The sequence below is a fragment of the Pinus tabuliformis genome, chromosome 3_2 (genome assembly GCF_031772625.1).
Source record: "Pinus tabuliformis cultivar Carrire ecotype Pingquan chromosome 3_2, CPIR1, whole genome shotgun sequence".
NCBI classification, from domain to species: domain Eukaryota; kingdom Viridiplantae; phylum Streptophyta; class Pinopsida; order Pinales; family Pinaceae; genus Pinus; species Pinus tabuliformis.
Window position 1 is genome coordinate 442,699,016 of NC_142302.1, and position 288,358 is coordinate 442,987,373.

Below are 288,358 nucleotides of genomic sequence, written 5' to 3' on the forward strand. Positions count from 1 at the left end.
AAATTTAATGGAAATCCAGGTGAAGATCCATCGAATCACGTGATGACATTTCATCTATGGTGTTCATCAAACACCTTAAATGATGATTCGATAAGGCTTCGCCTCTTTCAGAGGACGTTAACAGGTCCAGCGGCAAAATGGTACATTGAATTGCCTAGAGCTTCGTTCGACAACTTCAGTACCTTAGCCACAACCTTTTTAACCCATTTTCAATTACCAATAAGGTATGAAACGAGAACAGAACTGCTTACCAACTTCAAACAGACAACAGCCACTCACATATCTGATCATATACATGAGGGGCGACGTCGTCGTAGGATGGTAAAAACGTACGTTCCCGATCAGCTATTAGCTGAATGGTTTATCAAGTCATTACTGCCTTCCATCACGGAAGATGTGGCAAACGGGGGAGTCATAATGGAAGAGCAAGTGATCGCTCGTGCACAATATCTGGACTTGATTTACACTCAGTCCGGCACGCTCTACGACAAAATACCTGACGCCCCTAGACCGGAATTTTCAATTCCTCCTCCTCCTAAATCGAACAATGAATCTCAGGGCGGCGATGGTGTGATTGGCACAACAGACACGAAATCGACAAAGGCTACATCCAAGAAGGCCCGTAAGATTTCAGGTCAAAATGCGAAAGACGAACTTCTTGCTTCGGAAGTAAATGCCGTATCGACAGATAAGGGCAAAGAAACCAAACAACCAGGAAGCAAGAAGAAAGGCAAAGGGAAGAAGAAGAAACATGATGAGTCATCTCCTGAAAAATCTTCTTCAAACCCTCCTGGAAATAGGAAACCCCCTGCAGGGTGTCATATATGCGATGAGGATCATTGGACAAAAGAATGTCCATACAAAGCTGAGCTTAAGAGATTCTTTAAAAGTTCGAAAACCTCAACAGTGTTAACTGATCCGTTTCCAAATCCAGGAACAAATCTGGTTGAAAGTGGAAATGCTTCCCCGTCTCAAGTGCTAATGTTGTCGATTTCAAAACAACAGAATGATGCTTTGATTTCGACAAGGAACAAAGATTACGGGAATCCGCAGCTGTCGAACAACAAGGATAAAGATCAACCAAGTAGTTCGACAACAACTTCGACAGAAGTTGTACCACCCACCATCCCTAAATTGACAATAAAACCGCCAAAGGGAGTAGTACACAAGTCGACATTTAATCCTCGCGCTAGAGCGGTGCAGCATTATAACATAGTGGAAGATTTGGCCCAATCGCCATCCGCTATGTCGACTCTTGAAGTACTACAAAATTGCCCATCCCAAAGGCAGGCTTTGTTATCGGCCATTGGTGGGATTGATCCAAAGGATTCCAATCTTGTATCCTTCGACCACAAAGGGTACGATCCTTAGTTACCAGCTCAATTAGCTTTCCTTGTTCAAGTGAAAGCCCTCAACAAAACTGTTCACCGAACGATTATTGATGAGGGGGCATCTACATGTATTATGTCGATGAGTTGCTGGAAAACTTTAGGATCTCCAACCTTGTCGCGGTCTGCGACGACATTAAAAGCATTCGACGGAAGGACATATACCCCATACAATATCCTAAATAACTTGAAAGTTGAACTAGGAGGGAAAACAGTAGAAATAGATGTTGAAGTCATCGATGGGAATCTTGATTACAACATCCTACTGGGACGACCATGGATATATGCCATGGCAGTTGTTGTGTCGACCTATTTTAGAAAGATTGCATTTCCCTTTCAGGGAGGGATTACAATCGTCGATCAACAAAACTTCTTCCCCAATGGTTCTCAAGTTACAGGAAGCATTCCCATGATCCATGGAAGCCCCCATTCGCTTCAGAATATCAGAGTAGGCCTTCTAAAAGATCCTATACTAATGGGAACTTTCGCTCTTCCACCTCCAATCAATCTAGCGGAAGTAGCATCAATAGGAACCTGCAACATGATATCTTCCACAAAGATCTCAGAAAAGGATATCAACATGGATCATGCAATGGTTTTGCCCCCAAGCCCGATAGAAATATTATAGCAATCAATGTTTCTGGCATGGGAGGCAAACCCAAATCAACGTTCATCAAGCGTTTGGATAGATAGGTCTAGAGAATATGGTACTCCTTCAGATCCTTGGTCGCAAGTGCATGACACCGACGAAGGAATTCTCCAAGCAATGGTAATTGAAGGAACACCATGGAATGATTCCCACCATCGTTCCCTTCTTCCGAATTATGAAGAAGATACTCAAAATGACCTCTACCATCCTTCAGTAGTTGATTTTCTATCAAATACTATAAAAACGGTGGATTCCGAGAGAAACTTGTCCAACATTGAAGAGACTATAGCCATAAATATCTCGACCAAAACAGATGTTGTAGAGAATATTTATGTCGGCAAATGTTGTTCTCCTTCATAACTGGAAATATATAGCGCTCTTTTTCGCGAATTCAGAGATGTCTTTGCTTGGTCATACAGTGAAATGCCAGGCATCGACTCGAGTATCTTTGAACACGAAATTAAGATGTATCCAGATGTCAAACCAGTACGACAGCGGCTAAGGCAGGTGCACCCCAAGAAAGCCGCTGCCATTAAAGCAGAAGTTGAAAAACTTCTCCATGCTGGGTTCATCTACCCGGTTCCTCTAACCGATTGGGTATCGAATATTGTCCCTGTTATGAAAAAACAGGGGACAATTAGAGTGTGCGTCGATTATAGGGATGTAAATCAAGCTTGTCCAAAAGACAACTACCCTACACCCTTCATTGACCAGATAATTGACGACCTTCCGGCTCATTTGCAAAAGCGGACTGATCATCCGCAGCATTTAAGAGCGATATTTCTACGTTGCCGACACTACAAGATACGTCTCAATCCGCAAAAATGTGTATTTTGCGTCAGTTCTGGTCGTTTACTTGGCTTTGTAGTCTCCAAGGATGGGATTCGTCTCGACCCTTGTAAGGTCCAGGCAATCATAAATTTGCCTCCACCTTCGAACTTGCTTCAGATTCAGAAACTCCAAGGGAAAGCAAACTTTCTAAGGAGGTTCATTCCAAATTACGTTGAACTTGCTAAAGGTTATACTCGTCTCTTGAAAAAGGAAGTACCCTTTGTCTGGGATTAGGTTACGCAAGCTTCCTTTGATGCTTTAAAAGATTCCCTAATGAAAGCATCATTAATGTACGCCCCTGATTATCAAAGAGATTTTAACCTGTATCTGGCTGCAGCAGATACGACCATCGCGATGGTTTTAGTTCAAGAAGTCGATGGAATTGAACATCCTGTTTATTATTTAAGTAAGAACTTAAATGATACAGAAAGCAAATATTCTTATGTTGAAAAACTAGCGCTTGCAGCTGTTCAAGCGATACAAAGATTTCGACACTATGTCCTCTTTCGGAAGACTACCATTCTGTCAGATTGCAACCCCATGACTTATATATTGTCGCGACAGTTGCTGGGGGGCAAATATTCAAAATGGATAGCAATCCTTCAAGAGTTTGATCTGGAATTTGTGAAATCAAAGTCAAAGAAAGCTCTAGTTTTCGCAGAATTATTATGCGATCTCCCATCGTCGTCCAACGATGAAACATCCGAAGAATCAATCGTGGATGAAAGTTTGTTTCTGATATCTACAAGCAATGAGTGGTATGGGGATATAATCATTTATCTCCAAACCCAAAAATTCAGGCCAAACACCTCCCACTCTGAACAAAAACGTATACGATACCAAGCAAAAGACTACATGATCGTCGGTGATATGCTTTACCGTCGTGGTATAGATACGGTTCTGAGAAGGTGCCTCACCCATGAGGAGGCCGAAAAAGCCCTGAATGAGTGTCATTCAGGCGCATGTGGGGGGCATCAATCTGGATATGCAACAGCACAAAAAATCTTACTAGCAGAATACTTCTGGCCAACAATGTTCAAAGATTGCATAACCGCAGTCAGAAGTTGCCATGTTTGTCAAATTTTCGATAGCAAAACCAGAAGACCACCCGCACCTCTACAGCCAATAGTGGCTGTTGGGCCATTCGCCAAATGGGGCATCGATTTCATGACATGTAACCCCACCTCAACCGGGGGGCATGGGTATATCATAGTCGCAGTTGACTATTTTACCAAATGGGCCGAGGCGATGCCTACATTAGATAATACTGGTGAAACAGCTGCCCTTTTCTTTTTCAATCATGTAGTCGCCAGATTCGGCGTACCACAGGCTATAGTCACAGATCATGGATCGCATTTTCGCAATCACATGATGGTTGAATTAGCTGCCAAACTAGGGCTGTCTCATGACAACTCTACTCCATATTATCCGCAGGCCAACGGACAAGTTGAAGCGATCAACAAGGTCCTGAAGCACATGCTGCAAAGGATGATCGGAGTTCACAAAAGAAGATGGCACCTAATCCTGTACTCAGCTTTGTGGGCTTACCGAACATCAGTAAGGAATGCAACCGGGTTCACACCCTTCCAACTGGTATATGGCCTGGAAGCAGTCTTACCAGTCCAGTGTGAAATCTTGTCTCTCAAACTCGCAATTGATCTCCTCCCCAGAACTTCAGAAGAAGAGGCTCGTTTCTTGGAATTAATCCAATTGGATGAAACCCGTCGTGACGCCGCTTTGGCTAACGAAGCCCATAAGAAACAAGTCAAGGCGTAGTTCAACAAAAAGGTCAAACCCCGTGTCTTCTCGGAAGGTGACTTGGTCTTGCTTTACGACCAAGAATCCGACAAATTGGGAGCAGGTAAATTTAAGTCTTTATGGATGGGCCCCTATATTGTTAAGCGAGTGTTAGCAAAGGGAGCCTACGAGTTGGTGGATTACGATGGAATTCTACTGGCGCAACCTCGTAATGGGTTGTACCTCAAGCGTTACTACGCGTAGTAGTAACTAGTATGCTTTTGTTATATTTTTGTTTTCGCTAAAGTGTTTGTTTTGGTCGAGTAATCCACCTTTTTACATTTATTGCAGATGTCAAACCCATTGGAACCATGTGTTGGATATGCCGACGGAGCAAGTCGTAGTTCGCGGAACCTATCCTCCGCAGCCTGGGCCATTTTTTATCCAAGCGGCGAGTTAGTAAGTTTCAGAGGTGTATGTATTGGTCGATCAACGAACAATATCGCTGAATATAGCGCGTTGATAGAACTTATCTCTGATGCCATCACTAATTGTCAGGCTAGACTCACAGCTCGTAATACTACAACTCAATGGTATATATTTCGTCCGAAACCCAGCTATTTATCGCATGTTCCTAAGGGTTAAGGTTTTGGAAAGACAATTTGATCTCATTCAATACCAGCATATTTCCAGAAACTTAAACACATTAACCGACTCATTAGCAAACTATGTGTTAGATAGACATTTGCAACATTTATAAAAAGAAACACATCATCAATGTTTTACATGTGGATCATATAACTCAACCAGAATAAAACTCTGAAAATCAAAAATATATATAGCTATTTATGGTTTACATATAATGTTCTGTAACCAAGACAAAATCGGTCATGCGACCCAAAAACTCAAAATGCTAGGGGGCACCCTAGTCTAATTATGCTTGTGATAGCAAGTCACAGCCTGTGCAATCATGCGTAAGAGACGAGTCCATCGTCTGGGCACACCAGTAGTATGCCGCTGTAACCGCAAAGGTAGCTCGTCAGTCCTCACATCTGGTATACCAAGAGTGAGGCCCTCAACCTGCTCCTGCAAAGCTGTGAGAGTCTCGGCCACATCAAGGTCGCGAAGAATAGCTCTTCCGGCGGCCTCTCCTGCTGGGGCAGCAGCTGGTACTCTCAGGCGAACTACTGGACGAACAGGACCAACATCTGCATGTACACATGAGTTTGATTAGAGTCTTGATAGAACAAAGCACAAGGACATTATAAATAAAAACAATAAACAGCAATATGGTCAGATATTTTACCAATAGCACCCCACTGCTCGCCATCCGGCAGTACTAAATCTGGATCACCCCGGAAGTCCATGCCAGCATATGGATACTCGGCATAAACCATCTCCTGACGATCAAACCACCTGAAGAAGGTATCAGAAAATGAAATCTGAGATTGGCCAGCATGCTTAGACATATGGTCAACCCATCTCTGCATACGTGGTTCAGTAGGAGAAGGTAAGTAAAGTGCAATGTACTGCGGCTGCATCAGTGGTATCTATTCCAAGGCATGCTGCATATAAGATCTGTTGGCCACATGAAGAGACGCACTACCGGCCATCCTACCAAAAGTAAACAGGATAGTCCTAAGAGCCCTGTCAGTGACATCACGGATGATGATCTTGCCATCTTTACTCGGCTGAGATCCTTCTCTACAATACCGGTGGACGTAATCTCTCACAGAATCGCCTCCTCGGGCCGAACCTGACAAAGAGATGGGGGCACCCCGCCTCGACAAGCCAGTCAAGAAATAGATGTCTACTACAGTCAAGGGGATAGATTTGCCCCTAATTTGGAAAACCTGGTTGATAGGATCCCAAGCGTCGAGCAAATACTGCAGTAAGTTAATCTGCTGTCTCATGCTAGAGATACGGAAGAACTTCAGCAAGCCACAGTTCCGCAGCGCGTTCACTGTAACTGGATCATGTAGGGCAATCATGTCCTCTTCTTCATGCTCTCGTTCTCGCCATGTAAGGGTCATCTTGCTCCAAGATCTCTGAAAAACAAACAAGAGAAGAGTTAGGTCCTGATTTTGGTGAGAAACAGGCAAAAATTCCATGAAAAATTGTGCAACAAATTCCCTTTCTGCGCCCAACGCACCTGCAGCAGTGATCTAGGTGCGTTGAATGTCAAACTGCCTTCATACAGGCCAGCATTCAACGCAGGTTTCGATGTACTGAGGGTGCGTTGATGGCAGAACGAATCCCTCAAACCCCAGGGGCTCAGAAAAGCAGGGAATAAGGCACAAAATGCAAAATGGAAACCATGAAATGAAAGAGCTTAGGTTTAGCTCCTACCTGGTCCAGACGGTGCGAAGAATCGTCCACAGAATCTCTAGAAATCAACTGATGAAAATCGAGGGGGAAAACACTTCCAAAGCTCCAACAAAACCAAGTTCAAATGAAATGGTAAAATGAGAGGTAAAAAACACTTTTCAATTACTTTTACGTAGTTCAAAGTATTATATTAGCGTTTTAATCTCATTTTCAAAGCAAATGTTGTTCATTTCTAACTAGTTTGATGAAGCAGTTGAAAATACAGTACGATCTTTGGAAGGACAAAGCTATCTATGGTAAAAATCAAAACAAGACCATCTAATCGAGCAGTTTTAGCGCATAGTTCAAGCTCGTTAAAAAATAAACATATGACATGAGCAAATGTTTCCACCCGCGTTTAAGCTCATTAAAAAATGAACTATTCCCCGGTAAATAACCACCGTGAATGAAGCTTTTCAGCCATTAAAGCCTTGGTCGTGTTTGCACCGTCACCTCCACTTTTCCATTGGCCGATCATTCACCTCCATTTGATTGTTTACCCATTTTGAGGAACAGCTGCGAAGAGTGATTTCACTAGCCATCCTTGTGACACTGCCGTGATTGGAAAATTCCAAACCTTACATAGAATTAGTTGCTACCCATTTTATCACTCGTTCCTCAAAAGACGAGTCTTCTTTAAGCTCTTTTCAACTGACTCGTAAAATATGAAAAGATTGCCGAGTTTTGGCCTTCCAGCTCGTTAAAACGACAGGAAGTGCTATCCCTCCTCTAGATTTTAATCTTTTTGGACCTGAGGGATTGTTGCACAAAAAGATCGAGCGCTTGTTTTGTTCGGCTCGTTAAAACTATCGAAAATTCATCCCTTCTGTATTGTTTTATACTTTTTCGGACTTAAGGGATTAGATGACGAAAAAGGAATTTCGGAGTTACCTTTATGTACCTTTTCAGACTCTCTAAAAATGAAAAGGACCGAGTTATCTTTGTCGTTAGACTCGTTAAAAAGATTAATAGCGACAAACTTGTCTTTAGACGAGAACGAGTTTCACTATCGCTAGGCTCGTTAAAACATAGCGATGGGTTTGCTCGAAGGGAAAATTATAGAACAAGCATATGTTATCCTCCTCAAGCTTGACAAAAATAAAGAGGTACTGGTCAGCAATGACTGGGGAAAAATTGGGAAGAAAACTCAAAGAATCTTTATTGGTAGCAAGTCACTCTTGAACATGACACTTCCACTCCATGCCCGAGTCGGGTTGGGTTGTTTCATTCACCGGTCACATCACCATGGTCACGCCATACCATCCACATTTGGGGTAAATGCTACCAATCAATCACATAAGTGTCGCCGACATGTTCAAGAGAAGTCATCCAGAGAAGTCACCTGTGTCCCATCCACTACCATACATTATACTTCATTCTTTCATGACCGCCATCCTGAACCATATATCATCAAATCGTTTTCACCTCCATCAAAATCATTTGCTCCGTTCCGTGTCATTGATGTGGGATTCATTAAGGCCCTTCTTTGACGGATCGCTTCTTGTTGACATCAGCTCATTATCCAAGAAGTTGATCTAGGAACACCCCATTCAGTACTTTGAAGCTTGCATACCTCAATGGCAAGTTTTTCACTTCCGGCGACAGGTATACATCAATGACCTTCGACCGAAAGATTTTGCGTGGTGTTCAACGCCAAGTCCTTTATTCACACCACGTGAATTGTACTGCAATACCTTGAGGGTCATTATCATTATCGATGATTCCTCTCGCGCTTGTTAACAGTTTACATCATTGACTGGTAATCAAGCGATGTCTTTCCGTGTTCGACTTCAAGACATTTCTCACATGGATCGACTTGTACTTCGAGTGAAGATCGGACGAGATTGAAGAACCCGGATCTAGTTTCATCCATCCGGGCTGCGATATATATTCAGGAAAATAAAGGCATTGAAATGTACAGCATTGCAGCACAGATAATCATCCTACCAAAAGGATGATGACTCTATCAGAATCATCAGTCTACCATCAGACGATTGTCTGTCCTATGTACATGAAAATGAATTTATAACACTGAGCATGGGAATGCCCACCTCAGCTAGATCATGAAAACAGTATGAAGATAATGTATTGTATTGTATCTTATTACAGATCTCCGCCCAGCATTGAAAGAACTTCGGATCCTCCTAATAAAGCATTTCACCCGATAAACGGCCTCATACTTTAGGGGGCAACTGTTATAGACATTTTTGTGCCTTATAGCTCTAAGCATGAAATGTCCATAAACCAAGGGATCCTAAGTCCCTAAAAGTGTTGTTCAGACCCCTAAAGGAACAAGGTCAACAAATTACAGCTTCTCCCAGAAGTTCTCCACCAGAAACTGCTCAGAATCAGTCAAATCAGGATCATTTTAGCTGCTCTACTGGCCAGCTGCGTTGCATAGCACCCAAATACACTAGCTAGGTGCGTTGCAATGCACCTAAATGCACTACCAGGGTGCGTTGAGCGGGAAATGACAAATGGCAGTGTCATTCCGTGAGGTGGAGAGACAATGGAAGCTTCCAGAATCTTCTCCAATGACACTTGCCTCACTGAATTCGACCAAGGATGAGTAAGAGGCTCTCAGTCTCCAAGTGGAAGCAAGAACTGACAGAGAGAAGACACTAGTCAAATCATAAGCTGACTCATACTCCTTGCATACATCTATATATGGATCCCTCATCCCAGAGATCCAGAGGCTGGAATATTGTACATTGCAAAGAATTGCTACTGGTTTTGAGATAGATATCAGAGTATTGGGTGATTTATGCTTTGTTGGAGGTGAGGAGGGGCTTCTCTGCTGGGAGGTTGATGCTGGATCAGGAATCATCGGTTGTAACTCCTCCTGGATCTTCTTGTTATATCAATAAAACTATTTGAGTTTCTCCTACATGCTTGTGTATCATTGATGTTTGTTACATTTGTATGTTTAGCTTAAATCTGATCCTAAGCTTTTTATGAGTATGAACCCATGTCTTTGTATAGTTTCCTTCTTCTGTGATCTTGCAGGTACTTGGTGAAGCTGGGCAAGTAAGGGAGCGGGTAGCTGGAAGCTGTTAAAGAGGAGAGAGATTGGATGAAAGGACTAGCGCAAGACACAGGTTGGTTCATCCTATTTCTCTTTGTTTATAGTTCATAAAGAAGAATACAAAAGTAGTTTTCTCTGTTTGTTTCTAAGGTCACTGTCACACCTTAGTGGGATAGGGTCGTTCTGAATAGACACTTTTCCCGTTAACACCATGGAGGAGAAATGCTCAAGGAGCTAAGTGCCAAAGGAGCTAAGGATATCAGGGCTGAGAAATATCATAACGTTTCAATTGTGAAAGTTACGATACTAAGGAGCTCTAATACAGTGCTAAGCCTTGGTCATAGCTTTTGGTCCTATGAGAAATTAGCTATGACAGGAGTTGAAGACAAAGTGAGATAAGGATATTAAGGAGTACAACATCGTAACATTCCACCTTGGCAAAGTTACAATATGGGGTCTCTTCGATGAAGCAGTACAACGAGTTAAAGGATGTATGGGTTGGCAGCTATGAAATTGAATGCAATATTAGGGGAGTTGATCCTTGAAATTAGCTAAACTTGCAGAAGACTCTGTAACAAGGAATCGAGGATGACATTTCTGGCAGAGAAAAATTTGGATAAATGTAGGAAGAAATTGGTTGCTTCGTGTGCACGAATGGTTGTGATAAATGAGAATCAGAATAGTCACCTCTGTGAACTGTCAAGTTCTGTGAAGCGATAAATGAGAATGGGGCTCTCGGAGGAGTGTGCAGGTCACCTGAGAATTAATTTCTCATCATGGAGCTCTACGTAGTAAGACGACAAAGAACTACAAGGTCCATATTTGATTTGGCACTATGACAAGAAACTACCAAGAGAGGCTATAGCGGCAAAGGAAGCCATGCCGCAATACATTTGGGTAGGTAAAGTACTAACAACAAAGACTGCCTTGAGCAGAGTGCCCTAGTGAAACAAAACCATCACCTGCAATTGAGGAGATGGGGAGTTGAGCAGATTGTGATAGCACAGAGAAGAGTGTGGTGTGCGAAGAGAATGTGTGATACAACATTAAATGCAGCAAGAGTGAAGTGTGGAGAGGTGTGAGGGTAGTGTTGAAGAGCATTGAGCAGAGAGCCCTTGATAGAGGAGGCAGAGTGCAAAAGAGCAAGAGTGAAGTGTGGAGAGGTGTGAGGGTAGTGTTGAAGAGCATTGAGCAGAGAGCCCTTGATAGAGGAGGCAGAGTGCAAAAGAGTTGTTGTTGTGAGCAAGAAGTAGAGATTTGTTGCATGGGAGCTTAGAAGACAAAGTGCAAAAGTTGAATCTACAAACAAACATTTTTGTATTTTACTTGAATATTGTATGCCTTTGTTTTCAATTTGAAAATTTCATGAAATAGTATAATAGTGGCAAAAGTAGGTTGGTGCCTACACACTGAAGAGGTTGGTGCCTCTTGGAAATTTGGTGCTTGCTTACCAAAGGTTATCGGTGCCTCCTGTGAGTGGGTGCACACAAACAAAGAGATTTAATTAAGTGGGTGCTTAATTTACATCATAAACAAACAACAAATTTGGTGGTTTTTTCCCTCTGGGTTTCCATGTGAAAAACACTGTGTCAAATGAGTGTGTGTTGCTCATGTGATTATTGTATGAACATGTGTGTTTGAAATTGTTGATCCACTTCTTTTATGAATGAATTCTCTCACAAGAAAAAGCATATAAGAAGGGACTGTAAGCACAATAGAAAAAGGAAAACAGTTTCACAATTACTGATTCACTCCCCCTCTTAGAAATTCCTTATTTCAATAATTAGTATCAGGGCAAGGTTCCTTCGGCAACAGTCTAATCACTGGAAGGTACATCTATAAGGAATTTTGTCTAGGAAAGAGATTCAAGAGGCTTACTCAAGTAGAATACCAGTCTTTGATGGGATAGACTATGCCTTTTGGAAAGTGATATGGAAATGTATCTTATGTCCCTAGGAGTAGATGTTTGGACTTCAGTACTAGTAGATCACAATGTCCTTGATATTCCTCCCACTGATGCAGATGGTAAAAAATTATATGGGAAAAATGTTAAAGGCAATAATTTCATTCTCTTCAGCCTTATTCAATTAGAACTTGTAAAATTTATGCACTATAAGTTTGTTAAGGAAGTATCGGTAAATCTTAATCAGAGTCATGAAGGAGATGAAAAATTTAAGTAGACTAAACTTCAGACTTTTAGAATGAGGTTTGAGAGTTTTAGAATGAGTGAAAATGAAATAATAGCATAATACTTCCTTAGATTTGATGAAGTGACTAATATGGTTAGAGGACTTGGTGAAGAGGTCAAGGAAGAGATGATTGTTCAGAAAATATTAAGATCTCTACCCATGAGGTTTAATGCCAAAGTCTCAATGATTCAATAAATGGCTAATTTAAAGGATCTCAAGATGGATCAGCTGCATGGTACTCTCACAGCCTATGAGATGAGAGTGGGAATAGAAAAGTTTGAACCGAAGGAAGCAACATTCAAAGTCTCTAGAAATTCCAAGGGGCATATATATCATCAAGACTACTCCAACTGTGGATCTGATCAAGAGCTTGCTCAACTAGCCAAAAAACTAAAGCGTGGCTCAGGAAAATATAAAGGGAAGTTTCTCTTTAAGTGTTTTGACTGTGGAAGAGTTGGAAATTTCTCATCCAAATGCCCTTATAAAGAAAATACTGAAAAGGAAGAGGAATTGAAATTTGGAAACAATTCTCAGACATATAAGAAGAAAAGGTTCTATAAGAAAAAGAGGTTCTACTCCAAAGAGGATAGCTCAACACCAAAGTCAGATAGTGAAAACTCATCAGAGAATGAGTCAGATAAGTGTCTTATTATGGTTTTTGAAACAGACTCCAAGAAACAAGCTATTATGGACTCTGATGAGGAAGAAGAAGGAGTAGTGGACCTTGAAGGGGAACTCATTAGTTCCCTTGATGAGTTAAACAAAGCCAAGAAGAATAATAAGCTGTTGAAGGAATAATTACAACGTGCATAGGAAGGTATGTATAAATTTGACAATGATGATTTTTCCTATCAAAAAGAAAATCTCAAAGTCAAAGTTAAAACAGGATTTTCTCAAGTTAAAAAATGGAAATGATCTCACAGACATGTAAATATGATATTCTTTCCATGAAAATTAAACCAGAGGAGGCTAAATGAAAAGAAGAGGTTCTTCAAGATCTGATCCAAGAATGGGAAGAGAATTGTTAGAGTCTTGAAGCAGAGGTTGTCTCTCTGAGAATTGATCTTGAGAAAACAAAGACTGAGAAGGGTTTAAATGAAAAATTTGCCAAAGGGACAAGGAGACTAGATCAGATCCTGAATAGTCAAAGGCCCTCAAGAATCAAAACTGGTCTGGGATACTCTAAGTCACAAGAATCTTTTATGGGGAAGATAAACTTTAGGTCCACAAGATTTGAAGAACCACAAAGCCATGGGAAGAATCATCATGAAAGAGTTAATGAAGACAAAAGAGCAACAGAGAAAAGATGAGATCATCAATAGAGAATGAACCAATTAGCCAGACAACCAAGGTATTTTCCTGCACAATCTCATAATGCTTCCAACAATAGGCATGCCTATTTGTTTTATGGTCACTGTTACAAGTTTCATATATTTGGACATAAAGCTATCGACTGTAGAAGGATCAAAGTTGAAAGAGATGAAAATCCCAAATATAATACGTATCAGATTTATAAATCTCAAAACTCTTCTCTCATAAATCAAAATGTCTTATCTCCCTTGATAAGTGAAGTAGAATGCTTCAAATGTAATAATTTTGGGCACAAAGCCAGTGACTGTATATGTGGGTTTGAATACATGTCTAAGTCCGAAAATATTTGATGGTTAGCTATCCAAAAGGATAAGAGGAGCTAGAAATGAAAAACTAAAAAGAGCATGCAGTGTGGACTTGCCTTATTAGCTCATAATGGAGAAAACAAGTGGTATGTGGATAGTGGTCATTCAAAAAATATGACTACGGACAAAAGAAATTTTTTGTCGCTAAAAGAAAAGGACAAAGGAAATAATGTCACCTTTAGAAACAATGCTCTAGTAAGAATCAAGGGTAAAGGTGTAGTCAGTCTTGATAAAAAAACAGAAGCACAAAATGTGTTGTATGTAGAAGGTCTCAAGAACAATTTTCTTAGTGTTATCCAAATGTGTGATAATGGCTACGTTGTGACCTTTTGATCTAAATACTGTGAGATATGAAACATGAAGAATGGAAAAGTAGTAGGCAAAGAAATCAAAACCCACAATAATGTATATGTGTTTGACGATTCAAGGGTTAACGGTTATTCAAGCAAAACAAGTGAAGCACTGTTGTGGTAGAAGAGGCTTGGGCATATGAATTTTGACAATTTGATAAAGGTGAGTAAGATGGGAGAAGTGAGAAGACTACCAAGACTTTCAAGGCCCAATAACTCAATCTAAAAGCCATGTCAATTTGGCAAACAAACTAGGACTCATTTCAAGTCAAAAGAGTTCTTCTCATCTAGACCTATGGAGCTCATTCACACAGACATTTGTGGCCCAACTAGAGAAAAAACCTCAAAATGAGAGAGATATTCCATGTTTCTTATTGATGATTTCACTAGGGCCACTTGGATTGTCCTCTTGGATTTCACCAGGTCCTCTTGGATGATTTCAATCATTTCAAGAAGTTTAAAGCTCAAGTAGAAAATGAGAAAGACTTAAATATAAAATGCTTAAGATTAGATAGAGGAGGAGAGTACACCTCAAGATAATTTGAGGAATTCTGTGAAGAGCACAACATCAGAAGGAAGTACGTAGTGGATAGAACTCCACAGTAAAATGGAGTAGTAGAGAGGAAGAACAGAATAATACAGGAAATGGCTAGAGAAATGTTGGATGAAGCAGGAGTGTCTCACAACTTCTTGGGAGAAGCATCCCAGACAATAGTATATATGTCAAACATAACTCAACTCAGGCCTAATAGTGATAAAACTCCCTATGAGTTGTGGAAGGGAAGACCTAGATCAGTTAAACCCCTCAAGGTGTTTGGAAGCAATTACTTCATCAAAAGGAATGATAAGAATCATAGAAAGTTTGATTCACATGCTGACGAAGGGATATTGCTCAGGTACTTTTCTCGAAGAAAAGGACATAAGTGTTACAACAAACAGACAAAGAAGATTGAGGATTGCATTGGCATAATAGTAGATGAAGTGGATTCACAACCTGAGTCCTCTAAAATAAATATGAACTAAGATGAAGAAGAAAGTTCATATTTGAGGTCCATGGATCTGGAGGAAACAGATTCAAACAATGAAGGTGAGGAACTAGGCACAACTTCAAGACCAAAGATACCCTCCATGTATGTACAAAAGGAACATCCTGAGAGTCAGATACTTGGAGATCAAAGACATGGTGTTTAAACCAAGAGGAAACTTGTTGTTAGTATAAGTCATGTGAATCTCACTTTGTTATCATAGATAGAACCCAAGAAACTCTGTCAAGCAAGTGAAGAAAAGTTCTGGGTGAAAGCTATGAATGAAGAACTTGGTCATATTGAAAATAATGACACCTGGGAGCTCGTTCCAAGGCCTAGAGAGAAAAATGTTATTGGAACCAAATGGGTTTTCAAGAACAATTGAATGAATAAGGTCAATTAATCAGGAACAAAGCTCGATTGGTCTGCAAAGGGTATGCCCAAATAGAAGGGGTAGATTTCAAAGAAACCTTTGAACAAGTAGCTTGACTGGAAGTGATCAGGATCTTTCTTTCTCTTGCCATCCATAATAATATCAAGGTATATTAGATGGATGTGAAGTCTACATTTCTAAATGGTGATTTAGAAGAAGAAGTATACATTGAGCAACCTGAAGGATTTTTACTCACCTCCGCTGAAGGGTTCATATGCAAACTGAAGAAGGCCCTATATGGACTAAAATAGGTCCCCAGAGCTTGGTACGAATGGTTGGATAAGTACCTTCAGCAACAAAGGTTAAATAAAGGCACAGTTGACAGTAACCTATATGTGAAGTTTGAAGACGACCGTCTACTAATAGTAGTTGTGTATGTGGATGATATAATATTTGGTAGCGATATAGAACAATTGGGGCATCAATTTGCAAAGAGTATGCAAACAGAATTTGAAATGTCCATGATCAGAGAGTTGTCCTTCTTCCTAGGTCTGCAAATTACTTAGTCTCCACAAGGAGTGTTTATATCCCAATCCAAATATCTCAAGGAAACTCTGAAGAAATATGGGTTGGAAGATTGCAAACCAGTCAACACACAGGCTGCAAGTTGTGCAAAGAAGATGGAACACCCCGGTAAATAAGACTGAATACAGGTCAATGATAAGAATCTTATTGTATCTTACAACTTCAAGGCTAGATATCATGCAAGCAATGGGGCTTGCAGCCAGATTTCATGATTTCCCGCGTGAGAGTCATGGTGTTGTTGTCAAGAGGATTTTAAAATATCTTCAAGGAAAAACATAGTATGGATTGTGGTATGCTAAGAGTGAAGAGTTCAAGTTGAAGGCCTACACAGATGCAGATTGGGCTAGAAGCATTGATGACAGGAAGAGTACTTCTGGTGCAACTTTCTTCCTAGGAAAATCCTTGGTGTTGTAGGTTAGCAAGGAACAACCCTCCATTTCTTTGTCGATTGCTGAAGTAGAGTATATTGTTGCTGCTACCTGTTGTGTGAAGATACTGTGGATGAAGCAAACCTTGAAAGATATTTAGGTAGAGTTGACTAATCCCATTCCAATAATGTGTGACAACACAAGTGCCATCATCATCTCCAAAAATCTAGTCATGCATTCCAAGACTAAGCATATTCCTATCAAGTTCTGTTTCTTGAGGGAACATGTTGCAATCAATATTTTCAAACTTGAGTATGTGGCTGCTAAAGAGAAATTAGTATATATCTTTACTAAGCCACTGGAAAGAGAACCATTTGAATTTCTCAAACAACAGATAGGAGTTATGACTCCTCCCTCTATCTTACTTCAGTTTGATAGGTGGTGGTAGCTACTCAACATGTGGAACTCATGGGAGAGTAGGTTGCAATGGTTCAGGGGGAGTATTCAAGAAGTGTTCTTTACCATTGATGTCAAAAGGGGAGAGTATTGGCATCGAAGTAGACCATGACTAGCCTGAGGGGGAGCTTATGGTGTTGCCATAAATTCTAAAGGGGATATTGTTGGACAATTGGTGGTGTATGGATGGCTATGTTAGTGTTGTCATTGATGTCAACAAGGGTCAGCATGATGATTGGGTGTTCAGGAGGAATTACATGGTAGCTTCCAGCTTTATGTAGAGAATAATCACAGTAGCAGGCTTATTGGAGAAGCAATAAAATATTACTATGGTGGTTGGGAGCTCAACTTTCCAAGCACAATAAGAAGAGTCAAGGAGAAAAGTGTGGTAGAGAGTTTGCAGCCAACTTAGAGGTAGCAAATGGACTCAAAACCTACATCGGACCCTATCCAATGAAAACATCTCTAGAAGAGTTTTCCCATGATATGTAGAAGTCCAAAAATGGACTCCTGGATCAAAAGATATGGTATGCCGAAGTCTAGGGATTTACAACCCTAAGAAGGATGAGATATCGGATATCAAAACCCCGTAGATCAGCACATCAGGGCATCAGAACATTGGAACATCGGGACATTATCATATCAGATATCGGAACCCTATAGATCAACACATCAGGGCATCAGAACATCAAACATCAGCATATCGGGTAATGGAGTATCAGAACTTCTTAAGGGAGGAACCGTTAGAAGTTATGATACCCTATAGTTATGATAGTACTAAGAAGCATCGAGGAATGCTGAAGAGAATTAACAAATGATTCTACTGCAAAACCAAGGTTTGATGGGCCCTCTAGCATGACACATGGTGGCATAAGATTGGCTCTAAGGTAGCTACAGTGGCATGTGACATCAACATGATGTGGAAGTACGACAAGACACATGGCAAGCAGTCTCAACATTATTAGGTGGCCTAATGGGCCAAATCTGGGTGACACATGTCACCACTATGGAGTCATAATGTGGAGTAATGATGTCATATCAGAGGTCAACATATCAGAGGATGAAGACCTCGTAATTTCAGTGCATATAGTTTTTAAAAAGTTACAATGGAAGGGGCTTCTGATATTAGGGTTGGAACTTGGTCATGAGAATCCAAAGAACTAAGGGCGCATAGCAACGAACAAAGAAAGATTGGCCCCCAACAAGAACAAAAGACCTTAACACTTAAAAGATAAGCTGCAGGTTACAACTCTCGGTCCCATGGAGGAGAAATGCTCAAGGAGCTAAGCATTAAAGGAGCTAAGGATATCGGGATTGAGAAATATCATAATGTTTAAATTGTGAAAGTTATGATACTGAGGAGATTCGATAGAGTGCTAAGCCCTGGTCATAGCTTTTGGTCCTATGAGAAAGCAGCTACCATAGGAGATGAAATCAAAGGGAGCCAAGGATATCGGGGAGTACAACATTTTAATGTTCGCCCTTGGAAAAGTTACGATATGGGGTCTCTCTAATGAAGCAGTACAATGAGTTAAAGGATGTATGGGTCGACAATTGTGAAATTGAATGTAGGCTCAGGGGAGTTGATCCTTGAAATGGGCTAAACCTACAGAAGACTCTATAACAAGGAATTGAGGACAACATTTCTGGCAAAGAAAAATTTGGACAAATGTAGGAAACAATTGGCTGCTTCACGTGCACGAATGGTTGTGATAAATGAGAATCAAAGTGGTCACCTCTGTGAAATGTCAAGTTTTGTGAAGCAATAAATGAGAATGGGGTTCTCATAGGAGTGTGCAGGTCACCTGAGAATTAATTTCTTAGCATGGAGATCTACGTAGTCAGACAACAAAGAACTTCAAGGTCCATCTCTAATTTGGCATTGTGACAAGAAACTACCAGGAGATGCTACAGTGGAAAAGGAAGCCATGTCGCAGTACATTTGGGTAGGTAAAGTATTGACAACAAAAACTGCCTTGCGCAAAGTGTTACAGATCCATTTGGGCACATCAACCCCAACTTACAGATCAATACAATTAGGGCCTATCAACCCCTAATGTAGTTGTTACATGCCCTAAAGAAGTTAAACATCAGAATGCCTCACTTCCCAAGAAGTTCCATCACTGAAAACATCCAAAAACCACCTCTAAGAAGATCAACGTAGGTAGGCCTTCATTAGGGTGCGTTGCAATACAAACCATACACTGTCAAGGTGCTATGCAACGCACTTAGTCCCTCTTTGGCCTGCGCTGGGAAAATTTGAGGAAATTTCTGTGAGGGTTTGAAGATTCCTTATCCATTGGAAGCCTCTAGAAGTTTCTCAAGGCTAACCACTCCTTTGAGTTCGCATTTGGATGAGGAAGGGAGTTAAGGAACATCAATCCCCTATCCCTTCTTCCATGGAACTGATTTCTAAATTCAGAAAGGCATTCATTATCACCATTGATGGCATAACCTCCTTCATTCACCTATAAAAAGACCACTCATCTAAGTGATCAGGAGGCTGAAAAATGTAGAGAGATGTTGTTGGTATGAGATTTGAGTTTGATTGCAAGTATTGTAATGATGTCAAAGTGTCTTTCTTGTTGTGAGGAGAGGATGAGATTGAACTGGAGGAATGATGCTGAATCAAGCGAATTGGGTTGTAATTCTTCCTTTTACTAATAAAGTATTCAAATTTTTTTCCATATGCTTGTATTGTCTTCTGATGCTTTCACATGCTTATCATGTATCTGATTCCATGTTATTTTTAATAAATAGATCATTATCATATGCTTTGATGGGTTCTTGTTTCTGTCTGTGTGCAAGTACTTTTCAAGCAGCATAAGTACGGGAAGGAGCAACAGAATCAGTCAAGGGAGATAAGGAACAAGTGGAAGCTACAAGTAGATTCTTTGTTCTCTTATTTTATCTATTGTTGATAGGAAAGGTAGAGAATGCTTTGTGCCATTGTTTCTATATTAAGCTGCTAGTCTAGAGGGTTAGGCGTTTGTCCAGAACACTAAATTTTCCAAAAAAAATTGGCGAATTCGCTGGGGATAAATCAGATTATCCATATTAGTAGCTTATCAACCTCTTAAGATATTTCTACATACTGTACTTGTGGTCGTTCATTGAATTTCAGTCCTCTTTCATTGAAAATTGAGTCGAAACTATGTCAAAATTGCCTTCAGAATTGCTCACTGTCATCAACGTAGTCTAATGAAGGACACAGTGCGCTGCAATGCACTTCCCACATAGATACAGAGCGATTCAGCACACTATCTCTAACTATTGCATGCGCTGATCCCTTGAGGGTTAGTTTCCCATCTAGGAACTGAAAGTTTTTGCCAATTTTCTCTTGTTTGAATTAGTTGCTGAATGTCAATGATGTTTTGTCTCTGAAAATAGTTTTTCATCTCCTTAGCCAGCCCTACTTTGATTGGATTGATTAATGTTTCTTTAATGTTTTCTTTGTCATTATCAGTCTATATTCAAAGTTAGTTTTTGGTCGATTGATCTTTGTCAAAAGAAAGTGTTGTAAATTCATCTTTTCCTTTGAAAATTGAATTGTCATAAATTCTTCATTCATAAAAGATTGATTGACTGATGTGTGCATATGATTAATCTTTGTTCAAAAGAAACTATCGTAAAGTCGTCTTTTCCCTCTGAAACTGAATTGTCGTAAAGTCTTCATTCATAAAATATCGATTGATTTATATGTGCATATGGTTTGTCTTTTCGTTGAAAGTGTAGTAATTCCTCATTCTTTGAAATCAAAAGTGTCATAAAATCTTCCTTTCCTTGAAAAGAAATTGTCACAAAATCATCATTTTTATGAAAAGATATTTTTGATCGATTGTGCATATTTCCTTTTTGTTCATCAAACATTAATGGATTTGAAAAGGAAAACATTCATTATGCATATTAAAGTTTATGAATGCTTGAAAGGAATGGTTTAGGAATTGCACCTAGTTTGTGCTCTTTGTTGATTGATCAAAGACCTGATTGCTCTATCCCTACTAGCTAAGGATTTTCATTGTTAAATTGAATGGAAAGAATGCTTATCATATTAGTTGCATTTTAGGAATTTCAAACATAGATCACGTGGTGAACATTTAGAGGTCTAGGCTAGAGACGTGTTTCGGCGTCATAAAACAAAGAAGCTGTCGCTAACTTGTATGCAATACATCCCGAGTGTGATACCTCATTCCATTACGTGAGTATATCGTAGCTCTTCCACGTACCTTCGGGTATATAGGGCAGTGTTACAGTACGTAAAGTATATGGGAGTGCTCTCACTGTGCAGTTTTGCATTAGACATCGCTTATACGGACTGGGCCTCCACGTACTTTCAAGTATATATGGGAGGACAACTCTGGGTTGCTATCCATCCTTAGGTAACCAAGTCGACCGCCTTGTACACTGTGATACACCGAACACAGCATTCGAGGAGATTGCCTACCTGTACTTGTTGGTTCGCCAAGAGGTATTATGTAGTTCACAGTTGCTTGGTAAACCTTTTGCCTAGATTATCCCTCTTTTGTTTTGTTATGGTACTTTGATTAAAATAAAATTAATTGACTACGGATAACATCCTCCATGCTCGCTCCTTAGTTGATCTTAGATTGAAACATATGGTGACAAATCCAGAGTCCACTGATCAAGGAATTCCTTTTGATGGGAATCCTAGTCCTTTTCCTCCTTTCGGAAATATTGGTGCTCCTTATATGGCTACATTGTCCCTTCTGGGATTTACCATTGGCTTGTCAGCATGGTTTTTTTCAACCTCCTTGGTTCAAAATGTCATGATTTCTCTGCAATCGAGTACTCCTCCAACTGGACAAAATCAACCTCCAGTTGATCCTAAAGTTAACCCTTTGCCTTCTTCCTCGGTTTTTTCTTCCTCCCCTTCTTCCTCTTCGCCTGGTGAAAGTATTGGTACTAGTAACCAGGTGGCTAAGAAGAAGAAGAAAGGGAAGAAGAAGAAGAAGAAGCAAATTCAGCAAAGGGGCAACCAAGCAACCATTGCTTTGAATGCAACATCTGATGAGAAACCATCCATCAAGCCTCACAAAGTTCGATATCCATGCAAACTTTGTGCGGGAGACCATCTTCTTCGAAATTGTCCTGATATTCCTTAGATCTTAAAAGAATGGTCTTCTCATTCACATCATCTTGTGTCATCAACTTCTGGAGATCTTGTTGGTGACACACCGTCAATTAGTCGTAGTAAAGTTCATGGAAAGAAAGGAAAAGTTAAGTTTCCATGTAGGTAATGTGAATGGAATCACCCCATTCACCTTCGTCCCTATCTGGATGAAGCTAAAAAAGTGTTGGACAACCGTCCTACTTCACCACAGCGAATTCCATCTGATTATAGGAAACTTTCCCTAAATCCTTCACTAGTTGATGAATTGACTGACCAAAATCAACCATCAGTCGAAACCACTCTCTCTAAAAGTGAATCCTGAGTCTATACCCGACCCAAATCAACAAGTCAAGGTAACAGGTGACCCGATTTCACCTTCAGTAAATCGTACCTTCCCCGAAGAGAGTGAATATGATACCACTCAAGTTCTTTTTGTTTCTTCAGATTCCAATGAGCTTGGGGGAAATCCTCCTGTTCCATCAAAATAGTAGGAAAATCCTCCCGTTCTCATAACTCAAGGGGTTAGTTCTCCCGTTCTTACAGTACCCCCTACAAGTAGTCTAGTCACTTCCTTTGATTGGAATCAATTGGGAGGATTCCGCCTTCCTTCCTATGTGCCTTTCCAGATCATAGTACAAGTTTGTAATATGATTGTATCTAGCACCATTAGAGATGAAGGTGCATCAGTAAGTATCCTTTCCTCAACTACCTGGCAAGTGCTTGGTTCACCACTGCTTGTGCCTGTTAGACAGAATCTGTTGGGTTTTAACAAAGGAACCATTCAACCATTAGGGATCCTCCCTCAGTTACCTATTACTTTGGGAGGAAAAATCGTTTATCTGAATGTGATGGTAGTCCCAGGCCCTTTAGATTACAATTTACTTCTTGTGCGTGACTATGTTTATGACATGGGAGCTATTGTTTCAACACTCTTTCGAGTGATTTGTTTCCTGCATGAAGGTAGAATTGTCACCGTTGACCAGCTTTCATTTCCCAGTCCAAATATGGCTCCTAGTCAACCATCTTCCCTAAATGGTCCTTTTTTACTAATGGTATCATCCTTGCCACGCGTTAAAAAATGAAACCAAGGGTACGAGGATAGTTCCTGGTCTTGTGTCGACCTTGTTAAAAAATGAAACAAGGAATATGAGGATGGTTTTTTTTACTGTGTCAACCTCATTAAAAAATGAAACAGCTCCCATGAGGATAGTTCTTGGTCTTGTGTCAACCTCGTTAAAAAATGAAACAAGGAATCTGAGCATATTTCCTTGTCTTGTGTCAAGCTCGTTAAAAAATGAAACAAGAAAGCTGAGCATAGTTCCTTGTCTTATGTCAAGCTCATTAAAAAAATGAAACAAGGTCCCCTGGAGCAAAGTTCCAAGTCGAGTGAGTAGATTTCGTAAAATCCCAGTTGAGTCTTTCACTTGATCTCGTAAGTGAACCTTCATTCCATCTACGTCATAGCTGCGAGTAGTCTACTTAGGTAAATGTAATGAAGCTTGGGGGGCATGCACCTAGTGGTAAAATTAAGTTTCCTTGTAGGTTATGTGAAGGGAATCACCCCATTCACCTTTGTCCCTATCTGGACAAAGCCAAAAAGGTGTTGGATAACCGTCCTGCTTCACCACAGCGACTTCCATCTGGTTATAGGAGACTCTCCCTTTCATCATGCTGGGGGCATGTAAACCAATCTCAAGCATAGTTTTTCATTTTAAGCTTGTGTAAAAATGAAACTGAATCCAAGCATAGTTTTTTGTTTCAAGCTTGTGTAAACATGAAACTGAACCCAAGCATAGTTATCTATGGTTCAAGCTTGTGTAAAAATGAACCCATTTCCATTTTAACCCTCGTGATTGCCATTCTACCAGCCTCTTTCATCAGATGAGCCTTGGTCGTTTTCATCCCATCACCACCATCCCTTTGGCTTATCATACCCTTTTACTTGGTTGTTTTACCCTTTTTGAGGAACAGTTGCAATGAGTGGTATTACTAGCCAGCCTCTTCACATAAATCAACATGTTTTGAGAAGTTCCAACATCACTAGAACTAGTTTCTACACTAGACACCACTCGTTCCTCAAAACGAAGTCCTCTTTAAGCTCTTTTCAGACTCTCTAAATATGAAAACATTGTCGAGCGCTTGTCCTTTCTAGCTCGTTAACGGATTGGAAACGATATCTCTCTTGTATTATTTTACGCTTTTTCGGACTTGAGAGATTATTTTACGAAAAATAACTTGTAGAGTTTCCTTTTTGTCCCTTTTCAAACTCTTTAAACATGAAAAGGACCGAGTTGTCTTTGTCGTTAAACTCGTTAAAAACTTCAAATAGCGACAAACTTGTCCATCAAGACAAGGTCGAGTTTCACCTTCGCTAGACTCGTTAAAGCATCAAATAGAGATGGATTCACCCGAAGGGTGAAATTCTACAACAAGCATATGTTATCCTCCTCAAGCTTGATATAAAAAATAAAGAGGTACTGGTCAGCAATGACTGGGGAAAAAGTAAAAAGCTAAGAAAACTTTATGGTAGCAAGTTGCTCTTGAACATGACATTTTCACCTCATCATCATGACTATGTGGGTTGGGTCATTCAGCGTGATGGTTATCACACCGTTGGTCTATCATACCATCCATTACTTTTTTTTGGGTCAATGCTACCAATTCATCTTAGTATCACTGACATGTTCAAGAGAAGTCATTCAGTTCAAACTTCATCCTTTGCAATACCGTAAACCTTCATTTTCATGACCGCCATTCCTAAACCTTTTTATTGTTAGACAATTTTTCATCTCCAAAATCATTTACCTCGTTTCATGTCATAGATGTGGGATATATCAAGGCCCTCATGCGACGAGTCACTTCTTGTCGACATCAGCACATCATCCAAGAAGTTGACTTAGAAACACCCCTTTAGTACCTTGAAGCTTGCATACATTGATGGCAAGTTTCTTGCTTTTGGCGATAGGTTGACATCATAGGTCTTTGATCGAAAGACTTTGTATGGTGTTCGACATCAAATCATTTATTCACACCATGCGAAATGTACTATAGTACCTTGAGGGTCATTATCATTATCTGTGATTCCTCTCTTGTTTGTTAACAGCTTACATCATTGGCTGGTAATCAGACAATGTCTTTCCATGTTCGACTTCAAAACATCTATTCACATGGTTAGACTTGTACTTGAGCAAAAGATTGAACAAGATTGAAGACCCCGAATCTAGTTTCATCCATCCAGGCTGCGATATTTTCAGGTGTACTAAATCAAATGTACAATGGCCTTACATTCATGGGTCTATATTTGTAGACGACTATATTTGTACATGTAATGAAATTTTATAAGATGAGCATGGGTATGCCTTCCCTCAGCTAGTTCATGAAAAAAATCAAATTATCATGATATATGTATTGTAATTGATGCAGGTCACCTTCTGTTTCAAAACCTTCTCTCCTCATGATAAAGCATTTCACTCGACATATATATTTTCGACTTCATGCTTTAGGGGGAAACTATTAGGGATCCATTTGGGCACATCAACCCAAACTTATAGATCGATACTATTAGGGCCCATCAACCCCTAATGCAGTTGTTACATGCCCTAAAGAAGTTGAACATCAGAATGCCTCACTTCCTAAGAAGTTCCATCACTAAAAACATCCAAAAATTGCCTCTAAGAAGAACAACGCAGGTAGGCCTTCATTAGGGTGCACTGCGATACAAACCATACATTGTCAGGGTGCTATGAAGTGCACTTGGTCCCTCTTTGGCCTGCGCTGGGCAAATTTGAGCAAATTTCTGTGAGGGTTTGAAGATTCCTTATCCATTGGAAGCCTCTAGAAGTTTCTCAAGGCTAACCACTCCTTTGAGTTCGCATTTGGATGAGGAAGGGAGTTAAGGAACATCAATCCCCTATCCCTTCTTCCATGGAACTGATTTCTAAATTTAGAAAAGCATTCATTATCACCATTGATGGCATAACCTCCTTCATTCACCTATAAAAAGACCACTCATCTAGGTGATCAGGAGGCTGAAAATTGTAGAGAGATGTTGTTGGTATGAGATTTGAGTTTGATTGCAAGTATTGTAATGATGTCAAAGTGTCTTGCTTGTTGTAAGGAGAGGATGGGATTGAACTAGAAGAATGATGCTGAATCAGGCAAATTGGGCTGTAATTCTTCCTTTTATTAATAAAGTATTCAAAGCTTTTTCCATATGCTTGTATTGTCTTTTGACGCTTTCATATGCTTATCATGTATCTGATTCCATGTTATTTTTAATCAATAGATCATTATCATATGCTTTGATGGGTTCTTGTTTCTGTCTGTGTGCAGGTACTTCTCAAGTGGCTTAAGTACGGGAAGGAGCAACAAAATCGATCAAGGGAGATAAGGAACAAGCGGAAGCTACAAGTAGGTTCTCTGTTCTCTTATTTTATCTATTGTTTATAGGAAAGGTAGAGAATGCTTTGTACTGTTGTTTCTAGATTGAGCTACTAGTCTAGAGGGTTAGGCGTTTGTCCAAAACACTAAATTTTCCCAAAAAACAAAGTTCCTCGGTGAAACAAAACCATTGCCTACAATTCAGGAGATGGGGAGTTGAGAAGATTGTGATAGTGCAAATAAGAGTGTGGTGTGCAAAGAGATAGTGAGGTCGAAGCACCAAGGAGCATACTGTGTGATACAAAAGTAAGTGCAACAATAGTGAAATTTGGAGAACTGTGAGGGTAGTGTTGAAGCGTAGTGAGCATATAGCCATTGAAAAAGGAGGGAGAGCACATAAAAGGTGTTGCTATGAGTAGAAGTAAATAATTGTCGGATGGGAGCACAAAAAATAGAGTGCAGAAGTTGAATCTACAAATAACCATTTTGGTAATTTACTTGTAATACTGTATGCCTTTGTTTTCGATTTGAAAATTGTATGAAATATTAGAACAGTGGAAAGATCAGGTTGGTGCCTACACACTGAAGATGTTGGTGCATCTTGGAAAGTTTGTGCTTACTTACCAAAGGGAGTCAGTGCCTCTTGTGAGTGGGTGCCCACAAACAAACCTATGTAATTAAGTGGGTGCTTAATTTACATCATAAACAAACAACAAATTTGGTGGGTTTTTCCCTCTAGGTTTCCATGTGAAAAACACTGTGTCAATTGTGTGTGTTGCTCATGTGATTGTTATATGAACATGTGTGTTTGAAATTGTTGATCCACTGCTTTTATGAATGAATTCTCTCACAATTAAAAGAATATAAGAAGGGACTATAAGAACAATAGAAAAAGGACAAGAGTTTCACAATTACTGATTCACCCCCCCCCCCCCCCCCCCCCTCTTAGAAATTCCTTATTTCAACAATACCATGGGTAAAACCATCATGCCAAAAAAAAACATGTGCAAAAACCATGCACAAAACCATGGGCAGGTCTGCCCACAATCCTTGGTTCCACATTTTTTTTTTTGGAGGCGCTACCCCAAACCCTGTGCAGGGGGGGCTGTCGGCCCCCCACGACCCCTCGCTACATTTGATGCAACACATCAATGCATGTAGCTAGTCATGTAAATAATATAACACATACCCAAAAATTCATGGGATAAAATATTGTATGATAGCTCTTATCCTTCATGTTGCACCATGATTCTTCCTCGTTGATTCAATTATTATATTTTCCTTACCATTTTCTTATGTTTTTAGCTTTGTCAATGAATCAGATTAGATTAGGAGATGACAAAGGAGGGTTGCTAGTGAGATTGTGGAGGAAAATCAGAAAAAATCCCACTACATTTTACTTATTGACTTGAATTTGAAGAGCTATCTTAACTCCTTGATAAACTATCAATGCCTCTACCTCATCATTGGTTGCTTGACATAACCCTTAATCATAAGTACTCTTTCTATTTTTTTAGCTATAAAAGGAAACCACTCAGTATTGCCAATATCATAATTGAAAGACATGGGTTGGACTTGATCCACCTATGTATGTATGGGTTACAAAATCATTTAATATAAACCTATAGGTGCAACCACACACTCCATCATTATTTCAAAGTGACCTATAAATTTAGGAAATTTCTTCATAAAAATTAAACCTTTCAAATTGATAAAAAGTCCTTCACTCTAAACTTTTGTTAATTATTTCATAAAAGATAATAAAAATTTAAAATTTAAAATAAATAAATTCTTCCCCAATTACATTTCAGTGATTATCTCAAACATGAAATCTTTGTTCTAATTAAAGTTGGGAAAAAATGTGTTGAATTTGCATAGATTAGTGTAATATATATTTTTTGTAATATCCGACCATTGATTTCTATTAATATCCAAAATAAATAAATAAAAATACATTGATCTTCTTTGGAGCACAGTGGTGATATGGACAAAAGACCGATAACTTACTTAAAACAAAACAAAAGAGCAGCCACCCAATCGTGAACAGTTTGACATAGTGGATTCCAACCATACAAAAAATCAAAGATGCTAACATATAGCATTTTACCCACTAGTAGCAAGTACCATACAAGGATAAAGATGACAAAACGGGGACATAAGAACAACCACTAACTATGAAAGTATAAGACAAAACCAGAATCAAAGATGGATTCATTCATCTAGAATGATCACCAGGTAATCTAGAGAGGAGTTTGCACTGACCATATTAATTAGTGGAGCATTTATAACTGCTTCCCCATTTTGAGGTGCATTTGAGTCAATGTTTGAATATGATATTATATAATGTTCAATTTTGTTCAATCAAACCAAAATATCATAACGGATATCCCTCAGTATCCTGTTTGATTCCTCCTAGCTAGCAAAGAATTTGTATTTATCTACCTGTTTGACTCAGAGCACCATGTAAAGAAGAGTCTCCATCTGTCTATGTGTTGATATAAAGTGCAGAAAATATAACCTTCTCTTCCTTAGTTTTCTTGGTTCTGGCACCCATTTGGTTTTACCACTACAGACTTCAAAATCTCAGTGATACATTCAATCTCCAAATTCCTTTGCTTCTAGGGTGAGAATTTCCTTTCGCACTTCCATAGGAACAATATCAAATAAATTCACAACCTACTCCCATCCAAATAGTCGACAATGTCTAGAGGAAGATGCTCTTGGTGTGCCTCGCTTGTGTGAAAATTCCTCAACCTAAATCCCTACTACAACAAGTTGATGTTACTTCTCCTACTTGTTAATCCATACAAGTTATTTACTGTGTTCTACGATAAATATCGAAGTAAATACTATTGTAGCCTTCACTTACTTAAAATCATGTGTTGAAACAAGAAATCGAACACGAAAAGATACAACACACATCTACATAGTTATTTTTGGACAAATATCCCTAGAAAAACCCAATGCAAGAAAACTGGTGCAGCAGATCTGAAGGTTTTTATTATTATGCAGTAGTAAATTTGAATACAACTTTTGGATTCCTTCTTAATAGTCCAGTATAGAGAATATCATTGACAGAGAGATCTGTGAGATTACCTCACACTATCACTAGAAATCCTAGCTGATCCAGCCCCTGAATGACTACCCCTGGTTGCTTCTGGTTGCCTCTGCACTGCCTCTACATAGTGTCTGCGTCAGCCCAATGTCAAACCCTCTGGGGAGAATGTCACTCCTCCAGCTGATCAATTTGCTACCTAGGAACTTCAATTTCTATTTCCCAGTCTCACACCCTGGCTTCTAGCTTAGAAATCGATCTCCCTAGCAAATTTTCAGACTTCCTTTCGGCTTCTGCACCGCCTCTGTGTCATCCTACGCTGCCTTTGTATGGGCCTATGTAGCGCTGCATCATCCCCTATGGCTTTGCACTTCCATTGTTGGATCTCCCTCTACCTTCTCTACTAAGTATTCTCTAACCGGGAAATATTTCCCTTCAGATACTATCCCTTCCCCTTACTACGGACCACTATGAAATAAGTGCGCTACTCTCTAGCTCAGAAATTCGATCTGACTGATCAACTCTTTGTATGTCTTCCAAATGACCCTCAAACCTCCTTAAATTATCTTCCCATTAACATTCAACGACCTAGATTAGAAGATAATTAATGGCTAAGATCATTTCTGCTTGATCCTTGTCTTCTTCTAGGAGTTACACCCACAGTTAGAATAACACCCATTAATTATTTTAATTTCCTAAGTTTAGACTTAGGGACCCATTAAAAATAATTAATTATTTTAATAAAACTGTCTCCGGGTGGAATTTCCTAAAACAGTTTTTAGGTTCTTTAGAATACATGTGCCCAAGCCTCCCTGCAAAATTTGACACTTAGAGCACATCCGATTCTACTAGAACTAAACACTCCCTCTTAGCAAGGAATATGCTATAGCAATGCCTCCCAACAATGTAAACTTTGAAACGGGAACTGATACTGTTACCCGTTTCGTAGAGATAGCAAAAAAGTGACCTGATTTTGAAAAGGGGTGATTCAGAACACATGTTTTTTTTAGAGCATAGTTTTTGGCACTTTAATTTTTTTTATGTACATTGCATTTTAGAATGGTAGTGATTTTAATGCTGATTTTAAAAAGTGGTAATTCTGCATCAGACCCTTTTTTTAAAAGACCTATTTTTTGACTTTAAATTTTCTAATGTATGAAATGTAAATAATTATTTTGTAAATTTAATAATTTTTGAAGTGGTCGTTTTCTTCATATTTTCTTGTTTTTATTTTAATTTTAACTTTTTTGTAGTGAGGTTTTTATTGTTTTGCATTTTTAAATTAGAAAGTCGATATTTTGAATTTTCGATATTCTACATATTTATACATCTTTAATTAATTTTTCAATCCACATGAAATAAATGTTTCTAAAAAACAATATTTTTTAACAATAGACATAAAATAACCATTTTTAACATAAATATAACTAAAAAACTACATGTTTGATAATTTTTTGCTAGAATTGACACATCAAAATCACAATTTTTATACGAAAATTTTAACTAAAAATGCTTAAATAATAGTATTTTTTTATGAATTTCATGTCAAAAAATAATAATAATCACTTTTTTTTCAAAAAATAATGATTAACTTAAAAATTAATGCGAAAAATCACATATTACAAATATTGAACGCATAACAGTATCAGTTCCCATAATCGGAATCGAATAACCACCACCCGACTGCCCATGGGGGTGGCTATCCAATTCTCGGAATCGGATAGCCACCGCTTGGCCACCCCCACGGGCGGCTGAGCGGTGGCCATCTGATTCTGAGAATCAAATAGCCACCGCCTGGCCACCCCCACTGGTGGCTGGGCAGTGGCTATATGATTTCGAGAATTGGATAGCCACCCCCATGGGCAACTGAACGATGGCTATTCGATTCCGAGAATTGGATAGCCACTGTTAGGGTCCCACCCTAACCCCCTTATTTATGTAGTGGGATCGAGTCATAGTAAAGAATCAATAAAGCCCATATTAATAATTGTAAGTGGTTAACCCGCAATTAATGACGGGACCACAGTTAGTTGCAAATGGGCCATGGTATTAGATAGATGGTATTAATAAAACCCATAATATTGATCCATGGTATTGCATGTATGAGTCATATATAAAGGATAGAGACTCCCTGCGAGGAGCATCGTGTCTTATTTCTATATCGAGCTCTGCTTTATTAGAGGTTGCCCCCTCGAAGAGGCCAGTGAACATTGCTTTCTGAATAATAAAATATTTGTTGTTGTCTCTCACTATTTTATGTTCTGGGTATCTTTCTTCGCATATTCTGTATTTGGGTATCTTTTGCAGGTTAAGAGCATAACAAGTGGTATCAAAGCACTTTCCAAGGCTGGTGGGATCTCCATTTCTTAGCAAAAAAATTTTTTGGCTAGAGACGTGTTCCAACATCTTTAAACCACGGGATCTGTCGTTGAGCGCATAAACCTGCGGATTTGGGGAGGCATGCACGCAGGAAATACAAGAGGTGGTCACGCTTGTTGGACTCCCTTGTAACCCCTGTGGGTACCCCTTCGAGTAGTAGCGCATTAGACAGAACCGCGTACAGATTGTCTTCCACATACCTTCTAGGTATATCGGAAGCCCCTTAGCTCCTCTGCAACCTTGCCATAGATAAACCGTCGGCTGTCTTGCTGCTACAGTACACCGAGAACAACACTCGGAGAGATTACTCACCCGTATGATAGGGTAGTCGGGTTGTATGGCTAAGGGTACGGTTGATCCTCCTTAGTTAGAGCCCTGAAACATTGGGCCGAGTACTACTGTCAGACCCTTATGTATATTGCGATTTGTAGCACCTGACACTCCTCGAGACCATAGTTCCCTTTTCTTTCTGGGGATCACGCATCATCTCTGCCAAATCCGCTCGTGCAAAGGGGTGCAGCAGTAGCAGACATCAGTCCCGCAGTTCCGAGTTAGCAGACCAGCCATTCCGATCTATTAGATCCATCAGATCCGCAGCAGTAATCTGTTCCACCGTGCTCAGCTCGTCGTCCTGATTCTGATGGGCTAGATCACCAATAAGTGCCTGGGGAGATCTCAGACTTTTTTTTTTTTCTGAAAACTCCTGGAGTTTTACTCCTTCCTTGGGAATACTGTAGTAGCCGAATCCTCAAAATGTCAATGCTACCAAAAGTCCTGCGAAAATCTTGCCCCAGTATAGGAATCCCACACAACTACACAGATCAGGTGGATCTGAGAGATCTGAATGGTGGATCGGATAGCTCTGAGCGGATCGGATAGCACAAATGGAGCAGTATTTCAATCTGAATAACATCTTAGATAATGAGACTCAGCTTATGGTGGGGAGCATGTACTTGGACAATGAAAGGTGGCAATGGTGGGAATGGCATCAACGTTGCAATGGACCTTTTATGACTTGGACCTCCTTCAAAAAAGCTCTTACAGAACGCTTTGACCAAGAATCTTCTTTTTTGGGTCGTCTTACTAAGCTCCGACAAACTGGCACAGTGGATGAATATATTACAACCTTTGAAGCCGTAGCCTTCCGCACTAGGGTTCTCTCAGATGTGTTCTACACGGAATGTTTTATCAGCAGTCTTAAAGAAGCCATTAAAGCTCACGTCTTACTGCACCACCCTCCCACATGGACGGAGGCTTGTAAGGTAGCTCATAACATGGAACGTGCGTTAGCAGCCCAGTACAGTCACCCAAATTTCACCGCTAAGGGTCGCCCCCCATAGGCTCACAACACGACTCAAACACTTAAGGTTCAAAAGGTGTCAGCTGCAGAAATGGCCGAAAGAAGAAAGCAAGGATTATGTTACTACTGTGATGAAAAATACTCCCCAGGTCATAAATGCAAGGAGCCCAAATTTTTTCAAATTGATGCCACGATTATAGCTCATCGGAGGAAGATCCACCACTGGAGGAACATGAGGCGGTAGAAGAGGAAAACCAAAAGGACAATGTCCCTGACGAACCAGTTATTTCGTTGCATGCTTTGGCAGGGATTTCTTCACCTCAAACTCTCAAAATTAGAGGTTTTATTAAACATCGCCCAGTAGTAGTCTTGATTGATTGTGGAAGTACACATAATTTCATCCATCAAAAAGTCGCGGAAGCAGTGCATTGTTTTGTACGAGCAGTTTCTAACTTCCAAGTCCAAATTGCGGATGGGGGCACAATGAAATGTGAAGGCCGTTGTGAAAATGTCAAACTTCAAATGGGGGATTATCAGTTGAAGACCCACATGTTTGCCATACACATGGGAGGGTGCGACATTGTCCTCGGTGCTGAATGGCTTCGCACTCTTGGGCCAATCACAATGGATTTCCAGTAGTTATATATTAGTTTTAAGCAGAACAACTCCACACATACCCTCCGTGGACTCCAGGCGAGAGCTCCCTCTATCATCAGCTCGCATAGGATGGAAAAATTGCTAAAAAAGGGCCATCATGGAGTTATAGCTCAATTTAATGCCATCCAGGCAGTCGAAACCAAGTCTCTGCCGATTCATCCTGAGATGCAACAGATTTTAAATAACCATCTGCCGGTCTTTGACAAGCCTCATGAGCTTCCACCCTCGAGAGGGGAACATGATCATAGCATCACCTTGGTTCCAGGGGTCCAACCCCCAAATGTGCACCCATACAGATATCTGTTCACCCAAAAGAATGAAATAAAAAAATAATCAAGGAACTTTTGGAAGCAGGTGTCATTCGTCCCAGCATTAGTCCTTATTCATCACCGGTGGTCATGGTGCTCAAGAAAGATGGGGAGTGGCAGATGTGTCTAGACTTCAGGGCCCTCAATAAGTTGACAGTCAAAGATAAATTTCCCATCCCAGTGGTTGATGATTTGCTGGATGAACTCAATGGGGCTCAATTCTTCACTAAGCTGGATCTTCGCTCAGGCTACCACCAAATTCGCATGAAGGAAGTCGACATTCCAAAGACTGCTTTCCGAACTCATGAAGGCCATTATGAGTTCCTGGTCATGCCATTCGGTCTTTGTAATGCCCCATCTACTTTTCAGAGCCTTATGAACCACCTTCTCAAACCATATCTTAGGAAATTTGTCCTTGTCTTCTTCGATGACATCCTCATCTATAGTTGCACTTGGGCCGCACATCTTCAGCAGGTAGATCTACTCTTGCAACTGCTCCGTAAGCATAAATTATTTGTCAAGATGTCCAAGTGTTCGTTTGGCATGGAAGAAGTTGAGTATTTGGGCCACATTATGGGGCGTGAAGGTGTCAAGGTGGACCCCAAAAAGATCCAGGCAATGCAGGATTGGCCTCAACCTAAGACCTTGAAGAGCTTGAGAGGATTTTTGGGTCTCACAGGCTATTATCGCAAATTTGTCCGCAATTATGGTCACATAGCGAAGCCCCTCACTCAACTCCTGAAGAAAAATTCATTCTGTTGGAATGAGGACGCACAACAGGCATTTACAGCTCTCAAAAATGCCATGTGTTCCACTCCAGTCTTAGCACTACCTGACTTCACCAAATCTTTTGTCATTGAATGTGATGCTTCGGGTACGGGTATTGGGGCGGTCTTAATGCAAGAAGGGCGACCTTTGGCCTTCACAAGCCAACAACTAAGTGGGAAGAATCTGGGTCAATCTACCTATGAGAAGGAAATGATGGCCATTTTACATGCAGTAGATACCTGGCGACCTTACTTATTGGGGCGACGTTTCCAAATCCGCACAGACCATCACAGTCTTAAATATTTTCTGGAGCAACACCTATCCTCCCCACGACAAAATAAATGGCTCACCAAAATGCTAGGATATGATTATGAGATCATTTACAAGAAAGGGCAAGAAAATAGTGTAGCAGATGCATTATCTCGCCAATTTGAGGAGGGAAGTACCCTGCTAGCAATTTCCCTTCCCATACCAGAATGGATTGAAGAAGCTCGCAGGGAATGGTTTTCACATCCCGGGCTCTCCCAACTCATTTCTCAATTGCAGGCGGATCCAAATTCCACCAAGGGCTACTCGTGGTAGGATGAGATTCTTTGCTACAGGGACAGAGTCGTAATATCACCAACATCCACCCTCAAAAGTCGCATTTTGGCAAAATTGCACTCATCCCCCATTGTAGGACATTCAGGCTTTCAGAAGACGTATGCTCGCACTAGAAGATCATTTTTTTGGACAGGCATGAAAAATGACATCCTCACTTTTGTAGCAGAATGCGATGTCTTTCAACGCCACAAAGGGGAGACTGTCAAAGCACCAGGCACATTACAACCGTTGCCCATCCCGGCAGCAATATGGACGGAGGTTTCTATGGATTTCATTACAGGTCTTCCGAAGTCAGGAAACAAGTCAGTCATCATGGTGGTTGTGGACATACTTTTGAAGTATTCTCATTTCTGCGCCCTACCCCACCCGTTTACACCGAATTTGGTCGCTCAATCTTTCATGGATAAGATCTTCAAATTGCATGGCATGCCCACTTCTATTGTGTCTGATCGCGACCCAATCTTCACTAGTAATTTTTGGCAGGAACTCTTCAGGCTACAAGGCACCCAACTAAAACTCAGTACTTCTTATCATCCACAAACGGATGGTCAAACGGAAGCCGTCAACAAATGTTTGGAAACCTACCTTAGGTGTTTCACTTCAGAAAAGCAACATCTTTGGGTACAATGGTTACCTCTGGCTGAATGGTGGTATAACACCAACTATCATGCCACCACCAAAATGACTCCCTATGAAGCAGTATATGGTCACTTTTTTTCAAAAATTAATGTGAAAATCACATATTACAAATATTGAACGCATAACAATATCAGTTCCCATAATCGGAATCGAATAACCACCACCCGACTGCCCATGGGGGTGGCTATCCGATTCTCGGAATCGGATAGCCACCGCCTGGCCACCCCCATGGGCGGCTGAGCGGTGGCCATCTGATTCTGAGAATCAAATAGCCACTGCCCGGACACCCCCCCTGGTGGCTGGGCGGTGGCTATCTGATTCCGAGAATCGGATAGCCACCCCCATGGGCAACTAAACGATGGCTGTTCGATTTCGAGAATTAGATAGCCACCCCCATGGCCATTCGGGCGATGGCTATTCGATTCCGAGAATCGGATAGCCACCCCCATGGGCGGTCAGGCGATGACTATTTGATTTCGAGAATCAGATAACCACCCCCATCGGCGGTCAAGCGATGGCTATCTGATTCTCGGAATCGGATAACCACCCCTTGACCGCCCTTGAGGTGGATATCCAATTCCCATAATTAGATAGCCACTGCTCGGGGCGGCCGAGCGGTGGCTATCTAATTCTGAGAATCAGATAACCACCACCCGGCCACCCCCACAAGCGGCTGGGTGGTGGCTATCCGATTCCGAGAATCAGATAGCCACCGCCCAACAGCCTGTGGGGGTGGTCGAGAAGTGGCTATTCGGTTCTTGGAATCGAATAGCCATCGTCTGGCCGCCCGTGGAGGCGATGGCCAATAAAATTGTTTTTTTTTTTTAAATAAAAAATAAATTTTGTTATATATATATATATATATATATATATATTAAATGTTATATATATATATATATATATATATATATATATATATATATATATTTGTAAAATATATATAATTTAAATATTTTAAATGTTATTTTAAAAAATTATCAAAAATATATTTAACTTTTTTTAATTTTAATGTTTTTTGTTTTTATTTTTTATTTTTTAAATCCAAATTTTAAATCATTGTCAAATCCAAATTTTAAATTTTTTAATATAAAATTTGAAATGTTTTTTTTTTTTTTTGAAAATATCTTCTTCTTTCTTTTTTTTTTAATTTTAATTGTTTTTCGAGTTTTTATTTTATTTTTATTTTCAGCGTTTTTTTTTTTTTAAGGTTTTTTGAAAATGTTTTTAATCTTAATTTTTGTAGTTTTTAATTTTATCTTTTTTTCGTTTTTTTTTTTTTGTTATTTTTCTATTTTTTTTAATCTAGTTTGTTTTTAATTTTATTTTATTTTTTTAGTTTTTCTTAATGCTTTTTTAAAATATCCTATTTTTACTTAATTTTATGGTTTGTTTTATTTTATTTTATTTTATTTCCAAACTTTTTTATGGTTTACCACATTAAAAAAAAATGTTATTTTTTTGAAAATATGTTTTTCTTATTATTTAGTTCTTTAAATTTTTTTAATTTTTTAATTCTTATATTTTATAGGTTAATTTTGTCTTTTTTTTATATATTTTTATGATTAAATTTTATTATTATTTTTTTTAATATATATTTTTATTTACATTTTGGTAATTTTTTTTTTTTTTTTTTTTGTGTTTTCTTATATTTTATAGGTTAATTTTGTCTTTTTTTTTTTTTATATTTTTACGATTAAATTTTTATTTTTTTTAATATATATATATATATATATATTTTAATGTTTTTCGGAGTCATAACAAAATCTTTTACACCATTATTTCAAAATGTTGAAAATTTACCCCAAAAAAAGTGTTATTCGAGTATCAACACTTTTCGTTTTGAGGGTGTTTTTTGCACATAAAAATTCGGTTTTACTGGCATTTTTTTTAAATGTTGAAAATTAACCCTAAAAAAAAATCCATCGTTCATTATTAGCACTTTTCATTTTCAGGCTGTCTTTTGCACAAAAAATTCGTTCTCACTGCCATTTTTAAAACATGTTCAAAATTGACCCTAAAAAAAACCATCGTTCTAGTATACACACTTTTCGTTTTTAACACTGTTTTTCATGTTTTTTTGGGGTATTTTGGGCAGAGTTCTCATTTTGAGTTTATAGTTCCCGTTTGAAAGTTTACATTGTTCTCACATTGAAGCATCACCCCAACTTCATAACATCGTCCTCTACGCTATTGATGTCTGACATGATTTCCACCAACTATTGTGTTGTTGTTGTAACTGTACTGCTACTGACACTGCCACTATTAACACTGCATCCATACTACAACTCCCTCTTGAGTGCTACATCTATGCTGCTGCTAGCATTGCCACTACTAACACTTCATTTGCACTGCAACTGAAAAACATCCCAAAATCTGAACAAGTTTTCAGCATAGATGCATCTCGGTGCCAAAGATCGGATTGCTGCTAGTCCCACGCTATCACTCTAAAGCCACTGTGCTATTGCTGCTACTGCACTATGCCTCCCTACACTGCTGCAACTCTGCACTATGCTTCTCAGAATTGGTGTTCTAGCCATTGCATCTATTGCTCCAACACTCCTCTACACCAACTGACACTGGTCCATCCTAAGACTTCTTATCTGGGCTCCCGTAGCAAGGAATCTATCTGAGAGGTGGGCTCCTCAAGGATCTTGCTCATCTACAATTCTTTCGAATTACAGTTCTAAATCAGCGCACCTCCCCCCTAGAGGTATCTCGGCTATCATAGAAAACTCCTCTTCCTCAATCTTCACGGGTGTAGCCTTCGAATCGTGCTTCTCATCTTTTTCCTTCTTCCTCAGAGGAGACTGTGTTACATAATGACCCACTTCACTACACCTGAAGCATTTGATCTTCAAGACATCCTTCTTCCACCTCCGTTGCTCCTGCTACACCTTGGATGCAAGGGCTTCATTCTCTTCCTCCTCCTTGGGCTTCAAACCACTACTTTTGCTTCCGTCAAGCTTACACTTGACTAGATATCTCCTCAGCTCTTCCTGCTTAAGAATTTCCCACATACTATCCAAGTCTGGCAAAGTTACCCTACCTAGGATTCTCTGGACAAAGACTTTCCACTCTTCTAACACTGAGTTTAGGGCCAGTCTCACCATCTCGGAACCTTGAGGTGTAGACCCCACAACTGCTAACTCTTCTCGAGTCTCCTGAAGCTTTTTGAGGAACAAATCAATGTGCTTCCCCTTATGCATCTGTGCAGATCTCAATTTCTGCTCTAAGTACATCTTCCATTGTTCGAAAGATCCTTGATACAATGTTACCAAGGCATCCCACATCTCCTTAGCAATCCCTTTACTAGTGATGTGACATACCACGTGATAGTTTACTCTATCAAGGATCATCCTCTTGGCCTTCGACATTTCACCCTTGTACTTCTTCAGTAGATCTACATCAGGGGGCATAGCCATCATGCTGTCGACATAGGCCTTGAGAAAATGCTCATCTAGAAGGCATGACATCCTTTCCTTCCAAATCACATAGTTGGATGCCCCATCCAACCTGTCCTGATCTATCAACCCACTGGATGCCATATCTGCCACGAAAATGTTGAACTGCTCCTCTCTATCTCTTATTGTTGTTACTCAGGAAATAAGAAAACAAATTTCTTGGCGGGAAGTCTACTGAGGAAAAAATTACCTCACTATGCTTCTCCTCTCTTTTCTGATGTCTTTCAGCCCAACAATCTGCCTACTGAAAACTATGTCCCATCATCTCTCTCCTCACGTTGAGGCGATGAAATGATCCCTCTCGCTTGGCAATATTTCAATCTGGAAGCCCTTCATCTCTATCAACTCACTTAGAGAGATACTTTCCTTGAAAATTCAACCCTCCTGGCTTAGACTGCGCAATCCCTCTAGGGATTTGAACTTCTGCCTCCTGCAGCTATTCGACCTCCCTCTCTGCTCAGCGTTGGGTTCTCTGGCATTGCTCTTCTTATCTCACCTATACTACTTAGATAGCATATAAAAATTCCTCAACCGAATCCCTACTGCAGGAAACTGATGTTACTTCTCCTACTTGTTAATCCATACAAGTTATTTAATGTGTTCTATGGTAAATATCGAAGTAAATAATATTGCAGCGTTCACTTAATTAAAATAATATGTCAAAACAAGAAACTGAACAGGAAAATATACAACACACATCTACACAATTATTTTTGGACAAATGTCCCTAGAAAAACCCAATGCGGGAAAACCCGTCCAACAAATATGACGGTTTTTATTATTATGCGGTAGTAAATATGAATACATCTTTTGGATGCCTTCTTGATAGTCCAGTTACAGAGAATATCATTGAAAGAGAGATCTATGAGATTACCTCACACTATCACTGGAAATCCTAGTTGAACTAGCCCCTGAATAACTGCCCTTGGTTGCCTCTGCGCAGTGTCTGTGTCAGCCCAGCATCAAACCCTCTGGGGACAACGTCACTCCTCCAACTAATCAATCTGCTACCTAGGAACTTCAATTTCTACTTCCTGGTCTCTCACCTTGGCTTCTAGCTCAGAAATCGATCTCCCCAACAAATTTTTGGAGTTCTTGCAGCTTTTGCGTCAGCCTATGCTGCCTCTTCATGGGCCTGCGTATCTCTACGTCAGCCCCTCTGGCTCTATGCTACCACTGTTGGATCTCCCTCTGCCTTCTCTACTGATTATTCTCCAATTGAGAGAGATTTCCCTTAGGATACTATCCCTGCCCCTCATTGCGTGATGACTACGAAATCACTGCACTGCTCTCTAGCTCAGCAATTCGATCTAACTGATCAACTCTCTGTATGTCTTCCAAATGACCCTCAAGCCTCCTTAAATAATCTTCTCGTTGACATTCAACAGCCTAAATTAGAAGATAATCAATGGCTAAGTTCATTTATAATTGATCCTCATCTTTTCTAGAAGTTACAACCATAGATAGATTAATACCCATTAATTATTTTAATTTCCTAAGTTTAGACTTATGGACCCATTAAAAATAATAATTATTTTAATAAAACTGTCTCTAGGTGGAATTTCCCAAAACGCTTTTTGGGTTCTTTGGAGTACATGTGCCCAAGCTTCCCTAAAAAAATTGAGACTTAGAGCACATTTGATGCTACCATAAATCAACACCCTGTGACTGAGCAAACATTGACGCAAGGGCATATGAATCTAATACCTGCAAGTAAACTTAAGAAGGAAATTTAGGAACAACCCAGTGAACTGACTATGATGAAAGATTGGATAGGATAAACCGTCTATGACAAAAAACACCAAGTGCAAATTGACGAAGAACTTGAAATTCACAAGTGGAAACTCAATGTAGATGTTGTTAAGGAACCTTCAAAAGAATGGTTCCGGACAAAAATGGACACTAAATCCTTTGTGGAACAAAATGAAATATTGTCTGACTCTCCGTGTCTTCATAAATGTCCCTTAGAAAACTCAATTGTAAATGCAATTAGAACCAAATGGAGAAAGGCCCACTATACCAGACACCAACAACCAAGACAACACAATTAAACGATATTCTAGAGGGCTCAAGAGATTGACAGCCTGCAGTGCGTAATGTTATCACTCCAAGAAACTCTCCTATGGTTGTAGCTTGGAGATGCCTAGTAACATATAATCTTCAATATTGTTCTCTGAACTATTGGAATAAATGATGGTTTGGATCAAGTTAGATAACCATTTCAGCTCTGTTTTCACTTAATTCATGCATGAATGCTCTTACCAATATAAGGCTTTAGACCAATAATGCTCAATAAGTTATAAATTCAATGGATAGATGGAGAATATTGACTATACCAGCAGATTGCATACATAAACATACATCAATGGCTAACTACAGGTAGCAAAAGAGAATACTGACTATACTGGCAGATGCATATATGACCACTTATGGATGGCTAGCTACAGGCAGAAAAGAAACTTGCAAATCTAATATATCAAAGCAGAGATAAGATGACAGTTATCTGGCCTTAGACACAAAGAAAACATGAACAAATTGTTCAAGTGCAAGCATAGAAAAATAAAGAGAATGGACATTGAACATATAATGGAAAAAGAAGCTTATATTGCTAGAATGAAGATGAGAAGCTTGAATGAACAGAGGAGGAATAATCTCCAAAAGTTGAACCCCTATTACATCTTACTTTCAGCTATTTATAGCCTGTTTATAATTCTCCTGAGCTCTAAGAGGCTTGGAGTCTTAATCTGCCTGATATGCATTGTTAACTGATTTTATTCCCTCTAGGCAAGCATGGGATCGAAGTTTTCTGCTTCTGACAGTAGAGTAACCACTTTCAGATATTTTTGGTGGCTTGATGTGCTGTCTGGGAGCTCTCTTGTGCCAAAGATGCCCCATGATGCATTTTTTGATGAGCTGCGTTGTGGCCTTTGATATTTCTATTTGTTTTGGACAGCTGCGCTGTCTACTCCATGATCTCTGTTGTCTTCGGCTAAGCTGTGCTGTTGATGCTTCCTGATCTTGTTTGATTTGGATGTGTTGCACTGTTAATGCTCCTTGATCTTCTTGTTTCGGGTTGTAGCATGTTATGGCCCTTCTCTTTCCCTTTCCGGGCTCCTGTTACCAGGAAATATGTCTCCCGGGATCTGTTATATGGTGGAATGGGTCTTCGGGCCCTTATAATCCCTTTAAATGGACCCTTTATGTTAATACATGACAGCTTTCTGTTTTAAACAGAAAATGCAGCGACACTGTGAAAATCACGCCCATCTCTATCCTTTTCGGACTTAATAAATCCTTAGATATGGCTTATTCTCCTCTTGGGTCCGCCCTTGCAGTGATAACACATCTCCACTGTTGATCTGGGAGTCCCAGATCCAACGGTGATGATCCATTTCGGGCACCTCTTTTGTATCATCGGGTGGTTTTCTCCCTCCTCATCTTGGACACGTGGCAGCAGCTGTATGGCATCGGGCAGAGCTCGACTTAAACCACTTACTGCCTACAGCCTACCCTAAATCTTGCCTGTTTTGTGGATTTTCCTTCATATTGGAAATATGTTGAAACACTGAAAATTATGAAAAAATGGCCCTGGCAGACTTAAGATATTATATATTCCACTTTCCGGACCCTTTCGGGTCCAGGACTCATCGCAATCGCACTGGCCAATGCTCCCTTCGTATTTTCATTATACAACAAAAATACATGAAATACATTAAAATTTGGGCTTCCGCGGACTTCAAAATATATATATTTTTATTTCGAGTATGGGCTTTATCGCATCGGCTCTGTCCTTGTTTCCCTTTGTATTTCATTACATAACGAAATACATGGGAAACACATTAAAAATGGCCTACGTGCGGACTTCAAATATTATCAAATATTGTATTACACAACCATCAGGTTCAGTTATCGCATCGCAAATATGTATGTGCATAGGCCCTGCCCCTTGGTATAGCGCTGATGCGATATCGGCGATGCAATAAATCGCAATCGCTACTGGCCAATGCTTGAGTCCTTTATATAACATAACCTATGCCCCCCATCGATGCGACCCGCCGATCCGATCATCGGTGATCGCTGATCGGCGGTGTCATGCGCCCAACTGTTAAACTGCCCCTTCTGCTCGGCCGATTGCGATTAGCAGCCTAGATCTGGGCCATTGATCGGCCAGATCTAACGGCAGCTGTTCATCCCTCTATTTAAGCATGCGTTTGTGGGTTTTTCATGGTTTTTTAAGCATTTTAGCCTCCCAATAGTGCATTTCTGCCCTTCCAAGTGCTTTCCTCTTGCACTAATTTTGATCATTAGATGATCTTTGAGCAAAAATTGAAGATTTCAAGGGCATTAATGGACCCATTGGCATGTTTTTAAGCAACTTTGGAGACTCTTAGAGCCTATATGGATCCATTTTTGGGCCTTTTACTAACAAGGCTAACACTGGCTCCTTCTGGGGATGAAATCCTCCCTGTGAGGTTTCAAGGATCATAGATCAATGCCTTTCCTGAAAAATAAAGTCAAATCTTCCTTCTAGTGTTCCATTGGGCATGGAGTCTATTTTGTAATGAAATAAAAACTGGAAAAACATATTTACAATGACAAGGCTTTAAATCCTTAAACAAAATAAAGTTTCAAGAACTGCCCATTTATTGGGCTACCAAAAGTATCTCCTCCTTCTAGACTATGCAGAATGAATGTATTGTTCTGCAGAACTTGAGCGATGACAAACGGACCTATCCATAAGGAGTTAAACTTGCCATGATTACCTTTCTTTTCCTTAAATGCATCCCATTTAAGCACCCAATCACCAACTTGGAAATTGTCCACTTTTGCCTTCCTCACAAAGGTTTCTTTGATTTTCTTCTGATGAGATTTTGACTTCTCAACCAGTTGCTCTCTGATCTGTTGTAGTTCAACTAGGTTATTCATTCTTCTTACCATGTCATGCTCTTCATCTTGTCCTTCTTGCAAGAACTTAGCCACAGGGAGAATCATCTAGATGGAGAAAACAACATCAGTGCCATAAACCAGTTTGAATGGAGAATTCCCTATGGACTTTTGGATGGTAACTCTGTCAGCCCATAGTGCAAACTTCAGCTTGGAATCCCAGCTCTTTTTGTTGTCCTCTAACAGCTTTTTTATTACCCTTACCAGACTCTTGTTAGATGATTCTACCAGGCCATTGACTTGAGGATAATATGAGGTAGAATGCACCACTTGAATGCCCATGGATTCAGTCATGTCCACCAATTCTTTTTCCTTGAAGGCTGTTGCATTATCAGTGACTAGTTTGGTTGGGAAACCAAATCTAGTGAAAATATTCTCATTCAAGAACTTTATAACAACTTGATGATTGGCATTCTTAGTGGGTATAGCCTCAATCCACTTGATGAAATAATCAGTGGCTACTAAGATCCATTTGTGTTGGCCACTGGAATGTGGGTTGATCTCACCTATAAAGTCCAAGCCCCACTGTTGGAAGGGACCATTGACATGTATTGGCTTCAAGGGCAAAGATTTTAGTTCCTGTCTTCATGCAAACCTCTGACACTTATCACAAGTTTTTACAAAAGAAAACACATCAGAAAACAAAGTAGGCCAATAATATCTAGCCCTCAAGATTTTGTGAGCTGTGGTTTTCCAATAATGATGCCCTCCACAGATGCTAGAATGGAACTGGTGTATGACTTCCACAGATTGTTCTTTATCTAGACACCTCAAGAGGATTCCTGATGGGTCTTTCCAATAAAGCAGATTTTTATTAATGTAGAATTTGGTTGATCTGAGTTTAACGACACGAGCTTGACTTGAGTTAAGCCCTGGAGGGACTTCTAGATTTTGCAAAAAATGAACTATGCTGTAATACCATTCACATGTGGCTAGATTTTCAGCCAAAGACTAATTCTGCTTTTGCTCTTCTGTTGCTCCCTCTGTCTACTCATCATCTGAATTTAGACCCATGGAATTTATGTCTAACAAGCTGCAATTTTCTTCAACCATAAGTTTAGCCAAGCCCTAGCCTTAGACAAGCTTAATGGGCTTCACCTCTATGTTAAACTCTATGAATTTTGCAATCCATTTAGCTCTCTTTCCATCAATATTTGGCTGAGTTAAGAAATCTTTTACTGAAGCTGAAGGTACATATGCAACTACTTTGGAATGCAGAATATACATTCTGAATGCCTTTAAAGATTTTATGAGAGCATAAGCTTGTTTTTTAATAAGGTCACCTTAGTTCAACATCCCTTAAAGTTTTGCTGAAAAAGGCCACGGGGTGCTCTATGCCTTCATCATTTTTCTGCAACGGAACTACTATAAGTGTATCATAAGAGGCAAAAGAGAAGATACAAAACTCCTTAGTGTAATCTGGGCTGATTAGAGTGGGAGCTTCCATGATAGCTTGCTTGATGGCTTCAAAAGAGCTTCTTGAAACATCTGTCCATTTTATTTCTGATCCTTTCTCAACATGGAAGTGATGTGCTTTACAAGCTCTGCAAAGTTTGGAATGAACCTCCTTACGAAGTTAATCTTACCCAAGAAGGATTTAACGTCTCTTTTTGACCTTGGGATGGACAATGTCTGAATGGCTTGAACCCTTGCTGGATCAATCTTCACACCTTCAGCAGAAACAATATGTCCCAGAAGTTTTCCTTCTTCTAGAGCAAACTGTGACTTCTTTGGATTCACTGAAATTCCAAACTATCTGCACTTTAGGAAAACCTTCTTCAAATGCTATAAATGGTCTTTATGGTTGCTAGAGAAGACTGTTATGTCATCAAGATAAATAAGGACAAACTTTTCCTTCTCTCCCACAAAGGCTATGTCCATGGCCCTCTGAAAAGTAGCCCCAACATTCATTAGTCCGAAAGGCATCTTGGAGTACATGAAAGTGCCCCAAGGAGTAGTGAAGGTGGTCTTTTCCTGATCTTCAAGATGTACAACAATCTGATTGTAACCTGAAAAACCATCTAAGAAATACATGACTCTAGCCCCTGAAACTCTTTGCAGCGAGTGTTCCATCTTAGGCAGGGGATAGTTATATTTTTTAGAGCACTTGTTCAGATTTCTAAAGTCAACACAAAGCCTGTTTTCTCCATTTTTCTTTCTCACTACCACAATGTTAGCTATCCACTTTGAATACCTTAGGGGAACTATGATTTTGGCATCCAACAACTTCTTGATTTATTTCTCAATCAAAGGCAATAAGAGAGGGCTGATAGGTCTTAATTTCTGCTTAAAATGGGTAGTGTTCTTTTCCAGTGGGATCTTACGCTGAATGATGTTTGTATCATAGGTTTTGAGATCACTGTATTCCCAGGCAAAAATATCAACGAATTGCTTCATGAGGGTGCAATACTCAGAATTCTAGGTAGAGGAAAATTGAGTGGACAGATTTATGTATTTTAGATGGGATGGGCTCCCTATATTGTGTTTACGAACAACAGACTCATTTTCTGTTTTGGCAGGCTTATATGGCACATCGTTTTGGTCGAACAACTTCTCTAGAGGCACTAATCCCTTTGGTATATGGTTACTAGGCAGCTGGACGATGCTTCCTCGGCCGATCTCATTTTTTAACTTGGGCTGGCCGCATTCTCCCATGGCTTCATTTTCCTGATCGATGTGCGTTTCAAAAAATTCCTCAATGACTTGCAAAAACCTATTAATTTCCTCATCGTCTTCAAAAACTCTCCAATATTTGACATTGTTAGGCAGAGATGGTCTATATTTTACCTGAACTTCATATGTCAATTTAGGAGGCAAGGGAGGAATAAACGTGCTAGCAAACATAGCAAGGGAGTCGGCAAGCTGATTCTTCATTCTTGGAATATAAGAAATGCTGAAATCATTAAAAGAATCCTTAAGTCTCCATACCTCATCTCTGTATGCTTTCAGCCTTGGATGCTTAGCTTGGAAAGTTTTATTGACCTGCTGAATAATGAGGTCTGCATCTCCAAACACTTTCAGGCCTTTGATACCCATTTCTTTAGCAGCGTTTAAGCCCAAAATCAAAGCTTCGTACTCTGTTATGTTGTTTGTGACCTGAAAGGTTAATTTGAAAGATAAATGAATATATTCCTGTGCTGGGAACACAAGGACTACACCTGCCCCTGTAGCTTCTTTAGAGAAAGCTCCATCAAATAACATGTCCCAAATCTGTGGGCCTTCTTCTTCAGTGATTTGGAAAACTGGTTTTTTAAGCTGTGTGGAGGCCAATTGGGATTCTTCAATATGGAGAATACATGCTCCAAAATCAGTGTCAACAACATAGATGGGATGATTAGTAGGGTTCTTCTCATCGCTAATGATATAAGCCAACTGCACCTCTCTGTATAATCTCTTGCTCTCACCTTCGAAAACTGGGATAGTAGCATAGGGAAAATCATTTTGTAATGATCCTCCTAATCTCTTGATCCAACCTCTAGAAAGTAACATGCCAAACTTGGGAGGTACATCTGCTATGACAATATCCATGATCATGCTTTTCATAGGCAGTTGAGACAAAGTGATGGCTAGGTCCTTGATTAATCCTAGACATTTCACTTTTCTAGAGTCAAAAGAAAACAGGTCATGATAAGGCTTAGTGATGTCAAGACCCAACTCATCCATGATAGCCTTGGGCATTAGATTATGGCTGGCTCTAGTGTCCAAAAGGCAGTTGTGAAGGATTTTTTCATGAATGGTCAGAGAGACATAGAATGATGGGGAGCTGTCTTCACAATTTTCAATCATTGGGCTGAGAATAATAGCTGGCTTGTCATCTTATAGATTTACATAGTCAGTGGAGGCTTGGATGGCTTTAGGCTCAAGGGCCTCGAGGATGGATCTTTTGAAGGACTCATTCTTCACTAGTTCAATCAGAGGCATAGGTATTCTTATCTTCTGACTTTCTTATTGAAAACTGAAAGGAGAAGGAGGCTTGTCAAGGCCTCTTACCTCATGAGCTAGAGCTTTGAGGATGATGGGATCAACTGCTAGTTGTCTTTGATTATTAGCTTGTTGTACTGTAGGGACAACAGCTCTTTAAACATGAGTTTCCTTGGCATTATTTATCTTTGACCTCAAATTATATCTTTGTTGATCTACAGTTTGTAGAATAGCTTCACCATCCCATTCTTGGCTAATGTGGTCATTGCATAATGACTTTTCATAGGCAGCTGAGGTCAAAAAGGAAGCATTACCTTTGTCTTCCAGACAATGGATCTCATCATCTTCTTCAAACTGCTCCTCATCCATGACTACATTTTGAAAAGGAGCCTTCACCCTTTGGTCTTCATTAACATCTTTGTTTCTTTGCAAAATTTGCAACTGATCATTTGTTCTTCTATATGGATTTGGATTTAGATTTCTAGGAGAAAAGGTATTAGGCACTCTTCCTTTCCCCGGATGCTGCTCAATCTTCAGTTTAGAGATTTTAGAGGCTAATGACTCGATCATTTTGGTCATTTTATCTATCTTAGGATCAGAGGATGATGAAGACTCGCCCCTCTGTCTTCTTCTATCAACATCTCCCTTGAGCTTCTCTACAGCCATGATGTTGATTCCACTTCCAAGGATGTGTCCTGCATGTCAGCCAAAGTAGCACATCGCCTCTCTCTCAACAGTAGGCAGAAGTCAGAATCAAAAGCACTAGAATAGGTGAGTTTAGCAGAGGTAGTAGTGGGTTTTACTTCAGCTGGTATCTTGCTATACATACGGTTAAACCTCTTATTAAAATCAGACAGCAACTCACCATTTTCCCTCTTTAAGTTCCCAAACTCAGTGTGGTAGTAGAGGAGATCCTTCTTATTCCCCCAATGCTTTAGGAATGCATCATATAAAGCTTCAATATTTGATATAGATCTTGGGGTTAGTTCTCTGAACCATTTTCTAGCCTCTCCATCTAGGTTTTGGACAAAGACTCTCATCCACACATCATCTTCACTAATGTCCAGATTATTAGCATAGCTATAGAATGACTCAAGATGTTCTTCAACAATAACACCTTCAGTCCCAGTGAACTTTGGCCTATATTTCTGATATTCTCTAGTAGGCATGGCATTCAAAGGAGTGGGTAGTGTTAGAGGTCCATACCTAGTAGCTATGATTCTTTCCATTTTGGCAGGTGCTTGTGGACCCGCCATAGTTGTGGTGGCTAAAAGAGTACTGGAAATCTGAATGATAGAGGGCTAAGGAGTGACTGACAGGACTAAAGGAGTATGATGGATAGGAGGTGAGGTTTCCTTAGGGCTTAAAGCAAAAGGAGATCCTAAAGAATAAGAGCTTTATGAATCTCTGAGAGTTTTTCTTCAATGCTAGTATTGGATGTTATACTCTCAACATGAATTTGTTCTATTACAAGCCTTTCTTAAAGAGATATAGGAGATTGTTTAGGTTTACCTAAACCTCATGCTCCTTTCTACAATACCTTTCTCTCTTTGATGATTTTTTCAGGGTCAAGTACTGGGTCAACTTGTATCTTTTGAGGATTTCTCCGAGAATGCCTCGCAAACTGAGCCAAAACTATGAAGTGGGGTCACTAAGAGGTTTGGCCTCCAGTAGAGTCTCCAGATAGATGATTACAACAAAAAATGTGCCCAAACTTTGTCTATCATCAAAGTTGGATCTATGTCGTTTCCCAGGGAAGTTGAGCTTCAGTTTCCTCTCCTCGGCAATGACGCCAATTATGTTATCACTCCAAGAAACTCTCCTATGGTTGTAGCTCGGAGATGCCTGGTAACATATAATCTTCAATATTGTTCTCTGAACTATTAGAATAAATGATGGTTTGGATCAAGTTAGATAACCATTTCAGCTCTGTTTTTGCTCAATGCATGCATGAACGCTCTCACCAATACAAGGCTTTAGACCACTAATGCTCAATAAGTTATAAATTCAATGGATAGATGGAGAATACTAACTATACCAATAGATTGCATACATAAACATACATCAATGGCTAGCTACAGGCAGCAAAAGAGAATACTGATTGTACTGGAAGATGCATATATGACCACATATGGATGGCTAGCTACAGGCAGCAAAAGAGAATACTGATTGTACTGGCAGATGCATATATGACCACATATGGATGGCTAGCTACAAGCAGCAAAGAAGCTTGCAAATCTAATATATCAATGTAGAGATAAGATGACAGTTATATGGCCTTAGACACAAAGAAAACATGAATAAACTATTCAAATGCAAGCATAGAACAACAAAGAGAATGGAAATTGAACATATAAAGGCAAAAGAAGCTTATATTGCTAGAATGAAGATGAGAAGCTTGAATGAATAGAGGAGGAATAATCTCCAAAATTTGAACCCCTATTACATCATACTTTCAGCTATTTATAGCCTGTTTGCAATGCTCCTAAGCTCTAAGAGGCTCAGAGTCTTAATCTGCCTTATATGCATTGTTAACTGATTTGATGCCCTCTAGGCAAGCATGGGATCAAAGTTTTCTACTTCTAGCAGCAGAGTAACTTCTTTCAGATATTTTTGGTGGCTTGATGCATTGTCTAGGAGCTCTCTCATGCCAGAGATGCCCCATGATGCTTGTTTTGATGAGCTGCATTGTGGCCTTTGATCTTTCTGTTTGTTTTGGACAGTTGCACTGTCTACTCCATGATCTTTGTTGTCTTCGACTAAGCTGTGTTGTTGATGCTCCCTAATCTTCTTGTTTTGGGTTGCAGCGTGCTGTGGCCCTTCTCTTTCCCTTTCTGGGCTCTTGTTTCCCGACAATATGTCTCCCAAGCTCTGTTATATGGTGGAATGGGTCTTCGGGCCCTTATAATCCCTTTAAATGGCCCCTTTCTGTTAATACATGATTGTTTTCTGTTTTAAACAGAAAACGCAGCGACACTATGAAAATCCCGCCCATCTCTGTCCTTTTCGGACTTAAGAAATCCTTAGATATGGCTTATTCTCCTCTTGGGTCCGCCCTTGTAGTGATAACACATCTCCACCGTTGATCTGGGAGTCCCAGATCCAACGGTGATGATCCATTTCGAGCACCTCTTTTGTATTGGAGTTAACCACCCGATGAGGGCGGTTTTCTCTCTCCTCGTCTTGGACACATGGCAGCAACTGTATGGCATTGGGCGGAGTTTTGCCTAAACCACTTACGGCCTATGGCCCGCTCGAAATCCTGCCTGTTTTGTGATTTTTCCTTTATATTGGAAATATGTCGCAACACTGAAAATTATGAAAAAAATGGCCTTGGCGGACTTCAGATATCATATATTCCACTTCCCGGACCCTTTCGGGTCCAAGACTCATTGCAATCGCACTGGCTAATGCTCCCTTCGTATTTTTGTTATACAATGAAAATACATGAAATACATTAAAATTTGGGCTTCCATGGACTTCAAAATATATATATTTTTATTCCAAAACCCTTTCGGGTCCAGGGTTTATCGCATCGTCTCTGTCCCTGTTTCCCTTTGTATTTCGTTACATAACGAAATACACAGGAAACACATTAAAAATTCCCTGGGCGTGGACTTCAAATATTATCAAATATTGTATTACATAATCGTCGGGTCCAGTTATCGCATCGCAAATACGTATGTGCATAGGCCTCACCCCTTGGTATAGCGCCGATGTGATATCGGCGATGCGATAAATCGCAATCGCTGCTGGCCAATGCTTGAGTCCTTTATATAACATAACCTATGCCCCCCGCCGATCTGATCATTGGCGATCGCTGATCGACGGTGTCATGTGCCCGACTGTTAAACTGCTCCTTTTGCTCGACCGATTGCGATTAGCCGCCTAGATTTGGGTCGTTGAACGGCCAGATCTAACGGTCGCTATTCATCCCTCTGTTTAAGCCTGCGTTTGTGGGTTTTTCATGGTTTTTTAAGCATTTTAGCCTCCCGATAATGCATTTCTGCCCTTCCAAGGGCTTTCCTCTTGCGCTGATTAAATATTAAAACATAATTATTAATAAAAACCAAATAAAATCAACTTTAAAGTATTGAAGATATTAAAGATGGATACCTATTAAAAAATTGTATTAGAGAAATTAGAGATATCAAATATTGACAATTTTAAAATCTACATGTCATCATTGACTTTTAATTAATTTTTAAAACCATCAATTTAATGGGTGAAATAAAAATGTACATGTATATATTTGTGAATGTGTGTGTATGTGTGAAAGAAAGATATATACATATATGTGTGTATGTGTGTGTATGATATAGAGAGAGATATCTATTACATATATATTTATAACTCTATATCTTAGATACAAGTAATTCCAAATTGGACTAGAGAAATTAAAAGAAGTTAGGCACAAGATGAAACTCTAACATAAGCACATATTGCATGGTGTTTATAGACTTCAAGATAAACACAAGTTGTTCTCATAGTATGAGATTCACTATACCTATTGTGGATCTTTGGGCATGCTACAAAAAACGTTTCTTTGTCCTAGCTCTCATCACACAATCCCACACCATGCACCATAAACCCTAAACTCTAAAGTGCTCACCCATGGGCCATTTGTATGCTATATAGAACACTAACCTATGGGGATGGAATGATTAGAATCAAGGATCTTTCAGTTGTTCAATAAAAATAATAAAAGTGACATAACATTTTTTTGTTTGATTTTGTGAGTTTTTATGTAGTTTGTTCAGTGTTACTATGCTCATGATTTCCCCAATTAATGTAAAATGGATCTATTTCCTAGTTGGAAATGCAAATTTGAAATGGTTAGTTACCATGTCTCCTATGCATTCCATAAATTTGTAATTGAATCTGAACACGACTAGGTTTGGGTCTTTCTTGAAATTTTGGATAGACAGATCGATCCATAAACAATGATGAATTTTGCCAAAACACATATCTTGTATATTATTATCGTTTGAAATACTAGAATCCTCCCAAATCCCTACTTAAAAGTAAAAGTGGGTTCAAATTTGTTTGTTTGTTTTTTTTTTTAATTAAGTTTTTCTTTCAATCCAACTCATCACCTTGAAAGTTGAGCTCAATTGCTCCTTTTCAAAATACATTACAACTAATGGATTTGAGCACATTAATTGAGAATAATTCAACATGACTTTCAAAAGCTATGGAATTACATAAACAACAACTATACATAATTTTCCTAAATCATTGGTTAGTTTCATAGTAATAAACATGATTCAATATGTAAACAATGACTACACATAATTTCCCTAAATCATTAGCTTGTTTCTCAATAATGAACATGATTCAATATGTTTGTTCTTTAACTCATATATTTATGATTTTACTTAGTTTGATTTTGCTTTATGATCAAGTTAAAATTGATAAAATAAAACACAAAATTTATATCAACAAAATATTGCTATATAAAAAAATAATAAAATAGATATAATAATAAGATTTAAATTACAAGCATAAATAAATATATATAATAATATAAAAAAGATTTGTTATAAAAAAATTACAGTACTCATCAAATTTATACCCTGTTAAAAGTGAATAATTAATTTTTATTTTTTTATTATTTTTGAGTTTATTAATAAAAATAAATGCCTCGTTTTAAAAGAGCTTTAAAAACTGAATTATTCCACATTGACAAGTTTTACCAGACATTTAAAGCAATACTTTGTTCCAATAAACCTGTGTAAGATTATAATATCTTACCCTAATAAATTATTCCAAATTGAAAAGTTTTACTAGACATTTAAAGCAATACCCTGTTCTATTAAACATGTGTAATATTATAATATCTTACCATATATTCTTTATATTGTTGGTCTAACACTTGAATATATTTAGAGAATTCAGGTTTCTGTGATCCATATCAATTTTGAGAAGAATCTTCGGCGAAAATGACATAGAAATATTTTTTCCGACGCGTTTCGAACCAACCAGTGTGGTTCATCGTCCTGATGAGGACGATGAACCACACTGGTTGACACTGGTTGGTTCGAAACGCGTCGGCAAAAGTATTTCTATGTGATTTTCGCCGAAGATTCTTCTCATAGAAATATTTTTGCCGACGCGTTTCGAACCAACCAGTGTGGTTCATCGTCATGTGTAAGATTAAGGCAATACTTTGTTTTATTAAACATGTGTAAGATTATAATATCTCAGTATAGATTCTTTGTTAGTTTAACATTTGAATACAAGTTGGGGAATTTTTTTTTTTTTTTTTTTTTTTTTGTAAATATTTTTGTTGTTTTAAGAAGAATATTTTGTTATTTAAAAGTTAAAAAATAAATTATTGAGTCGAAAGGTTCATTTTACAATTCAATATGAAGAGATGTGTAAATTTGTCTATTTATCAGTTGAGTTGACACATGTCTTTTTAAAATAAAATAAAAAATTATGCTTTAAATAGAAAAATAATGTCATTTATAATAAAAAGAAAAAATGAATATGCTATGAAGTAATTGGAAGTAAAAAATAACTTATACTTTTCAAAAATATTTCAACAATAAATTTAAATAAACTATTTGAAGATCTATATTAAGTAATATATCAATAAGGTAATATATATATAATTGTTAAAATGAAAATTTTTAATGTTGTATATTAACAAATATTTAATATGAATTATCAATAAAATATTATGGTCAAAACTTATATTTGATCTTATATATATTCTTTATAACATTCAAAAATATGATTTAAATAATGAAAAATAACACATTGTATTTTACATTTAAAAAAATTGTTAGATCCATAACTTAAAACAAATCTATACTAATATAATCACAAAATTTTATAAATATTTTTAAAAAAATTATCTATATATTAAATATAAAATATTTAAATTACATTATTTTTATAAACATTTAAAATTTCACAATTCTTCCTTAACCCTTTTAATAAAAAAATTGCATCAAGAAAGTCTACGGACTTAAATACGGTCTCCGGTGTCATCATCATTTCCATCCCCACTCTCCAACGGCTCTATAATTTCACTTTATAATTTTATATTTCAACTTTAAACAAGCGCTACATTTAGCGGGAGTAGGTAAGGTTACTAAAATCCATGGCGATTTTTAAAGATGGGACCAATTTGTCGGGCATAATGATCTTTGAATCGAAGCGGCTCTCACACGTGCGTTGCGGGTCCTTCTTGTGGTAGTGGCATTGTGCACGCCACATGAACAAATTCCTAGGCTTCCCTTTTCTAGAGCCTTCTCGGCTCCCTCGACCTTAGTATGAGGACCTCATTACTAGAAAGTTGTATGGCAATAACACAAACAAATGTTTCACCTCTTTAGCATTTTGTGGGCCTTATCTCAACATCCTAGGGTTTCAAGTGGCCAGAAAATTATTGTGCTCGAAAAACACAAAACCAAAAAGATGAGGAGCATATGAAACCTAAAGCCCTCAAAGTATTACATGTTTACACCTTAAATGGATGCAAGAATCATGTATGTTTCTAAATATATGCATTTTTGTTTTTGCTTATGGACGAATCGGCAACTGAAGCAGCCTCGCAATTCGCGTTACAAGGGGGCGATTCTGACCGCTACCACTATAACCCTTGAGAAACTGCGTCCGCCCCTCTCCACAGCTCCGGGTTAGTCCGGGGGAATTGAACTCGTGACCTTCAGTATGGAACCCGCCTTTCTAACGAACTTCACCGCATTGTGATTGCCAACTCACCTACCCCCGTTGAGCTAAATATATGCATTTTATTGTAATGGGTGTGCCAGGTTTTTTTTGGCCTTCCTTACATCCAATATGATTTGTATTTATTTTTATTTTTATGGGTAATATTTAATATTTAAGTTTTTATGCTTAAATATGGCCATTAAAAGTGAAAACTAACTTATCTGTATGTTTTATTATGAATATTTTTCATATTATTATAATTATTATTTTTTTAATATGAAAAATATTTACAATATATATTTGCATAACTTATTATAATTAAATATCAAAATTGCAATATATAATTACACCAGTCTAAATTCATTTTAATTTTGGATTTACCAAGCTCAAGGATCGAATCTTTTAAAATGCAAAGATCTTTTAGAGTGAAAAGAGATTTGATCCCTCTCAGAGCTTGCTAGATCTAGAGTTAAGATGGATATAGGCTGGTATGATATATATGTAGTTGACATTGAAATATTTTATTAATAATTCATGTTCTCCACATTAAAATGTGAAAACATGCACTCTCATATTTTTTTCTTATATACATACCTTTAATTATTTTTATTATTAATATTTTCTAAAGTATTAGATATCAAATTATATATTAAGCATTGATAGAATTACAAATATCCCTCATACATTGAATTAGAAAACAACTACTAGTGGAATAAGAATTCTCTCAATCTTTCTCTCTCTCTATATATGTTTTATGTTAAAATATTTTACTCAACCTGTGTATTGAAATATTTTATTCATAATCTAGGTTAAACTTTTCCTTTTTTTTAAATGAGGGGGGTAAGTCCCTCTTCAAAAGCATTATATTAACCCTAGATATACAATTTACAATATATACAAAGTCTGATGATTACAATCGCTGTGACGGCACCGCATCATGTATTCGTGGGTTAAACCCGGGTGGGGAGGCAAATAGTGCGCCATCCCAGCCACACTGCATATCATCCAGTACGAGGTTAAACTTTTCTTTGCTATTGATATTTTTACTAAATCCATCTTAACTTTGGATCTACCAAGAGCAACGAAGGATGACAAAAAGGGATCAAATATCTTGAGATGCAAATATCTTTTAGAGTGAAAAGAGATTTGATCCGGAAGCTTAGTAGATCTAGAGTTAAGATGAATCTAGGCTAATATAATATATATGTTGTTGATATTGAAATATTTTATTATAATTCGTGTTTTCCACATTAAAATGTCAAAACATGCCCCTCATAATTTTTTCCTATATGCATACATTTAATTGTTTTTATTATTAATATTTTCTAAAGTATTCGATATCAAATCCATGTTAAGCATTGAAAGAATTACAAATATCGCTCATACATTGAATTAGAAAACAACTATTAATGGAATAAGAATTCTCTCAATCTTTCTCTCATGTTAAGCATTGAAAGAATTACAAATATCCCCCATACATTGAATTGAAATATTTTACTTATGGTTGACAAAATATTTTTTGTTATTAATATAATTTTGTTTTCAATATCACATACCGAACTTAGAATCAATTACACATAATGTAACATGAATAATATTATTTCTTGTCATCTCCATATAAAGTAATGAAGAGATTACATTTCTTTCTCAGTGAAAAGTAAATTAATTTTTTTTTACTAATCTCCATATTAAGTAGTGAAGAAATTACATTTCTTCCTCATACTAAAAATGTAATTTTTTTATTTTAATTTTTACTTTGGGTTAATTAATATTTCTATATAAAGTTATATAAAATTAAGGTGCAAATTGAAATATTTTCTTATTTAAGAGTTAAAAAATTATAATATTTTACCATAATGAATTATTCCACATTGAAAAATTTTACCATACATTTAAAGCAATACATTGTTCCAATAAACCTATGTAAGATTATAATATCTTACCATAATGAATTATTTCACATTGAAAAGTAAAATAACATTGAAAAGTTTTACTAGAGATTAAACATGTGCAAAGTTTTACTAGAGATTTAAGGCAATACTTTGTTCTATTAAACATGTGTAAAGTTTTACTTGAGATTTAAGGCAATACTTTGTTCTATTAAATATGTGTATACAGGTTGGGGAAAAGTTGGTGTTGTTGTTGTTGTTTTTTTTAAAGAATATTTTGCTATTTAAAAGTTAAAAAATAGATTATTGAGTGGAAAGGTTTATTTTACAGTTCAATATGAAGAGGTGTAAATTTGTCTATTTATCGGTTGAGTTAACATGTCTCTTTAAAATAAAATAAAAAATTATGCTTTAAATAGAAAAATAATGTCATCTGTAATAAAAAGAAAAAATGAATATGCTATGAAGTAATTGGAAGTAAAAAATTAACTTATACTTTTCAAAAATATTTCAACAATAAATTTAAATAAACTATTTGAAGATCTATATTAACTAATATATATATATATATATATATATATATATATATATAAATATATTATTATAATGAAAATTTTAATGTTGTCTATTAACTAATATTCAATATGAGTTATCAATGATCAAAACTTATATTTGATCTTTTATATATTCTTTATAACATTCTTAAATACAATTTAAATAATAAAAAATAACATATTGTATTTTACATTTAAAAAAAAAAAATGATCCCTCTCAACTCATATTAAATCTATAACTTAAAATAAATTTATGCTGACATAATCACAAAATTTTATAAATATTTTTAAAAAAATTTATCTATATTAAATATAAAATATTTAAATTACATTATTTTTATAAACATTTAAAATTTCACAATTCTTCCTTAACCCTTTTAATAAAAAAATTGCATCAAGAAAGTCTACGGACTTAAATACGGTCTCCGGTGTCATCATCATTTCCATCCCCACTCTCCAACGGTTTTATAATTTCACTTTATAGTTTTATATTTCAACTTTAAACCAGCGCTACATTTAGCGGGAGTAGGTAAGGTTACTAAAATCCATGGCGAATAATGATCTTTGAATCGAAGCGGCTCTCACACGTGCGTTGCGGGTCCTTCTTGTGGTAGTGGCATTGTGCACGCCACATAAACAAATTCCTAGGCTTTCCTTTTCTAGAGCCTTCTCGGCTCCCTCGACCTTAGTATGAGGACCTCATTACTAGAAAGTTGTATGACAAAAACACAAACAAATGTTTCACCTCTTTAGCATTTTGTGGGCCTTATCTCAATATCCTAGGGTTTCAAGTGGCCAGAAAATCATTGTGCTCGAAAAACACAAAACCAAAAAGATGAGGAGCATAGGAAACCTAAAGCCCTCGAAGTATTACATGTTTACACCTTAAATGGATGCAAGAGTCATGCACGTTTTTAAATATCTGCATTTTTTTTGCTTGTAGAGGAATAGACCACTGGAGCAGCCTTCCAACTCGCGTTATACATGGTCGATTCTGACCATTATCACTATAATCCGTGGGAAACTGCGTCTGTCCCTCTCCACAGTTCCGAGTTAGTCCGGGGGAATTGAACTCGTGACCTTCAGTACGGAACCCACCTTTCTAACGAACTTCATCGCATTGTGATTACCAACTCACCTACCTCCGTGGGGTTAAATATATGCATTTTATTATAATGGGTGTGCCGGGTTTTTTTGGCCTTCCTTACATCCAATATGATTTGTATTTATTTTTATTTTTATGGGTAATATTTAATATTTAAGTTTTATGCTTAAATATGGCCATTAAAAGTGAAAACTAACTTATTTGTATGTTTTATTATGAATATTTTTCTTATTATTATAATTATTATTTTTTTAATATGAAAAGTATTTACAATATATTTTGGCATAACTTATTATAATTAAATATCAAAATTGCAATATATAATTACACCAGTCTAGATCCATTTTAATTTTGGATTTATCAAGCTTAGGGATCGAATCTCTTAAGATGCAAAGATCTTTTAGAGTGAAAAGAGATTTGATCCCTCTCAAAGCTTGGTAGATCTAGAGTTAAGATGGATATAGGCTGGTATAATATATATGTAGTTGACATTGAAATATTTTATTAATAATTCATGTTCTTCACATTAAAATGTGAAAACATGCACCCTCATATTTTTTTCTTATATGCATACATTTAATTATTTTTATCATTAATATTTTCTTAAAGTATTAGATATCAAATTATATATTAAGCATTGAAAGAATTACAAATATCCCTCATACATTGAATTAGAAAACAACTACTAGTGGAATAAGAATTTTCTCAATCTTTCTCTATATATGTTTTATGTTAAAATATTTTATGTTGAAATATTTTATTCATAATCTAGGTTAAACTTTTCTTTTTTTAAAATGAGGGGGGGGGGGGGGGGGTAAGTCCCTCTTCAGAAGCATTATATTAACCCCAGATCACAATTTACAATATATACAAAGTCCGATGATTATAATAGCTATGATGGCAGCGCATCATGTATTCGTGGGTCGAACCCGGGTGGGGAGGCAAATAGTGCGCTGTCCCAGCCACACGGGATATCGCCCAAGTACGAGGTTAAACTTTTCTTTGCTATTGATATTTTTACTAAATCCATCTTAACTCTAGATCTACCAAGAGCAACGAAGGATGACAAAAATGGATCAAATCTCTTGAGATGTAAATATCTTTTAGAGTGAAAAGAGATTTGATCCCGATGCTTAGTAGATCTAGAGTTAAGATGAATCTAGGCTAGTATAATATATATGTTGTTGATATTGAAATATTTTATTATAATTCATGTTCTCCACATTAAAATGTGAAAACATGCCCCTCATATTTTTTTCCTATATGCATACATTTAATTGTTTTTATTATCAATATTTTCTAAAGTATTAGATATCAAATCCATGTTAAGCATTGAAAGAATTACAAATATCGCTCATACATTGAATTAGAAAACAATTATTAATGGAATAAGAATTCTCTCAATCTTTCTCTCATGTTAAGCATTGAAAGAATTACAAATATCCCCCATACATTGAATTAGAGAGCAACTATTAATGGAATAAGAATTCTCTCATTCTTTCTATCTCTATATATGTTTCATGTTAAAAAAATATACTCAACTTGCATATTGAAAGATTTTATTTATAACCTAGGTTAAACTTTTCTTTGCTATTGATATTTTTAAAATCTTATATATCAACTCCACATTAGAAAATTAAATAAATTACACATCTCCCTAGTTATGGAAAGTGAAAATATAATAAAAATTTTAATTTTAATTATTTTATTTTTCTCCATGTAAAGTAATATAAAATTATGTTATTTAATATGAAAATTGAAATATTTTACTTATGGTTGACAGTAAAATATTTTTTTGTTCTTAATATTTTTTTTTGTTTTAAATATCAAATATCGAACTCAGAATCAATTATACATCATGTAATATCAATAATATTATTTCCTATCATCTCCATATAAAGTAATGAAGAGGTTACATTTCTTCCTTAGTAAAAAGAAAATTAATTTTTTTTACTAATCTCCATATTAAGTAGTGAAGAAATTACATTTCTTCCTCATACTAAAAAGGTAAGTTTTTTAATTTTTATTTTTTACTTTGGGTTAATTAATATCTCTATATAAAGTTATATAAAATTAAGGTGCAGATTGAAGTATTTTAATTATGGCCAACATTAATTTTTTTTGTTATTACTATTTTTTATTTGTTAATTTAAATTATTATTTATTATTTTTAAATGTAACATTATGTGACAACATCTCTCCCATTATGAGTTGTAGAGCGTTTCTCATGCCATCATTATATAATAACTTATTACATCATTATCATATATAAATTATTATAAGAAAACCTTGAGGATTAATTCAATTAGTTAACTATTCGTCGTTAAATCATCTTTGCTATTGAGAGGTCACAGGTTCAATTCTCTTGACACCCTTGGGGTTAGGCTCCATTGTTGAGTTGATAAGAAGTGATTCCTTCAAGTGGATCTTCCTTGTACAAATATTTCGTGGACACAACATAAATAAAAATACAAATTAATTCTCCAGATCGGGATGCGGGATGTTGTCAGAGAATCCAGGCTGGGATGTGATGTGGGCAATACGAAGGTCATAACAATTGTTGTCCCCCACATGCTCAAGGTAGGGGATGTGGTGGCCTTCGATATGAATGCATGGACGGTGAGTTGGCAAGGTGGCGAAGGAAGGAATAAGGAAGGGTGGCGGAGAAGGTTAAGGAATTCGACGTGCAGGGTAGGAGAGAGCAACTATGGAGACGGGAGGTGACTCAGAGTTGGGGAGGGGCGAAGGCAAGCAAGGAACCTTGGTTGCGGACAAGAAACAAATTCCTGATATGTAATTTGGTCTTGCTCCTGTATCAATTCCATGATTTGGTTGGGGTTCTACTGGGGGGAAGGGAGGGGCAAACAACCGTCTCAATGGGGAGTAGCTTTGTATGGGATGCACTAGGGGAGGAAAGGGTGTGCCATGGCCTGGTTCTACTTTCTATTTCTATCCCAATCAAACCAGAACCTTGGTAGCGGAATTGGCAATTGCGGGCTGAGAAGATACGCGGGCCTATCTCTAGTTTCTCAGACCAGGGGAATAGGGGATAGTGGGTTTGCCATTCTTGGGGGGCTGGGAGCTGAAGAGAGAGGCATGAAAGAGTTGAGGGAAGGGGCAGGGAATTCAGCCATGGTAGTAGGACGCCGAGAAAACCTTGGGAAACTGGGCACCCACATGGTATTGAGGGCAAAGTTAGGGATCCTAGGCAACATTCTGGGCAGAGGGGCAAGCAAAGCCATGGCTGACATATATTAGTTGAGGGTGTAGAAAGTAGGTATAAATGCAAGCATCGTGCTAGGCTCCAGACGGGCTTGAGGGCTTGGTTCTAGATGCAGTGGGACAACCAACAATTGAACCATAGCAAGGGGGAGGGGTACTATGAGGAGCCCCGGGAGAAGAGTCAGAAACCCAATTCCCTTGGCCACCTGCGGGCTCTGGGCTACCTTAACTCTCAGGTGGAGAAGTATGGAAGAGAGGCACTGTATGAACAACAAAGATGGGATGATGAGCAAGGTTTGACGAACCTAACTTCGTTTGGCTGTCCACAGGGCGTCACTACACAGGTTATGGCTCGAGCAGCGAGAGGACGTGGTCGTGGTAGGAGAGGCCTGACCCACCGGGCAGACAAGGGGCTGAGCATGTCGGAAGCTCGCAGGGGTCGTAAGCCTGTCGAGCACCTCATAGCAGAGGCAACAACGACATACCGAGATGAGACGAACGCGGGAATTCAGAAGTTGATTGAAGACTGGGAAGCAGAGATTAAGCAGGAAAGTGAATCAGAGGAAGAGATCGACAATTGGAGGACGTTGGTCCCAGATCCAGGGAATACCCGTGGTAGAATTACTCAGTTTAAACACACCCTTTATTTGTATTTCTTAATGAAAAGTCTTCTTGGAAAAGTGATGGAACAAATCTCTGTGGGGATGGCGGTAACAGTGCAGGGCCTGCCAAACTATAAAAAAGACATGGAAAAAATCCTCTTTCAGTTGCACAAACAAGACATCAGGATGGATCAAATTGACCGCCACATCCCTTGCATCCTGGAGCTATATGGAATTCCAGGGGCGACTATGGAAGATCCTGCTCCTGTAGCCTCTGTCTCAGATGAGCAGAAAGAGTAGAAAGAGTAGAAAGACAAGACTCTTCACATTGCATAGTTTTTGTTTATGTGGTCAGCTTTTAAGTTCCCTGTTGCATATGCTAGTTTTTATAGTTATGCAGTATTTGGACATGAGATTGAGACTTATCTAGCTTGGCTAGAAAGGCTGAAGCATTTTTGTTTTTGGATGGCTTATAACGTTGATCGGTGGCCAACAGACTTGGTTTCCCATCGGGGCAAGTTGAGGCCACCGGGTCAATCTGTGTGGTGTAAATTTGCCTAATATATAATAGAAAATGGATGGACCTGCCAAGCTTAACAAAAAAAAATACAAATTAATTAATTAATTAACTTATTATAGGTTAAATGAGCTTGATGGTTAAAAGTATTTGTTTCCTCTTAAGATGTTACATGTTCAAATCTAGAGGGGGTAGAACATGTACGCCTCCATAGACTTTAGTGGCCAAATTGCTATGTAGACAAAGATGGATCCGTTGTCACACAAATAAGAAATCTCATACACAAATTTGGTGTCTAACCTGACTATAATCTTAAAAATAAATTATATTATTATATAAAGAAAAATCCTCTCTTTAAAATAATATATATTATACAAGATAAAATTCAGTTTCTCCAAACTTTGAATCACTCATGTCTCTTTTAAATAGTTATGAACATTTGTTTCCCGTATACCTATGTAAACTTTAGGGATCAAGTCACACATGTTGTGATATGTATAATTTTACAAACTTTAGTAATCAAATAACACATGTATTTTTTGTAAGAGGTTATTATCCACTACTTGGAGATATCTATTATATCTTCCTCTACTTGTGTCTATAACATGGATCTAATGTCCTATGTTTTCTTCTACTTCTTCATCCTAGAAGAAGGGCCTTTCAACTCTTGTTGCTTCATCTGCAAGGTTAATTTCATTTATGGCAGGTTGAAATATCTTCTCCTAATAAATGGTAGAAGAGTTCTCAACATTAATATGAGCCGGGGGGCATGCTAGACTTATGTGACCAATCATGGATCTGTTGTGCTATCTTGCACTGTGTTGAGGCATTCTTGTAGGTGCATTGATGCATAACACACTAGGATGAGGTGTTGAAGTGACAAAAAGTGGGAGGTTGTTAAACCAGAAACATAAATTCGGGAGTAATGGTTAGCAAAAGGTGACAATGTTGAGAGATAATAGTAAAGTCGAATAGGCGTCAAAGTACTATAGGGGAAAAGCGAAGGTCAACAATTGAGGTTGCCCCGATGGCAATGAGGAAGGATTAAGCAACCAGAGAATGGACCTATCATGCAGGGCTTTGAAACAAAGTGGGATAATTAGCAAAGGAAAAAGCTTTTTGTAGTGACTTTGGTGGGGGCCAGAGGAAAGGGACAAAACAACGCTTGATGGATAAGTCAAGCTGAGAAGGAAATAAGAAAGGAGGGAGGTCGAAGAATAGGGAAATATACCTAGCTTTCACATCAGAGAAGAACTCAAGCAATGACTTTCGTGAAGGCTAAAAACCAAATTAACCAGAGAAGAGAGTTGACCCCATTTTGAATAAACAACAAATCTAATTCTAGAAAAACATAAGATTTCATATTAATTGTAAATTTTTCTTGTTCATGCTACATAATAGATAGGCATGAGCGTGGAGTGCACATTAAATTATCTCACAGATATGAGAACAACTACCTGCACAATCACGTGAAGCGCAACAACAATTATCATAAACCACAAACATACTACACACTGAACTTGTTACCGTATCCACCATCTATTCAAGTTGACAAAGTAGAATGTGAATGAATAACATGATTTGTCATGTTAACTAAGGTTAACAAATTATCGATCCATCCAAAAGGAATTAAAATTTACATGACATATCAATATAAACCTATAATTGAAATAAAATACTAAAAATTAAAAAAATTAAAATTAAAATAAATTTTAAAAGTTAGGATGAATTTACGCTATTTTGTCCTCTAATTTGCAAATTGAGATGAATCTATTTTATATATATATTTTTTTGTGTATGTCCCTCTATATAGAAAAGGGTGATAATGGAAAAAATTAATTAGATAAAGTCCAATGTGTGCAGGGTCTTCAAAATTGTGGGTGATATTTGAGAATTGATTTTTGGATCCGTGCCGTGTAAAGGGTGAACAAATGGGTACGCGTGGAATGTTTTTTGGTACATGCAAACATTCAACTATTTGGCTGAATAAGTCTCTCTCAAATCATATTGGAGTCAATGTGCTTCCAATATTATTAAAACCTTGTTTTATTTTTCAATTTTATAATGTCATAATTTATTTATTTATTTAATATTATTAAATAACATATTAGTGTTGGAGGCCTCCCTACCATACTTATTTCAACACACCCTATGTGGATAACCCATTTCCTAGCCACTAAAATATTATAGGATCGCAGTCTATTCGAATTTATTTATTTTTAATATTAATGGTGTGCCATTGATTAAATTTTTCCATTAAAAATATACAATTGATTAAATTTTTCCATTAAAAATATACAAAGGTGGTCTTAGAAAACAATGCCTCCATGACATGAGAAAAAATAATCAATATAAAGAAATTGCATCGCAGTCTATTCAAATTTCATTTCTTTTAATATTAATGGTGCACCATTGATTAAAATTTTCCATTAAAAATATACAAATGGGGACTTAAAAAACAATGCCTCCATGACATTAGAAAAAATAATTAACATAAAGAAATTGCAAAATTGGTCAATTAGCATATTCGAATCACCGTGGACATGCAATGGATATCGTAAACTTAAAACAAAACAATGCTTCCCATATTTCATTTCACTGATTATTTTAAACATGAGAGCAACGTTTTACCTAAATTTGATTATAAATCTTCACAAAAATCCAAGAGTTGATATGGTGGAGTAAGAATGCATCCAAAGGGGAAGAGGATTTTGAAAGGAAGAAGCACATGGAACTGCAACCATTGAAGGGTAGTGGATGTTACCTTTGGGCTTGAAACAAGCTTAAAGTGTAAGATATTAAAATGGATTCCAATAAAGTTTAAGGGATTATCAAAGCGTCCAACAACTCAATTAGAGGAAGGATAAATATAGATGTTTTGTTTTATATTGTTGAATTAAATATAAGATTGATTTATTTGGTAATTTTGTTATTTAAATAAGAATGAAAAATATAAATTAGCAATTTGTATTTTAAATAGAAAATTATATGCAGGTTGTAAGTTAATATTAATAAGAATTTATGATTTTGTAAATTAGTATTAATATGAATTTATGATTTTGCTAGGGATGAGATATTGCATGACACTTTTATATGAGGTCTCACTTTAATAAAATGCTTACTCTTTGAGACTCATTACAATAGGTTAATATTAATCATTCAACATGTAGTAACTCTACTCTCTTCTTGTTTTGAACCTATGACCTCCAAGGAGGGAACATGTATTCTTAACCATTAGGCTCACTCAAATTGTACAACATATAAGAGCGATTTATAATTGAGGTGAGGACTTCATTTTTATAAGTGTAGAATTAGATGGTCATAGTCTAAATGTTTTATACATTTGACATTTTACTATAATGCCCTAGTTTTTTATTCCCATATTAGCAATGTATATCTATACATAAGATGAATGGTTGACAACCAAGCGACGTGATATGTAAACATTGTATAATGAAAGTAATAAAAATAAATTGCGTTGTTAATTGTGGATGGGTAAAGATAGAGATGGGGGCTATGTTTCCACAAGAGAGGAGGCTAAAGAGGGTCCTAGGGGAAATTCAAAAATGTGTAATTATCCTAAGTCACCTTTTAAAATAATTTTATAATGAACCTTGTATTTTCCTTTTTTATTATTTCAAAACTCAATCATTGAATACGTGTAAGAGGTTTGGTAGGAAAGTCACCTCACCTACTTATTGGAAGCATGAGTTGAGTACATTGATTTTGGAGAGTTTTGAGAGTCAAACCTACATGGGAGAAATAAATTCAAATAGGGAGATGGGGTGGGTTTTATAGTGGGGTAGGACAGAGGAAAGAGAGTAGGCTACTAGAAAAAGGCACTACAAGGAAAACATCTTGTAGCGGAGGTTTTTGCAGAGGTTTTTAGTGTTATAATATTGGGAAAAAGTCCCTGCTACAACCTTTACTATTTTACTATTCGTAGCATACGTTTTTGTTAAGACATAAAATGCATAACAAATGACAAGTGACAATAACTTAGTAGAAATGGCCTCAAGCCATATTCTACACATTGTATTCATTTCAATGATATAATATATAAAACATGATTGAAACCACCTCAAACCTCATCAATATGGAAAATTTTAGGGGCAAATGTTTGCCCTTTGGCGAAATTAAGGGGTTTTAAATTTTTAGTGGGCGAATATTTTGTATCATAGTACATTTTTACAAATCGCCTCAAATAGTCCACCTTATTTTAAGGGAGAGGGTAAAAAAGGTAAATTTAGCCCTTGAAATTAGGAGTTACAACTTTCTATTTGCCCTAATTTTCAAGAATAGGTTTTATTTAAGTGAATTCTATGGGCCAAATACCATATTTATAAAAGAGGTATGGTAAATTAATAAAAATATTAGAAAATGAGAGGTATGGTAAATAAATAAAACATTTTTTATATTTACTCCATAAGTCACCTTATATACATGCAAGGGTGTAAACAAATAATAATATAAATAAAGTGGAGGTATGGTAAATAAATAAAACCTCTTTTTATACTTACTCAAAAGGTATGGTAAATAAATATAAATATAAATATAAAGAAACTAGACGTATGGTAAATAAATAAAACCTCTTTTTATATTTAGTCCATAACCCTCTTTCTATTTATGAAGGCTCAAAAAAGAGGTTTTAATTAAGTGAATCCTATGGGCCAAATACTATATTTGTAAAAGAGGTATGGTAAATTAATAAAAATATAAATAAACCAGAGGTATGGTAAACAAATAAAACATTTTTTTATATTTGCTCCATATGTCACCTTATATTTACGAACACTCAAAAAATGCGTTATATTTAGGTGAAACCTATGGGCAAAATACTATGGGCCAAATGCCATGGGCTAGATTATTATTAATACCATGCAAAAAAACATTATTAACCCTAATATTAGTATTAATAAAAATAAAAATGGCACATGGTATTGACCCATGGTATTCACCTGGAATGTAGCCTATTTAAATGGGGGAATTAAACCAGTATAGATCCATCTTTACTCTGGATCTACTAAGCCCCGAGAGGTATCAAATATGGTGATATGCAAACTAGCATAGAGTGAAAAAATATTTGATCCCTCTCGGGGCTTGGTGGACCAAGAGTAAAAATGGATGTTAATTTAATTTATGTTAAACATTTTAACTTGGTTAAAATAAAAAATAAAATAAAAATCAATTATTAATTTTATTAATTTTTATAAATTACTAATGGTAATTTTTAAGCTCCAGGTTTATGATAACCCATGGTATTGACCCATGGTAATACCATGGTATTCATGTGAGCATAGACTATTTAAAGGGGAAATTCTATCATCTTAGATCCATCTTAATTCTGGGTCTACCAAGTGCTCAGAGGGATAAAAAGATTTCATCCCCCTAAGAGTGGTAGATGTGGAGTTAAGATGGATATAGGTTGGTTTTTATGATAATGAGGATATTAAATAGACTTAGGAAATTATATTGTAAAAACATGTTAAGGTGAATGGTTAAAGCTACATTTAGTCATTTCACAAAATTTAGTAAAAAATACCAATATCTCCATTAATATTGGTTTTTAACTTTTTCTGATTTAACAAAAAAAATTCAAAACAATGAAACCTTATCACTCTTTCAGCATCACCCTCGCAGAATATTTCTCACCATTTTTCAAACATTCTCAATATGATATCTTCATGAAAAAGTTTAGGTATTGATGTTGGATTAGTTGTTTGAAAAATAAGTTGGTTTGTACAATCTTTCATCTTCTGTGCTATTCTTATTTTGTCCTAATGATCTGTAGGGTTGGAGCCACTGCACCATATTTTCCTAAAAGGTGGAGATTGTTCACCAAAAAGGAAATTAATCTACATGTTACAACGCTGTTAAAAAATGTGAGACCTATGAGGGTAGTGAATTATGCTAATAAGCAATTTAGATTGGGAGAGACATAATTAAATTTATTATTTAATTGAAGATTTCCAATTAAACTAATAATAAATCTACATTTAACCCGGATGCGGGTGTCATTGAGGTCCATTAAAGACGGAGTTACTCCCCGCCGACAGCTGTCCCAGCACCTGGCACTTTGGCGCAGATCCCATAAACCCACCGCAATCGAAATGAATGTTAAGAGGTACAGAATAATGGTCAGGCATTTGACATTGAATGCGTGCTCATCTCGAGAGCCCGCGCAGGTTGATTTATCCATGGCTCGGCTTCTGGTTTATGCCATCGCCCTCCTCGTCTCCTTCTATATCCGTATGCTTTTTTTCCCGCACCCCTGCTTTGTTCTGGCCGCTTATGAGCTCATCTGGTATATGGTTTCGGCCTGGTCTGCCTACTCTCGGCCCTATCCCATCTGGTCCTGCTTAATTCCTTTCCCAGGTCTCTTTGTTAGTTCGAAAATGGTTCGACGTCGTGGAGTTTCTCGCTGTGGAGGCACCACTGGCAATCGTGGTCACGCTTCTCAATCTGCCCCCTAGAATATAGTTCCACTGGCCTCAGCCTCCCCGTCCTCTCCGCCTTCTGATCATGGCAGGCCCTTCCCGCACAATTCCTTCCAAACCACCCGTTTCAAATTCCACAGTAGGCTCAATAAACCCGTTCTATCAGCCAGTATTACAGTGATCCTAGCTGAGGAGGAGGATAAGCCTAGCAGCTCTGTCCATACCACTACGTCTCAGTCTCAGGACGATAACATTCTTCAGGGAGATGTGGCTGGCGTCGTGTTCAATGGTGACAATATGCAGGAAGAGGGGAATGCGCCTGAAACTCCTCAGCCTCCAGTGGACTCTACACAGCGCAATTTGCATGCAGGTGAGCCGGAGCATCCTCCCGGTGGCATTCCGAATTTGGAAACTTTTCCAGGTGGCGGCGACATGGGAGATGAAGACAACGCGGTGGTTACGTGGATGGGCTCTCCTAGCCAGGTGGAAAGGGATGCTCTAGACTCTCAGAAACATGTTTGATGAATTTGGTACAATGCCCACTGATGGCAGTCTCTCTTCTGGTCTTTTTTCATCTTTCTGTTATGCTTCTCTGGATAATGGTAATTCTGTTTTTTTTCAGCTCCTGGTTTAGTAATGATACTCGCCATTATAGTCCTATGAATTGTATCAGGTCATGGCTCAGAAAGCTATTGTTTTTGTCAAATTTTGTATATGGCTATCAAGGCAGAATGATTATCAGTAAAGTCGTAGTCGTCGATAGTACTGCAGTGATAATCACAGCTCTGGTTCACACTTTTGTCTGTAAGAGATTTGAAAAATATGTATTAAGTTTTCTCAATCCCGGGATGGCTATCAAAGGGGTTTATGTGTATCAGGATATCTGGTTGAGGGATGGCTTCAACCCCCTCTGAGGTCTTGACCTCTTTGTACATATATTTTTCTCTTTTTTAATAGAAGTAGCCTTTACGCAGAAAAAAAATAATAAATCTACATTTATATATTCATATATTGATTGGAAGGATTCTCACAATGGTCACTTCTTTCAATTAGATCCCCTTCAAGCCCTTGGGATACCTAACACTTTCTTATATAATATAGTTGGGGCTTGCTACTTGTTGGTGTGTTGGGGTAAACAAACTTGATGTGTTTTTTTTGTCTCGTAGTTGGAGTCTATGGAATAAGAAAGAAATTCGATAACTTGAAAAAAGTGGTAGCTTGACAAAAGTTGTAGAGAAAAGATTAAACTCTCCTACCTTGATAGAACTCGTTGTCAATATCAACACCTACAAGAACTTTATTGTGGAATATTATCAAAACTATTAGAAGGATATGAAAGATGTATTGTAAGAACCTTGACAAACACGACCACTGAAACTTGGAACATTGTTTGTAGGAAGAGAAAATTATGTTTCTTTTTCCAAACATGTATGTTAGTATATTACAGTTTAATGAACATGTTTTCTTATTATCAAATATGGTTTCATACTTTAACAAAACATTCTCCATGACTTCATAATGTTTTATTATTCAATAAAAGATTTGCCAAGATCTTACAAGATTTTATAATTCAGTGAAAGATTCTCCATCACTGTACAAGATAATATAATCTATTGAGAGATTCGCTAAAAAAATTATATATACATATTATATTATTGATAAAATCGCCTCCCATTTTTCCTATGTATCATGGGGATTAGCCCATTTATTATACATATAAATTTAGGGTGGTTCTTAAAATTTTCCCTGCTCATCAAGAGATAAAGTAGGTTGAGGCAAAAATGGAATCTATAAATACACTTAGCATAAGTGACTATGTCCTTAAATGTGAAATACATAAAGGTGGTATACTATGGATTCATGACTATGTATTAGTAAGAGTCTAACATTCCCCCCGAAATCATAAGTTTGAACAATAATATAAGAAATGTAGTAAACTTTGGTAATATGTCCAAGTCTTCATTCTAAAACCCTAAGCTAAGCTTCAATGAAGAATTGCCTAAAAAACCATAAAAAATGGATGTTGAAGTCCAATATGATGAGAGTGAACCAAGAGAAGTGAATCAACTACAAGTCTAACACATTCTTTAAAATGTTTGAAAAATCAATCAAATTCCAAGCTGCAATGTAGAAGGATTCAATTTTGCTCTACTAGGTCAAATGACCATCCAGGCGAACATACTGTCCACAATATTGCTCTCAAATTTAGTGTCCCAATATTCTATCTTGTGTATCATTCAATTGCAACACATTGAACCATAATCCCACCAAAATATTCTTGAGTAGTAAACCAGGTGTTTCTCTAGAATCGCTCGAACCTTGAATATGAAAATCTACCATTTATAAACTATTGCTCATCTAGCAATTTTGAATCCTATCTCGCATATTGTTTTTTCCCATTTGGTGTTTTGTATTCCCATTTAACAATTTTGATTGTTGTAAAAAATTTAAGTCTGAAAACCATCTTTAATTCCCACCCTTTATTAGATAAAAGGAGATACAATATTGGTTTTCATGTGGGTTACCTTTAACCAATTTCATCAAGTTTTTTTCGTTACCCATGAACCATATTTATTCCATTTATTGGTTTTATTTTACCACTAACCATTTTTCACTCAAATTGATGGTTTTTTATTTACCACTAGCCATTTTCAACTTGTTTTGCACACTCTCCTTGCGCCCTAAGGTGTCAGAGTGTTTCATCATTGCACTACCCCCTTTTAAGCACAAGAGAGTGCCATTTTCATTTCACTCTCAGCTACAAGATTTGTTTTTACTTGAGATTGAATTCTTTGATAATACTTATGTAATCACTTGGATTTTGATGACCATTACCAAGGATCAATCCACTCATAGTGAAACTTTAACCTTTCAATTTTGTTTCGATTGGAGCATTTTTCCTTTACACGATTCTTCTTTCCACAATGTTGGCAAGAATGTAGATCAAAACAATGATCTTCCATAGGACTAGTGTGATTGCAATGTTTGCACTTCAGTTTTTCTTCATTGATTTTTGATGCCTCTTTATCCACAAGTGCTCCACTCACAAAAATGGTTTTGAGTAATTTGGGATGGTATTGTCATAGTCATAACCTAGACCATGCCAATTTTTTTCCATTGGATTACTTCCCATGTCATTACTATGTCATCGCAAAGTTCAAAATAAACTTGATTATCTACAACTTCATCTTCACCTGTTAAGTTTTTCATGGCTAGACTTTTCATCTAAAGCATCATTATCATCATCATCATCATCATCATCATCCTATTCAAATAGAGGGTTCATTAGGGGAAATTTGAGGTTTGAAATGGGTCTCCTAAGCAAAATAATAAAATAATAATTAAAATAATAAAATACGAGTTATGATTTTTAAAGAAAAAGAAAGAAAACCTACATTTTTTTATTGTATTTTTGGCTCATCTCTTTGTAGGTTTACTCAAATGTCAAGTGTAGATAGTCATTGGATGTAAAATTAAATTCCACATCCAACAAGTACCCACTTTGCATATCTTTAAGTAGACCAAGATCGAAAAAATTTGAAAATACATGAAAAAAGTGGGTTCAACATGTCTTTTTCATATATTCTCAATTTTTTTCAATGTGGATCTACTCAAAGCTATGTAGAGTGGGTTGCAATTGCCCGTGGAATTTAATTTTTCATTAAACGGGTGTCAACACTTGACATCTGAGAAAACCAACAAGGAGATAAGATGAAAATACAATTAAAAAAGTTAGTGTACTTATTTTCCCTCCAAACTATTCTCCCCTAGGGATGACATCATCATTTTGAATCCTATTGGTTTTCTCAAAGTTAATTTTGTTAGTACATTAGTTTTTTAAGCCCACGTTTGAACTGAAAATTCCCCTAATGATTCTGAATGAGGACTAGTTCATCATGTTTCATGGAATTTTGATTTTTGAGATCGCACAACTCATTATTCAAGAATTGGGATTGGGATTGTAGCAAAAGTATCTTCATTTGCATGATCCACAAACATGTAATAACATTTTCCAAAGTTTCATTCGTCAATATGATTTCATTGCTCTGAATTGTTTCCAGCAAAGTATTCAATAAGGAATCTAACTGCATGATTTTTTCCATTATTGTTCTCACACTTGATTATATTTGTTCACTTGGACGTGCTCACTTGAACTTATTCACTTGATGTTTATTTCCAACAAGCCGAGGTGCTAAATACTATCGAAAATGCACCCCAACTTGTGATTTTTACAATGATTTGAGTTTCAACCACTCAAACTTATCAATTTTGAGTCAATTATTTCAATCATTCAATTGATCCTAGGGTGTTGGGCTCAATTGAGACTACACCTGATAAACATATAGCTCAATTTTGATTGATTTGAAATTACAAAAGGACCTATTGTAAGTACAATTCAAATTGGTAAATTAAACTTACAACAAACATTGTTTTTAAGCTACATTTGAGCTTCAAATGCTCCATGATGTGTCGAGTTTATAAATTTATCCTTTCATAGTTTGATTTGTTCCATTATTGATGTGGTTGACAATTTGAATGCTTGAATTATTCTTTGCATCCATTTGATCGCAGCTGCTTTCATTGTTATTAATGTGTACGTTGAATTTGGCGTGTGTTGCATAAAATTTTAAATTTCAAGTGATTATGTTATAACTAGACATAAAACAATATAAGCCTCCATGGAAATTTCACGATAACACACTATACACTGTGTACCTAAAATACCCTTATCAAATTTCTAGCAAATCTAGGTTATATTTGCCATCAAAACATTTATTTTATATGATTTTTACAACTCACTCTTTAGCATTCTTTAACATTAAATATCATGATAAACAATTATCTTTGCCAATGAGAATGCCACCTTTGTATCCAATCTCATTCCAAACTTGTAAAACATTCAAGGCTTTTTACAAAGAGTTTTAACAACCAAGCCTTCAACTAGAATTATATTCTCCCTATTTTTAATGAAGGTTTAGAAGATAAAAACGATTTGACTTAAAGAAAAATCACACTAATTAAAAACATTATCCAATGAAATCTTCCTATTTAAAGTCTTTTATGTAATCAAATACGAGGGTAATAGTTGCGATGCAGCATAGTCCCTACCTCTACGTTATTTAATTGATTTATTTGGCATAGTGTTTTCTCGGTAATGACCCATTCATTTTCCAATAATAAAATAAAATAAATAGTTTCGCATAATGAGCTAAGTTTTGCACAATAGGATATAAGCTCTGCACAATGAGCTAAGTTCCGCACAATAGGCTAAGTTTTTCGCTTTCATGCAATAGGCTACCTTTCTCACCCAAAAGTTATTAGTTGTTTTCTCAGTAATGATGTATTCATTTTCCAATAATAAAGGTAATGGCGTATTAGTTTTCCAATAATAAAATAAAATAAATACCCCCTTAATGAGATACGTTTTACACAATAGGAAAGGTTTCTCTCTTCCACAGAATAGGCTAATTTTCTCACACAAAAGTTATTAGTTGTTTTCTCGATAATGATGTATTCATTTTCCAATAATAAAATAAAATAAAAATATTTGATTTTTTTTTGTGTAGTGTTTTCTCGGTAATGACGTATTCATTTTCCAATAATAAAATAATATAAATAACTCTGCGTAATTATTGATAATATTTCAATTGTAAATAATTAAGAATATGTACAAAAGTGCAAATGAGCTCTATAGTGTAGAGGAAGCTTTCAATGTGTTTCTAGATATATTTATTTGCACATCTAGTCGTTTTCTCGTATATACATTACTAAATTCTTATTCAAGATTTTTTTGCTTTTGCTTTTTCTCATTATTTCCACCTCTGTTTTCTCGTATATACATTATTAAATCCTTGCAGTATTGCCAAATCGAACATAAATCAATTTAGAAGCTCACAGTATTGTACAACTTCCGTATCTTTGCACTATTGCTATCTTTCAAGCACAACTTTGCAAATAACAATTTATGTAAGGAAACAAACATAATTTGTAAAGAGAAAAAGCTACACACCCCAATCTTTTCTCTATCATTACAAATGACATTTCTCCTCTCACTATACTAGCTATTTCAAATATTTGCAATCTTGTTTCCCTAGAAATCACCACCTATGATTATTTTGTGTCTAAATCATGGTACAAAGATACAACTTTTTTGCGTCTGAAACATAGTACAAAGATAAAACCACCATCCATATTTCATAAGTCATTGACATTTGAAATATATTAATAAACATGGGACCCAAATATCATGGGCAGGAAGCATTTGTTCTCTGCAGATGCTACCTTCGAACAACACAGTCCATTGTGTACAAAAAAAGTTCAAGCTTTTATTGTATGCACTTTGGTATCGTGAAAAATCTATTAGTACTAAAACTAATATGAAAACACATTAGAATTAAAAGACTCCTCTTCACTTCTGTCATTCCACACAAATTTCGCACATGCATTTTTTCTCTACATAACCTGCGTACACGCACAACCATCTCCATACAACTTTGTCTGTAGAAAATCCCGTAGATTCACAAGCTAATGTAGTTTGCTAAAGCAAGAGACAAGAATCTACTTCTACTCTTTACAATGGAAGCCCATAAACATCGAACAAATAATAATCAATAGAGGGAGAGAATCAAAGGCACATAACACAATAAATATTCGCGGAAAGCCATAATTCAAAACCCCACTATCTGTTTTGTATTAATCAGGAAAATCAAGATGAAATTACAATGCTTGTTCTCTCTAGAAAAACCCCAGCACTCAGCAAATTCAATCTCCAACTCATAAGCAAGCTCAAGGCTAAAGCTTAGCCTCTTCACAAGCTCTTCAAGTGTCTATTCCAATGTGCAATTCCTATGGAGAATAGTTTGTATTTAAAGGGAAATAAAGCCTCTAAAAACAACGCAATCCCTCAAGGATTAGTTCCTGATTCCATGCACTATCAGTGCAACTCAGAAAAATCTAAAACAATAGTACATTATCCCTGCACTCTAGTATCAACCGGGTCTTTCTTAGAATCGACATGCATGAGTTTTTGATGAGTAAATATTCAGTTAACTAAAGTAGCACTGATGGAGTTCATTAGTGTCACCACTGACTGTTAACTCACTATTAGTTCTCTCAATCAGTTTGAGAACTAATTTAACTGAACTGACTCATGAAACTAAGTCTTCTGTTTTACAACTCACAATTAACTCGCACTGGACTTCTACAAAGTAGGGATAACATAGACATGACTTCCAAAAGACTTCCAACTCGAATTTCCTAAGTTAAGTAAGTTTAATAAACTTAATTTAACTATTTTAAGTTGCTATGAGAATAGAATTCAGATTTAATTCACAGTTTAACTCAAGGGTAAATTAAATTGGAATTTATTGTTGCCATTTCTCAACAGTCTGCACAACTACTTCTGTAGTCAAGAACGTGCTCAATCATTGACATTTAAAACTGATATTAATTAATGATTATACGTTGTGAATCGTAACATTTACATTGGTATAAAAAATTGCCTTGTTGCTATGATGAGTAGATTGTTAATCTTGTTTTTACTTGGGTACAATATATTGATTGATAATGCAAAATGAGATCGTAAATGTATAGTAAAACGAAAGAGCTGTTAGGATCCCTAGAAATGCAACAAGCGAACATTGTTCTATTGCCGAATTTCTTAGCAACGCAAACAAAGAAACCTGTTAATGTATAGTACAACTACGTTTTGATGGTCTATCATAAATGTGCCATGTATTTCGAAGTTGCTCAATATTTCAATAGCATTTGTTTTGTTTGCACAGTATTGGTCATAGGAAATTTCTCATAATGCAGATAATACTTTTTCCAGCTGGATACCCCTCAGAATACATTGTTTTTCAGTCCTATCAGTTGCATGTATGATGCAATTTAGACGATGAAAATAAAGAAAACACTCATATAACATCTACACATGCACAACAACCTCCGCACAACTCATCGACACAACTACTTCTGCACTCAATAACGCCTTTAATTGACATTCGAAACTCCACACACAAATTTTTTGAACAACTAGCTTCAAAACTGATATTAATTAATGATTATATGTTGTGAAATACATCCCTAAATAAAAATTAAAAAAGAGATTTGTATTTTTATTATCTTAGTAAACTTTGAACAAAAATTTAGCATAACATCTACACACACACAACAATCTTCGCACAACTTCGTCTGCACAACTACTTCCACACTCAATAATGCCCTTAATTAACATTCAAAACTCCACACACGATACCTCTGAACAACTAACTTCACACAACTACCTTCGTACATCTACTTTCGTATTTCTGAAAACTGTTGCTAAATAATTATTAAAAAAAGCAAAGCCTTCAACACATTCGTTTTACTGCACAACACTAACACTTTTTAGCACACCTATCTATGAAAAATACCTTACATCTCCCACACATACTCTGTCCTTTGCACAGTAAATGTTTCGTACAATATTGACAATTGGTTCCACATACGAGTGGTTCAAAATCTTCGACAATTGAATTCTCGTCATGGAGAAATATGTTGTAACTTTCTTCGCACATATTTGAATTAAAATGCAAATAGTTTTTCATCGTTGTATTTGAACAAAGTATTATGGGAATTTTCAGCCAATTCGATAACCAATGTATACAAAATAGGTCTCCCCAAAGTCCTCTTTCTTCCACAAGAATAGTATGTGAAGCTGATTTTTTCATCCTTTCCAAGTAAACATCCGGGTTATCTACACCATGCATATATATTAATGCATCTATATTTTATTCATGTTCATAAGATAGTATGGATTTTGTCTTCCCTTCATGTAAACAATTCCTGAAATGTTCTATTGTTCCTTCACACAATTATGTTGACGTGTATCTAAAATGCAACAGAGTTTGCATACTATCGAATAGGAAATATCCCTCCGCATATGCAAAAATTTTCAAAAGAAATAGATTATGATGCCTTAGTATTGCATATAGACCATTTCTTTCTTTGGAAAACAAATGCTTCTCCATCACTATTTTAACAGTCATGCTGCAAACATGCTTGTTCATTGTTGCTTTAGAAATTACGTTTCAAACAAATTGAAAGAGTATTTTAATTTCACTATGAATTATTACTCAACGACAAGCAAAACATAAACAATGTATAAGAAAACAAGTAAAACGATATAGATATAATTTATTCACCTAAAAATTTTGTATATGAACGAGGTGTAGGGTCACAAAACAAATGAGCCATAATGTACTTGATACAGATATCGTAAAATATGTATATGTTTTCGAAAACAGATATTGTGTACAATTGTTACACTAACAAGTAAAATGCACATTTCTTAGAACAAGACTATCAATTCTAATAACAAGATAAAAATCATTCGTAATGACAAGCATGCATCCCCAAAATAAAATGCATGATCGACACATGGCCAATGCAACTATCGACACCGTACGTGTTAAAATTACACCATAACAATTTTATAAAACTTAGAAAATTTGATATAGGATTCATAGGCTAAAGAGAAAGTTATTTCTTATTTTTGTTATTATTATTATTACTATTATTATTATAAAAAAATATCACAAAAACCTCATAAAACTTAGACCCTTTGATTTATGATTTACTCCAAACAATGACTACATGAAATAACAAATGCAATATTTCTATGGAAAAATTCCATACTTCCGCATTCACTTCTCATTCCGCACAATTCTCTCGCAGAAAAAAATAGATTGGAGATGTCGTTCAGGCTCAATTGAAAATCGAAAATGTATTTTGGAATATATCATAAATCTGGAAAACAACCAATGTTCCCCCCTTCTCAGATTAAGCCACAAGTTAATGAAGCTCATGTTGCTTCTGATATCGAGGATATGTAGAAATTTACATAGCTCTTAGTTTTCTTTCATTTTTTTCCCGGGGGAGTTAATAAAGCAAATAAGTTTAGAATAACTTCATGTCAATCCTTCTTCAAATTTTTGAAGACTAGAACAAGGAATTATACTGCTATAAATCAACACACATATACCATCAACTCCGCACAATGAAATGTCCCACACATACCATGTTCGGAGTAATAACACAGTGAGAGGACTCATGAAACCCCTCATTCTACCACACATAACTCATTTTCCAGTTTTTTAATTTCCAATAGAAAACACATATGCTTCCAATATAACACAAATGCATATGTGCTACATTTCATAACAAATCCATTCTGCGCAAAAATCTCACATATTAACATTAATAATTTAACAATAATTTCCATATGAACTACTGCGCACAATGAAAATTAACAATTTTAATCATTATGTTCTTCCGCAAATACCTCGACCTTTGCAAAGATTCATAGTTCTAAAATAAAATCTCTACACAATTTCTCCCCTGCCCATACTTCATACTTCATAAAGTAAAATCTCCGCACAATGAAATATAATAATATTCCTCGCTCTCATGCACATACCCCATCCTCCATAAAATTTCATATGATATATGATTAGGAAATGTGTAAAAGTATTAGATTTATTTGGGAAATCGACAAACATGCCCCATCTTCCATGTAGTCAAAGCTTTGCACAATGAAACATAATATTAATAACATATTAACATTAATAGTTTAACATTAACTTCTACATGCACTCCCCGTTCTCCCAAAAATACCTCGTCCAAATAAAAGCTTTGCACAATGACATATCCCACACAAACCACGTCGTAAGCAAAGATTCAATTCTAACACCAATGCCCAAAGACATAACACATTGTAAGAGCACTCGTGAAACCCCTCCTCTCTTGCACATACCCCATTTTCCACATTTTTTGTCACTAATAGAAAACACAAATAAAATCTGACATATTAACATCAATAGTTTAACAATGCCCTATGCGCCACCTCACATAATGGAAATCAATGATATTAATCATTCAACAAATATTCATAGCTATAAAATCAAAATCTCTACACAAATACTCCCTCGCACATACCCCGTACTCCACACGGTAAAATCTCTTAACAATGATATACCCAGTCCTCCATAAACATTCATACAATATATGATCTAGAAATTTGTAAAAGTATCTCCACCCAATGACCTGTTTAGCATCCCCCCTTTGCTCTCACAAATTAACATCAATATAAATTAACAATATTAATCATTCCACACAGTCAAAGTTCTACATAATGAAATGTCCCTCACATACCGTGTTCAAGGAAATAACACACTTAGAGCACTAACGAAAACACATAACTCATTTTCTAGTTTTTTTTATCGTCAATAGAAAACACATATGCTTCCAATATAATGCAATTACCCTGTCCTACACAATTTATCCCTCACACATACTTTGTACTTTGCACAGTAAGATGTTTGCACAATGAAACATAATAATATTTCGCGCTCTCCTGCACATACTCTGTCCTCCGTAAACATACGACCAAGAATTGTGTAAAAGTATTAGATTTTTTTGGGAAATTGACAAACATACCCCATCTTTTGTATAGTCAAAGCTTCGCACAATGAAACATAATAATAATAATAGATTGACATTAATATTTTAACATTAATTTCCACATGCACCTTGTCGTGCGCAAAGATTCAATTATAACATCAATTCTCAGCGCAATAACACATTGTCCCTGCAAAGCAAAAGAAATAATGCTAATAGTACAATACACAACCATAGTAATGTTAATGAAGAGAGTTATCCTTCTCATTCCACACAACCACGTTAGTATATTCCACACTATATATGAATTAATAAATAATGGTGGGCCATAAAAGCTTTAGTATATTATAGAAATTAATTAGTGATAATATAATTAATTAATCTTGTTTCAGACATTGTGCAAAGGTCAAATTTTGTTCGAAGGTTTCATTGTTTCCGAGGTTGGTAATTTCATTTACTCTCTTGTATTGCTTGTGTGGAACTTTCAACATAGTGAAAGCTTTGCACAAGTTAGCAATGCCATTTGTTTTTCTTTAATTGGGTGCAGGGAGTTTATTATGTGGAAGTGCACACAAAACACTTTCTCCGCTCAAAAGCTCCATGTTGGGTGTACATACATACACCGTTATTATTTTCAGCATTATTAAGGTTGCTTTTGTTGTTTCTTCTTTGAAGGAAAACAAAGGTAAAGCAGAAACATCCCCCAGTCTCCCACGCATACCCCATTTTCCAAAAAACATTATCATTAATAGAAAACACATATGCCTCCAATATAACCCAATTATCCACTCAGCACAAAAAATCCCATAGATTAAAATCAACAGTTTAACAATGCCCTATGCACCACCCTACATAATGGAAAATTTGTAAAAGTATCTCTACTCAACTTAACATCAATATTTAAACAATTCCCTGTGCACATACTTCGTACTCCACACAGTAAAAGATAAAAAATAATAATAATAATATTTCTTATTTCCATGCACATACCCTATCCTCCATAAACATTTTTACGATATACGATCTGAAAATTTGTAGAAGTATCTCTGCACAACAACTTCTGTAGCACCCAACCTCCCCCCCTCTCGCCCATGCAAAGGACCTGCAATTGCGTCAGTTATAACATCATGGAAAGAGTAGCACCATACCAATGTCAATTTCAATGTTAATATCAAAGCATTAATGCCACAACACTCACTGACAGAATGACCACTCAGGGAAATAGTTTTTAAAAAAATTTAAATCAATTGTCAAGCATTGACAAATATAAAAAATAAAACGCTCTCCACCAGAGGAATTATTTACCATCGAAACTTGCTAGGCCAATCAGAAATTAGAAATTATATTTCTAGAAAATTAGAAAATTAATTTCTAATTCCTACAAAAATTGAATAATTTAGCATTTTCTCGAAACTTTGGTTAAACTTGCAAAAGAACAACAAAATGATACACAGTCAATGAAATTTGATCGCGGGGTGAATGTTATAGTCCCTGATGAGGCATGGAATAATAAGTGATTTATTTGCACCTAATCATAAGCCTAAATCTTATTTATCATTCAAGCAAGGATTTGAATAATACAATTGAACATCAAAAAAAGAAAGTTTAGTGAACTCGTTACCTTCTTTCATTTTTTCCATGTGGCGCATTGATGTCCTTTAGCTTCCTTCTTATTTTTACTATTCATGGTAGGATTCTTCAATTATGTTTCAGTTTTCAATGATATTTTCCCACAAAATTTGTTGTAGGTCACCATCTTATTGTAGTGGCTACAACCACCCTCCAAAATTTTACCTTTGCTTTGTTTTGGAGCCCCCCTCATCAAATTTTTAGCAGCATGTTTTGCACTGCTTAGGAACTTGCGTTTCATTCAAGTTTATCTTTCACTTTGCAGCTTATGTTCACTAAATTGTTCTGCTAACTAACCATAAGCTGACCCCATGACTTGGTTCACATCCGATTCTTGCGCTATCTTTGAAAATTGCACAATCCTATAGGGAAACCAACCTTGCTCTCAGGAATTGCACAGAGCAGCCCGTAGTCAGTGCTGCTCTCCAGAAATGAGCAAAGCCATCTGTCAGAGAGCCTTGCTAAGATAAATTGTGTAGAACATCCAGACACTGGGATTTAGCTCAGGAATTGTGCAGACCTAGCTAGCATCCTGTCTTCAACAGAGAAATTGCATAGAGCATGAGAGGTAGCCAACGCCAATCAACCCAGGAATTGCGTAGAAGCATTCCTCAGTTTGCTGTCTGATGCATGTACCGGAAAGTTGCCCGATTCCCTCCAGAACTACGCAACCTTCTCATGCATGCATGGCAGCCCTTTCCCAAAAAATAAAAAAGAATCAAAAATCAAAAAGCATCCCCAAAAAATAGGGATCTATTTTTAGCACTAGGATTTAGATGCAAAGTCGATTTTAGAAACTTCTCACCAAGTGTTGCTTTTTCTTATATTTGTGGCATGCACATCATAAACCCAAAATATTCTAAATATATTTAAACAACGCCCCAGAGCTAATTCTAAAAATTCAATCTGGGAGATTTGGCATTCCCAAGACATCTATGGACCTTTGGCACAGTCGGCACAACTTTTATGGGTAAGTTTTTCTTTTCAAGTCTTTTGTTGTTTTAGTCCGACACTTTTATTTCCTTGGCTTGTGTGAGTGTTGTTTCGCATGTTTTATTGAACGACCATTGGAATTTTGGTTTGTTTTAACTTGTAGAAGTGTTGTTTCAAGTTTTTCATTGTATTTCCTAAGTGTCACATGCATAACATTGTTTTTTCACTAACGGTCACCGTTGCGGTGACCCTCTCCACCAGCTTCATTTTTCATCTATTTCAGTGATTCCCACATTGGTTTTGATTGCATGCATGATCATTCACTCATTTATGCACCATCCATTACTTTCTCTTTAGAATCTACTCGTTTTTAAGCCGCCCTTAGGCAGATCTGGGCTGCTTTAGCTCAGATCTTGCTTTCACTAGCATGCTCTGTGCATTCCCGAACTCAAGGCTTTGCCTTGGCCCTAGGAATTGCATAGAGACTGCCTATCAATAGCCTCCAGCTGTGCTTTTTGTTTTTCTAGGAGTCAGTGCCCAATATTTCCCACTGGGATTGTGCAATGTGCAGTCACAGCCAACAGTCAAGTTGTATTGAACTGTTCATTGCGCAATTCCAGTCCACAGTTAGCCTAGCTAGACTATGCTATGCATAGTTCTAGTCAGTAGCAAGATGAATGGTAGCTGGGACTGTGTAATGCATAGTTCTAGCTGATAGTCCCCGATCTCCCGGAGTCACGACTGCGCAATCTTGCCCAATAGTGACCTTGTTTGTTGCATGATCGATCTGTGAAGTGCATTATGTTTTTAAACTAACATTTTCTTGTCATGAGTGTTTGCTCTGTCTCCAGGTACATCATTTGCTGAGAAGTCTCTCAACAGTACATGTGTCATGGTTTCCGAGAGAGATGGATCAAAGGACACTGTAGAGAGCAGCAATGGAGACGTGGTTTAACAGGTGCCAATAAACTTGCCCATCTATGCAGACATGTAGTTGTTCATAAAGAAGGACATGAAGATCACATGGTAAAAAATAAAGGACATATTTGCAGGCACTTTCAAGGAAGATATGGAAGATTGTCAAGTCTATGTCAACATTCATAAGTCAGCCTTGTAAAGTGTTTCATGTAGGTACCACGGCTTCCCCTGCGCAGATATCATTCACTGGGTTATCTCAAATACTGATCCCGAGATGATGACACTGAGCAGTGCTAGTGGAACACAACTTTGCCACCTTCAGGAAGGAAAACTACCATCAAATGTATCACTTGCTGCAACTGGTGAACTACATGGATGCACTATTCTTCACTCCCAACAACAATGTGAAGTCAAGAGATATCTTGAAGCATTGGGTAAAAGAGCCATCGAAGTTCAGGTTGACACCCAACCAGGTCTATAGGACCAAGTCACTCAGGAAGGCTTACCAACTCCTAGTCATATTCGCATGTCTCTTGTATGGTCAAGAGAGCACGGAGACCTTCCCGCAAAGTTGGGTTGTTGGGTTGGATCAGTTGGAAAATGAAGGAAGGCCTTTCAACTGGTCAGACGTGTTGGCTCTTCAACTAAAAGTGCATGTTTCAAATTCCCAGAATCTGCATAAGGATGGACAAGTAAGATTCTATATGTTCACATACCTCCTTGATGCAATCTATGCCCTGGCATGGCTTGGACATGGACACCATCAGAGGAAGTTGTGAATGTTTATTGCAAGTTTCTCTCTGAGTGTAGCTACCGAGGAGTCATGACGAGGTTGTCTGACCACTTCATCACCCCACTGTACAGGATGATATTTGAACAGGACCCACCTTGCATTTTCCAGGAAGTGATGCAAGGATTACTCAACATTGCAGATTGGTATGCCTCACCCGGTGGCACCTTCATCAAGATGTCTGGCGCGAAGAAACCTTCACATGAGCTACATAGGTTTTCCACAGACAATTTGATCATGCAAGAGGTTGTGTACCACATCTACACAGGTTTGTCAGCAACACTACACAGGAGGAAGAAGGCACCATGGCCTACTCTTCCTTTGTGGATTGGGTTGTACAAGATTCGTACCTTGAAAGATGCAGATGTCGAGACCGAGGACTTGAAGAAGTTTGGGTTCGACACCAAGAGTTTCAATCCATATGATCCTCACTGCATATGCAAGAACCAATGTGTGAATATGTACTTCCCTCGGGTCCATGGGACATGTCATTGGCGAGAGGAAGATCCTTGGAGGTATTTCTATAACTCCTCTAGGTTCAATGAACCGGTCAGTATGGTTGTAGAATGGAAAGTGACACTGCAGGCAACAACACCACAGGAAGCAACATAAAAAATAACAGTGAGCAGCAAACCGATGCAAGACAAAGGTAAGAGGAAGATTGTCGATAATGCAAAAGCTGAGCAAAGCTACAAGTTCAAGGAAGATCCACTTGTTGAGAGAGTATCTTTGGAGATAGATGCAAAGAGGTGATAGTATGGTAGGAGAGTAGTGCAAGGAAAGAGGGAGAATAAAATATTAGAAGATACAGAAAGGAGATTGCAGGAGATGAAGAAGAATTTGAAAGCAGAACAAGAACTTAGAAGGAGAGAGAGTGAACAAAGGCAGAAATAGGAACAGGAAGAAGGAAAAGGCACATTTACAAAGAAAACTGCACAGATGCAGGTTGAGATAGAAGAGTAGCTAGTAGATGATGAACAAGGTGAGTAGGTGCAGGTTCAAGAACTTGCTAAATAGGTTGAGCAGTTGGTTGAGGTAACGACATGGAGATGGAACCAAAGCTAGAGGACCAAGACATTGATCTCATGTCGAAGGAATCCGAGGTAGAACCATAGTCTTGCCACCTATAGAACCACAACCAGTCCCCAACGAGCAAGGATAATTTGTTTTCCTTGAAGATGATCTGGAGACAGATGTGTACAATCTGTAATTTGACGAGACAGAGCAGAGGATTGTACAGGCACAAAGAAATCATCTCTCAGATGATCATACATCACCTACATACACAGAAGAAAGGGTGATTGTACCAGATGTTATAAGACATCTAGTTGCCATGGCTGAGGCTGCTAAGGCTTATGTAGAGGCCATGAGTTCAATGGTCAAGTTCTTGATAGTAGAGAATGATTGAATGGCGAAGGACTTATAAGAGGCGAGACAGAGAACATAGTAGGCTACATGATCCTCCATGACAGAGATGAAGAAAGCAATAGTGGCGAAGATATCAACTTTGGAGGCCACCATGTGGACAATGTATAGAAGATTTGTCACTGTGCATAAAGCGGTTGTCAATTTATATCGCTTTCATCAGCAGTGCGCATAGACAGCCCAAACACTCAAAGACATTCACACTACTATTGTGCACATGCAAGAATGGACAATGAGGTACAAGGTAGCCTCGCTTTACTTGCACAAGAAGATGAAGCCACGGGCTAAGCTAGACAAAGCATAGATTCAAATGCAGATCTAGAATTATGAGAAACTTCCTTTGCTCATCGCTATCATTAAGGCTTCCTATGCATGATTTTTCAGGAGTTTGGATGTCATAGTGTGAATGCACAAGATCCCTTCCATCAGAACCCTCACCTAGGCCATGAGGAAGAACCAAGTGATGCTAGATGTTGATAAGTACATAAAGTAGTTGATGCGCATAGCCACCAGTGATGACTTGTAGCTTAGCACAGAGAACATGTAAAGGTATATCTGTGGTCCAGCCACACTCAGGACAATGCTTGCCATGCTTCAGGATGAGTTGGATAGAGGTTTCAGAACCATATACCCAGAAGCCATGGAGGAAAGGGTCTGCTTTGACATAGATGCCATCAAACTGTATGGGGACACAATAGAGCAGTACCAAGCTTGGTATCAGTTCGTCATTGAAGATAACCATGATGAGGTTACCGAGGTTGGTCTTTCCCCAAGACCCTGAATGATAATGTTTATCTTGTCAGGCTGACTCGAGCCTATTTTGTCCCACATGGGTATATGTGGAAATTGTATTATTGTAAATGTATTGTGAAATTCCAAGTGTCATTAGTGGAATGTGAACAATCATTATTGTAATGTGAAGAGTCATGAGGGTAGTCCAAGAGTCAAAGGGGAATGTCAAGGGTCACCCCACCCTTTTCTATATATAGAACCTCATAACTCATAGTACAGGCTTTTGGGAGCCAAGATTTTTGATAGGAATTGCTTAGAGAAGGCTTGGAGAGTATTGTAACAAGCCTTGGCTTCTACACAGTGAAAAGCAAGTACATCTCTTTGGAGGAGTAGGCGGTGTTGACTGTAATGTTCCACTATTGGGGCTAGTGGTTGTCAATGGTGTATGTATGGATGAAACTTTCACTTTATATAATATATATATTTATATATAATAGAGCCATAACATCTTCATGCATATGTTGTTATTGTAGTTCGACTATTCTGGTTACTTTAGCAATGTATGTTGTTTAACTTACGCATTTGTGTATGAACTACTTTGTATACAATTGTATGAATTTTTTTGAAGTCGTGTTGTTGGTTTAACGCGTCACTTTGGATTGTGGACTATTATGCTTTCCAGCTTGTGATTTCATTCAACTTGTGTGTTCCTTTCAGGCTACGTACTATTGCAGGATTCTAAGGGATACACTTCCTTTTCCCCTTTGTGTGTTAGAACCCCCATGCATCTCACTTGACTCGTTGCAAGGTCACACACTTGCTTCCGACAAAGATATCACACTTAACTCTATGCGCTATCGTAGTCAAGGCATAGATTTACTACCCACTGTTGGGACTCCTGCTCCAAAGGCTCTAAGGTCTAGTTGGGACTTCTTACCGGACAGATCCCCTAACATGATGGCGGGTCCAGCACCATCAACACATCCAAAAGTTCGTAGGGAACATGAGTTGGACTACATATGGGATCCTTGACCATGGGTTGTCTCCATGCCAACTTGTTCCATAATAATAGGACTGCTCATGGATATGTTTATTTTGGTGTCTGAGCCAATATCATTAATGTGAGGGACCATAAACACCTGAATAGAGTGCGACCAAACTCTCAATGCATTTATAGGGTCAAATTGATGGATAAAAATAGAATTATTGTCCACTCATCAATTAAATGAGCCATAAAATCCCCTAAAGTGATTTCCTCTTATCAAATTTGAGATTCCTTGCTTGAAAAAATTCCTTTTTTATCTCTTCATGTCAACAAGATTAGGGGAATTTTGAGGTCTAAAATGGGCCTCCTAAGGAAATTATAAAATAATAGTGGAAATAAGAAAATAAGATTATATTACATCATCAAATTTTAGAGGGAAAAAAGAAAAAACTAATTTTTTTCAACTCATATTTTCAAATTATCTCCCTATGGACTTACTCAAATTTCGAGCGGAAACACTTGTTGGATGCATAATTTGATTCATCATCTAAGGAGTACCCATGTTGCATACTTTTGATGGACCCTACCACATGAAAAATGAGAAATACATGAAAAATGTGATTGCAATCACGTTTTTTCATGTATTTCTCATTTTTCATGTGGCAGGGTCCATCAAAAGTATGCAACATGGGTACTCCTTGGATGATGAATCAAATTGTGCATCCAACAAGTGTTTCTGCTTGAAATTTGAGTAAGTCCATAGGGAGATAAGTTGAAAATACGAATGGACAAAGTAGTTTCATTGATTTATTATTTTTTAATCTTTTTACTTTTTTACTCCAAAAATGGTGAATCATCCCCCATGGATAACATCATCATCTTGAATCCTATTGGTTCTTATAAAGTTTAATTTGGTTGTAAATTTTTCTTAGGAGGCCAATTTTAGGCCTCAAAATTCCCCTAATTGGAAAAGGTTAGCCAACTCACATCCCTTGTGTATTCCAATTGTGGCATGATTTTCAAACTCCTCAACAATAAGAATTCAACAATAGTAGTAATTGATTTCATTCATTATTATGGCATAGCTCAAAAGGATTTTCACATCGACACATGATTTGATTATTATGTTACTAGATCAGTTGTGTAAGTTACTTGAGATTCATGAGGTTTTGTTGTACTTTGAGCTATATTTGGCACATGGGTTCAAAGACTATGCACGTACAAGTGACATATGTGATCCCCACTTCCTCCTATACAAGCCAGATAAATTCCATACTTGAAATGTAGTCTATATATTAATAAATTGTCAGCCTGCAACTAATTATCTAGATTGGATTTTGGATAGGGAAAATTCATGGTATGGGAATAGATCAACCAATTAACGAAAGAAACTATTTTCCATAAGAAAACTCATTATTGGACATGGGGTGGAGAGGCTAATGGTCTCAATCCTACATGGTTTTGAAACATTTTAAAAACAATTGAACGTATTTGATCTTGAATGAGAATAGACTATGCCTCAAAGCATCAAGAGGCCATGATAACCTAGAATATGTTGCTAAAAAAATGATAGGGATTCGATCAACTAATAGACGATTGAAGGTTTGATCACAATTTTTTATACGCAGTAAGTGTTAGTGCAGATATATGTGTGTTTTTCTTTCTAGCTACTCCTATTTAAATTGTGATTCACCCTTGAGATTGATACACTCATTCACTAGTACGAATTACCTCTTCCAAAATAATTGCAGGTCCTCTCCTTCCCTTTTTCAGTGGATTCATGAGGATCATGCTCAATGGAGGCAGGGTGGAATCATGGAAGGCCACATAAGGATGGCCAATAATTTTCTACCTTTTAGGTTGTAATCATCAACATTCACATGTATGTGGATCTAGTTTATCACCTCCTTTATGTCTATATTGCAACAATGTAGTTCACTTGGACATTCCTTTTCTAGATTCTTCTTTATGGTAACGGGTTGAACTAAATATGCGACCTTGGGAGGAAGAGTTTCATGACATTAAAATAGGGTACAAAGTTATGAATTGTGTCCACATGGCAAATATATCTCACATAAGATTCCTCACAGACATATTTTTTACTCTTCGTTGACACAGAGTGATCACAAATAAGATATTTCTTGTTTTACCAAATTGTCGTATTATTCCTCTACAAAACTATTATGTTTATAAGATCAAAGTTTTTTCTTAGCATCTGAGTTCCTATGGGATCAACAAGAGAATATGATTGTAAGATTTCTTCATATTTTTACTCATGGATCACTATCAAAGGAACTATTAGGCCCTAAAGACTAAAAGAGTTCTAATACCATGTCAAGACATAAAATGCAAAATACAAGACAAGGGATAATGACTTGATGAAAATGGCCTCAAGCTCTATTCTACACATTGTATTCATTTCAATGATTCAATACACAATGCATCATTGAAAACCTCAATTTCTCTCACTTCACGACATCATCAAGAGACAAAGTAGGAGTCAAAATATGATTCTAGAAACCCTAGGATAACAACTATATTCTTATATGTGAAATACATAAAGGTGGTATACTAGGACTTCATGATTATATGTGAATAAAAGGCTAACAATTTTAATGGATTTTCCCTATAACTAAAAAATTTAGGTGGGTGAATGTTTTAGTTGAGGTTTTGTGTTGGCTTATTAGGGCCTGACCTAGGTTTGGAGGTGATTTAGCCAAACAAATCCTGGTACTACTTGCCCTTTCGGCAACAGTCCGCGGAGCGCGGACTGAGGTCTCACCCGAAGTAGTATGTCAGGGTGTTAGAACTAGGTTTCCACACCCTAGAGATGTCTGATGAGTTCAAGTGGCCCGCAGTTCGACCTTGTGCACACACCACTACACGCACTTTCCCTTACCTCGCAGCCTGAGATGCTGCCTTTGCGCAACTCTACTTGGGGGTCAAATGCTGTTATTACCCAATTTCTTACTAGTATTCCAATGCTAGTTGATTAACTTAGCCTTTTTGTATGTGTTAGGTTATACTTAGCAATATAAATCATTCATACAGGTGTGCCCGGTAAATAAACAATACATTCGTAATTTATAACAAACATGCATTAACCCATGAACAGATGTACATAATTATGATAAAACTTCTCTTTATTATTTTCTTCCTTGGTTATAGACTCCACTCAGCCCTGCGCACTCAGTTGCAGGGGTCCACGCACTCAGTTGCAGACTACTAGGCCTCTGTGCACTCAACTGTAGAGCCTTCCCCTCCCCTACGACTCAAAGACACACTTAGTCACTTAGACTCGATCTTCTCTTGTTGCTTCTTTTTTCCCTATTCGTTATCTTTTACACTTAGAGCCTCGCTCTATTTATACAATCCCATGGTCCGCGGACCATGGGTAGGCCGACCTTACATTACAAAACTACAGTGGACAACCTTGTGACTCTATCATACATTTCGCGCTCCGCGCCCGCAATCTGCGGAGTCTTTACAACAATATTGGGTCAAAACTTGGGCTTTGAGCCCCAAAACATGCCTTGGGGGGATTCCATGCCTAATATATCCCAAAAAAAAACATCGTGACTCGCCCTCAAGTCACTCTGTCAGCACGGTGATCTTGGCACGGAGTCCCTCCAATTGTTCTCGAATTGTGCTGCAGTCAGTAGCGCACTGAGTTTCTACTTGCTGAATCTGTTGCATCTGTTGTTCCAAGACCTCTGATTATGGGGTTCTTCTCTCCATTAATGTGTGCATCCCTTGTATTTGCACAAGCTTTCCTTCAATGTTCATCATGATATTGAAGTCCTCGTCGATCCGTGGCTAGACGTGCGCTTTAAGAACTGCCTCCTTGTGGCATGCGCATCCATCTGTTCCTTCAGTGCTTTAGCCTGCTGCATCCTCGCAAGCCTCTAGGTGAGGACTACTGTCTGTGCAGTTCCTCAGACACTGTCATATTTCTGTTGGAGTTCTCATGCTTTTGTTTCTAAGTGCTGGATGTTGGGGTCCTCCTGCAAAGTCGTGAGAACCTCAAGTGCTTCCTCCAACATGCTGGTGCAGTCTCGCACTGCACCTCCAATTTCCTCCAATCCCACTGTGATAGCACTAGCGTGCTATTCTCTGACTTCCGGGGAGTGGATGGCTGCGCCTTTAACTGCAACTCAGCGATCTGAAGATTAAACTCTAGATAAACCTTAGTTGTTTCTTCCCTGGCCTCGCGGACTCCTGTAGCTAACCTGTGGATCCGCACCTCTATTGGTAGGTCTGCTAGGATGGCCAGCTCCGGGACACTTCAACAAGCGTCGTCTACCACCTGCACCAACTGTTGATTTTGTGACACCAATTTGTCACGCTGCAAGCTGAGTTGTTCCATGTTTATCTTTTTCTCACTGAGGACTTGGATTGTGTGGCTCTCCCTAGTGCACAACTCTGTCGTTATCCCATCCTATAGCAGATACAGTGTCTCACACAGAAGGGCAGCTAGATTAAGGCCAAGGCCTTTCATCATGCTCACCGAAAATCTATCGGCCTCATTCGCTGCTACTAGGGCCCCTTCCGGCAACACTATTGTGTTTTCCATCCGTGCGCACAACATCTACTCTACTGCTAAGGATCCTGCTGCGAGGTGGGTTGTGTTATGCTCCTATACCAATAGGTGTCATATTTCATGATTGACTGGTTGAAATCCCTGATATGTTCATCCTTTCCCTGCTGTAAAGGTTTCCATATTATAAAAAAAAATCAAAATTTAAAAAATGTAAAGAGGGTATACCCTAAAAGAAAGATCAAAGGGCAAAAAGAATGTAATGGTCAGAAAAAAATGAAAAAAATGAACCCCAAATCAAATAGACCAGGAAAGTGTGCAAGTCCAAAATGCCACTACTATTCTATCTTTGCAATAATTTGATTGTGTGCAGTTTGTTAACTCTTGCCATAGTTGATGGATGGCCAAATAGCTTGATCTTGGCTAGTTCATGTTTTCAATTTTCTTGTTTTAGTGATAGAGAATAAAATCTGTCCAAACTGTTTAAACTTGGCAAATAAATAGTTAGGTAGAGAAGCAAAGGAGCTCAACAGTTTAATCTGAGCCCTTGGAAGAAATAAGGGCAGACTTAGATAGGATTCCCATGAAAATAAAAGAAAAAATTGAAAAAGGGTTTGCTAGTCCAAGTGCACCCAAAGAAAAGGAAGAAAAAATGTTAGGTACAGTAGGATGGGTAGGCAGTTTTGATGTTGCTGGATGTGACTTATGATGTATTGTGTGAATATGTCAATTCTCACTCCCATCACAAGTATAAGGCAGATAGTTTTGATGCAGTTGAAACAAAGCATGGCTAACTCCCCTCCATCCTTTCCCTAAATCACTCACTAATCTCCCCCAAGGTGTTGAGATCTGCTCAATATCCCCAAATCACTCCATCTCACTTCATAAAAGGCCTAAATAGAACCACATTTTTACTTAGGCACAAAGCCACATTTCTTGTGTAAAACCCTTTTCATTCCCTTAGTCTAAGTTTTTTAACATTAGACTTAGTGCTTGCTTCCAATCATATCTCATATTGACTATTAATTTTATTATATAAATCCCTATCCTTAATACCCTTCCCCGTAAGTATGTGTATATAACAAAGACCCTTATATTTTAATATCCCCGCCCCGGTTTATTATAACCATAAAACTGTTGAAATCACTGTTCAAATATGGATTAGCAGGTTTATTCGGAACCTGTTAAGAACCTTAACCCACCGCGCACAAACCATGGGATTAATTAACCCCACGTTAATTAACGAACCATCGCCCCCGAACCAATAAACACATCCCTCATATGTTTAATTAATGTTTATTATATATCGGGCCCCGCTTCGTAATCCGCCGCCATCTCCGACGCCCGTCAACCGTCAGATCCGGGCCCGCTCATCCAATGGCCGATGCACATATCGCGATCCCTTTTCATCCGACTGTTAACTCCCGGGGAGCCGGTGGAATTATCGCTGTACTGGGGACACGCGTCGCCTTCCCGCTGTGATCACTGCCTCCCCGCCCGAAACCGCTCCACCCCAAAAGCTGTGCGGGGGGAAACTGCTTACCACCCCCCCGCATCACGACAAAATGTCCCATCGCCGTGATGTCAGCATGCAGTAAAAGCCAAAAAACCCCCGCCAAAGCCAATTTTCATTAAAATTATCGCGAAACTGTCATTTTTACCCATTTTTACTGCGAAACTATTTTCATGCAAGCTACGTCCAGACAACTGCACAAGCATCCAGTCCGCCACCCGACCAAGAAAATCTCAGCTTCCTGCTCTGCAGCTCGTCGGTCAACCTGCGAAGTACCTGGTTTGCCTCTAAAAATAGGTATTTACCCCAATTCACTTTCCGAACCCGTAATTTTGTCTTTTCCTCTGTGAATTCTACCCAGGAGAGCCAAGTTCAAGAAATTTAGCCTGTTCCTCTCATACAGACACACCCAGAACTGCTCTTTTTCCCATTTTTCCACAGAAGCCCGACCTCCAATTTGAAAACACAAGAACCAAACATGGAAGCTCCCGTGGCCCTGAACATCGCGCCCCTCAATGCGCCTCATAAAGACCAGGATTGGTTACCCTTGGCTGATAGAGATTTTCAAATAAAAGAGTTATCTGGTGACATGAACCATCTCCAGGAATTTTGCCGAATTAGGAATAGTCATCTGAGCAACTCTGATATCTATGGAATATGGAATTCTAATCTTCCCAGGTATTACCTTCACTCAGTCAATGTGTTCCCTGATATTATTCACCAATGTTGTGCCAACTATGACCCTGTCAGTAAAGAAGTTATGACCCCATCCCAAACTGTTCTCTTTTACATAATTTCTGAATCTATCAATGAGATGTTACACTTCCATCCCACTCATCCCCTTGCCCCTCTTTCTATGGGATTTTTTCTTGAGCAAGGCTCTCAATTGCCCAATTCAGAAATAACCCGGATTACTCAATTATTCATGAAACCAGATTGCCAGCCCCAAGGCCCACCTCCCTATGTGCATTCCTGGTTCACTGAAACAAGCAGGCTTATTCTTGACATGATATACTTTATCTTGGGATTCAAAACCAGTGAATTTGTTGATGAGACCATCTTAGTTATGTTGTTAATGTTTACTCCAGGACAACCCCCTGCTGTCAAATATGATTATGAATCTTTCATTTCCAATAAAATCAATGAGAAATTCATAAATCTAGAAAGAGAAGGAGTCTTCAAGTACACCTCATTCATATACCACCTTCTGCTATACTATCAGCCAAACAGATTTTCATTTCCCATCAGGAAATTGGATTCCAAAGGAGAGTGGAGGTCTGTGATCTTTTGGACCTTGGTCTTCCACAATTTTTGTGAATCCCCTTATACCTATTGTGAATTCATTGACTTGTTTGTACATCCAACCTCCACTCTGTTGATAGGAGCTCCTCCTCCTAGAATTTCTGGCGATATGAGGAAAATTCTATAGCTGTCCAAACAATACAGGATAGGTGACTGGTACCTCTACTAGAATTACACTGAAATCAGAATATATGGTTGTGAATTGTGCCCTTTCACGCTGCCCAAATATGTGCCCATGAGACTATTTGCACTGGAGTATTCCAGGCAGCTTATCAATGTAGATTTAACTCACTTTTTCCATGCAAAGAAAAGGGCTCAGCTGAAAATAAAAAACCAGTTAGGTCCTTTTATCATCCATAAGAGGGAGGCATGGGAAGATGCTAATAAGATATTAGGGGAATACCTTAAATTGAAGAAAAGTTTCTGGTGGGTGCCATATGACCCAAATAGCTTTATAAGTGACAGAAAAGTAAGAAACAGGCTATGGGCCTATATACATCATAGGATCCCTGAAATTGAACAGTTTGATATTCAGGATGAGTGGGTAGAGGGTACATTAATAGAAGAAATTGCTGAACAAGAAAAGATGGAAAAAGCTATGAAAGATCTTGAAAAGACCCTTGACCTAGACTCTTTTGGACATGTATCTTTCAAGCTGCCTCAGCAAACCGGAGTGGGTACTTCCTCTGCTGGAACTTCACAGAAGCCTGCAAAAGAAACCAGCGCACCAGTTACAGGGTATTCTAAGGGCAAGGAAGTGGCAGACACGGAGCAGCAAGCAATGACTGATTAACAGGGGCAAATTCCTCTGGTCCAAACCAAAATAGTAGAGATTCCTGCATTATAGACTCCTCTAAATGAGGAAAGAGGCAAGAAAAGAGACAGGGAAGAAGCCACACCTATCAGTGGGCCTGCAGAACAACCAGGGGAAAAAGGAAAAGACTCAATCCTCTGTTAGAAGAGGAAATATTTGAAGAAACAATTGAAAGTTTAAAAGGGCAAAAGATAGATAGCGAGCAGACATCCCCGATGGTGGATACATCAACTAGCTCATACAGGTAGGAGCTAGAACAACAACATAATGTGGAAGTTTCATCCACTAGGCCACCAAGTAAGTAGGCCTCTGACATCAAAAGGACGTTCGCAGAGATAAAGGCTAGAAACAGCCCACTAAGGTTGCAGATTTATAACCAGTATATTAAGATGGCCCCCACAAACCAACAATGGTTGATGTCTGCCTATGACATTAAGGAGGGAAAAATGATCATGAGTTATTTCAAGCCCAAGATGCAGCAACCACAATCAACAGCTGATTACATTAGGACAAATCTAGAGGTATTGGCCAAGGATATTCATCCAATGGACCAGATTGAGCTGCACAAATAGACTGGAGAGATGGTATACTCCACACTAGCTGATAAAGCTATGTTAGCTCATAAATTGAAAAACTCCTTGAATAATACCTCTGCTTAGTTAGATTTGGAGAAAGATTCTTCTCTAGCAAAGGACAACAGGATCAAATCCTTGGAAGAAATTATCATTGAACTGGGACATGATCCCAAAGATGCCAAAGGCATAAAGGCACTGATGAAGAAGAAAGAAGAGGACATTGCTGCCCTCAGAAAACAGCTGAAACTACCTCCTTCTATGCATCCACAAACTACAGAAGTTGTACAACAGAAATCTGAAGAGGACATGATGGACCTGCTCATGAGACTGAATGAGAGATTGAGTGAGATAGAGCAGGCATTGGAGAAAGCTCTACAAGAAAAGCAGGGAGAGTCGACCTCCCAGCCACCTGAAGTAGTCCCAACAGTCACTACTGCCCCCTCCACACTTATAACAGCATTGCCTCCCACTGTCCTGGCATCAACAACAGAGATCATCACAGGTACCTCAGCAACAGCAACAACACCAGGTAGCAGTACTACTATGAGTATAGAACAGCTGATAAAAGCCATGGAAGAATTAAAGCTGCAAGTATCAGAATTGAAACTGGTCAAAGAGAAATTGGCAAAGGTGGAAAAGAATTATGATAAATCCAAAATGAATGTGGCAGAGAAAACAAGGGAGGTCAAAGCATTGGAGAACAAAGTGAGGGCATTAGAAAAGGATCTATCTCTGGATAAACCTCTGGCAGAAATCAGAGGAATTTTGTGGACCAACATCAATCAATCCCTTTGTAATGTATGGAGATCTATCCAAGTCATCTATGAGTAAATTGACCTAGTAAGAGCAGCCCAAGTGGAGATTCAAAAGGCAAGGGCTTTATTGGGATAGATGCCTGAACAAGCTAACCGACTAATACGTTTCTTGAACACCAAGACCAGTGAAGAACTGGAAGCACTGGATATCAGAGATAGAACAGGCACCATTCTAGAAATCAAGAGAGTTCTAACCATGAGAACTCTGATGCAAAATTTGGAAAGAAGATGCCAGGACATGCAGGTGGAGATTGATTCTTTCACAGAAAAATTTACAGTCTTGCATAAAAAAGGTCTGCCAAGTCCTTTGGGAAGTAATGATCATCTGATGAAACAAAAAGACTATGTACTTAAATTGAATACATATGCTGTTGATCAAGTTAATACGTCATCAAGTACTTCAGGAGAGAAGGCACTTCCATCTGGCCAAGCCCTATATGACAGCCTGGAAAATTTATTTTACATTGAACACGAGGTAGAGCATCTGTTCACCATCCCACCTAATTTCTTCAGATACACAGAGACTGACGAAACTTTGAGGAAGCTTCAGAGACATAAATTACCAAGACCGCAGTGGTGGCAAAGTATGTTAGAGATTCTATAAACTTATCTTTGGTCAATTGAAAATTTTGGACCATCTACTATAATGCGGAGAACAGAAATGAATCAGAGTCATGCGGGTCAAAGCGCATCACATCAGAGTTGAAGAACGTCTGGCCAAGGTGGAATAACCAGCACAGAGTATCAGTGGAAGACGGCCTTAAACTGACTCGCAGCACCTACCTCTGGTACATCTCATAAAGGCGAAGCAGCCAACACAATATCAATTTATTGTTCCCCTGTTTTCGAGACTGTCTGTCTCTATCTTTGTAAAAACGCATTAAACATCACCATATATTATTCCTATTAGATATTTTGTAAGATATTTGATATTTTTGTATAAAACCCCCCCAGACAAAGTATTTGGGGTTGGTTGGTGGGTGTTCATAGTTTCTGACTGTAATACTGAAGTTTTCTGGAATAAAAGGCTGTTGGAACCATTTTTGTCTGGCTTACTAAATGAAGAATTGATGCTGATGACCATGTTATAGAATTATTGAATCATCTTATGGATCAATAAGTCCCTTCTAACTTGTGTTTTACAGTTTCTATGTTTATTATATCATCAATGTTTCATGATCTCAATAATAAAGAAAAAGAATAATTCAGAATTTGCTTGACTGCACTCTGTCTTCAATCTTTGTTGTTTTCTATGTTTTCTTTAGAATTAGAATAAACAGTGAATTCTTAATTGCTCCTGTTTCCCCTGATTCTCTCATCTTGAATATTTACTAAGGAATTCTTAATTTCTCCTTAATAGTAGTCATCCATTTTCCCTCTGTCAAAATGATGAAGGATTCTTAATTGCCCTTCACCCATTGACTCCATTCCATCTGATTCCAGCCTATAAATTGTTCCATATTTGAGTACCTTGCTCTGTGATACCTCCTCTGATAAGAAACCTAATCCAAGAAGCTATCTTTCTTTGACTCCATCATGCCCAATGGACTGAAACTTTTCAGTTTTACCTCACTATTCTATTGAATTTCCATCCCTCCAACCAAACTCGAAACAAAAGCCTTGCACTTCACAGCTAGCCTAATATATCTCAAAACAAAGCTAAATTATAAAGAGAGAGCCCTCTCTGGATGCAGATTAGCTAGAATCTGTATCTAAAAGATTGGTCTGTGGTTACCTCGGCCGTATTCCCTTTCTTACAACTTTTGGGAACAACCTGAGTGATAATAGGTTGAAAGGTTCCCCGCTTGAGGGGGGCGTACATGTAACTCCTGCAACTGGGTCTTGAGGGCCAACAACACAGTCTGGTGCTCCTGCATGAAATCCTGAAGGGCCTCGTTTGTGACATCGTGCACTAGTTCACTGATGTCATGCAGGTCACCCTCGGTTTGGGTGATCGGGTCAGTGGCCAATTTCAAGGCCTTGATCTTCTTCCTTGACCCTGCTCATTCTGCCATGTGTGGGTGCTTCAACTTTGTGGGCGTGGCCCCTGGGTCCGTGCTCCCTTCTGTTGTTTCTGCTTCCTCTACCTGTTTCCCCTGCTACTGCTTCTGTGGCCTTTTTCTACTCAGTGTTTTCTGTGCCATTTCCCGCACTGCCTGTTCTTCAACTGCTGTTGTTTCCTTCCGTCTTTTCTTGGCCAACTATGTGATGCGCAACTTGGCATTGGCCTTCTTCTTCTGCGCTACCACCCTCTCGAGTTCGGTAAGATTTGGGGCGCACCATTCTGGGGGCCATGCCTCCAAGATAGTGAAAATGGCATCGTCAGTGGCTACAAAAGGTAGCTTCATCCACTGCTTCGCCGGATCCTTGCGTGCCCTGATAAAGATGTTGTGCATATCAGCCTTAAAGTCTGCAAAACTTTGTAGACTGTTATACACCGTGGGTGACAAGTGTCACTTCTGGTTTTATAGTGCCTTTTGAATTCGAATTCGACCGCTCCCCCCAATTCTGGTCCATTAATGCTTTTTTGGTAGCATATTTTCCCAAATCTTCCCCATAAATAGCATCTTAAATGCCCACCTCCTGCTTTATTTGGCCTCAAATCGAGCATCCCATTGTGAATAGTGACTGCAACGGTCACTTCCCAGCCAACCCGCACAGTAGCGTAGCCCTTCTTGCACGGTCACAGACCTTGTGACTCTCTACTTCTGCATGCATCCCCAATATCGCGCAACTCTTGGGTAGAATAATTTATAGTCCCGTGCTCCCTTCCAACTGCCTAGAGTGCTAAGGCTGTCCTTCCCGCGGCTAGTTAGGTGGTCGCACCACCCGTGTGGGGCTCCATCCTGTCCTCCACCATGGTTCGCGGAGAATCCCCACATCCCATTATTGTGTTCGGCATCGTACAATTCACCACTTGCAATGCACTATCCTGGTTATGACGCTTGGTGATATGTGGTCCAAGCTAAGGCATCAGACTAACCAATTCACGACGATAGTTCTCAAACTTGTCAGTATGATCATACACACCTTGCCTTATCACCCTAGGTTCTTCGACGAGAAACTCCTCCTTTATCTCGTCCTCCAGCCTTTTGACCTCCGCATTCAGCAAAGCGCTTTTCTTTCTTAATCGTACCCATTCTTTTTCAAGTTCACGGAGTCTAAAGTTTCTCCGTTGGATTTCTTCCTCAAGTCCCATGTGTTCTGTTTCTTGTGGCTATGTGATTCCTTCTTTCCATGCTTCGCAAACCGTCTTATCTACGGGTGTTGCTATGCGCGGACTAGGCTTTGCACGCTCCATAGAGATTACAGCCTCCACTTCATACTTTAGCTTCAGAAGTGCTCGCACGCTTAGGGTTTTGCACATGGTCCTATAAGCCCATAGAACCGTTGGTACGAGCAGGTCCCAGTCAATGCGTCTCACATGGTGGACTGTGTTCAGTACTTCGCACATTTTGTCAAAGGCTTCCATGCGGATAATCTTTGGCACACTTGGTCTTATTGTACTTAGTTGTTCGCACCCTCGTCTTGTCCACTCTTGCTTGGTCCTGCTTCCTATCGCAAGGACAGTGTGTGTTCATGCAGGTTGCGTACCATACGCCTGTACCCATCTGGAGAGGTGGGCACACAGGCTGTTTCGTCCATCATATCTAGCTTTCCTCCACATCTGAGGCTTTCCAAACTGTATGAGCATCATCCTTCTGCATTCCTGCTAGTCCTCGAAATTCCGCTGGTGTGTACCTCACCACCTTGCGGGCGTAGCGCGCAGTGCCCATTTCAGAGCATTGAAACGCTGCTGTTCCGGTACTTCTCTTTCAATTTTTTTTAGGAAATCATCTACCGTGGTTAGTCCATCATACATATGCAGATCTCTTGCCTCTGTTGCTACATAGTGTAGTGACCTTATCATCATGTTGTAGTTGAGCGTGATTACCTCGTGTAACTGGTTCTACCATATTTCTATCTCCTTGTCTGAATTTGAGGTGCAGGAGCTTTCACGCTCCCACGAAATCCTACCATCTATCATTGGATTTACCTAATCCTGCTCTCACATAGTTATATTGTAGATACAATCTAGATCGTCTTCACTATCGCAGTCGCGCATCGGCTCTGTGTAGTGATGAGCCCCGAATTCGGTAACTTATTGGGCTCATTTTGCCTAATTGTCCTTGTTCAATCCTCCATTTTTCATAGATTATGCATGTTTTTTTAGTATGTTTATGTTATTTGAACGAATAAGGGTGGTCACACTACCAAGGAGGCTAATACGTGGTTATTTCAGGTTTTTTGGACAAATTTTGGAGCAAAACCAAGCAATTATGGGACAGGTGACAGCCAAGCCTGAAGTGAGGATTCATAGGAAGGTTGTCTCTTGCATTAAATGGCCCTTCCTCGAAATCTCCACCCTCAACTCCGAGCTCAACAGGCCACCAAAACGAATCCTAGAGGCAGCCGAGCAGCTTTGGGAAGAGTGACTGTTTACTAGCAGTTGGAACAGTTGAGTCCCTTGAATTTAGGAGGGCTGCTAGGCCCCTCGTAGTGTATAAATAGGAAGGCCTCAGCCTTCGTAGTTTACTTTTGGAACTATTGGTATTTGCACTATAGTGCTGTCATTTTCTCAGCTCGTTTTCTTAGCTACTGTTGTATAACTTTCTTGTGATGATTATTTTTGAGTAATGAGAAGCAGCTTTACTTGGCATCAGATTTGAGTCCTTTATAGGAGCCCACAGCTCTTGGGGTTGGGCCCAACCCGAGTGCTAAGGCCTCCTTTATGTATTGTTATTTGTTCTTTATGTATTTGCAAAATCATTTCTGTTAAGTAGATTAAATCTTGCTGATTAACTAGGTCACTGTTGATGATTAGAAAGACTTTTGATGTTCAGATTGAGTTGATAGGTTGTTAACAGGGAAAAGCTTCAGAAAAGGGCCATCAAATACCTCTGATTTCACCTCTCCCTCAGTGGGATTAGGAGCTGGGATCAAGGTGACCTTGCTGCCCACAAAAACACTGACTTTGCTTTGCCATGCAATCATTAGTGTTTGATTTTCATTTGCAGAAGTTGGTTACATGTTCAGATCCTTGAATGCTTTGTTGCATAGTTAATATACATGGTTTCCTTGCAAATAAAACTTATGTTCATTCTCTTTACTGTCAGCTAGATCAAATTAGGTCAACGTAACTAGGTCTCTGATTTTACAAGTCTTCGTTGGTTCAGTTGGAAAAACAACTTGCAGAGTACCTGTACCACTTCTCTATCTGCCCATACTCCATCAAACCCATCTGCTCCATCCCCTAACTTGGATTCTTGCCTCATGTTTGCCATTTGCTCACATAACCCTAATTTTTGTGCAACATTGCTTCAGTCCTCCTTGAACAAATCCAGCCATCTACATCTTTCCTCAACTCCATCCACCAAGTCCTGGACCACCTCAAACCCTTATCCTACCTCCATACTCACTCCTTCACCTTTCCCTCTCCATCCATCCTCCAAAATCCCATTTCTGAACAACCTGTAGAAAATTACAGACATCCTGTAGAACCCCTGCAGACTTCCTGTAGAGGCTCACGAATGAGGTTTCTTGATAGACAAACTCTGTGAGACTCTCTGGAAGGGTGTTAGGGACCCCTTAGGCTCTCTCTAAACCTTCCCGACCTCCTCCAAGCATTTCCTCTCGCCAATCCACCTCTGCACAGTAAAAAACAGTCAAATCGCATGCATGATAATTCTGGCAACTTATTCAAAAATACAAAAAGATGTTTTTTTCATATGTTACTGTAGAAGTAGCTTAGATACATGTATTTACCTTCCTAGAAGTCAATGGCATCTCTTTCAGTAGCTTGCATCCTCTTTCTTGCATCAGTAAGGCTAGCTGGTAAAATTAGGGTTTGCTAGGGTTTATGTTTCCTTTCAGCGTTCCAGTTTCTTTCTGCAAGTAGAACAACCTTCTTTGAGTTAGCTTTCGTCCATCAGTTAAAAAGCTTCTTCTCAGAGCTCATAGAAGTTGGCTTAAGCTCCTAGCGGACTTGTGCTAGCTGACCAAGTGACAGCTGCGGCAAGAGCTAGTACTTGTGCATACAGCACCATCGCTTCCAAGTTTGTTACAAACTACCGGGTTGATAAAAGTAAAGAAGGGAGTCCCAGGAGTTGCAACATTATTGCTGCAATACTAGAGCTCACCACTCTTTTTGGCGCTGTTGCCGGGGAACCGTCAGAGTATTTGTGATTGCTGCTTTTCTTCTATTTTCCTACTCTAACCTTCTGCTAAGTAGTTTATTTTAGTTCCATCCTACAATTTCATTTTTTCAAAAGTAAATTAGACATTTCCTGCTTTCATATATTAGCCTTTCAATTCCACAATTTCAATTCTGCAAGCGTAGAGTAGAATTTCAATTCTGCATGTGTAGTCTAGCATTTCATTCTCGCAATTTGATTTTAGCAAAATAGATTAGTCCTTTCCTGCTTTTATTTCAATTCTGCATTTTCATTTCTGCAAGATAGATTTTAGTTAGTTGCAATTCCATCTGTTTCATTTTTGCAGGTACAAGTAGAGAAAAAATAAAAAGCAACCAAAAATCTTTTCATGCCTCGTAGGAACAGAGATAATACCGGAAAATTCCTACCCAACACACCCACCACTTCACTGAGTCACCCTTCTCTCTTCTTTGGTGGCAGTGACCCAGAAGAACCTATAGGTGAACCTCCTGAGATATACGAAGATCTTATAACAGAAGAAGAGCAAGAAAGAATTCCTTTTGAGACCATGGCTGAAAACAGAAACGGTAGAGACGAAGACGAGAGGATAGAAGGTACCTTCCCCATCCGAGAGACCAATGGGGACATGAAGATGAAGAACATAAGTCTCTCAACCTTACCTCATTTCCATGGATTAACCACTGAAGACCCTGATACCTTCGTGTTTGAGTTTGCTGTCCTTTGTCGAACTTATGACTATGCAGAAGACGAGCAAAAGTTGAAACTCTTTCCCTCTACCCTCAAGGATGCAGCATTACGCTGGTTCATGGGGTTACCTGGAAACAATATCACCACTTGGGCTCAGATGCAACAAGCCTTTAACAACAAATACCGAGACTACTGTAGGTCAAAGGAAACAAAGGGAGAAATCTTTCGAATGACCATGGGAAATGATGAGTCTTTAGAAGACTACGAGGAAAGGTTCCAACTTAGCTATAAACGGGCCAGGTGCACACTCGACCCTGAATCTCTAAAGCTGGTTCTGCTCTGAGGAGTCCCTGAAGACCTTCTAGATACCCTTCACGTGCTAGCTAGAGGAGACATCTTCCAACTACCTTATGAGGACATAAAGACTGTGTTTAGAAACCACTCTAGGGTAGCCCGGAAAAGAGGTAGGGGGAATCCACTTTCAGCTAGTACTACCTTCTCCAAGCATGAGTTTGCTAATCAGATGGAAGACCTCAAAAGTAAGATGAGATAGACCATTTCCATGCAACTCGATACATTCTGAATCCAACAAAAGAAAGAGGAAGCTGAGAGGGCTTTGGCCATTTTTTGTCCTAGATGTATGAGGAAGCACCCTAAGAACGAGTGTCCATTGCACTCAGTAGAGGTATGTTTCGTTTGTGAGGAAAACCACCCCACGAACCAATGCCCAACCTTGCCTAGATTTAAAGCCATGTACCAAGGGACTGAGGCAACCACTGAACCTCTCTACTTCCTCAACCAAAGGAGGCCGCATGGGCCCAGACCTTACCAGCAGGGGATGCAAGGGACATCCCAAGCTTATTATAGCCCCAACCAATCTGCTCACATGCCTTCTTGGGGTCCCCCTGCTCATCCTTCCTGGTCCGCACCTCCTCCATGGTCTTATCCACCTCAATACCATACTCAACCCACTGCTCATTCGTTTCACTCACATGTCCAGCCACAACCTCAATGGAATGCACCTCAACCGGGGTGGTGGCCCTAGTACAACTCTCCTCCCGCCATTCTACCTCCACCACTGGCTCAGCCACAACCATTACCTCCTGCTCCTCCAAGACAACCCCAAATGCCTGCTCAACTGAACCCGAACCCCAACAACCGATAGGCCCAGCAGGTATACACTGGGGAGACAACATGCCCTACCTATGCTGTGGAGATCCAGGAGATCAACCTGCGATCTGGGAAGACCCTTCCAGATCGCCAACCTCCTCCCCTAGAGGACGAGGAAGAGAAACAGGAAAGTGAACCCAAAGCCATTCCACCCTTTCCTGAGCGACTAACAGTAACCACGCAACCAAACCCAGAGGAGACTGAATTTATGGGAGAACATAAACAGTTGTGTTTGAAAATACCACTTCTCCAGGCCATAAAAGATGTACCGATATACAACAAATTGATTAAGGAGAAGTGTTTCAGGCACCCAGGTAGGCGAAAGAGAGATGCCTCGACTATCAATGTCATAAGACAACTGTCCGATCTAATGTTGGGGCAAGTAATTTGTCCAAAGTATTTGGACCCTGGGAGTCCTGTAGTTGATGTCCACATCAATGGCACCATTATCCCCCATACCTTGATTGATCTAGGGGCTGCCATTAATGTGATGACCAGGGACACCATGCTTAAACTCAACCTTCAGAGTTCCTTAAGGAAGACCTCGATAGTCCTGCAGTTGGCAGATCGCTCCACCGTGACTCCCGAAGGGATTGTGGAAGATGTCTTGGTCTCTATTGACTCTTGGGAGTACCCTGCGAACTTCTTGGTCCTTCAGCCAAAGGAAAAGCTCACTAGATACCCCCTCATTTTGGGAAGGCCTTGGTTAGCCACTGCAGATGCTTACATCAGTTGCCGAGCTAGAAGCATGACCATCAAGAATGGGCCTATGTCCAAGTAGCTAGTCCTATACCCTCCTGCCCAACCTCTGCTAGAACATGAATTACCACTCTGGTTGGAAGAAGGAGATGAGGATGAGGTCTACTCTGCACCATTGTGCACAGTAGAAACCACTAGGGGAGGCCCTCAAACCGAGGATGATCTGATTGAGACTTTGATTCAAAATCCACCTCCCAGTGCACTGTCCTTAGAGGAATTGGTGGAAGATACCCAGGCCAGCACCTTAGTGGACCTCTGTGTGACTAATCCGACCTCTCCCAGAGTTAAGAATGTGGAGTTTGGTCCCGAAAGAACTTTAAAGATCAGCTCCTCCCTATCTCCTTCCCAAGAGAAGGAGCTGTGTAGCTTACTGAACAATCATTTAGATGCTTTCGCTTGGAGCTATAAGGAGATGAAAGGAGTCCATCCTTCGGTCTGTACCCATCACATTTACATTAAAGAAGATTGTAAACCAGTCAGGCAGCCTCAGAGGAGAATGAATCCAGCCCTTAAAGACATTGTCAAAGAAGAATTGCAAAAATTGTTGGATGCAGGATTCATCTACCCTATCTCTGATAGTGAGTGGGTCTCACCTCTAGTGCTTGTGCCCAAGAAGAACGGGAAGTGGAGAATCTGTGTAGATTACCAAGAACTTAACAAAGCCACCAAGAAAGACCATTTCCCTTTGCCTTTCATAGATCAAGTGTTGGATGGACTGGCAGGGAAGAAGTTCTTCTCTTTCCTAGATGGGTTCAACGGGTATAATCAGATCCAAATAAGCCCGGAGGACCAAGATAAAACCACCTTCACTTGTCCATGGGGTACCTTTGCCTATCGAGTCCTTCCCTTTGGGCTATGCAACGCTCCTGCCACTTTCCAAAGAGCAGTATTGAGCATATTTTCTGAGTTGATCCATCACTCGGTAGAAATCTATATGGATGAATTTACTCCTTATGGGTCCAACTTCCAGGAGGCATTGACTAATTTGGGAAAAGTCCTAACCAAGTGCATTGAGATGACCCTGTCCCTCAGTCCCGAAAAATGTGAATTCCTGATGACTGAAGGGATCGTGCTAGGTCATACCATTTCTCGGCAAGGATTACAGGTGGATCCTAATAAAATTGCTATCACCCAAAAGGTCCCACCTCCTCAAAACGTAAGAGATGTTCGGAGTTTCCTAGGCTTAGCAGGATATTATTGAAGATTCATTAAATATTTCAGTAAGCTAGCCTCGCCATTGTTTGGCCTCTTAGGGAAAGATGTTGAGTTTAAATGGAATGACAACTGTCAAGGGGCACTGGATGAGTTGAAAGATAAGCTGGTGTCTGCCCAGATCTTGAGAGGTCCAAACTGGGCCCTACCTTTCCACATCCACACTAACTCCTTGAACAAAGCCATAGGGGCAGCCTTAGGACAAGTTGAGGAGAAACTACCATATGCCATATACTTCGTCAGCAAAAACTTGTCCAAGGCAGAAATGAACTATACTGTAACCGAGAAAGAGTTCCTGGCTGTAGTCCGTTCTCTAAACAAGTTCAGACACTACATCACTGGTTATCAAACATTTGTACACACTGGTCATGCTGCGATTATATATTTAATGAATAAGCCTGATGTCAATGCTCGTATCATTAGATGGTTACTTTTTTTGCAGCAATTTGATTTGACTATTGTACACAAGCCAGGTAAGGAAAATGTTGTTGCTAACTTCTTGTCTAGATTGGATGTGCCTGCAGGTGAAGAAGGAATAGTGGATGACCAGATGCTAGATGAACATCTGTTTGCTATCTCAGTACTCTCTCCATGGTTTGCTGATATAGAAAATTACTTGGTCTCAACACAGTTCCCTTCGCATCTATCCTCAAAGGAGAAGAGCAGAATTGTAAGGAAGAGTGCCCCGTTCACTTGGATCGGGGGAAACCTGTTTAAAATTGGCCCAGATCAGATATTGAGGCGTTGTGTTAGGGAGGAGGAAGTATTTGACATCCTCCTAACCTGTCATGATGGACCTTGTGGAGGCCACTTTGCAGCAAAAAGGACTGCCTTCAAAATTCTACAGGCAAGCTACTATTGGCCTACTCTTCATCAAGATGTCAGAAGATACATCAGCCAGTGTGACCGATGTCAGAGGATGGGGAAACTGACTCCAAGGGATGAAATGCCTCTCCAACCTCAAGTGACCTTCGAGCCATTTGAGAAGTGGGGCATGGATTTTGTGGGTCCTATCAACCCTCCTTCAAAGCAAAGGTCTTACATCATTGTGTGCACCGACTATCTGACCAAGTGGGCAGAAACGAAGGCAATCAAAGCAGCAACAGAAGAAAAGGTGGTTGAGTTTTTAAGGGAAAATATCTTCTACAAGTTTGGCTACCCAAGAGAGTTAGTCACAAATCAAGGAAGCCAGTTCACCTCCAACCTGATTGAAGACTTGCTCGCGCATCACAAGATCAAGCACAGGACTTCCACCCCATATCATCCTCAAGAAAATGGGCAGGTGGAAGTCACTAATAGAGCATTGGAAGGGATTTTGACTAAGGTGGTGAGCAGCAGCAGAAAGGATTGGGCAAATCGCCTAGTTGAGGCCACTTGGGCCTACAACACCACTTGGAAGACTACAACAGGTTTCACACCTTATGAGTTGGCCTATTGTTATAGACATTTTGTGCCTTGCAGCATTGAGCATGAAATGTCCATAATCTAAGGGATCCAAAGTACCTAAACATGTTGTTCCTACCCCTAGAGGAACAAGGCTAACAAACCACAACAATTCACAGAAGTTCTCCACCTGAAAACTGCTCAAAACAAGTCAATTCAGGATCATTTCAGTGGCTACACTAGCTGTCTGCGCTGAATGTCAAAGCCAACACTGGATACCTGCATTGAATGTCAACTAGAACAAAGGCTACCTGCGCTGAATGAGAGTGGACAAGTGGCAGGCTCATTTCTCAAGGTGTCAAAACCCAGGAAGCTTCCAAAATGACACTTGCCTCAGGGAATTCGATTGGTGATGAGTAAGAGGTTCCAAATCTCCAAGTGGAAGCAAGAACCTCCAAGTGGACTCAAGAACTGACAGAGGGAGAGGACACTAGTCAGATCTCAAGTTGACTCATCCTCTCTCCAAATATCTATATATGGATCTCTCCTCCATGAGATCTAGAGGCTGGAATTTTGTTATTGCAAAGAATTGCTGTTGGTTTGAGACTGGAACTATTGGGTGCTTAATGCTTTGAAAGGGGTGAAGATAGGAATTCCATTTGCTGGGAAGGAGATGCTGGATTGGAGCCCTCTGGGTTGTATCTCTTCCTGAACCTTGTTATTCATCAATAAAGCTATCTTGGTTTCTCCTATATGCTGATGTTTTCTTGATGTATGATTGCATTAGTGTATTTGATTTATTTCTAATCCTGAGTCATTTATGAATATGAATATTTGCCTTTGTGTTGTGTTCTTCTCTTGTCGTAGCTGTTCTCTTGTCGCAAGTAGCTGTTCTCTTGTGATCTCGCAGGAATCAAGTCGCTGTTCTCTTGGGCGAGCGAGGAGGCAAGTAGCTGTGAACACCCAAAGAGAAGAGGATCTGGATCGAGGGACAAACGGAAGACACCGGTAAGTCTATTGATCTCTCTTCTTTCACATTTCATAAAGGAAGAAACCAGTATAGCTGTACTCGTTTGTTGCTAAGGCACTGTCACACCTTAGGTGGATAGGATCGTCCTGCATAGGCATTTTCCCCAGTGGAGTCGCCAACAAATTGGCGACTCCACTGGGGAGATTTGTTTAGTCATTTTATTTGTGTTTCTATCATTGTTTACCTCATAGACTTGACAACAACAATCGAACTGCATCTGCTTTTCCCGGATGCAAAGTAGACAGTTGCTGCCTTGATCCAGTCACTGGACTTGTCTATGATCTGAACAATGGATTCATAAATGATTTGATGATCCTTGTGATAGATCTTAGTAGCCTCTCAAAGCATCCCTTTAGTTGTACCTTGCTTGTTGCTTTTATTTGGCCTGAAACAGTTGATTAAGTAGCAAACTGTGACCCAGAACCTGAGAGAAACGAGAGTTTCTCCTTCAGCGCAGACCCAGTGAAGGGATTCTGCATTTCAACGCAGGTCCCATGAAGGCTACCTGTGCTGAATGTCAAAACCCCTGTGTTGAGGTTGCGCTGAACCAGTTTGCTCTTGTGCAGCTGGGGTTCTCTGCTCTGTTTTGCCTTGTTTTGATATCTGATTTTTGTAGCCTGTAACCAGCATAGGTACCAGTCTGATAACTCCTTTTCTCTGCTTAGATTCCGCCTCCTTTTGTACAAAAAGACTGTGAGTGTTTTTATGTGTTTGTGGTGTCATTTACAGTCTTCCTTTGCATGAGTAAAGTAATCATCCTGTAGCCCTTGATTCAGATCTGTTGATTGTGATCTTAGGAGAGAGTTCATTGGCTGTTTGCAGTTGATTATACATTTGCTTTTGCTTATTGGTTTGAGTTTGTCTCTTTTAAAGTGTCGAACCAAAAGTTTATTTCGAAAATCGTTAAGTGTTGTAATCTCTTCTATCTTCTCTGATTTCGAAAAAGTAAACTTGTTTGTATTGATCATTTAAAAGCAAATTCAAAGTTGTACAAAAAGCTTTCTTTGTAGGCATCAATACTAAGAAAGCGGAAAACAAACACCTGCATTGTGCATTTGCATTTGATAGTTTGCATGTTGGATTTAGGAAAAGTGCATTAGAGTGTGCTGATTTCTCTTTGAGAAAAGATGGTGTCTTTCTTTTCCTTAGTAGCTAGGATTTTCAAAGTTGAAAAGATATAAAGCTTGCTTATCATCTTTAGACTGCATTTAGGAATTTGTATCATACATCTCGTGGTGAACCTTGAAAGGAAAACTTTAAAAAGATCAACCTAAAATAAATTGAATGAACTTAACAACGCTTTGTAACATAACGCACAACATAGAGGTCTAGGCTAGAGACGTGTTCCGGCGTCGTTAAGCCTGGTGACTGTCGATCTCGTGGAAGGTGGGTGATTCCTCCTGAGGGACGATAGCGCCAGTACGGATTGTGCTCCCACGTACCGTCGCGTATATATTGGGAGACCCCTATAGGCATATATCCTTTATCCTTAGGAAGCCGTGTCGGCCGCCCTACTGATCGCAATGCAGTGAACACAACATTCACGAAGATCGACCGCCCGTACCTTAAAAAGTATTCTGCGGTTTTGCGAAAAGTTTGGCACACCCTCTGCCTAGAACTCCAGAGCAGTTCCTTTTGGCCTTTTTCAGACTCTATAATGGAAAAAGTCCATCCGAGCATTTGTCACTTCGGGCTCGTTAAAACATCGAAGGAGACTAGAGTCATCTTTAGCTTTTTCTCGACTCTTTAAAACTGAAAAAGCAAGTTGTGTCTAAAAAGCGTCTAAAAAATTCATTTAATTCGGAAACACACTTTCCCCTTATGTATTTTGGTTGATCGAGTAATCCGCAATCGTGGAAGAAAGTCAATTGAAACCCCGTCGTTCGCGGAGGCTTACAAGTCAACCGTCTTTGTCTTCGGAATCGAAAATAGTACGGACAAAGCGAACTCGTTTAACCGGTTCAAAATCTCCTATCAAAGTTAGAACAAGTGTTCCAACCACATCTGAGATTCTGGTTACTCCAAACATTTCTGGAAACCCTGCCTCTATAGAAGAAGTTCAACAGCCACAGAGGGACAGTAATACTGATCCTAGTCTGGGGGCAAATACTTGCGTTACTGAACCAGTTCCATCTGTAACTGGTTTAGAGAGTCTTGCTCCCCAAACAACTGTCGCTGTCAATTCAACCCCTTCTTCGGCACCAGAAATATTTTACGGACCTGATGGTCTTCCTCTTCCACCGGGTTTGATTGCGATAGAGGAAATTGTAGAGGATCTGCAAGCAAGTACTCCAACCCATTTTGGAGTCGGGGTCACTCTATTTCCTTCATCAGAAGTTAATCCACCACAAGTGGAAGTTCCTGTAGAATCGCTAGGAAATCTATTGGATAGAATCAAAATGTCTGAACAACCGTCAACATCTAGGACTGTGTCGAACGACACAGCGACAGCAGAAGCCCCTGCCATCACTCCAACAATGTTTGCCGGCATACCATCTGTCCCGACTAGCTCGCAACAGCTAGAAGGAGTCCACCAAGGGACTATTTCGACAGTGTGGTCTGTTCCAGTTTGTTCATCCGGAATAATATCCGACAACTCTTATGTTGAGACTCGCCAGATTGATCCATTTGGAGGTCAATTTGGGCAATCCAGTCCCCAAGGACAAACAATCCCCTTGAGTTCCGGATTGCTACCGTATGGGGGGTAGTATGCCCTTTCATTACCCCCTCCAGGAGGGTATCCATACGGGAGTTCACAACAGTATTCAGGTTATATTGGAATTACATCAAGTGGTTGGGTACCTATGCTACCTCAACAACCAAGGGTTGTATATTCTATGCAACAGTGTGTACCTATGTCGAACATCCCGACCACACCAGCTATCGTGACGGTGTCGCAAGTTCAAACGTTGCCTGTTGTATGTCAACCTCAGATTTCTCAGGTTGTAATGCAACAGCCTCTTGACCCTGGGACACAACCACAATCGCCAACTGGTGGGGCGACACAGGTTCAAACGGGTACAATTACCCCACACCTTGGTCCAACAATTAATATAGCGCAACAGAACATGGCTTCTCAACCGTGGCTGGTGCAATACCAACAACCACAATTCCAACAAGTGTACCAAGGTTCTGAGCAGCAGATCTTTGCGAAAAGTGGACAACCGTATATTCAAAGCAGTCAAAACCAACCACTTTACAGTGGTCAAGTCCACCAACCGTATCAGTCATACCAACATCAATTACATTATGCTGGTATGCAAAGGCCCACTGCTCAAGCAATTCCGTCGTACCCGGGGTATGCTTCACCTAACCTGAATCAACAGTTACCATTCGTGGCAACTTTAGAGTTACCCGATTTACACCGGTTAACCAACGATCCGATTGCTTACGCCCCTTGGTGGCCAGCGATTCCTCACAAACTTCGATCTGACATTCCTAAATTCAATGGAAATCCAGGTGAAGACCCATTGAATCATGTGATGACTTTTCATCTGTGGTGTTCATCAAACACCCTAAATGATGATTCGATAAGGCTTCGCCTGTTCCAGAGGACGTTAACGGGTCCAGCGGAAAAATGGTATATTGAATTACCTAGAGCCTTGTTCGACAATTTTAGCTCCCTAGCCACGACTTTCTTAACCCATTTTCAATTACCGATAAGGTATGAAACGAGAACATAAATATTAACCAACTTCAAGCAGACAACTGCCACTCATATATCCGATCATATACATGAGTGGCGTCGTCGTCGTAGGATGGTGAAAACATACGTTCCCGATCAGCTGTTAGCTGAATGGTTTATAAAGTCTTTACTTCCTGCTATAACAGAAGATGTGGCAAAGGGGGGAGTCGTAACAGAGGAGCAAGTTATTGCTCGTGCACAATATCTAGACTTAGTTTATACTCAGTCTGGCACGCTCTACGACAAAATACCTGACGCCCCTAGACCGGAATTCTCAATTCCTCCTCCTCCTAAATCCAATAGTGACTCTCATGCCGGCGATGGCGTGATTGGCACGGCAAACGCGAAATCGACAAAGGCTTCGTCTAAGAAAGCCCGTAAGAATTCGGATCAAAATGCAAAAGATGAAATTCTTTCTTCGGAAGTAAATGTCGTATCAGCAGATAAGGGCAAAGAAACCAAACAACCAGGGAGAAAGAAGAAGCAAAACAAAGGGAAGAAGAAGAAACAGGGTGAGTCATCTCCTGGAAAAAATTCTTCAAACCCTCCTGGAGATAGGAAATATCCATGTCAGATATGCGACGACAAGGATCACTGGACAAGGGATTGTCCGTACAAAGCTGAGCTAAAAAGGTTCTTCAAAAGTTCGCAAACCTCAGCTGTGCTAACTGATCCATTTCCTAATCCAGGTACAAATCTGGTTGATAGTGGAAATGCTTCCCCGTCACAAGTGCTCATGTTGTCGGTTTCAAAACAGCAGAATGATGCTTTGATTTCGACAAGGAACAAAGATTACGGGAATCCGCAGCTGTCGAACGACAAAGGTAAAGATCAACCAAGTAGTTCGACAACAACTTCGACAGAAGTTGTACCACCCATCATTCCTAAATTAACAATAAAACCGCCAAAGGGAGTAGTACACAAGTCGACATTTAATCCTCGCGCCAGAGCGGCGCAGCATTATAACATAGTGGAAGATTTGGCCCAATCGCCATCCGCTATGTCGACTCTTGAAGTACTACAAAATTGCCCATCCCAAAGGCAGGCTTTGTTATCGGCTATTGGTGGGGTTGATCCTAAGGATTCCAATCTTGTATCCTTTGATCACAAAGGATACGATCCTCAGTTACCAGCTCAACTAGCTTTCCTTATTCAAGTGAAAGCCCTCAACAAAATTGTTCATCAAACAATTATTGATGAGGGGGCATCTACATGTATTATGTCGATGAGTTGCTGGAAAACTTTAGGATCTCCAACCTTGTCGCGATCTTCGACGACATTGAAAGCATTTGACGGAAGGACTTATACCCCGTGTGGTATCCTTAATAACTTGAAAGTTGAACTAGGAAGAAAAACAGTAGAAATAGATGTTGAAGTCATCGATGGGAATCTTGACTACAACATCCTACTGGGAAGACCATGGATTTATGCCATGGCATCTGTTGTGTCGACTTATTTTAGGAATATCTCATTCCCGTTTGAAGGAAAGATTACGATCGTCGACCAACAAGACTTCCTCCCTAATGGTTCACAAGTAACAGGAAGCATTCCCATGATCCATGGAAGCAACCATTCGCTTCAAGACATCGGAGTAGGCCTACTGAAAGACCCCACATTAATGGGAACTTTCGCACTTCCACCTCCATTCTATATAGGGGAAGTAGCATTGGTAAGAACCTGCAACATGATATCTTCCACGAAGATCTCAGAAGACGATATCAACATGGATCATGCAATGGTTTTGCCCCCAAGCCCTATAGAAATATTGTAGCAATCAATGTTTCGAGCATGGGAGGCGAACCCAAATCAACGCTCGTCAAGCGTTTGGGTAGATAGGTCTAGAGAATATGGTACCCCATTAGATCCTTGGTCGAAAGTACATGGGACTGACGAAGGAATCCTACAATCAATGTTGATTGAGGGGGCACCATGGAATGATTTCCACCATCGTTCCCTTCTTCTGGAATATGAAGAAGATACTCAACATGACCTCTATCACCCGTTAGTTTTTGAATTCCTATCAAATACTGTAAATACGGTGGATTCCGAGCGAAACTTATCCAATATTGAAGAGACTATAGCCATAAATATCTCGACTAAAACAAATGTTGTAGAGAATATTTATGTCGGCAAAGGTTGTTCCCCTTCAGAACTGGAAATATATAACGCTCTTTTTCGCGAGTTTAGAGATGTCTTTGCTTGGTCATATGATGAAATGCCAGGCATTGACTCGAGTATCGTTGAACATGAAATAAAGATGTATCCTGATGTCAAACCAGTAAGACAACGGCTTCGGCAAGTGCACCCCAAGAAAGCCGCTGCCATTAAAGCGGAAGTTGAAAAGCTCCTCCATGCTGGTTTCATCTACCCGGTTCCTCTAACCGATTGGGTATTGAATATTGTCCCTGTTATGAAAAAACAAGGGACAATTAGAGTGTGTGTCGATTATAGGGATGTAAATCAAGCTTGTCCGAAGGACAACTACCCTACACCCTTCATCGACCAGATAATTGATGAATGCGCTGGATGTGAAATCTTTTCATTTATGGATGGATTTTCCGGGTATAATCAAATAAATATCCGCCCACAGGACCAGTCAAAGACTGCATTCATTTGTCCGTGGGGCACATTCGCTTATCAAAAATTACCCTTTGGTTTGACGAACGCAGGGGCGACGTTTCAAAAGGCAATGAATTATGCCTTCCATGACATCAAGAACATCGTTCAACCGTATCTCGACGATCTTCCGGCTCATTCGCGAAAGCGGACTGATCATCCGCAGCATTTAAGAGCGATATTTCTACGTTGCCGACACTACAAGATAAGACTCAATCCACACAAATGTGTGTTTTGCGTCGGTTCTAGTCGTTTACTTGGCTTTGTAGTCTCTAAGGATGGGATTCGTCTCGACCCTTGTAAGGCTCAGGCAATCATTAATTTGCCTCCACCTTCAAATTTGCTTCAGATTCAGAAACTCCAAGGGAAAGCGAACTTTCTGAGGAGGTTCATTCCAAATTATGCAGAACTTGCTAAAGGTTATACTCGTCTTTTGAAAAAGGATGTACCTTTTGTCTGGGATCAGGTGGCGCAAGCTTCCTTTGATGCTCTGAAAGATTCTCTAGTAAAAGCATCATTAATGTATGCCCCGGACTATCAAAGAGATTTTAACCTGTATCTGGCTGCAGCAGATACGACCATTGCGATGGTTTTAGTTCAAGAAGTCGATGGAATTGAACATCCTATATATTATTTAAGTAAAAACTTGAATGATACAGAAAGCAAATATTCTTATGTTGAAAAACTAGCACTCACTGCTGTTCAAGCGATACAAAGATTTTGACATTATGTCCTCTTTCGGAAAACTACCATTCTATCAGATTGCAACCCCATGACTTATATATTGTCGCGACAGTTGCTGGGGGGCAAATATTCAAAATGGATAGCGATCCTTCAAGAGTTTGATCTGGAATTTGTAAAATCCAAATCAAAGAAAGCTTTAGTTTTCGCAGAATTATTATGTGATCTCCCATCGTCGTCCAACGATGAAACATCAGAAGAGTCAATCGTGGACGAAAGTTTGTTTCTTATATCTACAAGCAATGAGTGGTATGGGGATATAATAATTTATCTCCAAACCCAAAAATTCAGGCCTGACACCTCTCACTCAGAACAGAAGCGTATACGATACCAAGCGAAAGACTACATGATCGTCGGTGATACACTTTACCGTCGGGGTATCGATACAGTTCTGAGGAGGTGTCTCGCCCATGAAGAGGCCGAAAAAGCCCTGAATGAGTGTCATTTAGGCGCGTGTGGGGGGCATCAATCTGGATATGCTACAGCACAGAAAATCTTACGAGCAGGATACTTCTGGCCAACCATGTTCAAAGATTGCATAACAGCAGTCAGAAGTTGCCATGCTTGTCAAATTTTCGATAGCAAAACCAGAAGACCACCCGCACCTTTACAGCCAATAGTTGCTGTTGGGCCTTTCGCCAAGTGGGGCATCGATTTCATGCAATGTAACCCCACCTCGACCGGGGGGCATGGGTATATTATAGTCGCTGTTGACTATTTTACCAAATGGGCCGAGGCGATGCTTACATTAGATAACACTGGTGAAACAGCTGCCCTTTTCTTTTTCAATCATGTAGTCGCCTGGTTCGGCGTACCACAGGCCATAGTTACAGATCATGGGTCGCATTTTCGCAACCACAGGATGGTTGAATTAGCTGCCAAACTAGGGCTATCTCACGACAGCTCTACCCCGTATTATCCGCAAGCCAACAGACAAGTTGAAGCAATCAACAAGGTCCTGAAGCGTATGTTGCAAAGGATGATCGAGGTTCACAAAAGAAGGTGGCACCTAATCCTGTACTCAGCCTTGTGGGCTTACCGAACATCGGTAAAGAACGCGACCGGGTTCACACCTTTCCAACTGGTGTATGGCCTGGAAGCAGTCTTGCCAATCCAGTGTGAAATCTCGTCTCTTAAACTCGCAATTGATTTCCTCCCCGGAACTTCAGAAGAAGAGGCTCGTTTCTTGGAATTAATCCAATTGGATGAAACCCGTCGTGATGCCGCTTTGGCTAACGAAGCCCATAAGAAATGAGTCAAGGCGCAGTTCGACAAAAATGTCAAACCCCGTGTCTTCTCAGAAGGTGACTTGGTCTTTCTTTATGACCAAGAATCCGATAAATTAGGAGCAGGTAAATTTAATTCCTTATGGATGGGCCCCTATATTGTTAAACGAGTGTTAGCAAAAGGAGCCTACGAGTTAATGGATTATGACGGAATTCCACTGGCGCAACCCCGTAATGGGTTGTACCTCAAGCGTTACTATGCTTAAATAGTAACCTGTATGCTTTTGTTGTATTTTGTTTTCGCTAAAGTGTTTGTTTTGGTCGAGTGATCCACCTTTTTACATTTATTGCAGATGTCAAACCTTCTGGAGACATGTGTTGGATATGCCGACGGAGCGAGTCGTAGTTCACGGAACCTATCCTCCGCAGCCTGGGCCATTTTTGATCCAAGCGGCGAGTTAGTAAGTTTCAGAGGTGTGTGCATTGGGCAATCAACGAATAACATCGCTGAGTATAGCGCGTTGATGGAACTACTCTCTGATGCCATCACCCGTGGTATACGCCGACTAATCGTCAGGCTAGACTCACAGCTCGTAATACTACAACTCAATGGTATATATTCCGTTCGCAATCCAGCTATTTATCGCATGTTCCTAAGGGTTAAGATTTTGGAAAGACAATTTGATTCAATTCAATACCAGCATATTTCCAGAAACTTAAACACATTAACCGACGCATTAGCAAACTATGTGTTAGATAGACATTTGCGACATTTATAAAAAGAGACACATCATCAATGTTGTACATTTGGATCATATAACTCAACCAGAATAAAACTCGAAAATCAAAATATATATATGCAAGCTGTTTATTGTTCATACATAATGTTCTGTAACCAAGACAAAATCGGTCATATGACCCAAAAACTCAAAAATGCTAGGGGGCACCCTAGCCTAGTGATGCTCATGATAGCACGTCACGGCCTGTGCAATCATGCGCAAGAGACGAGTCCATCGTCTAGGCACACCAGTAGTATGTCGCTGCAACTGTAAAGGTAACTCATCAATCCTCACATCGGGAATGCCGAGAGTAAGGCTCTCAACCTGCTCCTGCACAGCTGTAAGGATCTCAGCCACATCAAGGTCACGGAGAATAACCCTCCCAGCAGTCTCCCCTGCTGGGGCAGCAACTGGCGCTCTCGGGCGAACTGCTGGACGAACAGGACCAACATCTGCATGCACACATGAGTTTGATTAAAGTCTTGATAGAATAAAGCACAAGGACATTATAAATAAGAACAGTAAACAGTAATATGGTCAAAGATTTTACCCATAGCGCCCCACTGTTCGTCGTCCGACAGTACCAAGTCCGGATCACCTCGGAAATCCATACCAACATATGGATACTCGGAATAGACCATCTCCTGACGCTCGAACCACCTGAAGAAGGTATTAGTGAAAGATATCTGAGATTGACCAGCATGCCTAGACATGTGATCAACCCATCTCTGCATGCGTGGCTCGGTAGGAGAAGGCAAGTCGAGTGCGACATACTGAGGCTGCATCAGTGGAATTTTCTCCAAGGCAAAGGCAGTCAGAATAGAACCAAATCCAAAGTTCTTCAGCTTCCCATCCTTTACCTTGTTCAACTGACTTTTCATCTGAAGAAGTACTGCATCACACCAGTTGAATACTTTCGGTTGGAGACACTCCAAGGCGTGCTGCACATAAGATCTGTTGGCAACATGTAGAGATGCGCTACCGGCCATCCTACCAATAGTATACAGAATGGACCTGAGAGACCTGTCAGTAATCTCACGGATAACAACCTTGCCGTCTCTGCTTGGCTGGGACCCCTCCCTGCAATACTGGCAGACATAATCTCTCACGGAGTCATTCCCTCTGGCCGAACCTGACAAAGAAATGGGGGCACCCCGCCTCGACAAACCAGTCAAGAAGTAAATGTCTACCACGGTCAAAGGGATGGATTTGCTCCTGATCTGAAATACTTGGTTAATAGGATCCCAAGCATCAAGCATATACTGCAGCAAGGAGATCTGTGCTCTCATGCTAGAGATACGGAAGAACTTCAGCAGGCCACAGTTCCGCAGCACGTTCACCGTGACAGGGTCATGGAGGGCAATCATGTCCTCCTCTTCATGTTCTCGTTCTCGCCATGTGAGGGTCATTTTGCTCAAAAGTCCCTACAAAACAAACAAGAGAAAGAGTAAGGTCCTGGATTTGATGAAAAACTGGCAAAATTTCATCAAAAACTGTGCAATAGAACTGCTTTTCTATGATCAACGCAATTGGCAAGTGTCCTACCTGCGTTGAAGGTCAAACTGCCTTCAGGCAGCTTGACATTCAATGTAGGTTTCGAATGGACTGCCTGCGCTGATGGCAGAGCACCCTAGCAAAACCCTAGGGGCTCATGGGAACAAGAAAACAGGCACAGAATGGAAAAAGGAAACCATGAAAAGAAAGAGCTAGAGTTTAGCTCCTACTTGGTCCAGACGGCGCCGAAAATCGTCCGCAGAATCACCCGGAAAGCGAAATATTAGGGTTCTAATCTCATTTCCATGCAAATATTATTCATTTCTAACTAGTTTGATGCAGCAATTGAGGATACAGTACTATCTTTGAAAAGGGTGAAGCTAGTGATGGTAAAAATAAAAAATTTGACCATATAATTATCGAGCAGTTTTAGCATAAAGTTCATGCTCGTTAAAAAATAAACGCAAGATCCGAGCAGTTTTAGCACATAGTTCATGCTCGTTGAAAAATAAACATAAGACCGAGCAAATGTTTCCACCCGCGTTTAAGCTCGTTAAAAAATGAACTATCCCAGTAAATAACCACTGTGAATGTAATATCATCAGCCATTAAAGCCTTGGTCGTGTTTGCACCATCACCTCCACTTTTCACTTGGCCGATCGTTCACCTCCATATGATTGTTTACCCATTTTGAGGAACAGCTGCGAAGAGTGATTTCACCTAGCCATCCTTGTGACACTGCCGTGATTGGAAAATTCCAACCTATACCTGGAATCAGCTGCTAACCCTGTTTATCACTCGTTCCTCAAAAGACGAGTCTTCTTTAAGCTCTTTTCATCTGACTCGTAAAATATGAAAAGATTGCCGAGTTTTGGCCTTCCAGCTCGTTAAAGCGACCGGAAGAGCTATCCCTCCTCTAGATTTTAATCTTTTTGGACCGGAGGGATTATTGCACAAAAAGATCGAGCGCTTGTTTTACTCGGCTCGTTAAAACTATCGAAAACTCATCCCTTCTGTATTGTTTTATACTTTTTCGGACTTAAGGGATTAGATGACGAAAAAGGACTTTTGTAGTTAACTTTATGTACCTTTTCATACTCTCTAAAAATGAAAAGGACCGAGTTATCTTTGTCTTTAGACTCGTTAAAATCATTAAATAGCGACAAACTTGTCTTTAGACGAGAACGAGTTTCACTATTGCTAGGCTCGTTAAAACATAGAGATGGGCTTGCCCGAAGGGCAGGTTATAGAACAAGCATATGTTATCCTCCTCAAGCTTGACAAAAATAAAGAGGTACTGGTCAGCAATGACTGGGGAAAAATTGGGAGAAACTAAAGAAAACTTTGATGGTAGCAAGTCGCTCTTGAACATGACACTTTTCCTCCGTACCACAATCGGGTTGGGTTGTTTCATTCACCGGTCACATCCATGGTCTCGCCATACCATCCATATTTGGGGTAATGCTACCGATCCATCACATCAGTGTCGCCATATGTTCAAGAGAAGTCGTTCAGAAAAGTCAACCGTGTTCCATCCACTGCCATACATTATCCTTCATCCTTTCATGACCGCCACCCTGAATCGTATGTCACAGATCGTTTTCACCTCCATTAAAATCATTAGCTCCGTTCCGTGTCACTGATGTGGGATTCATTAAGGCCCTCCTTTGACGGATCGCTTCTTGTCGACATCAGCTCATTATCCAGGAAGTTGATCTAGGAACAACCCCTTCAGTACTTTGAAGCTTGCATGCCACAATGGCAAGTTTCTCACTTCCGGCGACAGGTATACATCAATGACCTTCGACCGAAAGATTTTGCGTGGTGTTCGACGCCAAGTCCTTTATTCACACCACGTGAATTGTACTGCAGTACCTTGAGGGTCATTATCATTATCGGTGATTCCTCTCGCGCTTGTTAATGGTTTACATCATTGACCGGTAATCAAGCGATGTCTTTCCATGTTCGACTTCAGAACAATTCTCACATGGATCGACTTGTACTTAGAGTGAAGATCGAACGAGTTTGAAGACCCCGGATCTAGTTTCATCCATCCGGGCTGCGATATATATTCAGGAAAGATAAAGACATTGACATGTACATCATTGCAGCAGATAATCATCCTACTCAAAGGATGATAATTTCATCAAAATTATCAGTCTACCATCAGACGATTGTCTGTTCTATGTAGAAAAAAATGAATTTATAAAGCTGAGCATGGGAATGCCCGCCTCAGCTAGATCATGAAAGCAGTATGAAAAATAATGTATTGTATTGTATTGTATTACAGGTCTCCTCCCAGCATTGGATGAACTTCGGACCCCCCTGATAAAGCATTTCGCTCGATAAACAGCCTCATACTTTAGGGGGCAACTGTTATAGACATTTTTGTGCCTTGCAGCATTGAGCATGAAATGTCCATAATCTAAGGGATCCAAAGTCCCTAAACATGTTGTTCCTACCCCTAGAGGACCAAGGCTAACAAACCACAGCAATTCACAGAAGTTCTCCACCTGAAAACTGCTCAAAACAAGTCAATTCAGGATCATTTCAGTGGCTACACTAGCTGTCTGCGCTGAATGTCAAAGCCAACACTGGATACCTGCGTTGAATGTCAACTAGAACAAAGGCTACCTGCGCTAAACGAGAGTGGACAAGTGGTAGGCTCATTTCTCAAGGTGTCAAAACCCAGGAAGCTTCCAAAATGACACTTGCCTCAGGGAATTCGATTGGTGATGAGTAAGAGGTTCCAAATCTCCAAGTGGAAGCAAGAACCTCCAAGTGGACTCAAGAACTGACAGAGGGAGAGGACACTAGTCAGATCTCAAGCTGACTCATCCTCTCTCCAAACATCTATATATGGATCTCTCCTCCATGAGATCTAGAGGCTGGAATTTTGTTATTGCAAAGAATTGCTGTTGGTTTGAGACTGGAACTATTGGGTGCTTAATGCTTTGAAAGGGGTGAAGATAGGAATTCCATTTGCTGGGAAGGAGATGCTGGATTGGAGCCCTCTGGGTTGTATCTCTTCCTGAACCTTGTTATTCATCAATAAAGCTATCTTGGTTTCTCCTATATGCTGATGTTTTCTTGATGTATGATTGCATTAGTGTATTTGATTTATTTCTAATCCTAAGTCATTTATGAATATGAATATTTGCCTTTGTGTTGTGTTCTTCTCTTGTCGCAAGTAGCTGTTCTCTTGTCGCAAGTAGCTGTTCTCTTGTGATCTCGCAGGAATCAAGTAGCTGTTATCTTGGGCGAGCGAGGAGGCAAGTAGCTGTGAACACCCAAAGAGAAGAGGATTTGGATCGAGGGACAAACGGAAGACACCGGTAAGTCTATTGATCTCTCTTCTTTCACATTTCATAAAGGAAGAAACCAGTATAGCTGTACTCGTTTGTTGCTAAGGCACTGTCACACCTTAGGTGGATAGGATCGTCCTGCATAGGCATTTTTCCCCACAACACCTACGGGAAGAAAGCTTTGCTGTCAATAGAGTTCGAGTACAACACATTGAGGGTGGCAGCTCAACTGGACCTAGATCTCAGCCATGCTCAACGTGAAATATTATTGCAGCTGAATGGATTAGATGAACACAGAATGTAGGACCTCCTCCACTCAGAAATAGTTCAACTCCAGAGGAAGATATGGCATGACCGACACCTTAATGAAAAGCAATTCTAGCCAGGAGATTGGGCGTTGCTGTATGACTCAAGATACAAGGATTTCAAAGGAAAGTTGAGGACAAGATGTTTAGGACCATATACAGTGGAGAAATGCAATGACAATGGTTCAGTCCTTATCAGGACCATTGATGAAGAAGCCATCCCCATGCTTGTGAATGGGCATCGATTGAAAATTTACAAGAAACCCCTTTTGAGGCAGGAGTTCATTGAAACTGTGGAAAAATCAGTGCTGGTAGTAGAGCAGGGTTCTGCCTCTATTCCGACCACACCTTGATCATCAAAAAAAAAAAAGGGAATAAAAGGATCCCTGGGTGAAAACCTCTCTGAGGCGCCCAGGGCAGACAGTGAGGGTGAAAACCTCATGGAGGCACCCCAGCTGTCTCTCAGGAAATAAAGAAATGAAATAAAAAAGATCCTTGGGCGAAAACCTCTCCGAGGCGCCCAGGGCAGATAGTGGGGGTGAAAACCTCATGGAGACGCCCCTGCTATCTCTCAAAAAGAAAAAAGGAAAAAAAAAAAAAGAAAAAAGAGAAAAAGAAAGAGAAACAGGTCTAATCTCTGGAATTATTGTAGGTTGCAGGGAATACAGTGCGGATAAAGAAGGTTGTGAAAACCGAGGACAGGGGTCCATACCAAGCTACCAGACATCCTCACAGACACTCCCTCCATGGCCACTCACTTTTTCCAGGATTTGAACACATTTGGGTCGAGATTCAACCTCCTACAGGAAGTTCTGAGCTTTCTACAGGAAGTTTTGGGGCTTTCTACAGGAAGTTCTGCATTTCTACAGGAAACATCCTATAGAGCCTTCAGACAGGCCAAAATTGATTCTGGAAAGGGATTTAAAGCTTGAAGTCTGTTGATGAGGCCTGCAGCCACCCCTCTCTTCCATCCATCACTGGTTTCATCTCTTTCCACGGCCATGGCAACAATCTGGTTATGTATTCCTGCACAGTCATGTAAAGAGTCCTGTTTTCCTCAGATTGACATTTTTTTTTCCCAAGGGAAAAATCAAGCACACAAAGGCTCACACACCCTACCTATCAAAGCTCCATCAGGACCCTTCATCCATGAATACAACCTTGCTCGTTTCAGCATGCATCCCAGGAGGAGAAGCAGCTACAAGATGTCCTACAGGAATCCTGTAGCAGCTGATCCGTCTGGAGCACATACTATGGAGTCAATAGCAGCTGAAATTGACACAGGGGACATGTAACAAACTCCGCTTGGATGTGAACACCTCCTCGACAGCTGAGAAAAGACAGAGCCGTGCATGCAGCGTTCACAACCAGAGGATCGGGTCCCGAAGCCTTGCATATAGCATCAGCCAATGAAAGAAGGAGTTCCAACGGCTATGCAAGAAGCAGCAGTGAGCAAAGACATCATTCCACGTCCCGAAGCCTGCAGAACACGTCCACGGCCACACAGGTAAGTGTCTGACCTTATTCGTCAAATTGCATAGACTATACTCTAAAAAATTGCATGTCTGTGAAATGGTACGGATTGAACGAATTCGGTGGCCAGTCAACTGGCCACCCACAGTCAGTCGAATGGCCTCATGGGATCCGAACGAGCTCGGTTACGCTCGAATCCGCCAAAGGGACGAAGATCCGACACGTGGGAAGTGTCTAGTCGGGGAGAATCGGCAGTGATGGTGGCGGTTAATAGCAGAGAAAGGAAATGGCGGTCAGAGACATGCCGAAGAATGATGGCCGTGACGTTGGCTAACGGATCGGCCTGGACACCTCACCCCCTCGCCATGAATTGCATCGTAATTTAAATTGCTTGGCTGAAGAACTCATGATGAACCGCTGTCATTTACACTTGCAACATTTTTTCAGCAAAGTACGCGTCCTCCTCCTCTGCAGTTCGTTAGCCCGAGCTTCTCGACCCATTTCAAAATCCTCCCATGTCCCAGGCTCGTTCAAGAGCAGTGTGACGCCCTCTAGAAGCTGGCAAAGCTCTCTATAGGAAGGAGCTCTACAGGAAATGCAGCACAGCCTTCAGAGCAGAAAAACCTGGACTTTCTGCGTCGAAATTGGAGTTTCAAAGAGAGGTAGGCTCGAAAAGACCATTCCCATGCATGATATTTTGAAAGGTGGTGAATTAAACTGCCTGGAGTAGGAGAATTAGAAGCAAATCTTCCTGTGGGTCAAGAATAGTAGTTTGCCTGTGTGATACACATAATTTTTTCAGTTGGTTCTGCGTTAAATTCTCCTCCACAGTTCCTGTTAAGAAATTCCTCCTATAGAAACGATAAACCATTGTAAGGGCTAACCTATGCATGAAGAATGTGACTTTTATGTGGTTGGGGATGAAAATTAAGGTTTGCACTCTGTCTGTGGGAGCCTAATTCCATTTTGACAGTCGAGTTGGGGGCAACGACAACATTATAACCAGGGAATTGGTGCAAAGTGGAATATAAACACCTGAGGCATATTGTCTTCAAAGTTCTGGGGAGGAAACCATACACATAATTCCCCTTCTGATCAGAACACAAGCAAAAACAGAGCATTCTCACCATGCCAGGAGGGTTTATCAGAAAGGAACCCTCAGATTCTAGGAAATTGCGAGAAACTCCCGAGGTGGTAGACCTATTTACCCGTGCCAATTGGATGACCTTCTGTGACAGAATCCAAGGTCATGATGATGAGGTAACAGAAGAGTTCTTAATGTCCCTACAACCTAAATCCAAGACACTGGCCACTGTAAATTTCAGAGGGTTGACCTTAAAGCTTACCCCACAACTCATTAGTCGAGTCACTGATCTGCCATTGGGGATACCCTAGAGCAAAGAGGAGAGGGCATTGGGCCAAAAAGCCAAAAAGGAATTCTTCCTACCAGAGGAACAATTTTCAGAGGATAAAAATGGGGTCCGGAGAGCCAGCCTACATCCATTTTGGAGTGAGGTCAGCCTTCAGATCATGAAATACATTACCTGTGAGGGGCGGTTCAGTATTGTATATGGTTATCACTTCCGGTTGCTAACTGAACTCAGACATAAGATGGATTTACCCACAGAACAAAAGTTAAGCATCCCCTATTTCCTCCTACAATCATTAATTGAGTGTGGCACAAAATTGAAGGAAGGGACACCGGACCAGCTGGCCCATCATGGGCTTATCAAGCTTCTAGTAGAAGATGCCCTCCATACCTATACTGTCCCTCTCTCCTGGGAGATTTTCCGCAATATGTCCAAGGATGATGATATCCGAATTCTGGCCGAGGAACTCACTTCATCCAGTAGTGAGGAAAGGGAGCATATTGAGGTAGAAGAGAAAGCCAAGGGTAAGGAAACCCAGGACAGACCACCACAGAAAGAGCAAGAAGAGAAACAAGAGAAATGCCAAGCTGCTGAGCCCAAAACTGTGGGTGGAATAAAGGCATAAACGCCAAGGGAGAAACGGTTGCAAATCAGGGTAGAGAGGACTGAAAAAGTCCAAGCAAGTGAGGGCACACCCAAGGCAACCACAAAAAAATTAAAAGAGAAGGCACCCCCAGCCAAGCAGGGCAAAACAGTGAAAACTGTTTCTACAGGAAGCCAGAAAACTGTTTCTATAGGAAGACAAAAAATAGTCAGCACAAGACTTTCTACAAGAAGTCTGGAAAAAGGGCAACAGAAGGAAAAATCGCCTGAGATTTTAGCCAGGGAGGCAGCAGCTATGCTGACCACCCTAAGCACATCCCCAAAGCAGAAGGTGAAGCGAAAGAGGGAGCCTTCCATGTATTTTAAGGCAAGAAGGAGCGTGAGGATAAAGACTGGCAGACCTCAGCCACCATCAAAAGAACCAATCACGATTGTGGACACCCCAGCTACACAAAAGGAGAGGTCTCCCTCCAAGGCATCCATCACTTATGAACGGGGAAGCTCAAAGACATCCACCTGGAGAGAAAGAATGAAAATGTTGGACACAAAGGCCTCTCTACAGGATGCTAAGACTATTCTACAGGAAACACTGGCTAGGCTAAAGAAGACTGAAGAAATGGAAGGTGAGGTAGCTAAATCACCACAGGAGGAAGAGAAGGTGGAGAACATTGTGGAACCTAGCCCCCAGCCCAGCTTGGGCTCCTACTATAACTTCTTAGAGGCCGGAAAGATCATTCCTAAAAAATTCACAGTGCCACTTTTCCTTGCACTAGAAGAAGAGAGAGTGAGGACCCACACTTGGATGAAGATCGCTAAGTCCAAGGGTGTGGTAGATATAGGTCCTCTGGAGGAACAACTCAAAGAGGCAAGAAGGGAATTGGCTATGGTACGACATGTGGAGAGCAGCCAGCAGGTGAAGCTACAGGAAGAAAATGAGCTGCTTAGACAACAGCTACAGTTACAGGGATAGAGGAAGGAAGACAAGCCTCACATCTTGGGAGAACAACAGCAACAGGAGGATCCCACAACAGCCAAAGATACCACTGATGAACAACAGATAAGGGAGAGGATGTAGGCTGAAATTGAGACACTGAATCGACAACTACAGGAAAAATAATTGCAAGCAGGCTTGGAGATACAGTCTTTGAAACAACAGGTACAAGAAAAGGAGGCCCAACTGGCCTGCATGGCCAGCTGGGCAATGGAAGCTCTGTAGTGTAGGCAGCCTGCCAAATCCTATGCCCTATACCTCAAGGATTAGTGGTTACAGTTTCAGATCAATACCTTGGCCCAAAGGGGCATCACCCCATTCCAAAATTATCATCAGTTTGCAGCTCTATGTGGCAGTAGTTCATCAGAGGATAGGGCCAAATTATCAGAGTTCTACTTGCACAACTTCGCCCTTCTGAACATGAATGCATGGGATCCCAACACTGTGATAGGAGATGTCCAACTTATGGCCATGGCCTCTTGGATGAGTCATGAGGAGAAGAGAGCAGCAAAGGTTCACAGTATCATAGGCAGAGAACTCAGTGAGCCACTCGTGATCATAGCAGAGCCGTATGACCCCTCAGCAGTGATAAGCACCCACTAGCACTTGGCCAACAGCCCACAGGATCTACTAGAATACATTGAGCAATAGGCTCAAGCTATTTCCCACTTTGAGGACATGGGGAGACTGTTGGGAGAAAATTGCCTGCATGCCTGCACAAGGTGGTGGAACACACTGCCTCACAGCTTGAAGATAAAGGAATACCACTCTCCCACCAGGGTGAGGGAAGCCTTGGCAAGGGTACCTCTCTACAAACAGTTGATGCAGAATCTGCAGGCCAATTGGATTGGCCTAAAATTCAATCCTCCTTTGCTTTTGGGATTGCTAGAAGGAGTTAAGGAGGATAAGGAAGGTAGACAATGGGAGAAAGTGGAAAGGAAAGCAGGATTCCACGATCGGGAAGAAGATATCACCACAGAGGCCTGGGACATGAGGGAAGCAATCAAAGCCATAAAGGATGATGAGCTGGAATAGTTGCTCAGAGGATGAGCAACCCATTTAGTAGGGGGGTGATGATGAGCCTCGAATTGGGTAACTTATTGGGCTCATTTTGCCTAATTGTCCTTGTTCAATCCTCCATTTTTCATAGATTATGCATGTTTTTTTAGTATGTTTATGTTATTTAAACGAATAAGGGTGGTCACACTACCAAGGAGGCTAATACGTGGTTATTTCAGGTTTTTTGGACAAATTTTGGAGCAAAACCAAGCAATTATGGGACAGGTGACAGCCAAGCTTGAGGTGAGGATTCGTAGGGAGGTTGTCTCTTGCATTAAATGGCCCTTCCTCGAAATCTCCACCCTCAACTCCGAGCTCAACAAGCCACCAAAACAAATACTAGAGGCAACCGAGCAGCTTTGGGAAGAGTGACTGTTTACTATCAGTTGGAACAACCGAGTCCCTTGAATTTAGGAGGGCTGCTAGGCCCCTCGTAGTGTATAAATAGGAAGGCCTTAGCCTTCGTAGTTTACTTTTGGAACTATTGGTATTTGCACTATAGTGCTGTCATTTTCTCAACTCATTTTCTTAGCTACTGCTATATAACTTTCTTGTGATGATTATTTTTGAGTAATGAGAAGCAGCTTTACTTGGCATCAGATCTGAGTCCTTTATAGGAGCCTGCAGCTCTTGGGGTTGGGCCCAACCTGAGTGCTAAGGCCTCCTTTATGTATTGTTATTTGTTCTTTATGTATTTGCAAAATCATTTCTGTTAAGTAGATTAAATCTTGCTGATTAACTAGGTCACTGTTGATGATTAGAAAGACTTTTGATGTTCAGATTGAGTTGATAGGTTGTTAACAGGGAAAAGCTTCAGAAAAGGGCCATCAAACACCTCTGATTTCACCTCTCCCTCAGTGGGATCAGGAGCTGGGATCAAGGTGACCTTTCTGCCCACAAAAACACTGACTTTTCTTTGCCATGCAATCATTAGTGTTTGATCTTCATTTGCAGAAGTTGGTTACATGTTCAGATCCTTGAATGCTTTGTTGCATAGTTAATATACATGGTTTCCTTGCAAATAAAACTTATGTTCATTATCTTTACTATCAACTAGATCAAATTAGGTCAATGTAACTAGGTCTCTGATTTTACAAGTCTTCGTTGGTTCAGTTGGAAAAACAACATGCAGAGTACCTGTACCACTTCTCTATCTTCCCATACTCCATCAAACCTATCTGCTCCATCCCCGAACTTGGATTCTTGCCTCACATTTTCCATTTGCTCACATAACCCTAATTTTTGTGCAACATTGCTTCGGTCCTCCTTGAACAAATCCAGTCATCTACATCTTTCCTCAACTCCATCCACCAAGTCTTGGACCACCTCAAACCCTTATCCTACCTCCATACTCACTCCTTCACCTTTCCCTCTCCATCCTGTTATAGACAATTTTGTGCCTTGCAGCATCAGGCATGAATTGTCAATAATCCAAGGGATCCAAAGTCCCTAAACATGATGTTCCTACCCCTAGAGGAACAAGGTCAGCAAACCAACAGCTCTCAGATCAGTTCTCCACCTGAAAACACTCAAAAACAAGCAATCCTGAAATCAAAGCAGGTGCTCCACTAGGCTTCTGCGCTGAAACTCAACTCCTCCATGGTGTACCTGCGTTGCAAAGCAGGTAGAACAAAGGCCACCTGCGCTGAGCGAGATGGGACAAGTGGCACACTGAGTCATTGCTCTGGAATCTTCCAAAAATGACACTTGGATCAGGGATTTCGCCTTGTGATGAGTCAGAGGCTCTGTTTCTCCAAGTGGAAGCAAGGTTCTCCAAGTGGACTCAAGAACTGAAGATCAACTGAAGAGAGAGAGGACACAAGGCAGCTACACATCAGTTGCAAGCTGACTCATCCTTTCTCAATTCATCTATATATTGAGCTCTCTCCTATGAGCTCAGGAGGCTGGAATTTTGTGCAAAGTAATGATATGCTGTTGGTTTCGCTATAGAACTATTGGGTGATTGTTTGAGAGAGGTGAAGAAGAGCAATTCTTTCTGCTGGGAGGTGTTGCTGGGTTGGAGCCTTCAATGGTTGTAACACTCTCAGAACCTTTATTTCTTCATTAATAAAAGCTATTGAGGTTCTTCTATGTGCTCTTGTTTCAATAATATATTGTGATGATTGCATGTTTGGTTTACACTAATCCATGAACCAGTTATGATTGCATGCCTCTTGTAGTTTCCTTCTTTGTTATTTTGCAGGATCTCATTGTAGCTGGGCGAGCAGAAGAACAAAGAGCTAGGAGCAAGCGACCAAAGAGAAGAGTTTGGATTCGACATTAAGCGCAAGGCAACGGTTAGTGCATTTCTCCATTCTCTTTTGCTTTCATAAAGAAGTAAACCTTAAGTAGTTTGTTTTACAGTTGTTGCTAAGGAACTGTCACCCTTAGAGTGGGATAGGGTCATCCGAGTCGGATACTTTTCCCTACAACACATCCATCCTCCAAAATCCCATTTCTGAACAACCTGTAGAAAATTACAGACATCCTGTAGAACCCCTGCAGACTTCCTGTAGAGGCTCATGAATGAGGTTTCTTGATAGCCAAACTCTGTGAGACTCTCTGGAAGGGTGTTAGGGACCCCTTAGGCTCTCTCTAAACCTTCCCGACCTCCTCCAAGCATTTCCTCTCGCCAATCCACCTCTACACAGTCAAAAACAATCAAATTGCATGCATGATAATCCTGGCAACTTATTCAAAAATACAAAAGATGTTTTTTCAGATGTTACTGCAGAAGTAGCTTAGATACATGTATTTACCTTCCTAGAAGTCAATGGAATCTCTTTCAGTAGCTTGCATCCTCTTTCTTGCATCAGTAAGGCTAGCTGGTAAAATTAGGGTTTGCTAGGGTTTATGTTTCCTTTTAGCGTTCCAGTTTCTTTCTGCAAGTAGAACAACCTTCTTTGAGTTAGCTTTCATCCATCAGTTAAAAAGCTTCTTCTTAGAGCTCATAGAAGTTGGCTTAAGCTCCTAGCGGACTTGTGCCAGCTGACCAAGTGATAATTGCGGCAAGAGCTAGTACTTGTGCATACAGCACCATCGCTTCCAAGTTTGTTACGAACTACCGGGTTGTTAAAAGTAAAGAAGGGAGTCCCAGGAGTTGCAACATTATTGCTGCAATACTGGAGCTCACCATGTAGCATGATCCTTTCGCAGGGTCTAGAGGTACCACTACGCGTAGTGACTTTTTCTCAAAAATCATATTGCGCTTCTTTAGATTTATCACTCCATTCATATCAGTGGCCCAGTCTATTCCCAATAGCACGGGATAGGGATTGCTATCATCAACAATCTCTATCACTTCAAAATCTGCAAGCGCGTTCGCACCTTTGATATCTACCGTTATTCCCTGCAATCTTCCCATCGGTAGGATCTTTTGCTGGTTCACCATTATCAATTGAATATGAGACCATTGCAACACGGGCCTACCCATGCGCTCCCATATCTGCTTTGGCAAAATGTTCATGTCCAATCCTAGATCCAAAATCACTTGATCCATTTCATATCCCCTGATTTGTGCAGTCAATCTCATATCCCTTCCTGTTCGTGTTGCGTGTTTTCCGAGCTTCCAGACTACGCACGGTTCTCCGGGTCCCGTACATCTAGTGATGAGTTCTTGCAGCCCTTTCACCGCTTTGCTGTCGCGCAACAACTTCATGCATGTCTCCAAAAAGGTAGTGAGCATTGATGGGTCCATCTCTGGTGCTAGTTGGTCTTTACTACCTGAAGTGGAGGCCTCCGTGAAGCTCTTCTTAGCTTCCATGAATATCTCCTTTGCGCGCTCCAAATTGAATTATGGTTCCTTTGTTGGAGCCTTGCAAACCTAGGCACTCTCTTCGGGCTACTTGCCCTTGTCATCTCCTATCGTGATACCACTTCAAAGCACGATGTTTACATTCAGGTCCTCCTTGCGTGGCTCAGACCTCATCATTTGCAGGTTTTGAGTCAGGGGAGGCTGGAGTGTTCCTTTATCGTGCAACCTTGCTATCAGTGTGGGGTAGTCCTCTGTCTCATTATCAAACTGGGTACAATATAAACATGGTGCTCTTGTCGGATTTGTACAATCGCGGGCATAATTCCCTGGTCCTCCGCAATTGTAACAGATCAACTGTCCACGACCCCTTCCTGGTCGCATTCCACCTTGACCTCGTCTGCGCCCCTGAAACCTGGTGCACTCCATCCCTACATTTTGATCGAGGGCACACGGTTCAGTCTGAGCTCTGTAGGTAGGAGTCTGATCCATCATCAGTTCATAACTTCTACAGGTACGCTCATCATGGCCTACTGACCTACAGAAATTATAGAGCAACTGCTGGGACGTCTACGTATACTTCTGTAATAGATGACAATTATCTGTAGCATGATTCCCTCCTATCTAACAAATCATGCACCATAATGTAGGCACCCCACTCAGCCCTGCTTCTGCCTCTGGTCTCAATGGCATTGGCCCTCCTCCCGCCAAGTAGTTCACGAAGACTGGATAATGGTCCTTGTCATGTCCCTGGTCTTTGCACTTTATGCACCATACCTTTCACGCTTCTGGGCGAGCTGTCCTGTCTTGTTTCAATCTCTGCATCTCAAGACACAAGTTTTTCAACTACACGTGGATCTGTTGGACTCCTAAATTAGGATCTTGTATCGGGATCTCGTGCAGTCTCATTGCGATCTCCAAAGCCTTGGTCCTAGTTGACAGCTTCTGCTGTGACAATGCATTCCTTAGGTGTGGTGTTAGCGACGCTACAAACCATGTGTGGTGTTTCCCATCTGTCAAGGTCATGTTGGCTTCATGAATCATACACTTCAATCTCTGATCCAGCTCCCAGGGGGCTCACCTAGAAGCATCGTGATTTCCTTAAATCCGATAATTGACTGTGTCTCTGATTTTGGCCTGCTAAATTCCCTGTTTAGCGCAACTTGGATATCCGCGATCCTTGCGTTTGGATTGTCATTGGAGTGTTTAATGTACCACGTCAGTGCGCGATCCTATAAGGCATTAACCAGTGTTGCCTTCTTTATATTATCATTTGTGACTCGCAATTCCCATACAGCCTTTACTATGAACCAAAATTGGTTCGGATCTTCATTCCCTACTCCTTTGAATATCGACAACTTTATTGTGCTCACCATATTGAACTGTGGTGGTGGCGGAGGTGGGGTGGGTGAAGATGGTGAAACTAGTGGTGGTGTAGGTGGGGGTGGTATGCGCGGAATTCGCTGCCTTATCAGACTGATCACACTTCTCAGTGAAACTTTTGTGAGCTCTTCCTCGCTTTATCGCGGAGGTGAAATCAAGGGACTAGTCCCTAATTCTTCGCTACCTTCATTTCTGTAGATCCTCCGACTTCGCATAGCCCCAAAAATCAATTTATTCAAATAACCCGCTTTTCACACAGTTGCATTTTAATCCAAGTGTTCAAATATTTAATGTACTTACCTTGTGGTCCTTTGAGGAAGCGTCATTCTGCCTTGCTGTAGCTAACTAACGTATCTATCGTGAACTCGGTGATAAACCCTCCTATAATTCGATCGAGCCAATGGTCCACAGCGCGTGCGATCTTATCTCCTGATGCTTCTAGTATGCGCACCAACTCTGGAGTCCACACAATAGGTTTGTCGAGCCTACACCTTCCTTGACTATCTGCTAGCTTCACGATCCACTCGTACAACTCAGAGGGGAAGGATGCAAAGAAAATTTCGTGGATTTCTGTATATAAGTAGCGCTCTAACCACTGTTCCTTCGGTACTCGCAGATTCGTATTTTCCTGTGTTGCGAACTTGCGAATATTTCTGTCCAACCACCCTCCAATTTCTTTCTTTGTCAGATTCCAGTGACACGACATCAGACATCTATTATGTAGATCCCAGTCCCAGCAACAGAACCATTTGTTGGCTTATTGGGGCCTGACCCAGGGTCGAAGGTGATTTAGCCAAACAAATCCCGGTACTACTGGCCCTTTTGGCAACAGTTCGCAGAGCGCAGACTGATGTCTCACCCAAAGTAGTATGGGAGAGTGCTAGAACCAGGTTTCCACACCCTGGAGATGTCTGATGAGTTCAAGTGGCTCGCGGTTTGACCCTGTGCACACGTCGCTACGCGCACTTTTCCTTACCTCGCAACCTAAGATGCTGCCTTCGCGCAACTCAACTCGGGAGCCGAACGCTGTTATTACCCAATTTCTTACTTGTATTCCAATGTTAGTTGATTAACTTAGCCTTTTTGTATGCATTAGGTTATACTTAGTAATATAAATCATTCATACTGGTGCACGCGCTAAATAAACAATACATTTTTAATTTATAACAAACATGCATTAACCCAAGAACAGATGTACATAATTATGATAAAACTTCTCTTTATTGTTTTCTTCCTTTGTTACATACTCGACTCCACCCTGTGCACTTAGCTGCAGGGGTACACACTTAGCTGTGGACTACTAGGCCTCTTCACACTCAGCTGCAGAGCCTTCCCCTACCCTACGACTCAAAGACACACTTAGTCACTTAGACTCGATCTTCTCTTGTTGCTTCTTTTTTCCCTATTCGTTATCTTTTACACTTAGAGCTTCGCTTTATTTATACAATCCCATGGTCTACAGACCATGGGTAGGCTGACCTTACATTACAAAACTAGGGCGGACAACCCTGTGACTCTATCATACATTTTGTGCTCCGCGCCCGCAATTTGCAGAGTCTTTACAACAATATTGGGTCAAAACTTGGGCTTTGAGCCCCAAAACATGCCTTGGGGGGATTCCATCCCCAACATTTTGTATTTTTGTTCTTGTATTTGTAACACACATAGGTGCATATTATGTAACATGCCTAGGTGTGCACATAAAACTCAAATCCCTAGTGCTTATATAATTATTAAGCACTAGTTTTGTCTTTCTTATTATATGACACATCAGTGCTCGCATAAATATTACGCATCAAATCATCCTTTATAATTTTATGGTACATCAGTTCTCATATAATTATTATTCATAAATTTGTTATTCTTGTTTCAAAATTGCTAATGCTGATACATTCAAATAGAGTGTTGATGCATATTGAGCTTTTTATTGTACACAAAACTACATTGATGCCTATACTACCACATGCACTAAAGGAATGTGAAATTTTGAACATTTGATGTGAGACGTTGGTGGAATTATTTATTACTAATAATTGGTTCATATATTACATTTAAAGCATCGATGCATATTGCAATCATGTGAATTGTAATATTTTAAAATTTTAAATACAATTGTACATTTTTTTTTAAAGTAATGGTGTTTCTATGCAATTTTCAACACCGATTGTTACACAATATTTTGTCACAACTCCTATTCACCTAAATCCTATTCCACATCCCAAAGTGCCAAAATGTTGACAACTATGAAGTGCATTCATCATGAAACACATACTCAAACATCCCTGAAGAATGGAAGAAAAACTGCCCTTAGTCAATTCTAGAGAAGGTTGACTAAAACCCTAAATTTCAGGACCAACGCTCTTTGCTCCACTACCTGCCCGTGCTAATGGTAGGCTACATTTCTTTGACCTAGCGCTACTTGAAGGTTTTAACCCTATACAAAAATTACCTACATACGAATTCTAAAACATAGAAAATAAACAATGCGAGAGCATAACACATAAAACACATATACACGGAGATTTTCCCCTGGATCCCAAAACCGGGACTACCAGCTTGATTTTTCATTATTTTCCTTTCAATGTTACAATACATATTTATACATGCCAAAGAATCCAATACCATGGACTGAAAACCATTGCATCCAAAACCATGAACTGAAAACCATCGCGTCCAAAACCATGTGCAAAAATCATGCACAAAACCATAGGTAGGTCCGCCCAACCTATCATAGGGTCCAAAACCAAAATTTTCCAGGGCGCTGCCCCGGACCCCATAGAGTGGGGTTACTTGCACCCCTCAAACCCCCTATGACCCCCCCCCCCTCACTACGCAATTGGTGCAACGAAGGGGGGTCTCCGCCCCCCTCCTAACCCCCCGATTAACTACGAGGGCTAGTCATGGAAAGAATATAACACAACCCAAAATTCTCCTACTTGTTGTTTTCTTTCCACAGGGGGCCACAAGAGAGCTTAGTCATTTATCCAGCCCTACAATGCCCATTGTTTCTCTACACCAAGAGAACTTCTCAGAGCTCACAAATTTTGTCAATGCATCTGTAGTACTCTTCAAAATGTCCACCTTTACCAGCAACACCATTTTGTATTCTATCATATCCCTCACAAATTGATACTGAACATCAATGTGCTTTGTCTTTGAATGGTAAGCAAGGTTCTTTGCCATGAAAATTGCACTTTGGCTGTCACAGTATATCCTTATATCTCCTTGTACTAACCCCATACTTGAACACAATCTTTGCAACCAAACTGCTTCCTTGCTTGCATGAGTGTCTACCATGCATTCTGCCTCTGTATTTGATAGTGCCACTACAGATTGTTTCTTACTCATCCAACTGACTACATCTCCAAATAGGTTAAACACATACCCACTTGTAGATCTTCTCTGATCCAGATCTCCAGCCCAGTCCACATCAACAAAGCCATGGATATCCAAAACTTTGTCCAATCCTGGTCTTCCTTGGTAGCACAAACCATAACCATTAGTGCCACGCAAATACCTGAAAACCTGCTTCACTGATGTCCAATGCTCCTTCCCTGGTTTTGACATAAACCTGCTCAATACTCCCACTGCATGTGCTATGTCTGGTCTAGTACAGACCATCGCATACATCATGCTACTGACTGCACTTGCATATGGAACACGAGACATATCCTCTTCCTCTTCTTGTGTCTTGGGACACTCTTCAACATATAAATTTACACCTATAAGAATAGGAACCTTCACCGGTTTACTATCCTGCATATTAAACCTCTGTAATATTGTCTCAACATACTTCCTCTAGTTTAACCATAGCTTCGTCTTTGCCCGATCTCTTTTAATTTCCATGTCCAAAATATATTTTGCAACACCAAGATCTTTCATGTCGAATTTGGAGGACAATTGGGTCTTCAAATCCTGGATAATTTCTTTGTCATTTCCAGCCAGCAACATATCATCCACATACAAGACCAAATAAATAACACGGTCACCAATTAATTTAAAATACACACAATGATCTACTTTGCTTTTGGTGAAGCCAAGTCCCTGTATAAATGTATCAAATTTTTGATACCACATCCTTGGTGACTATTTTAACCCATACAGAGACTTCTTTAACTTGCATACCAATTCTTTCTTGCCCTTCACCGCAAAGCCTTCAGGTTGCTTCATGTAGATCTCCTCTTCTAGATCCCCATGAAGAAATGTTGTCTTCACATCCATCTGTTCTACCTCAAAATCAAAAGCAGTAGCAACAGATAAAAGTAATCTAATAGAAGCTACCTTGGAAACAGGAGAAAAAATATCACCAAAATCAATTCCCGGCACCTGGGAATAACCTTTTGCTACCAACCGAGCTTTGTATATCTCCACCTTTCCTTCTGCATTTGTCTTCTTCTTGAACACCCATTTGTTGTTAATGGGTTTCCTTCCAACCAACAACTCCACCAGATCCCAAGCCTCATTTTTGTGCAAAGATGCCATTTCATCAACCATGGCCTCTTTCCAGACTTTTCCATCCTCCGAATCTACTGCTTCCTTCACATTTCTGTGATCATCATCAGTAATAGATAAAGCAAAATTTGAACAAAAAGAAGATGGATTATAACTTTTTGGCTGCCTTCTTTCTCGAACTGATCTTCTCACACCCTAAGTTTGTGGCTCTTCATCTTATGATTCCTCCTCTGCTGTAGAGTTTGATTCTTCCTCCTTTAGCTCAAACTCTATCTTCTCAGGTTCCTTTGGTTGGAATTCATGTTTAATAAGATCTTTCACCTCTTTGAACACCACATCTTGAGTGTACACAACCTTCCTTGTTACTGGGTTCCAAAACTTATAACCCTTTAAACCATCCTTATACCCAATAAAGATGCACTTTTCAGATTTACTATCCCAGTTGGTTCATTTCTCCTTTGGAACATGTACATATGCATCACATCTAAATACCCTCAGATGTGAAAGAGAGGGTTTCTTACCAGTCCATACCTCTTGTGGAGTCTTATCCTCCAACGCTGATGAAGGTGATCTATTGACTAGGTAACATGTTGTCTCCACCACCTCTGCCCAAAATTCCTGTCCTAACACGGCACCACTGAGCATGCTTCTTGCCCTTTCAATCAATGTCTTGTTCATTCTTTCTGAAACTCCATTTCCTAAGGTGTATATGGAGTAGTCTTCTGCCGTGCTATACCACACTTCTTACAGAATTCTTCAAATTCCTTATTGCAAAACTCTCCACTGTTATCTATCCTCAGCACCTTTATATTTTTCTCTATTTGGTTTTCCACTAGAGCCTTAAATTCTTTAAACCTATTAAAGACTTCAGATTTCTTCTTAAGGAAATATATACATGTATTCCTTGAGAAATCATATATAAATGATACATAGTACAAAAACTTAGCCAGTGATGGAACCTTCACAGGTCCAAACACATCACTATGCACAAGCTCTAATATTTGTTTTTTCCCTCTTACCAACCAGAGGGGAAACTCACCAGATTATGCTTCCCATATACACAATTTTCACAGAAAGAAAAATCCAGAGAGCTATTACTCATACCTTCTACCATACCTTTACCATGAAGTATTTGAAGGCCCTTCTCTCTAATATGTCCAAGCCTTTGATGCCACAACATGGTCTTCTCTCCAGAGACCACTAGATTTTCTGCTCCACTTTCAGGAACCACAGAACTGTTGCATCCATCAACAACAGTGCTACCTTGTAGCTTGTATAGAGTTCCAATCCAAACTCCCTGAATTAATACCAGTGCTCCCCAAACCATCTTGCAGGTATCCTTCTCAAACACTATTTTTACACCTGCATCATCCAACTTGCTTACATAAATCATATTGCTGGTCAATGTAGGAATATGTAGAACACCCAAAAGTGTTCTAACCCTTCCACCTTGCAACTTCAACTTTACTTTTACGGTACAAGGAGCACAAGTCCATGTTAGCATTGTTTAATGCATAATCATTCGATGAGAGCATTCCCGTATACTTGCCATACGTGGATCACCTCTAATATACCCAAGAGTACTAGAGAATGATCCTATATATTTTCGTACGTGAAACGATATTTCACACCTAGGATACAATGGTGGAAAATAACAATAGCTGCTAGGTTCATAGATGCCAGAACACGTCTCTAGCCTAGACCACTTGAAAGTAGTGAACCTTTATTCTTGCCAGGTTATATCACCTCCTCCATATGTACCTCATTTTTCTGGTGGAACCTATGTGAGTGGATCCCAAACTCACGTTATGGGAGCAAGTCAATTTGTTGGTAGTAATCCTTCTGGATCTGGTCAAATTCCTTATCAGCAACCTCTTTTGGCTTAGATACCTTACAAATAGCCATTTATTTGAACTGGATCATTATATTTTTTCATCCATCTTGATGCATTTGGAGTGGAAAAAGTGGAGGAATAAGCTCGCGGGACCGTTTTTACTAGCGGGACCTAGTTTGGTGAAACGAGGTCTGAAACCTTCGGGAGAGTTTTGAGGCATAAAATGCCATTTTTGGGTGTAAAAACATTTTTCAAAATCACAACACCTTTTCATGCTATTCTACACATAGAAAGCTTTCCAACAATGTAAGAATTGCATCAATTGGAGTCCGCATGCAAAAGTTATGTCGCTTAGAAGTCGACCTTCGTGTTTTCACACTTATAATTTGGGAGGATGTTGCATCTCCCATTATTCATGGAAAAGGGGCTAACCTATTTTTTTTGATGTAAAATACTCTAGAAGGGTCTATTTTGTAACTCTAGTTAATATTTTATGTAGTCAAAATTAACCATTGGTAGGCTATTGGGCTGTGTTATAACTGGGCCACTATGAGGAAGAGGCATTCCATTCTTTCGAGATAATTTTGTTCCATAGTTGAGAAAAGATAGGCAGGAGAGATAGGAGGTAGAGAACACATAGAGGATTTGTGCACTATAGCATCCCATGGGCCACATACATTACTTCTTTGTATCTGCAACCATATTTCTAGACAGAGAAAGTGAGCGAAGCAGCCTCACCTTCCAGCTAGGTTTTCTCCCGAAAGGGTTTCCCAGAGAGAATATTTTGTATATTATGTGTGTGTGAGATTATTTTTTCATTCTCTACTTTTCTTCTTGATTTAATTTTACATGCAAGCACTAATTATAATTAATTTTACAGATCTAGAAATTAAATAAAATTGTAATAGTGTAGAGTCTCAAATTTTTAATATAATATTATTAGATCTGTTGTGATGAACTGTCCAGTGGAATATGCACAGAAGTTTACAAACAATTTGGTATCATAACGGGTTTCTTTGGGTATTTCATGGAGATTGCAGGGATCTAGATCGGTGAGGTCGGAAATCGTAAAACCCTAATCATGGGCGACGAACCTGTAAACGAACCTCGTGATCCTGCAAAGGTGAGGTTTTTGCAGCTCGAAGAACAAATCACTGATATAAACCGCAATGTAAACCTCCTCATGGCGACCCTAAGCAATAATATGGAGATATTTGGAGAACAATGGGGTTCGAATGAAGAGGAAAAATCAGAAGGAGGATCGGGAGATCGGGAAAACGCAGAGAACCAATTGAAGAAAGAACCTGGAAAAGATTGACCCAGTTCGACTACCGTGAACCAATCCCTGTTTAAAGTGGAAGAAAAAGTTGATATCAAGCCATACCATGGTGAGAACGATGCTCTGAAGCTGAACCATTGGTTGCAGCAACTAGAAGTTTATTTCATTGTCCATCAGATTTAGGAAGGGCAGAAGATCTCATTCGCGTGACTGAAATTGGAGGGCCATGCACTGACTTGGTGGGAGAACCACACGGAAACCCTGAGGTTGGAGGGAGAACCTCCAATGACTAAGTGGGAAGATTTCAAAACCCTCATTAAGTCACATTTTTATCCCATTTGGTATGTGAAAAACTAGTGGTTCTGGTGGCATTACTTTAGGCCAAAGCATGCAGGAGTACACCAAAGAATTAAGAAATATGGCTATAATGTTGGGTATCTATCCTAAGAACCCAGATGTACTCCTCAAGTATTTGGGGGGTCTGCACTGCCATCTACGTGAGAAAGTGATGTTGTTCAAGCCCAAAACAGTGGACGAGGCTTGTGTATAGGCACAGTACCTGGAGAACATAGGCCTGAAAAGAGCGCAATCAAGTGGATCGAAGAAAAAGGAGAAACAAGACACTTCTAAGGAGGGGAAGAAGAAGAAAAAAGGGAGAAAAGATAAAAGAAAAATGGTAGCCACAACACACCAGTGCAAAGATCCTAGCAACCACTACAACCACTACAACATTGATGGCCATACAGAGGAGAAGTGTTGGAAGTTGCATCCAGAGCTAAACCTGAAGAACAAGAAGAAAGATAATAAGAAGAAGAATCTCATGGCCATTGATTCGAGCAACCAAGTTGAAAGCAGCTCGGACGTGGATGAGAAGATCGTTTGTACATCAGTGTAGAAGGAGGTCAATCTAAGTGGCCTTTAGAAATAATAAAAGAAAGAAATAACAAACTCTTCCATGTAAAGATACAGGTCAAGAAGACGAAGATTGATGCTTTGTTTGACTTAGGATCACAGGAAAATCTCATTGCAGCAAATCTGGTCAAGAAGTTGGGGCTGGAAGTTTGTGATCATCCAAACCCATATCCACTAGGATGGGTACATAAGGATGCAAAGTTGAAGGTAACAAAACAGTGTAAAATTAGATTTGTTATCAGTGCTGATTTTATTGATGAAGTATATCTAGATGTGGTCCCCCTTTATGTATGTGGTGTCATGTTTTGGAGTCGATACATGTACATGTGTGATGCAATATTTATGAGGAGAGCTAACCAATACTGGCTCATCAAGGATGGAAAATCATTCATCATCAATGTGCACAAAGGCAAGTCAAAAATTTCACTAGTAAGTGCCAACCAAGCCAAGAAATTGATCAGTTCCAACAAGAAGTATGTTTTATTGTTTTTAAGAGAAAATTAGTCTGTAGAAGAGTTAATAAGAGGCAAGGCATCCCTAGAGGGGTGTACTAAGAAAAAAAACAACAATTGGAGGAGTTTTTACAGGAATATAAGGACGTGTTCTGAGAGCCGAAATGGCTACCCCCTAAGAGATAAGTGGAGCACAAGATCCAACTATTGCCAGACTCCCCATTACCAAATATTGGGTAGAACATGCAGTCTATTATAAAAGTAAGTGAGGTGAAGAAACAGTTGTAGGAACTGTTGGAATAGGGTGTCATTCGACCAAGTACATCACCATGTGGGTCACCCATCATCATTGTGCCAAAGAAGGATGGGAATTGGCAAATGTGTATAGATTATAGGGAGTTGAATAAAATCACGCTTAAGAACATATACCCCCTTCCCAGGATAGACAATATGCTAGATCATTTGAAACAAGAAAAAGAATTTCACCAAGCTGGACTTGAAGTTTGGATATCACCAGGTTCGAGTCAAAGAAGAAGATACATGGAAGACCGCCTTCAAAACTAGACAAGGTTTGTATGAGTGGTTAGTTATGCCATTAGGCCTATGTAATGCACCAGCTACAGTTATGAGATTAATGGATGATGTATTGTTCCATTTTATAGATTCATTTGTTATTGCCTATTTGGATGATACACTAGTATATAGTGCTACCTGGGAGGAACGTATTTCACATTTGATGCAGGTGATGGAAACATTGAAAAAGAAACAGATGTTAGCAAATATCAAGAAGTACGATTTTGCACAACAGTCCTTGGTGTATTTGGGGTATGTGATTGGTGGAGGAGAAGTGAAGATAGATCCTTCCAAGATGGAGGCCATCTTGAAATGGCTAGTGCCTACTAATGTTACTAAGGTTAGGAGTTTCATTCGAGCAGCACAATATCTGAGGAAATTCATAGCCTTGTTTTCAACAATAGCAACACCACTCCACGCCATAACAGCAGGTGGCAAGAATTTCCAGTGGGGAAAATGGAAGCATAAGGCTTTCGATGAGTTAAAGAAGAAGATCAATGAAGCAACAGTTCTGGCACTACCAAACTTGCAACGACCCTTTAAAGTGGAGACAAATGTGAGTGGGTATGTTATGGGAGTTGTCTTGATGCAAGGAGGAAGACATGTTTTATACCATTTTGAAGTATTTCATGAGGTATTTCTTAACTAACCTACCTACGATAAGGATATCTATGCCATGGTGCAAGCTGTGAATAAGTGGAAGCACTATCAGATGGGAAAGGAGACAATAATCCACATGGATCACCAGTTGTTACAGTACCTGCAGGCTCAGAATAAGCTACAATAGACCAGACGTTACAAGTGGATGTGGTTTTTACAGCAGTTTCATTTGGTGATCAAGTATAAGAATGGAAACACAAAGAAGTTGGCCGATATGCTTTCAAGGCCACCCACAACAAATATTACAGCATTGGGGACTCTTATGCACATGGAGCCATTCACCCATGATGCACATATAGAGGCATATTCAAAAGATGAGGACTTAAAGTGGGTGTATCAGCAGTTGTAGAGTCAGATTCATGTGCACGATGGCGACAACACCATTGAATACCATCTCCAGGATAAGTTACTCTATAGACTGGATAAGCTATGTGTTCCTAAAATTGATCGTTTGCAGTTGATTAGAGAGGCTCACCTCCAAGATTGTAGGGCACTTTGGTGTAGGGAAGACCATGGCTAACTTGCAGAGGTGTGTGTATTGGCCCAAGATGCAAGAGCAGGTAGCTAGGTCCTTAAGAGGATGCATGCTTTGTTGTACTATCAAGCCTACCAACAGTAAACATGGTCTGTATCATCCCTTACCTATACCTACTTGTCCTTGGGAAAGCATTTGCATGGACTTTGTGGGAGGTTTGTCGACAACTAGGAAGGGACATGACTACCTGTTTGTGGTAGTTGATAGGTTTAGCAAGATGTGTGTTCTGATGCCTTATAAAAATACCATCAACAGACAAGAAGTAACAAACTTGTTCTTTGGATAAGTCTAGGTACACTTTGGATACCAAGGAGCATCATTTCAGATAGGGATACAAGATTTTTCATTGCATCCTAGACTACATTATGGTAGAAGATCGACACAAAGTTGAAGAGATCTACAACATTCCATCCACAGCTAGATGGGAAGATAGAAGTATTCAACATGAATTTGGTGCATCTTCTGAGGGGTTACAACTAGAAGCATCCAAATCCCTGGGATGAAAATATGGTATATATACACTATTATTATAATAGAAAAATCCATACTTCTATAGGAAATTCCCCATTTGAAACTTGTTTTGGATATTTTCCACCTTCACCTTTGGATATTGCATATGGGAAGCAAGGAGGAGTGATGGAAGACCTTATAGGAGATGCTTTAAGGGCTGAAAAAATTATAGAGAAGATCAAGCAGATCCATCTACAGGTACATGAAACGCTACAAAAGTCATAGGTGAAGTGTAAGGCTAGGCATGATCAGCATACAACAGAGAAATCATTCAAGGTGGGAGACAGAGTATGGCTACAATTGAACAAGGAGAGGCTGCAGGGGCTTGGTAAGAAAAGAAAGGCTCTAAGGTATGGTCCCTTTTGAGATACTGGAAAAGGTGGGTGATAATTCCTATTGACTTAGTTTACCACCATATATGTGCATTTACTCAATTGTAAATGTGGAGAATTTGAAACTCTATGTGTAGAATTTCCCACTGTAGATCAACAGATTATGCAATATACTAAAGAAAAATACAAGGTCTACTTCTACAACAAACTTGCTGAAGCTTAATCGAATTTGAGCAACATTAAATAGAACACATATAACTGAGAATGAGAAATCAATCACACATGAACACAGAAGAATACTTTGGGGAAAGCCTCAACTAAAAACCCCGAACTCTGTATTATCATACAAATGGAAATATGTTCAGATTACACAAAGCATCAGCTCACAAACTATCCTTCTCTTAGTACAATCCAACAATACAGCTCACGGACTGAATAGAGACAAGATATGCCTTCCCTCAGCTCTCCAAGTCTCCTATTTCCTTGTGCAATTTTCCTTGGGGTCCAATTCTGCCACCTGTGTGAATTGGCCTCATCACACACTCATCAAACCCAAAAGTAACTCCGCAATCTCCAAGGAATGAATTCCTTTTGCATGTAAGAGATATCCTCCATGGAATATTCTTGCAACTGATAGTACACTATCCCATCATTTGATCTCAACTAGGTCTCTGTCTGAACTAACATGCATGAGTTATTTATGAGAGAATATTCAGTTATCTGAAGTGCAGCAGTTACATGCATGCATGCATTAACTAACTGAACTCACACTTAGTTCAACAACTTATTTGAACTAATCTAACTGGACTTAACTCAGTTAACTAATCTAACTAATTACAACTCAAAGTACAACTCATCTTGATCTCCTTTAATCAAGGGATAACTTCCTCAATCAATGGAGAAATTGTTGCATGTCTTCACATAGACTTCATGTTTGATTTTCTACAACTAATTAACTCAAGATGAATTAATTAATTATTTTACAAACAGCTGCTAAGATCAAATTCGAATTTTAATTCTCAATTTTAGTTTAGGGACTAACTAAAATTGGAATGTATCCCGAAATGCTATTTATAGCAGTGCTAATTTTAGCACTTCTATTTTTAGCATTTCTTGTTGCTATTTTCAACACTCCCTCTCAACAAGAAAGGGATTATCAATAACCCCAATCCTATCTCTGTGGAACTCGAACTTGCATTTTGACAATGCCTTAGTCAAAATATCTGCATCCTATTCCTTGGTCGAAACATACAACAACAACATGATCCTCTTGACCACATAGTCTCGAAGATGGTGATACTAGATATCAATGTGCTTGGACCTGTCATGAAAAACTGGATTCTCAGAGAGTTTGATACAACTCTGATTATTGCAGTAGATCACAGTTGGATCCATCCTCTGACCAAACAATCCCACTAGAATCTTTCACATCTAAATGGCCTCACATGCTGCCTGACTGGCAGCCATGTATTCAACCTCTACTAAGCTAAGTGAAACTAACCTCTATTTCCTGTGGTACCAGGAAACTACCGCTGAAACAAGGTTGAAGATTCCTCCAGAAGTGCTCTTCTGGTTTGATGGACTCCCTACCCAATCTGCATCTGTGAAGCCCTGAAGCATCACTCCCTCTGTCCATCGATACCACAATCCATACTGAGATGTGCCTATGATGTATCTTAGCACATGCTTCGTTGCCTTCCAAAACAGCTTGGTAGGCTGAACCATAGCTTGACTCAGCTGGTTCACCGTAAAGCATAAGTCTGGTCGTGTGTTCACTAGATACATAAGTGAACCCACAAGCTGCTGATAAAAAGTAGCATCTAGCACCTCACCTAAAGCAGCATCCTCCATCCTCCAGTTCCCAACTAGAGGAGTCTGCATGGGCTTGCACTTCTCCATGTGAAACCACCTAAGTATCTCATTGGCATACTTGCCTTGAGACACAAATACTTCCCCATCTTTCTGCCACACTTCCCTGCCTAGAAAGTAGTGCATAAAACCCATGTCTTTCATCTCGAACTCTCTTGCAAGTTCCTCCTTGCAAAACTTGATCAACTGATCATCACCTGTCAAAATCAGATCATCCACATAAAGAACAATGATCAATGGCTTACCTTATACCATGATGTGGTAAAGGTTCGCATCTGCTTCACTCTTGGTGAAGCCCAACCCAGTGAAATAGCTGTTGATCCTGGTGTACCAAGCATGAGGTGCTTGCTTTAGCCCATACAAAGCCCTCTTGAGTCAGCACACATGCGACTCACGATCGAAGGTCTCAAAACCTTCTGGTTACTCAATGTACACCTCTTCCTCAATTTTCCCATTGAGGAACGCAGTCTTCACACCCATCTGATGGATCTTCCAACCCGTCTGAGCTGATAGTGCCAACATCGATCTGATATATGAGTACCTTACTACAGGAGCAAAGGTCTCATTGTATTCGATCCCCTCGACTTGTGAGAAACCTCGGGCAACAAACCTTGCTGTATGTTTCTTAACATTGCCATCAGCTGCCTGCTTTACCTTGTAATGCCATCTGGAACTCACCATTGACTTGTCTTGAGGTCTTGGGACAACATCCCACACACTGTTTCGAATGATAGAGTCGTACTCCTCTACCATTGCATCAACCCAGATTGGTTGCTGCACTACCTCCTCGAATGAAGAAGGTTCAGTCTCTACACACTCCCCAACCAGGGCCATGTAACCAGTGTACCGCTCGGGTGACCTCCTCTGTCTGCGCTGAGAAGATGGCTGTCCCACATTCTCTTGTGCATCCATCATCAACCTGTCAGCTTCCCTTGAGCATTTCCGCCCATCTCTGGAAGACTCAGTATGAGTGGATGTCTCCACTCCCGGATCCTCTGCATGCGGCTGCTCCGCATCAATCTGAGGCTCCTCCTCCTTAGGAACTGAAAGTTCCTCCTCTGCATGCAACTTGAGCTCCCTCTCAAGTGATACTCACATGGCTTTCTGCTCATCGAACTTCAGATCTCTGCGTACCACTGTCCTCTGACTGGTAGGTAGGTACACCCGATAGTTGTGGGGTGTATCAGTGTACCCCACAAGTATTCCCAAATCAGCTGTTGGATCTAGCTTCCTCTGGGCATCTTTGGTCACATGGCAATAAATTGATGATCCAAAGATCCTGAAGTGACTCACATTTCGTCACTTCCCGGAAAAGGCCTCCATAGGTGTCTTCATCCCCAGTATACGATGCGAGCTTCTGTTATGCAAGTATAGTGTTGTATTGCATGCCTCAGCCCACAAATGAAGTGGTAGGCTTTGGTCATGCAACATCGCTCAAGCTGCTCCCACAATTGATCTATTCTTCCTTTCGACCACCCCATTATTTTGTGGGTTATGGGGTGTCGTCAACTCTCGTTTAATTCCTTCTGCAGCGCAGAAGTCCTTAAACTGTTGGGAGACATACTCTCCACCATTGTCGCTATGCAAGGCTTTTATTTTCTTTCCAGATTCTTTCTCTGCCAAGGCTTTAAACTCACAAAACCTCAAGAAGGTCTGATCCTTCTTTTGTATAAAGTAGATCCAGCATCTACGAGAAAAATCATCAATAAATATAACATAGTACCTTTGTTTAGCGGTGGAAGCTATAGAGAATGGTCCAAAAACATCTGTGTGAACTCGCTACAGGATTGCTCCAACTCTACTGTCTCGATCCTGAAAGGAAGATTTCACATACTTACCAAAGGTACAACCTTTGCATGTATCTGTCTGCTCCAGTTTTCCCTTGGGAATTTTGGTAGAAATCTGCTGCATGATCTTCAAGGCCCCATGGTGCAAGTGGCCCAATCTTCTATGCCATAGCTCGCCAACATCTTGGCTTTGCACCACCTCTACTTTGGAACTCAATGCAGCACAGTCGTCTACCTCCATCTTGTAGAGATTCTTAACTCGAATCCCAATCCTCTTTGCCTGTCTAGTACCGATATGCCTCAGGAATACCTTTCCTTTACTAAAAAATACATCATAGCCTTTATCTTCTAGCATAGCGATAGACACAAGATTCTTCTTCAGACTCGGTACATACTTTACATCAGTCAGGGGGAGAGGAGCTCCATGCTCCCTCTGAAACACAACCATACCTTCACCTGAAACACGATACTTTCCATCATTGCCCATCTTGATCCGCATCTGGAGATCCTTCTCCTCCAGGGTATTGAAAAGATTCTTGTCGCTGGACATGTGGAAAGAGGGTCCACTGTCTAGGTACCACACACATCCCACCATGGATGAAACCATGCATGCGATGAGAGATAAATCCAACTCTAACTATGAGGAAAGTGCCTCACCATATAATCCCTTCGAGGATTCCTTCTTGGATTTATTTTGTGGACAATTCGTAACATAATGGCCCACCTCATGGCAATGAAATAATCACACTTTTGATTTGTCAAACTTCTTCCCACCATGGGAAGAACTAGATTTGGGATGGGACACCTTCCCTTTCCCTTTCCTCACCTTACTCACTAAGGCTAGATTTTCTTCATCATCTTGTTTTGATGAAGATCCATCTCTAGTGCTTCTCCTTATCTCCTCCGACATCAGATTCGACCAAAGTTGTTCCCAACCTCGCAGTTTCTCTCTTCCATTAACTGAGTCTTGGTAGCTATGCCAGCTCTTAGGAAGACTGAGGAGAGCAAGACTCACCATGTCATCATTGGCTGTCATGATCCCTACACTTCCAAGCTCATCCCTGTAGGTGGTGAGCTTGTTCAGATATGTAGAGATCGTGTCACCCTTTTCACACTTGATTTTTCAAAGCTTGTCTTTCAGTGCCAACTTCCTTTGATCGCTACTGTTCTGATATAGATATTTCAATGTTTTCCACATCGAAAATGGTGTCTCCTTCCCATGGAGGCTCGAGACAATGTGGTCTCAAACTCCCTCCAGGAGGATTCTCCTTGCTCTAGCCACACATTTCTTCCATTCCACCAATTCTGTAGCATTAGCTGTTGTTGGCTTGGGGACTTCTTGATCAATGAAGTCCTTTAGACTGTTGTCCTCTAATACTGCTTCCATGCGATCCTTCTAGGCTATATAATTCGAGTTGCCATCAAGGGCATACTCGAGTCTTAAACCGTTGAATGCCATTGGTGAAATTGAGATGTGATAAGAAATAGATTTCTATAATCAGGAACTTCAAACTTTAAACTTCTCCCTTCTTTGTATACTATTCTTTGCTTTGATCACCTTTGCTATGATACCATGTAGAATTTCCAACTGCAAATCAACAGATTATGCAATATGCTAAAGCAAAATACAAGATCTACTTCTACAACAAACTTGCGGAAGCTTAATCGAATTCAAGCAAGATCAAATAGAACACATATAACTAAGAATGAGAAATCAATCACACATGAACACAGAAGAATAATGTGGGGAAAGCCTCACCTAAAAATCCCAATCTTTGTATTATCATACAAGTGGAAATATGTTCAGATTACAGAAAGCATCAGCTCACAAGCTATCTTGCTCTTAGTACAATCCAACAATACAGCTCACAGATTGAATAGACACAAGATATGCCTTCCCTCAGCCCTCCAAGCCTCCTATTTCCTTGCGCAATTTTCCTTGGGGTCCAATGCTGCCACCTGTGTGAATTGGCCTCATCACACACTCATCAAACCCAAAAGTAACTGCGCAATCTCCAAGGAATGAATTCCTTCTGCATGCAAGAGATATCCTCCATGGAATATTCCTGCAACTGATAGTACACTGTCCCATCATCTAATCTCAATTGGGTCTCTGTCTGAACTGACATGCATGAGTTATTTATGAGAGAATATTCAGTTATCTGAAGTGCAACAGTTACATGCATGCATGCATTAACTAACTGAACTCACAATTAGTTCAACAAACTATTTGAACTAATCTAACTAGACTTAACTCAATTAACTGAGCTAACTAATGACAACTCAAAGTACAACTCATCTTGATCTCCTTTAATCAAGGGATAACTTCCTCAATCAATGGAGACATTGTTGCATGTCTTCACATAGACTTCATGTTTGATTTTCTACATCTAATTAACTCAAGATGAATTAATTAATTATTTTACAAACAGCTACTAAGATGAAATTCGAATTTTAATTCTCAATTTTAGTTTAGGGACTAACTAAAATTGGAATGTATCCCGAAATGCTATTTATAGCAGTGCTAATTTTAGTACTTCTATTTTTAGCATTTCTTGTTGCTATTTTCAACACTATGAGCCTTCCATGCTAGATCAGGAAGAGGATCAGGTCCTACCTTCTGTGGAGGATTTGGCACCAGACGCTCAGGCAGAGTTGACAGAAGATATAGTTTTACAGAAGAGGTCTATAACTACAAGACAAGGGAAACGAGACCTTTGGCAGATTGGGTTGAAGGGACAACTTCCAGGCAAAGCTAAATGTTACACCAGAGAGAAGGTGGAGGAAACATTTCCTCACCTCATTCAGTAAAAGCTTTTGGGGGCCAAAAGCCTTCCAAAATGGGAAGGTGTGATTTGAATTGGATCATTATATTTTTTTTTCATCCATCTCGAAGTATTTCGAGTGGAAAAAGTGGACGAATCAGCTCACAAAACCGTTTTTACTAGTGGGACCCAATTTGGCGAAACAAGGTCAAAACCTTCTGGGAGCATTTTGAGGAATCAAACAACGTTTTTTGGGGGGTAAAACTTTGCTGCTAAAATTTAGCACCTTTTCATGCTATTCTACACACAAATCTTTCCAACAATGCAATTATCGCGTCAATCAGAGTCCGCATGCAAAAGTTATGCCACTCAGAAGTTGACCTTCTTGTTTTCACACCTATAGTTTGGGAGGATGCCGCATCAGCGCCCATTATTCATGGAAAATGGGCTAGCCACATGTTTGTGATGTAAAATATTCTAGAAGAGTCTATTTTGTAACTCTAGTTAAGAGTTGATGTAGTCAAAATTAACCACTAGTAGGCTATCAGGTTGTGTTATAACCAGGCCACTAGGAGGAAGAGGAATTCCATTATTTTGAGAGAATTTTGTTCCATAGTTGAGCAAAGATAGCTAGGAGAGATAGGAGGTAGAGCACACAGAGAGTATTTGTGCACTGTAGCAGCCCACAGGCCACAAACATTACTTCTTTGTATCTGCAACCATATTTCTAAACAAAGAAAGAGAGCGAAGCGACCTCACCTTCCAGCTAGGTTTTATCCCGAAAGGGTTTCCCAGAGAGCATATCTTGTGTATTATGTGTATGTGAGCTTATTTTTTCATTCTCTATGTTTATGATTGATTTAATTTTACATGCATGCACTAATTACAGTTAATTTTACAAATCTAGAAATTAAATAAAACTATAATAGTGTAGAATCTCATATTTTTAATATAATATTATCAGATCTATTGTGATGAAATATCCAGTGGAATATCTACGGTAGTTTATGGATCAGCCATACCCTCCTTATGGTTCATAGCAACCTAAAAATCTACCTTTCAGTCAATAGGCAAGATCCCAAATGCAGTCTGGTCCTAATCCCTCATTTGGGTCGTCCGGTCAGTTTTCGTCTATTTCTGGAACTTATCCTTTAGGAGCTAGTAATCCTTTGCAGCAAGGAACCTATTAATATCAATAAGGAACCTATCAAATTCCATAAGGAACCTATCAACAACAAGGACCTTACATGAAACAAGGGTATTGTCAACAACCTTTGCAGCAACAAGGTCAACCCTTGTATCAACAGGGTCAATCATTGAAGCAACAAGGTCAACCAATGCAACAACAAGGTCAACCGTTGTATCAACAAGGTCAATCATTGCATCAAAAACCCTATGCTTAATAATCCTCACAAGTTGTTTATCCCCCTTATGATTCTCAACACCCTGTGTTGGGTCAATATTAAGATTTTCCTGGTCAGAACCCACCTTTGTGGGGGAAATTGAACCTTTGTATGGTCAAAATTCCTCCCATTGGGGGTAGTATCAAAATCCGCCACTATGGGGGAAAATCAGTACCAACAAGGTTGGAATTCTCAATCTGGACCTTATTAAAGACCTTTCATGGATTTTAATCCTCAATTTCCATTCCTAGCGACTTTGGAGTTACCGGATGTGTCGAGGCTCACAAACGACCCAATACTTCATTCACCATATTGGCCCCTATTTCCTACCAAAATTCCTGGTGATTGTCCAAAATTCGAAGGGTTGTCTGGAGAAGACCCCCAAGCTCATGTCATGACCTACCATTTATGGTGTTTGTCCAACTCTTGGGTCAACAATTCCATTCGTTTGTGTCTTTTCCAACGAACTCTAACTAGTGTTGCCACCAAATGGTACATCGAGTTACCTCGAGGTGCCTTTCAAGATTTCAATAATTCAGTATGAAACTAGTATCTATCTCATAATGTCTTTGAAACATAATACTGCTACCCACATCTCTGATCACATCCATGAATGGAGACGTCAGCGTCGCCTTATTAAATTCGAAATCCCTGATGAGATTTTAACTGAATGGTTTACTAAGTCATTCATTAATCAAATTGCCAAAGACATAGATATGGGTGGTTGTGTGACCAAAGAATAAGCCATCGCGTGTAATCAATATCTAGATTTCGTATATTTGCAATCTGGCATGATTTACGTTCTCATACCTGATGCTCCATGACCTTCAACTGATCCACCATCTTCTAAACCTGTGGAGACACCACCCATTGATGGTATTATTGGGTTAGTAGCTCAAACTTCTAGTAATGCTTCTTTTGATTCTATGAAGCATAAATCTACTCTCGCTATTGTGCCTTCTCCTCCTTCGAATACTCCCAAAAATCCTGGTAAAACTTCTGAGGTGAATGTTGTGCAATCCACCACAGCAGACTGTTGGGTCGTTAATATGCCATTATTATTGTCACTTGTGAACATTTATTCCACCCATTTCTACCATTCGTCATCACGTCATTTATTATAATTTATTATTTAAATCCATTTTATAAATGATTTATGCTCTTATGAATGAATGTTATTTATTCTCCTTTATTTCTAATAAATTGATGATTATGCATGATTTTATCAATGATAGTTTTAATAAATCAGTTGTAACATTATTCACCATTTTTAGCCCCCAAGATAATTTCCAGATTGAAGATTTGATCATTAAAAGTGCCAACTCAGAAATTCGCTGGAATAAGAAGTGACGGTTTTGCGGTTGAGATTCTGAGCAAATGATGCAGAATCTGGAAAATCTGGAACATGGGTTTTGTCTAGAACGGACCCAATTAACTTTAGTGAAGAACGGTTTGCCCAAATTCGGCTTTTACTGAGAGAAACGCAGGGTTCTTTGAGCACGATTTTCTCAGATTTATTGTTGCAGCCGTCCTCCAAATCTCAACTGCAAATCCAAATTCGTCTTGCTCTTGTTGAAAGCTGGAAGGAAATATATCTTCTTGTTGATCAATTGGTTAGAAGCAAACCAATTTTGTAATGTAAATCATGTTGTAGTTATCTCTATTGTAACTTCTCTCTGATCTCTCTCTATTTAAATGAAAACAGAGATCAGAGATGGGGGATTTATGGGATGATTCGAATGATGAAAAATGATGGAAAAATGATGAAGAATGATGGTGGATTATTCATGATAGGATAGGGATTGTTGCATGCTGTAATTCCCAAGCTTTTTCTGTTGTAATGATTCCACAATTGGTTGATTAATACATGATTTGGAGTTGTTGTTCATTCTTTTCCTTCTGAAGTAACCCAGCAGCATCTGCTGGCGGCTAAGGGCCCAACCTCTGGTGGAGTACGCTGTTGCTGCTACTGTATATTATATTCTTTTGTTTTATGTGTGGTTTGCTTATCAGTTTTACTCGGTAATCTGATATGCTTTTCATGTGCTGTTCCATGCTCTACTACGATTAATTCATTAATGGTTCCTTTAGGAAATTCATGTAGTGACTCTGCATTGTATGATTGAATCTTTTCAGAGTTGATTGCATGTTATTAGTCTAAACCAGCTATTTCGGTTACAGAGCATTTGTACTGAATATTACTGTTATTGGATTCATTTGAAATCTCGATTATTGGAATCCGAAAGTAATGTTATTCTATTTGGAAACATAGTCGTATTCTCCTTAATCGTCAGATTACTATATTAGCGTGTTGTGTGTATATATGATTGATTCCTGTTGTTCCATAATTCATCAATGAGTGCTCTTCCATAAAGTACATTCCATCCAATTTGCCTTAAGAGAGAAGATTGTTATTTTATCGCAGAGTGTGAGTTTGGTTCTGACTCGCGAGACTTAGTTCATTTGATTGCTGTTCCATTTACTGTTGTTCCATTTTAGACTTGCTGTTCCATTTCCTATTTGCTGTTCCATTTTACTTTCTGCCACTCCATTTACTTGCATTTGCTGCTTTGGTGTGAGAGAAGGTCTAAGGCTGTAGTGAGCCTCAGCAGTCGCTGCCTAGCTCCCAGACCTATGGTCCATGCTCTAATTTCCTTTCCATCAGTTTCTAGAGGGATGGGTTATCGTTTCCGCACCCTTGACTGATAAGTTGTCTTGTGTGATTTTATCCTTTTGAAGTAATTTAGTCATAGTTTAGCATCCGTTTACTCTTGTATTTTCTGAATGCTGTACTACTAAACATTACTCTTGAGTAAATAGCCGCCTCAGACTGAGTACACTCTTGAAATAAAAAGTCGTCCCTGGGTTGATAATTAATGTGAAGGTAATTAGGAGTTCAAAAGACACCTTTTTATCGCTCCACATTTTGGCGCCGTTGCTGGGGAGAGTGTAGCCATTTCTAAAGAGTAGTGTGAATCTGATGAATGCTTGCTAGGGAAGAGTTGGATCTTAAAAACGGAAGGTAAGAACCTGCGTGTGGAGCATGTAAAATCCCTGCTCCACTGTCCGCTTTCCTAACAGATTCACTGTTGCTTTGTTGGGTAGAAATAGATGTTTGAATTTTTGTGTGAATGATTAGGGAAAAAATAGAAATTTGGAAAAACGAATCACATGATTTCACTCAAGTGGTGATGTAAGCACCACCCATTTCACTAACTAATTGACAGGAACATTTGAAGAAGGAGCCTCGAAGAAACACGTGAAGAACATCTTCTATTGTGGTAAGAAATGGCTCACGTTTCTACTTTTGAATTTCCTATCAAAGATCTAGGAGGAGTGACACAAATGCACATAATTCCCCCATCTTTACCAAATTTTCATGGTTTAGCAAATGAAGATCCAGATACATTCTTATTTGAGTTCGAAATACTTTGTAGAGGATATGATTATTGTACTGACGATCAAAGATTGAAAGTGTTTCCTCTTACTCTAAAAGGAGCAGCTCTTCGATGGTTCATGAGCCTAGGTGGGAATTGCATCCAAACATGGGAGGACATGAAGAACATATTCTTGAAGAAGTACCAAGACTATTGCAAATCCAATGAAGATATTTTCGATATGATACAAGGGGAAGATGAAAGTTTGGAGGATTATGTAGATCGATTTCATTATAACCTTCAAAAATCAAAGCATAAGCATTTGGAAAAAGAGATCTTAAAAACACTCATTCTTAGAGGAATTAAAGATAAATTTTTAGAACTTTTAAATCTGATAGGAAAAGGTGATGTTTTTCAGTTGTCATATGATGATGTTTGTGAATTGTGCATAAGGTATTCAAGAGGAATCTCCAAGGCTGGTAAGAATTCTAGAGAAGTTTGTTCCTTATTTTCTAAATCTGCTACAAGAATAGGAAACATAAAAGCTGAAATCAATGCTTTATTTGAAAATCTTAAAGTTGATTTTATTAGCTCTCTAAATGAAAAATTGGACGTTTTGCAGGTTCATAAAAATGAAGAATTTGATGAAGTGTTTTGCCCTCATGACCGAAAGGAGCATCTCATAGATACTCACTCTTCCTTATCTAGGATGGAAGTGGCATATCAAAGAGATGGGAAAGCTGCAACAAGGCCTATAGGTATGGTTCAAAACACTTTTTCTCCATTGTCATACTTGCATAATCCATTATGGAATGCTAATGTGTTAGGGCAGCCATGTCAATTTCAATATAACCACCAATCTTGTTTACAAGTTGGGCATGGTTCATCTTATGATGGCATGACTACTCTCCCTCATCTTGTAGCACAAACATATTCTCCATATTTTTCATCAGCTCCTCCACAACATCCTGCTTGCATACCAAATTCATTCACTCAACCCAATCAACCACATCATCACAATGCTCCATTCCTTACACATTTTCCTGCTCAACTAATTCCACACCCTCACCATAATAAGTCAGTACAACATGCTTACAATGTTGAACTGCCAAATTTACCCACCCTTCCCACCCATTCTATCTTACATGCACCATTAGAGAAAACTTACAATGAGATTCAGAATGTTTCAAATTCAAAAATTGTAGAAGCTATGGAAGAAAATGAGGTTTCTTATAGTATGTATCTACAAGCTATTTTAAAAGCTCAAGAACTTCATGATCTGATGGATATGAGAAATCAAGAAAGTAACGGATACATTGAAGATTGGTTTCACTCCATCATTTGTTTGCAACATCACTCTATGCTTCAACAATTTTTGATATCATTTTTTCAAGGGAAGTTGGCTTCTCATACCCTAATTTTCATTAATATGCATTTTTCAAATTTGGGTATGTGTATACATGAAGCCTTATTTCGAAAATGGCTCCGCTGGAAGTACTCATATACGTAGTCATATTCATCTTTCAATCAAAGTAGGTTAGTGAAAAAATAAATAAAATAAGGACATAAATAAATGCATTTTGTTCTTTTGTAAAACTAGTTGTTTTTGTTGCAACATGCTATCGAAATCAACATCGGTGATAATTTTTTTTTAATAATTTGTGTATGTAGATGAATCATAATGGAAATAATAAGTTCTACAAACACTCATTTTCATTTTTATCACCAATTTGAAAAAATGCTTGAATTTCATTTTTTTAGCTTGCGGGCTTGATGAACTTTCTGGAAAAACAGTCGGGACAGTCATGTTTTGAGGGACCAAAAGTGAATATTTTTAAAACCTGTTTCTACCCCAAGTAGCCATTGATTTATACTTTCTAACCCAATTTGAATCACTCAATTTGGATTTGAAACGAAAAAGTTAGAACCAAAACATTGACAGGGTGTCTAGCGGGCAGCTTAGGAACAGAGTTGGGACAGTCAGTTTTTGGAGGCTTAAATGAAAGAATTTTTAAAACATGTTTCTATGGGAGATTCCCCTATGAATCTAGTTTACAATGCAATTGGAATCACTCATTTTCGATATCGTATGGGGAAGTTATTATCAAAATACTGACTGCTTATCGTAAATCAGCACCCTTAAAACTATGTCTTTTCGGCTGTTCCTTACAATATTTGACCTATCAGTTCTTCTTGTCTTCAAAACCTATTTCTATTGGAGATAAATAAATGAATCTATTTTCATTTCCAATTTTAATCATTCAAATCTGACATCAAACGAAAAGGTTACGCTTGCAATATCAACTGTTGGTCTAAGCCGGGTAATCGACAATGACTCTATTATGCAGGTTGTTCTAACTAAAATTGACATATTATATCATTGAATATTTAAAACCTGTTTCTAGTGGAGATAAACCTTTGAATTAGCTCTTATTTGCCTTTGGAATCACTCAATTTTGACGAAAAACAAAGAAGTTGTGATTAAAACACCGCTGGTTAGTATGGTCGACCACTGCTCTCCCGCAGGTGACAAATAAATTTTACTTTGTTATTTTCTCTGTGGATTTGTTATATAGAGTAACTACTTATTAGTTTTTTGCATAATTATTGGATTAGGGGAGCCCGCGCACCTCTCTTTCTCCATGATTTAATGTTTTATTGCAGGTAGATACTCGTTTTTTGCAGGTCTTGGGAAAATAAAGAAGGTCAATTTATGGAAGAGTGATTTTTGAAAGAAATTTTAAATGAAACAAAGGAATTTCATCCAACTCATTACCCAAAGGATTCATAATAGAAGAAATGAAGAATTGATTTCCATTTGAAGATTCGTGTCTTGTCACTGTTGCCAAAACATTTTTCAAAGAGATCATTTTTTTACATAACATCATAGCTGTTGTAACTTAATTTACTTATTTACATACTGTTTTTTTAAAATAAAACGTTGTTTCTTTTCTGATATTTCTTATATTTTGTGTTTCAGGTGTTGCTTCATTCAAAGTGTAACTCATCCTCAGCATCAATGCCGTGAACAACTAATTTGTTTTTTTGCATGTTTGCATTTTATGATTGTCCATTTTGCTGTTCCTTTTTGAATGGAACAACACTTCTGCACTTTCACGTTTTGCTGTTCCTTTCTGAATGGAACAACACTTTCACGTTTTGCTGTTCCTTTCTGAATGGAACAACACTTTCACGTTTTGCTGTTCCTTTTCGAATGGAACAGCACTTCTGCATTTTCACATTTTGCTGTTCCTTTCCGAATGGAACAACACTTCTGCACTTTCACATTTTGCTGTTCCTTTTCGAATGGAACAACACTTCTGCACTTTCACGTTTTGCTGTTCCTTTCTGAATGGAACAACACTTCTGCACTTTCACGTTTTGTTGTTCCTTTCTGAATGGAACAGCACTTCTGCACTTTCACCTTTTGTTGTTCCTTTTCTAATGGAACAACACTTCTGCACTTTTCATTTTTGCTGTTCCTTTTCCAAAGGAACGACACTTGCGTTTTTGTTGTTCCTTTTCTAAAGGAACGACACTTTTAGTTTTTGCTGTTCCTTTTTTCAAAGGAACGACATTTGCATTTTCACACTTTTTTTTGTGTGTATTTTTGTTTTTTTTGTGCATTTCCTTTGTGGTTCCCTACAAGGAACACCACTTTTTCACTGTTTTTGCTGTTCATTCAAAAGAGCAACACTTTGGGATTATTTTCGAGAGCAACCCTTCCTTCCTCTTGTGGAATTATTCTTAGTTCATCTCAACCACATTTTACTGATTCCATTTTATGGCATGAAGTGCACTACTTTTATGAGGACAAGAATTATGGATTCTTTTGAAGCGAGTTAATATCATTTACGTTATGATCTTTAACAGGACAGCTCCTTGATGATAGATTCTTTTCAAAAAGGGACACAATTATTTATATATTACTTTACTGCATTGTTTTCTGTTGTACATGATACTGATTGATCATCTTAATACCATGCTGGTTCCACCCTTCCTGGTTATAATCTTCTCTATCTGTAATAAATGAGATTATGGGTATATTTTTTTATATTGACATGTTCAACTTCTTCCGCCATCCCTGCTCTTAAGGAGTACTGAGCCTCCCTCTTTTTATCATAAAAATGTGTAATAACAACAAAATTTTGTTTGCAGATGGAGGATAGGGGGTCTCATTACGAGCCAGCCTACCATGTTCATAAGGCTGTAACAAAGTGACATTCCCATTATGGCCACCACACCAGGGTTATGATCCACTGGATAGCCAGATTATCTTTGGAACAGGAGGTCTCATCACGAGCCGGCCTGATCACTTTTGCTACATCCCAGTGAATGGCAGTGTGATTATCTGGTTACCACGCCAGCACACTGATCTCTTCTGTAGAACAGCACTGTAACTCTCCATTTATAAATTGAGGATCCTGGCTCATCTGGGTTAAAAAAGCAACCCTGTCGAGGCTATGGACGCCTGCTGGCAACAGCGGCTCTGCTTATGATATTGAAGTTATATCTTATCGTCAATTATTATTATAATACCCTTTTCTTATTTTTTCTTTTTATCAAAGAATTTATTTCCTTAACTTTTTCCCTGTTTTGAACCTTTATGCATGAGAAATTGTTTTATGATCCATCACATCATTTTCAGCTAGAATACCGTTAGCGAAGAATCTTTTTAGCATATTGTTGTCCTTTTTCGTTTTGCATAAACTATCATCAATCCAAAGCGTCCTATCTCTTACTCATAACTATCTTTACACACTTTGCTCTCAATATAACCATAACTTTCATCGTCCTATTATTGATAAGTGTACTCTGCTTCATTTACTGATATATTGTTCATTCCATTGCCTTGCCGTCAGCACCACCCCTTTCATATGCTTTATGGTTATGGAACCCATTTTCCAATTGGAGGGGGGAATGTATGCATTATGGGATTGCATGCAATATGATTACTGCACTTTGCCATCCTTGTTGATTTGACAACATATTAGTATTGCATGTATACATAAGTTTTTCTAATTGAAATTTTGCATGCATCTTATCTGTTGCTATTCAAAGCTAACACTATGGATTCAAGAACATTGTATGCAAAATAGTGCTTTGTTTACAGGAGAACAACAAGTATGGGCAGAATTCTATTCGTAGCATGACCACACTATTGCACTTACAGAAGAGGCTCGCGAACGTGAACAATTCTTCAGACATGATGTGCTTACCTGGATTCCACCTTTTGCATCACTTTCCGCACCAACTCAGCTTCAACAACTGCCGATCCATATATGTCATTTCACATTTTTATTTTTGGAGGTAAAACTCGAGGTAAAATAGCATAATTTTCTAATTTATTACGAATTTAGGAGAAAATCCATTTTGAGCATTATTTATCATCCTTCATTCCACATCTTTACCACTTCCCCTTTTTTAGCAGCATATCATTTTCGAGTGTGGGGGAGTGTTCCTTCATTTCTTTCTTATGACCATGTCATTCATATTCTTTATCATCCATTTTTATTCTTATTCATTCTCAACACCTCCCTTATTCCATGTTGTTTTACACCAAGCATAGAATTCAACAGATAGTAGCAACCACCTCTATTTGTTTTCTAGCATCGCATGAGGGCATGCTAATTTTTCAAAGAGGGGGAGGAATTGCTACGCATGATGGATGTTTTCTATTTTCTTTCTCATTTAAGGCATACAATTTCAGTGTAGAAATTGATTTCCATAATATTTTTAAAACTATGAACTCAATTCTTGTGATCTCTAGGAAACACAGACATACTATTAAAATACACATACCTAGATAAATTCAAGATAAATTGGTTCATAAAATTTCGGAAATCATGCACTCTCACCTACAGCCATTTTGTTTATATCTCATGACCCATCCATCAAAACAGTTCGATTTTTGGATCATAAAGGCATTCATATATTATAAATTTACTTGCCAAATTTCAACAAAAGCTGGGTTGTAGTTTTTGAGAAAATGGTTAATGAAGTTTGCTGTTACTTATATCATATTTTGTTGCAAATTCATATATACATAAATTAAATGTCAATGTAAAAATTGTTATGCCTTCATCAAAATTACTAAAAGTGAATATTCATTAATTAAGGAAGAATTCATTTGTTCTATCCATTTCATGAGCTGAGATGAACGTATTTTTTATTGCTTGGTTAACACATGGTTTTTGTCTTTGGGTTGCATGAGGACATGCAATATATTCATTTTTCGTTGCATGAGGACATGCAACATATTGAGTGTGGGGGTATGATGGGTCGTTAATATGCCATTATTATTGTCACTTGTGAACGTTTATTCCACCCATTTCTACCATTCGTCATCACGTCATTTATTATAATTTATTATTTAAATCCATTTTATAAATGATTTATGCTCTTATGAATGAATGTTATTTATTCTCCTTTATTTCTAATAAATTGATGATTATGCATGATTTTATCAATGATAGTTTTAATAAATCAGTTGTAACATTATTCACCATTTTTAGCCTCCAAGCTAATTTCCAGATTGAAGATTTGATCATTAAAAGTGCCAACTCATAAATTCGCTAGAATAAGAAGTGACGGTTTTGCGGTTGAAATTCTGAGCAAATGATGCAGAATCTGGAAAATCCGGAACATGGGTTTTGTCTAGAACGGACCCAATTAACTTTAGTTAAGAGCGGTTTGCCCAAATTCGGCTTTTATTGAGAGAAATGCAGGGTTCTTTGAGCACGATTTTCTCAGATTTATTGTTGCGGCCGTCCTCCAAATCTCAACTGCAAATCCAAATTCGTCTTGCTCTTGTTGAAAGCTGGAAGGAAATATATCTTCTTGTTGATCAATTGGTTAGAAGCAAACCAATTTTGTAATGTAAATCATGTTGTAGTTATCTCTATTGTAACTGCTCTCTGATCTCTCTCTATTTAAATGAAAACAGAGATCAGAGATGGGGGATTTATGGGATGATTCGAATGATGAAAAATGATGGAAAAATGATGAAGAATGATGGTGGATTATTCATGATAGGATAGGGATTGATGCATGCTGTAATTCCCAAGCTTTTTCTGTTGTAATGATTCCACAATTGGTTGATTAATACATGATTTGGAGTTGCTGTTCATTCTTTTCCTTCTGAAGTAACCCAGCAGCATCTGCTGGCGGCTAAGGGCCTAGCCTCTGGTGGAGTACGCTGCTGCTGCTACTGTATATTATATTCTTTTGTTTTATGCGTGGTTTGCTTATCAGTTTTACTTGGTAATCTGATATGCTTTTCATGTGCTGTTCCATGCTCTACTACGATTAATTCATTAATGGTTCCTTTAGGAAATTCATGTAGTGACTTTGCATTGTATGATTGAATCTTTTCAGCGTTGATTGCATGTTATTAGTCTAAACCAGCTATTTCGGTTACAGAGCATTTGTACTGAATATTATTGTTATTGGATTCATTTGAAGTCCCGATTATTGGAATCCGAAAGTAATGTTATTCTATTTGGAAACATAGTCGTATTCTCCTTAATCGTCAGATTACTATATTAGCGTGTTGTGTGTATATATGATTGATTCCTGCTGTTCCATAATTCATCAATGAGTGCTGTTCCATAAAGTACATTCCATCCAATTTTCCTTAAGAGAGAAGATTGTTATTTTATCGCAGAGTGTGAGTTTGGTTCTGACTCGCGAGACTTAGTTCATTTGATTGCTGTTCCATTTACTGCTGTTCCATTTTAGACTTGTTGTTCCATTTCCTATTTGTTGTTCCATTTTACTTTCTGCCGCTCCATTTACTTGCATTTACTGCTTTGGTGTGAGAGAAGGTCTAAGGCTGTAGTGAGCCTCAGCAGTCGCTGCCTAGCTCCCAGACCTATGGTCCATGCTCTAATTTCCTTTCCATCAGTTTCTAGAGGGATGGGTTATTGTTTCCGCACCCTTGACTGATAAGCTGTCTTGTGTGATTTTATCCTTTTGAAGTAATTTAGTCATATTTTAGCATCTGTTTACTCTTGTATTTTCTGAACGCTGTACTACTAAACATTACTCTTGAGTAAATAGCCACCTCAGACTGAGTACACTCTTGAAATAAAAAGTCGTCCCTGGGTTGATAATTAATGTGAAGGTAATTAGGAGTTCAAAAGACACCTTTTATCACTCCACACAGACAAAGCCTCGAAAGGAAAAAATAAGCGTAAACGTAAGGCTAAATCTAATACCATAAAACAGGATCCTCCTAATCCATCTCCTAATGATGCATCCAAACGTAAGCCAAAATATCCTTGCCTTATATGTGAAGAAGATCATTAGACCAAGGATTGTCCCTGTTAGCACCTAAATCTGCCTTAGGCTGAAGGAAGGCAAAAATTAGGGTAACCACAAACCACGCTCAGTCTCGTAGCTAGCCCTACGAGAGCAGGAGAGGGCTCTCTCCAAGTCACACTCAGCGAATGGATAAGCAAAATGGTCTGAGATGACTTGCAATGCGATATTTGCCTTAGGCTAGTAAGTGAAAAGGGATTTTGGAAAAGATTTTCGAAGTGACTGAACTTCTGAGATGTATATGGGACTGGCGCTTAGCAAAGAACAGAGAATTGAGAATGAAGGCACAGATTATTCCGTGAGGCAAGGTAGGCGGGAAGTGCAACAATTTCAACTTAAGGTGATGCGGAATGGAAAGATTGCTGAATATGGTGAAAAGGGCATGGTCGCATGAATCATTTTCAATAGAAGAATAACACTGCATATGAAATTTTCCCACAGGCTGAGCAATATAAATTGAATTCTACCTAATCTCACTTAGAAAATTTCACTAAAATGAAACATGAAATGAATTATGAAACATAATAAGATACATATGGAACATAAGAACACATTTGCTACAATCACAACCACAAGAATCTCATGAAACAGAGCCGCTGCCTTTCATTAAACTCTCTGTCAAAAATACACAGTGCAGAAACAGAGTTTCTTTCCCACAGTCTCTCAGAAGTTACAAGCCAGCCAACCCTTTGCAAATAAAATATATACAATATATAGAATATGTGGAGAAGAGATGGAACGCACAGGGGTTGGGAAGTTACTCAAATCATTTCGAAATGGAGATAGAGATCCAACCATCAGCTACAGGTGTAGCGCTCTCAAGTGTGACATTTGGCTGCGGTGACCCTTTGCATTCTTCGCCACTTGGATAGATGCCCACCTGGAGAGAAAACTCTTTGAAAGCCGCCTTTGGTGCCAAAAAACCGAAGAGTGGATGATCAGGCCCACTTGTAGAAGTCACGACCTGAAATTTCGCGAAACGGGAGCAAACAGGGCCAAATTTCCTCTGTGCGCCGCGCACTTTTCTCTGTGCATCGCGCTAATTTGGGGCCTGTTTTGGGGCACTTACAGGTGTCCAAAATGTGCCAAAGTGGGCTTGTTGGAAAGCTTGGCCTATCTACCGTCTAACCCCACTAGAATTTCTCAATTTGGTGCTCATTTGCCCCTTCAATTCTTCATTCTCCCAAGACTGCTTTCTGTGTGTCCAAAAAGTGGCAGAGAGGCCATTTTTAGGTGTTTTTTGACCTTTAGGAGACCCAAAACTTATCAAAATTTATTGCCCGAACACTAGTAGATGTATTTTTCGATGCTGAATCCAAATATGCAAACCTTTTCTCGATTGGAGTGCTAGAATTTTAGCGCCGCGCGGGGTGCGCGACGCACAGGGAGAAAAACCCTGTTTTTTGACCAAAAAATTTCCAAAAACACAAAATTGCCCCAAATTTTTTGAAATTTGGGCTGGGGGCTCTCTATGGAGTGCCATGCTGAGCCAAGGAAGCCTCAGCCAAGATTCTAAGCCTGTCTTGCTCTTTTGCCCGTTTTTCCCTTCTTGTGGCTTTCCTCAATTTTGCTTTCAAACTCCTTATTCGGGCTCTCAAACTCAAGTTCTGTGCCCTGTAATGACGAGCCATGTGTCGTAGCAGTGTGTTGTCTTCGTCGGCCTTGTTCAAAATGTTGTCCAGGTGCATGTTAACTCTCTCGAGAACAGACTCACGATCATCAATAACCTGTTGCTCCAATGAAATGAATTCAATCCTCTTCTACTGGGCAGTTAGGCGATCCTCACGGATGTTCTGCAGCTCCATGATCACTTGCTGGTCTTCCAGCTGTTTGTCCCTCTGCTCCAAATACCTGATGTTCCATTTGGCCATCTCCAACTTGAGTGTCAAGGATTGAATCTCTATCTCTTGCTCCTGGAAAATCTCTTTCAGCTGTGCATTTTGTGGACGTGTATTTGCATCATCATCATCATGAAGGAGAATGAATCTGGTCTCTCGTTTACCTGGTGGCACACCTGAAGGCCCCTCCTCATGCTTGGGCTTCTTGCCCTTGTCCTGTACCTGTATTGCCGATGTAGGAAGCGAGGCCCCTTCCACCTCGGGTGGAGATAACACTCGCTTTGCTGCTGCAAACAAAGGCCTGGTGCCTTTTGGATAACCTCTCTGATATGTGATGGAAAATGGCACCACCGTGGTCTCATGGCGCTCATGCTAATGAGAAGGACCACCTATCTCATGCTTTGCCTCTGCTACTACCTGTGGAGCGCTGAAGAAGTCATGGGAGATGAAGTCCTCCCAAGCAATGCCCTGCAATCCCAACTGATGGTCCACCAAAATCTGGATAAGAGCAAAGTGATAAACACTGTTGAGCTGCTGCCGAGGGGTGTTGTGCTGCATGAACTTTCTCATCCTCTCTTTGTTCCCGCAAAAGAAAAATGGGAGGTTCATCATACACACCCTGGTAAAATGGATGAGCAACCTGATGTGATAGGCATAAAGGGGAGAAAACCTCCCCTCACAACTGAATTATATCGTGATCAATCTCATGAGCGAGCATAATCATCTCTTAGAAATTTGAATGGGAAAACTCTCGTGAGCTGACTCAAACAACTGGCCTTTATGTAAGGCTCATTAAGTTCCCTCTCCACCTTCATCTTCTTGTGCCACTGTTCTCCAACATTTGGTATGCCTGTTGCCACTGATATGGTTTTGGGTGTCAATGTGAAAGTGACCCCAGCCAAGATAGACTGTCCTCCATGCAGATGAAGTGCAAAAAGACGGGCCAACTCATGATGAATTCTGATATTTGCCACCCTCTGACAAAATTTGAAACATGCTAAGTGCTGGAAACAAGACATAGCGAGAGGGCATTCCTGCAACTCACTGAGGGTGTTTGGTTCATCCCTGACATGTCTGCCATTCCTAGGTCTCCGGGGAGCCTGTTCTCTTGAAGCCGTGTCACTGTGGGTCTCCCCCTCATATTCTGATGAATTTTCCGATGCCATTTCTGCTGCTTGTACCCTGAATTTCTTTGCTACCCTTTGAACCCACTGAACTAGTAGATGCTCTACAAATCTGTCACTACGGGGACAATAAAATAGGGAGTATTAGGAGGGGAATGATGAAATAGGGATAGGGGTTTAAGAGGAGGAATTTATCAGGGATTTAGGAGTATTTTGGGTATAGGTTTGATGGGGTAGGGTTTGAATTTTGAGCCATAGGAATAAAGGGGGGAAAAGGAATAGGATTACAGGGGTGTTAGGGTGATGACATAGGGAGAATGATGCAGGGAAAATGGTGATAGGGGTAGGGTAGGGGAACACTTTGACAACCTTGTTACTGTAGCAAAAACCTAGGAGTTTGAGTTCTTTGTGTCTCCTTTTGTTGGCTTTATCAAAACTTTTGCATTTGATTCATATTCATCAAAATCCTGGTATTCTTTTCAAGTTTAATGCCAAGAGTGAAGGTAGTTGGTCTACCTTTCATATTTGATAGGTATTCACAAAATTTTGGGCGATTTAATGCATTGTTGGGCTTTTAAGTCTGTGTGTCGTGCGCATTTCCCAGTGCGCTGCATGCCGGGTATGCACCGCGCCAGTGGCAAGTTTGCACTGTGGCCGGGCTCCTAGTGCACCGCACGCCCCGAGTGCGCGCGCCACCATGTGTGTGCGCCACACACTATTAAAGTCAGCCAAATTTTCTTGAAAAACAAGGGGTGAGGGTTTTAGGGCGTTTTCCTTAGGAATCATGATGGGAATGGAGGCGGGAACAATGAGAAGTGAGGAGACAAGGGGAGTGGAGCAGATCTTTGTGACATCATTGCAAATTTATAATCCTGTTTATCATTTTTTCTTTGAGGAATTATTTTCATGGATCGACAATATGCTTTGAATATCATTCAACATCTTACAAATCCCAAAGCATAGACAAAATTGATGAAGAAGAAGTTTCAACTGAACCTACCTCTTTTTTGCCCGCCTCCACCGAGATTTTGAAGTAGTTTGCAAGGTTTTTTATCCTCCTGGCTCTGTGCGTCGCGCGCCAAACCCAGTGCGTTGCATGCCTTATATGCGCCGCGCCTGTGGTGATTTTACACTGCGGGTTAGCTGCCAGTGCGTCGCGTCCTCCGTGTGCGCCGCGCTCTCTGTAATTAACTCCCAACTCACTCAACCATTCACAATATCACTCTTTTACCTTAGCACTGTGTCTCCTAGGCTTGCAACAACATAATGCTTTTGATTTTGGGGCCAAACATGTGTTTATAGGCTTGGGAGAGATGGGTTTGATTTTTTCCTCTTTAAAACCTACTTTCTAATGTTGAGTTTTGCACCTTTTCATTGGCCTTTAAGAACACACTGCTTTTCATTATTTCTTCGAATTTTTGGCTCTCTTGATGAAATTTTCGGCATTTGTTTGCAGGGACTGTATGACAGGGCACTTGGCTTTGAAATCCATGACTGCATCTGAAAATGTCAACTGGTGATTTTTGGAAAATTTTGTCATAGTTGACCTTGCTTTGACTTTTCTTCAAAACTGAGTTTTGAAGAAGAGTCGATGTCTCTTCAGGTGATGATGAAGTTTTATGAACCGTAGCTGTATAAGGTCTCCCTATGGCCTGCATGGCTTGTTTTTGGATATGTTTTTTCAGATACCAAACTGTTGAATTTCTAGACTTAAACCATAAAAATTGACTAGGACCAGACCTTGACTATCATGAATTTCATTGATTTTGGACCAAGACCTGAACCAGCAGAGGCCAGACATGAGGGGAAATGAGTAGCATGACCTTCTCCGTCAGATCATGGCATGACCCTAGCGGAATGCAGCTGAATGAATGGAGTAGGACACCTAAAAATTGGAATGCACAAAGAGCTTTGATCTCTGACGAAGGGCTGTTATAGACATTTTTGTGCCTCGCATCATGGAGCATGAAATGTCAATAATCACAGGGATCCTCAGTCCCTAAACATGTTGTTCTTACCCCTAAAAGAACAAGGTCATCAAACAACAGCACTTCCAATCAGTTCTCCACCTGAAAACACTTCAAAACAGGCTTATTTTGGATCATGTCAGCTGCTCCACTGAGCTTCTGCGCTGGAATGCAACTGTCCCTCTTTGTACCTGCGCTGGAAGTCAAGATTAATGAAGGCTACCTGCGCTGGGCGAGATTGGCCAAGTGGCACAGTCATCCTGCAAGGTGTCAACTGCCCAGGAAGCTTCCAAACTGACACTTGGTTCATGAGATTCGCCCTGTGATGAGTAAGAGGTACTTGATCACCATGTGTAAGGAAGGATCTCCAAGTGGACTCAAGGACTGAAGTTTAACTGAAGAGGGAGAGGACACAAGGCAGCATCATGTCAGTCTCAAGCTGACTCATCCTCTCTTCTTCTCTCCTATATATAGAGCTCTTCTATGAGGTCTAAGGAGGCTGGAATTTTGTGTAAAGCAAGGAGGTGCTGTTGGATTACAGTTAGAGCTATTGGGTGATTGTTTTACTAGAGGTGAAGAGGAGAGTTCTTGCTGCTGGGGAGGTGCTGCTGGATTGGAGCCATCATTGGTTGTAACCTTCTCAGAACCCTGTTACTTCTATCAATAAAGTTTTGCATGTTCTCCTATATACTTGTATTGCATCGATGTATTGTATTTACATGTATATTTGATTCACTCTAATCCATGCATCAGTTATGAGTACTTGTATCTTGTAGTTTCCTCTCTCGTTTTGTGCAGGGCTTGTGTGTAGCTGGACCGGCAAAGAGAGCAAGGAGCTGGGAACAAGAGACAAAGAGAGAGGATCAAGATCGACTAAGCGAAGGATACCAGGTTGGTTGATCATTTCTTCCCCCTCTCTGTACTTTCATAAAGGAAAACATCAAAGCTTTACTTTCAGTTGTTGCTAAAGACTGTCACCTTTAGAGTAGGGATAGGGTCATCCGCATCGGATACTTTTCCCCACAGCAAACTGGCGACTCCGCTGGGGAGCCTAGTATCTTGTTGGTGTTTGTAGTATTTTGCTATTCATTTCTTGAAGAAAAGAGTACCAAATCGAAAAGCTTTTGACTATATCAAAAGCGAAGTAGAGGGACTGCTACTCTTGCTCATTTGTTGAGCAAATTCAAGATTTGAAGAGCCTATCTACAAAAGACTCTTTACTCTTTGTGATAGATCTTCATCCTCTTGATCATACCTTAGCCTGTACTTGACCTATAGTTTTTTATTTCATAAAAAACAGTGCATTTTTGAGCTTTTTATGACCCGGAAAACTTTGTAGACGAAACTCTCGTGAGTCAGTGCAGGCTGTACACAGGCAGCCTGCATTACAGCGCAGGTACTCCCTTCGGGAACTGCGCTGAGAGTGAAATTGGCAGACTAGAACCTGCGCTGGTCCAGTTAGCCCTTGTCTTGCTCAGTCTTCCTATTGTGTCTTGGCCCTGTTTGCACTTGTTTTTGGCTGATTGCTTGCTGGTTATTGTACTTGCTGTAAGCCACTTCTCCTTGACATTATTCCGCCTCAGTTGTGTGATGAAACTGTGAATGTTCTTTCAGTATTTCTTATTTCAGTTACAGTTTCCCATTGTGAAAAGCGAACCAGTATAGCTGTGACCTCTTAGATCCTGGACTGTAAAAGTGTCTTTGTGATCTTAAGAGCTAGTTTTATTACTGTTCATAGCTGTTTGAGTTTGTTCGATTTGCATTTCATGGTTTGAATCTATACATTTCCTGTGTTTTTAAACAAGTCTATCATAAGGTGTCTTTTTGATTGTGGACAAGCTTGTTTATTTCCACTTGAAATTAGATTCAAAATCATACAACAGTTTCCTTTTTGTCTAGCATCAACATTAAGGATAACGAAAAGAAATACATGCATTGTGCATTTTGCATTTGACTGTATGCTTGACGATTTAGGAAGATGTGCATTTTAGTGTGTGTTCTTTGATCTATGGAAAAAGTTGTGTCCTTCTTTTCCCTCAAGTAGATTAAGGTTTTCAAAGTTGAAAGATTGAAAAGATTTGCTTCTCATTCTTAGATTGCATATAGGAAGTTGTATATATACATCTCGTGGCGAACCTGAAAGGCAAACTGTTAAGAAAGATCAACATTAAAATAAACTCAATTTACATAACAACGCTTTGGAATTTAACGCAAACATCTAGAGGTCTAGGTAGAGACGTGTTCCGGCGTCGTTAAACATAGTGACTGTCGATCTCTACGAAGGTGGGTGATTCCTCCTGAGAGTCGGTGGCACTAACACGGACTTGAGCTCCCGCGTACCGTCGCGTATATTGGGAGACCCCTATAGGTTTTTATCCTTTATCCTTAGGAAACCGTGTCGGCCGCCCTACTGATCGCGATGCAGTGAACACAGCATTCACGAAGATCGACCACCTGTACTGTAAAACGTATTCTGTGGTTTCGCGAAAGGTTTGGCACACTCTCTGCCTAGATCTCCAGAGCAGTTTCTTTTGGCCTTTTTCAAACTCTATAACTGAAAAAGTCCAACCGAGCATTTGTCACTTCGGGCTCGTTAATACATCGAAGGCGACTAGAGTCATCTTTAGCTTTTTCTCGACTCTTAAAACATGAAAAAGCAAGTTTGTGTCTAAAAGCGTCGTTAATAAAATTTATTTTAAGCGGAACATAATCACCTATTATTCCCACGTTGATCTTTCAGTTGAAAAGTATGGAGCCCACCAACCAAGGAAGTAACCTTGGCGGAAGTCCAAATCCCTTCTCCTCTTGGGGAGATGTTGGTGCGCCTCATATGGCTACATTGTCGCTTCCAGGATTGACAATCGGCCTCCCTGTATGGCTCTTTTCAACTAATGTAGTCCAGATCGCCACTAATCCTGAGCATTCGAATCAACAGTCAGAACAATCTAGAACTACCCACCAGCCTTCCACTTCTTATGATACTTCCTCTGATCCTTCGTCTTCGCAAGGTAAAGCTGGCAAAAGTCAGCCTCCCAAGGAGAAGGAGGAAAAGAAGAAGAGAGAAAAGAAGCAGATGGAGCCTCTGGCGAAGGCGACTGGGGGCAAGCAGAAGAAAGCTGACAAAAACCCACACACTGCACCGACCGGGCCTAAATCGCCATGTGTCATTTGCAAAGGGATCCATTTCCATCGTGATTGTCCTTGTATTCCCCGGATACTAAGGGACTGGTCCCCAAGGTTGCACAATCCGGTAGCATCAACCTCTGGTTGTCATGTTGATTGCATTCCGTCAACTAGCGAGAGTGAAAGACGAAGAAGGGGACCAAGATCACCCTGTCTATTGTGTGAAGGTCATCATGCCATCCACAAATGTCCATTCTTAGATGAGGCCAAGAGAGTTTTGGAAGATCGCCCGGTGTCACCGGTGCGACTTCCACCTGGATATCAAAAACTCGCGCCTAATCCCTCGATAGTTGAAAATCCGGTTGAACCACTCAAGTGGTCAGCTGAAGTGTCGGTCATTGAGAATGAACCCACTGAATCTAGACTAGACGAAAGTCTAAAGGTCGATACGGTAGTTGGCCCGGTTCTTCCTTCAGAGGTTCCATCGTCCAATGACCCCGTCATTGAAGACCCGTCTTCAAATGACACCGTCGCCGAAGAGTCGTCTTCATGCGACACCCTCACTGATGAGAACAAGGATGACACCATCCAGGTTCTTTTCATCAGCACCGACTCCGATGAGCATCAGGGCAATGCGCCCATTCCTTTATCGCAGGAAGGAACATCATCAGAGTCATATCCGGCCGTATATTCGGTCCCACCGCCAAGCAACCTGGTTGTATCCTTTGATTGGAATCAACTAGGCAGACCCCGGTTACCAGCCAGTGTACCATTCAGAATCATTGCCCAGATCTATAGAATGATTATGGCTGGTACTATCATTGATGAAGGGGCGTCTGTGAGTATCCTTTCCTCTGTTGCTTGGAAAGCACTGGGTTCCCCGGCGCTTTTACCTGAGTTAAGAAATCTCTCAGGTTTTGATAAAGGAACCAGTCGACCATTAGGGATCCTCCCCGATGTACCTGTTACATTGAAGGGGAAGACCGTCAGGATGAACGTGTTGGTAGTTCAAGGACCCTTGGATTATAACCTACTCCTTGGACGCGACTATATTTATTGCATGGGAGCAATAGTCTCCTCACTCTTTAGAGTAATGTGTTTTCCACATGAAGGAAGGGTGGTCAAGCTCGTAGACCAACTTTCATTTCCGGGATCTCGCATCGCAAATAGTCAAATACCAATCCTAAATGGTCTGTTCACTCAAGATTCGCCTCCGCCCCCGGTCCTCCTTCCCGATGAGCGCGAGTGATTCGGAAAGAAAGACTAGGACCCAGGGGGCATGCACCCTGGTCTGCTTCGGGCAGAAGAAACTCCGGTATAAGACAGAATTTCCGCAGGAGAACATGACTAGTCCGTACCCCGTCCGTAGGAAGTGGGGTTGTTCTGGAAAAATGATCTTTTGTCAAAGTTATGTGTTTGGGAATCATTCACCTTTGTCTAAAAAAGTGGGCAATGCCCGAGTAGGAATTCCCTTATTACAACAAGTAGTCACCATCTTTAAATTCAAGCCTCGCCCATCGAAACATGTGTTTTGAAGGATAAGCAGGGGCAGTCTATTAAGAAGGAGACCATATTGTTGTGACAGAGGGTAACCATCTTAGGACAACCCAATGATAGGCACCGTCGAAGAAAGAGATTGATCTGCGACAGCAAATCGAACCGTCTTTGGAATAATAAGAAAGAGGCAAGCCTCCCTCAATAATACCAATGTTTTATCTTTGAGTAGTGTTCTTCTATTGTCATAAATAGCCGTTTGTTAAAAGTGGGCCGACGGGAAGCCTGAGTACTGCATAAGACCCCTTAAAATAACGAGAAGACAAGTATCGTTAGCATTAGATTAGCAAGATGACAAATAAATGTGAACACCCAAAGAAAAGCAGAAGTAGGGGAGAGGAGGGGCAGCCTCAAAATTCTATCCTATACCTGGGGGCATGCAAACTTTCTGGAGTGCAAGCTAGGGGCGGTTATTTATCTGGTTTTAAGATTAGCCGTTTCCAAACTTGCATGAAAGAAAGCCTGTGGGGCAAAAGTAAAATTTGCCAAAAGTGAGCACAGCTGTGGTAAGGCATAAGCTCTATAAAAATTGGTCCTTACGAGAGGCGTTCTTCATATGACTGGTATATCGAGCAGTTTTAGCATATAGTTCATGCTCGTTAAAAAATAAACGCAAATCCGAGCAGTTTTAGGACTGAATTTATGCTCGTTAAAAAATAGAAAAGTGTGAGCAAAAGTTTCCCTCAGAGTTCAAGCTCATGGAAAAAATGAACCGGTAAATAACCTTTTGAGATCGTAAATTCATCAGCCATAAGAACCTTGATCGTGTTTTCATCCATCACCTCCACTGTTCATTTGGCCGATCATTCACTTCCATTTGTGTGTTTACCTCTTTTGAGAAACAGCTGCGAAGAGTGATTTCACCTAGCCATCCTCGTGACACTGCCGTGATTGGAAAATTCCAACCTGTACCTGGAATCTGTAGCTATCCCTGTTTATCACTCGTTCCTCAAAAGACGAGTCTTCTTTCAGCTCTTTTCACTGACTCGTAAAATATGAAAAGTTTGCCGAGTTTTGGCCTTCCAGCTCGTTAAATGACCGGAACGTTATCCCTCCTCTAAATTTTAATCTTTTTGGACCTGAGGGATTATTGCACAAAAGGATCGAGCGCTTGTCTTGTTCGGCTCGTTAAAAGTACCGAACAGCCATCCCTTCTGTATTGTTTTATACTTTTTCGGAATTAAGGGATTAGCTGACGAAAAAGGAATCATAGAGTTAACTTTCTGTACCTTTTCAGACTCTCTAAAAATGAAAAGGACCGAGTTTTCCTTGTCGTTAGACTCGTTAAAATAATTAAATAGCGACAAACTTGTCTTTAGACGAGAACGAGTTTCCCTATCGCTAGGCTCGTTAAATCATAGCGATGGGCTTGCCCGAAGGGCAGGTTATAGAACAAGCATATGTTATCCTCCTCAAGCTTGACAAAAATAAAGAGGTACTGGTCAGAAATGACTGGGGAAAAATTGGGAGAACATTCAAAGTTTAATGGTAGCAAGTCACTCTTGAACCTGACACTTTTCCTCCGTACCATATCGGGTTGGGTTGTCTCATTCACCGGTCTCATCACCATGGTCCTCGCCACACCATCCACATTTGGGGTAATGCTACCGATCCATCGCATCAGTGTCGTTATATGCTCAAGAGGGGTCATTCTGAAAGTGTCAACCGTGTCCCATCCACTACCATACATTATCCTTCATCCATTCATGATCGCCACCCTGAATCATGTGTCACGGTTTGTTTTTACCTCCACTAAAATCATTAGCTCCGTTCCGTGTCATTGATGTGGGATTCATTAAGGCCCTCCTTTGACGGATCGCTTCTTGTCGACTTCAGCTCATTATCCAAGAAGTTGATCTAGGAACACCCCCATCAGTACTTTGAAGCTTGCATGCCTCAATGGCAAGTTTCTCACTTCCGGCGACAGGTATACATCAATGACCTTCGACCAGAAGATTTTGCGTGGCGTTCGACGCCAAGTCCTTTATTCACGCCACGTGAATTGTACTGCAGTACCTTGAGGGTCATCGTCATTATTGGTGATTCCTCTCGCGCTTGTTAACGGTTTTCATTATTGACCGGTAATCAAGCGATGTCTTTCCATGTTCGACTTCAGCGCAATTCTCACATGGATCGACTTGTACTTAGAGTGAAGATCGAACGAGTTTGAAGACCCCGGATCTAGTTTCATCCATCCGGGCTGCGATATATATTCAGGAAATATAAAAGCATTTGTCATGTACATCATTGCAACAGATGATCATCCTACTCAAAGGATGATAATTTCAGCAGAAAATTATCAGTCTATCTTCAGATGATCGTCTGTCATATGTACCAAAATGTATTTATAAAAGCTGAGCATGGGAATGCCCGCCTCAGCTAGATCATGAAAATAGAATGAAAAATAATGTATTGTATTGTATTGTATTACAGGGCGCATCCTCAGCACTGGAATGAACTTCGGACCCTCTAGATAAAGCATTTCACCCGATAAACGGCCTCATACTTTAGGGGGCAACTGTTATACACATTTTTGTGCCTCGCATCATGGAGCATGAAATGTCAATAATCACAGGGATCCTCAGTCCCTAAACATGTTGTTCTTACCCCTAAAAGAACAAGGTCATCAAACAACAGCACTTCCAATCAGTTCTCCACCTGAAAACACTTCAAAACAGGCTTATTTTGGATCATGTCAGCTGCTCCACTGAGCTTCTGCGCTGGAATGCAACTGTCCCTCTTTGTACCTGCGCTGGAAGTCAAAATTAATGAAGTCTACCTGCGCTGGGCGAGATTGGCCAAGTGGCACAGTCATCCTGCAAGGTGTCAATTGCCCAGGAAGCTTCCAAACTGACACTTGGTTCATAAGATTCGCCCTGTGATGAGTAAGAGGTACTTGATCACCATGTGTAAGCAAGGATCTCCAAGTGGACTCAAGAACTGAAGATGAACTGAAGAGGGAGAGGACACTAGTCAGCTCTATGCCAGCCTCAAGCTGACTCATCCTCTCTTCTTCTCTCCTATATATAGAGCTCTTCTATGAGGTCTAAGGAGGCTGGAATTTTGTGTAAAGCAAGGAGGTGCTGTTGGATTACAGTTAGAGCTATTGGGTGATTGTTTTACTAGAGGTGAAGAGGAGAGTTCTTGCTGCTGGGGAGGTGCTGCTGGATTGGAGCCATCATTGGTTGTAACCTTCTCAGAACCCTGTTACTTCTATCAATAAAGTTTTGCATGTTCTCCTATATACTTGTATTGCATTGATGTATTGTATTTACATGTATATTTGATTCACTCTAATCCATGCATCAGTTATGAGTACTTGTATCTTGTAGTTTCCTCTCTCGTTTTGTGCAGGGCTTGTGTGTAGCTGGACCGGCAAAGAGAGCAAGGAGAGCAACAACTGAAAGTAAAGCTTTGATGTTTTCCTTTATGAAAGTACAGAGAGGGGGAAGAAATGATCAACCAACCTGGTATCCTTCGCTTAGTCGATCTTGATCCTCTCTCTTTGTCTCTTGTTCCCAGCTCCTTGCTCTCTTTGCCGGTCCAGCTACACACAAGCCCTGCACAAAACGAGAGAGGAAACTACAAGATACAAGTACTCATAACTGATGCATGGATTAGAGTGAATCAAATATACATGTAAATACAATACATCAATGCAATACAAGTATATAGGAGAACATGCAAAACTTTATTGATAGAAGTAACAGGGTTCTGAGAAGGTTACAACCAATGATGGCTCCAATCCAGCAGCACCTCCCCAGCAGCAAGAACTCTCCTCTTCACCTCTAGTAAAACAATCACCCAATAGCTCTAACTGTAATCCAACAGCACCTCCTTGCTTTACACAAAATTCCAGCCTCCTTAGACCTCATAGAAGAGCTCTATATATAGGAGAGAAGAAGAGAGGATGAGTCAGCTTGAGACTGACATGAAGCTGCCTTGTGTCCTCTCCCTCTTCAGTTAATCTTCAGTTCTTGAGTCCACTTGGAGATCCTTGCTTACACATGGTGATCAAGTACCTCTTACTCATCACAGGGCGAATCTCATGAACCAAGTGTCAGTTTGGAAGCTTCCTGGGCAGTTGACACCTTGCAGAATGACTGTGCCACTTGGCCAATCTCGCCCAGCGCAGGTAGCCTTCATTAGATTTTGACTTCCAGCGCAGGTACAAAGAGGGACAGTTGCATTCCAGCGCAGAAGCTCAGTGGAGCAGCTGACATGATCCAAAATAAGCCTGTTTTGAAGTGTTTTCAGGTGGAGAACTGATTGGAAGTGCTGTTGTTTGATGACCTTGTTCTTTTAGGGGTAAGAACAACATGTTTAGGGACTGAGGATCCCTGTGATTATTGACATTTCATGCTCCATGATGCGAGGCACAAAAATGTCTATAACAGTTGCCCCCTAAAGTATGAGGCCGTTTATCGGGTGAAATGCTTTATCTAGAGGGTCCGAAGTTCATTCCAGTGCTGAGGATGCGCCCTGTAATACAATACAATACAATACATTATTTTTCATTCTATTTTCATGATCTAGCTGAGGCAGGCATTCCCATGCTCAGCTTTTATAAATACATTTTGGTACATATGACAGACGATCGTCTGAAGATAGACTGATAATTTTCTGCTGAAATTATCATCCTTTGAGTAGGATGATCATCTGTTGCAATGATGTACATGACAAATGCTTTTATATTTCCTAAATATATATCGCAGCCCGGATGGATGAAACTAGATCCGGGGTCTTCAAACTCGTTCGATCTTCACTCTAAGTACAAGTCGATCCATGTGAGAATTGCGCTGAAGTCGAACATGGAAAGACATCGCTTGATTACCGGTCAATAATGAAAACCGTTAACAAGCGCGAGAGGAATCACCAATAATGACGATGACCCTCAAGGTACTGCAGTACAATTCACGTGGCGTGAATAAAGGACTTGGCGTCGAACGCCACGCAAAATCTTCTGGTCGAAGGTCATTGATGTATACCTGTCGCCGGAAGTGAGAAACTTGCCATTGAGGCATGCAAGCTTCAAAGTACTGATGGGGGTGTTCCTAGATCAACTTCTTGGATAATGAGCTGAAGTCGACAAGAAGCGATCCGTCAAAGGAGGGCCTTAATGAATCCCACATCAATGACACGGAACGGAGCTAATGATTTTAGTGGAGGTAAAAACAAACCGTGACACATGATTCAGGGTGGCGATCATGAATGGATGAAGGATAATGTATGGTAGTGGATGGGACACGGTTGACACTTTCAGAATGACCCCTCTTGAGCATATAACGACACTGATGCGATGGATCGGTAGCATTACCCCAAATGTGGATGGTGTGGCGAGGACCATGGTGATGAGACCGGTGAATGAGACAACCCAACCCGATATGGTACGGAGGAAAAGTGTCATGTTCAAGAGTGACTTGCTACCATTAAACTTTGAATGTTCTCCCAATTTTTCCCCAGTCATTTCTGACCAGTACCTCTTTATTTTTGTCAAGCTTGAGGAGGATAACATATGCTTGTTCTATAACCTGCCCTTCGGGCAAGCCCATCGCTATGATTTAACGAGCCTAGCGATAGGGAAACTCGTTCTCGTCTAAAGACAAGTTTGTCGCTATTTAATTATTTTAACGAGTCTAACGACAAGGAAAACTCGGTCCTTTTCATTTTTAGAGAGTCTGAAAGGTACAGAAAGTTAACTCTATGATTCCTTTTTCGTCAGCTAATCCCTTAAGTCCGAAAAAGTATAAAACAATACAGAAGGGATGGTTGTTCGGTACTTTTAACGAGCTGAATAAGACAAGCGCTCGATCCTTTTGTGCAATAATCCCTCAGGTCCAAAAAGATTAAAATTTAGAGGAGGGATAGCGTTCCGGTCATTTAACGAGCTGGAAGGCCAAAACTCGGCAAACTTTTCATATTTTACGAGTCAGTGAAAAGAGCTGAAAGAAGACTCGTCTTTTGAGGAACGAGTGATAAACAGGGATAGCTACAGATTCCAGGTACAGGTTGGAATTTTCCAATCACGGCAGTGTCACGAGGATGGCTAGGTGAAATCACTCTTCGCAGCTGTTTCTCAAAAGAGGTAAACACACAAATGGAAGTGAATGATCGGCCAAATGAACAGTGGAGGTGATGGATGAAAACACGATCAAGGTTCTTATGGCTGATGAATTTACGATCTCAAAAGGTTATTTACCGGTTCATTTTTTCCATGAGCTTGAACTCTGAGGGAAACTTTTGCTCACACTTTTCTATTTTTTAACGAGCATAAATTCAGTCCTAAAACTGCTCGGATTTGCGTTTATTTTTTAACGAGCATGAACTATATGCTAAAACTGCTCGATATACCAGTCATATGAAGAACGCCTCTCGTAAGGACCAATTTTTATAGAGCTTATGCCTTACCACAGCTGTGCTCACTTTTGGCAAATTTTACTTTTGCCCCACAGGCTTTCTTTCATGCAAGTTTGGAAACGGCTAATCTTAAAACCAGATAAATAACCGCCCCTAGCTTGCACTCCAGAAAGTTTGCATGCCCCCAGGTATAGGATAGAATTTCGAGGCTGCCCCTCCTCTCCCCTACTTCTGCTTTTCTTTGGGTGTTCACATTTATTTGTCATCTTGCTAATCTAATGCTAACGATACTTGTCATTCATTGAGCAAGAGTAAGGGAGAGGATACTCGGAAAATGCCATCTCCTGACGCTCGAACCACCTAAAGAAGGACTCAGTGAAAGTAATATGAGGTTGACCAGCATGCCGGGACATATGGTCAACCCACCTCTGCATGCGTGGCTCGGTCGGAGAAGGTAAATCGAGCAAGATGTACTGAGGTTGCATCAATGGGATTTTCTCCAAGACAAAGGCAGTCAGAATAGAACCAAAACCAAAGTTCTTCAGCCCCCCGTCCTTTACCTTGGTCAATTGACTTTTCATCTGAACAAGTACTGCATCACACCAGTTAAACACTTTCGGTTGGAGACACTCCAAGGCGTGCTGCATGTAAGATCTGTTGGCAACATGTAAAGCTGCGCTACCGGCCATCCTACCAATAGTAAACAGAATGGACCTGAGAGACCTGTCAGTGATGTCACGGATGTTGATCTTGCCGTCTTTGCTCGGCTGTGAACCTTCCCGGCAATACTGACGGATATAGTCTCTGGTGGAAGTAGTCCCTCGAGCCGTACCTGACAAAGAAATGGGGGCACCCCGCCTTGACAACCCAGTCAAGAAGTACATGTCCTCTATGGTCAAGGGGAAAGACTTCCCCCTAATCTGGAATACTTGGTTAACAGGATCCCAAGCATCAAGCATATACTGCAGTAAAGAAATCTGTGCTCTCATGCTAGAGATACGGAAGAACTTCAGCAGGCCACAGTTCCGAAGCGCGTTCACCGTGACTGGGTCATGGAGTGCAACCATGTCCTCTGCTTCATGTTCTCGTTCTCGCCATGTAAGGGACATTTTGTTCAAAGTTCCCTGCAAGCAAACAAGAGAAAGAGTAAGTTCCTCATTTTGATGAAAAAACTGGCGAAAAAATCATCAAAAAACACATGCAAAGTCAGCTTTTCTAAGCCCAGCGCAGGCAGAGAGGCTTCCCCTTGCGCTGTAAGACAGTCTGCCTTAAGGCTGCCTGAAATACAGCGCAATTTTCGAAAGGGGAACCTGCGCTGATGCCAGGGCGCCCTGATGAAACCCCTGGGGCTCAGAAACCCTGAAAAGCATGCATGAAACTGAAAAATGAAACCATGAAAGTGAAGGGCTAAGGTTTAGCTCCTACCTGGTCCAAACGGCGCCGAAAATCGTCCACAGAATCTCCCGGAATCATCTGGTGAAAATCAAGGAAGAAGAGGCACCTCCAAGAGCTCCAACAAGCAAAATGCAAATGAAATGGTAAATGAGAGGTAAAAACCCCTTTTTATGACTTTTTACACAGTTTAAAGTTAAATATTAGGGTTACAATCTCGTTTTCATGCAAATATTGTCCATTTCTAACAAAATTTGTTGCAGCAATTGAAGATGAAGTACTACATTTGAAAAGAGAAAAGCTAGTAAAAGTAAAAAATTAAATTTGACCATGAATCGAGCAGTTTTACCATGGAATTTATGCTCGTTAAAAAATAGAAAAGTGTGAGCAAAGTTTTTCCGCCAAAGTTCAAGCTCATTAAAAAATGAACCTATCTCGGTAAATAACCATTGCGATCGAAAATTTATCAGCCTTAAAAGCCTTGGTCGTGTTTTCATCCATCACCTCCATTTCATTTGGCCGGTCGTTCACCCCCATATGTGTGTTTACCCCTTTTGAGGAACAGCTGCGAAAAGTGATTTCACCTAGCCATCCTTGTGACATTACCGTGATTGGAAAATTCCAAATTGTACCTGGAATCTGCTGCTATCCCTGCTTATCACTCGTTCCTCAAAAGACGAGTCTTCTTTGAGCTCTTTTCACTGACTCGTAAAATATGAAAAGTTTTCCGAGTTTTGGCCTTCCAGCTCGTTAAACGATCGGAACGCTATCCCTCCTCTAGATTTTAATCTTTTTGGACCTGAGGGATTATTGCACAAAAAGATCGAGCGCTTGTCTTGTTCGGCTCGTAAAAATACCGAACAGCCATCCCTTCTGTATTGTTTTATACTTTTTCGGACTTAAGGGATTAGATGACGAAAAAGGAATCATGGAGTTGACTTTCTGTACCTTTTTAGACTCTCTAAAAATGAAAAGGACCGAGTTTTCCTTGTCGTTAGACTCGTTAAAATGATTAAATAGCGACAAACTTGTCTTTAGACGAGAACGAGTTTCCCTATCGCTAGGCTCGTTAAATCATAGCGATGGGCTTGCCCGAAGGGCAGGTTATAGAACAAGCATATGTTATCCTCCTCAAGCTTGACAAAAATAAAGAGGTACTGGTCAGAAATGACTGGGGAAAAATTGGGAGAACATCAAAGTTTAATGGTAGCAAGTCACTCTTGAACATGACACTTTTCCTCCGTACCACATCGGGTTGGGTTGTTTCATTCACCGGTCTCACCGCCATGGTCCTCGCCAAACCATCCATGTTTGGGGTAATGCTACCGATCCATCGCATCAGTGTCGTTATATGTTCAAGAGGGGTCATTCTGAAAGTGTCAACCGTGTCCCATCCACTGCCATACATTATCCTTCATCCATTCATGATCGCCACCCTGAATCATATGTCACAGTTTGTTTTCACCTCCACTAAAATCATTAGCTCCGTTCTGTGTCATTGATGTGGGATTCATTAAGGCCCTCCTTTGACGGATCGCTTCTTGTCGACTTCAGCTCATTATCCAAGAAGTTGATCTAGGAACAACCCCCATCAGTACTTTGAAGCTTGCATGCCTCAATGGCAAGTTTCTCACTTCTGGCGACAGGTATACATCAATGACCTTCGACCAGAAGATTTTGCGTGGCGTTCGACGCCAAGTCCTTTATTCACGCCACGTGAATTGTACTGCAGTACCTTGAGGGTCATCGTCATTATTGGTGATTCCTCTCGCGCTTGTTAACGGTTTTCATTATTGACCGGTAATCAAGCGATGTCTTTCCATGTTCGACTTCAGCGCAATTCTCACACGGATCGACTTGTACTTAGAGTGAAGATCGAACGAGTTTGAAGACCCCGGATCTAGTTTCATCCATCCGGGCTGCGATATATATTCAGGAAATATAAAAGCATTTGTCATGTACATCATTGCAACAGATGATCATCCTACTCAAAGGATGATAATTTCAGCAGAAAATTATCAGTCTATCTTCAGACGATCGTCTGTCATATGTACCAAAATGTATTTATAAAAGCTGAGCATGGGAATGCCCGCCTCAGCTAGATCATGAAAATAGAATGAAAAATAATGTATTGTATTGTATTGTATTACAGGGCGCATCCTCAGCACTGGAATGAACTTCGGACCCTCTAGATAAAGCATTTCACCCAATAAACGGCCTCATACTTTAGGGGCAACTGTTATAGACATTTTTGTGCCTCGCATCATGGAGCATGAAATGTCAATAATCACAGGGATCCTCAGTCCCTAAACATGTTGTTCTTACCCCTAAAAGAACAAGGTCATCAAACAACAGCACTTCCAATCAGTTCTCCACCTGAAAACACTTCAAAACAGGCTTATTTTGGATCATGTCAGCTGCTCCACTGAGCTTCTGCGCTGGAATGCAACTGTCCCTCTTTGTACCTGCGCTGGAAGTCAAAATTAATGAAGTCTACCTGCGCTGGGCGAGATTGGCCAAGTGGCACAGTCATCCTGTAAGGTGTCAATTGCCCAGGAAGCTTCCAAACTGACACTTGGTTCATAAGATTCGCCCTGTGATGAGTAAGAGGTACTTGATCACCATGTGTAAGCAAGGATCTCCAAGTGGACTCAAGAACTGAAGATGAACTGAAGAGGGAGAGGACACTAGTCAGCTCTATGCCAGCCTCAAGCTGACTCATCCTCTCTTCTTCTCTCTATATATAGAGCTCTTCTATGAGGTCTAAGGAGGCTGGAATTTTGTGTAAAGCAAGGAGGTGCTGTTGGATTACAGTTAGAGCTATTGGGTGATTGTTTTACTAGAGGTGAAGAGGAGAGTTCTTGCTGCTGGGGAGGTGCTGCTGGATTGGAGCCATCATTGGTTGTAACCTTCTCAGATCCCTCAGGTCCAAAAAGATTAAAATCTAGAGGAGGGATAGCTTTCGGTCGTTTAACGAGCTAGAAGGCCAAAACTCGGCAAACTTTTCATATTTCACGAGTCAGTGAAAAGAGCTCAAAGAAGACTCGTCTTTTGAGGAACGAGTGATAAACAGGGATAGCAACTGATTCCAGGTACAAATTGGAATTTTCCAATCACGGTAGTGTCACAAGGATGGCTAGGTGAAATCACTCTTCGCAGCTGTTCCTCAAAATAGGTAAACACACATATGGGGGTGAACGATCGGCCAAATGAAATGGAGGTGATGGATGAAAACACGACCAAGGCTTTTAAGGCTTATAAATTTGCGATCGCAATGGCTATTTACCGAGATAGGTTCATTTTTTAATGAGCTTGAACTTTGGCGGAAAAACTCTGCTCACACTTTTCTATTTTTTAACGAGCATAAATTCCGTGGTAAAACTGCTCGATTCATGGTCAAATTTAATTTTTTACTTTTACTAGCTTTTCTCTTTTCAAATGTAGTACTTCATCTTCAATTGCTGCAACAAATTTTGTTAGAAATGGACAATATTTGCATGAAAAAGAGATTATAACCCTAATATTTAACTTTAAACTGTGTAAAAAGTCATAAAAAGGTGTTTTTACCTCTCATTTACCATTTCATTTGCATTTTGCTTGTTGGAGCTCTGGAGGTGCCTCTTCTTCCTTGATTTTCACCAGCTGATTCCGGGAGATTCTGTGGACGATTTTCGGCACCGTTTGGACTCGTTAAAATGATTAAATAGCGACAAACTTGTCTTTAGACGAGAACGAGTTTCCCTATCGCTAGGCTCGTTAAATCATAGCGATAGGCTTGCCCGAAGGGCAGGTTATAGAACAAGCATATGTTATCCTCCTCAAGCTTGACAAAAATAAAGAGGTACTGGTCAGAAATGACTGGGGAAAAATTGGGAGAACATTCAAAGTTTAATGGTAGCGAGTCACTCTTGAACATGACACTTTTCCTCCGTATCACATCGGGTTGGGTTGTTTCATTCACCGGTCTCATCACCATGGTCCTCGCCACACCATCCACGTTTGGGGTAATGCTACCAATCCATCGCATCAGTGTCGTTATATGTTCAAGAGGGGTCATTCTGAAAGTGTCAACCGTGTCCCATCCACTGCCATACATTATCCTTCATCCATTCATGATCGCCACCCTGAATCATATGTCACAGTTTGTTTTCACCTCCACTAAAGTCATTAGCTCCGTTCCGTGTCATTGATGTGGGATTCATTAAGGCCCTCCTTTGACGGATCGCTTCTTGTCGACTTCAGCTCATTATCCAAGAAGTTGATCTAGGAACACCCCCATCAGTACTTTGAAGCTTGCATGCCTCAATGGCAAGTTTCTCACTTCCGGCGACAGGTATACATCAATGACCTTCGACCAGAAGATTTTGCGTGGCGTTCGACGCCAAGTCCTTTATTCACGCCACATGAATTGTACTGCAGTACCTTGAGGGTCATCGTCATTATTGGTGATTCCTCTCGCGCTTGTTAACGGTTTACATTATTGACCGGTAATCAAGAGATGTCTTTCCATGTTCGACTTCAGCGCAATTCTCACATGGATCGACTTGTACTTAGAGTGAAGATCGAACGAGTTTGAAGACCCCGGATCTAGTTTCATCCATCCGGGCTGCGATATATATTCAGGAAATATAAAAGCATTTGCCATGTACATCATTGCAGCAGATGATCATCCTACTCAAAGGATGATAATTTCAGCAGAAAATTATCAGTCTATCTTCAGACGATCGTCTGTCATATGTACCAAAATGTATTTATAAAAAGCTGAGCATGGGAATGCCCGCCTCAGCTAGATCATGAGAATAATGATGAATGAAAAATAATGTATTGTATTGTATTGTATTACAGGGCACTCTCCTCAGTACTGGAACGAACTTCGGATCCTCTAGATAAAGCATTTCACCCGATAAACGGCCTCATACTTTAGGGGGCAACTGTTATAGACATTTTTGTGCCTCGCATCATGGAGTATGGAATGTCAATAATTACAGGGATCCTCAGTCCCTAAACATGTTGTTCTTACCCCTAAAAGAACAAGGTCATCAAACAACAGCACTTCCAATCAGTTCTCCACCTGAAAACACTTCAAAACAGGCTTATTTTGGATCATGTCAGCTGCTTAACTAAGCTTCTGCGCTGTAATGCAACTGTCCCACTCTGTACCTGCGCTGGAAGTCAAAAGTAATGAAGGCTACCTGCGCTGGGCGAGATTGGCCAAGTGGCACAGTCATCCTGCAAGGTGTCAACTGCCCAGGAAGCTTCCAAACTGACACTTGGTTCATCAGATTCGCCTTGTGATGAGTAAGAGGTACTTGATCACCATGTGTAAGCAAGGATCTCCAAGTGGACTCAAGAACTGAAGATTAACTGAAGAGGGAGAGGACACAAGGCAGCTTTATGTCAGTCTCAAGCTGACTCATCCTTTCTTCTTCTATCCTATATATAGAGCTCTTCTATGAGGTCTAAGGAGGCTGGAATTTTGTGTAAAGCAAGGAGGTGCTGTTGGATTACAGTTAGAGCTATTGGGTGATTGTTTTACTAGAGGTGAAGAGGAGAGTTCTTGCTGCTGGGGAGGTGCTGCTGGATTGGAGCCATCATTGGTTGTAACCTTCTCAGAACCCTGTTACTTCTATCAATAAAGTTTTGCATGTTCTCCTATATACTTGTATTGCATTGATGTATTGTATTTACATGTATATTTGATTCACTCTAATCCATGCATCAGTTATGAGTACTTGTATCTTGTAGTTTCCTCTCTCGTTTTGTGCAGGGCTTGTGTGTAGTTGGACCGGCAAAGAGAGCAAGGAGCTGGGAACAAGAGACAAAGAGAGAGGATCAAGATCGACTAAGCGAAGGATACCAGGTTGGTTGATCATTTCTTCCCCCTCTCTGTACTTTCATAAAGGAAAACATCAAAGCTTTACTTTCAGTTGTTGCTAAAGACTGTCACCTTTAGAGTAGGGATAGGGTCATCCGCATCGGATACTTTTCCCCACAACAAACTACAGGCTTATTTTGGATCATGTCAGCTGCTCCACTGAGCTTTTGCGCTGGAATGCAACTGTCCCTCCTTGTACCTGCGCTGGAAGTCAAGATTAATGAAGGCTACCTGCGCTGGGCGAGATTGGCCAAGTGGCACAGTCATCCTGCAAGGTGTCAACTGCCCAGGAAGCTTCCAAACTGACACTTGGTTCATGAGATTCGCCCTGTGATGAGTAAGAGGTACTTGATCACCATGTGTAAGCAAGGATCTCCAAGTGGACTCAAGGACTGAAGTTTAACTGAAGAGGGAGAGGACACAAGGCAGCTTCATGTCAGTCTCAAGCTGACTCATCCTCTCTTCTTCTCTCCTATATATAGAGCTCTTCTATGAGGTCTAAGGAGGCTGGAATTTTGTGTAAAGCAAGGAGGTGCTGTTGGATTACAGTTAGAGCTATTGGGTGATTGTTTTACTAGAGGTGAAGAGGAGAGTTCTTGTTGCTGGGGAGGTGTTGCTGGATTGGAGCCATCATTGGTTGTAACCTTCTCAGAACCCTGTTACTTCTATCAATAAAGTTTTGCATGTTCTCCTATATACTTGTATTGCATCGATGTATTGTATTTACATGTATATTTGATTCACTCTAATCCATGCATCAGTTATGAGTACTTGTATCTTGTAGTTTCCTCTCTCGTTTTGTGCAGGGCTTGTGTGTAGCTGGACCGGCAAAGAGAGCAAGGAGCTGGGAATAAGAGACAAAGAGAGAGGATCAAGATCGACTAAGCGAAGGATACCAGGTTGGTTGATCATTTCTTCCCCCTCTCTGTACTTTCATAAAGGAAAACATCAAAGCTTTACTTTCAGTTGTTGCTAAAGACTGTCACCTTTAGAGTAGGGATAGGGTCATCCGCATCGGATACTTTTCCCCACAACAAGGGCTGACCAGACCGACTCTAACATTGGCTCCAATGGGGGATGGTAGCTTCCATGGAGGTGCCAAGAACAGCAAATCTCTAGAGGAGCTAGACAGTGCCTCTTGGTCCATTGGGCTATGGAGTCATCATTTTGATAAACAGCACAAGACTCTGACTTATTTACAAAACTGGAGTAACCAAGAAATTGACTCAAACTTGACAATTGGAATAACTCAAAAACTGACTGTATATACTGAAACCAAACTGAAATAAAAATGGTATTTACAATGACAGTGGAAGCAGTGTTAATAGATCAACAATGATACCGCTTGAGTAGCCGACCATTGAATGGCCCTCCAGGACAGTCTTCCCCATTCATTTCTTTCAGAAGAAAGGCATTTTGGCCTCTATATGCTACGATTTTGAAAGGACCCTTCCACATATTTTCGAACTTTCCGTGCTTGCCTTTATCTTCATTCCTTGGATCCCACTTCAACACCACATCATCCAACTGAAAGTTGTCCGCTTTAGCTTTTCTGTCATAAATTTTCTTTATCTTTTCCTGCAACTTGGATGTGTTTTGGAAAACTTCTTCTCTTGTTTGCTGCAAGTGGATCATTTGATTCAGCCTTCTCTGCATGGCATCTTCCTCACTGCCTGGCTCCTGAAGAGGTCTAACCACCAGGGCAGCAAGGGTGGCTGGGAATATTGTGTCTACTCCATAAAACAACTCAATCGGTGACATACCAATAGACTTTTTCTGACTGATTCGATCTACCCAAAGTGCATGAACCAGCCTTTTGTTCCAGCTCTTCTTATTAATTTCCAGCAGCTTCTTGATGATGTTGACCAAAGATTTATTCGAAGATTCCGCCAATCCATTGCCTTGCGGATGATAGGAAGTTGAATGACCCAAAATTATATGATATCTATGACAAAATTCTACCATCCTTTTCGATTTAAAAGCTGCTGCATTATCAGTGATTATTTTGTTCGGACAACCAAAGCGAGACAAGATGTTATTTTCAAGAAATGAAATGATTACCGTGTCCGTCGCTTGTCTGGTAGGGGCTACCTCAATCCATTTTGTGAAGTAGTCCGTGGCTGTAAGGATCCATCTATGCTGTCTGGAAGAGGCGGGATGAATTTCCCCAATGAAATCCAACCCCCACTGCTGGAATGGAGCGCTCACTTCGATAGGCTTAAGTGGCAAAGGCTGTAATTTCTGTTTCCCTTCGAAAATTTGACACTTATGACAACGCTTTACCATCTTATGCACATCAGCAAACAAAGTAGGCCAGTAGTACCCTGCTCTCAAAATTTTGTTAGCTGTTGATTTCCAAAAAATATGACCACCACACTCTCCTCCATGGAAATCTTCCATGGCTTTCTTTGCCTCCTCTTCCACCAGACAGTTTAACAAAATGCCACCAGGATCTTTCCAATACAATGCAGAATTCAAAATACAAAACTTGGCAGCTTTCAATTTAAGTGTTCTCGCTTTGTTTCTAGCCATGCCGGGTGGTGGTGATAGATTTTTCAGCACATAGATTATATCAGAATACCATGGGGACAAAACAAACATTTCGGATACCTGAACTGAAGTTCCTTCATCATTCTCATCGGACATGGCAGCGATCGGATTTATTTCAAATGCATGCAAATTTGACTCAGCCATTAACTTTTCCAATCCCTGTCCTTTGTCCAACTTCGTAGGCTTTATCTCCACATCGTATTCTAGCAAAGCTGTGATCCATTTGCATCTTCTCCCTTCTGGATCGGTCTGCACTAAAACATCTTTCACAGCAGTATTGGGAACATAGGCCAGAATGTGAGAATGTAAGATATACACCCGGAAATCCACCAATGCAAGGGCTTGCTTTTCAATGATGTTTTACTTCAAAGTTGCATCCCTTATAGCCCTGCCGAAGAATGCAATGGGTCCTTCATGATCATCCCTTTTCTGCAATAGTACCGCTGCCATAGTGTGCTTAGAAGCAAATGAAAACAATATGAAATCTTGAGTGTAATCTGGGCTGACTAGAACTGGAGCTGAAGAGAGGGCCAATTTGACCAAGTTGAAATATTTTATAGCCTCATCTGTACATTTCACCTGGTTGTCCTTCTTAGCATGTTCGTCATTTCTTTCAAGTGTTCCACAAGATTAGGCACAAAGCGACGCAGAAAATTCATCTTACCATTGAATGACTGTATCTCCTTTTTGTTCCTAGGCAGATCGATTTGCTGAATTGCTTACACACGTGCCGGGTCTATACGGATGCCATCTTTTGAAATGATATGGCCAATTTTCCTTCCTCCATGGCGAACAAGCTCTTCTTAGGATTCAGCAATAGGCCATATTTCCTGCATTTTTGAAAGACAATTTTTAGGGATGCATATGCTCTTCATCAGATTTTGAAAACATCGTCAAGTCATCCAAGTACACCACCAAAAATACATCCTTCTCATTTGCAAACGCCAAGTCCATTGCACGCTCAAATGTGGCACCTCCATTCTTCAAACCGAATGGCATTTTGGCATAGTGAAATGTTCCCCATGGAGTTGTGAATGTTGTCTTATCCCTATCATCTTTATGCACTGAAATTTGGTTATATCCGGAATAACCCTCAAGCAGCGACATATGAGATGCCCCCACTACTCGCTGAAGTATATGGTCCATCTTGGGCAGCGGATAGTTGTCCTTCAATGAGACCTTGTTTAGATTTCTGAAATCGATGCATATGCGGATCTCATCGGTCTTCTTTCGTACAGGCACTAAGTTAGATATCCAATCTGAAAACCTGATAGGCACAATGATACGTGACTTGTACAACCTATTTACCTCTTTTTCGATGGATGGCAGCAACTTTGGATTGATCCTTCTTAGCTTTTGTCTAAATGGTTTTTGATTGGGCTTGATAGGTATTGTGTGTTGAATGATATTTGTATCATAGGTCTTTAAATCAGAATAATCCCAAGCAAATACATCTGCAAATGAAGCCATCAAACTGATATATTTGTCCTTGATCTTTGGCGGTAATTCTTTGTACAATTTCACCAATTTCGGATTTGCAGCTGTACCTATGTTGACTTCTTCCACACCTTTTTCTGTTGGCTGCAATGTTGGCTTGCGGGCTACATCATCCTGATCAAAAAGTTCCTCTAGGGATATCAATCCTTTAGGAATGATGTTATTCTTCAGCTGTAATATGTCCATTTGATTGATCTGCACTTCTTTTATACCATTCCCTTTGCTCTCATCGTTTTCCACATTAATTAAGGTTTCTTTGAACTTGCATTGGTTGAGCAGAAAATCCTTAATCTCCTCATCGTCTTGGAACACTTGCCAATGTCGCTGATTGTCTGGAATGGTTGGACGGTGCTTGACATGGATTTCAAATTTGTTGCTGGAGTTCATGGGGATCTTCAAGCTGCTCGCTGCCTTGGCAAGAGCATCAGCAATACTGTTTTGTATTCGTGGCACACATGTCAAGGTGTATTCGGAAAATAGCTTTAGGATGTCCAAAACTGCATTTCGATAGGCCTGCATCCTAGGATGTTTTGCTTGATATTCACCTCTGACCTGTTTTATTACCAACTCGGAGTCGCCATATATTGAAATCCTTTTTGCATTCAGCTTTCTAAGAATCTTCAGGCCAGCAATCAGTGCTTCATATTTAGCCTCATTATTGGAACATTCGAAGGCTAGCTTGTAGGAGCAAACTCTCACGCTGCTAGGTACTTTGTTTGGGGTGGAGAAAGGACTGCATACCCAAATACCAATACCAGCTCCATCATTCCCTACTGCTCCATCAAAATCCATGGTCCATAAGCCTTCTTCTTCTTCTTGCAAGTGCTGAAAATCTTTTTGCTGTCCATTGTTTTCAACTGATTGCCCAATCTTTTGTTGCTTTTCTTGTCTTTCTTTCTTCAAAATCTCTCTAAGATTTTCTGTTATCTTTGGAATGTCGTCTGCTTCTACTATCTGACTATCTATTTCATTTAAACTATATGAAAACAAAACAAAAGACTCTAAATCTATATGTACATAGTTTACAGGATGATTGATCGGTTTCTCCTTGCTTGTGATCATGTACTTCATCTTTTGTTCCCGATATAATTTCCTCATTTGTCCAAACATCGGGATTGTTGCATAGGAGAAATCCAGCTGTAGTGTCCCCTTCAATTTCGCTACCCAAGACCTGGAAAGAAGCATGCCAAACCTTGGAGGAATGTCTACTACCACTACATCCATCAGAACGTTTTTCATAGGAAGCTGATCTAAACTCACAACTAAGTCTTTGATGAGCCCTATGCACCTTACTCTGCTAGAATCGAATGAATAAAGATCATGATATTGCCGGGTGATGTCCAGACCAAGCTTATCCATGATAGACTTGGGCATGAGATTGTGAGAGGCTCCCGAATCGAACATGGCGTTGTGTAGCACAAAGTCATGTAATCGTAAACTGATATAGAAGGGTGGCACTTTGCTCTCGGGAGACTCACCATTTGTCGCTGGCCCAAAAATCATTTCAGGCTGATCATCTTCCACGTTTACCATGTCGGACATTGGGTCCAAATTCAACATTTTAGAAATCTGTCCTCTATAACTGCTATTTTTCATGATTTCAGTCAAAGGGATTGATACCTTTAGCTTAGAAATCTCATTCTCTAGGCTGAAAGCGGGAGTTATTTCTACCTCTTTGACTGGGATCTCTTTCCTTTCCTTGTCCTTTGAGGTGGCCGGTTGCTGTGATTGTTCTGCTGATTTTGATTTGCTGCTCTCCGGAACAACCGCCTCCTTTCCCTTTCTTTGTGCAGCTGATAGATCTTTCTTTGTTGTTTCATCCTCCTTCTTTTTCTGAATTGATTTGGTCGGTACATCTCTGTTTCGAAGGGAATATCGTTGTTTTTGTGTGGACAAAGCATTCATATACCCCCTTTGATATTCTTCTGACTCTTCTTCCAACACGGTTTCGTTAGCTAGGATATAATTGGTGTCTTGATGTGTAGCTGAATTCGCTGCACATTCTTCTTCTTCGGTGATGTAAGTAGGCTGCTCATCTAGAGTAAAGAGATGGTTTTCTTCTTCTATTACATTCCCTTCCTCATCTGATTCTGGTCCATGTACAAAATTCTGCTGCAAAGGTGTTTGTATCGGCTGTTGTGCTATCTGCTCTTGAGTCCGCTGATCTCTTTGTCTTATCCTATATTGTGGTTGTTGTTGGCCACGAAAGTTAGGATTCCTAACTTGTGGCTCTGGCTTGTCAAGTTTTACCCTTTCGAGCATCTGTTCTACCTTCTTGAGCAGTTGATCCATTGAAGAAGATTCTTCTTTCACTGTGGTTTTCTTCTCTGCTTTCGCTCTTGCTCTTTTGGACAGTAGGTTAGCCTCAACGCTGACTGCAATTTTCTGCATATCTTCCATTGTAGCCGGTTCTCTCTCTCTCAATTGGTACGCCATGTCAGCATCAAAACCATCCGGAAACTTCATCATTGCTAGTCCCACAGGTGGCTTTAGATGATCTGGGATATCATTGTAGACTGCATTAAATCTAACACAATAATCTTGGACCGACTCACCGGCATTCCGCTTGATTTGTTCATACTCGGCTAGAATTTGAAGGGGATTCTTTTTGACTTCCCACCTGTTCAAAAATTGTCTTTGTAGCTCAGCCAAGGTGGTGATACTTGCCGCTGTCAAACCTCTGAACCATTTCCTCACATCACCTGCAAATGTTTGTACAAAGAGCCTCATTGCCACGTTCTCCGCATCGATCTCATGAAGTTCATAGAAATCTGCCATTTTATCCACATGTTGCTGAGCTGTAATATTGTTAGGCGTGCCATCGAAAAATGGGATTTTACTTTGATAGTCATTTGGCATGTCATCTAGGATTTGGGGTAGAACAAGAGGAGCAAAACGGGCAGCCATCATTCTCGGTGGATTTGGCCTTGGAGGTGTTGGAGGAGTGTGCACAGTTTGCAAGGGGCTTGCACTTGGAGTTTGGGACTGTGTGGCAATGTAGTTATCGATTAATCTATTAGCTCTTTCCGTCTCAAGGTATACAAGAAATTGTGGATCGGGGACGGTGTAATCAACAACCTTTTCAGATTTAGATTCAAATAGTGATATCTCAAATCGTTCGTCAAAGTCAAGCTCTTCAAGATACTCAAAAATGTCGGGACATGAAGGAGATTTGAATACGGGGGTGAAGGTGCTTTCTTGACGAAGGAGTCTTGGGATCAAATTGGGATTTTCGTAAATGTGAGGAGGATCCGGGTCCGGATTTGCTCTGGTATATCGTCTTGAAGCCAGTGTGCTATTGAGAGGAATTACGGGACACAACCAACTCACTCAGCCTTTCCAATCCTAAGCCCATCATCCGGGAGCCTAGAATTCTTATGAAACAAGGGGATTTGATTTTCAACTTGTCCCCAGTGGAGCTGCCACTATGTTAGCACCTAAATATGCCTTAGGTTGAAGGAAGGCAAAAATTAGGGTAACCACAAACCACGCTCAGTCTCGTAGCTAGCCCTACGAGAGCAGGAGAGGGCTCTCTCTGAGTCACACTCAGCGAATGGATAAGCAAAATGGTCTGAGATGACTTGCAATGCGATATTTGCCTTAGGCTAGTAAGTGAAAAGGGATTTTGGAAAATATTTTCGAAGTGACTGAACTTCTGAGATGTATATGGGACTGGCGCTTAGCAAAGAACAGAGAATTAAGAATGAAGGCATAGATTATTCCGTGAGGCAAGGTAGGTGGGAACCGCAACAATTTCAACTTAAGGTGACGCGGAATGGAAATATTGCTGAAGATGGTGAAAAGGGAATGGTCGCATGAATCCTTTTCAACAGAAGAATAACACTGCATATGAAATTTTCCCATAGGCAGAGCAATATAAATTGAATTCTACCTAATCTCACTTAGAAAATTTCACTAAAATGAAACATGAAATGAATTATGAAACATAACAAGATACATATGGAACATAAGTACACATTTTCTACACTCACAACCACAAGAATCTCATGAAACAGAGCCACTGCCTTTCATTAAACTCTCTGTCAAAAATACACAGTGCAGAAATAGAGTTTCTTTCCCACAGTCTCTCAGAAGTTACAAGCCAGCCAACCCTTTGCAAATAAAATGTATACAATATATAGAATATGTGGAGAAGAGATGGAATGCCCAGGGGTTGGGAAGTTACTCAAATCATTTCGAAATGGAGATGGAGAGCCAACCATCAGCTACAGGTGTAGCGCTCTCAAGCATGACATTTGGCGGTGGTGACCCTTTGCATTCTTCGCCACTTGGATAGATGCCCACCTGGAGAGAAAACTCTTTAAAATCTGAATTTGGTGCCAAAAAACCGAAGAGTGGATGACTGGGCCCACTTGGAGAAGTCGCGACCCGAAATTTCACGAAACGGGAGCAAACTGGGCAAAATTTCCTCTGTGCGCTGCGCGCTTTTCTCTGTGCGTCGCGCTACTTTGGGGCCTGTTTTGGGGCACTTGCAGGTGTCCAAAATGTGCCCAAGTGGGCTTGTTGGAAATCTTGGCCTGTCTACTTTCTAACCCCACTAGAATTTCTCAATTTGGTGCTCATTTTCCCCTTCAAATCTTCATTCTCCCAAGACTACTTTCTGTGTGTCCAAAAAGTGGCAGAGAGGCCATTTTTGGGTGTTTTTTGACCTTTAGGAGACCCAAAACTTATCAAAATTTCTTGCCCAGACACCAGTAGACGTATTTTTCGATGCTGAATCCAAATATGCAAACCTTTTCTCGATTGGAGTGCTATAATTTTAGCGCCGCACAGGGTGCGCGATGCACAGGGAGAAAAACCCTGTTTTTTGACCAAAAAATTTCCAAGAACACAAAATTGCCCCAAATTTTTTGAAATTTGGGCTGGGGGCTCTCTATGGAGTTCCATGCTAAGCCAAGGAAGCCTCAGCAAAAATTCTAAGCCTGTCTTGCTCTTTTTACCGTTTTTCCCTTCTTGTGGCTTTCCTCAATTTTGCTTTCAAACTCCTTATTCGGGCTCTCAAACTCAAGTTCCGTGCCCTGTAATGACGATCGATGTGTCACAGTAGTGTGTTGTCTTCATCGGCCTTGTTCAACATGTTGTCCAGGTTCATGTTAACTCTCTCGAGAACAGACTCACAATCATCAATAACCTGTTGCTCCAATGAAGTGAATTCAATCCTCCTCTGCTGGGCAGTTAGGCGATCCTCACGGATGTTCTGCAGCTCCATGATCACATGCTGGTCTTCCAGCTATTTGTTCCTCTGCTCCAAATACCTGATGTTCCATTTGGCCATCTCCAACTTGAGTGTCAAGGATTGAATCTCTGTCTCTTGCTCCTAGAAGATCTCTTTCAGCTGTGCATTTTGTGGACGTGTATTTGCATCATCATCATCATGAAGGAGAATGAATCCGGTCTCTCGTTTACCTGGTGGCACACCTGAAGGCCCCTCCTCATGCTTGGGCTTCTTGCCCTTGTCCTGTACCTATATTTCTGATGTAGGAAGTGAGGCCCCTTCCACCCCGGGTGGAGATAACACTCGCTTTGCTGCTGCAAACAAAGGCCTGGTGCCTTTTGGATAGCCTCTCTGATATGTGATGGAAAATGGCACCACCGTGGTCTCATGGCGCTCATGCTGATGAGAAGGACCACCTATCTCATGCTTTTCCTCTGCTACTACCTGTGGAGCGCTGAAGAAGTCACGGGAGATGAAGTCCTCCCAAGCAATGCCCTGCAATCCCAACTGATGGTCCACCAAAATCTGGATAAGAGCAAAGTGATAAACACTGTTGAGCTACTACCGAGGGGTCTTGTGCTGCATGAACTTTCTCATCCTTTCTATGTTCCCGCAAATGAAAAATGGGAGGTTCATCATACGCACCCTAGTAAAGTGCATGAGCAACCTAATGTGATAGGCATAAAGGCGAGAAAACCTCCCCTCACAACTGAAGTATTTCATGATCAATCTCATGAGCAGAGCATAATCATCTCTCAGAAATCTGAATGGGAAAACTCTCGTGAGCTGACTCAAACAACTGGCCTTTATGTAAGGCTCATAAAGTTCCCTCTCCACCTTCATCTTCTTGTGCCAATGTTCTTCAACGTTTGGTATGCCTGTTGCCACTGATATGGTTTCGGGTGTCAATGTGAAAGTGACCCCAGCCAAGATAGATTGTCCTCCATGCAGGTGAAGTGCAAAAGGATGGACCAACTCATGATGAATTCTGACATTTGCCACCCTATGACAAAATTCGAAACATGTTAAGTGTTGGAAACAAGACATAGTGAGAGGGCATGCTTGCAACTCAGTGAGGGTGTTTGGTTCATCCCTGACATGTCTGCCACTCCTAGGTCTCCGGGGAGCCTGTTCTCCTGAAGCTGTGTCACTGTGGGTCTCCCCCTCATATTTTGATGAATTTTCCGATGCCATTTCTGCTGCTTGTACCCTGAATTTCTTTGCTACCCTCTGAACCCACTGAACTGGTAGATGCTCTGCAAATCTATCACCACGGGGACAATAAAATAGGGAGTATTAGGAGGGGAATGATGAAATAGGGATAGGGGTTTAAGAGGAGAAAGTTATCAGGGATTTAGGAGTATTTTGGGTATAGGTTTGATGGGGTAGGGTTTGAATTTTGAGCCATAGGAATAAAGGGGGAAAAAGGAATAGGATTACAGGGGTGTTAGGGTGATGACATAGGGAGAATGATGCAGGGAAAATGGTGATAGGGGTAGGTTAGGGGAACACTTTGACAACCTTGTTACTGTAGCAAAACCCTAGGATTTTGAGTTCTTTGTGTCTCCTTTTGTTGGCTTTATCAAAACTTTTGCATTTGATTCATATTCATAAAAATCCTGGTATTCTTTTCAAGTTTAATGCCAAGAGTGAAGGTAGTTGGTCTACCTTTCAAATTTGATAGGCATTCACAAAATTTTGGGCGATTTAATGCATTGTTGGGCTTTCAAGTCTGTGTGCCGCACGCATTGCCCAGTGCGTCGCGCACCGGGTATGCGCCGCGCCAGTGGCAAATTTGCACTGTGGTCGGGCTCCCAGTGCGCCGCGTGCCCCGAGTGCGCCGCGCCACCATGTGTGTGTATCGCGCCACCATGTGTGTGCACCGCACACTGTTAAAGTCGACCAAATTTGCTTGAAAAACAAGGGGTGATGGTTTTAGGGTGTTTTCCTTAGGAATCATGATGGGAATGGAGGCGGGAACAATGAGAAGTGAGGAGACAAGGGGAGTGGAGCAGACCTTGGTGACATCATTGCAAATTTGTAATCCCGTTTATCATTTTTGCTTTGATGAATTATTTTCATGGATGGCCAATTTGCTTTGGATATCATTCAACATCTTAGAAACCCCAAAGCATAGAAAAAATTGATCAAGAATAAGTTTCAACTGAGCCTACCTCTTGTTTGCCCGCCTCCACTGCAATTTTGAAGTAGTTTGCAAGGTTTTTTATCCTCCTGGCTCTGTGCGTCATGCGCCAAACCCAGTGCGCCGTGCACCTTATATGCGTTGCGCCTGTGGTGATTTTACACTGCGGGTTAGCTACCAGTGCGTCGCGTCCTTCGTGTGCGCCGCGCGACCTGGTGTATGTGTCGCGCTCTCTGTAATCGCCTCCCAACTCACTCAACCATTCACAATATCACTCTTTTACCTTAGCACTGTCTCTCATAGGCTTGCAACAGCATAATGCTTTTGATTTTGGGGCCAAACATGTATTTATAGTCTTGGGAGAGATGGGTTTGATTTTTTCCTCTTTAAAACCCACTTTCTAATGTTGAGTTTTGCACCTTTTCATTGGCCTTTAAGAACACATTGCTTTTCATTATTTCTTCGAAATTTTGGCTCTCTTGATGAAATTTTCGGCATTTGTTTGCAAGGACTGTATGACAGGGCACCTGGCTTTGAAATCCATGACTGCATCTGAAAATGTCAACTGGCAATTTTTGGAAAAGTTTGTCATAGTTGACCTTTCTTTGACTTTTCTTCAAAACTGAGTTTTGAAGAAGAGTCGATGTCTCTTCAGGTGATGATGAAGTTTTCTGAACCGTAGTTGTATAAGGTCTCCCTCTGGCCTGCATGGCTTGTTTCTGGACATGTTTTTCAGAGACCAAACTGATGAATTTCTAGACTCAAACCATAAAAATTGACTCTATCCTGAAATAGGACCAGACCTTGACTATCATGAATTTCATTGATTTTGGACCAAGACCTGAACCAGCAGAGGCCAAACATGAGGGGAAATGAGTAGCATGACCTTCTCCGTCAGATCATGGCATGCCCCTAGCGGAATGCAGATGAATGAATGGAGTGGGACACCTAAAAAATGAAATGCACAAAGAGCTTTGATCTCTGACGGAGGGTTGACCAGATCGACTCTAACAGTCCCCATCGTGCTGAGGTTAGTCATTTATTAAAAGGCACCCCAAGGACATCGACTGTATTGAAAGAACCCTTTTTGTCACATCAGACTTCATTGGTAGATCAACCTTGATCCTCTACATCTTCAAGCTCTCAAGTTTTTATGAGTGGAACAACAACTGTCTCTATTACTACTCGGTCAAATGATTATCAGACTCCTACAAAATGGGTTGTGGAAAATGATACCACTAATATGCCTTCTACCTCCACTCCACCCAGTTATGGTCCTCTTCATATCGAATGACCTAGTAATGATTCCATTATCCGACCACCGCCCAAAGGTGTTCTTTGAAAGTCATTGTATAATCCGAATGCGTGAGTTGCTTAACATTATAATATTGTGGAAGATTTAGCTCAAGCGCCTTTGCCGATGTTGGCTTTCGAAGTCCTCCAAACTTGTCCATCACAAAGGAAACCATTATTATCCACCATAGGAGGGATTGATGCTACAGATTCAAATTTCATTACTTTTGACCTAGAGAACCATGTTCCTCATATCCCACGTCAAATTGCCTTCTTGATACAAGTTATTATCAAGGGGAAGACTATTCATAGGATTGTTATTAATGAGGGTGCTTCTACTTGCATCATGTCCCTTTCATGTTGGAAAGCTATTGGCTCTCCACCTCTCAACCAGTCCCCTAATACCTTGGAAGCCTTCGATGGTAGAGGTTCATGCCCATATGGTATTCTCAATGACTTTCCGATATCATTGGAAGGAAAAATCGTTAACCTGGAAGTAGAAGTTGTCAATGCCAATCTAAATTACAATCTTCTACTTGGTCATAGCTGGACCCATGCAATGTTTTGTGTGGTTTCCACTTTATTCTATGTGCTCCATTTTCCTCATCAAGGGAAAATAGTCACTTTCGATCAACTCACCTTTTTCTCTTTCAACTCCTCAAATGGTAATGTGACATATGTTGGGAATACCGATATTCCTTATGAAAGTGTGGGGGAAGATATTTTTAAAGATTCTTCCCTTATAGGAACTTTTTCCCTTCCACCTCTAAACGTCGCTTCAATTAACATGATCTTGACTTGTTACGATCCTTGGGTTGTTCCCTGTCCTGATCAGATTCACAGTTTTGTTGATGTTATGCCGCTTAGCCCCATAGAGCAAGCATATCAAGCTATATTTTTGGCTTCTGCGACAACTTTTGAAATTCATGATCATTTCAGTATGAGTCTAGATGCATATTTTCAATCTCCCTATATCGATTCTTGTGATTCTCTGGATCCTTTGAATGAGACATTTCCGACTGACGATAGTGTCAAAGAAGTTATGTGTCTTAAGAAAGCTACATGGAATGATTCCCATCATCATTCCTCATTTCTCCCAAGCCTTAGTGAGATTTCTTCTTGTCTAGAAACCCTTGTTTCCGATGTATTGACTCATCCACTTCAGACACCTATTTTGGTTCATGAAGTGTTGTCCGAAGGAAACATGGGGAACATTTCAGCTACAATGCCCATCGACATCTCTGTCAAACCAAGGATTGTCGAAAATATCCATGTTGGGGTTTCTTGTTCTCTAGATGAGATCAAGATTTATACCACCCTCTTCAAAGAATTCCATGGTGTATTTTCTTGGTCGTACGAAGAGATGTCTTGAATAGATCTGAGTATATTAGTGCATGAGATTCCTACTTATCTGAATGCAAAGCTTGTTCCTCAGTGCCTTTGTCCCATTCACCCTAGAAAGGCAACTTACATAAAGGGAGAAGCTGAAAAAATTCTTAAATTTGGTTTAATTTACCCTATTCCATTGACATATTAGGTCTCAAATATTGTTCTTGTGACAAAAAAAAAGGAACTATCCAGGTTTGTGTTGACTATCATGATATCAATGAGGCATGTCCTAAAGATAATTATCTGACTCCATTTATAGATCAAATAATCGATGAATGTGCCTGGAGAAATATTTTTTCCTTTATGGATGGTTTTTCTGGATACAACCAGATTAACATTCTTCCCACCGATCAACATAAAACTGCTTTCATTTGTCCTTGGGGAACCTTTGCTTAAAAAAAAACTCCCTTTTGGTTTGAAGAATGTTGGTGCTACCTTCCAACGAGCGATGTCTTATGCCTTTCATGATATTAAGCATATCATTCAACCTTATCTTGATGACTTACCAACACATTCTGCTAAGCGTCACAACCACCTTGATCACCTTCGAGAGATCTTTCTTCATTGTCGACACTACAATATTCGTTTGAATCCACATAAGTGTGTCTTTTGCATCGAATATGGTCATCTCTTAGGGTTTTTCATATCCAAGGAAGGCATTCGAATCGATCCCTTTAAGGTGGAGGCCATCATGAATTTGTCCCCTCCATCTTCTTTACATCAGTCGCAGAGTTTACAAGGGAAAGTGAATTTCCTTCGTCATTTTGTCCTGAATTACGCTGAACTTGCCAAGGGATTTACTTGCTTGTTAAATAAAGGGATCCCATTAATTTAGGATGAAGTCGCTAAAAAATCCTTCAATGCATTGAAGAATACCCTCATTAGTGCTCCTTTACTACATCCAGCCACAAATTATCATAGTGATTATTTCTTGTACTTGGTCGCCGCCAATAGTACTATTGCTATGGTACTTGTTTAGGACGATGATGATGGAGACAAACACGCGATTTATTATGTGAGTCAAAATATTTTTGACACTGAAACTCAATATGCCCATGTCAAGAAACTAGCTTTAGCAATTGTTCACGTTGTTCAACGCTTTCAGCACTATATTCTCTTACAAAAAACCACTGTGATTTCTGACTGCAACCCCATGACATACATTCTGACTCGTTAGTTGCTGGGGGTAAGTATTCTAAATGGATTGTTATCTTACAAGAATTCGATTTGGAATTTGTTAAAGTTAAATTGAAGAAATCACTGGTTTTTGCTGAGTTAATTTGTGACCTTCCTTCTACAACCATGTCTACTACATCCGACGAGTTGATTCCTGATGAAACTCTCTTCCTCATCAATATTGTTGATCCATGGTATGGATATATCATTACCTATCTCCAGGACCTGAAATTTTAACTAGGCTTATCCAACTCTGAACGTCGACGCATCCGACATCAATCCTAACCTTACCGAATTATTGGAGATACTTTGTACCATGTTGGTGTTGATTCCATCCTTCATTGATGTTTAACGCTTGAAGAAGCTGAGAGAGTCTTAAATGACTGTCACTCTGGGGCCTATGGCAGTCACATGTCGGGATATGCTATGACTCAAAAAATCCTTCGCGCCAATTATTTATGGCCTTTGATCTTCAAAGATTGCATTTTAGTAGTCCAAAAATGTCATGCCTGCCACCCGCACCCTTGCACACAGTTATTACAGTCGAACCCTTTGCCAAATGGGGTAGTGATTTCATGACAGGTAACCCTTGCTCAGCTGGGGGGGCATTGTTATATCATCGTCACCATCGATTATTTCACTAAATGGGCCAAGGCAATGCCCACATATGATTCTGAAGGTAAAACTGTGACTCAATTCCTTTTTAATCACGTCATAGCTCAATTTGGTGTTCCTCAAGCCACCGTCTCTTACCACGGCTCTCATTTTTTAAATTATATGATGACAAAGCTTACTGCTTAGTTTGGTTCATGTCACGACACCTCAACTCCTTGCTATCCATAGGCCAATGACCAAGTTGAGGCAGTCAACAAAGTCTTGGTTACAATGCTTCAACGTACTATTGGGATGCATAAATGAAATTGGCACCTTATGCTATTTTAATCTCTATGGGCATACCGAACCGCAACTAAGACAGCAAATGAATTCACACCCTTTCAGTGGGTGTATGGTCTAGAGGCAATCCTTCTAATTGAATGCGAGATTCCTTCATTGAAACTAGTTGTCGAATTAATCCCCGGTACTTCACCGGAGGAGGAGTGATTACTTTTCCTTGAAAGGATCAATGAAACTCATCATATTGTTGCATTAGTAATTGAAGCTTAGAAGAAATGAGTTAAAGAACAATACGATAAAACTATTACTCCCCATGTTTTTGCTAAAGTTTACTTGTTCTTGTTATATGATTAAGCCAATCATAAATTGGGAGCTAGGAAATTCAAACCAATGTGGCATGGACCTTACATTATTAAATGAGTATTACATAAATGTGCCTATGAGTTGGTTGGCTACGAAGGAAATTAGTTGGCTAAGCTATGAAATGGGCTTTACCTCAAGAAGTATTATGCATGATTTCGTGTAAATACTTTGTATATTAGTGTGTTATTCATTAGTGTGCAGTTTGGTTTTGGAGTGTTTTTTTTTCTTTTGCAAACGTGTTTTCCTATGCTTACCATGTGTTCTACCTGGTTTCTAGATGTTAACGAACCTTTATGTTAGTTTTGGTGATGGAGCTTGTTAGAGTACACGAAATTTATCTTCCACCGCATGAGAGATCTATGACCCTAATGGTGAGTTAGTAAATTTACAAGGCATATGTTTAGGTTGTACTACTAATAATATTGCCAAATATAGTCCAATTATTGAGGTTTTGTCAGAAGCCATTGCTCTTGGCATTAGAGAGTTAGTTGTTAATCTTGATTCGCAGCTCATTGTACTACAACTTAACAGACAATATTAAGTTAGAAACCCTCATATTTTGAGAATGTATTTGTGAGTTCACCTTTTGGAAAGAGACTTTGATTATATCACTTATCAACACATTCTGAGACATTTGAACACATTAACAGATGCATTAGCTAATTATCTATTAGATAGACTTCTTCGACATATGTAAAACAAAAAGCCATCACATTGTGAACATAACAGGAAAAACATGTATATATTTAGAGTGCTTGCAAAAAGTTTATTACATCAAAATGTCAAAAATTGTGTTCTGTGACACATGGCTTCTTAAGCCTACATAAGTGAAGAAAATGAAGACTAGAGATGGCTATTCACCCAGATGGTGCTCATGATAGCACAACACAACTCTAATGACTTGGTTCAATAACCGACACAGTCTGGCAGGTACCCCTACAGTATGCCTCTGATATTATAGTGGAACCTCATCAACCAATGCATATTGTGGAATGCCCCTTATCAGGACTTCCAGGTTGTGCTCCACTTCAACGATTGGGTATGCTCCCTCCTCATAGGGAGCATCCTCTATTTGGCATACCACTCGCCTGGCTATTGAAGAAACCCCTAGAGGTCTCTCTGTTCCAACATATTTAAAAGTCACAAGTGTCAAATCTCAGTACACATATAAAAATAAATAAATTAAAAACTTCAAAAACTTTAAAAACTAGTTTTTACCTGCATCCATCCATTGTGCGCTTGGTGGGAGTCGAAGATCAGGATCTCCTCAGAAATCCATGCTAATGTATTCCTGATCATCTATCATGATTAGTTTTTGTTGCAACCATCCAAAAAATTCTAGGGGAAAGACATCCGCTGACTGCCTCCATGCCGAGGCATCAACTCACCCCACCTCATCAACTTTGGATTTTTGGGCATTGGTGCATCCACTTCTATCCACTGATATTAAAACAATGGCACACATTCCAAGAATAATGTCACCAAGATGGACCTAAAATTGAATTGTTTCAGCTTTCTTGACTTTCACTTCATAAGTTGGTTCTTCATATTGACCAACAAACCCTCACACTAGATGAAAACTGTGGGACTTAGACAATCAATTGCATATGGGAAATGACACTTTGTTGCTTCATGCAAGGCTTGAGCCCCATCTATTCAGGCCATAGTATGAAGGATTGTTTGTAGCAGGATATTAGTGATGGTATTTATATCTATCTTCCCACTCTAAGCTTTTCGAGTGCTTGGACAATGTCCAGAAATAAAAATATTTGTGCTCTCCCCTCTAGTGCGAGAACCAGACAACTGAATCTATTGTCCCTTTCTAAACAAACCAATGATGAAATAAATGTCTGTGAGATCTATTTTGAGTTCTTGGTCCCCAATCATGAATAGTTGGCGATCCACTTCCCACCAATTAATTGAATGCTATAATAACTCCACTTGGATCCTAATCCCAGGAATCAGAAGAATTTCAGTACCCCATAGTCTCGAAGGGCAGCAATGTAATTTGGGTCCTGGGATACCTGATGGTCTTTAGCTTCGTGTCCTCTTTCTTTCCATTTGATTGCCATTTTTGCTTTATTAACCTATGAAACATCCATCAAACAACATTACATGAGTTTCTATGGAAACAAATTTGGTAATAAATCATTAAAGCTGGAGGATTTTCCAAAAAATTTGCAACTCTGCACTAGTGTGACTATCTATATAATTTTACGTGCTTCCACAGTTGGCCATAGGGTGAACAACACGGGTCTGATGGGTAAAACCCACGTTGGTCACCCTCAACATGAATTTTTGCTAAGCCTTCCATGCATCCTAGTCTATGGATGAAAATTCATGAAAATATAACCAAATTGAAGGGAAGGGACAGATCTCTTACCTACAATGAATGGCTTGACGAATGGTGTCCAGGATTAATCATACTCGTCACTTGAAGATCGAGGTAAAATAGGGTAAAAATGCTCTCTGATTTGCAAAGTGGTAAAATGGTGAAAATGATTTACTTTTTTGAGATTTTACAAGTTTTAAATGACGTTTTTACCAAATTAGAGAATTTTTCACTTATGTTTTAATATTTTTCCTCGAAATTGGTAATGTATGTTTCCCTTGTGCAGCGACAGGTCATAGAATTTGGTGACGATGATTAATTATGAGTGATTCAACGAGTTTTATTTTATAACTTTTTCGGACTCGTAAAAAATAAATGAAAAAGTGACCCCCTGGAGTCATCTTTAAACTCTTTTCTAACTCTCAAAACAAGAAAAGATCGATGAGTACTTGTCGTTTCGAATTCATTAAAGTAGATGAAATGACATCTACTCGGTATAAGTTTAATCCTTTTCTGGACTGAGATAGACTATTGTATGAAAAAGGAATACCTTAGTCAAATATGGTTAAGAGGTTCTCTTGGATATTGTTTTCTACCTTTTCGGATTCAAGAGACGATTTACAAAAAGGGACCTTTGGAGTTTTCTTTTTCGCCTCTTTTTCAAACTCTCTAAACATGAAAAATATGTTGAGTTTCACCTCTATCGGACTTGTAAAACTTAAATGACGTAGGACTTGTCATCATTACGACATCGAGTTTCTCCTTCCTAAGACTCGTTAAACTTACTAGGATGGATTCATCCAAAGGATTAACTTATATGGCAAGCATATGTTATCCCCTTCAAGCTTGCGATAAAAAATAATGGGGTACTCACTAGAAATAGTGGGGGAAAATGAAAGCGAACATCTCTTGTATTTTGTGTAAAGGCAGCATGTCGCTCTTGAACATGACAGTTATCTGTTTCTCGTGTCGGGTTTGGGATATCCTCACTTAGTCACTTTCGTTTCTGGGTTTGGGAAATTCCATTTTTCCTCTCATCTAATTATACTTTGTTGTCATCATGACCTCTGATCCTATGTTGAGTCAAATGCTTCAAAAATTCAAAGTCCTGTGGTTGATATGTTTAAGAGAAGTCCTATCTGCAGTTTTCACCACTTATACATTGTCTGACCTTTCTGCAACAGTCCTGAATCAAACTTACCTACTCTATTATATCCTTTGTTTCATGTCAGTGATGTGGGATACCTTATTGCCCTCCTTCGACGAATCACTTCTTGTCGACTTCAACTCATCATCTAGGAATATTACCTAGAAACTCCCTTCCAGTACCTTGGAGCTTTCATGCCTTAATGGAATATTCTTGCATTCGATGACAAGTTTACATCATTAGCCTTCAATTGAATGATTCTATGGGTGTTCGAATTCAACTTCATTATTCAAACTTGTGGATTGTGTTGATTGTAACTTTAGAACCATTATCATTAATGGTGGTTTCTCTCATGCCTATTAACGATTTACATCATTAACCAGTAATTAGGTGGTTTTCTATCATGTTCGACTTTGACACATCTATTCGCATGCTAGAATTCATAGATTGGTTGGATCGGGATAGAGCTCAAGACCCTGGGTTCCATCTGCTAGAATCCAGGTTGCATGGAGTTGTGAGTTATTTATTATTGTACACATGATTATACAGATGGTTGCGACCATACTGTGGGTCCATATATATGATCCTTTCCATTTATATGGTTGTGTCCATTTCGTGGATCCATGCACATAATCCTTTCTATTCGGATGGCTACACCCATGTCGTGGATTCATGTATTATTAGATACCTATTGATGTATCATTAGGCATGTTTATATCAGATATGTCAGATATATATATGTATATGCTTGATTTGCAGGTCTCCTGGCGTATTTTTCTGGTCCTTACTTTGACTTGTAAATAATTTCACCCATTACTCCTTGTTCTGCCTTCATGCTTTAGTGGGCATCTGTTACACATTATTTTTTCACAACTCCTATTCACTTCCTACTCCACATCCCAAAGTGTCAAAATTTTGACAACTATGAAGTGTATTCATCATAAAACACATACTGAACCATCCATGAAGAATGGAAGAAAAACTGCCCTCAATCAATTCTGGAGAAGTTTGACTGAAACCCTAAATTTTAGGATCAACACTCTTTGCTCCACTGCCTGCCCATGCTAATGGCAGGCTATAGTTCTTTGACCTAGCACTGCCATCGAGGGGTTTTGATATTAAAACCCATGTTGAACCTTCCTCCCTCTTTTGTGGATCCCTAACTCCCTCTCCCTTCATATAAATCAAATCCCCTCCATCCTCGAATGGTTGATCATTGATTGTCTACATTCCTATGCTGAGATTATACCTAAATGTTGCCCATATAACTTGGAGAAGGAGTGCTTGAAGAATCTTTGCGTGGACTTGGACATCCACCAAAATGAGGTCTCCAACATCAAGGAAATGGTTGTATGCTGCCCTTTTGGAATCATTAATATATACATGTGATGTTCACTTTCCATAAATGTCTAAATATTTATGCATTTAGCTTGATACTCCTTGATCTATCAAGTAGTTTATGTTTAATATATACTATGTATGCTCTTGTATCTTGTATTGTCTTTTGATCTCTTTCACAGGTACTCAGACGTAAGGAACAAGCAAGGAGCGAGATTGGAAGCTAAGGGATCGAAGCCACCACCAAAGGATTGAGCAATTAGCATCAAAGAGAGGTAGGTTTCTCTCTCTCTCTCTCTCTCTCTGCATTTTTAAACATAAGTTAGGAAAGTCTGCATTATTTTGTTCAGTTTGTTGCTAGACCCACTCATTGGGCTAGACAGATCACCTTTCTCTGTAGAGGGGATTTATATTCACAACACCAATGCAATATTATAATGAATAGGTGCCTATGTGCATGACTCACAAAAAAACACATTGATACCTATTTTTATGGTACACACCATTTAGTTAGTTCAAAAGAAGACAATGGACCAATATGCATATTTTTTAATTAATTATTTTTTTACAAAATTTCAACCAACCATCTTAAAATGTTTTTTTTTTTATTTTATAATAATTTTGTTTTTTATCATTTAATTATTGTATTTTGATATAATGATTGCATTAATGCATTATCTAATGGATTCCACATATTGACCTGGTATCATAGTTAATAACTTGTGTTTCCTCTTGAGAGCACATATTCAAATATAGAGGGGAATAGAGTATGTACACCCCCAATGACCTTAGTAGCAAAATCACTATAAGGAGGGGGACCCTTCTCTCACAAACAATAGGGTCACATACACCAATTTGGTGTGGTTTTGTTGTAACTTTAAATTAGGATTATTATTTATTATTTTTAACAATGAAAATCATTCATATATTAATTAATCAACAACACAATATTTCATAACATTGGAAAATGTAAAATCCCAAGGGAATTGGATCCAATGGTGGAAAGTGAGGATTTTTCACCATTGGGAAAGGTTCAATTCCCATGAGGGATTAATATGAAGCCATGGGGTCACCTTGAGGTAATCGTTGAACGTGTAGTTGCACTTGGAGAGATTATATTAAATGGCCTTGTGATACGTGCACACATAAGTAGATCAAAGCCCACCCTCATGTCCTCGTTTAAAGATAAGTCAATTTATTTTTCCGGTCTCTTTCCAATCGAAGAATTCTCATGGAAGAAAATCCATTTATGAGAGACATTCAAGGCCCTTCTAGGTGCACCTTATGCCTTTTAGTTGAGAAAAATATTACCCACCTTTTTCTGGACTACAAATTTACAAAAGTGGTGTGGAAAATCATTAGAGAAATTTTAAAGTAAAAATTGAGCCTCAAAAAAAAATGTACAACCAAAATAAATTGTATAAGAACCAATACAATTCAAGATGATGATGTCAAACATGGGCGATGATTCACCATTTTTGGAATAAAAAAGTAAAAAGATTAAAATAATAATAATAATAATAATAATAATAAAAACAAACTACTTTTTCAACTCATATTTTCAACTTATCTCCCTATGATTTTACTCAAATTTCGAGTGGGAGCACTTGTGAGATGCATAATTTAATTCCTCATCCGAGTGCCCAGGTTGCATACTTTCGATGGAACCTTCTACAGAAAATGAGAAATACAAGAAATAAGTTATTTCAAGTATTTCTCATTTTCTGTTATTTCATTATTATTTATTGGGCATTGTTGAACCCATGAAAAAATTTAAAAGTATTAAAAATAATGTTATTTATATTTAAAAAAAGCAGTGTCATTGATAATAGCTTACACACAAATGTGCTATTCTTGCACTGTGTGCATCATGAATCATGAAAATGTGTGTTATTCTGGTATGGTGTGCATTGTGAACCATGAAAATGTTTTCTTTTAAAGTAAAGTGACAATAACAAGGGTTGGGATGCAATTCAATGATGGGTCTCATTTCAATAGATAACAAACACCTATATGCAAGTAAATAAACTCTATAAAAAAATATTGCTTAAAAGAAAAGAAACCTTCTTGTGAAATATAAAGGGAAACCAAGAGAAACAATAAAGAAACTAAGACTTCCAATATTAAAGTAACTGTGTAATATTTATATTTTTATAATGTACTTAAAAATAATTAAATCAAATAGAAGAAATATTGGTATGATCAATAGAATGAATACACACACATGAAATTTCTGCTCTCCACATTTATATGTGACCTATTGTGATTCTTTACAAAATTGATTCTTCAAAAAAAATATACCCACTACAAAGTATTTGCTAGTAAATCTCTCTAATAAAATTATACCCTCTAAATTTTGGAAACAAAATGAATAAGGATTAGGGTTTTCTTTTATAAATACATTAAAAAAATGAAATCCCCTTCTATTTGTTGAGAATGCACTGAAAATTGTTTGAATTAAATGGACAAAACATTGAGGTCATCAATAGAATGTAGTCACGTACCTAAATTTTCTCTTCTATAGATTTGTATGTGAATTACAATGATCTCTTAAAAAAATTGTATGTGACATACAATGATCTCTTAAAAAAATTGTATGTGACTTGCAGTGATCTCTTAAAAATTTGCCTCTTCAATGAAATTTCCCACTCCAAAGTCTTCGTTGATAAATTTCTCTTGCACAAATATCCCCTCTAAATTTTGGTAAATGATATGAATGAAAAGTGATATCCACCCATGGTATTTATTCATGATATTGAATAATGTAACTCAATAAGGCACCAATAATACTATAAATAGAAGGCCTCACCTTGCAAAAGGATAGCTTGGCCCTTCATAATGTAATGGTAAAAGGTTAATTTTCTTAATTAATAAAATTATCTATTGTATTTAATGAGAGTAGTTTTCCTTTTTTATGTTTATGGGATTAATATGTTCCTCCCTACTCTTCCAACATTTATGGTTCCTAGATCTTAGCCCTCAAGATATGGATTAGTGATATCAGAGTAGGCTACGAATCCATAGTAATCAAGGTTTTATAATGGTTTCCCGAGTGGATCCATCGGCTTCTTGCCATAAATTGTTCTGATCTGCAACATTTTGGATACCTTTTTAAGAACACCCTATATCCATGACATCTGGAGGAATGACATCCATGAAGATGTCTACGATTTAGGTTTCATATGGTAGCAGGAGCCACCTCCACTTATTCACACTCACAATAACAATAATAACCACACTAAGTCCACCTCCACTTATTCACACTCATAATAAAGCAGTAACAACACCGCGTGGGTGGAAGCCATTGGCCTACTTTCATACCCATGAAAACCACAAGAAATCGAATTACTTCTAGTGTGGGAAAACTTCACAAAAGGAGTCTTTATTTTTACCTTCCACACAAATCCAAAGGACATATCTAATATTAATGTTATTCCTCTATGTATTGATGGTTTCTATGCCTATGGTGTTTTACTTGGTATTTATATACTTTAAGTGAGAATTTATATCATGCGTAATGGTGAACGATTGACCCATGTCAGACCAGGAGGTAACTCCTCAAATGTAATCATATTATTCATTCAGGTTGTTCATTATTATATACAAGAGGGAGTGACTGTTCAGTTTATCTCTTGATGACTCTCCATTTTCTCTATTATTTATTTACACTAATTACAATTGTTCACCCAATCCCTATGATTAGGTGTCAGCATTCCCCCCCTTAATCTGAAGGGATATTGGTGAGTCCAAGCATCGTTCTAAATCTTTCAATTTTTTCTCTTCCAAGCGCTTTGGTGAAGATGTCTGCAATCTACTCATTAGTGGAACAATGGTGAAGATGGATTGTTTTGGCCTCAACATGATGTTGAAGCAGATGATATTTTGTATTGATGTGCTTCGTTCTATAATGGAACTTTGGGTTCTTGGCCAACTTTATTGCCGAGGTATTTTTAATCATGAGTGGAGTCGATTGTACTTGTTTTACCTGGAAATCTTCTAGAATTCTCTTGAGCCACACAATTTCTTTTGTTGCCTCAGCTGCTGTCACATATTCTGCCTCTATTGTGGAATATGCTGGAACTGATTGTTTGCGTGATCTCTAGGAGACAACTCCTGACCCAAGACTCATAGCATAACCCAAAGTAGATACCCCAGTTTCTTTGTCTCCATTGAATTAGAGTATCCAATCAAGTTAAAGTCACCCACCTGTGTATACTTGATTCCAAAGTCTTGAGTTCCCTTCAAGTCCTTTAGAAATCTTTTTGCAGCAGACCATTGTCCCTCACAAGGCTTTTGCATAAACCTGGAGGGGATTCCAACAACAAGCAAAATGTTTGGTCTGGTAGTATTTAGGTAGTTGATACTTCGTACAAGTTGTCTATACTTTGTTGCATCCTCAAATTCTTTTCCTTCAATGGATGTGAGCTTTAAGTTTTATTCCATTGGAGTAGTTAATGGATTGCATTCAGTCATGCCAAACCTATTCAACAGATCTCTAATGTACTTCTTTTGAGAAAGGAATATGGACTTCAGATGTTGAGTTACTTCAATACCAAGATAGTAATGAACATAGTCCAAATCAGTCATTTCAAAACCTTTCCTCAATTCCTTCTTTATGGATGCAATGTAGCTCTCATTGTTCCCTGTCATCAAAATATCATCTACATATACCATAGGATATACAACTGTTTTTCCAAACTTCATGAAAAACAAAGTTACATCATCAAGATCATAATCTTTGAAATTGAGTTTCAGAAGATGCTCGATTAGTTTTTCATACCAAGCTCATGGTGCTTGTTTGAGGCCATACAAGGATTTCACATGTTTGCATACTTTATGTTCATGTCCTTCTACAGCAAATCCTTCAGGCTGGGACATAAAAACATTCTCTTTTAGATATCCATTCAAGAAATCAATTTTTACATCCATTTGGTGTACTTTCCAACCGTTCTGAGATGCTAGGGAAAAGAGTGTCTGGATGGTAGCCCATTTTGTTATGGGGGCAAAAGTCTCCTCATAATCAACCCCTTCCTTCTGTGCAAAACCTTTTGTGACAAGCCTGGTTTTGTGCTTGTCAAGTGAGCCATCAACTTTATACTTGTTCTTGTAGACCCACTTGCAGCCAATTGGTTTGGTTCCCAATGGAGGATCAACCAGCTTCCAAGTGCCATTCTTTATCAAGGCATCATACTCCTTTTGTATTTCTTCTTTTCATTCATCATGAGAAGCATCTTCTTTGAAGGAAGTTGGTCCAAAATCTGTAGACAAATTCAATTCACAATCATAAGAAACATCCATATCAATAGGTGAATTAGAGTCATCTACATCACCTCCATTTTTCTGGGTTGAATTTCTAGTTCCTGTCTTTCCAACCTCATCAGGATGAACACTTTCAAGTGTCTTTGTCAGCCACTTTGGGGGACATTTTTGAGATGGTCTAGGCTGCTCCATTGATTGAGTTGGGACTGAATCAAGATTGATTCTCCCAATTCGGTCAATCACATCACTCAATGTATCATCCGTTGTTGGAGTTTCATGCAGAGGAGAGAGTGCTTCAGAAGAATATTCCACAGGTTTATCTAGTATAGGAATCCCCCCTTCAAGATTTGGAATCTGATTATCAAATTCTTGAAATGATTTTGCATTTATGAATCTATCTAAGCGATCAAGTTGTCGCTCAACAACATTGTCAGTTTTGGATGATTCAAGAAAGATTACATCTCTAGATACAACAAACTTTTTATTGACTTCATCATAGAGATGGTATACTTTGGATGTGTTTGAATACCCCAGGAAGATACACTTATGACTTCTTGCACCAAGTTTGTTTCTATGTACCTTTGGTATCAAGGCATAACATGTGGAACTAAAGACCCTGAGATGCTTTACCAAAGGAATGTGCCGATACCACATTTCATAAGGAGTCTTGTTTCTAATAGCATTAGATGGACATCTGTTCTTTATATATACAACAAATAGAACTACATCAACCCAAAACATCATTTTTACATTTTTGAAAAACATCATGGAGCACACCATATTTAAGATTGTCTTATTCATTCTTTTAGCTATTCTGTTCTGTTGGGGATTATAAGGCAAAGTTGTTTTATGTTTGATCCCATGTCGATAAAGATAGTTTTCAAATTCATTTGAAGTGTATTATTTTCCATTATCAGTGCGAATAGAGCCAATATGAGATTGTGCATCATTTTCTGAAAGTTCTTGAATGTTTGAAAAGCATCAGATTTGTTCTTCAATAAATAAACCCAACACATTTTGGTGTAGTCATCAATAAATGTCATCATATATTTATTTCCATTTGTAGAAGGAACACGCACTGGACCACATAAATCTGAATGATTGAGTTCAAGTTTTCTATGTGCTCTGGAATGTTGGACACCTAATCCTCTAAGGGTTGGTGTGGAAGCTGAATAGTTTAAGGAAGTCCAAGAGATCTTGGAATACGAAACCAAAGGTCATATGAATGTACTATAAATGTATATCATTGTCAATAATAGATACACTCTCATGCTTATCTTTAATATTCTGTTGCTGCCATGTATGTGTTTAACATGGTATCAGAGCAAGGCATCTTCCTGCCTTGTGGCCTTTTTGCATCTTGAACATGAGATGATTCATTCCGTGAAGATAACTCTCCCGCACTTTCCTATGCCTAGTATTTGTAGTGAAAATGTGGTTTGCTGGATCCCATTAAATGCAAGTAAACCTTTCCTGTTGGAGTGTGGTGTTGGACGGAGTATGCTCTGTGTTTAATAGAAAATCAAACAACCTTTAAAGTTTGTGTTGTGTGGAAGACTGAGATGACAGTGGTCAGTGCCATGCATGAAGTAAGTATGTATTGCAACCATAAATATTCGATACGTATTCAACATTAAATAGTAATGTGTTGACTGCATTTTGGATGAACATTGTGTTGCTTGACATGGAGTGATTGTCATGTGTATTACTATGTTCATAATACTGCATTACCATGACTGTTTCTTGGTTAATGCCTCTCCTTCCGCACAGTTAATACTCCTGACTCCGCACCACAATACCTCCTCCGTGTCAGTGAAATTGTGTTGGCATGTACACCATGACTATACACAGTGATTGTGGTTTCCTTGAATCATATTAGTATATACACAGTCTAGTTATATGAACGTTGCCCCTACTACCATATTAGAGGATCTATGGACTGTGACTTTCTCATCCACAGGTGACTTCCAAGGAAGCTTGAAGTTAAGACCGAGACCCTTAAGTGGGCTAGGACGTTGAACATGTGGAATTGATACTTTGTTGAAGGCTGGAAATCCTTCCAGCTCGAGGTCCAGCAAATCAGGCGATAGTGCACAGTAACCATTGGATCAGTTAGATCAATGGACAGAGTTAATGGAAGATGAGCGACGAAGACCTTATCACAGGATATTAAGTTAAGAAATGGACAGATCACATCAAGGCACGTGTTGACAGAAGGGTGGAAAACGTGTAGAATAATGGAGCGGTCTTCGTAGGTGGTAAGCAGTATCTCGCGCGCCCTAAAAGCTGTAAATGGTATTTTGAAAATTCACATGATTAACCTGAGGGGTTGACACGTAGCATGGGAAAACCACTTTTCTCATGCGCTCTCGATATGATATCAGTCGTGCAAGACTTCACACGAGATTACGCGATCACCATTGGATTGAGGTAGGAGAAATAAATAGTGGAGATTGGCCAGGCTAATTAGCACAAGTTATTGCGTGATAACCGTCAGATTGAGGAATGAGATCGATGGCGAAGATTTAATGCGCTAAGGAGAGCATCGATATATGTGCAAAGGTTTGTGGAATGGAAGAAAGGTAAGGTTTAAGTGTGGTTTATGAAATATTTCTATTATATGGGAATTATAATAGAAATAAGCAGGATTAATGTATTATGGTTTAATATGAGTTTTAACCGAAGTTTAAAATCCATTTTATGGTTAGTATATGAGGGTAATAAGAATTAACCAAATATTATGAAGGATTTGTAAGGTTCCAATCAAAGGTTTATAAAGGTCCAGACTTTGGATAGTTAAATCAAACGTTTCTACATAGAGTTTATTGAAGGAGCATTAAACCTTGACTTGTGAAGGTTTTACTAAGTATGGAATTTTAAAATTCCTGGGACATGTATATGACATGCATTTTATATGCATACTATGGGTATGTGTGGCTTAGGCTGCATCATTGTCAAAAGTTGCATTGTATGGTGATTTGTCTCCAGCTGAAAGCATTCTCTGTTGTGGAAAGCATCCGAGTGTCATTTTGGATATGGGTATTATAATCATGGTGGATAGTAATGAAAAAATGTTTTACAACTATTGAGTTTGAATCCACATATCTTCACACCCACGCATTTGAGTCCCAATAGTGTTCTACTCCACCACTCTATAGCAGCATCAAAGACAACCTTTTCCCCATCAATATCACCTGCCTAGAGGAGTATTGTGGCCATAGAGTGCAGACTGGAGTCAAGGTAAAAGTGGCAAATGAGAAAGAAATTTGGCAGACTGCTAAAATTGACGGAAATCACGGGGAAGTGGTGATCATTCAATTAGAGGAGATCGACGCATATCATGTCAGAACATGCAAGTAGGTTAACATTTTAAATGGACGTGATGTGGTTATTAAAAAGAGTTTAAGGCTCAAATTAAAATGGTAAGTGGTATATTGCATGGGTAATAAAATGGTAAATGGTATTTGTATGAAGTGCACAATGAACCGTGGTGGTGCCACATAGCACGAGAAAACCATAAATATCGCACGCTCTCGACCTGGTATTGGTCATGCAAGAATCTGCACGAGATTGTGTGATAGCCATTCAATTGGATAGGTCACATCGACGGTAGAGATCGTCCGAGATAGTTGGCGAGCAGACGACGCGATATCTATTGATCTAAAGGAAGAAATCAATGACGCAGATTGAAGCGCCTGACAAAAAGGAAAGTCAAAGAAAGGACCGATGACGATTGGTCAGGTAAGTAGGACCCTAAAAAAAAAATACAAGTACAAAATCTACATAACGCACAACTCTACATACCGGTCCATCGTATGTTAGTTATTGGAAGAATTGCAGTGGTGGTGGTGATGAATAGTTTAACGGTTGAACATTGTATGCTGGTTCACATAATCCTGATAGTTGGTTAACACTTGGTATCACCGCCATCATGTTGTCTCAGGCTTGGTGCCTCCACACCGGAAGATAAAACACTCGTCGGCCTTCTCTATTGCTAAAACACTCTATAAAGAACACTGTAACGCCATCAACTGGTATCATAACACCATTGGAGAAAATGACTCAAATTGGTGAAGTATTAGAGTTCTTGAAAACTCTAATACAATCTACTTCCAATGACACATTCCAAATCAGCAAAGGCTCTCTCTTAGAAATTCAGACTTGTCTACAATATGCACAAGAACAGATTGATTTTTTGCAGCTTGAATCTCAACTATAGTAGGAAGAATTATAGTAGTGGAGTCATCATTCTGAACCTGTTTCTATTTAGAAGATTGATATAGACTCCCATAAACAAAAATCCAATAATCTTACAATTGATTCAGATCTAGTGCCCAATAAAGCAGCAGAGTTAAATGCAGACGCAGAAATTCAGCGTGCACTTCCCAAGTCAATCATCAGACCTTGGGAAGATCTTTTCCATAGAGTTGTGCGTTACGATGGACCGGTATGTAGAGCTACGCATTATGTAGATTCTGTACTTGTATTTTTATTTATTTATTTTTTTGTTAGGGTCCTACTTACCTGACCAATTGTCGTCGGTCCTTTCTTTGACTTTCCTTTTTATCAGGCGCTTCAATTTGCATCATTGATTTCTTCGTTTAGATCAACGGATATCACATCATCTACTCACCAACTAACCTGGACGATCTCTACCATCGATGTGACCTGTCCAATCGAACGACTATTGCGCAATCTTGCGCAGATTCTTGCATGACCGATACTAAGTCGAGAGCGCGCGAGATTTCTGGTTTTCTCGTGCTACGTGGCACCACCACAGTTCATCACGCACTTCATACAAATACCATTTACCATTTTATTACCCACACGATATACCACTTACCATTTTAATCTAAGCCTTAAACTCTTTTTAATAATCACATTACATCCATTTAAAATGTTAACCTGCTTGCATGTTCTGACGCGATATGCATCGATCTCCTCTGATCGGAAAATCACCACTTCCCTGCAATTTCTGTCAATTTTAGCAGTCTGCCAAATTTCTTTCTCATCCGCCACTTTTACCTTGACTCCAGTTTGCACTCTGCGGCCACAATACTCCTCCAGGCAGGTGATATTGACGGGGCAAAGGCTGTCTTTGATGCTGCTGTAGAGTGGTGGAGCAGAACGCTATTGGGACTCAAATGCATGGGCGTGAAGATATGTGGATTCAAACTCAATAGTTGTAAAACATTTTGTCATTACTATCCGCCATGATTATAATACCCATATCCAAAATGACACTCGAATGCTTTCCACAACAGAGAATGCTTTCAGCTGGAGACAAATCACCATACAATGCAACTTTTGACAATGATGTAGCCTAAGCTACACATACCCACAGTATGCATATAAAATGCATGTCATATACATGTCCCAAGAATTTTAAAATTCCATACTTAGTAAAACCTTCACAAGTCAAGGTTTAATGCTCCTTCAATAAACTCTATGCGGAAATGTTTGATTTAACTATCCAAAGTCTAGACCTTTATAATCCTTTGAGCGGAACCTTATAAATCCTTCATAATATTTGGTTAATTCTTATTACCTGTGCATTCTAACCATACCATGGATTTTAGACTTCAGTTAAAACTCAACTTAAACCATAATACATTAATCCTGCTTATTTCTATTATAATTCCCATATAATAAAAATATTTCATAAACCACACTTAAACCTTACCTTTCTTCCATTCCACAAACCTTTGCACATATATCGATGCTCTCCTTAGTGCATTAAATCTTTGCCGTCGATCTCATTCCTCAATCCAACGGTTATCACACAATAACTCGTGCCAACTAGCCTGACTAATCTCCACCATTTATTTCTCCTACCTTAATCCAATGGTGATCGCGTAATCTTGCGTGAAATCTTGCACGACCGCTATAAAATTGAGAGCACGTGAGAAAAGTGGTTTTCCGTGCCACGTGTCAACCCCTCAGGTTAATCGTGTGAATTTGTAAAATACCATTTACAACTTTTAGGGCGCGCGAGATATTGCTTATCGCCTACGAAGACCGCTCCATTATTCTGCACGTTTTCCACCCTTCTGTCGACACGTGCCTTGATGTGATCCGTCCATTTCTTAACTTAATCTCCTACGATAAGATCTCCATCGCTCATCTTCCATTAACCCTGTCCATTGATCTGACTGATCCAGTGGTTACTGTGCATTTTCGCTTGATTCGCTGGACCTCAAGTTGGAAGGATTTCTAGCCTTCAACAAAGTACCAATTCTGCCTGTTTAGCTTCCTGGCCCACTTAAGGGTTTCAGTTTTGGCTTCGAGCTCCTTTGGAAGTCACCTATGGATGAGAAAGTCATAGTCCATAGATCCTCTAATGTGGCAGTAGGGGAAACATTCATATAACTGGACAGTGTATATACTAATATGATTCAAGGCAACCACAGTCACTGTGTACAGTCATGGTGTACATGCCAACATAATTTCACTGATAATTTCACTGACACGGAGGAGGTATTATGGTGCAGAGTCCGGAGTATTAACTATGCGGAAGGAGAGTCATTAACCAAAAAACTATCATGGTAATGCAATATTATGAACACAGTAATACTACCCATGTCAAGCAACACAATGTTCATCAGAAACGCAGTCAACACATTACCATTCAATGCAGAATATGTATCGAATATTTATGGCTATAATACATACTTACTTCACTCATGGAACTCACCACGGTCATCTCAGTCTTCCACGCAACACAAACTTTAAAGGTTGTTTGATTTTCTATCAAACACAGAGTGTACTCCGTCCAACACCACGCTCCAGCAGGAAAGGTTTACGTGCATTCAATGGGCTCCAGCAGACCACATTTTCACTACAAACACTAGGCACAGGAAAGTGTGGGAGAGTTATCTTCATGGAATGAATCATCTCATGTTCAAGATGCAGAGAGGCCACAGGGCAGGAATACGCCTTCCTTTGATACCATGTTAAACACATACATGGCAGCAACAGAATATTAAAGATAAGCATGAGAGTGTATCTATTATTGACAATGATATACATTTATAGTACATTCATATGACCTTTGGTTTTGTATTCGAAGGTCTCTTGGACTTCCTTAGACTATTCAGCTTCCACACCAACCCTTAGAGGATTAGGTGTCCAACATTTTTCCTCCCCTGCCTCTGAAATTTCTTCCTCTTCCTCTCAAAGAATCTTGAGCAAGATTCTTGTCTCTATGTGCAAGGCACATAACCTCTTTAGAAGACTGAGGAGCTATCTTCTTCCCAAAATATTTCTCTCTTTTAACGTTTTTTTTCACAAGGGAGTCAAAGGTAATATCTTTGAGGTTTCCATTTGCTTGCAATGACTCAAGATAATTTGAGTAAGTGGGATAAAGTGCCTTGAGAAAAGCTATTAGAGGAATGTCTAGTTCAACATTAGTGACTTCGATATCATGCATAATAGATTTTACTTCTGATGCAAGAGAAAGAGGATCATCATTTTGTAATTCAAGGGTGAACAACTTCAAGTGTAGAGTGTGAGTCATAGAGTTCCTTCAGTTTTTATAAGGCTTCAAAAGCATTTGAAAATGGTGAAATATGGTGACTCACCTCTTAATTTACTGATGTTGCAATAAATGCATAAGCCTTGCAGTTCTTATTTTACCAAATGGTGAATTCCTTGTCTGAGGTAGGCTGTTCTGGCTCTTTGTCTCCATCTCCAACACACACTCCTTTCCACAGCTCATTATAAATGAGAGTGTGTTTGATTTTCCGCGACCATTCTGGATAGTTCTCCTTCCCAGTGAGAACCACTCCCACAATAGATATCAATGAGTGAATTTTAAAAATGTACTGTGTAAAAAAAGATCGCTCTTCTGCTAGTAAAAAAATGACACATGAGGTTAACACATGAGGTTGATGAAAATGAGGTGGTAGTATGTAATTTGACTACTGGTTAACTTTGTAACCAATCAGCTGTGCTTAAATCCAGTTTTGTACGTGGATTTTCCCCCTGAGGGTCCCGCTTATCTGACCAATCACTGTCGGTCCCTCGTTGACTTCTCCTTTTATCAAGCACTTCAATCCGCGTCATTGATCTCACTTCTCTAGATCCAACGGATATCGTGTCGTCCACTCACCAACTAACCCAGACGATCTCCACCATTGATGGGACTTGTCCAATCGAACGGTTGTCACGCAATCTCATAACAAAACCAAAAGGAATTAAAACCCCAGTTCATAACCTTATCGCATCTAAAATTTAAATTAACTCACATGCATCTTCTGACGCGATCAGCGTCAGATCTGACCCATTTAATTGAACGGTTATCGCGTCACCAGCGCGCCAACTAGCTTGGCCAATCTCCACTGTTAATCAATCGTGCTTGATCCAACTACTATCGCGTAATCATGCGTGAAATCTTGCACGATGCATAACAAATCGAGAGCGCACGAGAAAAGTGGTTTTCTCGTGCTACATGTCGCCCACTAAGGTTAATTGTGTGAAATTTAGGAATACCATTTCCAGCCTTTAGGGCACGCGAGATACCGCTTACCACTTGCCGAATACTACCCACGTGCTTAATTCATATTTTAATAAAGACGCTTAAGAAAAGGTTTAGTGCTTAAACTCAGTATTAACGCTTAACACTAATTGACTGTGATTTATAAATAAAATGTATGAACAGAGAAAAATACCCGATTAGGGTCCAAAACACCGATACATAGTCATAAGAGAATTTCATTCATCGCACCCGTGTTTAACACTATGAAACCAAGAGAGTGATACCTCAACTGCGCTTGTGGAGTAGTTGCCTCACATAACCAACCAAACGTCTGCAGCAGTTGCCAGAGAGGGGCAACAGTTGCGAGAGAGGAGTTACAAAGTAGAGAGGGAAGCCAAAAATGGCGCTGGCTCTAATACCATGTCAGACCAAGAGGTAACTCCTCAAATGTAATCGTATTATTCATTCAGGTTGTTCATTATTATATACAAGAGGGAGTGACTGTTCAGTTCATCTCCCGATGACTCTCCATTTTCTCTATTATTTATTTACACTAATTACAATTGTTCACCCAATCCCTATGATTAGGTGTCAACAACCCAGATGGTATTCGGTTGACCCACATGGTATTCGGTTCATTGATTGTAGTTTGGAGAAATGGTATGCCCAAATGCTCGTATATTCCCCCACGGAGACCATTGTTGTGGAGCATATGGAAGGTTTTCGAATAATTGTGATAGTGAATCTCAAGAATTTGGAGCACGCACAAATAAGATGACCATTGTGTATTGTTCCTAACATCATATTGAAGGCATATTGTTTGTTTTAAGAGAAACTTTTGCAGTGCACATGATGTCAAGGAATAATTGGATTCCGGTTCTTTTATTTTTGGTGTGTGATAAACTACATTTGAAAGAATTGAAAACCAAAGGGTTGATAGATTTTTGGGGCCTATGACATCCACCATAGACTAGTGTGAGAAGAACTATGCTATTTCAACATATATTGTTGAATTCTCAACACAATATTCAACATTCCATGCATTATTCTAGTTTTTATTGGTCTTATCAACTCATTAAGGAAAATGTTTTCTACATTTATCCAACATGGAACTCGCCATTGGCAGCATGCTTTTCCACACCGCCTTTTAACGTAGCGATGAAACTCCAATGGTTTGGGAAATGCTCTTGTACATATATGTTATTTACTCTCCAGATTGGCATTATACCTACATAATACCAACATTTCTATTCCTTTATGGTGTTGCATTTTCCACTCTTCATTAGTTGTTTCAGTTTAATCTAGGATTTAAGATATATTTTATAATTTTGGCTTTGCTATGCCTTTTGCAAATGTACAAGAACTATATACATACAACAAAACCAATAGCAAAGCACTGGGCCCATTTTTTAATCTTGACATTGAGTTGTTTTTTTCTTTCAGGGGGGTTATGTTGGAGATTGGACCATACCTTTTGTAATACATTCTCTACCTAGTACATCAATCCTTAGGGCCATGCTTTATGGCATATTTCTATGGGTTTCAGTGCTTGCTTCGCGAATAAATTTTTGCAGTTTTCTAGGCCTAACAAAGCGAACGGTGTCTAGAAATTCACCATGCCTTGGGTCTATAATATATGAATATTTTTAAGGTTAAAAGCAGGTGATGAAACATGTATATTGTGATTTGAATCTTTTATTCATTCTTAACGTCAGAAATATCCAAGTCAACATTTCTTTTCAATTCATGTAAAGAAATATATGAAATATTGAATTGATTTACATATAAGGAAAAAACAAAAATTTGAGCCTCAATTTATAGCATTATATAATCAAATTGTGTTATGGAGAGGGTTTTGCAGAAATTGCTTACGCTATTTTTAGACCCCATTTTTTAATTTTGAACTTGTTTCACTCTTGCAAAGGGCATGCATTTTCTAATTTTCCCTTAAATTCCAAAGGAATATGATTGTTTCAAGGCATGGCATGAGACATCTATTTCACTATTTGTTGGGTGTGACCTTTTCACATGATATGTTACTAGGACATCTAAAGATTTTTCAGCTCATAAGACCGGTCTGATAGAACGTGGTGAAAAGTTTGGAGAAATTCTTTTGAGGCTCGTAAAACCTATTGTGAATGGCAACATCAAATGGGAAGAACTCTAGTGTTGTATTCACTAAAGGTCATTTAGATAATACAAACATAGAAATGTCAAAAGCTTTGGTTGTTGTTGGTGTTCCTATTAAACTTATATTGGACTCAATAATGGCTTATACCATGGAAAAAATTGATATGGTACTTTTTGGTGTAGATGGAGTTTTTGAGAACTTGGAGGAAGTATTTACAACATCTAATTGGATAGTGAGAATATACAAAGATAAGCCACCAAATTTCTGCCTTGGCAAACCAACAAGTGAACTATCACAAGGTCCATTTGCTAGGTCATACACTATCAATATTACAATTGGCCCACCAACATTACATGGTATCTCTATCCTCGGATCTTCACTCATAATCGTTATGGGTCAGCTACAAAAAAACCCTTTTCGTCGAAGCTCATTTGCTAGGCCATACACTATTAGTATCATAGTTGGCCCACAAGCATCATAGGGAAACTCTATTTTTGGACCTTTGTTCATCATGGTTATGGATCAACCACACAAAACCCTTCTCTTCATTGCCTCATATTCAAAAAAATCTTCTCAAGGGGGAACTTGACGCAATGGGGACAATTGCTTCCTAAGGGGGAAGGATTGATCTGAATGAAAACCAATATCCACCCATGGTGTTTACCCATGGTGTTCACTCATGGTATTTACCCATGGTATTGAACAATCTAACTCAGTAAGGCATCAAGAATACTATAAATAGCATGCCTCACCTTGCAAAAGGATAGCTTGGCCCTCCATAATGTAATGATAAAAGGTACTTTTTCTTAATTAATAAAATTATATGTTGTATTAAGTGTGAGTAGTTTTCAAATTTTTTATGTTTTTGGGATTCGTTGGCAGATGTATATGTTCCTCCCTAGTATCCCAACATTCATGATTCTTGGATCTTATCCCTTAAGATCAGGATCAATAAAAAATGATATAACAATTATGGTTTTCATTTATAAATGCACATTTACAACAATAAATTCATGTTCATGTTTTCACTATATATTTTGACACGTTGATGATAAATGCGTGGGTTGTTTTTTTGTGACTTATTTTTTTAGCACACTACATATTATAAGAGCATTGATGTGATTTTTACATAAAAGCACATCACTAAATAATTATTGATGAAATACAAATGCAACCTACCACAATAAAATTGTTTTGAGGGTTTTTCTTTATGGAGGTAACAACAAAGGTCACTCTTCATTGTATATCATGATCAAGTGCACTAGTGCATTTGATATATACATAGGCATGAGTGCATCACAAAATAATATAATGTATCGATAACTTTTAAATTCCTTCAAAATTATATTTGAAGTTACATTTCTCTATGCTTCCCAAAACTTCTTTTAAGAATTCATTCACGTATTGATGATGATTTTGGATCAAATGTAGGAAAAAATCCTTATTATATCGAATGACCAATTCTTTATATTCCAACTCACTCCACATTTTTGAAATTTCTTCAAGTTTTACCTGCCACTTGCAATAATTCTATATTATATATATGATTAATTTATCTAATTGAATTTATATTATTTATGCATGTGCATTTGAATAATTGTTCATTGAATTTTGTAGGATCATGATTATGGATTGATTCTGAATGCACAAGATATTCTATTCATCTAAAAATGTCACAAGATTTTATAAGGAGAAAGATACCTCAGATGAATGTTTGGAGAAAATAGACAATTATGTTTCCCTATTAATTGTAACATGTCACCTTCTAGCAACTAGCCTAGGTCAATGGAACTACACTATGAATTGGATTTATTTTATAACACTCCAGTAGTATGTGATTGTTCAAAAGGTAAAGGGTTAAAGGAGAACCCTTGACATGTCACATTGTCCCATTATATTAATTATTTACTACCCAAATTGAAGGTTTAATACCCCCAAGGGTGGAAAGAATCCAATGAGTGATATATAAAATACACATAGGAACACTTTCATATGCTCATTGTTGAAAAGTTGGAAGCTAGATCAACTTTCATCCTAAATTGACCAACCCATCTCCTTATGTTGAATCATTAATATTTCTAGTGAGAGAAAGTATGATATTAATACTATTTAAAACATCTATACTAAGAGATACAAAAATTTGTATGGGCTAAGAGACAAAATGTCCAAGTAAACACCAAAATTGGTTCAATTATTTAGAATATATTAGTGAATTCCCTCATCCTATCCATTTACAAAGTAAATACCAAACTTGTTACAACCGCACTTTGTATGGCACTTAGTCGTCTTGGATGCAAGTACTCGATGTTGGAACCAACTTCTTTTGTGGTAATAGTTATATGATTTCCAAGTCTAAATTAGATCTTACAAATCTTAGGATATTTATCCTTTCACATGTACATGTTCCTCCCAAACAATCAATAACACTTATTCCATTTTGTGGTTCTCTTTATAGTTAGTTTGATACTTGAATATTGTTAAATGAAAACCTAGCATTTCCATGTATAGTATGTGCATGAACAATTATGCTTCTGAAAACTTTAATAGGAAAAACATGTTATATATCATTGGTTGTCTGCAAACTCATGGGACCATTGCAAGGTTCATAAATATATTTCATTCCTCATTATCTAGTGAAAATAATTCCTTTGAGGAACACTCCAATGACAAAGAATTCTTTATAAAAAGGAAAACATCAAGATGTATTGTTGTACTAGCAACACATATTTTGTCTCTTGGTAATAAATACTAACTTTTGTAGGCCACTAATCACTCATCAAAAATGTTTTACACTAGGCCTAATTCTAAACATCTTCTTGGTATGTAAGAATAATATCATTAAGTAATTGTATTTTTGGATTTTTAATGGAACTAATGTAAATGTAGTTGCTTAATTAAATATATTTTTTATAAACTAGTTGGTTGCATGTTTGTTATTGGAAAAAAAAAATGATTCTAATAAATGTTTGGTATAATGTTCGAACATATTAATTGCATTATGTTATTGATATTATTGATGTAATGTTTAAAAATTTTACAATCAGGACTCTGACGATGAGAGACGACCTACCCCCTATCGTTTCACCCCACTATGATGTCAAATCAAGAGAATATCATTAAATTAGCACATTTAAGGAAGGACATATACCAAGTAATGTTGAATTAACCACTACTCAGTTCCCACTAGGTTCTAAGTCACCAATTCAAAGCTCTACACTAACATGAGTTCTTCACATGTTGGGGACGAAGGGAATGATATATAAGTTGGTATGGATGACTTATTATAAGATACTCATGCGATGGAGGGAATGTCGTTACATGCATTCCAACAAAATTAAGTAGGGTATGACCATGATATAATCATACCCTCTTCAAAAGCCTAAAATTTGATTTCATCACCCTATCTTTCGAAATGGGTCAAAATATACCTAGCTAGGGACAATAATGTTACTGTGTGACTCAAACAAAATGTATGAAATGTTGGGCACGTGTTCCTTAACACTTTTAAGCTGACAGACCATTAAGTCTACTAATTTTTTAAGGAATCTTATCACACAATGAAGATTGAAAATGGTTAATTTTATGCATGCTTGGTGACAATGCACATTTTCATTTTTTCTTGCAAATTATATGTTTTTCAAAGATAAGGTACTTCTAAGTGATAATTTCTTGATCAACAGCTGCACAGAGGTAAAGAAAATATTGGAAATGTTGCTTGTTGAGTACATATCGTACATGCATGTCTTAATCTTTGATACAAACATGCATGTTTGAAGATTATATTCTATATGGAGATACATATCAATATAGTTCCAAATTGGACAAGAACTGTGACCTAAAAATGAGAATTCTAGCCCCAAAAACTTGTATTTGTGTCAAAATACCAAAATCAACCCGCAAATAAAAAGGTGTTGGCATTATGATACAGGTGTTGACCTTGATGGAAACTCACACAAATGACAGTTCATAGTGCAACAGGTTAACTTACATATCGGACTCCAGAGATTGAAGAAAGAGAGTTGTTTAAGACGTATACACTGGTTCACTTTGTCCAAGAAGCGTATACACGCGAGTTAACAAAACAAAAGGAGTGTATACATATACACGCACTACCACAAGAGGAAAATCACGTACATGTTGGAAAACCAAGGTTTTGGTCTAACGTATTTTGGTCGAAGGTTTTGGTCCGAGGTATTGACCCTAGGTATTTGGTCCAAGGTATTGGCCCTAAGTGGTTTTGGTTCGAGATATTGACAAAGGATCTAACTATATAAGGATGAAAAGATCATTAGGCCAGAGTGTGGAAGTAATGAATATCTTGTGAAGAGTGAGATCAAAAGCAAATATGCATGTTATGGGTTTATGGTGCTTTGCTTGATCTGAACTAAGGATGAACCTTAGCGGTTGATGGGGGATGAAATCTAATGATGGATCAGGATCATGAGACCTAAAATGAATTATTATTATATGGTTTGATCATGGATAGTCTAGATTTGAATGCTAACACGTGATTTACACTGTAAATGTTCTGATCTGGGTATGACTGAAGTCTGGAATAGTTGTGATGTTTTAAGTTAGCATTTGTAGATTTGTACGCTGGTTCTCTTTGGTAAAAGCACGTATACATGTTGGTTCGGCACATCAAAGTAGCATATACATTATGAAATATGATGTTTGAAGTTGCAGTTGGTTCTGGTTGTTGATGCAGAGTTCTGGGTTCTGCTTTGTGTTCTGGTGACTGTATTCTGGTGATAGTGTTCTAAATGTTCAGATTAATTGATTGTGATTTGCTTTTGTGATGATGGGTTTTCAGTGATTGATTCAGTTGTGGTTGATTCAGAGATTGATGATTGAGTTTCAGTGATTGGTTGATGTAGATATATTTGATGGTTGTATTGCAATGGTGATTAATTCTGAGCTTCAATGTTACTAATGGGTCCAGTATGAAAACTTGATGAAACGAGGCCTTCAGATTGTGATGTTGTGTTCTAGGAGTATCCAGTCTAAAAATTTATGAAACGTGGTCCCTGGAGGAAGAGAGAAGTTCATAGCCTTCTGTATGCCAGTGCTTACGTACTGGTAAATATATTGGTTAGTACAAGAGCCAGGGGATTGGAGCTCCCTTCCAGTAGTAGTTGGAAAACAAGTGAAGGTTGGAGCCTTCTGTAGGCTGGTGTCTACGTACTAGTAAATGGATCAGCTAGTACAAGAGCCAGGCGGTTGGAGCTCCCTTCCAGTAGCAGCTGGAAAATGAGTGAAGGTTGGAGCCTTATGTAGGCCGCACCTACGTTCTAGTAAAGGGATCGACTAGTACAAGAGCTAGGGGGTTGTAGCTCCCTTCTAGTAGAAGCTAGAGAACGAGAGAAGGTTGTAGCCTTTTGTAGGTGGGTGCTTGCGTACTGGTATGAGTTTGCACTAGTACAAGATTTAAATAGGTTTTTCATATATTAAAAGAAGTCAATAGCAGGTGGTTTTTGTCCCGCATTGGGTTTCCACCTTAAATCTTGGTGTTCATGTGTGTTTCTTATGTTTGATGATTTTTTATGTTATTACTGCACATGGTTACTGCTTATATGGTTAATGAAGTACTGATGCACTGATTAAAGATCAACATATGATGAATTAACTAAATCATAACTTTGCTAGATATACGTTGGTTTCCTTAAATACAGTTGCGTGTACACGCGAGTTACCTTCATTGAAGTAGCGTATATAAATAAGAGTATGAAAAGAAAAATTTAATGATTTGACTAATACTGATTCACCCCCCCCACTGTCGGTATTATTTCCAACAATTGGTATCAGAGCAGGTCCTTTGGCAGAAGCTTGATCGCTTGAAGGAGATCTGTGGAAAAAATGGGAAAGAAACTAAAGAAGAAAGTGCCTAAGAAGAAGAAGACATCTCAAAGGAACAATGACAATAGGAGAGAAAATGGGCCATCAGGTGGAAGCAAGTATTCTGATTCATAATCACCTCAGATTGAAGATGAACAAGCAAAAGAAGTATCAGGTACACATTTTTGGTCTTCTAGTGATACTTTTCTTTGTTCATGCAATGTTGAAGATATTGGAAGTGATAGTGAAACAAATATAGAGGCAGAAGTTAAAAGACTCGCAGATAAAATCAGAGATCAAAAAGATCTATTTAACAAATGGGAGTTTTCCTTCAAAGAAGAAGTTACTGGATTAAAAGCTCAATTGGAGGAAGGAAACAAAGTAAGGAAGCAGTACAAGGAAAAGGAAGATCAATGTCAAAAGCTGTAGGATGAAGTGACATCATTAAGAAATGAAGTAAATGAAAGGAGCACAACAATCAAGAGACTTAAAGATAGATCTAGTTACTATAAAATTCTTGAACCTAAGATCCTTTCTCTAGAACAAGATCTTGAAAACTCAAATAAGAAGAATGAAGAAATACCTCAAGTAGATGAAGAACACGAAAATGAGATTCTTAAATTAAGGCAACAAGTGGAAGAAGGAAGAAAGGTTGAAGAAATCATGAAGAAGAAATATCTTGAAAAGGAAGAACAATATCAGGTTGAGGTAAATATCTTAAAAGGTAAATTAGAAGAAAAGGATAAACTGTTACGATTTCAAGATAGTACTAAGATTTTGGATAATATTCTTAGTATTCAAAGGTCTCCTACCATCAAAACTAGTCTTGGTTTTCATGAATCTGTTGAAGGTGAATCTAGCTCTCAAGATGAGGCAAGGAATTCTAATGCAAAATCTGAAATGCTCAACAAGGAGATGAGAAGTCAACCCCATCAACAACCAAGGAAAGAAAGTCTTCAAAGAAAACCTTTTACTCCTAACTATGGAAGTGATAGTCGGTTATTTCCTCCGATGAATAATGTTGAATGTTTTATATGTCATAATTTTGGACATGTTGTAGCGAGATGCAGAAGTAGAATGGTTCAAGGCAATCACATAGAAATATCATCAGCTTCCATGTACTTTAAGGGATATTGTTTTTCTTGCAATATGTTTGGTCACAAAGCCATTAACTGCTACAGAAGGAATATGAAACATGTAATATGTTATGCGTGTAACAAGTTTCGACATATAGCAAAGGAATGCAAGAGAAAATTTTGGCCAACATACCAAAAGGAGAAATCATCATCACACTCTAAGGTATGAAAGAAGAAGGAAGTACAACCAGAAAGATGTGGCATAGCACAACATGCAGATATAACAGACTCAGGGGGAGCTCAAAGTATGAAACTTTAGTGTTCTAAATCTCATACGCAGTTATCATGAAGACAAGTCGCGTATATATGCTAGTTCAAAGTTGCACAGTCGCATATATGTTGGTTTGAGGAAAAAGCAGTGGGAAAGACTCATAAAAGTGATCTAATATGGTTCAGTCAATTACCAACTATCTGTTCTGTTCTAATTGATGGTGGTTACAGTCTGTTGATGATATGTGGAAGTATTTTTGGCCCTCATAAGTTGTTAATAAGTTGATGAATAACTGGTTGATGGTGATGGCTTGATGATTCTTACTGATATTTGCAATGATCAGATATGACAATGAACAGTTGGCACAAGTTCAGGGGGGGCATATGCTTCTAATAATTCATTGTTGGCATTATGTTAGAAGATCTTGGTACATGAAGATACTTATATTTCTTGATCCACATAGTTGTTTTGATTCAGGTGACTCTTTTGATGATGGAAATATACAGGCTGTTGATCCTGATGCTGCTGACAGATGTTGATGGTGCAGATCATATATGGCATATGATAGTTGTTGATGACTATCATGGTCTTGTTTAGATTGTTGGTCCTTGTTATAAATGTCATGTATATCATTTGATGTAAAGGTCATGAAAAGACCTAATTTGTACCCCACTATGCATGGGAAGGATGATGTAATAATTGCTTTTTTCAGTCATGTATAATCTATTGGTATATCCCCACTTGGGTTGGGTGGATGAGTTAAAAATGATGTATCTCCACTTGGTTGGGAGATTGATGTATGTATGAGTCATTGGCGATAGTATGGTCATACTTACATAGTTGAGTTATAGAGTCATGTTATTATTTTGAAAAATATTTTTGTAGACTTTGCATGTGCTTAGGGGGAGCATGGACGGTTTAGTGCATCTCAACATGTACAAAGGAGGAGCTTAATCAGATAATTCAGCATGTACTCAAAGGGAGCATGGACAACATAATGTATATCAAAGGGGGAGAATATCTTGGTCCGCCCTTTGCCCGTGATGTCAAAGAGGGAGAGTATCTTGGTGTTGTTGTTGCCATCAAGTCTAAAGGGGGAGATTGTTGGCATTATGATACAGGTGTTGTCCTTGATGGTAACTCACACAGATGACAGTTCATTGTGCAACAGGTTAACTTATATATCAGACTCCAGATATTGAAGAAAAAGAGTGGTTTAAGAAGTATACGTTGGTTCACTTTGTCTAAGAAGCGTATACACACAATTAATAGAACAAAAGGAGCTTATACATATACACGCACTCTCACAAGAGGAAAAGTGCATACATGTTGGAAAACCAAGGTTTTGGTCTGAGGTATTTGGTCCGAGGTATTGACCCTAGGTATTTGGTCCAAGGTATTGGCCCTAAGTGGTTTTGGTCTGAGGTATTGACAAAGGATCTAACTATATAAGGGGGAAAAGATCATTAGCCTAGAGTGTGGAAGTAATGAATATCTTATGAAGAGTGAGATCAAAAGAAAATATGCATGTTATGGGTTTATGGTGATTTGCTTGGTCTGAACTAAGGATGAACCTTAGCGATTGATGGGGGATGAAATCTAATGATGGATCAGGATCATGAGACCTAAAATGAATTATTATTATATGGTTTGATCATGGATAGTCTAGATCTGAATGCTAATGCGTGATTTACATTGTAAATGTTCTGATCTAGGTATGACTGATGTCTGGAATAGTTGTGATGTTTTAAGTTAGCATTCGCAGATATGTACACTGGTTCGCTTTGGTAAAAGAACGTATACACGCTGGTTCGGCACATCAAAGTAGCATATACATTATGAAAAATGATGTTTGAAGTTGCAGTTGGTTCTGGTTGTTGATGCAGAGTTTTGGGTTTTGCTTTATGTTCTGGTGACTGTATTCTGGTGACAGTGTTCTAAATGTTTAGATTAATTGATTATGATTTGCTTCAGTGATGATGGGTTTTCAATGATTGATGATTAGGTTTCATTGATTGGTTGATGCATATATATTTGATGGTTGTATTGCAATGGTGATTAATTCTGAGCTTCAATGTTACTGATGGGTCCAATATGAAAATTTGATGAAACGAGGCCTTCAGATTGTGGTGTTGCGTTCTAGGAGTATCCAGTCTGAAAATTTATGAAACGTGGTCCCTAGAGGAAGAGAGAAGGTCATAGCCTTATGTAGGTTGACGCCTACGTACTGGTAAACATATCAGCCAGTACAAGAGCCAGGGTGTTGGAGCTCCCTTCCAGTAGTAGCTGGAAAATGAGTGAAGGTTGGAGCCTTTTGTAGGCTGGAGCCTACGTTTAGTAAATGGATCAGCTAGTACAAGAGCCAAGGGGTTGGAGCTCCCTTCCAGTAGTAGTTGGAAAATGAGTGAAGGTTGGAGCCTTCTATAGGCCAGCACCTATGTGCTAGTAAATGGATCGACTAGTACAAGAGTTAGGGGGTTGTAGAAGCTGGAGAACAAGAGAAGGTTGTAGCCTTCTGCAGGTGGGTGCCTGCGTACTGGTATGAGTCTACACTAGTACAAGATTGTAAACAAGTTTTTCTTATATTAAAAGAAGATAACAGCAGGTGGTTTTTGTCCTGCATTGGGTTTCTAACATAAATCTTGGTGTTCATGTGTGTTTCCTATGTTTGATGATTTTTTCTGTTATTAATGCACATGGTTACTATTTATATGGTTAATGAAGTACTAATGCACTAATTAAAGATCAACATATGATGAATTAACTGAATGATAAGTTTATTGGATATACATTGGTTGCCTTAAATATAGTTGCGTGTACACGCGAGTTACCTTCATTGAAGCAGCGTATATAAATAAGAGTATGAAAAGAAAAAGTTATTGTTTTGACTAATACTGATTAACCCCAACCGACCCCACCACCCCCCCCCCCCCCCCCCCCCCCCCCCCCCCCCCCCCCCCCCCCCCCCTCTTAGTATTATTTCCAACAAAAGATTGTGTTACTAGTAGCACTCCTTTTTTGGAGGTGGTAGACATTATGATATGTTTAAAATAATGGACTTGGAAGCCAAACAAAAACATTAAAATTGACTATTGACTATTGAATAAAAAAGTGATGTTATCAATAGCACTAGTTTTTTTTGGAGTTAAAATTACGACTTAAGGGAAACTGGGACCTTGACAATTGGTGCCATCACACAAAAACTCAACTTCAACATCTAAATCATTAGTTGAAAATTTATTTATTATTTTATTTAAAATTTACATTTAAATATAAATAGATAGAAAAGAAAAAAAAAATTATAAACACATTAGAAGAAATAAACTATAAAAAAAATCGTTTTTAAAGGGAAAACTTTTTTTTTGAATATTTCCTTTTAAAGTATAAAATAAATAAAAATTTCCTCGGATTGGGTTCCACTCAAATAGTTGCACATGAATATTTGTCTTAGTCATTTTCGATCCTCCACACACTCAATGAAGCCTCGATAGGTGTTGTCTAACTACATGACACTGTGTGCATTACATTTAGGTTTTAGTGGGGATAGTACAAGGTTTAACATATGTGATGGTTTCTTCCTCCTAGATTGTCTCATTATTATAGGCCACCTCGATGTCATGCTCATCCACAATTTTTCTTACAGGGTTTAATGCATTTGTGATGGTTGCTTCCTCCTATATTGTCTCATGATTACAGGCCACCTCGATGTCATGATCATCGATAGTGGTTCTTGACACACACTCTAATATTCAACTTTCCCCATCCTCAGAAATACTCTCTATTATTTCCCCTTGCCCCTGAGTTTTCTCCAATGTTTCTCCCTACCCCAAATATTAGAGAACATGAAAAAAACAAATAAATTGTTTTCTATAATATTTTCTCCCACACCCACTTTGGATATATATGAGGGCGACGACAGGGGGAAATATTAGAGAAAACATAAAAACATTTATATTTTTTTTCGAATATCAATTTCTCCGCCCCTTCTTATTTAAGTTTTCTCTAATATTTTTGCCCACCCCTACCCTATTTTATGTTTTCTCTAATATTTTCCCCCATCGCCACCCTCATAACAAGGTGATGAGGGGCAATATTAGAGAACATTTAAATAAGTTTAATTTTCTCTAATATTTTCCTCCATCGAATAAGTTTAGGTTTTCTCCAAAAAAATCCCCCATTTCCCTCACATATGAGAATAGGAGGAGTGGGGGTGGGGGGCTCGTAATATTAGAGAAAACTTAAACTCTCATCTATGAAGGGGGTGGCAGGGGAGGTATTAGAGAAACTTAAATAAGTTGGTGGAATTGGGCAGAATATTAGAGAAAAATTAGTAATTTTCTCTAATATTCATCCCCACCCAAACATTATAGAAGACATAAAAATATGTTTTCTCTATTATTCCCCCCCACATCAAATATTAGAGAAAACATAGAAATGTTTTAATATTTTCTCTAATATTTGGGGTGGGGGGAATATGTTTTATCTAATATTTGGGGTGAGGGGGATAATAGATAAAAATAAGTTTTATCTAATGTTTCCCCTTGATGAGGAAATAATTTTTCATTTCTAATCATCCATTTATCTTCCCTTTTCTTAAGAAAATAACTTGTTTAATCCATTTATCCCATTCATATTATCTAAAGAACCCACCATATTTAGTATGATTGGATTAAGTGGAAAGAGATCAGTATTTCTATAGTAGGCCAATAGATTTAAATGTGTTGGTGTACATTGTTTGATAATGTGCGTTATGCAAGTATCAACATGACACCCATTTTTATCTTTTATGTATGAAAAATATAGGCTAAAGAAATATTTGTCAACAATCACAAGCTAAGCAGGCCCTTGTGATGGTAAACATACTAAGGATTTGTATCTATAGTATTAAGGCCACATCAACCTGCATGGTTGTACTATAGAGACTTTTTCCAGCCAAAATAAATAAGAAGAATCAAAACCACTACTATTGAAATTTCAGTCAATAGCAATGAGCAATAGCAATGAGCTTTAATATTTGTAAATATTTGTTTCTTGATTACCACATTTCCTCCCAGATCAACCATTACAATTTCTTGCTTTTAGTACTTCATACCACTCAACCCATTAGGCCTAGAAGTAGTTTGAAGAAGGGAAAATGAACAAAGTAGTTAAAACTATTACTTTGGATAGATGTTGAGTTTTGGGACACCTGTCTATTGTAGCTAAAAAGTGATTTCCTCTTTCATATCAAGAAAGAACCACTACAATTTAGTAGGTAGTCGTGTTAGTTAGAAGTTTCTTTTGTATAAAAACTAGAGAATTGAACTAAGAAAGGTTTTAACTTTTTGGTAATGTTATTATTATATTTTGGAATATAAGAACCCAAGTATTCATGATATTTTGAGTGTGTGAAGTGTGTGTTATGATCTCCGGTTGACTATAGAGCAAGAGCCACTCTACAGGCGTAGTGATATTTTTCTAGTATATTTTCTATGAATATTACTTATTTTCTTGCATTCATTTTCATTATATGAAAATATTAATTTCCTATACTTCAAATATATTTCATGTGTCAATTGTATGTATACAAAATTTTCTATGAATATATTTCCACATTACAACATACTTTTCGAATAACCGTTATAGTTGGATGTGTTTATATTAGTTGCATTGTTTTTTATGTTTAGCTATCAGATTATTTGAGTGGTTCATTTAATTCCTTAACATTAGCCGTAATTTTTTTTATCATTAGTAGAATACTCTATTTTTCTTTCTTTATTTCTATTACATGCATTTGCAATTTATTTTTATTTGTAACGAATTTTTGTAGTAAGCATTACCATTAGATTTTCTTTTTTTTGCAATGTATGAATTTCCATAGTTAACATAGTTGTTTTCTTGCTTTGTGAAGTTTAAAGTTATTGTAGAATTTAGTTTATTTTAATTTGGCCATAATGGCCTTTTTTTAGCCATGTTTATAATATATGTAAATATTTGTGTATAAATTGTAAATAATATACTTACTAACTTAAGCTTATAGTAACATAATAACCCATAAATGTGTTTATATTGTTGAGCATTTTGTAAAATAAATAATTCTAGATTGATATTAAAGTAGGTTCATATAAGTACATCATAGGAACCTGACACGTTTTGAACATCATTGCTAGGAAAACACCAATTTTTGGAATCATTTTATTCTAGGATTATCTTGAGAAGTAAGATAAGAATGAATGAGGAGAAAAACAAATCAGTGAGAAAAAATTATTCCTAAAACCCCTCGAAGACCAATTCCAAAGAAATAAGTAAAGCGGGAAATTGCTTCCACTTCATGAACCTCTCAACAAGAACATCAAAAAATTATTAAATATTTCCCTCTATTTTGACCTTTGGGAATTTAGAGCAAAATGAGAAGAACTTGAATCTACTAATCCTGAAATTGAGGCTATCTTGTTCAACATGGGTGATCGTGAACAAGATAAAGATAGGAATGAAGAAGAAGAAGATTTTCCTTTTCCAATAAGGGAGAGTGAAGATGATTCTGAATTGAAAAACTTCAACCCCTCATTTCTTCTTGTATTTTATGGACCATTCACAAAAGGCTCTTATACCTTCCTATTTGAGTTCGAAGTTGTATGTAGAACCTATGATTATAAAACAAACTCTCAAAAGTAAGGTTGTTTCCTTCAACTCTGAAATATTTTTCTTTAAGATAGTTTATGGGACCAAAAGGATAAAGTATAGGTACCTAGGAGGAGATGAAAAAAATATTATTGTGAAATAGAAGGATTATTGTAAAGCAAGGGAAATAAGAGAAAACATTTTTAGGATGACTGAGAAATCAGATGAAACCTTAGAAGACTATGTTGAATGTTCTCATTTCACTTATAAATGTTCAAAATATTTTAAATTGGATGATGAATCACTAAGGCTAGTCTTGCTAAGAGGAGTTAGAGAATACCTAATGGAGGCTATGAATCTTATAGATGTTGGAGACATTTATTAACTTTCTTACTATGATATTAGAGAGCTATTTAAGAATTACTCAAGAGAAAGTATGAGAAGGGTAGAGGAACAAGAGGTTCAATAACCTCTACATCTAAGAATAATTCAAGAATAATGAAATTTGAGGTTGGAAAATTATTAGAGGATATTAAAACTAATATATTGAATTCATTGTCTATGCAAATAGATGTTTTACAAACAAGAAGATAATGAGAAACCCTTAGCCATTATACCAATGATGTACCAAGAAACATCTTAGGAAAGAGTTTCCATTAGCTGTAGTAAAATTATGTAGTATTTTTTCTAAAAATCATGATGTTAATGACTATCTACAACAACATATCAAGTAAGTAGTCAAAATGTTGAGCAAATTAATTTTATTAATCAGTGGAGGTTTGGAAAATTTTGGCCACCACTTCTTGGAATAAATCAAGATGTTTAATATTTCAATTAACCATGGTCTAATCAACCTCGGTATCATGCTCAATTCAACTCAGGGAATCAATTACCTTATTCTCAATTTCCTATCAATAAGCAACCTTGGTAACCACTTATCTCAAATCCTTGGAATTACACACTTCCTTTTTGTTTTAACCAAAAAGAGTATCTGTATTATATAATTATGCACCTAGTTCGTAGAAAATACATCAAGAATTACAAATTTAATTCATTAAAATATTCCAATTTTTTTCTCCTTTCCAATAGGAATACATGATTTTCTTGAGGACAATATATCAGAGTAACAAAAAGAAGGGATTTTTAGGTGAATATCTTACAAAAATACCTCAACAAAACAAGAAATTTACAAAATTTAATTCTACTAATTGATTATGAAATATTTCATGACTATAAACCTATTGTTATCCTACAGAGGTTAATTTAAATCTTGGAAATCAATAGTTGTCAAAGTTCTTATATTAGCTGAGTCATTTAAGTTTAGATTCATGTTCTTGATCTGGTCTTTAAGCTCCTGAATCACCCTTCTTAGATCATTCATTTCTTCTTCATGTCGGTTTGCTCTTGAATTCAATCCTTGAATACCATCCATCTCACTGGAAATTGTGACGCATTGATCATTTTGTTTCAATGTGATTGTTAAGAGGTCCAACTAAATAACATCCACTCATTGAGCAAGCTAAGTTAAAAGGACTTTTCATTTTCAACCATTTTCCACTTTATGTAGTTATCCAATAGGCATAATATGGTCCATTCCGAGGCTAACTAAATTTATATGATTTTATAGGATAATGGTCCCAACACAAATTCCCATTCGAACCACACAAACTACACTATAGATGGAAATCCCAAAACTAGAGGCCACAGTAGTAAATATATTCCTTCAAATTGTCACAAGTAGGATAAAAAAATTCAACCATATAGACAATATCCCCATCCAACCACACAAACTACTCTATACATGGTAATCCCAAAATTAGAGGTCACAGCCGCAGAGAAATTATTTTCCAATCTCGCAAGAAGGATAAAAAACATTCCTCCATTTGAACGACTCCAATAACACACAGGTAACATGCAATTTAAGAACTTCACCTAGGCTCCCCCTCAAAACTAAGTTCTCATAGGGTGATTCCTCTTCTGAATTCTCACTAAAATTATAATCCCTTTAAACAACATTTCTTGCGAGGAGAAGGTCATAGAGGAGTCCCTTTCCAAGACCAAAACAACTATTGTCATTAGAAACTTTCTAATCCATCAAATATTCCCAACTTTCCTCGGTTAATTGCCATATAAGGAAGGCCAAAATGCAAGGCTTAGGGGAGGGTGGTGGCATGATAACCATGACCCAACTGCACATTTAAGTCCCAAATTGAATGGGGTCATTTATGTTGGGAAACATGATTGTCATTAGACCAAAACTTGGAGGTATTAGTCAATGGCCAAATTCCCATAGATCAGGATCCATGTGAGGTGATTATTCCATTTCATGAAACACACGGGGAGCATTGGTTTATCCAATGTCTAACAATCTCCCGCCCCCAACACAAGCTGGGTGTGTATTGAACTCACGATGTATGCTTTGATACCACTTGTTGGGAATCATGATTAGGTATTAGTCAATGATTAGATCGCCAGAGATAAGGATCCATGAGAGGTGGTTAGTCCATGTCGTAAAACACACGGGGAACATTGGTTTATCCAATGTCCAACATTATACACCATAGCACTTCATAGTTTCTCCCTCTTGAATCACAATAACAGAATGATGCAGATATATCTGTAAGGTTGTGTATGATTTGATTTGAATGTATATCACCTTGATTTCCATGGTTTATGAATTATATTATGGGATTTAATGGTTGGATTTTTTGCATGCATGTGTTTCCTCAGGGTTTCCATGAAAACAATTGGGCCCCCTAATTTTCCATTTTTACATTTTCTCATATCAACCAATTTAACTAATTTAATTTTATAAAATTCATCCATCATTAGGGAATTATAATAGACCTAATTTGCCCATTAATATTTAATTCATCTATCTTCAATTTACACTCTTAATTAAAATACTTGCCTACTTCTCTATTAAAGTCTCTTAGGACTTGTAAATATTCTTTGGATGGGATATTTACTACAATGTGATTCTTTTGATGATGTTTTCATAGATTTCTCCTTTGGGAGGGAGCCTTCAACCAGATGATGTAGGATTAGGAGAGAACCTCCATAACCATAAGTGTGTCGACCTGATGTCATTTGGCTAACAAATTTCCATGGTAGAGACCATATATCTCCATGCTTGATTATTTTTATGGCCCATACCCCATGAGTACTTGAACACTTTATCCTCCTCGGGGTCATAGAGTAACCTTCCTCCTCCTGCCACCCCTAGGTTTCCTTTGGATGCCCCATAAAAATAGATAATGCATGCTTTTATTGAGCTCTTTCCTGCCCTTAATTCTAACTCTATTAATATTAGCTTCTAGATTTCATCTATTTCGGGCTTGTTTTGTCCTATGTTTTGGGATTTTTTTTTCCAAAACTATAAAAAAAATTAGCCAATCTTGTTCCATTTGGTCTAAGGTTTGTTGAGAAGAGTTATGGTCTATCTCTAGAGCACCAAACTCAGCACAAAATTAGATTCCTTCCATCTTGGTGTTGTGGGGAGGAGTATTCATGTTATTAAAGATTACATTATTCCTTTCTAACCATACTTTCCAACATATAAATTTTGGGAGAGATTCCCAATAATTTTTGAAGAGAGGTTTCCTAAAAAATCTTCCAACATAATTTTTTTTCCAAGAAGAGAAGAATTCTTGAAAATCAAAGGGCCATTTGACTCTACTAGAGAGTGGGGAAATTGCTTCCATTCGGACCACTCTGGAATACTCATAGGCCAAGAAAGATATTATGGATGTATTCCACTTGACGCAAGCAAAGAGGAAAATGAGAGGGGCCATGAATGGCTCTCTTTCTTAAATTCTTAGTTGTTAGAACTTTTATATGAGTAAGAAGCCAAAAAAAAGAGTTTACCTTTGGATTGGTGTTATCTTTCCACATTTTTTTTCCAACTATTAAGCTTTGGGGGAGCTTGATATTGGAAGAGCATAGCAACATATCTTTCCTTCACCAAATAAATCAAGGCATTACATCCTACCTAATCTACTTCCTCTGATCTCCATGGTGTGCATCCCACTAGTCAATCACATAGCTTGAATGTAAAGTGTTGAATATTTTATGGAATATTTCTAAGGATCCATCCAATCCAATCGCCTTCCTCATCGCAACTGGAAATATTAACAAGGGTGAATTGTATTTGAACACATAATAATTCTCTTAGAGGAAGAATGTCCTTGAAACATTCCAATGGTTGTTGATCCATTATTTTATTAGTCAAAAAGATTTTCCCCATTTCCTAGCCTCCAATATAGACCTGAATGAATGTGAGGGGCCACTGATACAAATAATTTCTAGATTGGGGAGCACCCTCTTGAGGCTTGAATTAAATCCAAACTTTTTATTATTTCTCCTTGAAGATATTTTTCCTTGAGAACTACCTTCCACTATTCTTCTTCTTAGGTGATGAATATCCAAACCAATTTTCCCCTATTACTTTATTCATTAGAATAGGGTTCCTAATCCTAATCCCTCCATGATTTTTAGGATGCTTCATAGTAACCCATTTAATCAGATGGAATTTATTTGTACTTGTTTTTCCTCCTTCCCATAGAAACTTGCAAATTTCTTTTTCCAAAACAAAGATAATGCTTTGTGGATCAATAAGCACTAAGAATTGATAAAGTGGTAAAGAAAAGAGGACTTCTTTGATCATAACAACATGCATTGCAAGATTGAGCCATATAGCCCCCTAGGAAATGAATTTACCTTTCAATTTTGAAGGAACACTTTCCCAAGCTTGGGTTGAGTATGATTTCAGGAAATTAGGAATGCCTAAATACTTAAATTCTTTCCATGTTTCCATCAATTGAAAGCCCATTATTCTTCTAATTTGTCTTTTCTTTCTAAATGAAATATTTCTATGTATAAATATGATATTTCCCATAAAAAAATTACCTCCTGAAAAATGGTCAAAAGGGAGAAAATTAGGGGGATAACATCCTCCTATCCCTAAACTGTTGTGTGTCCTCACACAAATATTTACCTCTGCAAAAAACTTCAAAACTTTAAGCACTCTAGCACAATCTTGCTCTAGCATACTGTCATCACCCTGTAATGTTTTAGACTTCTTCTTTTTGGTGCTCTTTAACTTCTTGGTCACCTTTTTAAGTCGCCTGAAACATTGCGCAACTCAGTACTTCTAGACTTTAACTTCCTTTTTCTTCTTCTGGATTTCTGCCATCAATTCTCCTCTGCTCTGTTCTTTTTCCTCCTATGCTTTGGTTACAAGCTACTTTAAATTCTATACTTGAATTTCTAACTCAACTGCCCAAGCAGCAGGAGTTACCAATTCCTTCTCTTTTTCTGTTTCGGCAGGAGCTATGCCTTTCTCAAGGACCTCCATATCTGCCACGGTTACATCAGGAAACTCTTCTCCCTCTGGTCCCTTTTCTTCCGGTTCTTCCTCCTCTGGTTCTTCTTCTTCCGATTCTTCCTCTCCTGCCTCTCCTTTTCCTGCTTCTTCTTCAAATTCTGCCTCTTCTTCTTCTTCTTCTGCTTCATCGTTTGTAGGGTCTGCCTCTTCTTTTTCGGGTTCCGCCTTTTCTTCTTCAGATTCTGCTTCTTCTTCTTTTGTGGGTTCTTCGTCATCTGGTTTTTCTTCCTTTGTCTCTTCTTCTTCTGCTTCTTTATTTTCTGCTTCTTTCTCCGGTTCTTCTTCTTGCACTGGTGCTTCTTCCTGTACTGGTGCAAGAGGGGATTCCACACCCTGTGGGGACTGTGGTTCTTTGCCTTCATCAAAGACTTTACTCTTTTTCTGGGGTTTCTTGATAAAATCGGCCAATAGAGTGTCATCCTCGACCTCTGAAAACTCTGACGCATCTACAAGGACTGATAGGTTGTCATTTTTAAGGGTCGAAATGGTCTCTTCAGCTGATGCACTAGCCGTCCTCTCATTTGAAGGTGAGGCCTTCTTTGCTTGTTCAGATCGCTTCCTTTTTGCACTAGTGCAAGAAGGACTTCCCTTTTCATTTTTGCTCGGCTTCTTGCTTGTGCTGGCAGGGTCCTCTATCCCCTTTCCAGCAGCTGTCCCTTTGCGCAACTATTTTAACAACGCTTCCCATGTCATAACTTTCATTTATAACTAATTCAGGACCAAGATTTTTATCAGGCCGTGATGATATAACCTTGTGTCGGCCTGGTCTGCCCTACCATCCTGTACGCTTTTAGTCATTTTCTCCAAGATTTTGAGCAGCAAATAAGGGAAATTCATCCTCCATCGGACGTGCCTCCCGGCTTCAAAATGTTGCAACATCCTAAAGTGATATAACAAGGTGTGGGTGTATCTTCCTTCGCAGGTCAAAAACTTTTGTAAAATGAAGAGGAGGTCTTTCCACTGACCCAGCAGGGCGTTGCGCGGAACTCATACTTTCTAGTCTACCTCTATCTTTTTATCAATGACGAAACGATTCCAGCATTTCCTTTCTAACTTCTGATTCTTAAACCATTATTCTCCAGTGTTCTCTAAGCCCGTCGGTGCTACTATGAATTCCTCTGTGACTTTGAATTTGAGAGCCCCAATTATCACTTGGTCGTTTCTAAAACTCGTTGCGAACTGTAAGGCCACTTCCCTATCATGCCCGTCAAACTTGTGTAGAAACAGAAGAAAACCCGAGTCTCGCAAAAGTGCAAGACTATTGCGATACTTGGAAATCTACTCTATTTTGCTGAGAGACAAGGATTCATTCCGAATAGACGGCATTGCTGCTTAGTGGTTATGAACAATCAAATCCTGAAATTTACATGCAATACCAAGGAAATCGGTCCTTATAAATAGAAATCTAACTGTCAACCATCCTTTCCATCGTATCACCGGTTCATTTGCCGTATCTGCACGTCATCTTTGAGGCCAGGCCAGATTGGTACTTGCGGCGGCAATTTAACGGCTAGGTGAGGTAATAATTATGATTGAAGGACATTTAGGATTATGGCGGAGAGGGGTAATCATGTCCAAGCAACGGTTAAAATATTTCCGCATTCCTTCATAATTTAAGAAAAGAACTTAGCATTTATTAAAAAAAGATCATGATTTCTAACTTAAAAACACCTTGTACTTTAAACAATTTCTCCTAGTTAGTATGATAGCATAAGTACTTCATCGGTTAAGTGAAAAGACTTCATATAAATTTCATGATGACCACTTTTCTTATGCCGTATACTATAAAAATAACTTGTACTATGTTGTTGACGAGGTGCATGCTTGCACTGATCTTCTTGCACCACTTAAATCTGCTGGTATCTTTATGCTTATTTTATCATATAGGACAACATGCTTGCACTAGTGCAAGCATAATATCTAAAACAGATAATTAAAATAAAATATAGGGTGGATTTTCACATGACTTCCTCAACTTATACTGAAAATTTGCTTCGCCCTTTCTTGATGCTTCAAAGCATATCCTTTTTCTCTTTGTGTGAGATCCTGCAATAAATTCATGAGGGAATAAAGAAGTGGGAAAGGGGAATTTTCAGAATGGGAAGGAATTCTATTACAAGGATTCCAGGAATAGTACCAGAAGAGGGAATAAATAGAAGTGGGATAGGAAAAAAATATCAAGGGTAAAGTGGGATTTCTTCAAAGCAGACAGGGTAAATTTAGAAGAATTTGGGAAGGTTAATCATTATGGGATTGAAGAAGCAAACTGAGGGAATATTATGAAAGTGGAATATGAAGAAAGGCAGAAAATTTTCTGGAAGGTCTACCTGCACTGGTGCAAGAAAAAATAACTGCAGTGAAAATTAAGCGTTACTTGAGTAAAAATATCCATTCTAATTACCCCAACTGTATAAAGGTTGGTTCTGTTGAACCTACTTTTACTTGGTAGTAGCTAGCATATATAAAGATCAAGCAACATTTTATTTTTATTAGAGATTTTTGATCCTCCTTCCAGCAAGCTGGTTTTCAGGTTGATCCTTCTGCAATCATGTCAGAGAATTGATTTTCATAATTACAGGAAAATATTTTTTTCTTTACTTCTTTTTTCTTATTATTTTTATATATATATATATATTTTATTTTTATTTTTATGATGAAAGATAATTCATGTTTTCAAAAGGTTGGTATTACCATTCACCACTACCATCCCAAATTGTTGTTGGACTTGTTGTGTAAAATCTTTCCTCGTAGGTGGCTAAAAATACTTCTTTAGCTTGTGTCCATTTACCAAGAATACTGAATTTTCTCCATCAATATTTTTAACTTCTACTGCTCCATTCTCAAATACTTGGATCACTTCATAAGGTCCCATCCAACGCATATGGAATTTCCCTTTAAAGATTTTAAATCTAGAATCATAAAGGAGCACCCAATCACCTGGTTGGAACTGCTTTTTTTAATAGACTTTTCATGCCACCTTTTACGTTGCTGTTGAATTAGTATGTTCTGCTGAAAAGAATCCCTACGAAATTCATCTAACTCATTTAATTGGAGAAGACGTTGTTGTTGTGCCTCAAAGAGATCTAGTACTAACTGAATTTCACTTAAGCAAACTCCTCAACACTTAATTGTCAACCCGGGAGATTCGTAAACTTAGAGACGAAGCACATGCAATGCCAAAGATGGTATGAATATTTCTAATGTAAATCCCTACTTTCTTTAAAGGAAAGATTGAAAAATCAAACTAAAGAAAGAAAAATGCAACTTGAACCATCAAAATAATCTAGACTAGAACAAGGAAGAATGCATTTGCAAAAGAGATTTTTAAAAATAAAGGAGCAATCACTCTAGTTGACTATTGATTAACTACTGAGTGTGTGTTTTTCTTTAGCAGAAACACTTTAGCAGTCTCAATAGATGGGCCCTTCAAACCTGCTTATATAGAGATTTCCTTCTTGCACTAGTGCAGTCTGCTTGCACTAGTGCAAGAACTGAAGTTTATGCAGAGGGTATAAATAGTGTTTGTACTAAAAGTGTTTTCCTCCGTGCAAGGGCTTGAACTTTCTCAAGTTTAGAGCACTCAGATCCCGTGACAAGAAACGAGTTCTTGCACCAGATCAGAGCTTCTTACACTTAGTATTTAATTCTTGAAAGAAGAGTTTAACTACTACAAGTGTTGTGAAATAAAATTGCACACATAAAAATGAATGTTTCTGATTTTAACAAAGTGCAGAAATAGAGAAACAATCCTTATAATTTATCCTATCATGAAGCATTAATGAAAGCAAGAAAACTACTAGAAGTAAACTAAAAAGGCTTGCTGCATCACACCAACGTGCACTGGTGCAGGTTCATTTCTCCTGCTTGGACCAGGTGGGAAAACCAAATCAAACAAAACTGCAGGAAATGAATAGCACACCAACGTGCATTGGTGCAGGGTTATTTCTCCTGCTTGGACCAGGCAGGGAAAACCAAATCAATCAAAACTATAGGAAATGAATAGCACACCAATGTGCATTGGTGCAGGGTTATTTCTCCTGCTTAGACCAGGCGAGGAAAACCAAATCAATCAAAACTGCAAGAAATGAATAGCACACCAACATGCACTAGTGCAGGGTTATTTCTCTTGCTTGGACTAGGTGGGGAAACCAATCCAAAACCAAATGCAGGAAAATAAATTATAACTACTTCACACTGCGGATCCGCTTTCACTCAAACAAGAATTCAAGTGTTGTACATTAAATCACACTTAGCAGTATAAACATAAATTACAAGAACATGAAATAGGGTGAACGTGCTAGGTTGGCTGGGCCCTAGCCAACCAGCGCGTTTCCCTTTAAATAGAAACGTTGCTCAACACTTTATCAATTCACCAACTTTAAAAAAAAAATACGATTCATGAAAACATAAGGCGGAGCTCCCTTATTATTAATTCATAAAGGCAAATACATGTTTGATTACATAGTCCAGCCTAGATTTGGGCGATAACAAAAGAATACAAGCTTGTTACCACCTTCTTGGTTATATCTCTATTCTATACAAACTTATCAAGAACTATCTTGTCCTATTTACATTCCTTGTTATATAGATCCTAGACCGAAGGCCAAAAGGATCGTTTAACTGATTACATAACTGATATGCAGAATTTAGGTTTCGGCCTTCGAAATGGGCATTACGCGCGACACCGGCGCGATGGTGGGGTACCCATGAAGGAACCTTCGCAAATTGGCGAAGCTATAAGCGCATGATGCAGAGACGATTTGGGAAGCCAGCCCTCCAACTAACAAAGAAATATGATGGGCAAGAGAATCCGCACATACACCTGAGCAAATGGACCAAAGCCTATGGCGAGGAGCCGCAACCAGAATGGGTGAACCTATTTTATCATACCTTGGATGTCATCCCAAGGAATTGGTATACTGAAATAGAGCTCTGACATGGCACAGGGTAGTGGGATATCTTGCGCGAAAGGTTTCCGTCAACATTTACTTTTGAGGATAAATGGATGGATACAGTGGACGACGCATTAAAGATAGTAAAGACTGCAATTTTCAAGATGCCACTATAACTGGAAGAAGTCATGCAACCAGACTGGTCGCGACAGCTGAGCTGGGCCTTGGAATGTTACAATGTAAAAGCAAAAGGTGACGAGGATGATCCGCGAGACATCAATATACTAGAATCGAAAGGAAGTCGAGAAGTGCACGGCCCCAAAATAGAAGATACAGATGTCGCAACACCATTAAAAACGAAACAAGTGAATATTGGAACAGAGGAAGAACCGAAGTCTGCTATGCTTGGGGATTACTGGGATGACACTAAAGTGGAAAAGGTCGTCGAGCTGCTCCGGGAGTATCAAGACCTCTTCCCTACCAAGATTATGGAGCTGAAAGGGATTCAAGGTGAACTAGGAATGATGAAGATAACTTTGAAGCATGATGCGAAATTTCCAATTAAACTCCGCTTGCATTGGTTGGGACCTTATGTTGTTAAAGAAGTAACTGATGAGGGCGTTGTTCAGCTGGATAAACTCAATGGAGACCCCTTGCCGGGAAGAGTGAATGGAAGTCACCTAAAGCTCTATATGGGCAGGCCGACCGCCTGACTAACCATTCCAAGGAGAGTCTCACCGATTTGCCCAGTTGAAAGAGAGCGAGGGATGATAAAGCAGTCTAGGGGACAGATGCGCGGGTATCAGGGTGTGCGTACATTTGGCCAACAATCAGGGGCATGGCTCCATGGACAAAGCTACACGGGTGCACCGCTCTAGGGAATGATGACTGTTAATACCACTGTTCATGACAAGAGGGCTTCATTATGGCAAAAGGGAGCGGGTAGCGGGCAATTAAGAGCAACAGTATGAGCCAGATATGAAATGATCGGCCACAGATTTCACACGGGAAGGTTACACGAGCTAGAACAAGTGGCAATCTGGGCATTTGAAGTTCACATGGCTTATAAATCACCATGGGGAATCCGCTGGGCAGCCTATGCTTTGGAAATACAGATGGAGCTGTTCATCATCTCTGCACCAGGCATGCGCCTGAAGGTAGTAATCTGGCCGAGGGAGGAGCAGGACTCTCTAAGGAGTCTGGTATTGACAGCTGCAGGTATCCCACAGGCTGCAACATCACTAGCAGGGGATGTACAGAAATAAAGGGAATGCGAGGTAGACTTGGTCCGAATGTCGTCGCCCCACTTAAGGGCAGGATGGCGCACTACAATAGAACAACAGAAGAATGGACAAACAATGACCATGGGTGGAGATGCAGTCAATAATTCACATCTGATGGTTCTCAACGATTGGAATCCTGCGAACAACAACCATGGTCTTGCAAAACTGCAACATAGGTTGCAGCGGACGGTGCGAAGAGAAGATACGATGGTCGGAAAGGGGTACAGTGGTACTAGGAGGTCCCGTATGCGGCTCCCCTGCTCACGCTAAAATCCTCGAAGGGGGTTTTCTGTGTTAACCAAGCAGAGTAGAATGAGCACCATCGGTTGCGAGATGTGGTAGAAACACTGAAGCAGGAGACGGATGAAGCGTTGCAGGTGACAAAGCAAGAGCAGCCGGATGACGAGCGCCACTCAACGGGAGACGAACCGCGAAGCCAAGGCAGAGCGTCTAGCCACAGCAGCAAGTGACTCAGGACGAGTCACAATAATTGTGTCGGGGGTCTGTTGCATAGCGCAAGCCCTGTAGAACGAGTATGGAGTGCAATACCTGAAATTTTGGGTAATATTAGGATAAAAGACTCCGCGGAAAGTGTGGAGTGCGAACTATAGGAGGTTGAGTCAAAGGGTAGTCCGCCCGAAAATAATGTAAAGAAATAGTAATAGAGTCGGCCCGTGGAGGGATCGCGGGCCAAGGGAAAGTATAAATAGAGCGTGGCTCTATGAGGGAAAAGTAGTTCTTTTGGAAGATGGAATGTAATGGGTTCTTAAAGGAAATAGCCTGGAAGCATCTGTAAGTCCGAGTCGAGGGAGTAGGATAGAAGGTAGAGGCTCTGCAGCTGTGTGCGCAGAGGCCTGGAAAGTCCACAGCTGTGTGCGCGGACCCCTGTAGCTGAGTGCGCAGGGTGGAACTGGATGTATTGTTGAGGATTGGTAATAAAGATAAGTTTCTTCTGAATTCTATGTTAATTGTGACTCTACTCTTTTATAATAAATGAACTGTTATGATCTCTGCATTTGCTACTATTGAATACATGTGAACTAGGTTAATCTTGATGCGCAAAGTAACCAAAAAGTAATAAATGTTTGCTTAAAGACCGCATTACCTAGATCAAAATAGTAATAAGGGATTCAATTTGTAATAAGCACGATAAGGGTATTCCGATCTGTGTGGATCTGGCACAGCACGGGGTTGTAGGACAGCGTGCAAGGTCCAAACCACATCCAAGACATCCCCAGGGTGCAGAAACCTGGTTCCAGCACCCTCCCCTGCTACCTCGGGTGAGACCTCAGTCCGCGCTTCGCGGACTGTTGCCGAAAGGGTCGGTAACTGCGGGATTTGTTTGGCTAAATAATTCTTCCGAACCTGGGTCAGGCCCCAAATAAGCCAACAACTAGGATCAGCGGTCACAGTAAGCACTTGACAATCAAACAACATTGGAGATATCGATAAGTTACAAGAGTGATTATAAGCAAGAAATCACGTAATAAATAATTAATTAATGCTAAGTTAAGTTGAAAATATGAAATATAAAGTTCATGCGAAATATGTCATCGTTCTTGGACTAGTGCAAGATGAGGGTGTATAAGTGAGGTAAAACAACGGCAAATGGTCATGATTTAGGAAGGGAAAAGTGGTCAAAAGGGAGCAAATTAGGGGGCTAGCATTTATTAACTCCCAAAACGGATGATAGAAGTGAGCAAAAAATCCATCTAGTCCTAGAGATTTGTTCAGGTTGAAGGAGAATATTTCCTAATGGATTTCCTCTTTGGTGGGACATTTTATCAAAGCAAGGTTATCCTCCTGAAGTACAAATTTTGAAATTTGTTCCAACATTGATAATTTCAATTCAAATCTGGTTGCAGTTGTGGCACTGTACAAATCACTAAAATGACAAGATACCTCCTTCTTGAGTTTAGCAGAGTCTGATATTTGAGTACACTCTTTCTATAATATCTTTGATGTTATTTTTACAGACTCAGTTCTTTACATTCTCATGACAATTTTTTGTACTCATATCTCTTATAATCTAAGACTTTAAATGCCAAATTTCCTCTTCCTCTTTTAATGATTTATGATAAGAAGCAAATTCTTCTCTTTCTTCTTTAAGCAAGTCATTTGTCATAGGTTCATCCTCTATTTTGGATTGTATAATATACACTCTTTTCATGTGCATGTATCTTGATTTTCTCTATATCTATTATTATTGAGCCCACTTATTTAATGCACTTTTAATCACTTAATTTTTTTTTCCCATGTCGTCACTAGGATTCCCATGACCCATTTTCTCTAAAAATCCTTTACCACATGGATGAAACCCACCATTCTTGCCTAAATTGGCCAAAAAAAAAGGGAAGGGGGCAAGAATCAACATTTTTAGTGATTTCAAGAACAATTGGTTTTTAATCTCAACTATTCCAACGAAAAATATATTTTGAGAAAAGAATGAGTATGCTATTAAGAATGTATCTAATCAAGCAACAATATGGCCAGATCTAGATCATTCTTTCTGCAAGTAAATTTGTTGGAGGAAGGTTTTATGCCATGTAAATTTAATTTCTGGATAAGGTCTTCCAAATTTTCTTGAAACCGATCTCTAACCGGAAATCCGGTTTTCTAGTTCCTCCTAATGTAGAGTTGTATTAAAATATCCTCCAGGATGAAATAAGATCCAAAAATGGAATCCCCAAGAGCCAACAAAGAATCCCAACATTCTTTTTTTTCTCAAAATTATATTGGCATAAAGATATTACAACTTAAAGAGCATACCTGATTTGACGAGATATGACGAAATTTGGTAGCCAACTAGTGGGTGGAAAATCAATGACCAAGCAATCTGAGTGATGATTGAGCCCATACAGTGGACATGTCACCTGATTCTCCTCATGATATAACAAAAATAATCCCTCTACCATTCTAAACCTTATATTGTTTTTGAAGGATCTTCTTATCCCCCATTTTTGTCCCTAGAGTAGGAGAAATAAGGGTCGTTCTTTCTTGATTAATGACTTCAACTCCTCCATTATTTTTTCCAACCATAATCCCATGCAATTCTAGGAGAGAAACTTCACTACTTACTGCTTGTATAAATTTCCCCTTTCTGAGGGGCAAAGTTTCCTCCTTTTCTAGTGCTTCTATATCCTTTTATTTTTGGATCTAGAATTCATTGAGTGCCCATTTCATTTGTTTTTCTCTCTAATATCACCTCTCTGTTACTCTTCTGAACTTCCTTTAGTTGAAGCATATCTAGTTATTTTTCTTTATCAACCTCTGATTTATCATCTACCAAACTTGGAAAAGATGACCCCATCTTGGTGTTTGAAGGAGAGAGGAATTATTCCTCCTCCATAGGGTACTTGATGATCTATTGTGTTGGCATTAAATCTTCTCATAATAGTGCAATATTTTCATCAATTATTTCTAGATATGGATCCGATACTAATATTTTATCTCTCTCTTGCAAGGAGGGGTTATTTTTTGGAATTTCCCCTTCTTCATTCACTATATTTAATACCTCATAGCTATTAATATTCTCTTTCTTCCCTTTGTTGGTTCCTTCTCTTCTTCCAAGATTGGTTTCTTTGGGGGAGGCTAGTCCTTTCCCTTTATTCCCAATCTAATATGGTTTCTTAGCTAATTGTTCTATTATTTTATTGGGCCTCTTTTACTTTTATGTTGTTTTTATTTTTCTCCTACCTTACTTGTTTTCGTTTCTCCTCCTATTCCTTTTTTCAACTTCCTACAAAGTAGCCATATTCATGGCATACTTTGGATTCAATGGGAGCTAGTTGTAGCCTACCTCTTGGATATGGGACCAAATGTCCATATTGATATTTATGGCTATTGGTAGTCGTATATTTAGATCCACTTCCACATAGATCCTGGCGCAAGAGAAAAATCCCTCTTTTGGCTTGACACTATTAATATACTTGCCAAGGGCATTGCCAATACTTATGAAAGTGGTATCATTCCAACAATGCAATGGGAAAAAGGGGATTTTAACCCATATTGGGATTTCATATGGAGCATCACTTTTTGGGTTACAATATATACCCCATCTAACCTTTAAACCCCCAATAAATAAGGATCACTTCTATAGATCAAGTCTCGATCTACCTTTTTTCAAAGAAGAAAGTTAAAAACCCTTTTTTTGCATAAGGCCGAAGAGAAAAAAGCCTTGACCATGGGTTTGCAAAATTTTCCACACACAACCTCATAGAACGTGGGGAGGGATAGATCCCCATGAATTATCTAACTAGGATACACTCGGCTAGTTGCAGAGCTTGAGTTCTTGACTAAGGTGCAAATACCTCCATATTTTGGATTTCCTCCAATTTCTTGATAAAACGAGAAGGGTTCCTTTTGAAACATTAGACCATTCACATCCAATGAGTTAAAATAATTTATATCAAGAGTAGGTGGAGGTGGCGGGGGCGTATACCCCCTAAATTTGTCGTCAAGTTGTTGAAAACATCAACGCATAAAAAAAAACTCAGAGCTGCAAAGCCTCACCCTCAAAACATTAGGTCCTTCACTACTTGCTCCAATAATATTATTAAGAGAGAGTTAGGAAATGTACACTTACAAACAAAAATATTACTTAATTCCTCAATACTTTCGGTATGCAAGGTATTCAATGGCCTATGCAACAATTGAACTGACCATATCAAAATTGGTCACAACAACAACAATTTCTACCTTCACCTCAATTACAAAATTCTAATCAAACACCTAGGCCATCTCAATTACCTACTCAACCAAATCCAAATCCAAACATTACGATGGGTTAGGAAAATCAACAACCATAACCAAATCAAGTAGTTCAATTAATTCAACCAATTTACACTAATGAATCAGGTATATTTTGAACTATTACTATTGTTGCAGTTAATTTTCAAGCCACATACTTAAGGACGGGAAAGATTTTAGAAGACATGAAGACTACCCAAAATTAAGGGCGTAAGTGAAGAAAAACAATAATTTGAGAAAGAAGATGAAGATTTGTTTACCCATTTCTCCAAATTTAAGACAGCTAGAAAATCAACAATCAGATCAATCTTAATCACCACCATTTTCCGAAAGGCTTAGAAAGGATAAAATACGCTTACATTTAGCATTTAATATCATGGAGGAACTAAAGAATATGTGTGTTAAAATCCTAATCATTCAAGCTATCAAGGATATACCAATCTACAATAAAGCTATAAGGGATTTTTGTATCAAGAAATTAAGGAAAAAGAAATGAGATCTTCTAAATATCCAAGTAACTAATCAATTGTTTGAAATTATTCTTGGGAGATCCTTGAATCCAAAATATGGATATCCTAATATTCCTCTTGTTCAAGTACAAATAGGGAAGAAAGTTGGCCCAAATACTCTTATAGATTTTGGAGAAACCATTAATTTGACGTCTGATCAAATTATGAAGACTTTGATTCTTCGTAATTTCATGAGGCAAATGGTTAATAGGTCTACTGTTGGGTTGTGTTATATTCTTTCCATGACTAGCCCACGTAGTTAACCGGGGGTTAGAGGGGGGGAGGTCACATGGGATTTGAGGCGTACCCATAACCCCACTTTATGGGGTCCGGGGCAACGCCCCAGAAAATTTTGGTTTTGGAACCTATGTTCGGTTGGGCAGACCCACCTATGGTTTTGTGCATGATTTTCGCACATGTTTTTAGGACTCTATGGTTTTCGGTCCATGGTTTTGGACGTGATGGTTTTCGGTCCATGGTATTGGATGCTTCGGCATGTATAAATATGTATTATAACATTGAAGGGAATAGAATGAAAAATCAATCTGGTAGTCTCGATTTTGGGATCCAGGGGAAAATCTCTGTGTATATGTGTTTATGTGTTATGCTCTCGCATTGTTTATTTTTTGTGTTTTAGAATTCGTATGCAGGTAATTTCTGTACAGGGTTAAAACCTACATTTGGTATCAGAGCTGTTTTGGCTTCAAGTGGATGTTGGAATTATGATACAAGTGTTGTCCTTGATGGACACTCACTCAGAGGTATGATACAGGTGATGGCAACTCAATCAGAGGACAGATCTTAGTACAGCAGGTCAAGATAAAGATATACGCAGGTTAACCTTGATGAAAGTGCGTATACACACGGATGATAAGAACAAAAGGCGTGTATGCATACACACGCAGGGTCACATAAGGAAGGGCGCGTACATGTTGGAAAACCAAGTATTAGTCTGTGGTATTTGGTCCATGGTATTTCGGTATTGGTCCGTGGTATTTGGTCTGAAGTGTTGACCCCAGGTATTGGGTCCAAGGTATTGTTTCTACATGGTTTTGGATCATGGTATTGAGAGAAACCTAAACCTATATAAGGAGAAGATCATTAGGCCAAGGCAAGTGGAAGTAATGAGTGTCTGATGAAGTGTGGAGATCCAGTATGCTGGTGATGAGTTTGTGATGCTTGGCTCGATCTGAATCAAGTTGGAAATGGCAGCAAAGGTATAATTAATTATCTTTAGATCTGTACGCGGGTTCTCTCTGGTGAAAGCGAGTGTACATGCGGTTTTGACACAGTCAAGTAGCGTATGCATTATGAGATTTGATTTTTCAGGTTGCTATTGGTTCTAGTGGTTGTTGCAGAGTTTTTGGCTCTGGTCCATGTTCTGGTAATTGTGTTTTGATGACAGGGTTTCAGTGATTTAGAGATTGATGATGCAGGTATAGTTGATGATTGTCTTATAGTGGTGATTGTTTTGATATTCGTGGATCCAGTCTGAAAATTTATGAAACTTGGTCCCTGGAAGAAAAGAGAAGGTTGTATCCTTCTATAGGCCAGCACCTACGTACTAGTACTTCAGCTAGTACAAGAGATAAGGGGGTTGTAGCTTCTGTTAGTGTCAGTCTTTTCAGCCTTCCTCCAGTGATCAAACATGCTCTTACAAAGTGATTTTAAGGTGTCAAGGTCAAATTTTGTCATTTTAGTGAGTCTTCAAGCAAAATTTGGTCACTAGGTATTAGGTCTAGGGTTTTCTTTTACTCCTTCCAAAGTTGTCCAAATGTCGGTCCATGTCACCATCCGGTTGAGTGTACCATCATTCAGAGGTTTTCATCATCATGTCAAGTTCAACTAGGTCATTTTATACGTTGTTCATGTTTTAGTTGCGCCTAGGTAAAGTTCATTTCCCTCTCCTAGGGTTTTGAAGGCAATTTCTCCTGGATGGTCAAATCATCAGCAAAACTTGTATCCTGATGTTCATACACCTTCCCCTATCCTTAATGTACCTTATTAAACACTTCCCATCACTGAGATCCCCCAAATTCCTCATTTTTGTACAAACCCTAGTTTCTTGCTACAACTTGACAATTTCCCAGGTTGGGCCTGTGTTTAGCCCTTTCGGATCCCTTCCCCTCACTCAATCTTTTAAATTACACATTCCCATGCTTCCTAACATTCCTCCCTAGTTCCCAAAATTTTCTCAAGAATTTAGAAGCCCCTTATCTCCTTCATTTCCCTTCATTTCGACAAATCCCCTGTTCCACACATTGGGGTAGGTTTTACTAAAATGATGTTTTTGAACAATAAAAGATGAATTTGGGAAACTTGAGAGAGGTTTTTGTCCAAAATAGGCCAAGGAATAAAAACCTCTTTCTGTTTTTACACAGGTGTCATGGTTTTAGAGAAATTTCAAAAATACAGTTGCCTCAGGAGAATTGATGCATCTCTGAAGTGACCTTGGGAAAATCAAGTTTTTTCCTAGCTTGGTTGGCCAAATGACTTGCTTGATGAGTCAAATGATAACTAGACACAAAGCGATTTCCAATGAGCTATCTTAAGCTCAATGTGGATTTGAGGAAGCCCTTCAAAAGTTTACTGCAATAGCACTCTGCCTTTAGGCAACCTCATTTGGCACATTTTGACCAGTCTTGGGAGATTTGATTTTTGACAAAGAAAATGAACTCCAAATTGAAAAATTTTGGTTGGGTTGGAAATTAGACTCAAATAAATTTCCAACGAGCTATTCTGAACCTAATTTGGACATCAAGAAGGCCTCCAAAAGTCTCCTGCAAAAATCACTACGCATAGGGCAGGTGGCGCAGTGCACATAACTGGCGCAGCGCATTGGGTTCAAATTTCTAGTGTAAAAATACACCGGCGCGGCGCATAGGGAAGGCATGGTGCATTGGGCTTGTGGCGCGGCATATATATCTACCAAGCTTGTTTCACTCCAAAAATCTCTCCAATTGCCAAAATTGTTCACGACTCCTATTGTGCATGTAAGCTACGATCTCTCCATTGCTAGTAAAGGAGTTTTTCATAAAGTTTATGGTGATTGTCTAAAGGAAAAATCAAACCCTACATTCTTGACATTTCCCAAGAAACTGCTGCCTAGTAGGGCTAGCCTAGGGTTTGCATTGGTTGTTGTGGCTGCCAAGTACATTTTCCCATTCCTTCACCTTTTCACTCCTTCACTCCTTTTCTCACCTTATTCCCCTATTCCCTAAACTCTCATATTCCTAAAAATCATCTATCCCTATCCCAATTCCCATTTCCCAATTCCTAAAATACAAATTCCCAAACCCTAATCTTATACAAAATCCCAAAACATCCCACATTTCCCTAAACTAAAATCTATCCCAAACAGTCCCTTAATTCTCCACTATCTTTCCCTCACCTTAAACCCATCATCCCTATTAAATCCCCTGTTCCTCTACATCCCAAATCACTTATTTCTAAAGTCCTATTTTCCTATCCCTAAACCCTACCATACCCTATTACTCTCTCTTTCCCGTACCATTTGCAAAATTCCTAAATCCCCAAACCTCACACTCCTAAAACACAATCAAGTGACTGTCCTCACATTGCAGACTTCACTTGATTGTACCATATCCTTTCCCTCACTCCATTATACCTACTGTTCCATATTTTTCACAGTCCCTCTTTTCCCTTTGGCGTATTTGGTACTTGGAGACAAAGACATCAAGTCTTCATTTCTCATTTTCAACAAACCAAACATACACTTGACATACACCTTGCAGCACAAGGAAGATGGACACCAACATATCATATGAACAAGACAGTGATTTCCACCACTGAAACTGCATGCGCCAGGAGGACACCAAAACGTCGAAAAATAGGATGAAGGACTTAAAATCTTGGCTGAGGCTTCCTTGGCCCATCTCAGCACTTCATAAAGATGACTCAGCCTAAATTTCAAGAAATTTGGAGCAATGTTTGCATTTTGAAAATTTTTTGCACTAAAAAACAGGTTTTGCCTCCCTATGCGCCGCGCCACGTGGCGCTCACTTTTGCTAGAGGGCTCCAAATCCAAAAAAATTTGCATTTATGGATTTTTCATGATAAATTATGGTTTCTTATGCATGGCCAAGAAATTTGGGCAGGTTTTGATCCCTTAAGGGGCCAAAAACACTCAAAAAATGACCTCACTGCCCCTATTTTGACACACAAGAAGTAGTATTGGGAGATTGAAGTTTTGGAGGGGCAAATGACATCCAAATTCAAAAATTCCACTTGGGTTGGAAAGTAGACAGGTAGGGATTTCCAAAAATCCATCTTGGGCTCAATTTGGACTTCAGGAAGTGCCTCAAATTCAGCTCCAAAGTGGCGCTACACATAGAGAATTTAGGCGTGGCGCATAGAGAAATTTGGCCTCATTTTCACTCTTCAGCTCAGAAATTCGCCCAGTTTTGACTAGTTTTACTTTTTGATGTAACTATTGATCTAACATGATGTAATTTAATGACCATGATGTAATCTTGGGCACATTTTTACTTGTTTTGGTAGATTCATTCACTAAAAAGTGAAAATTAAATGAATGAATCAGTTTCCTAGCATATAGAGGCAAGTTGTTTCATTGCCTATTTTTCAGTTCCTTGTTTAGAATTGGTTGAAACAGCTCCTAGAATGATGAGCTCGACCCCTAGAGGCATGGGAAGGAGTTAGGCTTGTCTATATCATGTAATTTCTCAGTCATTTTCATGGTTGGATACTTGGGATTGCTTGGCACTCTATTATACATTTCATTTCTGCAATTTTGGCAAAGGAAAGACCAGGGTTTTGCGGCACTTGTTGGGATCCATGTGGCTCTATGTTTTGATGGTGTTTTTATCTATGTATTTTTAAGTTTACAGATGTTTATGTGTATCATTTTCCCTTCTCTTGTCTTCTGCAATTAAACAAATGAGTGATTGAGGTAGAATTCATTGGACTGCTCTGCTCTGCCTTGTAATTTTGTTTAATTTTACATGTTTTCATCTATTTGAGGAGGACCCTTGAGACCCTCTTGCCCTCCTTAGCCTATCACCAGTCTGATCCATCCATTCATTCAATCCAAAGCATCAAAACGATTGCCTTCCTTGCCCCAATCAGAACTTTGCAAAAACTAGGCCTCATCCCTGGACCCAAATTTGCCTTTCCCTTTTTCCAACAAAAACCCTCAAAAAATTCAATCAAATCCTTACACTTCATACCTAGCCTAAAATTAGTTTTTTTTTTTTTTTCCAGTCATCTCCAGCCCCATTGATTATTTTTCGTTGAGATTGACCCGGAGAGATCCCTCTCCTGTCCTCATAGGGCTAGCTACGAGGCTGAGCGTGGTTTGATGTGGACCTAGAACCTTACCTTTTCAGCCTGAGGCAAATCTAGGCTCTAACAGCTTCCTTCTAGGAGAGTCTGGTGAACGAGAGAAGGTTGTAGCCTTCTGCAAGTAGAAGCCTGCATACTGGTATAAGGCTGCACCAGTACATAAATATTGTAAAAAGAAGTTTCTTATTAAAGAAAGAAAGAGATGAGTTGCAGCAGGTGGTTTTCACCCACATTGGGTTTCCACCTTATATCATGGTGTTCATGTGTGTTGCTTATGTGTGATGATATATTTTGTTATATTGCTTCTGTTTACTGTTCATATGGTTAATAATGTTCTGATGCACTCATTAAGGATCAACTAACTGAATCATAAGTCTACTTGATATACGCTTGTTGCATTACATACAGTTGCGTATACACGCAGTTTGTCTTAACTGAAGTAGCGTATATGAATATGAGTATGAAAATGAAAAAGTCATATTGATTTGATAATACTGATTCACCCCCCCCCCCCTCTTAGTATTATTTGCAACAGGGGATGCCTTTGTTGCTGAGGGGTTTCGCTCGGGCCTGTGGTAGACCCTATTCAGTGGGAGATCTGTGAGATTGATTCTGGTGGTGAAAGAAGATGGCAAGTACTGGAAAGATAGAGATCGAGAAATTTAATGGTCAGAGTTTTGAGTTGTGGAAACTCAAGATGGAGGATCTGTTGGTGGATAAAGATCAATGGATCATGGTAGATCTGGGTACTAAACCAGCGGGAGTGTCTGATGAAGAATGGAAGAAGTTGGATCAGAAGGCAAAGAGCACAATACAATTGTGTGTCTCAGATTCAGTATTGCTGAATGTATCACGGGAAGTTACAACAAAGGATTTGTGGGACAAGTTAGGGACTTTGTACCAATCTAAGTCTCTGGTGAATAAACTGTTCCTGCGGAAAAAGCTGTATAACCTAAGGATGAAAGATGGAGACTCGGTGACAGAACATCTGAACGCATTTAATATTGTGGTAAGTCAATTAGCATATGTTGATATTAAAATTTTAGATGAAGATAAGTGCATCATTTTGTTGTGTTTTCTACCAGATTCGTGGGATAGTCTGGTTATTGCAATAGGTAGTAATGCAACTGCCATGCAGTTTGATGAAATAGTCTCAGCCTTGCTGACGGAGGAGATGAGACAGAAAAATATGGGGAGCCAAAATGGTGATGCCTTGTTTGTACGAGGACGGTCCCAGAACAGAAACAAAAATAAGTTATCGAGTGGGAGATCTAAATCTAGAGGGAGATCTAAATCTCTAGGAACACCTGTAAAGGTGGTGTGTTGGAAATGTGGAAAGGAAGGCCACTTCAAAAGGGACTGTAAATATAAATCTCCTGACAAAGGAAAGGGATTTGATGAGGCTCCTTCTACAGAGGAGAAAACCACGTCAAATGAAGGTGGGGATGTGTACTTGGCTTCTTCAAGTACACATGTAGATCATGAGGCATGGTTGATTGACTCAGGTGCATCCTTTCACTTCACTCCCCACAGAGAGTGGTTCTGTGAGTATGAGAAATATGATGGTGGTGATGTCTTCTTGGGGGATGATAGGAAGACTAGTATCATTGGTCATGGAAAATTAAAGTTGAAGCTGCAAGGTGGAAGGGTTAGAACACTTCCGGGTGTTCTGCATATTCCTGCATTAGCCAGAAATCTGATTTCTGTTAGCAAGCTAGATGATGCAGGTGTAAAACAGTGTTCGAGAAGGATACCTGCAAGATGGTTCGAGGAGCAATGGTATTGATGCAGGGAGTTCGGATTGGAACTCTGTACAAGCTGCAAGGTAGCATTGTTGTTGATGGGTACAACAGTTTCGTGGTTCCTGAAAGTGGAGCAAAAAATCTAGTGGTCTCTGGAGAAAAGACCATGCTGTGGCATCAAAGGTTTGGACATATTGTAGAGAAGGGCCTTCAAATACTTCATGGTAAATGTATGGTAGAAGGCATGAGTAATAGCTCTCTGGATTTTGATTTCTGTGAAAATTGTGTATATGGGAAGTAGAATCAGGTGAGTTTCCCCTCTGGTAGTAAGAGGGCGAAACAGATATTAGAGCTTGTGCACAATGATGTGTTTGGACCTGTGAAGGTTCCATCACTGGGTAAGTCTGTGTACTATGTATAATTTATAGATGACTTCTTAAGGAATACATGGATATATTTCCTTAAGAAGAAATCTGAAGTCTTTGATAGGTTTAAAGAATTTAAGGCTCTCATGGAAAATCAGACAGAGAAGAAGATAAAGGTGCTGAGGATAGATAATGGTGGAGAGTTTTGCAACAAGGAATTTGAAGAATTCTATAAGAAGTGTGGTATATCACGGTAGAATACTACTCCATATACACTTGAGCAAAATGGAGTTGCAGAAAGGATGAACAAGACATTGATGGAAAGGGCAAGAAGCATGCTCAGTGGTGTCGGGTTAGGACAGGAATTCTGGGCAGAGGCAGTGGATACTGCATGTTACTTGGTCAACAGGTCACCTTCATTAGCGTTGGAGGATAAGAATCCACAAGAGGTATGGACTGGTAAGAAACCCTCTCTTTCACATCTAAGGGTATTTGGATGTGATGCATATGTACATGTTCCAAAGGAGGAACGAATAAAGTTGGATAGTAAATCTGAAAAGTGCATCTTTATTGGGTATAAGGATGGTTTAAATGGTTATAAGCTTTGGAACCCAATAACAAGGGAGGTTGTGTACAACCGAGATGTGGTGTTTAGAGAGGTGAAAGATTTTGTTAAACATGAAGTCCAACCAAAGGAACCTGAGAAGATAGAGTTTGAGCTAAAGGAGGAAGAATCAGACTCTACAGCAGAGGAGGAATTAGAAGATGAAGAGCCACAAACTCCAGGTGTGAGAAGATCAGTGTGAGAAAGAAGGCAACCAGAAAGGTATAGTCAATTTGCTTTCTGTTCAAATTTTGTTTTATCTGTTACTGATGATGATCCCAAAACTATGAAGGAAGCAGTAGATTTAGAGGATGGAAAACTCTGGAAAGAGGTCATGGTTAATGAAATGGCATCTTTGCACAAAAAAGAGGCTTGGGATCTGGTGGAGCTGCAGGCTGGAAGGAAATCCATTGGCAGCAAATGAGTTTTCAAGAAGAAGACAAATGCAGAAGGAAAGGTGGAGAAATACAAAGCTCGATTGGTAGCAAAAGGTTATTCCCAGGTGCCGGGAATTGATTTTGGTGATATTTTTTCTCCTGTTGCCAAGGTAACTTCTATTAGATTACTTTTATCTGTTGTTGTTGCTTTTGATTTTGAGGTAGAATAGATGGATGTGAAGACAACATTTCTTCACGGGGATCTGGAAGAGGAGATCTACATGAAGCAACCTGAAGGCTTTGCGGTGAAGGGTAAGAAAGAACTGGTATGCAAGTTAAAGAGGTCTCTGTATGGGTTAAAACAGTCACCAAGGATGTGGTATCAGAAATTTCATACATTTATACGGGGACTTGGCTTCACCAGAAGCAAAGGAGATCACTGTGTGTATTTTAAATTAATTGGTGACCATGTTATTTATTTGGTCTTGTATGTGGATGATATGTTGCTGGTTGGAAATGACAAAGAAATTATCCGGGATTTGAAGACCCAATTGTCCTCCAAATTCGACATGAAAGTTCTTGGTGCTGCAAACTATATTTTGGGCATGGAAATTAAAAGAGATCGAGCAAAGAGGAAGCTCTGGTTAAACCAGAGGAAGTATGTCAAGACAATACTGCAGAGGTTTGATATGCAGGATAGTAAACCAGTGAAGGTACTTAGTCCTGTAGGTGTGAGGTTATCTGCTGAACAATGTCCCAAGACACAAGAAGAGGAAGAGGACATGTCCCGTGTTACATATGCAAGTGCAGTCGGTAGCCTAATGTATGCAATGGTCTATACTAGACCACATTGCACATGCAATGGGAGTATTCAACAGGTTTATGTCAAAACTAGGGAAGGAGCACTAGACAGCAGTGAAGCGGGTTTTCAGGTATCTGCATGGCACTAGTGATTATGGTTTGTGCTACCAAGGAAGACCAGGATTGGACAGAGTTTTTGATATTCATGGCTTTGTTGATGCAGACTCGGCTGGATATCTGGATCAGAGAAGATCTACAAGTGGGTATGTGTTTAACCTATTTGGAGGTGAAGTCAGTTGGATGAGTAAGAAACAATTTGTAGTGGCACCATCAACTACAGAGGCAGAATACATGGCAGCCACTTATGCAAGCAAGGAATCAGTTTGGTTGCAGAGATTGTGTTCAAGTATGGGGTTAGTACAGGAAGCTATAAGGATAGACTGTGATAGCCAAAGTGAAATTTTCTTGGCAAAGAACCTTGCATATCATTCAAAGACAAAGCACATTGATGTTCAGTATCACTTTGTGAGGGATATGATAGAAGACAAAAAGGTGTTTCTAGTAAAGGTGGACACTTTGAAGAATACTGCAGATGCATTGACAAAATTTGTGATCTCTGAGAAGTTCTCTTGGTGTAGAGAAACAATGGGCATTGCAGGGCTGGATAAATGACTAAGCTCTCTTGTGGTCCCCTGTGGAAGGAAAACAACAAGTGGGAGAATGTTGGGTTGTGTTATATTCTTTCCATGACTAGCCCACGTAGTTAACCGGGGGTTGGGGGGGGAGGTCACATGAGGTTTGAGGCGTACCCGTAACCCCACTTTATGGGGTCCGGGGCAATGCCTCAGAAAATTTTGGTTTTGGAAGCTATGTTAGGTTTTGTGGACCCACCTATGGTTTTGTGCATGATTTTCGCACATGTTTTTTGGACGCAATGGTTTTCGGTCCATGGTTTTGGACACGATGGTTTTTGGTCCATGGTATTGGATGCTTCAGCGTGTATAAATATGTATTATAACATTGAAAGGAATAGAATGAAAATTCAAGCTGGTAGTCCTGGTTTTGGGATCCAGGGGAAAATCTCTGTGTATATGTGTTTATGTGTTATGCTTTCGCTTTTTTTATTTTCTGTGTTTTAGAATTCATATGCATGTAATTTCTGTACGGGGTTAAAAACTACATCTACAATTAAACCTGAGGGTATTTTGGAAGACATTATCATCATTGTGGATTCATGGGAATCCCCTACTAATTTTCTTTTTTTACACACCAAAACCACTATAGGAGGCTATCCATTCATCTTAGGATGATCTTAGTTAGCAACTATAGATGCTTACATAGAATGTCAATAAGGAAATATGACAATCTCTTGGGGAGAAGCAGTAAAAAAAAATAATTTTAATCCAAAATCCATTTAATAAATTGAAGAAACCTCATAGATTCTTTAATATTATTAGAATGATTGTTTTGATTAATACTCCACACCAATCCTTATTGTACATCAAGAATTAATTTCAAAAAAACCAACAGATATGCAGGATATTTATTCTTCTAATGTTACAATCAAAGAATTCTACAACTAAGAAGAAAATCAAGTAAATATTAATCATGAATCAAGTTCATTTCAAAATTAATTTATTGATCATCCTGATTTTTTTTCAAAAGAAGGAGTTGAACATTTGAACATCTAGAAGAATAATTTACTAAAGAATCTATAAAATCTAGGGTAAAGAAAATTGAAATTTCTTTGGGGAAGACACTAAATATTAGCAATCAGTTATAACCACTCTAGAAGCAATAGTTGTAGGTACTATTGCAAAAATATTCAACAACATTTTCATGGGATTACAAAGGCATGATAGGGATAGATCTATCAGCTTGTATGCATCATATTTATATTCTTGATGGATTTCTCCCAGCCAAAACAACCTAGCACCGAATGAATCCAATTCTTAAGGATATTGCAAAAGAAGAGTTGCAAAAACTTCTAATAACAAGATTCATCTACCCTATCTCTAATAGTGAGTGTGTTTCACCATTTTTCATACTTCCAAAAAATGGGGTAAATGGAGCATCTATTTGGATTATAGAGAACTGAATAAAGCTACCAAGAAATATCACTTTCCGTTCCCATTTATTGACCAAGTCTTGGAATCTTTGGAAAGGAAAATGTATTTTTCTTTTCTGGATGGTTTTATTGGGTACAATCAAATATAAATTTCTCTTGGGGATTAAGATAAAAATACATTTACTTTTCCCTAGGGAACTTTTTCTTACATAGTTTTTCCATTTGGACTATGTAATGCACCCACAACTTTTCAAAGAGTTGTTTTGAGTACGTTTTCTTATGTTATCTTGAAATTGTTGAAGTTTTCATGGATGATTTTATAACTTTTGGGAATGAATTTGATGAAGCCTTGGCTAAATTAGAAAAGGTGCTACAGAATTCTATAGTAAACCATCTCTCACTAAGTAAAAAAAGTGTTTCTTAATGATGAATGAAGGAATTTCTTTTGGACATGATCTTTCAACACAATGGATTAAGGTGGACCAAGCAAAACCAGTTGTCATTAAAAATATATGCTTATTCCTATAAATAAAAGAGATTTGAGGAGTCTTTTGGGTCATGCTAGCTATTATCAAAGGTTTGTAGAAAATTTCATCAAAATAGCTTCACCAATTTTTGTATTACTTACCAAAGATTTTGAATTTATATGGAGAATAGCTTGTCAACAAACCTTCAAAACATTGAAAGAAAATTTAACTATTGCTCTTGTTTTGCAAGGATCAGATTGGAATCTACCATTTCATATATATTTTGATGCTTATTATAAAATATTGGTTGTTCTATTACGAAAAAAATAATATGCAACAATGCATGTAATTTATTATATTAGCGAAAATCTTAAACATGCAAAGCTGAATTTTACTGCCAATAGGAAGGAATTTTAGTAGTAGTGTATGCCATTAAAAAATGTAGTTATCTTATTACTTGGTATCCTACTTTTGTACACATAGACCAATCAATCATTAAATATTTAATGAATAAACTAATTATTAATGGATATTAATAATTAGTTTATTAATATTTTTTATACAAGGAAAAGAATGCTTTAATAAGGAAAAGTGCACCATTTACATGGATGAAAGGATATTTATTCAAGTTGGGACCAACTCAAATTCTTAGAAGGTGTATCAAAGAGGATGAAGTATATGATATTCTACAGACTTTTCATGATGATCCATGTGGTGGACATTTTGCAATCAATAGAATTTCTAATTGTTGGCATTATGATACAGGTGTTGTCCTTGATGGCAACTCACTCAGATGACAGATCATAGTGCAACATCAAAGAATTAATGATCAGACTACAGAGAATGAATAAAGAGAGGTATGCGCAGGTTCACCTTGAAAAAGAAGCGTATACATGTAGGTTAACAGACCAAAAGGAGCGTATAACGTACACACACCCTTTCACAGAAGGAAATGCGTGTATATCTTGGAAAACTAAGTTTTGGTCCAAGGTATCTGGTCCATGGTATTTTGATCCATGGTATTGGTCCAAGGTATATGGTCTGAGGTATTGACCCTAGGTATTTGGTCCAAGGTATTGGTACTAAGTGGTTTTGGACCATGGTATTGAGAAAGGCCTAAAACTATAAAAGGAGGAGAAGATCATTAGGCCAAGGGTGCAAGTATTGAATATCTGATGAAGTGAGAGGTCCAGTATGCAGGTTATGGGTTTGTGATGCTTTTCTTGATCTGAACCAAGGATGCAACTATGTGGATGATGATGGATGATGGATCGGGATCATAAGGCTTGGAATGTATTATCATTATGTGGCTTGATCATGGATAGACTAGATCTAAATTACTGAAAAATGTTTATTCTATAAATGTTATGATCTGGGTATGACTGATGTCTAGAATAGCTGCAAAGTTATAAGCTAATATTTGTAGATCTGTACGCGGGTTCGCTTTGGTAAAAGCGCGTATACACACTGGTTTGGCTCATCATAGTAGCATATACATTATGAAATATGATATCTGAATGTGTAGATGATTCTAGTGGTTGTTGCAGAGTTCTGGGTTCTGCTCTGTGTTCTGGTGATATGTCTTCAGTGATTCAGTATTGGGTGATTCAAAATCTAATGATTGGTTTATGCAATGGTTGTATTGCAATGGTGATTGATTTTGAGCTTCAATGTTGTTGATGGGTCCAGTTTGGATATTGGATGAAACCTGGCCTTCATATATTTGTGTTGAGTTCCAGGAGTATCTAGTTTGAAAATTTATGAAACGTGGTCCCTGGAGGAAGAGTGAAGGTTGGAGCCTTCAGTAGGCCAGCGCCTACGTACTGGTAAACATATCGGCTAGTACAAGAGCCAGGGGGTTGGAGCTCCCTTCCAGTAGCAGCTGGAAAATGAGAGAGGGTTGTAGCCTTCTGTAGGCTGGCGCCTACGTACTAGTAAATATATCGGCTAGTACAAGAGCCAGGGGGTTGTAGCTCCCTTCCAGTAGAAGCTGGAGAACGAGAGAAGGTTGTAGCCTTCTGTAGGTGGGTGCTTGTGTACTGGTATGAGTCTGCGCCATTACAAGATTGTAAACAGGTTTTTCTTATATTAAAAGGAAGACAGTGACAGGTGGTTTTTGTCCCGCATTGGGTTTCAACCTTATATCTTGGTGTTCATGTGTGTTTATTATGTGTGATGATCTGTTATGTTTTTACTACACCTGGTTACTATTTATATGGTTAATGAAGTTCTGATGCACTGATTAAAGATCAACATATGATGAATTAATTGAATCATAAGTTTGTTGGATATACGCTAGTTGCATTAAACACAGTTGCGTGTACACGCGAGTTCCCTTAACTGAAGTAGCGTATATGGATCTGATTATGGAAATGAAAAACGATTGATTTGATAATACTGATTCAACCCCCCCCCCCCCCCAGTATTATTTCCAACAATTGGTATTAGAGCAGGTCCTTTGGTAGAAGCTTGATCGCTTGAAGGAGATCCATAGAACAATGGGAAAGAAGCTAAAGTAGAAAGCACCTCAGAAGAAGAACACGACTCAAAGGAACGATGACAGTAGACTGTTAGATGGAAGGAGGATTCAGATTCCAAAGCAAATGAAGCATCAGATAAAGTCATAGATCAACACGATCTATTTAACAAAAGGGAGAATGCCCTCAAAGAAGAAGTCACCAGATTAAAAGCTCAACTAGAGTGTGCCTTCAACGTATGTCAAATGCTGCAGGATGAAGTGATATCATTAAAAAATAAGCAGAATGAAGCAGATGAAGAACAAGAAAATGAGATTCTCAAATTAAGGCAACAAGTGGAAGAAGGAAGAAAGGCTGCAGAAATCTTGAAGAAGCAACATCTGGAAAAGGAAGAGCAATATCAGGTTGAGGTAAATATCTTAAAAGGTGAATCTAGCTCACAAGGTGAGGCAAGGAACTCTAATGCAAAACCTGAAATTCTTAGCAAGGAGATAAGAGGTCAACCACATCAACAACCAAGGAAATAAATCCTTCAAAGAAAATATTTTACTCCAAACTATGGAAGTGATAGTCGGCCATTTTATTAGATGAATAATGTTGAGTGTTATGTATGTCATAATTTTGGACATGTCACACCAAGATGTAGAAGTAGAATGGTTCAAGACCGTCACATAGAAAGATCATCATGTTCCAGGTACTTTAAGGGATATTGTTTTGCTTGCAATAGGTTTGGTCACAAAGCCGTTGACTGCTACAGAAGGAATATGAAACATGTAAGATGTTATGCATGTAACAAGTTTGGACATATAGCAAAGGAATGCAGGAACAAAGTACGGGCACCATACCAAAAGGAGAAAACATCATCACACTCGAAGATATGGAAGAAGAAGGAAGTACAGTCAAAAAGATGTGGCATAGCACAATGTACTGACATGATAGACTCAAAGGGATCTGAAAGTGTGAAACTTCAGTGTTCTAAATCTCATACGCAAGTTTCATGAATACAAGTCACGTATATACGTGAGTTCGAAGCTGCACAGTCGCGTGTATGTTAGTTTGAAGAAAAGCAGTGGAACGGACTCAGGAAAAGCAGTCTGATATGGTTCAGTCAATTATTTGCTCTGTTTGATGATGGTTACAATCTGCTGATGATGTGTGGAAATGTGTTGGTACTCATAAGATATTTAGAAGTGCTTTTGATCCTCACAAGTTAACTTGATGTATATCTGATTGATGATGATGCCTTGAGACTTCTTGCTAATATATGCATGATCAGATCTGACAATGAACAGATGGAACAGGTTCAGGGGGAGCATATGCTTCGAATAATGCATTGTTGACATTATGGTTAGAAGTCTTTGGTGATGATGCTTATATGGCTAAATGTTACATCTTGCTACTTATTGTTGGTTGGTCAAGAGAATGGTATTGTAGGTTACAGGTCTAGATGTTGTTGACAGATGCTTATGGTTCAGATCATATATGGTGTATGATAGTTGCTGATGACTATCATGGTCTTGCTTAGGTCTTTGGTATAAATGTCATGTATATCTTTTAAATACCCATGATTCATATGATCTAATTAGTACTATGCATGGGAAGGATGATGTAAAAATTTCTATTTCAGTCATGTATAAACATTTGGTATATCCCCACTTGGTTGGGAGATTCATGTATGTATGAGACATTGGTGATAGGAAGGTCATACTCACTCAGTTGAGTTGTAGAGTCATGTTATTCTTTTGAAAAATATTTTTGCAGACTCTACATGTGCTCAGGGGGAGCAAGGATGGTTTAGTACATCTTAGCATGTACAAAGGGGGAGTTCGATCAGAGAATTCAACATTTACTTAGGGGGAGCGTGGACGGTTTAGTGCATCTCAGCATGTACAAAGGGGGTGCTCAATCAGACATTTCAGCATGTACCCAGGGGGAGTATGGACAACATAATGTATATCAAGGGAGAGAATATCTTGGTCCGCCCTTTGCCCTTGATGTCAAAGGGGGAGAGTGACTTGGTGTTGTTTTTGCCATCAAGTCCAAAGGGGGAGATTGTTGTCATTATGATACCAATGTGTCCTTGATGGCAACTCACTCAGATGACAGATCATAGTGCAACAACAAAGAATTAATGATCAAACTACAAAGAATGAATAAAGAGAGGTATATGTAGGTTCACCTTGACAAAGAAGTGTCTAAATGCGAGTTAACAGACCAAAAGGAGCGTATAATGTACACAAGCACTTTCACAAAAGGAAATGCATGTATATCTTGGAAAACTAAGTTTTGGTCCAAGGTATTTGGTCCATGGTATTTTGATCCATGGTATTGGTCCAAGGTATCTAGTCTGAGGTATTGACCCTAGGTATTTGGTCCAAGGTATTGGTACTAAGTGGTTTTGGACCATGGTATTGAGAAAGGCATAAAACTATAAAAGGAGGAGAAGATCATTAGGTCAAGGGTGCAAGTAATGAATATCTGATGAAGTGAGAGATCCAGTATGCAGGTTATGGGTTTGTGATGCTTTGCTTGATCTGAACCAAGGATGCACCTATGTGGATGATGATGGATGATGGATCAGGATCATAAGGCTTGGAATGTATTATCATTATGTGGTTTGATCATGGATAGACTAGATCTGAATTACTGACGCATGTTTATTCTATAAATGTTATGATCTGGGTATGACTGATGTCTAGAATAGCTACAAAGTTATGAGCTAATATTTGCATATTTGTACGCAGGTTCACTTTGGTAAAAACACATATACACATTGGTTCGGCTCATCAGAGTAGCGTATACATTATGAAATATGATATCTGAATGTGCAGATGGTTCTAGTGGTTGTTGCAGAGTTTTGGGTTCTGCTCTGTGTTCTGGTGACAGGTCTTTAGTGATTCAATATTGGGTGATTCAAAATCTAATTATTGGTTGATGCAATGGTTGTATTGTAGTGGTGATTGATTTTGAGCTTTAATGTTGTTGATGGGTCCAATATGGAAATTGGATGAAACGTGGCCTTCATATATTGGTGTTGAGTTCCAGGAATATCCAGTCTGAAAATTTATAAAACGTGGTCCCTGGAGGAAGAGTGAAGGTTGGAGCCTTTAGTAGGTCGGCGCCTACGTACTGGTAAACATATCGGCCAGTACAAGAGCCAGGGGGTTGGAGCTCCCTTCCAGTAGCAGCTGGAAAACGAGAGAGGGTTGTAACCTTCTATAGGCCGACACCTACGTACTAGTAAATATACCAGCTAGTACAAGAGCCAGGGGTTGTAGCTCCCTTCTAGTAGAAGCTGGAGAATGAGAGAAGGTTGTAGCCTTTTGCAGGTGGGTATCTGCGTACTGGTATGAGTCTGCGCCATTACAAGATTGTAAATAGGTTTTTCTTCTATTAAAAGAAAGACAACAATAGGTGGTTTTTGTCCCGCATTGGGTTTCCACCTTATATCATGGTGTTCATGTGTGTTTCTTATGTGTGATGATCTGTTCTATTTTTACTGCACCTAGTTACTGTTTATATGGTTAATGAAGTTCTGATGCACTGATTAAAGATCAACATATGATGAATTAACTGAATCATAAGTTTGATGGATATACGCTAGTTGCATTAAACACAGTTGCATGTACACGTGAGTTCCCTTAACTGAAGTAGCTTATATGAATCTGATTATGGAAATGAAAAATTGTTGATTTGCTAATACTGATTCACCCCCCCACCCCCTCTCTGTATTATTTCCAACTCTAATAAAGTACTCTCCACAGGGCATTGTTAGCCAACATTGCATAAGAATGTAAAGGAACATGTGAGTATTGTGATGCATGGCAAAGAATGGGTCAACCCACTAAATTAGAGGAATTCTTATGAAACATTAATCTATTTGGAACCATTTGAAAAATGAGGGGTTTATTTTCTTGGACCAATTAATCCACCATTTAATCAATTCAAGTCCATACTAGTGTGTACTGATTATCTTACCAAATGGGTGGAAGTGCAACCATAGAAGAATATTCAAGAAAATAAAGTAGTTGAAGTCCTTGAATACACTATATTCTATGATATGGAGTACCAAAATAAACTGTGTCAAATAGAGGAGCACAATTTACATCAAAGTTAGCGGAGAACCTCATGAATTTGTATAAGATAAAGCACATAAAGACTGCACCATATGAACCCAAAGCTAATGGGAAGGTAGAAGTAACTAATATGGAATTAGAAAACATACTTACAAAGATTGTTTAGTCCCACTGACAAGATTGGGAAATCAAATTATTATAAGTAGTGTGGGCTTATCGAACTACATGGAGAAGTTCAAAAGGATTCACACCCTATGCGTTAAGTATTCGGTAAAATTGTACTACTACCCATTCAGTTTGAAATTAAATATCTAAGGACAATAATGGAATTTGGGGTGAATATTTCAACAACATAGAAGGAAAGAATAACTCAAATCAGTCAATTGGATGAGTTTAGACAGTAAGATTTGCACCATATGAAAACAATTCAATAACAAAGGGCATGTTGGCATGATCGGTATATAAAGAATAAACCATTTGAAACAGATAATTAGGCATTGATATATGACTCAACGTTCCATTATTTTAAAGAGAAATTGACCACAAGGCAGTTGGGACCATATGAAACTGAGCATGTATATGAAAATGGAGCTATAAAATTAATAACAATTGATGAAGAAAAATTACCACTTCTAGTTAATGGACATCAGTGAAGTGGTATAAGAAACCTGAATCCAAGGAGGAATTTACCCAAAAATTATGCCAACGCCAAGATCCAAATTTAATTGAAGGCCCATATGAGTCATGCATTTCTTAAACCCTACAGAAATGGAAATGTAGGCTATGGTAACTTTTGAAAAATAGGAATGGAAATCACTACTATAGGAAATTTTGAAAAAATATCATATGAAAACTAGAGATGGCACAATGAGCTACATTAACTCTTGAAAACTAGAAATGGTAAGTCCTAGTGTAGAGGGAAAAAAATGCTACATAATTTTTCAACAACAACTACTACCAATTTTTTTAAGTTATTTTGAAGACAAGTTGGAAATTTTTAAATTGATCAATGCACTTATCTCTAGAATGTTATACTCTAATTTTGAAACTTAATCAAGTGCAATTGCAGGAATTTCATCAATGCCAATAATTCAATGTTGCTTTTCAATAGTAAAATTCTCTTCTTACCAAAGAAATCAACAACTCCAAGGGCGAAAGATACTATTAAAAAATATAGCATTCACAATTTCAAGAATCTAACAAATAAAACTACAAGTTTTTCCTATAGCAACAATAGTTGTACAACAAAATTGCCAGAAGGACGCAAGCTATGAAGATTCCCTACAGTGGAACAATTCTCCAACCCTCGAATGCCACATATTAGGTAATTGTGTAATATATATATATATATATATATATATATATATATTCATACCACGTGTCCAATCATCACCGAAGAACTTTTCCTAACATTATGACATGATCGTTATCAAAAATATTTTCATGCCAGGATTTGTTTATAAATCTCTCAAATACCATGAGCAAAATCCCCATGCCAACTCATTAATTGCCCACTTATGTCAATTCAGACCAATTCAATTCAAAGGTTTTCCACTTGTCACATTCAACTCATCCAACTGACATCTAATTAGGATATGATGTGACTTAAAACATAAAACATTTAATTGTTGCTGCCAATTGAGGTGTCAGCATAGCCCAAAAGTATCAGTTATGAATGTTATATGTGTATAGAATGGTAACTCAATGAAAATTGAGAATAATTAAATATTGTTGCATTTAAAATTAGTAACTTCCCGTCTCCCTATATGAAGAGTTATTTTGCGGCTAAGAAATATTGTCATTGAAAATAGTTAGCAGAATTGTGTAGAGAAAAAGTGTTAGCAGTGGGAGAAAATTTATTTAGACAATAACCAACTACAACTGAGATGATTATGAGTGATATTGAAGTCACAAAAATTTTCTACATTGCAGGTTGGCTGCCATTCTTCTAGCAACTAGAAAACGTCATTTTATCTCTGGTTAAGCTTTTTTCTCTACATTTTGACTTGAGAACCCATATTGTGTAAATTGCAAACGTAAATTTTACCATTTTAGAAGAAACTGTTGTCAGGGTGATGGGAATATCTCCTGAGGGAAGGTGTTGGTTTAAAGAGTGAGTTGAATCAACAAATGCAAGAGGTGCATTCACAGAGGAATGAGAAACATTAGAGGCCACTGAATAGGGATTTAAAATACTATCTTTGCCAAAACCTTGAGACAAACTATTGTAGCACATAATTCGACATTTCACTTGTGAAGGCCGACTATCACTTTTCATGAATTATAACTTCTATTTTCTGGCACATTTGAGAAGAAATAGAAAAATCAATATTTCTTATTTCTTATTGAAATATTTGTGAGCAATGGTAAGCTAGTACCAAAAAAAAATATGATCAATTAGCTCATCATGGATTGATCTACCTTTTAGCCAAGGAAGCACTTACCCAGTAGAGGCCAACAACAAATTGGGGAGAGTTCATAAAGAATCTATATTCACCATCATTCAAATTATAAATGCCTCAGATGACTCCTTGTCAATAACCATAGAGCTCACTTGGTGAGCCATAAGAACCATCGGGAAGAAGAGCCAAATGAAGGGTAGAAACTATAGAATCCTCTAGCGACAAACTTGAAGCATAATCTTCTACAAAAGGAATGAAACTTGACAAATTGGAGGTAGAAGAATGGTTCATGGCTACTGAATAAGCTGACGACACACCCCAAAAACAAGTAAGTTTTGAATTTCACTTTAATGTAATGGAAGAACTAGAAAATATAATAAGGAAGATTAAGGATTTAAACATTGAACGAGATACTTGGAAAAATGTGCATACTTCCTTTCACCATGAGGAATATATTCTAGTAGAGATGTTTCAAAAATGGATTCATGAAGAGAAAGAGAAAGTCTTTAAATATTGTAGCAACATGGAGTTTCATAAATAACTTGTAGCAATAAAATAGAATCATAATGAAGAAATTCAAGAAAGAGAAGGGGAGATCAAAGAATTAAAATCTAGGTTAATAAACTTGGAGAATTAACCTCTGAGATTATTTTATGTCGTCCCCCTTCACCAATGTTTACATTACATCTGAGGAGACTATGGATCAAATTTCAAATTGAAATGTTAATCTCTAATTTTCCTATGGACTACCAACCTTCCGGTAAAAAACATTGATCTGTATATTTCTCTAGTGTCTCCAAAAGGAGAAATTTGTTTTGTGAATAATTTATACATAATTATTTTATACCCATCACCTCTGATTAGAACCCTAATCAATTCATTCATTATGTGAATTTAAGGGCATTCCAATCCTTATTGGAAAATGAATCGAAATTATCAAACAAGTTATAATTTTACAAAATAGAAGATCTCACTGCACCATTATGGATTCAACTAGAAACAAGTTCTATCCAAGATATCCTCAAATATCATTGTAAGAAATTAAAAAATTCACAAATCAAAATGGCAATGATGATAGCCAAAATTAAGAAATTAGGGAATTTACCAGTTCCAGAGACAACTCCAAACTTGCAATACTATCAGCATGTCAAAAATAGTGAGAAGAATTAGATTATAGCTTGAAAGAAAAAGAACCCCACTCCCTACCAAATATTTGTGTAGCATTATATAGAAGTGGATTGTATGTGCAATCATTGAGAAATTACGGACTACACTGGTTTGAGGTTCAAATTCCCTATGTTATTGTATCCAATACAATATTATAGAGGATAAATGATAGTAAATAAAGAGAAAGAAAGAAAATGATAACAAATGATTGAAATTTTGGTAGGATTCCATGCAATAGAAGGTAATATCCAATTTGTTCCTTATGATTTCAAAGCTTTCTGCGAAAGCCAACGTACATTCCATCTCTTCTGATTTTGATTAATTGCACAAGGGACATGCAAGAAGCTAAGCTAGGAGGTAATGGCGAGGCCTAAATTTGTCATTCCTAATAATCCATTTATCAACCTTTTTCTAAGAAAATAACATGTTTCATCCATTTTTCCGTTCATATTATCTCAAATACCCAACATATTCAGTATGATTGGATTAAGTGGAAAGGGATAAGTCTTTTTTTATAATATGTTGATGAGACCCAATATTACAACAAGAATGTTACAACTCCCAAGGCTACCAATTTAAATTATCAACCTGGGTTCGTGCAAACTTAAGAGGGGACGACACTATATGTGCAACAGACACCTTCCTCTTCCTAGTTTGATTCCCATTGATGTAGGTGAAAGAAGGAAATGAAACAACTTCAAATGAGAAAATATATAGGTAAGCCGCTAATCCTATGTTGCAAAAGTTAAATAACAATAAGAAAGCATATTCTACTTTTGCTGGAAAGTAAATGCCATAAAGGAAATCTATTCTAATTGCAAAAATGTAAAGCAAAATGACAACCAAGTAAATCTAATCTATTGTGTTGGTAAGGAAATGGAATTAAAAGAAACCTATTCTGTTTTCTAGGAAAGGAAAGTCCTGGATTACTCTTGCAAGAAGGAAATCACACTTTGCTTAAAGTAAATTGCGGAAAGGAAATCTAGACTAATTACATAAATCGACATTGAACAAGATGCAAGAAATGTAAGAGCTAAATGGCGATTTAACCAAGCCTTGGCTCAACCAAAGTGGTCTTAGAGAATTCATAGGCTATACATCTACTTCTACCATGAATTTGGAGTGAATCTTGGCAAGCACAATCTGGAAAACAAATTGCTACATGATTGCTACAATATTGTTGTTTCTCGAGTTAACTTGCCAAATGCCCAGGAAAATCAAATGAAAATGAGATGGGGTAATTTTTTTTATTAATAATAATTTTATTGGGACTCAATCCAAGTGGAGACGACTCAAAATAGCTTCATTAACATGTGTAAAAATTTAGCAGAAAATTACTTCTAAAAACCAGAAACATCAGAGCAATGAACTATTCAGTTGATCTAATACCCAAATAACTAAGATAATCAAGTGAAAATGATGTGGGAATCATATTTTTTTTATTAATTTGGTTGTTTTTAAGCTTCAATCCAAGTGGAATCAACTTGAAATGAGACCATTAACACGTGCTAAAATTTAGCATAAAATTGCTATTGTTGCTACAAGATACTTCCATAAATTCCAAAATTGTGAACTAATAAACCAATCCAAGTAGCTCAATAATGAATATGACTTTTCAAAATTGTTATAAGGATAGATCATACTTTTAAATATATAAATGACCTATAAAAAAACTTATTTCAATCATTTAACCAATCTAACCTACAACAAATGAAGCATGAATATTAAGTGCAGAAATAGGAAATGCAAGAATAAGAAATGCAAGTGAACAAAACATTCAAAGAAGATAAATAAATTATATAGTAGGGCTATGAGGCTCCTGGGATGGCCAAGCCTAATGATACTCAAAGTCCTATGAATGAAACCAATCCTTAGAAGCTGAAAATGACACCAAACTTCATTATTTGAATCAATCCAAGTATATCCCTGCTAAAAATGGAAGTAGAGATGCTAAATAACAACTTTTCTCCACAAGGAGGCTAAGAAATACATTTCCCTGGAGGAAAATTTGAATTGGTACTTATAAAAATTTATGGGGAAGCATCCTCCTTGAATGGAGGCAACTTGCCCCTCCAAAATCCCTCAAAAAGTGGATCTAGTTCCTAAGAGTAGGAATCTTCATTAATTGATAGGGAGCACATTGTTATAGACATTTTTGTGCCCTACAACACCAAGCATGAAATGTCCATAAACCAATGGCTCCTAAGTCCCTAAAAGTTTTGTTCTAACCCCTAAAGGAACAAGGTCAACAGATTACAGCTTCTCCCAGAAGTTCTCCACCAGAAACTGCTCAGAATTGGTCAAAACAGGATCATTTCAGCTGCTCCACTGGCTAAGTGCGTTGCATTGCACCTAAATACACTGTGAGGGTGCATTGCATTTCAAAACTCCCTTCTGTAGGGTGCGATGGGCGAGAAATGACAAATGGCAGTGTCATTCCGCGAGGTGGAGAGGCAATGGAAGCTTCCAAAATCTTCTCCTGTGACACTTGCCTCACTGAATTCGACCAAGGATGAGTAAGAGGCCCTCAGTCTCCAAGTGGAAGCAAGAACTAACAGAGAGAAGACACTAATCAAATCACAAGCTGACTCATCCTCCTTACAGATATCTATATATGGATCCCTCATCCCAGAGATCCAGAGGCTGGAATTTTGCATATTGTAAGGAATTGTTGTTGGTTTCTAGAGACAAACATCAGATTGTTGGGTGATTTATGCTTTGTTTGAGGTGAAGAGGGGCTTCTTTGCTGGGAGGTTGATACTGGATCGGAACCACTGGTTGTAACTCCTCCTGGATCTTTTCTTGTTTATCAATAAAAACTATTTGAGTTCTCCTCCATGCTATTGTATCATTGATGCTGGTTACATTTGTATGGTTAACTTAAATCTGATCCTAAGTTGTTTATGAATATAGATCCATGTCTTTGTATAGTGCTCTTCTTCTGTGATCTTACAAGTACTTTAGCTGGGCATGCAAGGGAGCAGGTAGCTGGAGACTATCAAAGAAGAGAGGGATTGGATCAAAGGATTAGCGCAAGACACAGGTTGGTTCTTTCTATTCCTCTCTATAATTCATAAAGGAAATACAAAAGTAGTTTTTCTCTGTTTGTTTCTAAGGCAGCTGTCAGACCTTAGTGGGATAGAGAAGTTCTAAATAGACACTTTTCCCTGTAACAAAATGGCGACTCCGCTGGGGAATGTCTAATTAGTTTGTTTGTGTATCATTCTTTGTTGTTTGTTTCATAAACTTATAAGTAGCTTTCGAACTGCATTTGCCATAACAAATGCAAAGTAGATAATTGCTGCTTCAATCCATTCACTGGATCTGTTTATGATTTAAACAGCTGATTCACAAACTATCTGATTGCCCTTGTGATAGCTCTTATATCCTCCTTAGATCTACCCTTGATTGTTGCATTACTGATTGCTTTTTACTCAGCCAAAAACCAAGGACTGAACTGCAAACTGTGACCCGGAACCCGGACAGAGTCTCGTTTCTGGCCCAGCGCAGGTATTGTTCAGAGATCCTGAATTTCAGCGCACTTCCCGAAGAGGCAACCTGCGCTGCATTTCAGATTCTCTGTGTTACAGGTGCGCTGATCAGACTAACTCTATGCAGCTGTGGTTCTTGTGCTTCATTCTTTCCAGTTCTGTCCCTGAATTTTGCTGCCTGTGATCAGTATATGTCTGTTTGAAACCTCTTTTCCTTGCTTTTATTCCACCTCCTTTGTACAAAAGAACTGTAGATGTTTTTGTGTGTTTGTTGAGTCGTTTACAGTTTTCCATTGCAAAAGTAGAATAGTCGTACTGTCATCCTTTGATTTGAATCTGTCACAAGTGTTGATTTTGATCATAGGAGAAAGTTTGATTGCTGTTGATGGTCGATTATACTGTTACTATTGCCTTTGGTATGAATTTGTAATTTTCTAGTGTCAAGAACGAGTGTTCATTTCAAAATCGTAAGGTGTCGTAATCATCTCTGTTTTTGATTTCGAAAAAGAGCTTGTTTATATTTGTCGCTTGAAAAGAAATTCAGATTTGTACATCAACTTTCTTTTTAGCATCAATACTAAGAAAGTTGAAAACAAATACATGCATGTGCATTTGCATATAGACAGTCTGTTTGGCTTGATTTAGGAAAGTGAATTTACAATGTGCTCTTTGCTCTTTGTGAAAAGATTTCGTCTTTCTTTTCCCCTAGTAGCTAGGATTTTCATTGCACAAAAGAGATAAAAGTTTGTTTATCATCTTTAGATTGCATTTTAGGAATTACATCTACATCTCGTGGTGAACCCAAAAGGCAAACTTCATAAACAAGATCAACTTAAAATAAATTCAATGAATCTAACAACGCTTTGGAACTTAACGCACAACATTTAGAGGTCTAGGCTAGAGACGTATTCCAGTGTCGTAAAGCCTGGTAACTGTTGTCCTCACTGATGGTTGGGTGATTCCTCCACTTTGAGACGATAAGTGCCAGTACGGACTTGTGCTCCCACGTACCGTCGAGTATATTTTGGGAGACCCCCATAGGCTTAAATCCTTTATCCATAGGAAGTCGTGTCTGCCGCCCTATCGATCGCAATGCACTGAACACAACATTCGGGAAGATTGACTGTCGTACCGTAAAAAGTATTTTGCAATTTTGCAATTGGTTTGGTACTTCCTCTACCTAGATCTCTAGAGTAGTCCCTTTCGTTCCTTTTCAGACTCCTTAACGGAAAAGGTCCATCTGAGCACTTGTCACTTCAGGCTCATTAAAAATCGAAGGCGACTAGAGTCATCTTTTGTTTTTTCTCGACTCTTAAAAACTGAAAAAACAAGTTGTGTCAAAGCGTCTAAAAATTTATTTTAAATGGAATATTCATTACCCCTTTTCTACGTTGATCTTGGGTTGAGAAAATGGAGTCCACCAACCAAGGAATTCCCCTTGGAGGAAATCCTAGTCCCTTCTCCTCTTGGGGAGATGTTGGTGCACCCCATATGGCCACATTGTCACTTCCAGGACTGAAAATTGGTTTGCCTGTATGGCTCTTCTCAACCTTTGTCGTTCAGAACACCACTATTCCTGATCAATCGAATCGGCAATTAGACGAGTCCAGAGTTACCCACCAACCTTCTACTTCCTCTAATTCTTCCTCTCCTCCTTCCTCTTCGCTTGATGGGGCTGGTAAAGCCAAAAGTCAAGTTCCTAAGGAGAAGAAGGAAAAGAAGAAGAAAGAGAAGAAGAAGAAGGAGCCGAAAGCGAATGGGGGCAAACGAGTGTCGTCTAACGAAAATCCACACACTGCACCGACCAGGCCTAAATCGCCATGTGTCATTTGTAAAGGAGACCACTTTCACAGAGATTGTCCTTGCATCCCTCAGATCTTAAAGGACTGGTCTCCTCGTTTGCACAACCCGGTGTCGTCAACCTCTGATGATCATGTTGAAAACACACCGTCAACTAGTGAAAGTGAAGCCCCAGGACAAAAAGGAAAATATAGATTTCCTTGTAAGTTGTGCGAAGGCGATCATGCCGTCCACCATTGTCCCTTCTTAGACGAAGCTAAAAGAGTTTTGGATGATCGTCCAGTTTCACCGTTACGACTTCCTCCTGGATATAAAAAACTCTTGCCGAGTCCGTCACTAGTTGAAAATCCGGCTGACCCGCTCAGGTGGTCGGCTGATGCATCTGTCATTGAAGATGAACCATCTGAATCCATACCAGACGAAAGTCAAAAGGTCGAGGCGGCAGTTGACCCGGTCTTGCCTTCAGAGGTTCCATCTTCAGATGACACAATCACTGAAGAGAACAAGGATGACACCGTCCAAATTCTTTTCATAAGCACAGAATCCAACGAACATGGGGGCAATTTACCCATTCCTTTACTGCAGGAAGGAAGTTCGTCAGAGTCATACCCGGCCGTCTATTCGGTCCCACCTCCAAGCAACCTAGTTGTCTCCTTCCACTGGAATCAACTAGGCAAACCCCGTTTACCAGCTAGTGTACCATTCTATTGTGGCCACCAACAACCCCCCTCTTTGTTTGGTATTAGCAATAACACCAAGCAAATGGGGACCCTTAATAAAAATCCAAAAAAAAAACATTTTATCAAAGTTTTTGTAGTTTTGACTCCCTAAAAGCTGTATCGCATCGCGAGAAGAGAGTGAAAACGTTTTCCTATGCGCATAATAAGCTGCGAAGAAGCGACGCGAAATTCATCGCATCGCATATATCATGAAGCACTCTCAAATGAAAAACTTAAGGAACCTCCGACGGCCGATACGCGACGTCGCATATCGCAACATCGCATAAGCAGCACACAATGATTGATTACTAAGTGCGATCTGCGATTGCGATCTGCGATGAATGCGATCGTCAATTTCTGCGATGACACATCTTGATGACGCGATCCTTGATACTGCGATGCAAGTCGCAGAAATCACCCATCGCAAAATTTCCCCAGCACAGTATTCAAGGAAAGCTGTCTATAGGCCAAAAGTTGGGCGCGCGCCTTAAAGGAATTTAATGATTGTACGCCAAAGTATCCAGGAAGGATTGCGTTGTGTTTTTCGAAGAGTCAGTTCATTATGGGTGTCATGATTATGCATTCATTAGAGCTTAAAGCTTTCATGTCAATCTTTTCTTCATTTACTCTTTTCCTTTGCATAAACTGTAAGACAGCAAATAACATAAAGCAATGTGCAGGAAACATATAAGGAAAAGGGGAAAGCGTCGATGCTCGAAGAACAGAGAAGAGATGCCTTCACAAACGGATGCCGAATGCAACATGACCACAGACTCCAGAGTATCACTTAACAGAGACTGATGTCAATAGGCCATCCAAAACTCAGAATCAAAGGCGCACAAAAGCAGCATGTTTGCAAAAGATCCTGAAGCTTATGCCCGGTAAAGCAAAAATAAAAAGGCACAAAAGAGGGAAAACGCACCAGAAAAGCCCGGAACAAAGAACGGAGGCACTTTTCAATACAGAAAATTGTTCAAAGAGAAAAGTCCCTGACTTATTCAGTCATTCGCAAGGCCGGAAACCGAAATAGCAAAAGCAGAATTAGTTTGAGAGAAATTTGGGCTATTACCAAGTATACACACAGTGTATACACCAAGCCAGAAGGAGATTTTCGAAAATATCTTCTAATTTGCTAAAAAGTGGTGTCAACACTTGTTATTTCTATTTTCGTAGCTCAAGCGAAAGGAGAAGACGACCAACCAACTCTTCCCAGGCGAATGTTACATGCTTACAGCACTAAGGAGCAAATACAGAAACGGTTAGGAATTAGATTCAATTTTTAGAAATAATTTTGCTTTAGTAGAAGGGCGATCATTTAAAATCGTGTCCTAAATTTATGTAATTAAGATTAATTAGTTAGCAGTATTTAAACCCTTCTCAGGCATTTGGAGAAGGGTCCAGAAATTTGTCAAAAAACTTGTCCTCAGAACATGCACTTTTGCACCCTCGGAGGGGGTTTTTGATGAATGGTTGGATCGAGATTTATCAATATTTGCATTTGATATCTGCTACTGATGTTGCACTTCTGTACTCTTAGTAGATGTTAGAACAAGTAGAGATAAATCGTTGTTGCTTGAAGCTTATGAGTGGAATCAGTCATAAATGGTACTTTTATCTCTTGACCATTTCTGCTTATATTCTTAAAGTGATATACAGTTTCAGTTGTTTATATGTTAATGCATGAATGTGTGGGTTACCGTTTGGCACTTTTGTACGGTGGAGTCATTTATTTGTGTTTGATATATGAATAACTTATTATGCGATATGCTGTTCAAAACTTTTTTGCTTAACTTTTTATGCAGAGTGGTTTATCTTAATTGATTTCTATTCTTATGATAGCTAAATGATCTTTATTACCAGTTATTGTTCGAAATCTCTTTAGATTGCATAATAGAAGAAATACACCCCGGGTTAGCGTAGATTAGATGTGTTGCTTCCTATTAGATTACAGTAGCATAGAGTTAGTTTAGAAGTTTGAATTAAATTAGCTTTAAGTACTCCTAGATCAGCATCATCCAACTCTACACACACACACACCCCTTAGATTGGGAAACTGGTCCCATTATCCCCAGTTGGACCCGCTATACCAAACGGATAAGGAGCTGCCAACCAAGGTCTGGACCGGGTGGGTATCCCCCTTGTTGT

General features: G+C 39.1%; 1 pseudogene; it reads left to right on the forward strand.

The window, feature by feature from the left end:
- Nucleotides 1–126,997: 126,997 nt before the first annotated feature.
- Nucleotides 126,998–227,269, forward strand: LOC149181208 (alkaline ceramidase pseudogene; annotated as a pseudogene).
- The last annotated feature ends 61,089 nt before the right edge of the window (nt 227,270–288,358 follow it).